Source organism: Erithacus rubecula (assembly GCF_903797595.1).
Source record: "Erithacus rubecula genome assembly, chromosome: 8".
Taxonomy (NCBI): domain Eukaryota; kingdom Metazoa; phylum Chordata; class Aves; order Passeriformes; family Muscicapidae; genus Erithacus; species Erithacus rubecula.
This window is the reverse complement of record NC_136659.1, coordinates 18038112-18255666: the sequence shown is the minus strand read 5'-3', so window position 1 is coordinate 18255666 and position 217555 is coordinate 18038112. Positions and strand designations below refer to the sequence as shown.

At 37.5% G+C, this 217555-nt stretch overlaps 2 protein-coding genes across 6 annotated transcripts; both read left to right on the top strand.

Annotated features, from left to right (window-relative positions):
* Window positions 1–4118: 4118 nt before the first annotated feature.
* Window positions 4119–188299, top strand: MYO3B (myosin IIIB). Of its 5 annotated transcripts, XM_079310943.1 has the most exons (36): window positions 4119–4211; window positions 8431–8496; window positions 8698–8734; window positions 29006–29189; window positions 30613–30747; window positions 33964–34068; window positions 34332–34431; window positions 37776–37852; window positions 47255–47400; window positions 68167–68232; window positions 79340–79495; window positions 85748–85844; window positions 86718–86834; window positions 87693–87797; window positions 90242–90325; window positions 91008–91210; window positions 91577–91675; window positions 92279–92393; window positions 92764–92890; window positions 93032–93242; window positions 94314–94461; window positions 94693–94846; window positions 97435–97523; window positions 98868–98997; window positions 111641–111720; window positions 115787–115864; window positions 117694–117899; window positions 125607–125718; window positions 126751–126913; window positions 127606–127686; window positions 136308–136428; window positions 144236–144299; window positions 145183–145321; window positions 185869–185975; window positions 186350–186396; window positions 187667–188299. In XM_079310943.1, exons 2-36 carry the CDS (start codon window positions 8490–8492, stop codon window positions 187797–187799), a joined length of 4023 nt encoding a protein of 1340 aa, XP_079167069.1. In that variant the 5' UTR covers window positions 4119–4211; window positions 8431–8489; the 3' UTR covers window positions 187800–188299. The 5 variants fall into 5 exon arrangements, with proteins under 5 accessions (XP_079167069.1, XP_079167070.1, XP_079167071.1 ...); XM_079310944.1 differs by lacking the exons at window positions 91577–91675; window positions 92279–92393; window positions 92764–92890; ... (15 more) ...; window positions 186350–186396; window positions 187667–188299 and having other exon boundaries at window positions 87757–87797; window positions 91008–91128; XM_079310945.1 differs by lacking the exons at window positions 79340–79495; window positions 85748–85844; window positions 86718–86834; ... (21 more) ...; window positions 186350–186396; window positions 187667–188299 and adding an exon at window positions 69832–70515.
* Window positions 188300–208252: 19953 nt separating this feature from the next.
* On the top strand, window positions 208253–210913 carry SP5 (Sp5 transcription factor). The gene is made up of 2 exons (XM_079311304.1): window positions 208253–208837; window positions 209357–210913. The coding sequence occupies exons 1-2, from the start codon at window positions 208787–208789 to the stop codon at window positions 210407–210409; spliced, it is 1104 nt and encodes a 367-aa protein (XP_079167430.1). The 5' UTR covers window positions 208253–208786; the 3' UTR covers window positions 210410–210913.
* The last annotated feature ends 6642 nt before the right edge of the window (window positions 210914–217555 follow it).

Below are 217555 nucleotides of genomic sequence, written 5' to 3'. Positions count from 1 at the left end.
CAATTTTGGAAGTTCACAGCTCAAAAGAACCAACCACAGGATATAAAGAAGTGCATGTAATCAGACAAGGCTGGCTCTGTGTGACAATTTGTGTTGAGTTTGTTTTTGTTTGAGTGAGATTGCTCACTGCAGTGAGATCTGTACTGATGGGCTGATGAATGTCTCCTTTTGGTGGGCCACAGTGCCCAAAGCCCCTACTTGTTTTCTCAAATGGTCATGTAGTTTCCCTGCAAATTCTCTTACACCGAGTCTCAGCTGCTGTGAGTTCAGCCTCGTAGCTTACCCTGCCTCTTTTCTTACTGCAATGTCTAGTACATTTCCCATTGTAGGATACCTTTCACTCATTACTACCAAATTTTTTAATAATTTTGATTGAAAACAATTATGCTGGGTTTATTCCTCATGGCTGGATTATTTTTTTAATATTAAAACAGAGCAAGATAACCTTCAGAGATTAGAGCTGGAAAAAAACAAGTATTCTTCATCCCCAATACTGAGAAAAATATAGTTAAAATATTTACTGTCTCTACATTTTGGCCTTAAATCTGGTGACCAGATGTGTATGGGTCACACTTGAATGTAGAACACAAGTGCATACTGAAGCACTTGCCAAATCAGAACAACATGTTCTCAGGGATTACTTGTAATACCAGCAAATACTTAAAGTAGATAATGAGCCTTTGTTTTTCAGGTGTCAAGGAATATACTTTGCACCTTGCTATTGAAGACACTAATACAGTTTGCTGTGAAAAGTGTTACTTTCCTTCTGTTTCCTTGAAAAACTGGAGCTCTCCTTTCTGTCATGCCTTTGTTGTCTCCATGTTGTATATGCAGCTGCTTTGTTTGTGTAGTACTGCACAACAAAAGAAGCCTAAACCAGCTGGAGAGCCCTCTGCAACTGTACAGCAATACTTTGCAAATAAATTGCATTTACTTAACGGTACTTAATGCAGAGATAGCCAGCAGGACACAGCTTGAAAATTAGTTTGTAGAGACACTGGCTGCTTTTGTGCTCTATGGTGCTGGTCATTTAGATTTGTCACAGATCAGCTTTGAGAATTTAAAACTAACTTTGCATTTTTTCCAAGTATCTCCACAGGCCCTAAGAGAAACTGCCTTTGTTCTAGGACAATTTCCCATTGTTCTCAAGAGAGTTTAATATGAAGCTGGTGTTCTGATCTCAGCTCTGCAACAATGCACTTGGTGACAATGCTGGTGTAAACATACACATCGTATAAAATGCAGGCATGTAGGGTTTCTTAAACTAAGATCTTCAGCGCAGCTAAAGGAGCTGTTTTGTTTCCTTTAGATTCTCTAGCTGTCTGCTTTATCCTGCTTGTTTTGTCTCAACTTGTAAGCTCCTTTAAAACAGGGAACACCTCCTGTTTGGATCAGTAAGTGGTGTTCTATATTAGATAAATTGATACTTGAGCAAATCCAGGTAAGTAGGGTCTTCCATCATCAATAAATACATATCTGCACACAGGACTTAAGCAAGATATGGCCCTTTCATGTTTCACGATCATGCTTTTTGCATTTTTTTCAAACTTTGTTGCCTTCAACCTCAAATGTCCTTCCTCGCATAGATATGTTGGCAGTAATCAAAATCAACAGAAAATTAAAATGGGGTTGTTGCCCATAGTCAGACATTACTCTGGACAGAATAATATCTCTTCAATATCTCCACATCATCTTTTTTGTCCTGCCAAAAGCTGCTATCTCAAGAAATAAATACTTTCTGAGAGTTAAAGAAGCTTATTGCCTTACTTAGTGCAGTATTTGTATGACTAATACTCACAGCAGGTGACCAATGTAATTCAAATAACCTTCAGATACCTGCTATTCAGAAATGGTTCACACTTCCCCTTTCTCCCTACTTGCATTGGGTATTTTTTTTTAGTTACATAACTTACTAGTAAGACTTCTTACAGAACATTTTCCTTATACAAGAGTATTTTTTAAAAATTACAAGGATGCTGTTTTAGCAACAATTCACAGACTGGTGTTCTTTCTGTTTTAAGCCTGGGCAAAATTAAGGACTATTAATCAGATGACTGCATGTAATTTTATAATGCTAGTCTGTCTAAACAAGCAAGAAATCCACAGTGATCTGAAGCTAAGTAACAGTTCTCTTCTGTGTCAGAATATTTGCAGAAATGCTGCACAGTACATTTTTTCACTGTATATTGCAGAGCTGTGTTGCATCTTGTCCTCTGAAACGTATGTCAAAAGACATGCATGTGAATGCCAAGGTGGTTCCCTAGCAACAATAAAGAGAAGAAAGCTCAGCCCATTCAAGTGATTTACCTTTGTAAGTGTGTGGAAGCAAAGATGGATTTTGAATACTAAGGGAACTCATTAGCTGCAAGAAGAAAAGCAGCAAATAAAGAACTGTAGATATATTTTACCCAACACCACTATTGTGTACGGCATAATTGGGAATTGGCATAAGAAAATGTTAATGTGAAATATCTTTTTATTCTTCCCTCTTCAGCTTTTAATTTTCTGCACTATAGTGGGGTTAAGTGTTGTCTGTGGGAAAATGTAAGGAGAAGGCACTTTGGTTATTTGGATAAGTTTGCCTTCCAAACTAATTATTAATGTCATGTGTGTTCAGACCTAGCATTGAGCAATACAGGACACTCCGTTGCTCAGATGTTCCTCCACTAAGAGTAAATCAAGAGAATGGTAAAATGAACTGCTGCACCTTCATCATAATGATAATAGTTTCACTGTTAGAAACTTGTTAAAACAACACTGGTACAGCAATTGGTAAAGGGGTGCTGAAAGAGTTTTGCAGAGAAATCCACTCGTCCTCAGTCTTTAAAGTTTGCATCTTAAATAAATACAAAAAGATCTATGGATCTAAAGCTCTCATAGTTTGGTTGGGGGTTTTTGCCTTTGGTGTTGTTGGTTTTTTTTTAATCATGAAGATTACTTAGAGATGAGCATGAACACCGTGTTTGAAGTGGCACTGTTAGCTGTGGGGCAGTCAGCCCCTGTTGAGGCTGTGAGTAGAGCGCTGCTCTGTGTAACGCTGGAGGCGGGCGCGGTTCAGCCGCAGAGGATGCTCATGCTGGGCTGGCAGGACGCAGAGAGCTGGTGCGGGAAGCTGAGCGAGAGGGAGCCCCCGTGACGTGTTCGCTTGGAAAAAGCATCAGCACATCGAGCAAAAGAAAAACTTCCCGGTTTTCTAAGATTTTTTTGTTAACAAAAGTGTCTAAGAGAAATAACTGAATTTCCTATCAACCTGGAAAATGGGAATCACCGAACTCAATTAGGTCAAATAGGTTCAAAAGGAGAAGCCCAAAGACGGGAGTTCTCCCCCTTCCTCACACCTTAAGGGAAAGAAATGCTTTATAAAAGCGCTTCTTTCACGAGGACCCATTTCTCAGAGCACAGACGAAGCTGCGCTACAATTCATTGTTTTCCACAAAGAACTGAAGGCACAGAGGGGACTGAGGCGTTTATTCCCAGCGATGCTGCTGACTATGCCCATCTACGCACGGCTTTTATTTCTGTAAAAGCTCACTAAACATCACCCTTGTCTTCCTGCGGGCCGCTCCCGCGCTGAGGGCCGGCACGCGCCGCCTCACGGGCCGAGCGCCGCCCTCGCCGCCGCTCCGCGCCCGGCCCGGGCGGGCCGCTGCCCGCTGCTCGGGCTGCTCGGGCTGCTCAGCCGTGCGAGACAGAGCCCACGCTGTCTCTCAGGTGTGCCCAGCTCCCGCCAGGGCTCCGGCCCTGCGGGGCCGCCCGCCGCCGCCTGGGCTGGGGGCCGCGCCTCAGCCGAGAGGGGCTTCGAAATGGCGTTCGCCATTTGCCCTGCAGTCCTCTGGCGCGCAGAGCCGGGCAGGGGTTGTCACCTCTCTAGCGAGTCGCCGCTGGCAGGGCTTGTCACTGTCGCCGGGAGCCTGTCTTGGCCCCAGCGCAGAGGCGGGGCAGGGAGGGGGGCTCAGCCCGCCGAGCTGGGTCTGGGCTGCGGGGACGCGGGGCAGCGCCGGTAGGAGCGCTGCTGCTGAGGGCACCCCGCCTCCGGGGCCGAGCAGCTGTACGTGCTTTTCCAAAATCATGGGTAAGGAATGCTCAGGAAAAAACAATCTCCATTATTAAAAATCGCAGAGGATATTACAAGGCAAGAAGTAAGTAGGCGTGACATGGGATTCAGGCCCATCCATCGGGACAAGGCCATGAATAACTGAAGAAAAGTTTCTGTAAGTTTCCTAAATAGATCTGGTTCTAGTCTATAGTATTACCTTAAGCGACTGATAGTAACTAGTGGACCATAATATACATTGCAAATACTGTGATAACACTTGATAAATTCATTTAAGCAAATCTTCCTCCTGGGTACATACAGGTGTGCAATTATTAGCAAAAATGAAGGAAAGGTACTGCTATCCATAGACAGTGCTGCACACAGAGTGAGATAAGGCTAACTTAAAATATCTTCCTATTTATTTCTCTGAAGCAGTGCATTTATTTTTGTGAATACAAAATGGTTTATAGATTTAATTTTTAAAAGCTGGGTTCACTTCATTTGCCCCTTCAAAAAACTGCACTCTGGTATTTGAATTTCATTGCAGTGGAAACCAAGAATCAGTGTTTTAAGGTTTTCTGGAATTATTAGGTGGAAAATTATGTTCTTGTACAGAAATTGCAGTTAGCATGATGTATAGTAATAGGGGTCACTGTCAGCAAGTTAGATGCAGTTACTGAGGTTTTTTCTCTCAAAAGCAGTAAATTGTATCATAACCTACTGTGGAGTCTTGCAGAATTGTTCTGAAAACGCATAATATCCCTTTTTATATTCCCAGATTGAAGCCCAGCTCATTCTTAATGTCAAATTTAAACTGTAATGCAGTTAATATTCCAGCTTTATAGAATTTAATCCTTCAAATGTTAATCCAAGTCGGTATTAATTATTGACAATGTAGCACAAAAATATAAATAGAGTTCACTCAATTTTTATTCAAACAATACAAATGTGGCTTGAACCAAGCAGAGATATTTTTCCTTTGGGCTAAGATTTTCACATAGTTATCTGGCTAGGAACCAAGGTAGATATAGATTTTTAAAAGCCATTTCAGACCCTTTAAAAAATGGAAAGTCAGTTTAAGTGCAAATGGATTGCTTTAGAAATAGGAAAAATATGGTCTTCTATGCTGTTATGTGCTGCTCCATGGTGTTCCATGGTTGGGAAGCTGTAGGAACATTATCTGCAGCACTGTGTTTGTCTGTGTTGGAGAGTGGGCCACTGGGTGATTGCTTCCTCATCATTACGTGCTGCTCTGTTGGTGTATGTGCAGAATTAGTGAATTATCCAGTACCATCCAAAATCGTTGTTTAGAAGAAATACTGTATCTATATTATTGACTTTCTAACTGCGGAGAAGAGGGATGTAGTTTGCAGTGCAGTGGCTATTTGGTTGCTTTAAGAACTTGCAGGGCTGGTTTTGCAGTGTTTTTGCCAAATGCTTTCAGAATAAAAAGTTCATTGGACAAAGACAATGATTCTTGCTGTGCTAATGCCGGAGAGGCTCACTAACAAGGGACTCATGAGTGCAGGCTCATCTGGGGAAGAGAAACATTTTGTGTTACAAAGACAGAAGTTGTCATTACCAGCCTTCAGGCCGCTGGGAAACTGGATGAGAGAGGAGTAATGAATCGAGTGCTGATGCAATGTACGGTGCTGTGAGAGTAATCAAAGAACATTTGTGTATAGGAAGGGGTTTGAAGTTCGTAAAAATATCGTAATTGTTTGCTTTTGTTCTACCTAAAGGTTTGGCTGGTGGTTTTTGTTGTTTGGGGTTTTTTTAACCTAGCCCTAGTTTTAGGTTGTCATCTGAACTCACTTAGTGAGATACATTCTGTGCCTGTAACTTCTCTTTCATTAGTTTTTGCAAATTTACCACCCCTAGAAGTGAATTCTCATGATCCAAGGAAATACAAGGGAGGAGAGCCTACAGATCAGTAACAGAAAATGTGAAGGGGAAAAAAAGACTCATACAAATCCTAAGCATAACTGGACAGGTGAACACTAAATTTTTTATCAGTCTACAACTGAACTTCAGTAATGTAGAGCCAGGGAACAGAAAGATGTCTTGGGATTGATTGCTGTAGGGAAGTTGGGAATGCTCTGCACCTGTCAGAAGAATCAGAAATTCTTTCAGTACTAATTTTTCTTTTGTTATTACTGTTTAGTACCTTTTCCTGAGTTTAAACTGAACTGTACTGCAGCAGAATAAACAAGCTGCAATGGGGCTGCCAGTCATCCAGGAGACAAGTTCTGAGTGGCATTTTTATTAAAGACTCCTGTATTACAGGTGAAAATATGGAGGGATATTCCTCATAGTGCTAACCTGAGGAATCCAACATGAGGACTCATGTGCTGTGATGTATTATGTCTCACCTGTTTGATACAGCCATGTAGCTCCTAAAATGGAGAGGGGAGGTAGGAAGAAGGTAAGGGAGATGAAGCAGGAGAATCTAAAAGGACAGAAGAGTGTGCAGTGAGGGTGATGTCTCCTGGGGGGTTACAGTGTGTAGCTGAGGGAAGTATCCATTCCTATTCATGGACAGTGGGGCAACTGCTCTTCAGGTAGAAATGGAGATGGATAAATAAAATGCATTAAATCAGTCTTCTGCTAATTCCTTCCTAACTTGTTCTGCTTTTCATGCATCTTTCATGTCTCTGCACAGCTCTTGTTTTGGGAGTTGAACATGTGACATAAATAGTGAGGTAACACAGTGGCACATCAGAAATCTGGAAAATAATTTGAGAAACTTTTCTTGTTTATTTTTGCAAAATCACTACAAGGAATTTTTCCCTCTTTGGGAAAGATAAATTCTCTAAATGATGCATTGTATAATGCCATACATACTTTCCTGTTGCCAAAGCTAAAAAGCTGTATGACTGTAGCTAGAATGGCACTGCTCTGGAATAAATGACTGACAGTATAAGGCTGAGCTTTTTCATCTGAATGCTACACAGTTGGGAACAGCTCTGCTGAACACAGCTGAGAATTGGCCTTTATTAGTGGCATGTGGTGAGGGGGAGGAAATAGGACGTTTTTCATTCGCTGGTGCTACTGCATTGTAAGGAAACAAGTCATATCAGTGGCTTCTTATTGGCCGCTCCTTTTTCTCCACTCCTCATCTAGTTTCTTCCTCAGACATGGCCTCTATCCTGCTGTGTGGAGAGGGAGTACTGATACTGTATATGGAAAAAGGAGACATTTGCAGAACTATATGTATGGAAACAGTGGACTAAGCTAATGAATTCTTATGAAATAGATGAAAATTCAGGAAAATTTAATTCATCTCCTGAAGCAGGGCAGCATACTGACTATGGAAAGAGGTGCATTCAGTACACTGGGGAGTGTGGGATATGTTAGCCCACTTGAAGTAATGGCATAATTAGTGCTCTCCGTCTTTTCAGGCAGCTGTTTTCCTAATATTCTGCATGGACATGGGGGCTTTATTTTCTGTTTTGCTATGACCTTGCTCACTTTACACACACTTTCCACAATTTACAAGAAAATTTAATCTCCTCCAGTCTCATGTCACTACTGCAGTAGAAATAATAGGTATTCATTAATCCTTCTAATTCACAGAGCAATGCTTGCAGTAACCCCTGGAGATTTCTGTAGTAAGCAACCTGAAACACTTGAAAGGGATATAATTTCTGTAGGGGTCAGTGTTCATGGCTGAAAGCTTCAGCAATGTATTAAGATGGGCATTTTGATTAAAAAAAAAAAAAAAAGGAAAAAAGAAAAAAAAATCTGCTTGTATTTAATCTGAGCTGAATTACTATTCCCACATTGTGTGCAATGACTGAAAATAGTGTGTTAAATAGCAAGGTTGACTCTATAAAGCAGATAGTATGTCTGTTAAAAAACACATACTTCCTGCCTTGTATCTACCTGGAACTAATATTAATCTCTGTAATTTAGGAACTAATTGTCCCTCTTCCTTTGTGTCTAAAGGTGGGAACCAGCCCCTTTACTTTTGGCTGCCTGAGATTCAAACCTGAAGGGAGTTGAGATTAAGGTATAAGAAAGAGAGATGAATTCCAAGTAAGGGGAAGTATTTAAGTAAGGAAGTTGAATCTCTTGGTCCCAGTTTCCCAGAGGCACCAGGCAGATGAAGACTTTCTTTTCCTGAATGATGGCTCCTTATGCTGATCCTGTTTTCTTAAGGGTGTAAGAAAATCATCAAGACCAGTTTAAGGGACTGTGTTCACCATTCCCCTGCATTACAATAAAACACCCTCCTGCTTCTTTCCGTATGTCATTTAGTGTTCAAAATAGATCAGCTGAGTTTCCTTTACAAACTAAATCAGACTGTGAGCTTTGTATTTCTCTTTCATTCATCGTGTGCTTTTGAGGCCTCCTCATGTTCTTGTTAATAATTCAGCCTTGGCGTATTCTAGGTTTATTGCTCAGAGAGACAGTACCTTTTGCTGAGTTGAGCATATGGCTAACAGGAGCTATGTCAGGTAAGTTATGCAACCTTTAGTTTTTTCACCTAGTTTCTTTTGTTGTTAGTCAGCTTTGGAATAAAATTATAATGCAGTCAGGTTTGTAACAACTGCTAGCTTGGGTAGTCTGTTGCTTTGAAATATCTGGAAAAATGCCAAAGATCTCAAGTGTCTTGAAGTTTATCAAGCTTTCGCTTTTTCTGTTTCTTGTTGCAACAGATGAGAACACAGAAAGTCCTGAAGCAAACTGGATTAGGTAAGAAAGTTTTTAAATGTCATAATCTGTAGCACCCTGGAGAAAAACTAAATTTGTTGTTCTGACTTACTTCCACAAAATAGACAAATCCTTGTCTCATTCTGCTAACATGTCATAATTGTCTTAGAGATGTCAGGTGGGACTGTTCCTCTGCTTGGGGCTGTACTTATTAATATTTTTCTATCTTTTTTCTTTTTCATGTAATGAAATTAAGCTATTGAGCTGGCAAAATAGATGATTCCTGATTTTATCTTAATGCCAGAACACTGTGAAAGTTGTGGAGAGCATGTAGTTAGATATAACAGTTACTGACAGTTGTTTCTTTACAATGAAGGCTTCACACGTTTCTGTAACAGCCCAACTCTACTTGATAAGTTGCACTAGAGGTGCAATTCCATTCGGGAACATTCCCTAAGGGTAGAACTGTTCTTGTGATTTTGGCCTTTTTCAGCCCCTTCTCTTTCTACTGCTGTTCTGAAACTACTTGCTGGAGAGAGACTTTTGAACTCAGTGGTATGTGGTTATAACACAGAGATACAAATCTCTGTGACTGGTAAAATTATTTGGTATATTTTTAGGTAACTCTTTAATCTCACCTCTGATAGAAAATTCAGTGCTTAGTTTCTACAGGCCTTACCTGTTGGTTTCCTTCAAAAGAGTGATTGTTACAAACTGCACATTAATGGTTGTTAGTTTTGACTTAGGAGTTTGTAGTGTTGACAGTTATAATATGGGAGGCAGTGCCTACAGTATTGGAGGAGGAATAAGCCTTTACTACCTTGATGCAATAAGAAAGGATGAATTGTGAAGAGTGCAGCCTGTACTGCTTTCATTATAACTCCTGTCTGGAGAATTGACTCATGGTATACCTTTTCCTGCTTGGGTTCTTTGCCAGAGAAATAAAATGGTAACTTTCTTTCTCAGCAGGATTCATGGCCCTGTCAGTGTCAACCTATTGTAAAATGAAACCTGGACATTTCATTATCAAAAATTTTAAAAAGCAAAATTGTTTCACTAAAAATATTAATGCTGTAGGAAACAATTTCCAGCTGAGGATTTGCACATTGTAACTGTTAGTTCTTTTTAAAAAAGCCCAAAATTCTTGCATGGAATAGTTGTGTGTGTACAGTAACAAGATAATGTATATAATGTAGCTAATGACAGGACAGTTGGCACTGTCGCGCTAAGGTGATCTTCACCCTTGCAAGACAAAATATAGTTAGATGAGCACAATTTTTGCAGCAATATGCAGTTATCCGTGTGTATAAAAGATTTGACTCCTATTAGCTAGCAGATGCCTGTGTCCTTGACAAAGCTGTTTTTGCAAGATAGATATATCTGTAGAATGCACAGTGATTTGTAGTATATGCCACAGCTTCTTCTCCAAAATGCTTTGTTACTTGAAAACACATAAATGTTTTGGGGACTGTGTGGAGGATCTTGTGGATCCTCCACAAGTGATGATACCTTTACTGGTAAGGTTGTCTTAAGCCCAAGGTGTATCAGATTGTCATAGCACCAAGTAGATCTTCTACTTAATCCTTGACAGAGTTCTGGTTCTATGATGGAGGCTGCACTGAACTTGTAGGTGTGAAGTTGTGCCTTACCTTTGGTGCCTTCCCAGCCTTTCTTCTTTCTTACATTTGGATCCAGGTGTGAGGGTCTCAAATAGAGCTTTTTAACTCTATTTGATGAGTCTGCATCTTCTTGTTCCAGGTGCTCTGTTTTCTACCTGTGGCTTTAAGAAGATGGAAGTTTTTTGCAGAACAGTTTTTTAGGAGGACTCTGTGTCACTAATAAGCTGCATATTGGAAATGTTTTGGTAAAGACTTTATAATGTCCTATGGGAGAGGTATCTTGCAAAGGGGAGGTCACTTGTTTTACCATGGGCAGCTTAAGTACAGTTGTAAGCAAAGACTAAATAGAGATTTGAGATTCATATGGAAATGATGTGTTGTTTGTAAAAATAGGTACAAGGAAGTAGAGGAATCTCTGGCACTTTTTTGTGGATAATAAAGGAAAGCATAGAAATATTTAAGGAATATTTTCTCCTGGCATTGAAATCTGAAACAACAGAAAATGCTGTTTAAAACAGTTTGGAAGAGTGCTGTCTCCACTCATCATGATTTCCTGAGTAGGTACAGAATTAGAAGAGTGGTCCTGATCCCAAAGGGAATCTCATCTTTACACTTGACTACTTGTTGGAAAAAGATAAATCACATCCATTGTTTTGTTTCCTAAATACTTACCTGCAGAAGCAGAATTTACTGAACTCTTCAGGTGGAAAGTTTTCTGATTTCTAGTAGTGCTCTCTGCTACTTCTAACCTCAGCTAAGGCATTGTGCAAATGTGACAAGAAAGAGGGAAATGGTTCATGGTAGTTCACTGTAAGAATAATTTGTTCTATTAGTCTTTGGTGACCAATGCTGTTGAGAGTTCTTATCCCTTCTATCATCTCCTTCTGCTGTTCTTGTTACTCAGCCTAGCATGAGCAAAATGGTAGAAATGAACTGTGGTTAATTTGAGCCTGAAACACAGGGCAAACACTTTCACTAACTCTCTCCTGCTCTCTCTCTCTCTCTCTCTCTTTCTCCTTTTTTATTGTTAGTAAGTATGTGCAGAATATATACAAAATTTTAACACAAAGAATTATTATGGACAAGTAAAATTTGAAATGGAGAAGTAGCTTAGTATGGTGCAGTGATTTCTCAGAGAAAAGGTTGCCTGTAGGATTAAGGCATGCTGGTCAGTCCTCTGAACATACCAAGATTCTGACTGATGGTAGAAAATTATTTTCACACTAATGCCTAGCAGCTCACTGCAGATTTTGCAGGATCTGTCATCCTACAGAGGCACTTGTTTTAAAAAACATTTTTAAAAGCTGCAATTCCATATAGGTGAGTTTTTTTATTCAGAAAAAGGAGAAATTGTTGCAGAGTTCCCTGTCCCAGTTGCTGCATACATGTTAATATCTTAAGAAGTATTAAAACCTGGAGGTATGTGGAGAGCAGAAGCTGTTCTCCTTCAGGGTTCTTCAGATTTCTGATCTCTAAATATGTTACTGTACAGTCTGAATGTAACTAATATTCACTGACCTCCTTTCTGCTGTGGGTTAATCTTATCACATTGTAGTATGTCCATACAACTTGTTGCTGAGCTATTTGATGTACATCAATCTGTTTGCCCTACAGAATTAGTATAAAATTTATTCTAAAAGGAAAATAATTAAAAGCCTTATTTCTGATATTGAAAGAATGTAATATTGCCTTTAATAGCAGTTTTCCTGCATATATGGGAAAAACCTAGTGCATAAAGCAGGAGGAGTTGTAAAACATGTAGAGTGGGATGGCTGTTTTCATGTCTCTGGTATATTTTTTACACTGTATTTTAAGCCTACAGGAAGGATGAATGATAGATGTAATTAATTCCAATTCACTTGAAAGAAGAGGGCATGTTTGCTGCACATCTTGTTGTCTCCACTTGTTCTCTCATCATTTCTGTCAGTAGCTACATGGATGATCTTTATAACTTGTGTTTAGCCTGTGAAACGGATATAAAGACCTGTCAGACTACCTTTTCCAATACATTTTCTTCTGAGGAAACAAACCTAACGTGAATGTCATCTGCAGTATGAGGGACTGTAGCAGATGGAGCATTGAATTAATGGTTCTGAGAGTCAAGCCAGGAGAGATGATGAGATAAATACAGTAGATACAATACATAATTCAAAAAACTTTCTGTGATTAAAAATGAATCCAAGGAAAAAGTGTATCTTCAAATGTTAAGAGTGTTTAAAAATCACTTTATCTTTTTTACTTTTAGAAAATCGTTAGAAATCATTTATAGCTATGTTAATGGGGGAAGTTCCCCATTAATTAAACTAAAAGAATATTTTTCAGCTGTTAATCTTGCTTTGTTTTGTAATGAACATCTTATATATGCCAAAAGGTAACCAATCTATTTATAAGCTATGTCTAGTAGGATGCCACATCATTTGTGATGAGACACTGTCTTAGTGAAAAACAATTATAAAACTAAACTGATTGCTATATTGAAAGCAGTGTTTATTGTCATCAAATGAGGAGGAAGGACTGGTGTTAGAGTAAGTGACTTGAATTTAACAACTGCTAATATGTAGGAAAGTGATGTTAGTGTAACACCCTTGCTGATGTTTGTTTTATAGCTCTAGAAGTAATTTATATGCTGCTAGAAGGTTTGGAGGCTATGCTGAAGTCACCTAACAATAAATTAAAGAAATGCATGGATGATTTGTGTAAGGTTAAGTTGCTTCTCACTAGTGATAGTTCAATGTATTTCCAGTTCAGAGAGTGAAGGACTGTGGTGACTGACCATTATAATAATACATATTGTAATACAGTGAAACTAACTGATTTAATAGCTGGACAAAAGGTGGTGATATGGTGATTTCTGATGGTTTAAGGTTGGTCAGCTGAGAACTTCATAGAATTCAGCAGCACTCCCAAGAAAATGTGTTTAGTTTCATGTTCCCTCATAGCAACAAATTGGCTGCTGTGAAAAGAACACCTCTTGACCAGTTTGCCAAAAGGCCTTTGGAATAGAAAATTCATCCACTGCCTGAGCTGGAAAGGGAGCACTCTTTGTGAAAGGCTGAAAGACTGGGGATGAAACATACACAAGGAACACCTGAGAATGCAATTTTGTGTACTTGTTAAATCAGATAGTGCTTTCCCTGTAAACAGTTGAGGTGAAGAATCCACACTCCACTTCCCTCTTCTTAAATTAGGGTGATTTTTCCATATGTAAAATTTATGTCCAGGGGCACATCTTTTGCAACCTGATTAGTTCCACAAGAACTGAAATGGAAAAAAATAGTGTTTTAGCCTTCAAGGCTATGCTGTGGACAGGAAGGCTGCAATGATGGCATTTCCTCATGGTATGGTTCGTGATAAAGGTGTTTTAAAGTTCTGTTGTGTTTGCCTCCACATGCTGTAGTGTAGGTTTCATTCTTCATTTAATCTGACTTTTCTGATCTTAATCTGGAGAGATATGGAAAGCATTGTGGTACTGTGAAGTTTTAATGGTGAAAACTTCTGTAAATTTTGGGTGGTACATGCGTTTAAATTTTACTTTTTACCTGAAATATGGAGTAATCTTTCTAAGTAAATTTTAAATATCTCTAGTACTGTGTTTTACAAGAAAATGAAATTATTAGGAATGGTTCAGTAGACATTCAGAATTAAATGAAGGAAAGATCTTTGCTAGTCCTTTACTGACAGAAGTGAGAAGGATGTATTCCTCCTTATTAAAGTCTTGAAGACAAATGAGTATGAATATTTCATTAGACAGAATACTTTGTTAGTGTTCAGACTTGGTCTTACTCTTGCACGAATTCCAGAGACATACAAATCAGAATAATTTTATAATTTGTGGGAAAGACTAGTTTTGTTAAATAATTCATACTGAATTGCCAGGATTCTACAGGAGTGTTTACTTAATAGAAGAAAGAAAATTATTGAACTTGAAATTAGGCTTTGGGAGAGGATTTTTTTAAAAGCTGTCTCAGTGTGGCTTTTTTGTGTAAATAAATATTGATTGTCTAAATAATTACTTAACTAAGAACAGAATTTCCTTATGACCTCAAATGCTTGCTTATTCTGTGTGAAGAAGGAAAAGAAAAAGAAAAAAGAAATTATGTTAATGTAAGAAACAGACAATAAACATCATCTTTTAAGAGTCTGTGAACCCTAACAGTTACAATCAGGGAATGCTGTGCCATTTGCATCTTCATTTGTCTTCCTTTTTAGAAGGTGAAAATAGTGATCATGAGAAGAATATATCTGGCTCATGTGGTAATCAGGCTCTGATCTCAATGGTTTTGTGTCTTGATACACACTCAGAGATCTGTAGATCTGCTGGTCTCACTACTCATTGGCTTGAGAAGTGTGCAACCTTTTGCATGTTCTGAGGAGGCTAGCAGAAGGAAGGATTGAGTGCAGTACCAGTAGGCACTCTGCAGCGTGGGCTGGGCTGCCCTGTGGGGGCAGATGGGCCAGGAGCCATGGATGCCAGTGAGGAAACAGGCCCATGGCCACACTGAGCTTGGGGCATCCTGCCAGGACCCCAGGCAGGCAAGGGGGCAGGCCCAGGGATGGCAGCCAGTGCAGTGACAGCCAGGCAGTCTGGAGGAGCAAGGCAGATTCGAGGTCTGTTGAGAAGATCAAGTCCATGGGTTAGTGCTTGGGTCTGGATGGCTTGGGGACACACTTAGGCAGAGACATGGATGTAGGGTGGCCTGGACAGGGACCAAGGACAATAGCCTCTAGTTACATGCAGCTTTCAAGAGAAGTAAATGCCCTGACTCTGCAAGTTTTTTGCAGAATAGCTGGGCATTATTCTGGGCTCATTGTTGTAGTTTTACATGCTGATCTTGCTTCAGTCAGAGCTCACGTGCCTGTCTGCTGCAGGTCCATTTTCTCCTAATGTTTTGGATTCATGAGCACCTTCATTATGTCAAGCCCACTCAAGACTGGAGCCATTCTGGCATGGATGACTTCAGTTGCTGACACAATCTAATTGCCTTGTCAAGGATTAATTCTGGATTTTGCAACATTTTCCGTAAGTTCTCTACCAGTGACCTATTTAACTTTTAAACTTGCATGTTTGTCTCTTCGTATTTTGACAGTCACATTTTTAAAGTGTTTTCTTTGTACATGTAGTGAAACTCAAACCCATAATGGATTTTGTTTTTATGTGGCATACCATATGGTTCTGATTATGTGACATTGCACTGCACTTCCTGCACTGTACTTCCTTTCTACATCTGAATTAGCAAATACATTAATAGCTTTAGAATCTGTCATGTGAAAGATTTTTTCTTCCTTTTTCACTGACAATCACTAGTTGAAGGTACAGAATAAACTGTGATTCAAATCTCTTCATTTTTTCTCCTTTTTTATTCCTGTAGTCTAGGGGGCCTGAATAATTTCTGAAATCACTGTAGATTTGAGGTCCTTGAAAGAGTTACTGGTCAGAGAACAAGTCAAGCAGGGGCTCTTCAGTCCCTGTAACCTTTTCTGTCTCTATCAGATGGGTTGGTTTTTCCCTGTAAAGCTAAGGTATGAATTTGCAGTTTCAAAATCATTATTTGTATGTGGCTGACTTTTCTCAGTAGTGATGAGAGGAAAGCAGCATGCATAGTCTGTAGCATCATTTCCTAATGTTTGCAGTAGTGCCTTTGCTGCCAAACTCATGAGAGTAGGGTTCCCCTGTGTTCTGGACTGAATTAGGCAAGGGATCTTGGAATCCTACCTTGGAAATGTTTTGTTATAGAGCATCCTTCAAAAATAGGATTGCATGCTAAAGCAATAACTTCAGCAACATTCATTATTATCACATGCAGCTTCTGTTAAAAGACTCATTCAGCTATGAGACACATCTTGATCCCATTTATGTGTCTGCTTAAAGGACAGTTGTGAATTTATAACATGACAAATGTATAATGGGGGCTTTTTTTCCTGAGGTTTGGCCATTTTCCAGCTAATGTTATGCTTCACAATGGATTAATAGATTGTGAGAAGTTGAGCCAAATCTGAATACTTAAGTGTGTTGTGGTAGGTGAGGCTTTTCATATGAAACCTAAAGCAGTCAACTTCTCCAGAAGGTGGAAAGCAATTGTTTGATGGACAAACAGATTACTGCCTTCTTAGATAAATGATTTGTAGTTTGTGTTTTAGAAGTGCTGACAAAGGTGAATTGCCCCCAAGACAGGTATGTATTAAGAAGGGGGATATGAGCTGAAAAAGAGCTGTGAGTTTATTAGATAAGAGACCTTTGAGGATTGAACATCCATTCAAGTCTAAATGGATACAGACTTTAAAAAAAACTTTTTCTAGTATCTTTTGACTTTATACACCTTAGTAAATGGCATTGTCTTATTATGAATGCAGTAAATAAACTCTTTTTCTAGCTGTTCATGTTGTTCTGGTTTAGGTGTGGAGTGATCACTACAGCCAACTAACTTGAAGGAATTCCTGCCTGTAAGCCTGCAATCCATAGGTGGTCCTGAACTACTTTTAGACAGCCAGCAACCCAAAACACTTCTTAGATGCTGTAAAGATAGTGGAGTTGCACAGGTCAGTGTACAAACCAGTAACTCATTGTCTAGGAAGGGGTATTTCCATTGCTGAAGAGTAATCTCTCTGGAATGCTACTGAGAAGCCCAGGGATTGCAAAGGAGTATGATTAGAGGATGTTACCATGCATTTTACAGATTGGAAGAACAGAGATGGAGAAAAGTGAGAATTTTTTCTGGGATACACACAAAAATATTCTATCTTGATACCTTAGCCCATTTCTGTACCATGCTTTCAGGAGAATGTTTCTTCCACCTCCTTTTGCTTCCCACATAGTATTGTCTTCACTAAGGTAAAAGTTGAGCAGACTGTTAAGTCCCCATGTCTCTGAGACAACATCCCATTTTAGAATTACTTCAGCTTTCATTAGTGAAGTAACTGAACATATAAATATTTATGACTATCTCAGATGTCTATTACTACAGGAAGTAAATAATTCATTATAGAGAATTACCTCTGTACAATTGATACCACAAGGATATCAATCAGATATGGCAATTTCCAAAAACGCAGCACAATACTTTTTTTTTTTTTTTTCCTGGAACACCCTCAAGTGAATATCTTGTTGATGCAGCCATTGTTTTTCTAAGCTGGGTAGCAAACTTTCCATTATATGAAGAGTAGTGATGGGAGAAAGTCCTTTTGCAGAAGGGTGAGTATAGTAAAAGTATATTGACAGCTGGGACAATTCAAGTAATCTATATATAATATGTAATTTCTGTTTGACATTGGGAAGGTTTTTTGTAAATCTATCAGACTAAAATCATAATTTTGAATGTGGTTTTATTTGCCTTATTTGTTATGCATCTGCTTCTGTAGATTGCTTGGAGTAAACTTTGCACCTGCCAAAAGCTAAAGGAAAAATAAAAAGAGCAAAAGGAAAACAAAGAGGAAAAAATAAATGTTGATGACTGAGTGGCATTAAATAAAGGATTGAATACTCAGTGTGACAGATCAGTTATCAAACTTTAAACTGAAAAGGAGGCTGGACTTCAGTGGGAGGTTTTGGTCACATAGTGTGTTTGAAAAGGAATGACATAGCAAGGCAGACCAGAATATTAAAGGAGGGGGATTCTTATCAGCCATTTTGACGGAAAATCAGCCTCTCTTTTCATAAAAAGCCAGCATGCTGTAGAGATCAGGAGGAGGGACTTGGAAAAGAAGAGCAAATGTATTTCAGAGTGGATGGCAGAAGCTTAAAATCAGAGACTGGGGATGGCTGGTTGTGGTGAGAAGCTGAAAGTTTGAGATGCCAGGAAGCTGAGACTAAAGTCCAAACATGATATCTGTTGGTTTTACTATTTATTTATATTCTTCCAATAGCTAAAGTAAAGAGGTTTTCAGAAACCCTCTAAAGTCTGTGCATATATTTATTCCACCCCACACATAACTTTAAAAATACCCTTGCTGTGGAGCTGAGAGAGGATTTCCAGGGATGGGAGAACACGCTGCCAGTGTGCCTCTGTGGCTTACTGAGATAGTCTGCAAAGGCACGTGTCTGATGAGAGAAGCCAAAATGCTTTGAGCTTCAAGGGACACTCAGAGCAAACCATGGGGCTGCCTCTGCACTGTTACCTGGCAACAGCTGATGAGACTTCAGAGGGCTGTGGCAGTGGGATATTGCTGCAATGTGTAGCAAGTTGTAGCTTGGTATGTCTGTGTAGGAAACACCTTTTAATATAAGGTATTACTGTTGAAAGGTACTAGTTTGTCCAATTTGTAAATAGAACCTGAAGCTTATGTAAAATATGGTTTCTGCAGTACAGGAGGTGAATTCTAGTCGAGTATCTCTTGAGTACTCTGAACTCTCAGGATTGTATTTGAAATGTAGGCTCTATTTGTAATGCTATCTTGTAAAAGAAGCAGCTTCCTTACACCACATCACTCACACCATATAAAGATATCCTTTTTAATTTAATCATGTCAGTTTCTGTTTTGTTCATCATGCTTTTGTGGTGTTTCAGACTGTTCTTTTGGCAGGGACTCTCTGCTTAAACAGTAAGATAGGAACTGGGGCTATTTGGAAAGAGTATCCTTACTAAAATGGAAATGACCCACTGCCATAGAAAGTGATAGAAAATGGCTGAAGGTGAAGCATTGTTTAAAAAAGTAATACATGTAATACATGATCCTGATTCATATTGTCTGTACAATCTAATCTACTTATAGCCTACTTTAACTGATAGTTCAGTGCTGCTTGTAGTGACATACAACTATTTTATCTATTACCTCTTTCTGTTTTTTCAAATGGCATCTGAACTCAGTTCTAAGTTCTGAAACCCCAGAGCACTGAACACAGCTGTTACATAGACTGAACAGTAGGTGTAAAAGAAAACCAAATAGCTGCGAATGAACTGCTAAAGGCTGATTAATTCAGGCCATAGTTACAGTACCCAGTGTGTGATACTTCATTCTTACCTGTCATATTTTCACTTTGTAAATTAAGTTCAGGCATTCTCTTAAGTTTCTTCCAGACCATCTGCAGCAGCCCAAGAGTTAATCTGGGTGAAAGGCCAGTTTGGTACTTTATTCTGTGTTTAAATTCTATTCTGAAAGTTCATGGGCAATTTTGTTGTTATTAAATTGTTTCTTTTCAAGATCACAGCTCATGGAGGTGTTAATCTCCTTCAAATCCCCTGAATCAGTAGGAATTGAAATTGATTAGTGCTTCTCAGTGTGAAATAGCTGACAGGAGCAAGCTCTGAGAATTTGTGCTCTTGTCAGTATTGGCACCTATTGTTTCTCCTGGGGTGCCTGTATCTTTTCACTTAATGGGATAGCTGAGAATTTTGGTGATGTGTTTTTGTATTAGTGGACATCAGGCCACTATGTCAAATGTCAATTGTGTAGACTTGTGTGATAAAAATAAATCAGATCTTTCTTCCTGATGACCGTATATCAGAATGTGTAGTAAAGTCTAAATTACTCTTCAAATTTATAAGGACAGACGTTGTACTAATGTGTTGGATTAATATCTGAGAGAATTGGAATACTGTAGCAATATTGTTTGCTAAAAGGTTCGTTCACCAGTAGTTATATCAGTTTAAGACATTATTCTTCCTGTTTTATGTGAATATTAACAAATGGTAAATTCTTTTTTAGGTTCAGATTAAAAAAAAAAAAAGTTGTTTTTGTTATTCCCTGTAGACTAAGGCATTATTTAGTAATGTGCACAGGTGTAACAGCTCTAAGATGCTTCTGTGTTTATCACTATCTGTCCTTTTTTATCTGTACCCCCAAAACCCTAACTAATTTTCAAGTTCACTGTGAGCAGCAGTGGATACTGGCATTGTCTGGCCACCTTTAGACAGTCACAGAATCACAGATTATGCTGAGTTGGAAGGGATCCACACGGATCGTTGAGTCCAGCTCCTAGCCCTCCAGAGCACCATCCCCAAGAGTCACAGCATGTGCCTGAGAGCATTGTACAAATGCTGCTTGAACTCTGTCAGCCTTGATGCTGTGACCACTTCCATGGGAAGCCTGACCACATGGTGGAGGACTTTTTCCTGATATGCAACCTAAACCTCCCCTGACACAACTTCAGACCATTCCCTTGGGTCCTGCTACAGAGAACAGATGAGTGCTGCCTCTCCTCTTCCCCTCACAGGAAGTTGTAGACCTGTGCTGGGCTCTCCCCTCAGTCTTCTCCAGGCTGAATAAACCAAATGACCTCAGCTGCTCCTCATACAGCTCCCCTTTAAGGCCTTCACCATCTTTATTGGGCTTCTTTGGACACTTCTCTATAGTTTAATACCTTACATTTTGGCGGCCAAAACTGCACACAAGGCTGGAGGTGAGGACACCCCAGAGCAGAGCAGAGCAGAGCAGGACAATCCCTCCCTTCCTTTCTGGCCATGCTGTGCTGATGCCCCCAGACACAGCTGACCCTCCTGGCTGCCAGGGCACTGCTGGCTCACATTCAACTCGCCAGTGACAGGTGACCAGGACCCCCAGGTCCCTCTCTGTGCCACTGCTCTCCAGCACCTCATTCCCCAGTCTGTCTGTACATCCAGGGATGCCCAATCCCAGGTGCAGAACCTGGCACTTTCTCTTGCTGAACTTGATTTGGTTAGTGATTGCCCAGCCCTCTCATTTGTTGAGGTCTCTCAGCAGGGCTTCCCTGCCTTTGAGGGAGTAAGCAGCTTTTCCCAGTTTTGTATCATCTGTGAACTTGCTTAATATTCCTGTCCTGCCCCTTGTCTGGGAAGACATCAAGCCAATTGCTTGGTTGTTTTGCCTAGGTTTTTGTTACAGTATTCAACTTACATAGCTATAGGCCCAGAAGGCATAACCCAAATAATAAATTTATAATTTATTAAACTTAATTCTTTAGAGGTTCTTTTGATAACTGCTCCTTGAAGATAGCTGCTGAAGTAAGTTTAAAATAATGGATTCTATCTCATATGCCCATTATTATTTTTGAAGCCCGTTAGAGGAGAGAAATTATGCAAATTGGTGTCACGCTAGGCTACTGCACACATGCTGGTAATGCATAACAAGTAGCTCACTGATGAAAATGCTTCATCTTAAGCAAGAAGTCATTGTCAGCACTAAGAGAGATTCTTTGTATCATGATTAATAGTTTATTATTTTTCTTATGGATAAAAGAGTATCTCTTCTTATTAAAAATTTGCATTAGAATAAAGCTGCTGTAAAATAAATACTGGAGAATTATGGTGATGAATTATGATTGATTGCATTATACAATTAAGGTATACTGTGAAAAAATAGGAAGATCCCTTCAAAATATTAAGTAGTTATTGCTCACTCTATGTGAATGACAAAGTGGCTTTAAATCTTCAGCTCCTTCTTGTAAAAGACTTGATAAATAGATCAAGCTCAGTATCAATTAGTGTCACAATGGTCTTTAGCATTAATGAAGTGAGGCTGCTAGGATTTAACCAATTTATTTGTAGCTCCATGACTGCACCTTAAGCTAATAGACACTACACACACAACTGTTGTCTAATACTGGGCGTGAGAACCAGTACACAAAACAGACAGTTCTGTGCAGCACTGGCTGAAACAAGCTTTCCCTGTGAGGAACATATCTTGGTGCTGAAGAATTCTGATATGCTTAGCAGGACAGAAATCCAATATAAGATAAGCTGGTTTCAGAAAATAGGTCACTAATGTAAGGTTGTAGTTATTTTCTTCCAAAGTTTATCCTACATCTGTCTTAGATTTCTTCTTCCACATCTGTATACAAACCTTATCACACTTTCTGATTAAGACTGTGGTGAAGAGCCTGGTCTTGGTCTGTGGGTCATTATTCTGTTACAGCCCTTCATGCTTCCATTTCAGCACTAAAACATGCATTTTGTTGCCCTATTAAATTTCTGCCGAAGGAGGCAGAGAAATCCTTCTCAGGTATTGATGATTTTTCACACATGGGGAGTGCACCTGGTAGTCACTTCATTTGCCACCTGCAGTTTATAACTGAATGGGCTCATGGGATTATAAGCTTTATTTCAGTGCTGAGTTCACAGCCTGAGGTGGAACTGATATGTTAGCTGTTAGTCATTTGTAACTGCTTGAGTGTATTTTGCTTGTTGGAATTCTATTTCAATAGCTAATATAAATAGCATTTCTGCAATAGGAATGCCACTGACCCAAACTGATTGTTTGAGTTGTTCTTAAGAAGAAGACTTTAAGGTACTGGGGTCTGGTCTTGTAAAATAATTTCTGCTTAGTAATGTTTAATTAATTTAATAATTATGCTAGCTGACTAGGTACATTATTTTATTCAGAGTTTGGCCCTTGAAGTTGAAGATATGGAACTGAGCAGTCAAATAAATGAAATGTATTGCAGTTCTGTGTGAATGATCAGAGGCTTTATTTTCAGTGGTACTCAAAATTTCAATAGAAGTTTTTGTTTAGTTCTGTTTTAGTAGCAAGATATTCTTTACCTCACAGGATGACTCTCAAAAATGCTTGGTTTACCGTGTGCAGGAAATTATGTTTTGCAGTAATTTGATTCTCAGCAAAACATTTGGTCTTTCATTGCTGAATATAATTTTCCGTGCTAGTCCCAGTTAGTTTCTTAAATATATCATGCTACCAGGAAATCTTGGAAGTGTAATTTCCCATTAATAATGCATTTTGCTAATTTTGTGAAAATAAAAATATATTTTTTGCATGCTGGCAAGAAGTGCAGATTTGCTACACTAGTCATCTCTGTGAATTATGCAGTCTGCATATGGTTTGACCATTTTTTTTGCTTATCTTTGAATGTCAACAGCAATGTTAGGATATTTATGTATGTATGCATGTATGGTAAGAGGGAGGCAACTTCAGAATTAATTGCTGGGAAGCAGCAGAAATCTGACTTTTATGGGAGATGCGGTTATGAAGGATTCAAGATGCAATGTTACCTGGACCCCATGAAAGCTGGAAGTTCATCAAGAGTGTTGTCGCACTTGGGAGTCACAGGATGAGATGTTAAATAGTTCTGGAGTAAAATAACTTTGTGACTTAGCTGTGGAGTCAGGAGCACCTCCTGATCTGACACAGTTCTGCTGGAAAGGCTGACAGTGCACACCCAATTAGAAGATTGCAGGGGAGCTGGTCAGTGCCATGTTGTACTTTGCCTTTATGCATCCTGGATCTGTTTATGAAACTGGATGATCAGGATGATGTATTCACCCCCTGCCCCTAGTAGTTTGATTTATATGGACAATACAAAAATTATCAAATATTGTTGGACAAAGGTTAATGTTGTTCTTATAAATATGAGGGTTCAATAAGAGTTTACTTACAAACATTTGTAATACAACACATTATTATGCAATTAATGTAAATGAAAGCATGTACTGGATTGTTTGGACATACATCCTTTCTACCATACATTTTACAGGATATTAATGGAGAGCTTTCTGTTTTAGATTCAAATATTTGATCCAAGAATTTGAGTTAAGGTTATGATCTTAAAAGTACCCTCAGTTCAGAACTGATTTAGGAGTGGTGATGTGAAATCTTTACCACCTGACTCAAGTGTTCTTTGTTTTCTGTATTTCTAGAGAACTAGGTGACATTTTGATTTCTGTGCCCTGATAGTCAGTAGCTGGTTTTGTGGTCAGGTTATTATGGTTGATGCTAGGATGTGATCATGATTCATACTGTGATGGACTGGAAGCATAGACAAGACAAGGGAGCAAATAATCACAATGCTTTTATCAGGGCTGTTGTCCAGATACAATCCATTGCCACTGGTAATCACTCAGTTCTGGTCCTGTGACTTATACTGCAAGTCTAAAAGCCTGGAGTCTCTAGTCCATCCATACAAAGGAACCAAAAGAAAATAATGAAGGTACTCCTGAATTTAAATTTTAAAAAAAATTATGTAGACAAAGAGAGTGTTTGTAAACACAACTAATAAAAACTTATAAAAATTTAAATTCGTATATGCGGAAAGGAAGAACATGTTTCCCACTCATGTTCTCTCTGCAATTTTGAACACCCAGAGTTGATTTCATGGCTTGCATATTCAAGCGAGACTTGTTCTGTGAACAGAATTTACCTGGAGCGTTCTCAGAGATCTACCTTTCATTTATAAATAAATAGCAGCTGTTCTATTCTGGTTGTCCTGTTTTGTCTCTTATGTTTGCCTAGTGAAAATATGTGATCAGCTGAAGTATGGTTCTTTTTTTTTGTTTGTAAGTTTTGTAGCAATAATAATAGCTTTGAACACGCTTTTATCCTTCATCTTCTTCCATCACTGTCTTTTATCCCAAAAAAATATCCACGGCACATTCTGTAGTCTGTCTTTCTGAGTCCAACTGAGAACAGTTATAGGATGGTGTCTTGATAGATTTTTTTTTTTTTTTTTGTATGCTTCATTTCAAGATATTGACATTCTCTTTGTTTTAACCTAGCCAGTGAGAAATAGCAGGAGGAGAGTAGCAGAGGATGCTGTTCTGACTATTGATTTTCTTGTGTCTTTTGTTGGTTCATTAATTCCTCTAACAATTGCTTCTGAGGTAGTTGTCTGTGTGTGACCACTGCTAGCCAGCAGAAGAGGGTCTGTTATGGCTAGCTGGGGCCATAGCTGATAATATCAACTTCTGAATTCTTCTACCAAGGAGTTATAATTTAGTGTGGGGCCAGTACTGAGTTCTCTACAAAAGTGAAATACCTTACTTTTAAGTATGTCATTCTTATTTTTCCACAAAGTTTGTAAATGCCAGAAGTACATAAGCCAACTGTTTCACAAGAGAGACAAGAGGGCTAAGACAAATGGAACATTGCAAAAAAGAGCCTTGTCTGTGAATTATTTGTACAGAAGCAGTATTTTTACTACTGTTACTAGTATTGGCTGGTATTGCTATCATGTTCCTGCCAGCTATAAGAGAAATCAAAACTGTCTAGTACTGTGTATCATGATTGTTAAAAAGCACCAGGCTGAAGAGAGACTCTTAATAATTCTAAAATCTCTACAGATGATGCATCTTGCTGTAAGCTAGAAGAGCATGCATTTTGGAATGCACAAGGGAATCACTTCTGTGTAGGAGTTGAGTGAGGCAGTAGTGAAATTGAACAATAATTGTAAAGCTATTTCTCTGGCTTATGAGTCCCTTCCTAGAGTTTTTGAGGAAGAGAGATGTGATAATAAATTTATGAAGAAAAGTTGCTGATTTTATTCCAGATGTAATTATTTCATTAACAAAATCTGCATGTTCTATATAGAGTTTAGATTTTTTGTTTTGTTTTGTTTTCACAACCTAGGTGAGTAACACAGTAGAACTTCTGGGACACCACATAATTCTCCAGATGGCTTTTCTGAGGCTGTTTAAAGCCATGGAATAGAGTTGAAAGGCTGTGGTTCCCAGATGGAAAATTGATTTGTGCACTGTCTGTAATCTACACTTCTTTTATGATATCTTATATGATATACATAATATATGTAGTCTCTTTATCATGGGGATAGTGTTAAGTGATGATAATATGCAATCATTGATTTTAATGTTGATCTTAGAGAGAAATATCTTCTTTAAAAGTAGAAAAATGTTGCTTGCACATTTGTCTGACTGCCACTTAAGTCAGTCTGTCATGCTTGGTCTGATTTAATTTGACAATAAAGGTTTACAAAATAGAAAAAGTCAGGTGTTAGGAGAGAATAATGAAATTTTCTTTGATGGGGAATATTTCTTTTAATGGATAAAGAAACAGTGTCAGTGGCTGAAACCTATTAAAAAATATTTGTCTTATCCTATTGTTTGTCTTGGTTGATCAACTTTTTCAAGATTTAAGTTATTATCTCCGCTTAAGAGAAAAAAACATGCTATTTGTTCCTATTCCAGCCTCAGAGCAGCTTGAGTAGACTCCATCAGGTTGTCCTTGTGCTTTCATTCTGTCATTTCCCAATATGCAAAACAGGGTAGAGTTCTAGGGGCTCGTTGATGGCATATAGTTATGCCTCAAATTGCATAAACATGTGCAGTCCCAAATAGCTTTGTGTAATATGTTCCCTATCCAGTAGAGTTAATTGCTAAAGTGTAATTTTTCAGCATCTGGTGTGGGCTGTTTTGTCTGCCTACTGGGAACAAATTTAACCACTGAGAAGTTTTCTCCAACTCATGGCAGAAAAACTCGTAATTGGTAGGTCAATAATATGTTGAGGCTTCTTCTGGTGAGGGTACTGCTAAGTTCTCCCTGTACATCATTTCAAAGCCCAGAGATGTATGAGGCCTGATGTGAGGGGAGTAAAAGGAGAAGTTTCTTCCTAAATAAATTTCATCTGCAGTATTCTAGTGTTAAGATCTTCTGAATGTGTGGTTGTTGCAGAAGTGGTTGTGTTCATACATAACTTTTCACTGTGTGAATGAAAAGTGAATGGCAGCCTTTGTTAAAACAAGGATGTTTTATTTTCTGAAGAATAACAAATCAGGAAATAGAAAAATCACAAACTTACTTTACGACTTCAGTCATTCACCTAATGTTTACATTTTGTGGTTTCAGGCTTTTTAAATCCAGATTTTACATTATTGAAAATAATAGCAGATACTGTTCTTTTGCTTTTTCATACTGTAAAATAATGATGTATTCTACTGTAGGAATGCAGTGATGTTAGATGCAAAAAGCACTTTTACTGATGGCTGATGTAGAACCTTATTTAGACAAGTATTACTTGAGTTCAAGAATAGTTTGCTTTGGTTTAAGCAGAAGAGATTTATGATTCATATTTCGTATCTCTGATTGCATGTAATACATAAATATGCCATCTGTAAATGCTGCCATGTTATCACAATGCACAAAAATGCTCTTTAAGATTTTTCTTCTGTCCTGAATCATGACCCAACTGCAAAAATGTTGCATTAGATTTTATTTTGCCAACATTGTCTTCTGGTACAAAGTAATGTCAATGTGTTTTTAAAATTTGGATATACCACTTTAAGGGTTATAGTTTTCAGAACAAGAGCAGGCAATGGCATTAGATTTTTTTTTTTTTAAGGAAAAATGTATTTATTCACAACAGTTGCTTAGAGGACACATGGTATTACGTTGGTACAAAGAGTACCGTGCAAAATTTTCTGGCAAATCTCTGTGATACTATACTTCTTATAGTGACAGAAAACTAAATATCAGTTGTCTTGTAAGACTGTATCAAAGCGATTTCCAGTCTGTTCTCTGTTTCTTTGAATTTCTATGAATGTCTTCAGCATTTCACTTAAAGCCTTAGAACCATGTGTTCAATACATTGTTGTGTTGAGGTTTTTTTGTGAAGTGCAACTGTTCCCATGTTTGTATTCTCCACCACATCACCCTGCAGGCAAACCTTGTCCTTGAGGCTGGCTTATCAGGAGCTCCATATCTGTAGCTGCTGTTTCAGTGCATGTAGTGCAGTCTGATCACTGATTTCAGAGAAGTCTTTCACCTCACCTGCTTCTCTGTTGATGCATTCAGTTTACATGTTCAGAATACTGTTCTTTATTTGTAGCATGCTGTAGTGGATCAAATATTAAGGGACTGTCCTCTTTAAAGTTTAAGAGTATATTTGAGGTGCTTGTTAATCCATCTCCAAAAATTGGGAACTTTTGCAGTCAGTGATGGTGTTGTCTTCAGTTGACTTTGTCACAATCACTTTCTTGCGATCAAACACACTTGGACTTTATATCCCCTGGCTAAGCATATGGATAGCTAATATACTTACTGACAGCCACCAAATGGGCAGAAAATTTTCTTTCTCAGAGAAACCATCAACCAGTGAACTTCCCTAATAATGATTAATATAGGAAGGTTAAGTTAATACCATTTTAAATGTCATCTCTCCTTTCTATAATTTCAGTTCAGGGAGAAGATGTATCTTCTCACTACTTTACATGAAATCCTAGAATGGTATTGTAATTTTCCTAATCACCAGAATGTACCATGTATTTGATTCCAGGGTGGGAAAGAGCCCTTTGCATAGGCTACAGTGATCCTTTTGCTGCAGGATCCACTCAGGAGTGTCTGGAGTGACAAGTCCCCTGACCTGAAGATCTTCTGGAGGTGTTCAGCCAGTGTAACAGACCATGACACACTCTGACTGGCATACAGTGGGGGAGACAAGTCCAATTGTTGAGAAACGTCTCAACACTGATAGATCACCCCAGTGATGTATCAGTTGCCCATTTTCAAGTTGGCTTGTATTTTATGATACCAGCTAGCCCAATTTTAGCTTTTGTTAGCTGTATGTAGCCCTGTTGTGTATATATATATCAGATATAATGAGGCGATACCTAATGAATGCCTGTCTGGCAATCTCCAGGGAGCATTACACAAATTTATGGAAAAACCCTGACATAGCTTTTAAAAACCAGAAATAGGACCTAATTTCATGAGCTATGTTAATTCAGTTGTGTAAAATGTCCATTAAAAGAGTGTGCAGTACAGAGAGGGGTGGATTTTGTCAGAACTTGTTACAATATATTTAGAGTGGTGCTGCATATGGGCAATGTTTTTGAAGCAAATAGTACACTAAAGTAAGGAAAGGTAAGCAGTCTCCAGTGTTTTCTTTCCATTGAGTGATCTCACATTTCTGTGCTTTTCATTTGTGATTCTATTTGTATCTCTTCTTAAATTAGTACAATATTGGATTTCTTTATTGTAAGATGCCTTCTCTATTACTGAGTTACTTAGGATTTCCCACTGTATGTATGTCTTCTTTATTTTCCAGGAGGCCATTGTATGGATTGTTTCAATATAATTCCAGTATGATTGGACTAGAATCATTAGCTGATCCCTCAGATACCTGGGAAATTATAGAGACTATTGGGAAAGGCACTTATGGTAAAGTCTATAAGGTTGCTAATAAGAAAGATGGAAGCTTGGCAGCAGTAAAGATTCTGGATCCTGTCAGTGTAAGTAAAAAGGTTAAACTGTAACTTCAATGTTAATTTAAAAGAATTCTTAGAGCCGAAATGTAAGTCAAATGTGTAAGATATTGAGAACATCCAGAAGGGAACAATCTTACAGAATGCATTTACAGGAGTTTAGTATCAGCAACTGAATGACAACTTAGAATTTCATCATCTTATTTGAGGACAGCATTTGCCTGGTTTCCATTTTATGTCTGTGTAATTCTTCTTCTACAAATTTAGTTATCTTTGCTTGGAGCATGCAAATTATGAGAAGGCACTGAGGCATTCCTCATAGGGCCCACTATAGATGGGAAAATACAAGATGCTGTTAACCTTAATGTCTTTTTTTATTCTGTGTACTCCCCAAAAGAATTTCTTTTTCCATCATAGAAATACTGTGAACTTTAGGATATTTTAGAGTTACCTTTTGTAAGCAGATAATAGTGTGAGGCAATAATTAAGATAAAAAGAGAAAAGCACATCCCAAATTTGCAGAGGTAGTTCTGTGCCAGCTCTGGTTTTAGTGAGTATTAAATGACTAGTTTCCCATGAGAACCAAGGCCCGAGTTTTCAATGGAAAATTTAGCTGGCAGCTGTTCAGATTGGATCAAGCAGGAGTTTGATGACAAGAGATGGGCTAAAATATTTACTAAAAGATGTTATGTTTCTGTCATCAACTACTGCTGAAACTCATTGTGGTTTTCTCTTGTATGGATCTGAGGAAGGCATAGGCTTAAATTTTATAATAGTCAAGTCTGTGCAGAAATAAGGAAAGTTTCAGCACTTCAGCCCTGTCCTGTGACCAGTATGCTGGTACAAATGCTATTTTGTAATTGTCACAGAATTCTTTCATTAACAAATACCTAGTAACTTTTTCTTATTTCATGGGTGGTTGTTTTGTCTCTCATTGTTTCTGGTGTATGTCTTTTGTCATAAGAATGTATTTGGTTTTATTGATGACCCCTTTGAGGCTTAGTGAAATTGTTCTCTGTTTAGTCCTCTCTGATGACCATAGAAAAAGAAATAAATTAAAGGTTCATGTATTTACATTTAGCTCACAGGTTAAAAACATGCAGAATTTAAAACAGGTTAAAAGTCATACATGTGTGAATTTCCTAGACAACTGAGCAGAGTTAAGTATAATTTTTAATTTTCTTTTTAATTATATTATATACTGAAAGAATTCTTGAGAAGCAACTGCTGGAGTTACATAGGCCTCACTTATTTGTAAGAAGAGCACAAGTGGCACAATTCTATATGCATTAAATGTCCAGTATAGTGTACTTTCAGCTGCATTAAAGTAAAACTATTTAAAAGTAGAAACTAAGAAAAAAAATAGTTATTTTTATTCATGAGAGTTTGTTCTTGCTTTATTTGGAGTCACTGTCTTTATATGTTTTATATTTTTGTGGTTTTTATTTAGGATGTAGATGAAGAAATTGAAGCTGAATATAATATTTTGCAGTTTCTTCCCAATCATCCTAATGTTGTTAGATTTTATGGGATGTTTTACAAAGCAGATCAATATGTGGGAGGACAGCTCTGGCTAGTACTTGAGGTAATAACATTTTGACAATATTACATCTTACCTTAGCAAATGTGGTTGGATTTTTGTTTGGTATTGCTAAAAGTGTCACAGGCTTTCATGATTTTCTGATAGATGATGTGTCATAGCCTACTGTTGAAAATCACATCCAAACTTCAAAATTTGTTTAATAGGGAATGGTCTTGCATTTAATTTGTTTAAATTGCTACATTTTGCCTCCAAAATAAGCAGATGGGGTTTTTTTTCCTTGTTAGAGGAAACATTCAATGAGACGTCTATCTAAACTTTTGGGGAGCTCAGGCATTTGAGGGGAATGCAAAAGATAATGAAGTAGTGACGTGGAGGGTAGTTAACAAATAAGCTGCCTACTGCAGAAGTGAACAGAGAAAGTATAATGGGAAAATCTGTTTTATGGTGATTTTAAACTAGGGGCTGGTTGTTGTTGGAAACCTGGCAACAGAAATGCCTTCCATTAACTCTTCTTGTTCAGTGGCAGTCAGCACTCTAACAATGTCAAATGTATTTTGGTGGTCTTGTTTCCAGTTAAGTGACTGCCAAAGCTGGTTGTAAAATGAGAATTTCTTTCTAGGCTTAATTGATGCAGAACTTTGTACAGGCAGTTACTGCTCTGATGAGCAGTAACAAACCATTCAAGCATTTCTTTCTTTCATAACTAGACTGGTAAAAGCTACTATTCACTTTTTAATTACTGATTATTTTAAAAATTCCATTTCCCGTTCTTGAATGGTGACTAGAATCCAAATAGGGAATCTTTATTTCCACTACAAGTTGTGGAATCCCAACAGAACATGTAAATGCTATTTACTGGAGCAGTATGTAGCTTGAATGAAAATTTTTGAATGTGTTTCTTCTTGAATTTCAGTAACTACTGAAAAGTGGCCTTAGTATTTTTGATTTCTTGTTGGGTTTTTTGTATGCATGCTGGCTTTGTGTCGAGTTTGGGCTTGGTTTCTTCTGTGTTTTTAGTAAAAGAGTCTTGTCTCTAAAGATCCATCAAGTGCCAAATGGCAGAATTTTATACAGCAAAATCATCATATACTGTGAAATAAAACTGAATGTAGAATTTGAAAAAGTTGTATGTGTGTAAACTTTATCAATTATGTAATGCACCTCTGCATTTCAGATGGCTTTTGGTGCAATTAATCCAAAGTTTGGAAGAAATTTGACATTATAAAAATAGTATTTTGCTTACATGGAAAAATTTACCAGATAACCCAAACTATTCCTTGCCTTGGAATTTACAGCATAGCAGTGACTTGTGATATTATAAATTAATTACACATTTTTAGTAAAAGGGAATATACAAAGTATTCAGACTTTGATCCCTGAGTCTTTGATGAAATACTTTCTTTTGATGTGTGACTTCCAAAATTTGTAATAAAAAGGTGGGTATTTTTTTCATTTAGGTACAGTTTTTTACTCACTACAAGCAGCACCTTACTTTGATAAATGCCTGTGATGAGGAAGGGTGGCAAAAGTGGACACCTTAAGTATTTTTATGATGATGCAAGTCTTGGACAGCTGTAAAGCAAACTTTTCTCTACTTTTTCATGCAAATGTGCATCTCTCCATCTGTTAAAGTATTACCATTAGTTATAAAGTGATAATGAAATTTTCAGATTAATTTTGCTCAAGGTCTTCGCTGAGTTTTAATAATAGTGTCACAGACAGCTGCAGTAGTGTTTGTGGGATATATTTTTGAGCCAGGAATTAATTTACCAAATCCTACCAAACAGGTGTCAATCTGTATTATTTTTCAGTTGCAACCAGCTTGGGAGGTTTTTTTAAGCTAGGGCATACTTTTATGTATTTTATTTGTGGGCTAGAGATAAATTTAGTATAGTCTGTCTAAACAGAACATTTAAAGTAATGAAAGCAATACAAAGAAGACTTAATCTTAATGTCTTGACAAATGGTTGAGTCATTAATGACTCAGCAAATGGTTAACCATAGGAAGAAAAACATGCAGTTTCATGTATATACATTTGATGGTTGATATTGACCTGAGTGCTCCCACAAATTTATGGACAATAAGAAAAATGTTCCCTACTAATGAATTAAAAAATAAAGTCAAAATTCCTACAGAACTTATCAATGTTTTAAGTGATGAAATTTTGCTTCAAGGTCCTTTTCCATGAACTCAAACTTCTAGTCTACTGAAATTTTTCTGATGCAAGGGGAAGTTAGTAATAAGATAAGGAAAGTATTTGCATACAACAGAAATTAGGGGTTAAACTGATGCACAGTTTTCATAAAAGGTGTTTGAAAGATGCAAATCTTGAGAGTTTGTATAACTTCATACTATTCTCCTGATTTATGCTGAGTTATTTTAAACTGATTATGTTAAATAAACTTGTGTTGAAATCTGTGTGGTTCTCTGGCAGGGTGCTGGCCACAAAAACCGGCATAGAGGAGAAAATTCAGTGAAAGAAAGGCAGTCAATTCTCCCATATTTTTTTTCTTTTTTGGTCAAACAGTTGTGACTATCAAGGTAATAAAAGGAAAGAGAGGAGAAAGGAAGGATAATCAATACCTGCTTAGAATGGTATGGACAGTAAACTTAAGGTGTGGATGAGAACATATTTACAAAAATTCTCATTTTACTTTTTTGCCTTATCTTTTGAAATTTAGCAATATTTTTACTAGAAAATACTAGCAAGAAGCTGCTTTTCTGGATTAGAATGTTTCTCTGTTGTTGACAGCACATGGCATCAAATCTGAGTATAGAGATATGGCTTCTGTCTATTTTATATTGCCTGCCATCAGGGGCATTGATGGAGTGAAAGTTTAAAATGACTAATTTGTTGCTGCCCAGTTATCAAGAGCATCAATCTTTTCTGTCTGGCCTTTGCACAAAAAGATTTTTTCAAAAGGACAATGCATGTATTTTTGTGAAAATACACAAATAATGCAAAGTTGGTTTATGAATCCTCTTTTAACACTGAAATACAGTTTGTTCATGCTATTTCTATCTCTTTTTGTTATGTTTTATAAATTACACTTTATAATTTTCAGTTTTCTCTTCCTTCACCTCACTCAGGTTGCTGTGATTTATATTAACATCATGAATAAAATGGGTTCTGCTGTTCTCAGACTTGTGTTGTAGCACACTTTTGCTTGATAAGTGTTTATAGCCTAATAAAGTATACTGAGTAACTGAGGGCTTGTCTTGCTTTTTCTCCCTCCTCACAACTGCCCCCTTTCCAGCTGTGCAATGGAGGTTCTGTCACAGAGCTTGTCAAAGGTCTGCTGAAGTGTGGCCGAAGGTTGGATGAAGCTATAATCTCATTCATTTTATATGGTGCTCTCTTGGTAAGGATGCTCATTGGGCTTGTAATGACAGCAGAGGGTGCAGTTCACTTATCACATACATACGTGTTCCATGGATAAACTATGGTAATGTGGGCAATAGTACATGGGCTGTTATAACAGCAGGGCTTGTATAAAGGCATGGAATCTGGTGGACAGCTGTTTCTGTAGAGTGTGTGCAGATTTTCTTCATTACATTCCCTAATAGCAGGGTAATTGTTTTTGAATAAGGGAATAAACTTATTTTTGTTACTGCTGGTATATAGGGCCTTCAGCATTTACACAATAACCGGATCATTCACCGTGATGTGAAAGGGAACAACATTCTCCTGACAACAGAAGGTGGAGTCAAGCTCGTTGACTTTGGTAATGATCACTTCCCTTTTGTTTCTTGATACATGCAGTTTAGCCAAAGGCTCTGTTTACTTACCCCTGGGAAGGCAGAATGTCAGAGCAAGACTTTTCAGAAGCATATTCAGAATTATTTTAAAAAGGAAAAATGCACAAGAAACCTGATTATAGCAAGAATAAAAATTCTAACTAAAAATCAGCAATAGAGTTTTAATTTTTAAAAGCTGAAACATTATTTAAAATTTTTAAAAGTTCTGAAGCTATCATTTTGTTTACAAAGCTCTTTTGCATTTCAGAAGAAATGTCAATTTGGTGCAGTTGTCCTCCTAATTTAAATTTAGATATTCTGTCTTTTGCATATGAAAAGGAAACATTCTTTCTGAAATGGCTTTTGATAGCCTTAAGCATATTTTTTCCCCTCGGAACAGAAGGTAAAATAGTCCCTTGGGTCCAAAACCCAACATCCATTTAATTTGTGATTATCGCTCTTAGTTTTGAGCGGTGCCAATCTGGATACGTCATAAGCAACGAGGGAGAAAGGGGGGGAGGGTGATAGAAAGGCACTTGTCAGTAGATTTAAAGTCAGTTCAATTTTTATTCCTTTGAACATGCACTTTGGGGGAAAAAAAGCTTTAGTCCCTCAGATATGTATGCAAGGGAGTGAACAATTTTATTAAAGGTAACGGAAGCAGATTATTAGTAATATGATTTATTAATGAAACCATATAATGCATAAGGTTATCACCATTGAAAATAGTGTGTGAATAATATGTTTGTTTAGCAGTGCATGAAAGTAAAGAAAAATGTTCACAAAATGAGAGTAGGGTAGAATGATATGTCAAAAAAATCTGCAAATAATATTTTAAATAATTCCTAAAATACTAAATTTATGCAGTGGATACAAAATTGTATACTGGTGATGTCATGGTATTATACTGAAGAGGCTAAAGTAAGCTGGCAGACACAAGATTCCTTGGTATCTTCTAGGGACAAAATTTCATTATTTTGAATTGTAAAGGCAGCAATTAAAATAGTGCTAGGAGAAACACATGACCTGAAGCAAAACTTGGAGTAAGTCCCTGACCTAACAGAAGAGGAAAAGATCCCTTCTCATTTAGGGGAATTTTGGCAGTCTAATCTTTGTTTTTACTCCATTATGGGAAAAGTTGGCTCTTCTCCCCAAAGCAAAATGTTTTCCTCAGATGTATTAAAGGCCTTAAAGCCAGACCAGTGTGCTGCAACCCCAAGTGACACATTCAAGGAAACTGAGACTCCCAATCCTTCTGGTGTCCCATGGGTCCCTCTGATTCCACATTTAGATTTCAGGGGTTTTCTCCTACTGGTTAAGTAGGACAGTAGCACTTGAAAATCACAAATATGACAGGCTCACAGAAAAATCTCGAGTGTTCCCTACTGCTTAACAGTTAGTAAATGCCAAGAAATGCCCATATATCTATGGGCTTTCTGATTAAAGAAGTATCAGCCACCAAGCTTTTATTAAGTTGCAATTTTTCCTGTCTTGTCTGCTGCTGCAGCTACAGAATGGTCTCTGGGAATGATTTAGGACTGAGTCACAGGTGATTTTGTTTGTAGAATTGTTTTGTCTCATTTTTTGCAGAAAGTGGAAGATAAATAGTGAAATTGCAAGGAATTAAGGAAGAGAAGGGACTTGCAGTTGAGACAGTTGAATGACATCAAATTGGGGATTATTTTGCTTCTGCCTCTGTGTGTTTGTGATGTTGGAGGGTGACTTACATCAAACTCAGTTTTTCATTTTCCCAATAGCCAGTTTGGAACATCTTGTCCTGCTTTGCAGAAGAGCTGTGTATTCTTGAATCTGCAGCTGAGATCTATTATAGCTCTACTTGAGATTTGTGAAGTGCCTGAAAACTGAAAGATCTCAGATTAAGTACCCAAACACAGTGGATGCTTAGGATATTTTTAGGTTAATCCTTGGAACTAATAATCCTCTGCCATTTTGTGGGAATGTTAAGTAGATTTGTTGCTTGGTGAATGGGGAAGGAAATATGTCAAAAGAAAATAAAATTTTTATATTTAGTATAGTATTGTATATATTAAATTAGAAGTGAGAATTAAAATCAATTTGGGTTAAAAAAATTTAAATTATGACCTATTCTGTGAATGCTATCCATTCAGTCCAGAGAATGAGGCAGAATCTTGATTTTAAAAAAGCTTCTTCATATTCAAGGCTGTACATATGGATATTAGGTCACAGAGAGGATTACACAGATATTTTTAATTGAGGCTTTTCTTTCCTTTACTGCATGACTTTACAGCTTGTTTTTTCAATATAATGCACGTTTCTTCCCTCAACTGCTGTCGACAGCATAATATATTTGAATAAATGATGGTCACAGTAAATTGACCCAAAATGTCTGCAACTTATCATTCATTTATGCTCTCGCTCTCCCTCTCTCAGCTCTTTAGTATTCTGCACTGTTTTGGAATATCCCTAGATAGCAGCTATGAATTAAGCTGGCTGAAGAGAGATCACAGTGGAATGAACAGAGGCTTGTATGTCCTGGCCATTTGCTGTTTCCCAGTGGTACTCATGAAATCACTGAAGACTTGCAATTACACTGAAACATTAGAATCAAATATAAAATTGAGTGCTGGAATCAGAAATCAAGCAATTTAATTTACGAATCTCATTTTTTTATTTATTGGCAGCAATCAATATGCATTATATGTGTTTCTGCTCATTTTTGTCCCTGGGTAATGTCAAGAGAGCAAACCACTGTGGCTTTTGTTTTTAAAAAATGTTAAAGTAAAATACATTTCTGAGTCAATATTGGCTTTGTGTCACCTCACTGAACTGCTACTGAACTGAACTCATTCAATTATATGTTGACCAGAGCACAGATTTGCTGTCAAGGTTCATTCTGATTTAACATTGTTTGATTGCTCTCTAGTTCATTCTTTTGGTTTTTTTCAGTTGTGTTTCAGTAGTCCAGCCCCAGTCAGCCAAGCTCTGAAGCTAATGTTTTAAGTATGTGCTTAATTCCTTAAGTACAAGCTGCAGTATGAGCTTGAGCTTCTGAGCTTTTCTCATTAGGAAAAGATTTAAGCAAGTGCATAAGGGTTTTGTTGAACAGGAGACTCTGCAAGTATACTAGTGAACTAATTTCCAGCCTGTGATGTTCAGGCAGTACATTTCTGAAACAGAAGTTTTAAAATCAAATTGTAATTTTAATAATTTCCATTTATAGTTATGAAAACAGCAGAAACCTGAAATCTGGGATGTTTATGTAAAGGTTTTATTTCCCAGATACTTGAAATAAACTTACTGAAATGACAATGAATTTGAAGCCAAGTTTCCTTGATCTGTTTTGTTGCAGGTGTTTCAGCCCAGCTCACCAGCACTCGGCTGCGTAGGAACACCTCAGTGGGAACACCCTTTTGGATGGCTCCTGAGGTAGGCAAAAGTGCCTGTATGGCTTGTCTCCATTCATTGCAGCCCACACTTTGTTGCCACTTCCTCATAGTAGGAGGGGATCTTTTCTTCCTCCCTTATGGCTGTGTTTCTGCCCTTCATCTTGTCCTCTGTTCAGTAAAAATAATACATTATAAGAATATGCAAAATGGATTTCTAATAATCATTATTTTCTTCTCTGCAGTGTTTCCATGAAAGTACAGCAAATTTAAAAATAACTGAGGGTGCTAAGTTTTCCAGTCAAATACTGTATGTTTTGAGGTGCTCATCCGTGATGTAAATACAGACTGGGGGGGAGAAGGAGGAATTCCTTCTTTCCAGTCTTGCTATAGTCTTGCATACTGCAAAATCCTGACTGACTTATGTGTTCTTTAACCTTAATGGTTGACTGGGGAACCTTTAAACATAAGACAGATGGGCTAGCATATATTTAAAAAATGAAGAAAAGTAATATACAGGTAGCTTAGCCCATATTCAAGTATCTTACTTACATAATTTTCCATACTACTACCCTGATGCGACTCTTTGCCTTCTATTTCATGAAGCTCTAAAAAATTCTATACTGAACAAAATTCTGTACTTTACCAAACTTTGGGGTGAAAGATAATCAATCTTTGCCCTCCCTGCTTTAAGGAACACAAAGTACTTCTGAAAAATATGGATTATGAAATTTAAAAACAAGGATTGAAACAGGAGTGGTTTGTTTATTTGTAAATTGTTCAGCCTTTGTAACAGTACAAGCTTCTTTTGTCTTTTAAAGGCCATACAAAGTTTGGAGAATTTGGGGTGGACAAATGCACACAGATTTCTTTCTGTATGTTGAAGAGTTTAAAGTATTGTACAAACATTAGTTTTTTAAATATTTCATAATTTTTATGCATCTATTTTTGTTGCTAAGGAAGGCTGATTATAGCTGAGCAGAGAAAAGATGCTGCTGTAAAGGGTCTAAAATTGATCTTGCACAGTCTCACAAAGAATGGTTGATATTTCACCGTCTCCATAACAACCAGTGTACGTCACAAAGGAGACACAAGATACCTTAGAAACCAATGTGCAAGCATTATTTATGGAATCACCTTGGTTGGAGACATTTCTAATATGAGACCTCTATAAAATACTTCAATAGATAATAATGGACATATTATGAAAGATTTTATTGAACATGGATTATTATAGGTTATTTTTATGGTACTGTTTTGCTTGAATAATTGCTATCAAGGGCAGTAATCATACCAAATTTATTTTCCCTGCCATGTCAAAAGGATTCAGTCTCGTGGCTGAAAGCCAAAGAGATAACCAGATATTTTGATCTGAAAATTTTTGACCTGAAAATACAGCACACATGCAACCAAGGTATGTTATGTACATGGCATATCAAACAGGAACAGGTGTAGCTTTCAATCCTTCCTGTTTTGAAAAGATCTATTGAAAGAACCAACCCAGTTCCATAACCATAGTAACCCATATCACATTTATATGCCTGTGTGAGACATGCCAGGCTTCAGAGGTGTGCCAATCTGCAAAACAGCTGTAAGGTGCTTAGATACCCATTATGTTGTTGTTGAAATGGCTTTTAGATGACAGGTTGCATAACATGCCTGCTCAAGTCACTGTAGTTGCTCATATAAATGACAGGTTTCAAGTGATGTGCAGGATGCAATTTACTTTATTTCTGGGGAGATCTTTCTGGTATTTTTAAAATATGCACTCTAATTTTTATGTGAAGGACAGAAGATTAGGACTGCAATAAGATGTTAAGGTGTGCTTGGGTAACAGTTTATTAGGAAGAATGTTTTCTAGATGAGATGAAAACTAGATAAACTAGAAAGGCACTCAACTCAGTTTTTTGCACTCATTTACAAAAGAATCTTCCAGCCTAAAGATTTTTGACATAGGATAGAATTTATTTCAAACCCCAAAACATCATAAAATGACTGAACAGGAATGAGATGTTACTAATCAGAGAAATAGAAAGCATGATTTTTTTTTTTTTTTAAATTGGACTTTAGCTATCTACATGTGAAAGATAAGTACCTCAGTCAATGCATAATGGAATAATGGGATCTCATCTGGCAGTGAGAAAGATGGATTTAATCTGAAGGGGGACTGAAGAGGGAAGATGAAAAAGCTTGTCTTGGAGGAAGAGACTAGAGTAGTGTTTCAGAGTAGAATAAAGCTGACAGGAAATATTTTCCAGTGTAAGCCCCAGGAAAATAAAACCCAGAGGAGAATGATGCAGGATGTTCCAAGCTGCAGGAATAGGATAGGAATAACTAGATATAAGCAGGAGACAAACAAGAGTGGAACCTAGAATCATTAGATCAGCCTGGGTCACGAATGGTCTGTAAAATGAAGAAAACCATATTTTAAGATTAAATTTGCAGAACATTTCAAAGGGATTATTTGGCATGGTACTTGAAATAGCAAAAGTTCATAGGAAAATAGCAGTGACTGAGGGTGGTATAAGGAAGGTGTTCAACTCAGTGTTCTTACTGGCAGCAAAGTAGCAGCTTAACTACTTAATTTTTGAGTGATTCAGGCATATTGGCTCCTTATTTTTTCTGAGAACTCTGAGGCTTGCTCAGCAGCATTAGGACAAAAAAAAAGATCTGTACTTTAGCATTTGTTTTGAGCAGGGTTTGTGATTCACAAAAATGTTGTTGAAAAATTAAAATACAAGTAAAAATTAGGCTGTGATGAAGAAGCAGAGAATGTGACAAGGATAAGTCAGTTTGAGAGTAGCTTTAAAGTAGACTCACTGAAAATTAATAATTGTTGTTTAACCTAATCAATATTGTTTCATACTTATAAATGTAGACTCTCAGAAACTGAAACACTGAATATGAGCATACCAATAAAGGATAAGTAAGGCAGGATAGTTAGTATGTTTAAAGCTGCCTGTTACCAAACACTTAAGTTGCCTAAAGTCTGCTTCTGTTGTGCTGAAATGAATTGTGTTGTGTGCTAGCAGGATGAATCAGATTTGAATCTTTTGTACTGAACTGCCTTTACATCTGTGATTCTAAGCATTAACATGTCTTGTTTTCAACTTCCAGTGCACAACTGAACAAAATCTAGTTCCAATAGAATTGCAGAGTTCTTTCCACACATATGATTAGATTATTATAATCTAGCTGAAAACTTGATTCTTGAAACAAGCTCAGTCAGAATATCACAAAACAACAGAATCACTCAGTCAACTAGGTGGAAAAGACCTCTGAGATCATTGAGTCCAACCTATGACCAATTATTATGTCAACTAGACTGTCGTGCTGAGTGCCACATCCAGTCTTTCCTTAAGCACCTGTGAGGATTGTGCCTCCATCACCTCCCTGAGCAGTCCATGCCAATGTTTAATCACCCTTGCTGTGAAGAAATTTTTAATGTCCAACCTAAGCCATCCCTGACACATCTGAAGACTATGACCTCTTCTCCTGGTTCAGATTGCCTTGAAAAAGAGGCTGACCCCCACCTGGCTACACCCTCCTTCCAGCAAGTTGTGGAGAGTAAAAAGGTCCCCTTGGTCCCCTCCAGGCTGAACACCTCCAGCTCCCTCAGCTGCTCCTCACAGGACTTGTGCTCTACACCCTTCAGCAGCTTCATTGACCTCTGGCCCAGAGCAGCACTTGAGGTGTCACCTCACCAGAGTTGAGTACAGGGGGACAGTCATTGTCCTGGCCTTGCTGGTCACCCTGTTGCTGATACAGGCCACATGCCATTGGCTTTCTTGGCCATCTGGGCATACACTGGCTCAGTTCAGCTGCTGTTGACCAGCACCCCCAGGTCTCTTCCCACTGGGCCACTTTCCAGTCACTCTGCCCCATCCTGCAGTGCTGCATGCTCAATACCCTCATTCAGATCATCAGTAAAGATGTTAACAGGGCTGGGGCCAACAGTGATCCCTGGGGGACACCTCTAGTGCCCCAACACCCACTGGATGCAGCCCTGTTCACCACCACGCTCTGGGCCTGGCCATCCAGGCAATTCTTAACCCAGTGAAGAGTGCACCTGTCCAAGCCATGTGCTGCCAGCTTTTCCAGGAGTCTGCTGTAGGAGATTGTGTCAAATCAGATCAAGTCCAGGTAAACAACATCCACAGCCTTTCCCTCATCCACTAGGCAGATCACCTGGCCAAATAAGGAGGTCAGGTTTATCAGGCAGGACCTGCCCTTCCTGCTGGCTGATCCCTTGTTTGTCTGATACATGCCATGTGATCATAGTCAAGATGATGTGCTTCATGTGCAGATATATGTAAGTTTGGCCTAAATTTAGTTTTAAAAATGGAAATAGAAAAAGATACCTGAAGTCAGAAAGAGCTGGAGAGATGCTGAAGATAATTTAAAACTGCAGGAAATATGCTGTTATATTTTACTGATAACTGCTAAAAAAATGACACTGGTGAATGTATACTTGTATTTTAAAAGGAGCATAATTAAAACATTGTTAATCCTTTGAAGGATTAGGTGTTGAAATATGACATGACACATGAGTAGGAAAAGCTGTGATATTGTGGTAAAGATATATCAATTCTGTAATAATGAGTTAACCGAAGGTGAAATCTTGGGTCTGTTTTCCTATTTTCAGAGATAATTCAGATGTCACAGTATTATTTAAAGCTGTCTCAACTCTATGTTTCCCTTTCTCTTGCTGAATCAAGGCATTCTCCTGGGATGAAATTCAGTATATCTGAGGATCAGAATAAATTTCCAAAGTGTTAGAACAGTAGGTGACTAGCTTAAATTGTGTTTCTTATCCTAATGTTTCTTGGTATTCTTTTTTAAACTTTAAATCTGATCGTGTGTGTGTGGAATAAGTCTAATCCTGAAACAATTAATAACATTTGCATTGTTTCAGTACAAAATTGCATGTCTACATAATCTAATGAAAAATGAAGAAAACTAGCTGGTAAAAAAGCATGCCAATGAGTAACTTGCATTAATGTAATTTAAAAATATACTAAGAGAAAAATAAGATTTTGCAAAAACCTCACAGCAACTTTTCTGCTGAAGTCAATATTTATTCCAATAAGGACTGTATTTAGGTCTTAGATTTTGGGAAAAAAAATCATTTAATTGTAAATACATTTAATGTGTAGTTAAATGCTGTACTGGAAAAATGGCTTGGAAAATATAATCCCATCAATAACCTGGGCTTATTGAATCATGGAATCATAGGCTTGGGTTGGAAAGGACCTTAAAGATCATTTATTTCCAAGTCCCCTGCCCTAGGAAGGGATACCTTGCACTCGACCAGGTTGCTCAGTGCTCCATCCATCCTGACACTTCCAGGGATGGGGCATCCACAGCTTCTGTGGGCAGCCTGTTTCAGTGCCTCACCACCCTCACAATAAAGAAATTTTCCTGATATCTAATGTAAACCTACTCTGTCTCAGTTTGAATCCATTCCCTCTTCTTTTGTCACTACACGTTCTTGTAAAAAGTCCCTCTCCATCTTTCTTTTCATGTTTTTAATTAAGTCTAGACAAGTACAATGATACATTCCCATGAAGCAATTTAGCATAGTCTCATCTTGTCGTATTTCAGCCTGTTCTATTTGTTACCCCTTTGCTTACATCAAGAGAGTCAAGGTCAATTATCTAAAATTAACTTTTCACATATGCACATTTTCACTATACTTTTAATTGCCACTTAATACAGGAATTTTGTACATGCTTACAACTTTTGTACAACTGTCCTTAGAATAAAACTTTACAGGTGGAAATAGACAAATCTGCTGCTGCTTTTATATAACTTGTATGTATTTGGCATCATGATTAATCAACAGTGAAATATTTGAAAATTCCACACATTTAAGGGGTAAAAATGATAAATGCAATAAATAAATGTTAAAGATAAGGTAAGTAGCATCAAATAATTTGTCACATAGGTGGTACTATATTGAGCCTAAGGTGAAAAGGAATTTCCCTCTTGACATACATTATGAAATTACATCCTTTTTTGAGGATGTTATGGTGCTGGGACACTGCAGTGTACTGGCAATTATTTTTAGGAAATATTAGCTATCCTCTCAAAATCCAGCACTGGGTTTGAGTGTAGTGCTGTGGTTCATGTGGAACTAGGTATAGGCACACCAGAGAGGAGCTACAGAAGTGTAAGTGTGGGAAGGCATGGGGGGAAGAGTGGGAACAATTGCTCTAAATAGATAGGGCAAGACTGCATGGATGAACTGAGGCACACAGAAGTGAAGTGATTTTATTAAGAACTTACAGCAGGTCAGTGGCAGAATGTGGGGTAGAATGAAGTCTCTAAAGGCTGCCCATGATTGAAATGCCTGTGACTTTGAGATGCCACCTTCTGAGAGCTGACAGATAATTTTTAAAATTTTCTTTTTCCGAATACAGATTGTTATTTCTTTAAAGAAATGAAGGAAATTGCCTTTTCTGTCCTGATTTTCCCCTGCTTTCTTCTTTTTCTGTGACTCTCAAACCAAAGCTCTAACAAACTGCTGTAGTAAGGGGTTACATTGAAGTTGCTTAAAGTCCATACCGAAAGCGGTGGATTTAAAAGGCTGAATTGGAGTACAGAGGTTTCAAACTTAAAAGGACATTGCATACAATAGAGTCAGAGAGCACAGCAGGACAGCACCAGCAAGCTCTCCCTCAAAAGCAGAGTCTAGCAGAATGCATTCCCTCCTCCTTTGCCTCCAGGAGAGCTGACCTCCATCTGGGCTCGCATGGCAGGTGAAAAGTACATGGCAGCTGGAGGTAAACCTCAGGGAACATTGTCAGCAACATTGATGGCATAGCTGTAAAGGGATGTGGAGGAGTTGCTTCTATTTTGTTTTGACTGCTATGGAGGGGTTGTAAAGCTTTCATGTAGGGTGTTTAAAGATTTAAAAGACAAATCAAAACAAGAAGCCCAAAATATAAGAGAAAATCAGTTCAATATCACGTGGGTCTGCACTGTGTTGCCTACATGAAATATGTTTACTTAGAAGGGTGGAGTTGGCTCTTAGTTTTTGCTTTCTTTGTGAAGGACCATTTGAAAATCTGTATGACATGTAGTATATATACTTACTAGTCAGGAGTAAATCTGTGGATTAGAAGCAAAACATATCAATTATATTATTATGAGCAGTATTGAGTTTGTGATGGTCTCATGGTATAAAAGCAAGATTTGTGCTCTTGAAAGCCTATCTGTTTTCCCTTACTTTACTATTGGGTCCAATAAAAGGTATTATGTTTCCCTACAAATGTAGCCTGTTGCCACAGCAGTCTATTGGTCTAAGGAATATTTCCCTTGGGTGAGTTAAAAATAAAAATTGATTACTCACAACTGGTAAAATATGACTACTTGACATATAATTAATTTACAATGAATCGATATTAACTAATTGATTAATTAATCAACATTTATAACAATGTAATAATTTTCTGATATACCATGGAAACATTTGTATAATGGTACAAAATAATACTGTATTTCCAATGCATCAAATGAAGTTGGGTTGTATAGTGTCAGATGGAGCCCAGAAGTTCAGTTGGATTATTTCACATGACTGGCACAGCTGGCAATCTCATTTTCCTTGCAGCAAGAGTAACAACTCAGTGCCACGTTCGTTTTCCATGTGCAGTGCTTCTCAGCAGTGCTCGCACACCACATAAGCTGCTTAGCTGGCTGTGTCAGCTGAGCCCAGCACTGCCCCACTCCAGCAGCAGCAGCCTTGCTAACTCCAGCTCCTTCCTGCGCGTGGTCAGCAGCGCTAACTGTGCAGCAGTCATCTCCAGGTAGCACGTCTGCACTGTTATTAGCATATGCTTGCAGCTCTGCTTTGTACAGACACTATATACTGAGGCTAAGTGAAAGTAAGTTCACGTCTAATAATTCTGGGTAAACTTAAAAGGGTTTGATGTAATTTGCTTCCCCTAAACATGTGTATAGCTTCCTCTCTGCACAAGTCAGTATGACTACTGTCCAAATAATAGGTAGTTCTCTGTATTAACTGCTCTCCTTCTTTTGAATCCACCTTTGATCTGCTGCTGCACTTGCTCAGCAAGTTCAGAGAAATATTTGTATTGATTTCAGAAGCAGAATTGTATTCTTGAATATAAAATTTTCTTATCAGGTATAAGTCATCTTGTGTATCTCTGTGAATTTTTGTGTTTCTGTGCAATTTATAAATCACACAGAATGCCTAGGCACTGACTTCTCTAAATTCCCTCCACTTAGTGTGACTGATTTGTTTATGTTCTATTTTTCCAGACCCGTGACTTCTCTGTCCCCTCATTCTGTATCAGTGTGACCCTCAGCACAATTAGTGTTGACAGCTACCATCACACTTTCTGTTTCTGTCTGGTGTTTGAATGCTTTTCAACCTACGGCAGTACGACTGGGCATGAAATTACAACTAAAACAAAAGATGACAACCTGTCTCCTTAGCAACCCTGGCCACTGTGTGCATGCAGCCCCCCCATGCTGAAGTGAAAGACTTGGTGTTTATTCCCATGGTTACTAGCAAATCTCAAGATTAGCTACATCACCCCCTGAAGCTTTGCCATGAACATAATGTCTACAGCATAGCAAACTATGTCTTCCATTCCACTTTTACAAGCAGGGGATGATTTTGCTGGATATAAAATATGTACAAATGTGCTGGTTTTGCACAAGGAAGAGAAAGGGAGTAGTATGTTCTTCAGTTTCAGATCATATCTTCTGGACTCTCTGTCTTCATGCCCCACTGAGCAGAGCAGGCCTCTGCAGTGCTGAGTGGTACTCTCAGCTCCAATGAAAAGTCGAGATTTTTTTAAAATAAAGACGTTTGATTTTTTTCTATCTCACAAATGATATAAGAAAATGAAATTATCAGGCCTCTGAAACAGGGGTGTGTTTTAAAGCACTCTGCTTGAGCTGTGTAGAAGCTGTCTACTGTCCATATTTCATGAGATAGAGTGATCTCTGTGAAGAGATCAAGGCTATAGTGAACATTTTGAAGAACTAAAATTTGTTCCAGAGCTTTTATTTAAGAAAAGCACCTGATTAACTAACAAAGCTCTGCCTCTTCAAATTGGAGGAAAACATCAATAGGGTTCTCTGCTATTATAATAGGTTTCTGTAAGTTGTTCTTTCAAAAAAAGAATTGAGTATTGATGTTATTTGTATAGATATTTGAAGCATCCCATGGAGCTTGATGTATTTAAAAAAAATAGTGTTTATTTTTAAATACAACAAACCTAAGAGAAATTCTAATTTACTGTTACCTTTTTGTGGTATTTTGTCTGTCTGGTATATACAGGCAAAAATTACATGGATTTGACAGCTATGTAGCATTTTAGACATGACTCAAGAAAGTACTTTCATGTTATATTGGATGAGATGAATTGTAAATTAGATTAAAGCATTGGTTTCTCTGCTTCTCTTCTGATAGGTCATTGCTTGTGAGCAGCAGTATGACTACTCCTATGATGCTCGATGTGACGTATGGTCCTTGGGAATAACAGCCATTGAACTGGGGGATGGAGACCCTCCTTTATTTGATATGCATCCGGTGAAAACCCTTTTTAAAATTCCAAGGTATGGCACTAGATGGCTCTCTTCACTCACTAGTTTGTTCAAAGGCAGTCTAGTCAAACAAGAAATATTTGGCAAATGTTTATTCTTTAAATCCTATGAATCTCTTCAAAAAGGCAGAGAAAAGCTGTAATGTTAAAGATTTTTTTTTTTCAGTCTGTATTCTACAGTAATTTTTATTTAGAACTCCTTCAAATTATAAAGACTTAGTTATATTATTCTTACCTTGGGATATAAAATCATATAATATCCAGATACCTTCCTTCTAATAGAACTTTTCTTACCTACTATTGATGAAAATGCTTATTTCAAATAGAGAAGCCAACATTTGCAACTGTTAAATAATGTTTTCAAGTATTATTCCCCTAGAGTCTTAGGCTTGTTTCACTGTAAAAGAAAAGCATACAATTTTGACAGTGCTATGAAGCAGTTCTGGCAGTTTCAGCAAACTGTAGTCATAATTTATTTTTTCATTTACCTGAGGATGTTAAAATATTAAGGTTTGGATTTTCATCCATGGAAAATCCAATATGAATTAGATTGGACATGAAAAAGGGGTATAAACTTCTTTCTATATATAGTTATACAAATTAGCTATATTATTTCATACTGTCTGTATTTGATTTAATTTGTTTTCATTTCATTGAGTCTTCCTGCATAGGTTGAGACTGACAGTGTAAAATAGAGTTTAGCAACAGAACAGTTGTAATAATAGAAGGAAGATAGAAATTGTCCATCATTGATTAGACTGGCATGTACCAGTCTTTTCCACATTTTGGGTAATAAAGAATTACCACTGAATTAACAGTTTAAAATCTTCAGCAATACAAGTGTTTGACCTTTTGTTATCTACACAGTTATCATAGGCTTTTAAAATTTCATCTGATTGCAATTTGCATTTCTGATTAAGTCTATTTATATGCAGATGCAGTTGTGCTGGTTCTGGCTCATACAGTTATCTCCTTCTCCCCAGCTCAGACATGAACCACCACCACTCTTTCCAAAATTATTCATACTGAATCAGCAGTTGATTTTGTTACCTTTTCATGAGCATAGAATGGGTCCAGGCAATTAAGGCAAGGAGGCTTCAGATTACTAAAGTAGTATCTAAAAATTTTATTGATGCTCAAAACAGTTTAAAAGACAGAAATGATACCAAAAGTAAGAGGAAGCAATAGGAAGATAAAGTTGGGCATGGAGAGTCTTTGATTTCTGTCTACAGAATACCTCTTTCTCTATGTGCTGTTGCACCTCTGTATGACTTAGCAAAACAAAGGTGAATTATCCATCTGATTAATCAATTAATGTGTACGTTTACCAAATAGAATGGTACCAATTTTTAAGTCGATATTTTCCTGTGCTGTGCATTATATGATCTGTATATCCCTGCTGCTTCTAACTATGCATTCTTATTAGTGAACTATGATGAGTGCTGGATGGTATAAGCACCTGGGGTGTAGGAGACAGAGATTCTCTCCTGGTACTTGTTTGAAATCAATTCAGAGGGATAGCAAATATGACCTCTTAGAGTACCTTGACTGTTTATTCTCAGAACAGTTACTGATAACTAGGCTGCACATATTTTTAACAGCCTTTTCAACATGAGCATTGAGGCTCTTCTCAAAAACAAAGTGGTTCTTCTAAGCACTGGATGTTGAGTGTCCAGCAGTGACATATAGAAGCATTGCAGCTCACCTTCTGAGACTGTTCAGACCAAAATCCTCTGAACATAGTTATGATGTGACTGTGGTTCCCTACAGTCAAGTTCCATTTTATCTGGAAGGGCAAAAAGCTTCTGCAAATAGCAAACAATAAATGTAATGAGTAATAACAAGCAGTAAACATAATGGGCTATTGATTAATTGATTTTTGTATGTGATTTCTGTATGTGTTTTCCCAGGATCATTTTTTGTTGATTGAGCTGATTTGACTGTAGTTTGGAGAAGAGGTGACATTGCTATTTACAATAAAAGACACTTAAACATGACTCAGAGAGTTGTCAAGAATTAATTCCTTCTTTGCTTACATTCTTGACTCCTGCTGATCTGTATCTTTCTATTTATACTGCATTTTGTGTACTAGACTGGTCTGTTTTCTGTGTTGGTAATTTCTTTACATTAACAGAAAAATTTTGCACTGGTTTTCAAGTTGTCTTATCAAACACTGTTTAATAATCTGTTCTAACAATTATTTTAAAATGTTAGTAATGGCAAAATTGCCAAAACTAGATACAGAAATCTCAGTGTGTGTTTCTGTAGACTTCTTTCATTCTCAAATAGTTAAGTTTCTATGTCAGTTTAGTCATTGGCTTTTTTTCTAGTGAGATGCAATAGTGCTTTTAGCCTTGGCACTGTTTCAACATAGTGAGCAGCAGAACTAGACCTTAGTCTTAAAGAGTGTAATTTAAATCAATGAGTCTTTACTTTGACTTTATAGGTTTTGAATCAATCATTGGATGAATAATTTTGTACTGGCAGTCAGAACAGTTGCACACCCCAAAGATCTTTGGAGGTATCTTCTTATGTAGAACTGAAGTCATGGACTTGTGTTAAACTTACTGCCTTCAGATTCACATCTGCATTATGTAACGTGGACCAGGGATGGACTAATCTCCAGATTGAATACCTCAGAGTTCAGCAAAGGAGCATATGTGTAGAAACACCACAGAGTCCCAATATGTGTTATATGGCTTTGTGGGAAGAGAAGGACACTTATGCCCATTTAAATTCAGATTTTCTATCTGAATGTTGTGTCAAGCAACATAAAATGTGATTGGAGACTGAATTTATCTCAGCAAAATAGCTTACTTGTAGAGGGCAGGTGAACTCTCAGAAATCACCAAGTACTTCAACTTGGGCATGAGAAAAAGCTGATCCCACCATGCTGCACTTCCCTCAAAGGCTGACTAGTGTTTTACAACAGGAGATGCCAGATACTAAATGGTTTTGAAAACACACTGGATTTTTTAAGGTATCTAAGTATTAACTACATACTTTTGATAATATGGCCTGATCTGTGAGCCAGATGTTTAAGCATCTTCCTTTGGTTAAACACTTTTCTTGTCTTACAAAAAATGTAACATCTGCAGAAAATATCGGATAGCAAATGTGGAGTGAAAAAGAAAATGGTATTATTAATTTTTAAGTCAGATGTTTCATTAGACTCTGGACCTTATGTCTATTTATATTATGTAGATTTAGAAGAGAAGGGGATACAAGTTCCTGGACTAATGCACATTTTAAAAACTGGTTTCATTCAAGAACATTTTGTTGTGTGAAGTTGCAGTATCTTAGAAACAGTTGTGATAGCACATGCATGGGACTTTTCTTAAAACTGCTAATGAGAAGGAGGCATTATCTTAGAGCAAATGTTAATGTTCTGTTTTGCAATAACACACATATTCTCTCTCCTCAAAATGGATTCTTGGATCTAACTAATAAATCTCCTGAAAGGGGACCTCCAGTGCCTAGAGATAAGAGATAAATCATACTGCGAAGACACTGAACCATGAAATTATTCTGTTAACATGTCATCTGCCTAGAATATCTTTTCAAATCTCCAACAGAAGGGTCTAAATTATGAAAGGAAGGTGGTCTAGTGAACTTGGTGATTTGGGAGTTGATACTTTTAACCTCTTCCATCTGCTGTCACTACTTAGGTGTGTCAGTTTTGGCAAAAATATTACAAAATGAAAGATTCTCAAATACCACTGTACCTAAGCTTTTTAAAGTAAAATATGTCCATAAATTCTTTGAACTATGTTATCTTGTGAGAAATGCTACATTATATCAGTACTATCTCTTAAGGTATCATGACAAATCACTGCCAATTTGAAATTTTGAAAAGTAATGACTATAAAAATTGATGTGGCAAAGAGGAGATAAAGATGGTGTGTTGTAGTCTGGAAAGGATGGGTGGGGTATATGTACCAGTGTAAAGAGAGGATTTCAGATCATGTTGCAAAGATCCTGCTTTTCAGGATTTGTCTCTTTATATATAGTCTTTTTTACAAGGAGGTGGTCAAGTGTAATTTTTCTAGGTTACAGTGATAGCTGACACAAAATTAAACTAAATTCTCCACTCATGTCTATTACTCAAGTTTTCTTAGAGCAGTGGAAGGCACCTGTTTTAAAATAGATTGGTGATAAGAAATGGCTATTTGATTTTCTAACTCACAAAATCTGAGAATTAACTGAAATTTCATTTAAAATTATTATGCTTCATTAATTCATGTTAAATAGCCAGGATTGGAATGGAATTGAGCTTTTGAGGAGTTTTTGAATGGTGCAGTTCACCTGTGCTGTACTGCGTTGAGACTTAGAGTTCTTGGGAGTACTTCTTAGTTTGAATTTACTGATGCTTGACTGCTTCAGCAGGATCAAATCACCTCTAACCCCATCACAACTTGAGCTTCATGATAACTTTTACATTGGCAGTATCTTTGTACTATCTGTACCACCATACACTCACCTTTCATGTTGGTATATACACTCTGAAGAAGTTCTTCAAGAGTACTCAATTACTGTCATTTTTAAGGTATGATCATGTCAAGAAAGAGAATAGACAGTAGAATATACCTTCAGTAGATAGAGCGACTGTGGGACAGCCCATTGCACGTTGACCTTCTTGTATACATATGAGGCATCTTGTGTGCTGCAGGTAGTTTCATCCATCTGAACAGGTAAATCCATTGAGGGGACATTTTAAATACTAACATTTTCTAACACAGCCTTTTACATTGCAGCATCTCATATTCCAAATTTTCTGTAATTTTGCCGTCTGCATTGGTGTTGACACGATCCTGATGTAACATATAGCATACACTTATACTGCTGTTGTTTGGAATGGTAAAGAAACACAAGTATGTGTTGTAGGACAATAAGGCTGAAAATTGGTTTTGTAAAACAAAATCCAAAATAATTAATACAATTGTAGTAACTTAATATGAAGTGTTTAAAGTAATTTAAGGAATATGCTGAAGTCTTATGGTAAGTAATTTGACATTAGGAATAGAAGTTTCAGAGCATATTTTTTATTTTTCAATAGAAATGTGAAGTGCAGTTACACTAAACTACGGAACTACTAGTGAGCAAACTACTTCAGAAGACCAGATTCTGCCTATGGTTATAGGTAGGGCATTGTGGTGTCTGTAAAAACTGTGTTTAATTGTCTGAGGAATACGCTGAATTTTATACAATATCGTACTGTCTGAGGAATAAGCAGACTTTTATACAATATTTTATTGTCTGATACATTGGATCTCCATTATTTTATGATTGTATTTTTATAGAAAATTCCAAATACTAAAAATGTAAGGTGACATATTACATTTAGTGAACAGAACCAAATGGCTTGAGATTCTCCTTAGTTGGTGTATGAATAGCAAAACAATTCAAAAATAGTCTGTCTCTAGGTGAAAAAAGAGATAAGTCTGTGACTAGGCATTGGAAAGACCACTACTAATTCTTCAGGAATTTACAGACTTTTCATACAATCTTGAGCCAGTGAAACATGACTAGATTTTCAGTTTAAGTCTCCAAAAGTGTTGTTGGCTAGCTAGTGGAAATTCCAAGAAGCACCTTGTGTTTTGTTTCTGTTACAATGCTTTAAATCTGCCTTCTGTGCTTGATTTTTTCCGAAGAGTTCAGGATCACTGCTTTCACAGCAAGTGAAGCATTGATGTGTCTTTGAAAATGTCAGGAAGTGTGTGTGCTTGGCTCTTTTTCCTTCCATAGAATTATGGAATGGTTGAGATTGGAAAAGATGTCTGGAGGTCATTTTGTCCAACCATCCAGCTCAACCGGAGTTATCTGTAGCAGATTGCCCAGGACAGTGTCCATACAGCTTTGAGTGTCTGCAAGGATGGAGACTCTACAACTTGTATGGGCACTTGACTTTTACTCATCACTGGGCAGCACTGAAGAGTGCCTGGCTCAGTTTTCCTTACACTCTCCCTTCATGCATTTCTATACTGATAATACACATTTTGAGCTTTCTCTTTTCTGTGCTAAAAAGTCCTGCCAGTCTCAACCTTTCCTCATGTGAGAAGTGCTCCAGTCCCCTGATCAATCTTGGTGACTGCTGGTCTGTCTCCAGTAGCTTTGTGCCTCCCTGATACCAGGGCCCAGAACTGGACACAGTGCTCTGCACGTGGCCTCACCAGGCTGGTAGAAAGGCAGAGTCACTGTCAGCCTGCTGCCCACACCCCCCTAATGCAGCCCAGGGTACCACCAGCCTTTGTTACCACAAGGGCACAGAACTGGCTCATGTTCACCTTGGTGTCCACTGGAACCCCAGTTCCTCTGTGCAAGGCTGCTTTCCTGGTGACCAGCCCTCAGAAAATACTGGTGCAGGGCTCTGCACTGCTTTTGCTGAACTTCTGAGGTTCCTGTTGGCTCTATCTCCAGCCTGTTGAGGTTCCTTCCCTTTGGATGGCAGCACATCCCTGTGGTGTATCAGCCTTCTTCACAGGTTGGAAACATGGTGAACTTCCTGAGGGTGCACTCTGCCTCATCATTAATGAAGGTGTTGAATGGCACTGGACCCTTTCTACCCCTGCACTACACCTCTAGTGGTGGATGTAGGTGTTGGTCTGATTTGGCAGTGGATGTGTGAAGTCCACAGGCAAAAAAAGTTTTGTGATGTGAGGACTAGGTGTTTTAGTACTGTTACTGTCACTTTGTCTCAGAGTATGCAGCAGAGCCAGAAGACTTCAGGGCAAGAGCTCTGCCCTTATAAGGATGTATAGGACATATTCATAATTATTTAATTCCTAACAGGTATATGAATTGATAAAAATGCATCCTTGGGTTTGAATATCAGATTCAAATAGATTTGTGCCAGGCTTTAACAGCGTAATGAGTAGCTTGTAGCACTGTTACTTTCATTATATCATCTTTATTTAAAAAGCAGAGAGCTATTTCTAAGACTGTACCACGTATTCATCTATAACAGAGCTTTTAAGTCTGGCAGTAGATCTAGAAATTGAAGTGTATGCAGTTAGCAGCAGTATCATAGCAAAATGGGGTCTGTTTTCCATTTTCCTTATGACATTGTAATATATTTTTGAAAGTAGTAGAATATTTTAAGTATTTTTATCTATAACATAAGACAATAAAGAATCAGCCCTAAAATTACATCATCTTGGTGCAATTTCCCACCTTTCCTTCCTTTAACTGTTCAGTTATCACATAACTTATCTACAACTGCCTGTTTCTCATTGATTTTGTGTTTCTCTTCCTTTTTGTAAGTAATTTACAGATAGAATTTGATTTTGCAAATGCACTCTTTGTTCATATGTATTCATAGCCTAATTTCAGCAAGTAATTGTAATTTGTGCTCTGTGGCTTGCTGCTGAATAGGTCTGTTGTAAAGCCTTTACTGTTTCAGCTGTTAAGGAGGACTTTGCCTGCACAGTATGCTTCTGATTTTTGATTCATTAAGAGTCTCCCCTCCAACTGGTTTTCTCGTGAATAGAGGGGTATTGTTTTATAGGTATATTCTTTGGTGCTTATTTAAAATGTTTTTTAGGTATATTATTTGGTGCTTTTTGAAAACAGACTGTTTCACCAAACATTTCCTGCCACTATAGTTGTTGCTGAAATACCGAAGAGCTAAAATGTATGCAGTTGAAATGAATTCATCAGGAAACTCAGTTGTGAAAATAAACATGCTTAGCTCTCAACCATTTTCTAAGCAAATAAAAAACGATCACTTCTGATGTTCTGTGTTACTCTCCATGCTGCACTCAACCCTAGGTAGAAGCCAGGATGCCTGACAGATGTTTTTAGTGGCTCCATATGCAGTTAATTTTGTGCATTAAATGCACATAAGCTGTTTTAGTCATCCAGTTTCTAAATTATTACTTTTCAAAATGCATTGCATAAGTAATAACTGACTGCTAAGATACTGTGAATGCCATTTTGTTTTGCTCTAGTGGAAAATTTCTTGCTGACAAGGTCAAGCATTGCAGTCTGAGAGCAGTCATATGATGAAAAGCACATCCAGGAGGAGGAGAGGTGGGAGATGGACATCTACTGTTGTCTCCTTCAGAAGTGAGGATTTGAAATATGGGCATAGCTAACCTACCAATTTTTATTATTGTAGATTAAAATGATGCTTTTAGTGTGATTTCAAAACTGCTCCTTGTTTCTTGACAGGACTACAGTAATTAATACCATTGTCTGTAGTTGTCTTTTGGCAGTAACACTGTCAGCATAATCCTTACACAAAATACATACTGATTTTTAAGGAGATTCATGCTATGGTGCACAGTGAACTGGAAGTTGCAATTGAGAAGATGTAGGCTTGCTGCTCTTTTTCTATTGCAGAAAAATATTTGTGCTTTGCATTTAGAATGAGTTTGAAGATTGTGAGAAAATCTCAAAATAGTTAACAACAAATTTTCCACCATTTACCCCAGAGAATAGCTTCCTTTCAGGTAGATAGCTCACATGTAATATTACTTTGCCCTAAGACATTTAATGTCTGGGTATTATTGTATGATTGATTAATATACTTTGTTATAGAGATAGATTCTTAGGATAAAAATAATTAAGATAATCTAGGAATCAAGTTGCTCAGTAAAGAACTAGGTAGCTATATTTTCAATATATAAGCCTACATCATTACCAGAGGTTGCTGAGAGGCTGCTGATGCCTTAATAGATAAGGTTTAGATAGATTACCTGCAGTACTAAACAATTTTCTGGGAACAGAAAATGGGCTTCCAATGCAGTCTAGAAATGAAACATCACAATTATTTGAGGTACTCTGTAACCTTGGAAACAATTGGGAGCAGTGACATCAGCAACAATTATGTGCTATTTTGTCTTCAGTTTATCACCAAGGTAACCAGAGCAGGTTTCCCTGCTTGAAATTTTAAGAATGTCGTGGTCTGGTATTAAGTGAACATTCATGAAGCAGACTATTTAGGGTCTGTTAAAATTGCATTCTGCTTCCCTTTTAAAATTATCCTTTAGGATTTAAATTGTGTAAACCCCTATGTTTGTTTGGGGTTTTTTTCTTTTTCCCCCCTCGTTTTTTTCTATGAAACAGGTACAGGCAAATGACCCCCTAGTTACTGTGCTAAACTCTCTAAATACTGGAAGGAAGGAAAATGTATTTCCTTATCGATTCCTTTGGGCTCCAAATACCAAGATACCAAATATTTCAGCTGCACACAAAGGCTGCAAATGGCGCAATGTTATTTTTGGGCAGAGGATTTAGCCACAATGAAGGACACATGATGTTCCCACACCAAACTTCCTTGAGGGGAGCTCTGCATTAAAGTCTAATTTCAGAAGAGCTTTGTATTCAGTGCTGCCAGAGGAAAATGCTGGATGAGTAATTCCCTTAGACTTCCTGGCTATCAAACATCAATAGTCAGCCTGCCTTACCCTGTGCCACATGATAACCATCTTCATGCTCAGTCCACAGAGGTGTTTGGTTTTTTGCAGATGATGTTTGAATTAAAGTTTTGTTGCCTGGTAGAAAAACCTGTATTCTCCTTTTTAATTGCATTCTGATTGGAAAATTATGTGGTATCAGAGCCATAATGCTGACAGGCATGTTACTCAGACCATACAGTCTCTCGTGTGTGTGACTGAATTTTAGTGAGAGTTATTTTATATGAAATGGTGATACAGCTTATCGGTCGGTCATGGAGGAAAAATAGGAGACTGCAAAAAAATAGCATTTTTTTGAAATCTGGAACACTGTCTTGCGTGAAAGCCATATCAGTGTTGTAAGTTTTCATTCATAAAACATTAATATTTTGCCTGCAATGTCTTACCTTGTCAAACATTTCCTTTTTTTTTTGCATGTGTCTTTATGCCTAGATTGCTGCTCATGAAGAATACACACTTGTGTTCTGTTGAGTTATTGTGCATCTAACACGTGGTTTTGCAGGGCTGTTGGTGTGCAGGCAACTTGCCATACTTGTGCCTTGGAAATACAAGTTAGAACTTAATATTTGAAGGAAAGTGCTAACGTTCTGTTCTGGATTGTAGTGCAGTCCTAAAGAAGTGAAACTTCATTACAAGCCATTAGCCTTGTGGGGTTCCAAAATAAACTTTATAGTCTGTGGTTAATATCGGAGTTCAGTAGCCCACTTCATTTATAATGAATTGGGCCAAGTAGATTGAATTATATTTTTGCATGAAAAAATATAATCTCTTCACATAGTTTGGTATTGCAGAGTGAATAAGACAACTTGTACATTTCACACTTCCAGAGACTTTCATGGGATGTAATTGAAAAACAGATGCCTTTTTTCTATTCAAAATAGAATATTGATGTTCGTATTTATAAAGGAATTAATTCACTGGCTGATAGAAGCAGAAGAAAAAGAAAATGGACTTTTTTTATATTAGCCACATTCTAGCAAGATTGTAATTTTCCTTAGGATTGTAATGATGGTTATTTTTTTGTGATAAGAAGTCACCAAATGCCTATGTGCTTCACTCTCTAAAGTAATTTTCAGAAATATGCAATAAAAAGTAATCACACTATTTGCAAACATATTTGATGAAAAGGAGCTGTGCTTTGAAAGGTATTGATTTACTTGTTGCATTTATCAGTTTGATTAATGTTAGGATTTTATGTGGTATATTTAATCATTACTCATGATTAGTGCAGTAACAATGCACTACACATATCTGCACATTTACCATTAACAATTAGTAGCTTATATTTCTTTCCTATCAGAGATATAGTCATAAGTTAGAACTCATAAAATTTTTAAAGAAATATTTATTGGAGTAGGCATTGGTTATAAATCTTTTTAACTGCAGTATTCAGGGAGTTGCTAATTATTTCAATGGGTTTTTCATGATCATGAAAACCATTTAGATTTCTGTTGTACTGCAACTTCTCACATGAGTTCCTACAGGAGGTGCAAGTTTTCACAACTGTCATGAGGCCAAGGAAAAGCTCCCAGGCAAGGCTCTAGACAGAGCATTCTCTGCTGAGAGGCCACATTTTGCATGGGAGCAAACTGCAATGTATTCAGATTAAATGACTTTGAGTGCTAGGTTCACAAATGTTACAGTGCTGTTTGAAGAAATAGCAAGCAGGGAATGGAGAAAGGAAAAAGAAGAGGGGGAATGTGGTAAATAATGATGGAGGCCTGGTGAAATGGCCTGTAAGTTCATTGGTTCACAATGAACTTAGCACAATGGTTCTGTGCTAAGGTTCAGAAGAGCTATTTATATATGAGTATTATATTATATATTTATATAAGAGCATTTATATATGGCTAAATGCGATCTTGGGAGTGTAGGGATGCAATGTAATGGCCATGTTCAAGGGCTGGGTTTCATAGTGCTGACTTGAAGGAAAATTAATTGGAAGTGTGAAGACCTGAGAAAATAAACCTTGAGAAATCTGAGCTGAACTCATAGATTATCCTGCTTTGAGCAGGAGGTTGGAGTTAAAGACCTTCTAAGGTCCTTTCCAGCATGTGCTTGTCTGTGCTGTGGGGAAAAAAATGTTCACTTCACCTGTATAGGGGTTTTGGGAGGAACTTAAGTAGTAAACAGGGTAGTTTACTTAGTTACCCAATCTGAATAAACAATTAGTGGATTAATTTGTCTAGTGTTAGGAGCCCTTAAAAGTTTCCATTGAAAGCATACAGGTATAAAGGTATAAAAGTTTTGAAGACTGAAAAAAGCCTGGTAAAACTTACCAAAACCAAGGCAATTTTCCAAGGCAGGTGTAGCTATTTTTACAAAGGCCCATAGCTGCTTTATTGAAAAAGTGTCAGATTTTTTATGTGTATCCAGAAAAAAGTTAGAGGCAACTTGAACATGGTCCTGCTTATCTCTAAAATATAAGATCTCTATGGTATAAGATCTTAGCAACTGACATTTTAATCTGCTTGGCAAATGAATGTTGAGATTCCATGAATGAAAGCTGTATTTACAAAAAAAAAAAAAAAAAAAAAAAGGTATGTCTGTAAAGAGAGAGGAAGCGACTCTTGTGCTCTTGCAAAGGGAGCATTCACTTTTCTTTTTGAGCAAACCTTTCTTCAGTAGCTTGGAGAGTGACAGGAGAAAGGAACGTTTCTCCTTTTGAGTGAGCTGGTATCTCTGCTTTGGCATCCAGCACCACAGTCTCTGAGAGCATTAAGAAAAAATAGTAACTTCTTTCATCTTTCTACCTGGTTGACTAAAGTAATCGACTCTATGCAGTTTAGTTTGGTTAAATTAGCTAAAATGTATCTGCTAGGTTTCTTCAATCTCAGTATAATTATATTGGATTCCCTCTTATCAGACTGTTCACATATTAGTACAAGTGCTAGAGAAAGATGTTTTGAATTGCAATAAGGTGGATTCATTGGGCAAATTGATGATCAGTGATCTGTTGCTAACTCACAAACATGTCAGACTTTTAGAGCAAACTGCATCTGCTTGAACTGTCTGGGGACACAAAAAGAACAGAAAACATCTATATATTGCAACAAACATGGATATGACTAGATGAAAGTATAATTTTCTTCTTTCTTTAGCCATTCTTTATATTATTTAAAGTTGAGTGCTCATGTCATGTTAACAAGTATGTAATCACCTTAGTTACTCATAATTAATTACTGAGAGGAAATTCAGGAAGGAAGGAAGAATTGTGTTCCATATTTTACCCTCTATTTTTATTGTAGGTGTATTTTTGCTTGCCTGTCCTAGTTTTGCCTTTGGGGATTTTGGTTTGCTTGTCTTCATCTTTTTTTTTTTTTTTTTTGGCCTCTCGTTTTTACTTTTTTCTCTTCTCACTTTGTTAGTACTTTGATATTATTGATGTCTTGATATAATTTGATGCTATTCCCAATCTTGGCATTGTCTTGTCTTTCCTTTTGTTGGGATGGTGCTTCTCATCTTCAAAATGTCCCTTGTCCTATGTCTGTCATTTACCATTGCTTCTTTCAGTTCTTAATTTTCTCTGAATTTTTAAACTGATCCAGAATATCCTTCTTTTCAGAGCTTACCATGGAATTTTCAGCATGAGCTGTGGGTTAAACCTTGCATTAAAAGAAAAAAAATAATTTCTCTGGATCTTCATGTGCTCCGTGATGTTTTAATATACCAGCTCTGTACTGGGGTTTTTTTTGTCTCTTATTGCATCACTAATTGCTTTGCAATACATTATATCTATCATTAGTGGTTCTTACCTTAAATGCATTTTTACTACCTTTATCCTTTCCTAGATTCCCTGGCTTATGTGAGTCAATATTTTTCCCAAAATATTTTCTGTGGCCTATCCAACTGTTTCAAGGAACACATGAGTTTTATGTTAGTGTCTTTATAGGTTTATTGGGATACAGTATTACTGTATTGTTGTCATTTATTTCTGCATAAGAAAGGCTTTATTTGAATTGCAGTCATGGGATCTTCTTGGTAATGAATGACTTTTTCGTGTTTCTCATACTATTTTCATTAGTCTTCACCCCAGTTACAATCTACAGGTATCCATAAGCCAGATGTTTTTTTATTAGAAGAACAGACAAACAATTAACAATTTTAGAATAAAGCTTGTTGGAGGAAATAGGAGAGGGAACAAATAAATTTTATTCTGCATACAGCCCTCTTGCTCAGGAGGTGTATTACCTTAAATGATAATTCCTTTTTTTAAAAAATGGTACTCTTACACATCTTGTACATTTCTTTAGGTTTCAGCATTTATTCAGTGTATTGCTTCAGAATATTTATAATGATCCTCCTAATGGTCCATTGGAAATATGCTACCATTAACTAATGTATTCCCTCTGCAAGTGTTTATTTCTGAACTGAACTGCAGAGCTATCAGAATAATACCAGTTCGTACCATACAAAGTTGAAAAACGTAAGTAAAGTTTGAGTCATAACATACAAAGAAGGTGTAATCCTTACTTTCTTTGAAAGTGCAGGGTTTAAATGCTTACTTTTGCTGAGTGTAATGATTGAATTGCATGTCCAGTACCTGCCACATCAATCATGTGGTAACAAACTTCTTTTTTGGGGTTACTGTTAGGTTTATTTGTATTTCTGTAGAGCCTTACCTAAGAAAATGCTTGCCTTTGTGAAATGGAAGGATAAGAAGGTTTCTTCCACTTTGAAAATAAGAGCTAAACAACTAATAAGAACTAAGCAAAGAAATTAAGGTAAAGAAGCCAAAATGAAAAAGGTACTTCTGTGATTTTGTGAAGCAAGTTCCCCTTTTCATAGGAGCAATATAGTGAAAATATTTTATTGATGGAAAGAAGGCCCCAAAAAGCAGGTTTCAGTGAGTTGAAAAATCACAGCTATCCTGTGTTACCTTGTGTCCAGGGCAATATGGTACCTAATGGCAGAGTCACCACAGCATGACAGCACCTTTGCTCGGCTTTGCCCTCCTGGGCAGATCTCAGGGAGCACAGGGAGATCTCAGCAGGAGCACAGGACTGTGGTACACTGTTCCATGTCAGACTCCAAATGGTCTGGTTCTTCCCTTGGCAATCTTCCTGTGCTTAAAAGAAACAGTTTGTAGCATCCCTCTGTGTCGTTCTTGAGCCAGCTTTTAGCTTTCCAAGAGTGGACCTGCTTCACTGGACTGTGCTTTCAGGCAGGTCTCCTAATCAGACCTCTTAAACTGACTAAAGTACAATGGGAGTGTGAACCCTGCACAGTTCAGGAATTGTGCATAGAAATTTATCTGGGGGTGTTTCACTTTCAGATATAAAAAGATATTTTACTTCCCATGAATTTCTACTAATATGTTTTGTAACTGCAGTATTTAATATTCCAGCTACAGAAGTGTAATGTCTAGACACTACCATATGTATTTCAGTCAAGCACAGAAGTACTGCTGTCCTATTTTCATTTCTTTGGCGACTGACATTCTACTGCTTTGCAAATTCACAGAGCAGTGGTTTTAATAGAAAAGCAAAATACTATGTTGCACTAAAGATAACAACCAGCTTTAAATAAAAAATGTTACTGTTACTTCCCCTGTTTCAATTGCTCTTTTGCCTCTTAAACTCCCCGAAACCTCTGTGAATAAAAGAAATGACAAAGCATAATTAAAAGTAAATTATGCTAAATTTTTGGTTGGAAGCTTGACCACTGGAAGGCAAAACTATGTTTTCACCTCCATCCTGAAGTATTACTGAAATTAAAGTTTTTCCTGTCTTAGTAAAGCCAGAAACTGAAACTGGAAACTGAAGAATAAATGACAGAAATAAATGATGCCTTGTCAGGTTCTGAAAAAGGCTAATGGAACCTTGCAGCTGCCAAATCTGACTGAAACCAGTGGCCTGTGAATTGCAGTGTTCAAGGGAAAAAGTCAAAGATAATCCAGATGTTCCCAAGCAGAACACTTTGCAATACTTTTTCATCCATTTTCTTTCTGTTTGTATGAACTAAAAAATTACATAAATGAGATTTGCTTTAATACATTTTCTGAAGGTTATTATTTGACCTTCAGGATAATTTAGTGTGCTTAGCACATTATTTCTGTCCTTAATCATTACTTTAAAGATGGCATTTGTCAGATACATACCATTTTGAATCAGATTGTTCATATGATGGAGGTTTCTTAGAAAGCTTCTTTTGACAGCGTGTTTATAGTCCTCCTGAAGCATGTCTCTTTTGGCAATCCATAAAGTGAATCTTGACAATCATAAGGAGATTGTGCATAGTTCTGGAACTGACTATCTTTTACCATTTATTTTTACTCATTATTTTTCTGCCTGATGAGCTATTATAAGCAGGAGACTGTGAGTAAATCTTGATATAAGTGTGCTTTGAAGAACTAGTTGATATTTTGTTCATTGGTGTGTTTGAATTCGTTTTGCAGCTGAGCCCATATTTCATTGTTAGTCTTCCACGTCACCTACTTCATGGCAGCAAAATTAATAGTCATGTAAAAACATAAACAAAAAGAGGCAAATGTGTATTTGTGTTATAGATTACATAGCCATCATTCTCTTCTGAGAAAGAGGGGAAACAGGTATCCAATTTGGTTTTTACTGGATCAGGAGCCTGTATTACAAAAAAAATCCCGAAGCCAGAAAGGTGGATTACTACCCTTGACCTTTTCAGGTAATTAGAATCCTGCACTCTGTTTAACTTTCAATTCAATATAAATTCATCATATACTGTTGGATTGAGTCCAGACTTCTGTAACAGTGGAAAATTCCAGTGAAGAGGGAATATCAGATAACTCTGTTTCTGTAATTAAAAGATAGTAAAATACTTAAGCAAGATGAACATTTTTGTTTCAGTAATGAGGCAGCAATAGCTTGTGTTCTGCTTTCTCTTAACCAATTCTTTTCCCTTCGTAGATTTTGGTCTTCATTTAAAGCACCATAGCCTTGTTAGAATTAAGTGCTTACACATTATTTGACTAGATATGTGCCTTTGATAATTCTAGAAGAGAAGTTGTTGGAGTTGTATGTTAACACTTTTAGTGTTTAGAATTTAACTTTAGAGTTAGATATTTACAGAAGAAAAAGAGTCCTCAGAGAAAAAGGGAGAGGGAAAGAGGGAAAGGAGATGACACTTAGAAAAGTTTAGAAGTGAATCAGTTACTAGTGAAAAGGTGTCTGGAGAGCAAACTTGGCAGGAGCATATTCTTACTTCCCCTTTTCCTTCAGTCTTTCCCTCGGATGGACCGTATCTTTAATTTTCACAGAATAAAGTTCATTTTACCAGATTGAATATCAGAAAAAGGTTTTTCACTCAGAAGGTGATTGAACAGTGCAACAGGCTCCCCAGGGAAGTGATCACAGTAGCAAGCCTGACAAAATTCAAGAAGCATCTGGACTTTTGGGCATGTGGTGTGATTCTTGGGGATGTTCTTTGTAGCGCCAGGAGTTGGACTCTCTTCCAACTCAGTATATTCTATGATTACATATAGTTAGAGTACATATGATTATATGAGTATGTATGGTTATATGTAGTTTGAGTACTATGACACAGCATTAGTCTTTTCTCTTGCCCAAGAAAGTTTTACATAATTGTGCTGAGTCCTAGGAAACTAAAGATGCTGTAAATTGCTACTGCCTTTTCCAATTGTCTCATATGCTGGGATTTGGTGTGTACAGTCTTAAGATAACATTTTATGCCTTGTTGTCTGTATAGGTGTGGGAATGCTATGCTTATAGATCTGGTTACGTTGACTTAAGGGAGATTGGTGCCTCATACTGTCAAGGCTTGCAGAATTCTTGGCATTTTGAGGATTGTCTTTGGAGTCCCCTAGATCAACTCAATTAGCACACGGTTGCATTAGACCTGGAGCTATTTTGCCCCAATCCCATGCTTCTGATACAGCTTTCAGTTTTGTTGTAAATCCTGTGTTCATTCTGATTTCCTGGTCTCATGAGCTGATTGCTGCTGTGGTTCCCAGCCATGGGGGCTCCATGTAGCACCATTCAGATTTGTGATATCTTTCCACTGACCTGAAAAGCAGTTTCAAAGGCTTGCCTCTATATACACAGGTGATTTTGTACTGATTCTCCACTTCTGCAAGTTTCTACAGTTTCTATCTTAACTTCACAGAGCTGGTAACAGTATACTGCTGCCTGCTGAGTGGACTTTGATGAAATATATTAATGGAAGTCAATTGAATTTCAGTGGACTTTAGTAGGAGACAGGTGAATAGGTGACTGTTTAGGGTCTGAATTTTTCTTTCAGATTAGTGAACACGTCTTATTGATTTGAATGGGACAAAGCCAAGTGTATCAGGAAATCTTTTGAGAATTAACTGGTCATTCTTGGAGGATTACACGAGGTGGATAATCCTACTCTGGAGTGGCAGGACTTTAAGCTTATATGAGAATTTATGAGATATTAATTATTGTCAGTTATTCATGTCTTTTAATAAAAACAGTTCTTTTTCTGTAACCTTTTGTAAGGAAATCTTGTTTTTATGTGTAGTTGAATTTGTCCTTTTTCTTTGGCTATTTCACTTAGTGTTTTCAAATATGCCTGAAAAGTGTATTTTCATGTTAAAACTAGCTATGTATAAACGAAAGAAACTGTCACCAGAACTATAGTCTCTTCAGTCTGCTAGAAGAATAGTTCACAACATCCTTGTTGGGGGATGGTGATTGTCAGAGCCTGTACATGGTGACAGATGTTGGCTGTTCCTCTGCTAATTTCTCATTAGAAGCAATGTGGTAGATTGTTCTGTTGCAGTTTGGTAATTGGAGGCACTGTCACGATTTCTGTTGGTGAAATGTATGATGAAGTTTGCTGAAGTAATTTTAAAAAATAGTGTGTTTTCAGTTTTTAAAATTCTGTCATAAATGAAAATATTTGTTTTCTCATTGCCAACAAATATCTATTATCCATGATCTGTAATTATGTTCACAGTTTAATATAAAGGATGAGTGGTGCTCACTGGGCTGCATCGTTGGCCTTACTGTGGTAAAATGACCAATTTTGCCTCACCAGCTGTGACTTTGGAGGCAGTGACTTTGGAGGCAGTTTGAATGATGGGAACACATAAAGCTCTACAGATTAAAATATTTCCAACTACAGCTGTGTGTGTATCAGTCAGGATTCAGCAGCAGTTCTTGCTTGATAAGCTTGCTAATGTCTTCTTGTCCTTAGAAGGAACATTGTTTCCCTGTATGGGTCTTGTACATCTCAACCCTACATTCTTTGCTGAAGCAAAACTCCCAGTGAAAAGCAGCATTAGTATGACCACGGAAAGCACTGGATTCAAGGATAGAAAAACTACTCACAAGGGCAATGCATTTGCCTAAGGAAATAGAGCATGTAGTTCTGTGACTAATTATGAATTATAGAAAGAACTAAAAGAAAAAAGACAAAGTTGGGAAATAAATGGTTGATTACTCATCTTTCATCTAAAGAGGACATTTTCAAAAGACAAACCCAATTATAGCAGCTTTTCCCAATAATATCCCTATCTACTTCTCACAATTTCCATCAAATATAGTAGGAAATAAGACTATATTGTGTTTCAGCTTCTTGTACATGTGCCAAAGCTGATAGAAAGATTGCATGCAGTGTGTTCTAATTTTATATGAAAAAAAGTAGAGTAAGTTATGTCAGCAAGTTAACAAGAAGTAGGTTTTTAGTTTTCCAATGAATGTGTTTTGTGAGTGCTGCAGAAATAGCCAGGTGTGGGCAAAATGCAATGATGTTGGCTGGTGCAAGTACACAAAAGCCACAGAACTCCATATAATGGAATTAACACAGTCTGGAGTCCAAAATTATTTGGATTTACTTTGATCTTTGAGGTGAAGTGATCGGGCAAGTGTTGTTTCTCTGTGGTTTAGCATCTGATGATGCATATAAGTTGTTTTACCTTTTCCCTTTAATGAGATAGATTCAGGATATGAATTAGAGGTATCTTAATGGATTATTCATTTCAAACTGAAAAAGACCAGGTTCAAGCATTCTGGATTTCTTCACGAAGTGAAGAAAAGTGTATTCCCTTAGTCTTCTGAAGCAAAAGAGAAAGGTAATGAGATAGTAATTTCAGCAAACTTGTCATCCTGCAGTGTAATTTGATGGCTACATTTGTTTTGAAAAGATGCAGATGAACAAAATGATTCATCTATTACAAAGCTACATTGTAATTTTTTTCAAACCAATTTGCTTGCATTTTTTAGAGTAATTGTTCAATGGAACTCATTTTTCAGTGAATGTGCATGAAAACTCTTGACTATTGAGCAAATCAGAGCTATTTTATGTTGCTGATGCTGTTTTTCTTTTTGTTTTGTGAGATATTTCCAAGCAGTGTTATTCTGTGGAATGTGGCCACAGTATAAATGACATGATTTGTTCTACAATCCAGAATATTATTGTTTGTTTCTGTTGTAGAGTAAGTTCTTACTGTGATTGTTTTTTCCCTGCCACTTCAGTAATATGCAACCCTCAAATGCAGCAAAAGATAAATCATTAAGGTTTCATAAAATACCTCCATAAGTTTAATCTCAAAAAGTTAAATTAGGCTTCAGTACTTAGCAAATCTTAAGATGCAGAGAAAATCTCTGGAGGATAACGTGGTATAATATAATATATGAATTTATGAACAATTCCTGCTGTAAGTTGGTCCTCCTAAATTCAAGCCTCTTAAAATTTGGTTCACTTAATATGACTTACAGGTTTTGCTTTGTATGGTTATGTAATTAAATTGTAACAGTAAAAATCAGGAAGGAAAGGAATTTTATGTCAACCACCATGGAACTTGTCACAGTTGAAAAATTGTTTTTACAAAGGTTGTCATGCTATTTAATATAATATTTAAATTAATATTTAATATTGATATTAATATTAAATATTAAATTTAATATTTAAAATACTGTCTGCTAGATGTCAGTTAAAATATAGATGGTATTTTTAACAGTTTTATAGTTTACATGTCATCCAAAGTGAATATAGATTGAAACCCAGAGTAAAAATCCTACAGGTTTTTCTTATCCATACTTAACAAGTTCTGATCAGAATAAGTGATCCTGAGCAAAGGGTTAAAGTGGTTTGATGGCTAGGTTAATATTGCATTTTAGTAAGGCTGAATTGAAAGGGAAATGTCGGGAAGTACACTGTGAGCTATACTGACCACCACCTTCAAAGGTATTGACATAAAAGGAGAAGGACATGAAAAGAGAGCTGTCAGTGAGTAAGCAAGAGCAAAAAAAAAAAGCAAACAGGCATCTTAAGGCATCACACAGACAATTTGACGGTTACTTTCATAATGGTCTTTTTCTCCCTGGTGAAAGCAGGAGCAGCTTTGATGACTATCTGTGAGATAAAATTAACATTTTAAAACTCAAATCTTTGTTTTTCAGAAACCCTCCACCTACTTTGCTACATCCTGAAAAATGGTGCAGAGGATTCAACCATTTCATTTCACAGTGAGTTTTTTTCCTTTTAAAAACAGCTTATTCATCAAGACCTATTTGTGCCAATCTGGAAACAAAATTTTCTTATGGAGTTATTGCCATTGCAGGTTTTTGACTACAGGTTTCTTTTGATAGATTCTAGATCATGCCTCACTTTTTGAAAGCATCATTGCACAGTTTGATCTTACGTAATTTTCTTCATTTGAATGTCTCTTAATTTTGATGGACCTAGAACAGGTTTATGAAATGCACCTGATTTCCTTGATGGTTTTCCATTGAAATTTTTTGTTGAGGAGAAAAAAAGATTAGTGAAAATGGCTCCTGGTCAATTAAAAATAAGAATTTGAAAGGTAAGAAAGGAAATAATTGCCTTTTTTCCATTTTAGTAAGGTTCAGTAGGTTGTATATATCTATAGGCACTATATGTACTTAATTGATCACCAATAGTACTGAGAGTATGATGAATGCAGCTGTCACCAAACTAAAACATGCTTTTGCTTTACTTTTTTCTTTTCACAGTGATACTAGGAAATCACAGTTAAGTAGTTGCTAGCATTGTATTCAAAAACCTTTCTGCAAATTTTGAGTGTTTTTTAGTATTCTTCAATATTTCATTGGAACCATTTGCAGCCCAAATTGTGTAATGCGGGGAATACTATTATAACACCACTTGTCAGTAGTGACTTTTCAAGATAGGTTTGTAAATATGCACATCTACATTTTGAATATTGTGTTCTTTGTGTACCCAATTACTTGCAGAGTACAATATCCCTACCTGATACTTTTTTCAACTATTTGTATAGTAATGTCTTTCCATTTTAGAAGAAGTTAAAAATTAAAACACTAATGCAAATTTTATTAGTAATCTGTGAAAAATATTGCAATTTACTATGCTGATCTTTAACCAGACAGAAGTGTGAGATACAGTGTAATGTTTGACCTACAGAGAAAGGACATTATTTCTATTGCTGCAATGTAACTCAGTATAGGTAGCAGAAATGAATTCCTCTAGAGCAGATTGGTCCAAGTTCTGGTTCTCCATAATGCATGTCCCTGTTTACACAGCAGGGTGCCTTGTGTCCTATGGCAGGTTCAGTGTTTAAGTACAAGGATCACCAAGTGGTGCATGAATTTCATTCTGTTATAAAAAAACATTGGTTGCATTGTATTTAGAGGCTGTAGTCTGTATTCTGGGGGACCAGCACTAGAGGATTGTATTCCACTTGTGCTTTAGAAAGTCACTGCAACTGGTAAATAATGCTACATTCCTGTCTCAGGAACATTGTGCATTAACTTTCAGAATTGTTATTAGTTTTTCTTTCTTGGTATCTTCCCTTTTAGAAGTCCCTGCTGGGCTTGAGAACAATACAAAAACCTCAGTTAAACATTTCTTAGCATTTGTTCAGTCCTTTAGTTCAGTGTGCACTGTTCATAAAACAAGTCAGATGTTAATACTTTATGGCTAAACTCGATTTTAATCTTCTCCTTTGTGTTTTTTATATATTGAAATTGTATCTTTTTAATCATAGGGATTATTATTTACTTTTGCTTAATTACTTCCTCATCATTAACCTTTGCAAGTTCTCAAATACTGGTTGTTTTTTTTTACAGTGATGTTCTCAATGAAATAAGGAAATATGCTCATACACAGTTCTCTTAACATGGAGAAATATAACAGTTGTAATAAATACTCTACCTTATAGCTGCTTTTAAGAGAATACTGCAATTTTCTCTGACATTGTTGTGTTCTTGCCATGTGTTAGTAAAGTTGTTATGGTACAGAGGATACAAGATGTTTTTATGGAGGCTTAGATTTACATTAGTGGTTTTTCTAGAAAAATTTAGATAATGAAACATTGGATCATACAACTGCAAACCTTTTAACCATTACTGATAATTGGCTCATTTATATGCATTAGTTATGCATTTGCTGATGCTCGCCTTTGACAGCCTAGTTATGATAAATTAAAAGCAGTGATTGTATAAATTCCATACTGCCTTTTATCCATATGTTAGGACCTTGCCTGTGTTTCTGTCACCCTTGTGATGAGTGGTTAGCTTTTGAATAATTTCATTATCTGCCTCCTCCTTGATGCTAACATCATTTGCATAACAAGCTTATCTATTCAAGTAGCCAGCTAGGCCTGGGTACTGACCAAAACAGAGCATGTGGCTTTGGCTAAGCTTTTAATTTCACTTTGGTTTATGCAGTAATTTTGTTTATGCCAAGATTGCCAAACCTGGCCACTGTAGCCTTCTTTCTCTCCATTTTGACATCCCTTGAAATGCCATTGTCCTGAGAGGCATTTTTTATAAATGGTTTCTAACATATTACATGATCTACAACATGCCTGAGGTGGAAGTTTCATTGTTGGTAAATCTTTAAGTTGCTAAAATAGTGATCATAAATTTTTCATTTGCCTGAAGAGATGAAGATTTTGCAGCAGCATTTTAGTCAGATGCAATGTTTACAAAATCTGAACGAACGATGTCAGGATGGTTTTTAGCTTGGTGAATCTGTTTCTATTCCCAGCTCTCTTGGCCTTGAGTTGAGATGTGGACTGTAATGTGTTTTTCTCATAAGAATTTTTACAATGGAGATAGTAAATCTGAGTTAGATATTTTGTTTTTAAAAAATACAGAGAAGACACAATTTCAGCTCTCATCTCTGGAAACAGCCTAATTTTGTATTTGGTATCTACTAAGATACAGGCAGCACATATATAATATACTCTATTGACATAAGATCAATAAAGTTCTATGTGTGTGTATTTATCTGTACTACTGTGATTGTGTATGAAAAATTTGGCTCTCCAGTCATAATGTGAGAAATAATTAATTATCTTTATTTTATCTACATATCAATAGGATTTTTACTATTTCTGTTAGACCATGTGAACTACCACAGCAGTGACAAATAATTTTCTTGGCACTTTAAAGCTTGACTGATCTCAAGGGATAAATGGGAAAGTTAATATATTCTTGTAGCAGGAGAATGCAATAACTTTTATTTACATTACATCACAAGATGGTAATTTCAATTAAAATTAGTAGTGGTATCTCCAGAGACAGACATTCTCCTTTAAAATTTATTTAACCAATATTCATTGGTTAAATAAAATAAAATTGGTTAGATTAGCTGTTATGGTTCTTTGAATTAATTAGTCATTCTTGAGCTGGAGGGAATTAAAGAATTAAGAAATTCAGGAAGTAATAAAGTCAAAATGTGAACTTCAGGATTTATGGTCACATTTATCATCAGAATGTAACTTTCAGCAATCACATTGCAAATAGAGTGCAAAGATAATTTTTTGTCCTGATAAACTCACTTTATTGTACTCTATTTAAACATGGCTTAGCAAGCTGAATTTCATATTGATGAGTCTACATTCAGAGTTATTCAGTTAATAGATCATCTAGATTATATAGGTGTTAAGTGGTCCATTTATATTTAAGTTCTCTGAGTGAAGATAAAGTTTTTTCACAATCTAAGCAATTGTTTAGTGACATTCTGTTCATGTTACATAAAGAACATTTTACCATTTCTTTCTCTGAGAACATGATATGCATTTGACATAACTTATTAACTTCACAGGGTCTGGAAAGGCAGAGGTTTGCAAATGTCAGAAAGATACAGATTGCAATGTGTAAAGTTATCACCAAATATGTACATTTTTGCATTTCATTCATTGATGTAGATTCTCAGAATCTGTTTACAGATGACCTTGAAATACTAGATCATAGCACCTGGCAAAAGATCTCCACCACTTTTGAACTTTGCATGAAACATATTATTTATACAGAGGAATGGACATATATAATGAATACAGTTATCTTCAACTTTCTAATGAGTAATTGTAGTAAAAATCCTGCCTCAAATCAGCTGCATGCTATAGTGTCAAACTGGGATAGGTACCTAAGGGAGAAAATCTGGTACACATGCAAAGCATACTGTTTCTAATGAAAAACTTGAGTTGTACAAGGTTCTGAAGGGTTTTTGTTTTTCTGGGCCTTCCAGAAAGACCAAAGAAACAGAGCAGATGAATTCCTGGTGAAAGGCTATTCAATTTCATTGTACAATTAATATATGTATTTGGTGGTTTTCAGATGCTCCCTAGAGTTGTTCTGATTGTATTTCTGTTGTCAGTGGTAAAATTTCAAAGATTTCAACATGAGCAACTGTCAGACCCGTGCTAAAGAGCTGCAAGAGGTGCCACTCCATAGAGTTTCTCTTGTTTGTTCTCTAAACCATGTATATGAGTCAAAATAAATTGTAATGCTTACTCAGCCCAAATAAGGCTGGGAAACCTGTTATAAGTTTTGAAGATTTAGAAGAGGCAAAGGTATTTACTACACCTAGTTTTACAATTTCAGTGTGATAGAATCTTTGTTATGTTTCAGATGTGTGCTCTAAATTAAACTATATGGTGCTTGATGTTGAACATTAAACTGGAAGAAGATTTATTAAGAAAACAGGTGATGGTGACATTTCAGCGTTTGAGTATTTGTCTCATTCTTAGGGAGGATTAGTAATTTATAGCATTTGCTACCAAAAGGCAGATCAATAATGTTATAAATGTGTTCTGACCATCAGAATTTATACCATGCATGTGAGTTCTTTGTCATAAATTCAGTCTTTCATCCTGATATCTGATTGTAGCAGAATGAACAGTAAAATCCTTATTATTTATCATGGGATGCTGTGCAAGACAGGAGACCTATTTAACCTACACACATATCCCTAGTGCCCAGCATTTGCTTTTTGCAAAGGGACAGCTATATATAGTGCTGAAGATAAGGTTATTTCTATCCTTTGAGTCCTGCTGAATTAGGATCAAAACCAGAAATGCCGTTGGCCAAGCTGTCACAGTTTTTTAGTTCACTTTTGCAAATTAGTGACCTGCAGCAGTGGGGGTTGGGCAGGCCTGCAAGTGGAAAGCAGGGAAGTGTCAGAGAAGCAGGCACATTCCTGCGTCTCATTAGAGATGTAGTTCATGAAATGTCTTCATGTCTTGGCTGCACATGACTGAGCAGTGCCTGCCACAGCTACATGTGGTACAGAGGTAGAAGGAACACTCAGTTACTGAGCCTTTTAACCAACTAAAAAAAAATCTCAGAGGTTGTTATTTTCCCTTCCTTGACTGGGAGGTTTCTGACCTAGATGATCCTGCTTATCAGTGTCTGTCCTTCCATTTCTCTGACCATTTGAGGTCATGGTCTTGATTTAATTAATCTTGCATTGTGAAGTAGCCTTGTGATGTAAGTAATCAGGTGAGTATGTGGAGTAAAATAAAGCCTCAGAACCCAGAGACCTCTTTCTTCCTGCTTAGGAGAGAATGCTCCCTCCTTTCAAGAGGATATGACCTTACTCTTTCTCTTCTCCCTCTTGGAAATTTCCACTCTAGAGCCTCAGCTGAGCCACTCTAAAGCATCTCTGTCTTTGGGTGCAGTCTAGTAACTCTTTTCTGGGCCTGGGGGGAGAGGATCTTAGCACCTCAGGATGCCCTGGAGTCTGGTTGAAGACCCTGGAAAGCTCTTTTTATCCTAATAGCAGAGTCCTGGAAAGATTCCTCACTGCTAGACAGCAGGAGTGCAAGAAGTGAATATGCGGAGGGCCGGGGAGAATGGTCTAGAGCTGTGAGAGGATCAGGTGATGGGGAAAGAACCCAGATGAGGCAGGGAGTGGCAGGGAGATAGGGATGAGAGGAGTGGCAATGAGGACTTCAGCTAACAGTTGAACAGCACAGAGACTTTATATCACTGTCACCCAGAGGCTGTTGTGTGAGTTTCCCAGCTCTAATAGAGTCTAACATACAGTCATCATTTCTTCCAAATGTTAACCTATGTGTCTTCTGTGCATGTAGATATTCAATACTTGCTTGATGTCTGGTTGGATATTTGAGTTATGAGACAAAATGAGTTCCAGCAATATACTTCTAGCAGATAAGACATCACCAGAAAATGTAGCATTTACAAATGTAATAACTGAAAAAACCAAAATACTGGCGATAAATCATAATGTAACCAAGCTATGAGAGTTGCAGCTGCTTGATTTCTTTCTTTTTAAAGAAAGTACTTGGGGTCAAATAGATCATAATAGATCTAATGAAAGAGAATTTCTGAAAGAAAAAACTGCTGCTGCTCTACTTAGGTTTGGCTGCAATAGTGAGTGATGTTAGTAATTATTTTTCTATTTCTAAACACACAGGAGACTTAGGCCACCACTGCAGTTCTTATGAAATCTATTTCTTTCCATTTATTCATTAGTAAATATTAGCTCATGAATGCTGATAAATATCTCTCCTTTTCAGCCATCTGATTGGCTGCTTGTGAAATGGCTGTTTACGCTGTCAGACCCAGCAATTCCAACAATGTTATCATCCGAGTGCAAGCAGCCAGTGAATTTTTAGAGGCTGTCTCAGATGGGCCTATGTGGATGGGAGGCTGCTCTTATCCTCTGCTAATAAATGCTTCATCTTTGCTTGTAATTGTGGCAGAATGGAAATGGTGCTTAGGAGCCTGGCTGTGAGATTGCAGCAAATGGCTGCAACCTATGTTTAATGTAGTGACGCTAATGAATTCTGAGAATTAATTTTCAGCTAAGAAAGCGTGATAGAAGATACTAGAATTTTCAATTAGATAATGGATTGACTTTCGTCAAGGCAAACATACTGGTTTTATTTCTTTTTCAATCTCTACTTACTTAGCCTTTCTATTATTTTAGATCCAAAAAATAGCAGACTAAATGTGATACTTTCATCATACCTTATTTGAAACCCATCTTGTAGATTTGCTGGTCAATTTGCTCAGTTTAAACTAATGCAGCACCTTTTTCTTTTTTCTTTTTTTTTTTTTTTTTTTTTTTCAAATTTCCATGAACCAAACAATTTGGCTGAATTTGCAGGTGCAGCACATTTACTGGTTTTATGAATAATTGCAGTATGGTTGATGTTTGACAGTGCCTGAGCTAACTGTCCAAACTGGTCTTAAATGAATGCTCAGATGAGAAGCTGAAGATATTTTAGCTTTCTTTTTTCCTCAGAAACAAATCCTTCATTAGCAGGGCTTTTTAGTGTTGTTTTTCACTTGTACAATGCACACACTGATTTCAGAATATTTTGTGATGAGTGAAATTGTAAAACTGTTTTGTTACTGTACTCTTTCCAATGTTAACATTACTGAATTTTTGTTTATTACTTTTTTATGATTTCTTTTTTTTTCTGGCATACGTCAGATACATCTAATTTACTGGCAACTTTTAACTCAGACACTCATATAATTAACTTTCCACACATTATAGTTCTATGTCAGAGTGCAGATCAGTAGAAAACTTTGCAATAATTCTCACCTTTGTGCAGGCTTTAGCATTGTAAGAGCTGATGTTCTATTTTTTTTTTTTTTTCTAAAGAGTATTATAGTGTCAATGCTGCTTCCAGTAGGATGTCAATGACACTTTATTGAACACCTGTGGTGACACCAGTAGTCTGATGCATCATTTTTCATTTGCACTTAGGTGGTGGCCCAAGAATTTTTATTTTACAGATGATGTTGACTAAGAACAGCAGCAGCAGGCATTCATGTTGCACTAAAAACACCATAGTTGGACTGGCACTGTGTAGAAGCAGAATATTAATAGGCCTTTTCTACATAGAGAGGAATAAGGACAAAGGAATATGCACTGAGAAGCATAAGGGCTATGTTTTCAGTGTCACAAGACAGCTTCCATCCTACATTCCATCACAGCATGCCTGGTGGGATATCGAATTGGCACTGAATATTTGAGTACAGACTGAGCCCTCAGTACTTACAGTGATTAGCAGTTTACTGCATCTGAAACACAGAAAGTACTAATTTCTGGAAGTGACTGTGTCAAAACTTCTGCTATTTAGAGGCAGAAGAGAGTGTGTGCCTTACACAGTTCAGTTCCCTATGGCCTACCTGGTCTTTCTGCTGCTGTGTTTTTAAAGTGATAGGAACTTGCCATTTGACTTGATGTCTTAAACTGACTCCAGTGGAAATGTTCATTACCCTGTCAGCCTTATCCCTGAACTATTCACACATGAAGTTACAGGCATGGATTTAAGCAGCTCTCCCTCACCTTTGCACAGCTGTTAGTTACTAGCTCTCTGCTTTATTGCATCATCTCATTAACCATCTGAGAGAGACTGTTCTTCCCATGCAGGCACAAACTTGGCACAGTAGGAGGTGTGCTTGGTCTGAGCTTGAAACGGTTTGATCACAAAATCTTGTTGATGTGTCCTGTGTCATTAACTTAGTCATCCAGCTATTTAACAAAGTTCTGGTTGTGTTTTGGGCGAAATCCTACATGAACACAGACTGCAGCAATATCCTGCTACCAGAGAATTAGGGCTGCATTTAGATGAAACACTAGATGAACATCGATTGTTGCAAAAGTGAAGCGTGCACACAAAGTGAATAGTCAGTGGAGGATTGGTGGGATTTTGCAACAGAACGAAACAATCTCCAAAGATCTCCAAAATCACCTCCTTCACAAAACTTACCTGTGCTCATTAAAACATTGCTAGACCTTAAAAGCTCACATTTCAGGCATGCAAGAAAGAAGCTAAGAACTTTCTTCTCCAAAATATCTCTTCTTATTGAGCTTCCACAATGAGTGCCATATCCTGGACATTAGAATGTTCACCTAGAGGCCATGTATATAGAAAAGCTCTCATGCAACTTCTGTATCCTGTCTGTGGAGTGTATCTGTGGGTGCATTGTTCAGAACTCAGAGAATTCCTATGAATCACTGCGTGCCACCAAAGTCAAACATTTGCATGTTCTTCACATTTTTGCTCAACACAAGATATCCTGTCTGGAACTGTGAATTTTTTTAAGAGAATCCATTTAAATGCTAGTGTTATTATCTGAAAAGCAAGTGCCTTTTGTGATGAAACAAGAGATAATGGTTTTAAACAAAAAGAGTCAATTCAGACTATATATTAGAAGGATGTTTTTTATGTTGAGGTGAAACACTGACAGAGGGTGGTAGATGCCCCATCCCTGGAAACAGTCAAGGTCAAGTTGAACAGGGTTCTGAGTAACTTGGTATAGTTGATGTCCCTGTGTATTGCAGGGGTTTGGACTAGATGACCTTGACAGTTTCCTTCCAACACAAACTATCTATGATCCTATGACATAGATTCACTTGGATTCAGTTACAGTACTGAAAAACTCCCGATGAAATCAAATTTAAGAACATTTATATATTAACAATAAAACATAAATACTGTGAGGTTGGAATTATTGATAGAATGGTAAAAGTCCTGAGTGCATGAGCTTTTCAGACTGAAATCTCCACTTCAGATACTTACCATCAATCTGTGAATTTGTATAATGCATAGCACTTGTTTTGTTCTCTTTTCCTCTGTCTTCCTGATTAATGTTGTCTTTCTTTCCAAAAGCTTTTTTCCTTTTTCTCAGGAGACATGAATTTAAACAGGATTGACATGAACCATATTGTCTGTGTGGGTGTATTGACTTTTAAAACTCCCAGATTACAAAAAAGAAAAGGGGTAGGGAAGATTGTCAGAACCTGTTCAAGGCTAATGATGGATCTTTTCATGGAGGGAAGGACTGGTATTTATAGCCTTGTGCTCAGAAGGGTGGAGATAGAGCAGCTTGTGTTGCTTTAGTGTTTCTATCAGGAGGCTACAGTTCTAGCCTATAGCAAAATAGTTCCAAAACTGGTAATGCATTTTACTGACTTCCTTTTCTGGACTCAATGTACCGAAGAGGTTAGCAAAAAGGTTTTTGGGAACCTAAAGTATTAAAGTTACGTTCAAAGATATTTCAGATAATTTCCAGACCAGACTTTAGTCTTCAGTAAAGTCTTTGAGGTGAGGCTAAACTTTAATAACTTGCTAATGTGTTTGGTAGTATTTTAAATCAATTAATGTGTATGATTTTTTGTAATGTAGTTTAAATTTTGTACATTGTTGTTTTTATTAGTGAAATATAAATTCTAAAAGGTATTAAAGTTCCATTGAGCTTTTGGCTAAAATAATAGTATTTATTTGTAATGTTTGACCCTGCAAGGGAAGTACATTGGTTAGTTATTCAGGAAATATGAAAGGAATTTGTGAAGTATGTAATATGAATGCTTCTCATCAAGTAAATTTATCTTGAGCTATAATTTGATAAAATTTTAGATATCAGAAGGGAGGTATATACTGAATTGGAGCACTTCTTTTTCACATTCTCAAATAGTGTCAATATCTATTATTTCAGCTAGATTATTAGAATTATTTAATATTATTAATTAGAGGATACTTGAAAGTAGTCTTATCATGGTGGATCATTCTTCTGTTTGAATGGTATTATTTCAGCTTTATTATGCAGATAATAATTCAACTTGAGTAATGGCTTGTTGAATCTTAAATCTCAGTTATATAAATTAGCATGGTACTTTATTTTATGCTGATTTAATAGGATGCATTTCTTTACTCATTACTAGTTACCTGTTCCAATCAGGGAAAGAACCTTCGTACCCTGGCTAACATTTAATTCTGACTAATTCCTTTTTCTTTCAGATTGAATTATGCAGGTTTGCAGAATTTTCAGTAATTTTCATGTGAGCAGTCATCATTGGGATATGGAATATCTACCTATTACTTCAGCTTTAAAAACAAAGTTCTATATCAAATTGTTCTGATTAGTGCTGTATCACATGATTTTCAATAGGCTATATTCTACAGTTTGTAGTCAAACTCTCATTGGAGAATAGGTAGAAAATTAAAGTGAGTGAAGTATTGTCTCTTCATCTTAATTTTTATGTATAGTAACTGTACTATTAAGCTCTAACTGTACTACTAAGCTCTTACAGGATACAATGTCATTTTTCCCTTTTATCTAATTACAGTTAAAAAGAGAGATGAAAAACTCGAATTTGTAGCCTTTATACTAATATACTTGTAGAGTGTATTCACTTAGCTAAGTATTTTTTGCTGGATTTATTGCAGCATGGAAGAGTCTTGTTACACATTGAGGAACTCAGATTTGTGGAAAAAGAGAGCAGAGCAACAGCCACACAGTAAGCTGACTCCATTCATACTGTAATGATGTAACATCATCTGAGACCCCTATTTCTCTGTCACAGGTGTCTAATCAAAGATTTTGAAAAGCGTCCTTCAGTCACCCATCTTTTGGAGCATCCCTTTATTAAGCAAGTACATGGTAAAGATATGTCTTTGCAAAAACAGCTGGCTGAGCTCATTCAAGAACAGCAGCAGCTAGGCTCCACAGCCAAAACAAGGTACTGTATGTAGCAACCTCTGTGCTACAGTCCTCCTTCCCCACACTTACACTGGAAACACAAATTGAAACTTTGAATGTGACTTTTACTGTTTCAAATGATCATATTAATGTGTTGACTGGCAATATTATTAGCAACAAGTGCTGCTTGCTATGTGAATAAATGTCAGTCATGTTTTCCCTTTGATACTTTTTAAAGCTAGTTTGATCAGCCCTAATGGAACCTTCTTTGCCTTTCTTTCTCCCACTGAACTCTGTTCTATACTTGTTCTCATTTGGCTCAGTCAGAAAGATGTTGATAATTCCAGAATGCTCTGATTTGTGGAGATAAATTTTGACATGAAACATTGCATCATACTTTGGTAACAGATCTTTAAAAATACAACTGTGAGCGTTCAAATGACTACTAGAAAAAGTTAAGAACAGAAAATTTTGAAGGTTGCTGTTTGATTAAATCCTATTAATAAGAAGACTGTTCAGTACTGAAAGTAGTTGCTTTGCCTGTAGTTTAATAATAATTTCTATTTTTTTCATTCAACCCAGTAATTCATTTTAAAATGTACTTAAAAAGCAATGCATGTTTATCATCAGAAGTGGCATCTTTTGAGGCTGATTGTAAATATGTCTTAGTTTAGTTGTTGTCCAGAGGGTGGCAGAATTTCACTGTTTCAAAAGAGAATTAAATGCAAATGAACACACTGTCCCAAGCTCTGCAATCATTCTGTAATATGAAATTCTAGAGTTAGATAAGCTCTGGCCCATTATTATAAATAATCACCTACTAACGTTGATGAAGTAAATTATATGTTATGATTCATAAGTCATAAACATATATATGCTTGCATGCCATAAAACTCTGTGGCTTAATTGCTAAAGACCCAAACAAAAGTGTGCAAGTTAAAATAAAGGAGTAGTTGTTAATTACAATTTCAAGGTGAAGCTGACTCCTGTGAGTGGGTTTTGTTTGTTTGTTTTTGTGGGGTGTGTGTATTTGTTCTTGTTGTTTTCTTTGTTTTCTGGGAAGACATACCTGGAAATGCTCGCTGTGGATGGGAGTTATGCCAGTATACAGTAGAAGTTACTGCTTTATCTAGTTTCCTAATATTCCTTTCCCATATAGCACCTCACAGGTCACATTGTCTACAGCTATGGCATAGCTGGCCCAAAAGGTGTAAGAATTTTTCCAGCTGTTGACTTGATTGTACATATAGACAGAGTTGAATGATCCTTGTGCTAAGAGGAGCTCTGAAACGGATTTTTCATGGTATTCCAATACATTATTCTGGGATTGAGCTCCATAATGTGGAGTGACAAAGAGCCAAGACCACGACAGCATTTGTATCCTCAAGCCTTTTCATGTATTAGCTGGGTGTGCTGTGACAGACAAGCTTCTGCACCTTAGACATGACTGGACTGTAAGGAGAATTTTGCTTCCCAGCACCCTAGTATGAATCAGTGCTCATCTAAGGGAGTTTTAACTCCTTGTCTGTCTTGTTGCTACCTAACCCAGCTTAAATATTTTACTTCAAACAAAAATCTTTCTGATTGTTTTAGCATTATACTGTGGTATCCTTACTTCTGTGAAGCACCAGCCCATTGTGATCAGGGTTGAGAGCATGCTCAATGACAATAATATACTTATTGTTTACCTCTGCAATCTATAACATATTGTTCAGAATTATATTCTAAAGATTTCAAACTTGATCAAATTGGTCCAAACTTTAATTAAATAGCAAAAATGCATCTCTGCAAGATATTAAGTCTGTGGGCCAGAAAGTTAATACTGGACTAGAAGCATAAGATTATTACAAAAGAACCAACCAAAGCATCTAATTATAATTTTCCCCAGAGGACTGACATAGCCTCATAACAATAAAATATTTGTCTCTGTAATAGGGATATTGTACCCTCTAGAAAAATTGTTACCAATTAAAAGCCTTTAAAACCTCTGTAATGCATCTACAACATAATTTTAAATACAAAATTTGACATGCAGAAGAACATATGACCAGATGGTACTGCTAAAAATTTACTGACATTCATTTGTAATGATCTGTAGAAGTCATCGAAATGTATAGGCACCACTTCAGAGAAAACAGGGCCAATTCACATCCATGTTAGGTAAAACCTGTCTATTGCAACATTGAATATAGTGCATACTTCTCTGTTTATTGATATGCCCATGATAGGCTCAATGAAATATACATTAATTTTCTGGTGTTCAGAAATAAAGAAAAATAGACATCCATTTTAGCATTAGAGCAACACTACAAATCAATCACTTAAAAGATAAGTAATAGAAAATGTTTTCAGAGCACAGACTGGAAATTTCCAGAAACTGGAAACACAACCAGAAATAGTTCTCTGATGTTATACACAATGTAATTTAAGGCAGTTCTTCCATCCTTCTTCTATATGAATATTAGGCAAATGAGTTTACAAATCCTTTTCCTCCCCCTTTTAATATATACATTTTTTAATCTCAAAGCTACTGTGGCCCCCAAAAGTGATTCTGTTCTGAGTATAGTGCATATGTTTTTACTGGAGGTTATAAAATATAGCTGTAGCATTTATATTGTAATTAAGGCTGTGTTAGTGTCTCTATTATGACCTTGCTTCAACAGATTACTTCAGGCTGAACCTTGATGTAAAGGAGCAAAATTAAGTCTCTGCAGCATGTGGGAAATAGGCTGTGTATCTCTGTGTGGCAGTATCATACTCTCCCCTTTTTTCTTTCTCATTGTGTTGAGTTTTTTTCTTGTAAATCTCAGGAATTAATTTTTAAATTGGCAATAATGCAAAGACCAAATCCTGAAACCATTGTGCCTTTGTGAATCCTACAAACAAACAAACAAACAAACAGTAAACATAAATACTTAACTGCACCAAGAGGCCAAAGTAAAGGCTTCTTGAAGACCCTAAAGATGTTAGGGGTGAAGGAGAGAGAGATTAGAGAAGAAGCTTCCCATGAAGGCAAAAAATTCTTGGTCTGTTTTGCTTTGCTGCTCAGGTTGGCAGCAAAATGACTTTTTGATCTAGAAGTCTGTGTGATCCATCTAGCTCTTCTTTCCCCATCCCTTGGTAGCAGGTGTAAGAGTGTACAGCTATTTACAGTGCACTTCTATTACTATAACTGGTTGCTTTCTTTCAAACTGTATCTTTACCACCAGTAGAGCAAATTAATGCTTCCTGCCTTTTCGCTAAATTGTTCTCTCAAGGGAGAAATGCTTCTTGTTTTTACTTCTCCTACAAAATCCAAGAAAACTGTCCCTTCCAGTATTCCTGCCTGATAAAATGGTAACAGGAAGGTGCTTCAGAGCATAGAGCCTTTTTCAGACAATTCTCATCACTAGACTTTTGGAATCAATCTAATGGTGTTCTTCAGGTCTCTTCTAACACAAACCATCCTATAATAAAGTTAGGTACCTTGAGTGACTGTCCCTTTGCACCCTTTATGGCAGTTCTTTTGTTTTGTGAAGAGACTACATCTTGCAGGGAAAGAAAATTTAGAAACTTACTTCAGAAAATTACTGGAAACTTATGTAAGAAAACATCTTTGCTTTTCCTTTTGCTTAGAGTTTGTACTTTTTATATATTGCCAGAACGAAAGGGTAATTGAAAAAACGGCAGATAATTCTATTTTTTAATGCAAAAAATATACTGACAATTATTTCCTCAATTAAGAGTGTTTCCTTCTGCTTTTTAAGAATTTTTAATATATGTTTTAAAAGCAGATTGTATTTCTGATGGGAAATTGTGGAAATAATGAAGGGGTAATATCTGTATTTTTCCTTCCCACTCTGTCAATGCACTGGAGGACATAGGGTCAGTAGAAAACTGATGAGGCCAGCAGGAGATCTGAAACTAATGTGATGTTATGCTCCTAATATCCTCTTCTTAATCATGTACTTAGGAAAATGAGTTAAGTGCTGTAAAATATGTGCACAAAGGTATATATGTTTTGCTTATATTAAATAAGACAAGTTTCCTTATTTATTTACACAGGCTTAAAAGGAGCCCTTTCCAAAAAAAAAAAAAAATTACTTTATCACTTAAGGGGAACAAACAGCAGGAGTTTAATACACAATCAGATAACAGATTAGTTTACAAAGCCATTCTGCAATTAGACATGCTTAGGTTTGAATGTGCCCTCTTCCCCCTCCTCCTTGCACCTCTGGTAGATGTGTCTGTATTTGCAGTTTGTTGCAGTTTAGTATTGTGGCTATGATGTTTTGCTCCAGGAAGAAAAAGCTTCACAGATGAGTTATGTTAGCTAATTACATCTTCATGCAGTAAAGCAACTGTTAAAATATTTCCTTCATTTGTAGACCGAGGGGTGCTCCCATCTCTAAGAGTTTTGCAGTAAGTATATTTTCTTGGCAGTAATATAAGAGGTTGAATTCTGGTGTGAAGGGGAAACAACACTTAAAAACCCTAGTAGTATATCATCCATTCTTACTCCTTTGAGAATCCAGCTTGTTAGCAAAGTGTAAGGTTTTTGCATATAGTGCCTCAAAAAAAAAAAAAAAAAGAGGATCAAAAAGAAGCCACAACCTAATACCTAATTGAAGATCAAGAAATGGAAGATTTAATTGAATGGGATTTTGAACAAATTCAAATGGTCACCATGCTGCTCATGGAAAATAATGCACACTATAACAATTTTTCTTTCATAGAAAATTCTTTCTTTCATTATTTGTCTTCTTGTATCCTTCTTTCATTACATCATATGTACAACATGAAGCAAACTACCATCTGTGGAGATGTAGTGGGACTGTCAGCAAAATCTGCTGTCTTCCCACTGTTTAATTTCCTAGCTGAAAAAACAGTTTGCATGGATTTATTTAGTTGCAATTCAAATAAACTATTGAAGAATAGTTTTCTTGAACTCATTGAGTAGCCAGAAGGAAATAAGGAAAATGAATAAAAATAGACATAAGAAAATTGTGATCATTTAATGTGATTCCCAATTGTCAGGGAAACTGTATGCATGGCTAACACTCTTCTTCCTTTTTATTGGAGGCTTTCATTGTAATAATTCTTCTGATGATGCAATAGCTCTTGGATATGAAAACACTCTCTTTACTGAATCAAAGCTGATAGGCTTGAAATACAGAAGTGTGCATAAAGGAGGGGAAATGCAAATACATTGATATTAATTTTTCAGAAAGGATTCCAAGAGTATATGAAGATATGACTAAAGAAACTTGCTACATCTTCATATTAACCTTGAACTTTATAGATAAACAAGTGTGAAACAAGTGTTTCCTGCCAAGTTACAGTTCTGTTCTCTTAGTGCTTGCTGTAATATTTAGCCTTGTTATGGGATGCTTGATCATGTGACTCTTACTTTCTACCCAACAACCAATGCACAAACAGTCTGTCAAGGACTGTCACTGAGGATCAATGCTAAATGTTACTCAGCAGGATGCAGACTGTATCTCGGTAGGTGTCCTTCTACTATGCTTTGATTATGTTTGCTGTAAAGAAAAGCCTAGTTGTGCTTACAGCCTTCATATTTCACACCTTCTGTGGAAGACATGTTAGAGCCTCTTAATTTGTTCCCTTTTCAACATGATGTGTTGTTTAAAAACATATACACTGCATTTTCAAAGATTCCTTCAGTATAATCTGATTATAAAGGGGTTATGTGACAGTTTGTCTCTGCTGCTTGTTGTGTGGCTTAAATCTCTGGAGACAAGCTGACTGAACATCCATACAGTTTAGAGTCTGATGGCAGCTGTCGTTCAAAAACATTGTTTTGGGCCACATCTAGGGTCATCTGAGGAGGCACTTTGGCATGCATCAAGGTAACAGTAGGATTTTATACTACTTACTGCTTCTTATAACTTCTTTAAATGATGGTAATGTGGCTGGGCACGTGGGGGTAGCATTTAATTAAACTGAGTGGTAGTTTATTAGCTTACAGCAAGGAGGGAAGGGAAAAGAGGAAGAATTTTTTGTTAGTTTGCAGAGTGAGTGAGGAGTTGTAAGTCTGTCAGAAGTAAACCTTTGCTGAACATTGATAAATAGATAGGGTTATATATTGTGAAAGAGAAAACAGGTAGTTCACTGGACAGCAAGCTGATCTATTGCTTTTGTAAAAGGATGTTGCAAACATAATTACACATTTCAGAGAGCGTGTCTGTGTTTCTGCATGTCCAAAACATTCACCTGTGACTTCCCTTTGCATCTTAATGTTCGCTGTCTCTAATACACTTTCATAATGCTGTGCTCTGCTAACAACTTCCAGGCATGAACGAATCCATACTAGAAGACCTTACCATGTGGACAGAGCTGACAAGTACTCTCTAGATGACGATCTGGTAAATCTAGAAGTTCTCAATGAGGTACTGTAATGTCTGAGTAGCAGCTTCTGACAATTGTACCTCACATTCTTGCCTATATCTACTTTTTAGGTATCTCTTAGCAGAATGAAAATATTTCCTTCTTGCAATCTTTTGTCTCACCAAGGCGAAGGAATTCTCACATGACTGATGTGCTGCCCCTCACTTCTTTAATATATATAGTGGCCTAAAAGTAGTGGCAGTGAATACTATTATGTGGAAAAACTTAATTATGAATGATGCTAGTTTAAATCATTTTTGTGAGTTTCCTAAAATGTGAAGTTTAGTCATAAAAATCTAGATTTAAGTGATTTTTTTTCTAAAATAATTGATTTATTTAGAAAAATGTATTATCTACTACTTCTGAATAAAGAGTGATAAGACTATCATATTTCACTGTATCACCTATTGGCCGAGCATCTGTAAATTTTTGTCTTCATAATCCTTAAATTACAAGCCAGCAAAAAATAAGACATAATATTAAATTGTGCTAGTGCCCTGTTTTACCACTACTTAAAATTGAATCTTTGTAAAATTATTATCCTTGTTTCATGGCCAAATTAAAAAAAAAGATTAAAGGATGGGTACTATGAAGTGAGCAAGAATATGTACCACCATTTCCTCTTCAGAAGATTTGCTTCTCAGTCTGATATTAAAAACATATTCTAATTTGCTATTAGGTGTTGCCATTTAACTTAGTTTTATGACATTAGCAAGAATTTTTAAAAACTTTAAAAAACATTTTGTGGGTTTGGTATTTAAATGTTATTAGAAACACAATAAGTATTTCTTAAACAGTGTTCTCAATATATTTACAAAAATCTTCCCAAGTGGGAAAATAGTGTATAACTATCAAACTTTCTGTAATCTTCTCAGGATACAATTATCCAACAGCTGCAAAAACGTTATGCTGACTTACAGATTTATACTTATGTTGGAGACATTTTAATAGCCTTGAACCCCTTCCAGAATCTCAGCATTTATTCTCCCCAGGTAAGAGGGATTCCAAGCTGAAGATGGACGTTGCTTTACATTTTATATTAACAGCACTAGCTAAAATACTTAAATGATGCTGGAAGTTAGGAGCACAGACTAAACCTCAGCCTTTTATTTTTACAGAACAGTGTGGCTAAGAATTTATTTTGTTTTGGTTTGTTTGTTAAATTTGTTTTCATCTTATGTCATTCACTTCTTGGAGGCATAAATTCCACAAGAGGGACAGAGATTACCCCAGGCACAGCTGTGTCTCTTGTCTAGCATTTAGGGCTTCCTTCTGGGAAACAGAAGATGGTTGTATGAACCTCTTCATGCTGAGGTTTTTGCTTGCCAAAGAATTGCTGTGACTGAGGGTTGTTACATGTCCTGTGCCATCAGCTCTTGCTTAAAAGAAACAAGTTAATCAAATGCTGTAAACATAAAGGCCAGTTTAATTCCCTACAAATATGATGAGAGGTAGAGCTAGAAATAATTTAGTCTCCATGGATGCCTGAATCAGAGCTTCAGATAGGGGGGCCACAATTCAGATTCTCTATAAATTTCTTTTGTATAAATTTGTTATCTCCTTCTTTGAAGGCTTGTGTTTGATACTCTCTTCCTTGTGATACAGTTTTCTTAATTGTCTTCTGTGGGAAACATCAGAGTGCATTCTAGGTGTTGTAATTTGTGTTCTGGAAATTGGGCAGTGCCAAAAATTACCCCTCCTGTTCCAGGTGATTCAGTGGAAATTCTGTGGTATAACAGGAAACTTATTTCTGTTGAACAGGCAGGTGATAGTCACTGTCTTCTTTTCAGTTCTAAATTATGTAGCTGTGTTCTGTATTTTGACTACTGTGTGTATTTCTTTAAATTTAGTTCTCCAAGCTTTACCATGGTGTGAAGCGTTCATCAAATCCCCCACACATATTTGCCTCTGCAGATGCTGCCTACCAAAGCATGGTTACATTCAGCAAGGATCAGGTAAGAATCTGTTCATTTTGGTTTAAATTTTGTATTAATCATACTGCCACTGTTCTACAGGGCTGTGAATAATGCTCTGTTACATTGTATTTTGGGAAATGTTTTCTTTAAGCCATTTATTCCTAAATCAGCAAAACCAAAGTAGAAATCTGGTCCAGTTCAGGAGTTCTAAAGAGGACAAAGTGATACAAAAGGTCAAATGAGATGATGGAGGTACCTGACCAATATAGTTTCCTGGACACCTATGAAGTCCTGACTGTTGATTCCAGAAGCAAAGTATTGCTGCACACTCTGATTGTAGGCCTGTCTTGACTTGGGTATTTCAATAATTTACAATTGTGTAAAATAGAAGGTTCTCAATGCCACAGCAGGTTAACAGAGTTAACAGAGTTTTAACTTTTCTGTTGCAAAAAGACACTAAGTAAAAAAAAATAAGAACTATTAGCAATTTTTTTAGTAAAATAAATTAAGTATGGGTTTATTATAAATGTAATAAGGACACAAATCCAATTATATAGCAATGATTTAAATGAGAATAAAATACCATGCTGTAGAAGATTTTACTGCATTCTTAATATTATAACTTCATACTCTTTCTAATTTGATGTGTAGTGTGTACATGGATATTGAAATCTGATGATTATTTTTGTTTATAAAATCCTCCTGGTTTTACCTTACACATCACACAATAATTAACAGAAAATGTTTTCTTAAAGTCACAAAACCAGAAAAAAAAAACAAAAAAAACCTGAAATCAGAAAATGCCAAGAAAATAAGACAAATAAAAGGGGCATTGAAGAGGAAGAAAACGAGTTTTACTGATGATGTGAAAGTACACTGGCCTGGGAGATGGTTAGTATTTCTTCAATGACTTATGTTTTTTTTTGATGGAGGCATTAAAGAAAACAGCTATTCATGTAGAGTAACTCATGTGAGAACTTGTTATCTGAGGAAAACATTACATCAGCTTGTCAGGCTAACTTTGTGCATCTTTAATATTATAAGTTTTGTGCCTCTTTTGGAAATAATCTTCATTCAGGTCTAAATCAGTTTCCTGTTTTCTTTCTGCAAAGTATTACAGGAGCTTGTTTATCTCTGTTACCTGGCCAGCGGAATGCTAGTTCTTAACATAAAGGTGCACAGATCAGCACTGTAGCCAGACTGAAAATATATTGATTCTCTTTGTTTTATCCATTGAACTTTTTTACTTGTGAAGCTTGAAAGTTAACTTCAGCCTACTATTTCTCCTGAAGCTCTGACCCATTCTACAAGGACTCATGGGCTTTAACTGTGTAAACTATTGTGTGTGTCTTCCCTAGTCACACAAAAGTAATGAAGTTAGGTAGTGTAATCATGTGGTACCTATTTCCAAGAGGAAAAGTAACTGGCAGGAGGCAAATGAATGAGCTGCAAATGTCATATTGCACACATTACATGGATTTGCTCCCTGCACTGGCTGTCAGGCACCATAAGGTACCGCCAGATAACTGCTGCATCTTTCAAGCCTTTTCACAAAGCTCAGTTCTATAGGAAGGGTCATTGCATGAAGTATTTTAGTACCTTGTATCTTTTCCCAGCCAATAATCCCATGTATTCACAGTATCATGCAAATAGTTTCCAGATGTCTGCATAAAAACCTGTGGATCTGTGCTACTGCTCGGTGTTAACGTTTTAATTATATGTCAGCTGATACTGTACCATACTGGTGGTGTGTAGAAAAAAATGGAAAAAAAGGGTAAATAATAAATGCTGTTAGAATTCAAACTTTCTGGTATCTGCGTTCTTCAGTGTTCAGGTGAGAATTGGCTTTCAACTTCCATTTTGCCCATGAAGCATAACAGCAGAAAGATGATAATGATTTAGATCATTCTGGGTAGTCTCTTGAGTCTGGAAGCCTTTTGAAGAGCCTATAAAATACCATGTATTAAAGACTGCTGATGCAGGAAGAAGGTGGAGATGTCCTCCCAGAACCACCCAGATGGACATTTTTCTGAAGTGTTTAGGTGCTAGTTTGCTGTTCTAGCTTGAATATCAGCATCACCTACAGAACAACCTCTCAACACAGGACCTATAATTTAAGGTTATTTTTCAGAGCAAACTTTTGGTCAGTGTGTTAAAAACAGCTGTACCCTGTGATTCATATTAATTCATATGAAGTAATATGAGCTCAAACATGGTCACTTCTTCATGTGTTCTAGCCCTTCAAAATTCAGTCACTGCTTCACACATGCACCTTGGCATCAGGCATTGAAAGATGCATTTTAGTAACCAGGGAGTAAATTACTACAATGAGCCTTTGCTGATCTCTTCTTTCAGAAGGGAGTTGGCAATTAAAATATTCAGTAGTTTTGGTACTAAACATGAAATAACAGGTAGGAGTAGTAATAGCAGAAATTGACCATGTGGTGAACTATGCACTTAAATATTTTGTTTTTTGTGTTCAGTGCATTATCATCAGTGGGGAAAGTGGTGCTGGAAAGACTGAAAGTGCCCATCTGATCGTCCAACATTTGACGTTCTTGGGAAAGGTATTTGCTAGCCAATTTTGTAAAATTATTAAAAAATCCCCCCAACCCTACCCCAGTGTTCACTTTATTTAATCTCTAATACTTAAAGCTGTTAATGTGAATTGTCACACTTGATTTAGAGACATGTAATCATGCATGTGAGAGTATTGAATTAAGATGCAAGAGTATGACTCACACTAGCCAGTCAATATTTTTTTAAAAGAAGGTTCCAGATTCTGAGTGTTCATTACCTGTAGTTATGTACAGTGTTTATCACCTGTAACATTGTTTATTTATACAATGAATAATGAAAAATATTACTGTGTCTCTAATCTTAGAAGTTATTACACATTCAAATGTTATGAGTAATGCTATTAGCACAAAACAATGGGAAAACTAACCATATCATCTTGACCCTAAGTAGACAGCTTTAGTCCACTGTGGTTTTGGTACTCTTAAATAATTATAAAACAAGTCAAAGGTGGAACAGTTGCAGAGAAAGAAGAATCTGTATTTTGCTACCTGTAGGTGATTTTCTGAGCAGTTTGTTGGACCACTTGTTGAGTGAGTAGAAAGGTTAGCATAGTGCCTAATTCCATACTAGCATGAGTATAGGATTCTTAGCTTCTGGAGCAAGAATTGGATTGGGGGTAAGCTTTATATTCTTTTAATTATCATTCTGATTTGCATCTCTTCTGTCAAGGCCAATAACCGTGCTTTGCGTGAGAAAATTCTTCAGGTGAATCCTCTGGTTGAAGCATTTGGAAATGCCTGCACTGCCATCAATGACAACTCAAGTCGCTTTGGAAAATACCTGGAAATGATGTTTACACCTACAGGAGCTGTAATGGGGGCAAAGATTTCTGAATATCTACTTGAAAAATCAAGGGTCGTGAAACAGGCTGTGTAGGTATATTAATTGTCTGTCCTGTGGCATTTATGTAGTGTTTGGATTGATTTGATTATCAAAACTTCTGTGGTTTAGATATTTTTCTGTCTTCTACTAAATGAAATCCTTTGTACAGTGCTATGACAACAAGAGTAGTCCTGTTCTTTTGGAGTAGAAGCCAGAGCCACTTAATTCTTTGGGGAAAGGTTGTTCAGTGGATTTTCTGTGTTTCACAGCTGCTGATCTACATTATTAAAACAAGTGGGAGATTTGCTACCTTGCTTCAGTGAGCTCATTATAAGAACTTCTTTTGCATTCGTTGTACAAGATGCCACAAGAATAAACACAGGTGCTTTAAAAGGATACTCTTTTTTCTTTCCCAGGGGAGAAAAAAATTTCCATATATTTTATTATATTTATGCTGGCCTTTATCATCAGAAGAAACTTTCTGAATATAGACTTCCTGATAAAAAGCCTCCTAGGTAACTATCACTCACTTGTTTTAACTGCTCATTGTAATTAGCTATTGATCAGCACTTGCTTTTAGTATGATGCCTTAAAATCTCTCTTAATCCTTCTCCATTCCTTAAGCATCTTTTTTAATCCTCCCAAGGTGAGAAGAAGATGGACATTAAGGCATTAAATTATTTGCATTTATTTGAGAAGTTGAACTATTAAAACAGGAGGAGGAAGAACCAAGCTCATTATGTAGATATTTTGTCATGCTTTCAAATGCAGACAACCCTCCATATGATTTCTTACCATAATACTTCTGGTTCAGGAAGAACCCAGAATATGCTTTGGAGGTTTTTAATTGGTGTTTGTACTTTGGGTGTGTCTGATCTATACTGGCTGAGGGGATGTCTGTGAAATGTTGGTAACTTTATTAGACATTAATGAAGAATAAGCAGATGTTAATGCAACAGAAACAAGAGCTTCTTATGAAGCTCTTAGCATCAAACTATATAATTGAAAGTTTTTGAGATAAATGTTCTTTACACTTACTGAGGTATTTGTATTTAAGTCACTTTAGCTTGTATTGACTTATGTGGTAGTGTGATGCTTTCTTTTCCCACTCTGTTTAGATATATTGATAATGAAACTGGAAAAGTAATGCATGATATTGTTACTAAAGATTCCTATGGAAGACAATTTGAAGCAATTCAGCATTGTTTTAGAATTATAGGATTTACTGATGAGGTAAGAGATTCGGTTGCTAAACCATTATTGACCTCTTTTAGGAAAACTACCTCCAGTGCTTCCCTTTGATTTTGTGGATGTATAAAATTTTGTGAGCCACAAAATCTCTGTTATGACAGAAGTCAACTGTGAAAACATAACCCCCCACTCAGAAGGCAAGATCAGCCTGAGGTCCCAGTTAGTACTCAGGCAATTCTGTTGCACTGTTTCTTGTGTAAATAGAAGCTTACTTGAACTTATAGAACTTGGTCTCAGAGAAAGCTACAAGCTTTAATATCCATCCCAGTGCCCATGTTCTTCTTTCCTAGCCTAAATATGATGTGTATATCTAACTGAATTCCTTAAAAGTGCTTCTTGTCATCTTTCACAGGAAGTGTACTCGGTGTACAGAATACTGACTGGAATCTTAAATACTGGGAATATTGAGTTTGCTGCTATTTCTTCACAACACCAAACAGATAAAAGTGAGGTTCCTAACCCAGAAGCCTTAGATAATGGTATATGCTTTTTAACATTGTCAGTTCTGTATATGCAATTTGACTATTTGTGATAGTCTCTAGCTCATGGTAGCAGTTGGTCAATGCTGGTGATTTCCACTGCATAATCACAGTTGTGTGTGTTTTTCCACTCTCTTTTAGCTGCTGCACTACTAAGCATTGGGTCAGAAGAACTCCAAGAGGCCCTAACGTCGCACTGCGTTGTAACACGGGGGGAGACTATTATCCGAACGAACACGGTGGACAAAGCAGCGGACGTGCGAGATGCCATGTCCAAAGCCCTGTACGGCCGGCTCTTCAGCTGGATCGTAAATCGCATTAATACGCTGCTGCAGCCAGATAAAAATATATGGCAAGTTACACATCACTGACTCATGTGTACTTACTGTGCATATGTCTGATGGGTTCATCCATTTGTATATTTTTGATTTCGCTGAAAGAGTGCTGTGTTTATTTTGGCTAAGGCTTCAGAATGGCTTTCATGCTGTGATACTGAATCCTGTTTCCAGGACATTAAGCCCATCATTTTCAAAGAGCTGAAGAGAATTTAGCTACTGAAGTCAATGGAAAATGGGGTGGTTGAAGTGCTGTACAATTTTTTTAAAGATGCTTCCTTTGTAGTGAACATGAAAATCGTACAAAAGGCTGATAAATAATTGAAGTACACTGAAAAACTTTAGTATGTATTCACAGTTCTTATAGTCCTCCTGCCTTTGTAAGCAAGTAATAAATGCAGATTTCAGATTGTTAATGTGCTGCTACTTGAGATGTGATTATTTTTATATTTTATAATTACAGAAACATTATATTCTACCTCCTTATGATTTCATTGCTAGCCACTGATCTGGCTGGTTTGATCTTTTGAAGAAGCTGTAGAGATTTTAGAAACAAGGGAATCTGTCAGGTGATGTGAAAATGCCTCTGATCTGAGATCTCTACTTGCTACTTCACTATGTCAAATAGGCATATCCTCAGTTCTGGTAGTGACTGAGTGCACTTAGCACATGGACTTTTAACAGTCCAGCTTGTAGCAGCAGCAGATTTGGTAATTACCCTTCTCAATGATTGTAGCAAAAATATACTATTAAACCTTGACACCTTTTCTCTGCCTGGAGAAGCTGACAGTAGATTTTATTTGGTATCTGCCTACTGAAAGCCCTCGTTTCAATATGGCTGCTGAATGTCTGTTACTTTGTACCTGTGATTTTCCTGTCTTCTTCATTTGCAAATTTGCAAAAGCAAGTGGAAAACAAAAGTCTTACTGATGCTAAAGAAATGCAGAAGTTGTCTTAGGTTCAGACATACTTTTCTTCCTTTATTTTTGCAGCAGATTGAATGAGTTATGCAATCTTAGTTACCAAGTTTATTTTTATTTTAACTTAGTGTTGCCCATAATGAATTTTGTTTGTATTTTCACATGCAGCAATGCTGAAAGTGGGATGAATGTCGGGATACTAGACATATTTGGATTTGAGAACTTCACAAGAAATTCTTTTGAACAGCTGTGCATAAATATTGCTAATGAACAGATCCAGTTTTATTTCAATCAACATATCTTTGCACTGGAGCAGGTAAATTTAACTCTGTTGAGGTCCAGCTGAATCCAGCATCCATATGGTAATCATGTTCAGGAGTACTTTATAAAATGAGTATGTGATTTAAATGTGGGATAATGACATCTTTCTTTTGAAGTTTTGTAAATAAAGTTGTTGAGGCCTACAGAGCATTGTTGTGCATCATAAATGCCCTAATGATGATGTTGCTTTTACTGTTTTGTAAAACTGTGTTGGTGACTTTTGTAGATGGAGTATCAGAGTGAGGGAATTGATGCCACCACAGTGGAGTATGAGGACAACCGTCCACTTCTAGATATGTTCCTTCAGAAACCCATGGGTCTCCTGTCTCTGCTAGATGAAGAAAGTCGATTTCCTCAGGCAACAGACCTAACTTTAGTTGGTATGTGCAAGTAAAACTCCGGGAAAGGTCTGGGAAATGACAAATGTGTAATAAGTCCAGTGTCATCTTTATTCAAGTTTTCCTATCCTATTTGTCCTGAGGCTGTATCATTTCATTTGACATTCCAAGTGTATTTTTCATAGTGCTTCATCATTTTTTTCTGCTTACACGTTTTCTGTCCTTTTCAAATTGGAAAAGTTGTCTTAAGTATCAGGTGGCAAGGGTCTATTGTTTTTCTAGCATTACAAGGAAATATCTGGTGTCTTGTCTGTGTATGAGGGGTACATCAAGTAGTATTTTTCCCTATTTACTGAAAGGAAGGATGATACATAGTAAACTCTTGTATCTAGGACCACACTGTGAGAAGCATAGTGTTGAAAGTAAAATTTAGACCATGGGCTCCTAGGCCCATGTTTGTCCAATTAGAAAATACTGCTTCACTCTGTATTATCTCATCATAAATAGGAAGTGTGTGTTATTTCTGGTGTGCCATCTGGCTTAATATTTCCTTGTCTTCCTGCATATTTTACATACATTTTAATGAATTTTGGTGCCAACCTTAAAATATGCAGTGCATGCCATGTTTAAAGCTGTTGTCTTGCATTTATTTACTAGAGCTGCTTTCTCTGCAATATGAAGCAGAGTTTCATTTCCTTCAATGGAAGGTGCCACAAATACCCAAACTGTTAGAGAAAAAGAACAGTTTCCAGTTAAATTGCACAATACATGTATGAGATTTTTCACTACTGCTAGCCTGAGCTGGAATTGGAATTCAGGTCACAGATAGAATCAGTACTATGGTTTCATTCCACTCCCTTGTCTTGGTTTGAAACACGGGTGTCTGCCAAGGAAGGCAGGAACCTCCTTTGGAATGGAAAATATGACCTCTTTCTCTCTGAATTATTAATATAACATTGAAATTAAAGGGCTTTCAGGCAAAAATATGGAAAAAGGAATAACAGTTCTTTATTAATATACATACATATGTCTGTATAACAAGACAAACAAACCAGACCAGAAACCCGGTGGCCGCCTTCTCAGGGCTGCAGGCACTTCCCCTATAGTGCAGTTACAGGCACTGCCTGAAGGGGGCGCTGCTGGCTCTCGGCCGGGCTGGTGCCATAATTCCCTGCAGCCTGCAGGGGGCGCTGTGGGGCTGGTGCCATAATTCCCTGCAGCCTGCAGGGGGCGCTGTGGGGCTGGTGCTGTGATTCCCTGCAGGGGGCGCTGTGGGGCTGGTGCTGTGACTCCCTGCAGGGGGCGCTGTGGGGCTGGTGCTGTGATTCCCTGCAGCCTGCAGGGGGCGCTGTGGAGCTGGTGCTGTGATTCCCTGCAGGGGGCGCTGTGGGGCTGGTGCTGTGACTCCCTGCAGGGGGCGCTGTGGGGCTGGTGCTGTGTCTCCCTGCAGGGGGCGCTGTGGGGCTGGTGCTGTGACTCCCTGCAGCCAGCAGGGGGCGCTGTAGCGCGAGCTGATCCCTTGAGGGAACCTCACTACAGCAGGATCCCTCAAGCAGACAGCAAAGTGGAATATTTTGCCCTGCCAAGGTGTGCCAGACAATCATTAATTCCACCACTCTGTCCCAGCCCCCAGAAATTACAAGCTTAGTTATTTTTGCTTTAAATGCAAGCTCAATTAAGTGGTAATAGAAAGAAACCCCAAATATAACAATAATATTAATGGTTTCTAACATTAGAGAAAACATTTTGATCATATTTTCTGACATACACAGCGTGAATGTTATCAGTTGATTCTGGTCTCAGGTCTCTAGTTGCTTGTTCAAGTAAATTAGTAGAGTAGCAGTTTCACAGTATAAACACTAATTCTTATTAACATGGGTTCCTTTGCATCCTTCTTTCCAGGGATTTTTCCTTGGCTCAGCAGGCAGGAATTGCTACCTGGGCCCTCAGTGTTGGACAGACAACACTGATTTCACTACTAAATATTAAAGAGCCTACAAAATATCACAAGGCATAAAAGACATTTTTCTTAGAAACTGGTGTTCCTTTTTCTGTCAGCTCTTCAGGTGTTTCACAGGAAACACAAAATTACCTTAGAAGAGGTTTTATAGAGGAATTTCTTTTTTTCTGTAGAAGTCCAAAGGTACATGGGAGACAGTTCCAGACTGAGCACGTTAATATATCCTGAAAACGTGATGGATGAAGCTAAATGAATGCAGAAAAGAAGACAGAAAAAATACAAATAATAGGCTCTTAAGTGACTGTGATATATGCACAGTTTTGAATGTACCTATGTATGAGAAATAAACTCACCCCAAACACTGCATATACATAAGTAAATTCATTGCAAAATATGAGAAATCATCACATCTTCTCATTGGGTCTTCCTATTGACTATTTTTCTATTCACAAAGGCATCCACAAACAGTGATGTTTGAAGGACAGTCTTACTGGGCTAGTTTTAAGGAACAGTTCTGTTCAGGTGCAACAACTTGGTATTTCTGAGCAATCTTATAATATGTGTTTATAGCAGTTCTGACTTCTTGAGCAGCAATTAGGCAAAATAATTGGGATGAAGATTGTAGTTAATCACTCTGTCACTTAAATCAACGTCTTTTCTCAATGTCTAGATAAATTTGAAGATAACTTACGATGCAAATACTTTTGGAGACCAAAAGGAGTAGAACTGTCATTTGGTATTCAGCACTATGCTGGAAAGGTAAGGTCATGTGATTTTTATTTAGTTCAAATAATAGTAGTATAGTCATTACTTGTTTTAATCCAGAATTTCTGCTTTAGGGTTTTTTCCCCCCTCATTTTAATAGAAAAAAGTGATAAAGTTTATGCAAACACACATTCTCCAATGAAATTTTTATGTGTAGCAGTCCATTTTGGAGCCTATCCTTAGGGCTCTTACAGAGACTGCATCTTCTTTCTACAAGAAGTCTGGCCTCAGAAATTCCAGTCATTTCAAAGGAACAGCTCTCTGGAGCCAGGGCAGGCTGGCTTGGTAACTGCATGTGGGTGCCACAGTACTGCTGTCTGAGAGTGTATATATGCATGAAAAGCAATGTAAACCATTATCTGTTACAGAACTTAAAATCCTATAGAATGCATTAGAAAGGTTGGGACTTGTTTCTGATTTCAGGCCCAAATATTTGTTCATAGATTAAATCAAAATAGCCATGTTTTATATAGTTATAAATTAGGTCTCATCTCTGGATCATTATTAGACTCCAAAATTTTAAGATATATTTTAGTAACTTCAGTCAGGTTTTCTGTCTTGTTAAGAATAGCTATTAAAATTCACACAGTTTTAGTTAGTTCCTTGTACCCACGTGGCCTAATAATAAAAACAATATTGGCCAGTTGGCTATTGCCAGAGAACATTCAATTTCTGTGTAAATTAATGGACTCCAAGGAAATTGGGCTAGAGAGGAGCATTGCTAGTGATAATAAAACAGCTCTAAAAAATTATTGCAATTAAACAAAATGAAAAATTATGTGACTCTGATATTAATACAAATATCCAGGCATTAATTTCAAATAAAATGGTTAAAATAATCAAAATAGGAGAATATTTTATTTTTGTAATATGATTTTCAGTGCCATGAGAAGCTGTTTTAATGTACCTACACTGTGTCCAGCTTATTACTGTTCCTCCAGCAGGTCTACTTGTAGATCACAGGTTTGATGCAGACAACCAATAGGAAGTGACCACTGGAGAACCATTTCTTACATCACATGATCAAGTTAAGCTGTAATGAAGTCTCTCTGTTGCATTGCATCATGCATAGAATTGTTTGACATGGCTGAGCATAGCACAACAGGATTTAAGCCATTGAACCCAATTTGATATGCAATGGCATTCTATGGGTATAGTCAATTTACATCCTGAACCCACTGCTATAGTTCACTTTTGAGTCATTTGCAGATAATTCATTTGCTTGTCAGTCCAAGCTAGCTGTTCTACTTGGTCATCCTGACTGTTCACATATTAAGGAACATAGTAGGTTTTGGGTATCCCTTTTCATCAAAATTTGATTCTGTTTTCCCATACTAGGTGTTATATGATGCCTCTGCCTTCCTTGAGAAGAACAGAGACACTCTTCCTGCTGACGTAGTGGTGGTGTTGCGAACTTCAGAGAACAAACTTCTTCAGCAGCTGTTCTCTAGCCCATTAACAAAAACAGGTATATTATTAACAGCTTTGCTAACATTTTAACTTCTTCAGCTACCTGTTCCTCTCAAGCTCATTTGATTCTGGGCAATTTTTTTTCGATTATGTTATCTTATCTTCTTTCTAGAGTGTTTGTTACACTTTGTTCTTTGATTTCAAGATTTAGTTTTCTTTCATGAATCTTGTGCAGCAAGACTGACTCCAGAGAAAGGGAAATTGTCAGATGTGTGGGGCAAGAGCTTATTTTAAGAGCAGGATAAAAATATGGGAGTTTCTAGGTCTTAGTCCTTTGCTAAGATCAGTACTCGGTTGATAGATTCTTGTACACCATGTCTTAGAGTTCATAAATCATGTGATTTAGATCAAGGTCTTTTGGAGGTAATATATAGTTTCTTACAAATTATAAAAGCCATATACTAATAGCCTAGAAGTAATTCTGTTGATTTAAAGCTTGTTGACTTTGACTTACATGAAAGTGCCAGATCTGTAGCTAAATAAAACAGCAAGATGAAGTTTGATTGCTCCATGGATAGATTCCAGAATGCCAGTACCATATACAAATGATAGTTCTGCAGTATCCATGCAAACAAGCCATCGAATTAATACTTCTTTCAATACTTTCTACACTCTTAAAGCATCTTTTTCATAATGGGTGAGAAAAATATGTAATACTAATTCTAAATACAATGGATTGTACTAGATTGCAAAATTATTGTGAGCTAACATATGCAGAAGAGGTTGCATGTTCAGGTAGAAATACTTGGTAGATGCATTAGATAGTGCTGTGAATATGAATATGAATTAATATTCAGGGTTATTGTGCGTATTCAGGGTTATTGTACGTGGGCTGTAGAGGCAGTTCTGTACCTGTGCAGCAGCTCTCTGCCTTGAATTTCTGGACTGTCAGTAACCCAGTCATAACCCACCTGGTGATGTATTTAACCTCTCTTGACATTCCTGTGTAGAAAAAGAACACCTGGAGAAAAAAAATATATTGGACCTTTTTTTGCACACTTAAAATTGATATCATATCTGTTTATATGTTACAGAAGATAGGTTCCTGTTACAGGGTAATTCTTCCTGTAATTGAAAGGCTTTCAACTACTACCCTTCAAATTACACTTTTAGAGGTCCCTGAGAGGTGAGGATCCAATGAGGAATCTGCTTCTCCTTTCAGCTATAATGAGTTTAGATGGGAGGGAATATAGTTTATGATGGAGGATTGGTTTGTGCCCAAGTGGGAAACAAAGGATCTTTCTCTCTACGACTACTCTACATTTGAGTTAAAATAAAAGAGATTCTGAACAAGCAAAACAAGAAAGCAAGCTCACACATGGTCAAATGTGCCTCCACACCCCTCTTTACAAGCTGTTTTATACCTTGGAGCTATTGTCAGAACAAAATTGATTAGTGCTTTGTCCCATTTATCAGTCCAAATTATTACAAATATAATTTTAATTTTATTGCTATTTTTAATTCAGGATGCTGATGCCTTCCTGCAAATTAATCTTTTTCTGGCCTTACAGAGTTATTTTCAGTAGCAGCAGCTCTTGAATATTTTGCCTAAGATGCATAGAAGGTTCAGTTAGAGATACTTCTCATTGCAATTAATGTACAGTTACCATGCTGGTGTATTTTGCCTACTTTCTTAGGTGCCTTACATTCCTCGTTTCCTATTTACATGAATTGAATGCCTTCTCCCTCCATTTGCCTTTCTCTGAAGAGCACACAGCAAGTTAAGTGCTGTCTATATTTGTAAAGTTGATAAAAATAAAAAAATTATTGTGCATGTGCATCCGTGCATGGTATTACAAGAATGACTTAAAGTTCTTATGTCATTTTTATTTTTTAAGAGCCTTTGTGATTTTGCTCTTTTTTTTTTTTTTTCCAGCTGTCTGATATAATTGACATTCACATCCTGTGTTGGGGCCTCTGTGTTCTAAAATCAGATTGTTGCCAGGTTTAGTTTTGGCAGCTTGCAAGATAAATTAAGGGTTTGGCTGAGAACAGAGTGCATTGCTGGCAATGATGCTTCATCTGTTCAGTGAAGAAAGATAATGCTATTCTCTTAACTTTCTATGAAATTAGTTTTGTAAACAAAAGAATAGTGTCCCATTGTACTCTGTCCCTGTCTCTTAGCCCTCTTTCCCCTACTCAACACGTGCTTCATTCCTAAAGCAAACCAGAAGAAATACAGATTAAGATTCATAATCTTCGTACAATTTTCCCCAGCTTTTGGCCAATTACTGACTAATGCAAAAGTTAGTAATTTATATGGGAGCCATATTCCATCTTTCCAGGTAACCGTGACTTGAAATGAGCCTTCTGCCAGTATGTGTGGTGTTTTGTTTGAAGACGAGTGACAGCACATTCTCACATATGCTTGCAGCTATCTCTGGAATGTGCAGTGTAGGTGGGTTTTGCCTAGCAGCCGTCTCCCATACGTGTCGCAGCCACTGGGTGGTGCTATCCCAGAGGCGAGAGGGAATGCGAGACTGGAATGGTGGGTCTGACAAGGACTGAGAATGTAGTTCTTTAAATACCAGAAAGAACAAAAAGATGCCTTTCCCACCCTGAGATGATCCTCTGTTTGAAGTATATTTATATAACTGTCATATCTTCCACTGTCAAAAACTTCAGCAGCATCAAGAAAATAAATACTAAAAAGCTAAATTCTTTTACTAATTTAAGATCATGTTAATCCCTGTAATTTATCAAGTACACTTATCCTGTCTTAACAAATGCTTCTATTTCACAGTAGCGGTCTGTGCAGTTTAAAGGGCCACAAATTAACAGCAGGACATTAAATATACATTTGTAATAGTAATTTTTCGTTGATAGGGTATGTGACTGCTCATATGAGACACTGGAACTTAAACATTCTGGAACTAATTTTGTAGCATATACAGTTTGTTTTGTCATCTTTCAGTGGAAACTTGGTCACGTTCGCCGTGTTTTAAAATCTGTGCTTTCTAGGGGCCTTTAACTTCAAAACTGAATTAATGTATTCTGATTTAACCTAACAGTTCCCCCAACTCCTTCCATTTCTGTAATTTTTTTCTATAGCTTCTTGTGCTGCCACTACTGTAGTGTGCAACATGAATGTGCATGCTCCCATTTAGATAGAATGTATTCCTGATTATCTCTGGTTTTAGTTTATCACTGTTTCTGCTAAAGTATCAGAGAGAAAAGGAATCACATGAACTAGAAAATAGAGTCCCTTTGTAAGAATAGAGAATTTTGGTTGGAAAGATTAAGAACAACCTTGGTACATTCACCATTGAGGAGTCAGAAGCTTTTACTCACTGTCCTGACATTCGAGAATTTTTGCAGCATCACCTATAAGGGGTGGTACTGTTGGATTGCTTGGGCAAAGCACCCCTGGGGGTTTTTGAGACTCCAAGGGTTGTATTCTTAGAAAAGCTGGATCACAAGATCAAGACCTTCTACTCTTGAAACTCAAATCTCTGAGACTTTTGTTCTTCCTGTGACTCACAAACCTTTAGAACTATCAGGATAGCTCTGCTCTGCCTTAGGTCCATGCTTGAGATAGGAGAGAAAGTTGTCTTCTGCAGGGAGGGAAAGGGAAATCCTCCAGCCTTCCTACCAGAAGAGTAGAGATGCTTTGAAACATCCTTGTCCTTGCTCTGAGGATCAGTGAGTGTTTTGCTTGGCTACAGAGAAGAAATACAAAGCTAGTGTCACTACAGCAACATAATATCTAATCAATTTAGTAGCATTGGGTATTACTCATGCATTAGGGTAATGGAGTATCAATATATCATTGCTAATAAACACTTCTTGTTTGTGGTGCCCATATTTTTAAGCATAGTCTGTCAAAGAGAATCAGGATGAGAGTTTTCACAACTAGGATGAAGGGTTTGGTTAGTCGTGTTTTAATTTTTTGTCCAAAGTGGATTTTTTTTCCAGACACAAGTTATTTATAATTCACCTGTCTAAAGGTCATTTCACCTCCTCAGTATTGATTTTTAGTCTTTGTTCTTTCTGCCTTTGAGTCTCTAACTTTCAAACTTACAAACTTCAAATGAAAAGTAATTATAAATAGTGTATGTTTGTTTACCAAACCACACTAAAACAAACAACTAATAGACCATGTGCTAAGAGGGAATGTGAAAAAAATGTTTCAGGTTAGCTTTTTGCCCACTGTAAAATCACTTTAGAGAATGGCTTTTTATCATTTCTTGGTGACAAGAGTACTATCTCCAATATTAACTTGTGTATAACTGTGATAGAATGTGATTCCTTGTGACAAGTCAGAAGCTGAAGGAAAGAGATTTTCTTGCATTTCAGTCCCATGAACAGGTACTACTGGACATACATGGAGTATAATCTTGGCAAGTCGAAATCATAGGTGCTTTGCTACTGTTTCCAGTAGAACTGTGATTTGAGCTGTCATGCTTTTCATTGTGCACTCCTATTGAGCACAGGCCCTTCCTCTAGCAATAAATACTGGTGGGTCTCTTGGTTTGTGTATATCATTCACTGAAATATAGCATGTTTCCATTTGGGTTTAGTGTATTTTTTTCCTCTTAATTCCATACATCAGAATAGAACCAAAGGCTCAAATACATTTTAATTTTACTAATTTATTCCACAATAAAATCTTTTTATAATGGTACTTTTGGATTAGAATTTTCACCTTTAAGAGATCAGGAACTCTTAAGTCAAATGAATTGGAAACAAGGTCATCGTAATTACAGTATCTCTGCTTAAAAATGAATCAGAATTTATATTTTGTAAGAATTTTGATAAAGTTAATGGAAGCTGTGTATTTCATTCAGGACATACAGGCTTTCATACTTCTAACTAGTCTGTACGTTAAAAACACAAAAATAGTTTTTGCTCTGCTGCCAGTGAGTTGTATGCAAAAAGAGGCTTTAAAGCACAGCTGTGCAGTGTAACAGTCATGAACTTTACTGGGTTGCAGATGTGGGACATCAGTCAACTCAATTAATTGTAGCTTGAGTTTGGGGGGTAGAGTGATGGATTACGTTTTTGAGTTCTGCAGTTGAGCATTTTACAGTTCAGTGTTTATTTTTCTTCATGTCCACGGGACAAATGCAGTACAGATACTCATAATAGTTACTGCACAATAGCAATAGGGTCCAAAAAATTCTCTAAAATAGCCTTAAAAATGGAACTCATCTAGAAACAGAACCATCTATCAGATCAAGTTAAGTTAAGGTCCCAGTCCTGCTAAAGCTTTATAAAAAGCATAACAATTATTTACTGTTGAGAATAACTCCCTATAAATAGTGTCAGTGAAACTCTGGAATTGCACATAGCAGTAAGCTCAACAGCTGAGAATTGTCAAGTTGGATTTACCACAATTATGTTTGGTAAAGGGTGTTCCCAAAACAGAATTATGCAATTTTTCAAATCTGAGACTTCACAGATTATATTGTACTGAAAATGAGTGAGGCGGCATCATTTTTTTCTTTGTCTCCAAGTGCTTGCAAATTGAACTCTGAAAAAAGTAGAAGTGGGCAAGTTTAAGACTAGATCTTAATTAATTTACTTATTTGATTTATAATAGACCAATCTCTCTAGAACAAATCTTGAAAATAGTTTTTCTTTACCATTTTCTCAGAAGAGAGGAGATATCTTTCCCAATTTTCATATTTCTGGCCAAACTTCTCAATCCTATAATGGATATGTTTTCCCAGTAGTGAATAGTAATTAATCTTAACACTGCATTGTATATGAATTAAATTCAAAATCGATTGGTATTGGGGAAACAAGACACATCATGTAAAAGATGTTACTTTTAAGAGTAATGGTTAGTATTCACTAGTAGACTGTGGAATTTCACTGTGCACCATACATAGACTTTAAATAGGTAAATATTCAGCAAACGTTGTACCTTTTTTAATGAGTATTTACTTGACTGTTTCAATAGGCACTGTGTGCTGTAAGGTCAAACTATGTCAACGATGTCATTGGAAGCATTCAGTAGCTCTGAAGATCACATCCTAGAAGAGCATTATTTTTAAATTTACTAGTGAGTTTTGGGAACAGATAACTTTGTTGAATATTCAGATAATCTTGTTCATATGAATAGCCATAAAGTTTTTTGGTGTGTTCTTAACAAAGGATGTGCTTATATTTCCAGCTCCTTAAAAATAATTGCATTAAGGGATTAATATATCTAAAGGATAAATGTAGTGGGTGGAAAATAAATCCCAGAGTCTGCTCTAGATCTTGTATATTCATTTCAGAGTATTTTGTGCAGTCTTACTATGATTTTGTACTTTTATCTTTTTTTTTTTTAATTATTATTCCTTCCCCTTACAACAAGCTGTAAAGGCCAGTACTTTACTGAACCTGCATTCTCTATTATTATTTGACTTTTTCTTTCTTATTCCAACCTGACTTGTCTTGAGTGGTTAATTGAGCTGCCTGGATAGCAGGTCACAGTGTGTGACAAAGAAAATGTGTTTGTGGGTATTTGTATGAATGGGTATTTATTTCATTAAGAGCAGAGATCCAAATATAATTAATGTTTTGTTTTATCACGAAAGAACTGATTTTGTGCCAACTGTGATAATATACAGAAGTGCTGACATCCAAGCAGGGGCAATGGTTCATTTGAGAAGCCTTTGAGACTTCATTAAATTAGTTTTCAACATCAATAATGCCTAGATTTCAAAAATGGGAAAGTATGGGACTTTAAAAAAGTTCTGTTACCTTGTTAATACTTTTAATACTAATACTTAATACTTTTAAAAGACAGTTCTTGTCTTGAAGTTTCAAAACCTGGTTTTGACGCTATTTTCGGCCTGTCCAGCCTTAGGGTCTTGATGACTGGGGAGAGTGATAGTCATAGTGAGGTCAGAGAAAATGTTCCATAATTTTTTTCTCTGTAATTTCAGTTGCATCTTTACACCTGATTTTTTGTCAGTGAATTATTTGAGAATTTTCACTTGCTTTAGTAAGATTTTGCCCAGACTGTGTATATATGGAGCAGCTTCAGCATCAGGTCCTGAGTGATGGAATATATACCAAAAACTTTTTAAACATTGTATGGAGAATGAACATACTCTGGAAATACAAGCAAAGGGCTAGAAATCACAGTTCTTGACTTCTACTGCATTTCCTGGGTTTTTTTCCACTGATAGCAATCTACTCCCTGCTCTGCCACTGTGTTTTCCAGAACCACATGGTCATCCCTTGGCCTGTGCCCAGGAACCTCTTCATCATGTTTATAGGCTATACCATACCTGTTTTTCCTACTGTCTGTAAGTTTGGTCATGTCACAGAACTATAAGAATCACATAAGGTTAGCTTGTATGTCCTATGACCACATACTGTGCCCATGATACTTCAGGAAAGGTCTGTGTTTCAGCTGGTTGGATGAATACACATTTGGTTCAATTTGGTTTGAAAATTGGGCATGTTGCTTGAAATATCAGTTAGTACTCAAGGTTGTATAACAAAAGTTCCTTGGGCACTACCATTAACTATTTTAATTAGTACCTTAATTTACTCTTCTTTAGTAGGTAAGGATAGTAGGTATAGATACTTATATACTCTGCTATGTGCAGAGTACAGAAGACAGCTTTACCTTCATTTCTTCTCAGGTGCTGTCAGTGTCTCTGTTCTGTTTTACAGGAAACCTACTAACCTACTGTGTTAAAACAATACTTAAACGTGTCAATGATGCTTACAAGCAAAGTTTTATTTGTTACTGCAGACATGATGCTGTGTGTTTGCCAGTGTGTGCCTTCCTGATGTGGGAAGTGACCACTGGAGTGTCTGCAATGTATGCAATAGAAAGCATAACAGCACTGAACTTATACTCAGGTTCTCCAGTCCCAGTCTAGGAATGTAAAGCTTTTAATTATCTGTAAATATAATTGGTATCTACTTCATGCTAAAAGACTAAAGAAATCCTTTATCTAATTGAGAATCAGTATCAGAATTCCTCAGTTCACTATAGCATGGATTTTTAATTTCAAATAATCTGGGCCAAAAACATACATATTTTTGCTCCTGAAGCAAACATTCATAATTAGGTTATTCCCAGGTTGGCATCACTATTACCAAGCTTTTATGCTGATTAGATTCTGTTTGGTAATATGTATCTGATTTTGGAAATACTATTTGTTTTGTTTTGAATAGAAAGTAAAGTAATTTCTTTTCAGAAAAAGCAATAGTTGAAGTCTATCTGTATTGATAGTTGTGGTCTACAGACAGTATTTTAATAAATACATTCTTGTGTAAAATGTGTAGTATATGAGAAAATTGGATTCCTAGCTTTTTTAATGCACAAGATTAGCTTAAATTACTTCAGTGACTCTCAATGACTCAAACAGAGTTTTGATAGTCAGTGACCAGATTCAAATTAGTACAATAAAAAAAGTACATGTATTCATTTGTAGTTGAGCTAAAAGCTTAGTCTTACAGTAGCAGAAGATGAAAACGCATTATGGAGATAAGCAGTCAACTTCCTTTGGCCAGATAAAATGTACTGAAAGGAAAGACAGAGAAGAATCTGTGTATGTCACAGACATTGTCTGGCCCCGTACCTCTTCTGGAGTGTGAGTGCTTAGCTGTGATTAGAAGTAATGTCAATGAAATATGAATGCATTGTAGAATTTCTGACCATATTATATATCTACATGGTGTTTGAAGTAGCCCCTCTTTATCTGAACCAGAAGCATGAAAGAAATTAATAAAATATATGAGGATAAGGAAAGAGCTTGTACTTGCCCTCTATATAATAGTAATATCCCTGGTACGACATGTACAGTAAGGTGACATTGTCATTATACTTTTTCTCAGTAAGTCATTTGCGCTTCACAAACTGAATGTTGTATCAAAGCTTAATGTATTTCTTACCTGGTATGCTCCTACTTTGGGAGGAGTGATCTATTGCAGGCATAACCTAAATGAGGTTATAAATACAGTGCTGATATTGGTAATATTTGCTTGGTACTACTTACAGAACCTATCACCTGAGAATAAATGAAACACAAACCACATCAGAACATCCAGCCAGAGTGTATATATTTCCTAATTAGTACATTAAGTTAACACTGGACAAATCATTAATTCAGCCAGATCACACAGTGAGTAACTACCAGGAATGCAAATGAGAATCCAGGAATGCTGACTGGTCCTTTTTGAGATCTGAAGACCACTTCCAAAGTCCAACTTGTAAAAAACCCCACATTTCTTTCTGTGTGTGTTGTAAATACTTTCAAAACTTCTCCTGCTTGGCTTTGCATAATAGAAGAGATGCAGTTCTTTGATAATACGGTCTTTCTCACCTAGCTGAGGCATCAGTGAAGAACTGATTTTTGCAGAGATGTGAAATCATCTAAACAGCTTCAAGACAAAGGGAGGTTTGCTGAGCATTGACACTCAGTTTAACCAGTGAGTGCACAGATTTTGTGCTGCTACTTCTTTTTCCCTTGAAAACTCTTAAGACCATTTCACAAACTTCAATGTCTGAAACTTCTTAAAGCATTAAAGAGAATGCTTTAACTCTATTCTTAACTTTATTGCACATAGGAAAAAAAGAGAAACGTTAGGTCTGACTGACTCCTCCACTGACACAATGAATCCCAGAGACCTTAGTCTGTGATCCAGGCGCATAGTTAGGAACCTTATTTGTTCAGATGAGCAGTGCCATTGAACTGAAGTACATGTGAGTAAAATTAAACATATACATGTTTAAAAGATTAATCCTAACTTTAACTATTAACATCTTTCCCCTCTTTCCAAAAAAACCCCCCAAAACAAAATCTCCAAAACCTGACAGTTTTGAGAGTGTTTTATATTACTTAGCTGGTCCATTTTATGGACTTGGATTTAATGTAGGTAGCATTTGGTCTACAGGGATGTCATTGTATTTTGTCTAAAGTTTTGACCATGTAATTGGTGTGAAGCTAGACTACTGAAAAGCACAATGCAATCTTTCAACTTTTAACCTATTTAATCTTTCAAGGAACCCATGGCAGTTCAAGCTGCCTATTTTATTATCTATAAACCTTTATTCTTCAAATATTGATGCTTTTAATGAAGTGGATTAACATTTATTAAGCATTATTTTTTATGTGTTAAGCTATAAATTACCTTGTAAATGAAAATCAAATGCAGGGGTGAGTACCAAATTTTACTGACTGAACACTATGCTAACCCTGGGTGAAACATTTCTTATTATGTAGGCTGATTTTCAAACTACATTCATTCTGTTCATTAGTTTTAATGGCTTAGACATGTTAAAGATTGGTAGTTATTTTTTCTGGACATGAGCTACATGAGATGAGTAATTCAGAAACTTTTGTTGAAGTATCATTTTGTGTTTCAGCTGAAAAAGAAAATCCTAGGTTTTTTGGTTTTTGGTTTTTTTTGGTTTTTTTTTTATGGATTCAATCAAATGCTACAAGTAATTACATAGGAATTCACTTGACACTTGAAATAAGCACTGCTAAGAATCCATTCTTAGAAGAAAGTCACTACTGAATAAAGGAACATTAGGTTAAAGCATTTTTATTTTTAAGTGGGCACTAATTACTTTGGGCTGTTTTTTTTCTTTTGTGAAATCATTAAAGATTTGTGATTAATTAAAATGTTTATTTATTTGCTTGGCTTACCAGATCAGAAATGTTTTGTTTTAGTTTTGCATGAGAAACTAAGGGAGACCTCAGGGGTATTAATTATGAACCCTAGAAACCTAATGCCAGCAGTGAGTGTGGTGAACCTTGAGCAGCTATAGAACCATTCTAAATTTTATTTTGTTATTGGAGTTTTTTAAGTTGCTACAAAATGCAACAAAATCTTAGTCATTTAAAAAAGTCTGATTCCAAGTCCTTTCTTCTCCCAACTCCCCTCTTTTATCATGTGTTGTCAGTTCTTCGGTGCAAGGCTTTCAAGTTTGACTTGCTAATCTGAAACCTAGCCAAAAACAACCTTTCCAAGCTATTTTAGAAAAAAAGGCCCAAAGAGTAATTTCTAACATACAAAACTAGCAAAATTGCAAGGGAGAGAAAAATTATTTCGCCTTTACTTGTTCATTAAAATCCTCATTTTAACTTTGAAGAGATACATGTATTTACAGTACGTACCATCCATGTGCATGGATATGTAAGATTTCCCAAACAGTTGTGGTTCTCATTAGCCTAAAGCAGTTTCCAAAATAGTGGACAGACCTTGTGTTCTGGACCAAGATTTAAACTGTCAGGTAGCGTATGATGTTAGATCTGGAAATGACTTGCCAGTTTTACAGTATTGTCTCAATACCAGTTCCAGCAGCTTAAAAAATCAATACTTCTTTAAATTAATTCAGAATGTTCGAAGGAAGAGTGCTGTGTGTTTGAGTGCTGGCCCCCAGATTATTTTCGGGGGTTTGGTATTTTTCTTGTTCAGAGGAAAGCAAGAGCAAAAGTTCCTTTCAGTGTTACAGTGGACGTTGGATTTGTTCTGCTCTCTTAAGGAATTATTACCAGCATTTGGGTTTCTTTGCCAGCGATTTGGCCTTGGTTTTTGTGCCTCCTTACTAGTTATGTAATACACAGTTTAGCAAAACTCTGAAGACTGTTTAGAGTTACTGCCTTTCTGTAAAGCTAACAGCTAAACACCAGAGTTGATGCAAACAACTCATTTAGCATCTGAAAGAAGTGTTAACACTTTATTTACATTTAAATTAAAATAGACACTTATTTATGTGTTCTGGTTCTGAAAGGTGTGTGGTACATCTGCAGAGGCCTATTGTTTATTCATGCTGTAAATCCTTTGAAATGTGTTAAAATGCTTCCCACTCATTATAAAAATCCTGCCACCCATGGATTAGGGCTTTGATGTCACCAATCCTGCTTCAAAGGGTTCTTTCAATGCTATTAATCACAGTTTAGCCTCTGAAGATATAGCCAGAGAAAACATTTGGACATCTTGTGCTAGACTTGCTAAAACTTTGAAATATACAGAGTGTCTTGCATATGCAAGTCCGATATCACTTCCTCTCTCTTCTAGGCTTTATTTTAAAAAGCTATTTTGTGATGACTTTGGCTTTCTGCAAGTACAGAAGAAAAAGTTTAGGACACATTGTACGTTACATTTTTAAAAAGGCACTTTCACTTGACACCACAATTTATTTTTGCCTGGGAAATTGAGTCAGTGTTTAAAAACCCTGAGTTACAATAAGATTGAGAATTATATGTCAAAAGGTCAAAAAATGGTACCATCTTATCATTTTCTCATCTCTCTTGTTAGTTTTGAGTTTAAAATACTGTCTTAACACTTGAGGATCCATGTGATTTCATAGAAACAAGATTGATTCTGTAGTCTTTTTACTCTTTGAAATCTCTCAATGAGTCACAGAGAAATTGATTACTAGTGATTGAGCTGTATGCCTTTGTGCTGTCGTTGTTTTCATCAGCTCAGTAGCTAAGGTCAGTGACATACCACCTTATTACTGACTTTTTTCTCCCCTCTAAATCAACACTGCACTCTGTCATGCCTATGCTGAATGCTCTGCAGGCACAATTGGTAATGAGAGGGGTGTGGAAGAAGTGTGGTGGTGTCTGCTATTTTTAGTACTATTGTACAAACTGATTTTACACAGTACAAAATTTTCCCTTCCAAGCTTCTTGAATAGCTTTTGCAGTATGAATATCTTTCTTTTTGAACAGGGAATTTGGCACAAGCAAGAGCCAGAGTGACAGCAGCATCTCGGTCTTTGCCTCCGCAGCTCAGTGCTGGGCGTATCAAGGTTAGTAGTGTTCCCTTTGAGGACAGGCAGTTGTTTATAAAATACGACAGTGAGACTGTGAACACAATACTGAGCTGATGTGGGTATAGAGTGAGTTTATTACCAAATGAGAGTCTGCCATTACTATCTAACATGCACCTTGTTTTGGAGTATGGTTTCCAGTTTTAGTGATGAACCTATTGTAGAATTCAGTGAAGAATCAGTTTACTACTGATTAGTCTTTAAACCTTTTGAGTGAAATCTGTTACATGTATATCAATAGTCCTCTTTATTCCAAAGGGTTCAAGGTTTTCCTCTGAGAATTTTAACCAAGAAAAAGGTCTTACTGGGTAAAATTTAAATTTTGTGTTTAACTTTTAACTTCATGTATTTCATATTTAAGTATGAAAGGCAAAATATTTTTTTAAAAAATATGTTTATTATTTATTAACTTTGGAAGTGAAAAAAACAGGAGATATTTGTGACTGGTAGATAACTGGAAAAGAATGACTCAGCAAAACCACTATTCTGTGAAAAGAACTGTAGAATTTAAATGCTGCTGAATTTTGCCATGAATGCAGGTAGCATAACTGCAAAATGATGGGATAATTTTATGGCAATTAGTAGGATTACAAGTGAGTACACTTAATTTGTGAGGAAACCTGTTGTCCCTTGAAACTGATGGTATGTACACCCCCTCCCTGCTTCCTAAGGGGTACTTATTAGAGTTAGTTAAGGTTTGAGGGTTTGGGGTTTTTCTTCAAAGAAAACAGTAATAAATTTTTAAAACCAGTGTAGTAACAGCAACTTTTCAAAAGGCTACAAAATTTTATGTTTTGGGGTTTCTATTTCTTCTTGTTATCTTCTGATATTTGGAACTCATCCTCAAACATCATTGTGGTGATTTATGTCATCCAGATGTCTGTATCCTTCACTGTACCTGCAAATACAGATGTGGATTTCAGACTATTATTTCCTGTCTGGTGTAAATGCTTCCAGTGCTGAAGGATGGACTTTCCAATTTTCTTGTGTTACATGCACATTATCTTCTACATCCAGCTATATTCAGCACAAGCTTTCTAAGCATGCATTTTATTGATACAGCAGGATTGTGATAGAGCAGTTCAGTTCTAGAGCTTCAGTAAATACAGTCAGTTAACAAGTACTGTTTAAGTGGCCTTTACTCATCCTTCATATTTTTTAAAAGGAGCTAAAAGAAAAGACATGCAGAAGTGCAACACTATTCAGAAAATGTTAATTTAAATACTTGTTAGATAAAAAACGATATCTGATAATTTTGTGAAGTACCTAATTAAAACAACTTCAGGAAACATATTTTAAATTATTCTTTTAGAATTTGTTTACAAAAATCCAAACATATTAATTTTGTTTGGAAGTTTGGAAAATTTTTATCATTATCAAATTTAAAAGGGTTTTTGCTTAACAGATTTTTTGATTTTACAGTATTTCATACCATGCCAGCAGCAGGTGTGGTCAATATGTGGAAAGTCATAATTTTGGGTGACTTCATAAGGTGACATGATGTCATAAATCGTTATTTTAATATTGTTTCAAAGCTATTAGAAGGAATCTTTTTTAGTGATGAAACAGTTTGGCTTTTGTAGGTCAGGCTGTTTTCCATTACAGTTATTATTATATAAATTCTTATTGTAGGTCACTATAGCTGTCATGTAAAAATGTGAGTTAATAGTTGAAATATCTTCAATTTTGTTTAAAAAAAGTAGCTAGTGATTTAAAATACAAAGTATCATGACATTCTTATTCTTATGTCATGACATTCTTCTTATGTTCTGTCATTTTCTAGCAAGCCAGTTGTGAAAAAGCCTATTGGCTATTGTACATGAGGTTGTTGCCCTACCATAAAATTGTGTGGCTTCATAGACAAGCAACGTTGTACCTTAACAAGAGAAAACTTATTTAAAAGTCTTACAAGAAAATCCCCTCAGCTTCAGGGTCTATCAGAATTTTTCTAATGAAAACTTCAAACATTCCTTGTCAAAAAGATTTGGGAATTGATTCTAGTTTTTACATATTGCAAGATCTGAATTTATAACTTCATTCATAGGCAAAGAAATCTAAAAATACTGCTTTCAACCTAATTTTCTGAGAAAAAGTGTTTTACATCTCCTCTGTGAGTGTTTCTGACCATCTGTCTTTTCATTCATTCATTCATTTCCTTTACTGCCCCAAAAAAACCTCAAAACAAAACTCTTTTGAACCCAGCAGCCTGTTGTAAACCATATTTGATAAAGTGGCAGTCCCAAGATGTTAAGATTCCACAGTTTTCGTGAAAATAACTAGCTGTGAAAAGGAGATGATACTGGCCTTTATTGACCAGCAGATATATGAGACACGAATATGAGAGGTTGTGAGTGATCAATATCCAACAGCAGAATCACTGCATCTCTGGTTTTCTAGGCAGAGAAGAACCCTATTTACAACCTCAAATTCATTGTCATTTGGACTCAGATCAGTCTTCAAACTGTTTGCTTTTGTTCTTTATTTGATCTTATTTATAATAAATTGTGTGTCTTTTAACATTAAATACTACCAGTTATTCTGAACTTACTGTCAGTGTTCACTCTTACAGCTTTTGTCTTCTACCTGACATTTACTAGAGATTTAGATAACAATCTTCAGAAACTAGGTGTCTTGCAAAGATAATCTTGCAACATTCCCATATCCTTCCCCATGGACATGCCTGCTTTTTTGATTAGGTCATTGATGTTTGCTTTGTCACATAACCTCTTAAGATGCTTGATGTTACCTGTGCTGATAAGGCATTTTTCCTGGAGTATATTACAGTGTTCTGTTAACAAACTCCATCTCTCTTTGTTAATTCTTTTTTTATTCTTCTCCCCCTGTGTTAGAGATATGTACCAATACATGTATGCCACTCTGAGCAAGAAATCTTGACCTCACTAGATTTCTTTTGATTTCTTCCCAACACAAAATCCATTTTTTGATCTATTATTACTTAGCACTTCATTTCCTTTATATTTTGCATGCAGTCTCCTAAATACCTCCTGAAGGTAAGAGTCTCAGTTACTTTATTGGGAACTGTAATCTTTCGGCAATTATTTTAGTGTCCAGAAGAGTGTTCTTAAGTCAATGAGTGTTGGAAATGATTGTATGGAGCAAAGTCTGGGAAGTGTAACACAGGTGCTGACAACAGCATTATCTGGTTTATACAAATACCACCTGGTCAGAGCAGATGGTAAACTGCCACAAAGCAAGTGAATTCTGAAATGCTGTTAATGCTCCATGCAAACAGGATGCTGGTTAATTTTCTTTAATTTTGTTGAGCTGTAATGCAGCAACGCAATCTGCTTGTTATGGGTAACCACAGTTATACTCATTCATAAATTCTGGTTTCATTTTGATAAGAACAGCTGTACTAACAATATAACTAAAATCTACAAGGAGCAGTATGTTCACTGTCCATGTATATTCTCTAAAAATAACTCTTCAGCAATGCTGAAAAAGTGATTTGCTATGGCAGTTTAGCAGAATAAGATTGCCAAGATTCTTCACATCAAAATGGCAGTATGAAGTAATTCATAGCAGCCATAGTGGGAGAAAGGAGCAGACTTACATGTTATGAGACTACCTGCTTCGTTTGCCACTTATAATCCTACAGCATTTATCCCATACATGAGCAAAATGAGTCAGTTCAATTTACTTCCTGGCTATTGTAAATATGGTAACTCTTCTTATAGATAGAAGTCGTGTTGGAGTTCATTGTACTGGCAATAAGAGCATTAGAAATCAACTCCTAAGGTATTGCAACTTGACAGCTATTTCACTGGCTGAGTATTATGCTATCATTAATCTGGAGTGCTCTTACACTATGAAAAAAAATTCAAAATGCTTAGAGGCCTCTCTGAAATCAGTGTGTGTCCTGCATCTGTTAGAAGCTGGCCTTGCTATCTCTGATAAAGTACCCTGAAGTACTCACACCTGAAAGAATGACTATAACAAAAACTGAACCCAGCTTTCATGGACAAGGTGGGGTGGGTCTGCAGTGTTTCTGGAACAGTCCTAACATCAGACTTTTGTCTTCCAGGTTGACACAATGGAAGTTATGCGGCATCCTGAGGAAACAACTAATATGAAGCGGCAAACTATGGCTTCCTATTTTAGGGTACAAAAATTAAAATGAAATCAAGCATTTTGATAATAAGAGCAATAGATATATCTAAAATATTTGTGGGATAGTAAGATCAAAGATAAATGTAAGAGAAATTTTTTGTTCTGTTACAAGGCCTCTGTAGATTCATAAACTTTTTTTGCTTTTTTATCTTTGTTTCCTCATACTTGTATTTTTATGATTTCATTGATTATGTTGATAACAGAATCTAGACCCAAGACTATTTTCTGTCTAAAATGCCAGAGGTTTAGAACAGGTCTCATTATAAACAGAACACCAATTTTAGACAAACAAAATGGATGCTATCACTAAAGGCTTTATGTTTTTTCACAAGCTGTGAGGCATACATACCTTTAAAGATTAAGACATTTCTTTTATGCTAATAAGTGAAAAACAGTCCATCTTTGGGAAGTGCTATTGTAAATAATACAGATTGCCATTTTATCAGTAGTAATCCTGTCTGAGGTAATGCATATTCTGCATGTGTATTTAAATCAAACAAACAGAAAAAGGGCATTAAGAATGTTGGAACTGAAAGCTTAGGAGTCAAGAAAGTGCTAGTCCAATACTCTTGGTTACTCTTTTTTCTTGCAGTCATTGCAGAGTGGGTAAGTTTTCAACAGTTGGTCCTTGGGCTGCACTTGTACCATGAAGAATAGGGAAGTTCACAATGTTGTGTAAGCTAATATGAGTTAAAGCTTCAAGCTGTGTAGGAATATCTATTCAATTTGTTTTGTAGAATAGTGTAAGGAAGGGTCTGGTGTATCCTGAGATGTCACCCTGGTGTGAAGAGTGCAAGGACATACATTCAGACTTGTCATGCAGGTGTGCACTTAGAGTGCTCTTGCACAGAACCTACAGCTCTGTAGGAACTGTAAAAAGCAAAAGAAGTGTAATGGGGGAGAGAGTGTGGAAGTAGACCATAATACATATGCACTCTGTAGCAATGTGACAACAATCAGCTTGGAATTGTATGTGATTTTGAGACACATGGGTATATGAGATTGAACACAGTTTGCAACATACACGTCATACCACAGCTTAATGAGGTGAGTAGGGAGCAGGAGTATCAGTATTCAGAGGAGTCATTGGAAAAAAGATATATATGATCTGATCAAACTTTTTCATTTCAGTTTAAAATGAAATGGAGTAAATTGTTTTGTGTGTCTAGGGTGGATAGGAAAAGAAGTAATGGACCTACATTTCAGTGGCAAGATTTATGTTAGATGCTAAGAACTTTATATATGTATATATAGCAGTTCAACAGATTTCTAGGGAGACTGTGCAGTTTATAGTCTCAGTGATTCTGAAAAATTATTAAGAGATGTACCTGAAATATTAAAGATATATCTATTGTTCTCTGTGGACAGAGAACTGAACTGATGACTTCCTACAACCCTTTCCCCATGATTTGCTGTGAATTTCAGTGATTGTTTCATGGCAAAGCTTCTGTTTCTGTTGGGGATATTTGATCACTCGAATGTGTCTACAGTAGAATTATAGTAAGGACAGTTTTCAATTTATATATTTTTTTAAATGGACATTCTTCAACTATGGAAATGTGATATAAGGAGAAGAGAAAGATGGAAGAAGTAAGAAATCAGATTCAGAATATTAAAATTTTTTTTACAACTGAAAATTTCTAATAGGTTTTATGTTTCAGCTGAAATCTTAAGAATTAATAAAAAGGCAATGAAGATAACTATTACAGATTAAAATATAACCAAGCATTACAAACTGTTTATAAATATGAATGTCTTGTTTAAGTAGTTCCGTTGCAGTTTTTTGTCAAGTATGTGCATCTTCTTCATTTTCCTCACTAGTATTCCCTGATGGATCTTTTATCCAAAATGGTTGTTGGACAGCCTCACTTCATCCGCTGCATTAAACCTAACGATGACCGAGAAGCACTGATGTTTTCTCATGAGAGAGTTCTGCTGCAGCTGCGATACACTGGAATTCTGGAAACTGTCAAAATACGTCAAAAAGGGTATTCTCACCGCATCCTCTTTGAAGAGTTTGTGAAAAGGTAAGACTTGTATAATAGGGCTGTTTTTCTAATATTCTATTCAGTAAGATATATTCTATGTTTAAGTACAGAAAGTTCTATGAATGTTGTTCATAGATGTGTGGTCTGAATCTCTAATGAGAACAGGGACTTTCAGAGATAAAGACTACAAGACATATCTGATCTCTAATGGAGAGCAGTACAAAACCTGCAGTGAACACAAGTAGCAAGCCTGTCCCCATGGTTCCGTCTGTAGAGGTAACAAGTGAAAATTATGCATCCTCCTCAGATAATTCAAGGATTTTTTAAGGTTAGTGATCTTCAGCCATCATGTGAAGAATGTGCACATTTAAGAATGAACTGATATACAAGCTTCAGATTTAGCTTTGCGGAGTCATTTACCTTACAGATATCATGATTTATAATCATAACTCTGTTCACCCTAACCCTTCTCATGGGCGCTATTACTGGCTTTAATACATATTCTCAATCTCAAAAAGTCATAAATTTTATTCAGAAAGTGCTTTATGATGTCAATATGGCTACATGATAATTATGGTTTCCTCTATATTCTAAATGTGGGTTTGTGTACTATTTACTGTTTTTCAGTGCGTAGGATTGGCAGCTCAACAATAAGCAGTAGCACTACCATTAACCATTTAGGCAACAGTGAGAACATTTTTTGAACTGGAGGTTGCTTATCCAGACAATATAGAATTAATGAATCTACTGTGAGTCATTAGTCTCACATCAGTGCCTGATAAAGTTACAAAGAAGATTATTCTGAGAGGTATTGAAAAACACCTGAAAGATAATGCAGTCATTGGTCACAGCTTGCACAGTTTCATGAAAATAAAGTCTTTATTATCAAACCTGAAATCCTTTTATGACACAGTAACCCACCTAGCTGATCAAGGGAAGCTACTTGATATAATCTTCGGATTTCAGTGAAGCTGTTGATACTGTCCTTCACAGGTTCCTTCAGGACAAAATGTCCAGCACACAGCTGGATAAACATATCAGTGGGTGAGCATCTGGCCCACAGTTTGGGCACAAAAGGGTTATAGTGAATGAAGTGACTTCAGATTGGTGTCCAGTCATCCATGGGGTTCCACAGGATTCCATCCTCAGCTGTGTGCTCCTCAGCATCCTCATTAATGGCTTGGATGCAGGCTGGAAGTGATACTAAGCAAGTTCACAGATGATGCAAAACTGGGAAGAGCTTCTGCATCCCTCAAAGGCAGGGAGGCCCTGCAGAGAGACCTGGAAAAATCAGAGGGCTGGGCAATCACCAACCACATCAAGTTCAGCAAGAGAAAGTGCCAGGTTCTGCACCTGGGATTGGACAACCCTGGATGTACAGACAGACTGGGGAATGAGGTGCTGGAGAGCAGTGGCACAGAGAGGGACCTGGGGGTCCTGGTCACCTGTCACTGGCGAGTTGAATGTGAGCCAGCAGTGCCCTGGCAGCCAGGAGGGTCAGCTGTGTCTGGGGGCATCAGCACAGCATGGCCAGAAAGGAAGGGAGGGATTGTCCTGCTCTGCTCTGCTCTGCTCTGGGGTGTCCTCACCTCCAGCCTTGTGTGCAGTTTTGGCCACCACAAATATAAGGCATTAAAACTATAGAGAAGTGTCCAAAGAATCCCAATGAAGATGGTGAAAGCCTTGAAGGGGAGCTGTGTGAGGAGCAGCTGAGGTCACTGGGTCTTTCAGCCTGGAGGAGACTGAGGAGAGACCTCCCTGCAGTCACAGCTTCTTGGGAGGGGAAGAGGAGGGGCAGCACTGATTCTGGTGACCAGTGACAGGACCCAAGGGAATGGCCTAAGGCTTTGTCAGGGAAAGTTGAGGTTGGATATCAGAAAAGGTTCTTCATCAAAGGATGGTCAGGCACTGAAAGAGACTCCCTGTGGAAGGGGTCACAGCACCAAGGCTGACAGAGTTCAGCATCACTTGGACAATACTCTCAGGCACAGGCTGTGACTCTTGAGGATAGTTCTCTGGTGGGCCAGGAGTTGCACTTTATGATTCTTGTGGGTCCCTTCCAACTCAGTATATTTAATGATTCTGTGATATGCTAAAGGGAAAACTTTCACAGTCCTTTCTAAAATCCAGAGATAGTGTAGATTTATGCTTGTAAACTAGTCACTTGGGCTTGGAAATCTGTAGTCCATTCAGATATCTTGAATGATAAACTACAGCTTAATCATTCATTCTGAAAAACTGATTTTCCTTACTTATATTAGTACACCAAATGAATATGTAACAGGAAAAGACTACAGATTATATATCCCAGGAAGGATAACTAATGTGTTTGTTTGTCCATCAAGGCAATTTAATTTTCAGACATGAACTTTTTTTGTGTGTTATGTGACTAATTTAGTAAACTCACACCATTCTAGACCATATTTAACAGATTAATTTTTGTGATCATTAGTATATCTTTGCTATATCCTGAAGCAGCTGAAAGCAGAATTATTAACCTCAACTTTTATTCAATTTACATGTAAGTGAACTACGATTAACTCTACATAAATTAGTGTAAATTGAGAGGAAATTAAGCCTTCTCTTATCAGAAGATCCTTTTCATTCAAAAATGAGCTGAATTTTTGTACAACCTTGAAAACGAATGGTAATAAAAACAGCATTGACTGTAGCTTTCCATTCCTGCAGATAAGAGCAAGATGTTAACCAAATCTTGTCAATTACTCCCCATGTTTTTTTGTCCAAGTTGATGAAATTTGTTAAGGGAAGAACGTCAGCAGAAAAGGGGTGGGGTGGGGGGGAGAGGGAGTAGATTTAGCAATTTCCACAACAGTAAAGATGACTTCTGAGTTCAGAATATAAGCTGGGGAGGGAGAGGAAATAATCTTGCTCCTTTGTTCAGCTCATGATTTATTTTAAAATATTCTATGCTATTCTATTTTAAAAATTCTATTCTCTTTTGCTCTTGCAAATAAAATCAAACAATACTTTATAAAGCTATCAGTGGAACAAGGAACATTTTTCTTCAACTTACAGCTATGACTAGTCAAGTGTTTTTAGGAACTAAATAGTTGAATACATAAAAATGTTTGAGAAAACAGGTCAAATGCTAAACAGATTGGCACTTCTTTGTTCATAATCAAAAAGACATTAGGCAAGTATGAAGAAGAGTTTCAAAATGTCAGTAAATGTAAGGATATCAAAGATTTTTTAAGCCAGCAAGTTAATTGGTATTTTGATCCTTTTGAGGAACTGAACAACAAAATGGATGAGCCAGCATTTTTTCTCCCTTGATGTTATTAAACAAATAGGTGTGCTTCTTATCTGCCTGTTCAATAATGCTGTTTTGTAAACTCTTAGCAGGAAATATGAGGACAAAACAATCAAAGGCAGGGAACAGACCCATTCAGAGTTTATCAGGTGGGAGGTAAACAAAAGATAAAGCTCTGTCTAATGTTACTCTTTACTGTCTTCTGTTTTCATGTAGAGCAGGTTATTTGCAAACCTGGATGTAGTTTATTGGGTTAAAAAACAGATGGTGAGGAAAGGGCTTAATTGTAACTCATTCACACAATGTTTCCTCAGCCAAGTATATTACCATCTGTTTTTTGTATATAAATATACATATTCTTTTACTTAAAGTGGGAAAATGTAATCTGCAGTCCCTGTAAACACTCTATCTCTGTCAAGTCTTATACATTTTGTCTCCTTTGGCCCTGTCTTGCACTCTGTGACATCATGCATCTGTCTTGTGTTTTCTATGAAGCAGCATGGCCTGTCTTTCAGGCTGGAATCTCAGATTTTAGGTACAGGTTATTAACTTGGTCAGTCAACCAGGTGTGCCTGACATGTGGGGTCCTGTGGTGATCATGCAGTGCACAAGAGTTTAAGAGAGTTGTGCCTTCTCGTGGGGACCTGCACTGAAGGTCCATGGATGGAACACTCCTTGCACTGAAGGTCCATGGATGGAAGCTCCCCTGGAGCTTCACATGACATGATGTGGTGTGCCAGGTGTGTCCTCACCTCATATCCTCCAGCTGGATCCTCCTTGTGTGTGACATATACTGTGCAATGGGTTGAAAGATAAGGGACTTGGTAGGCCTAGGTAGGTAAATGTTGTCATATTTGTAATGCTTCATCAGCTCATAGGAATGTATTGAGCACTTTTGCACAAGTTTCTTTTAAGGATTGTGGGTTTTTCTTCCCTGCCTGTTTATGTTAGGCATTAAAGTTTTTTGTACTGCATTACAATGCAGGATAAACTTTTCCTATAAGCATTACCTATTCCACAGCAGCCAGATGATGTTACTCAGATCAAACACTCATGGCAATGTCAGCGCTATTACTGTAACAGTGATTCCACTGAGGCTGGTTCTGCTTTTTCAATCTCTCAGGTCAAATTTGCATAAGGTCACTGTTAGTACACATGGTATACACAGTCTCTAAACCACATGTTACGTTTCTCATGACTACATAAAGCCTCATTGGCCATAATAAGTCACATTTTACATGAAGTGGAGGTAGGAATAAAAATTGGTCAAACATTACAGAATCCTGTAAAACATATAACCTCAGTAAGTGATTTCTTCTAACACCAAAAATTCAGTAGTGATGCACTTGCTTATTACACAAAATCAGGGAAACACTGAATTAAGTTAGAAGTCAACAGATTGTCTACAAAAAAAGAGTGCTTTCTTTTTAAATGATGCATTTTTAATGCAAGCCTGCTTTTAACAGTAAACCTGCACTATGTCAAAGTTCATAAGTGATTTTTGTAAACAAAATTTTAGCATTGCATGATACTTTGATTTTACTGTTTCTGGTTCCAGGGCTGAGAAGGAACAAATGGTTTTGTGATATGTAGAATCTTCCTACTGTTGCTTGTGGTCTGGCTAGAAAGGGATTTTTTGCCTCATGCTTTTCCCATATTATTATCCATTATCCATCTCAAGCCATTGCGTTTTAGGACAAAGATTAGTTTTAAAAAGAAAAAGGGTTAATCATTACTGTTTTGAGTTAATTATGTAGAATTGATGCAGCCTTTAAGTCTGGAATGTGAAGGGAACTTCAGTAAGAGACACTGGTATAGCAGTTAATGGTGCTGTTTAAATGCATTTTATGGAACAGTTCCACAGTTTAGCCTTTAGGGAAGGGTGGGAAACTAAACCACTTGTTTACAATCAGTTTATTTAATCTGAAACCACCAAGCTAAAATGCTTGGTCCCTAAACAGATAGTTAATGCATAGCATCTCTTGGAAGTTTTCCATATCTTAGCATACGTGGAAGTTTTTAGCATTTAACCTTACTTCTGCATGTCCTAGCTTTGCGTTCTGAGGTTAAATTCAATTTTTTTTAAATGTTGGTTTATTTCTAATGACTGGTAAGTACAATTAATCCCATTTTAATGTAAGTTTTTTTCTGAAATAGTATTCACATCAATGAAGAATAGTATGTATTTCAGAGTAAAAAACACTAGTTAAGAAATGCAGAATTCCAGAGTTTCATCAGATTTGAGAAATCAGTTCTTCTGAGGGGAAATTACTTTCCTCTTGCTTACTCTTACTGCTACTGGGAATATGATTAGTCAGGTACTTTTAGGAAACATGTAGAAGTGTGTGCCATGTGTAGGAAATTTTCAAGCAGGATGTGTAACCCAGGAGAAGGATATATTTTTGCACAAATATGTGCATGTTTATGAAATAGCGCATGAAACACTGTAAATTATATTTTTAAAAATAACAGTATAAGTATTGGTTTAATGTAGAACAACACTGAAATATTCCAGGCTACTATATTTCATGCTGAAATAACAAATGCAAATATGGAAATGAAAAGGTAGAGTTGTGAAATTTTCATCTCATTTGAAAGCAAATGTGATTTCTGGCTCTACTTTTCAGAAAATAACTTTCTTGTTTCTTGGTGATACATTGCAAGTAGAGGTCACTCTGTGATCTCTGCACAGTAGATTTACATAAGTATGACAGAGATGAAATTAAACCAGTAAATCAAAATTAGCAGTTGTATATACCCCAAAGCTTTTTTTTCACACATATTCTCTACCATTTCACAATGTACAATATTTGCAAGCTTTCCCCAGATACATAGAGGCAAAACATTTTACCTTCCTCTGACAGTTTCCATAGGGTCCATTGCTGTACAAAGATTTAAAATCAGATAGAACATGTGAATGACCCTGCGTGGTACATTCTGTGCTGCCATGCAATTATCCTGAGCACATAATGTCAAACTACTGGGATTGTCTCTAGTTATGTGATTCAGTCATGAAAACAGGCACTAAACCTAAGTGTTTACTTTACCCTCCATATATGTGTAACTCACATGGCTATCTGAACTGGGTTTTGAAGCAAACAGCAATTTACTATGAGTGTAACTTTCCTCATGTATCTGTCAGCTATATGTTGAAATTGTATGCTGCCAAAAATTATTTGTGATACATTTATTTTAAATCTGAGTTTTATTAGTGCAACTCAGTACCATTTATTTTGTAAAAACTGGCATCACTAACTTCAGTAATAAGATGGAAGAAATGTACCTTTTTCTTTTAAATACACCATGTTTCTCTAAACCTGCTGAAAGGCATGAGTTGATATTTTGAAAGACTTGGCTTAAGAATTTGCAATATCACGTCGTTGAGAAAGTCAGTGCATTAAAAATAACTCAGTAATACATAATCTGCTATAATTATTCAAAGTCAGCCATGTCTCCTGTTGGTGAATATCTATGTCTCTGGCCCAGAACTTATTCCAGTACTTCTCACTTCAGATGTAATTTTGTTCCTGTTTAATCTTAATTGACTATTTTTTTGGTTCTTTTTTCTTTCTTGTGACAACTGAAGCTAATATCTAGAGATTAACTGCAACTAATATTTGAAAATCGTGCTCTTCTGATTCAAAAAAAAAAAAAAGTCTTGCAGCATTCTAAATTTTCTAATTGCTTCTCCATGTTTTCTTCAGTATAAGGTGGGATATTTTCTTGGCTTTGTGTGGCACCAGAGGAATCTGTCTTTGAGATTCAGTGATCATTTTCTTCTCCTCATGTTTTAAAAAACATCTGATGGCTCTTCCCCATGCTAATAATTAGCAGAAGGGTTTGCTCAACCTGCCAATTCCTCTCAATCCCAATGTAAATAGTTTAGCACCTTTAGAAGTATAACTTAATACCAAGACAATGCATGGCAGTTAATAAGTGAAAGCTGAGTTGGCAGTTGTTACCATGTAACAGTGTACTTGTGCCAAAATAACCTTAAATTTGTAAACTAACTGGCACATGTTCTTGCTGCTACTTAATGTAATTACTTGCAAGTAGGTTTACTTAAATACTATAAAATCAGTATTCATTAATGCATAATGGCTTTAGAGGTAGGAAGGATTGGTTCTTAATTCAGTTCAAACATGTTTGCATCCCTTTTTCATTAGCTGTATGTTATTTTGCATAATTGTTAGGGACTGTTCCTAGCAAGGGAATGTGGAAAAAAAAGGCCATATTGTTTAGTATGGGTCTGCTTCAGACTCCTTAAATTAACCATAATCATTCCAATTAATTGTTTATCCTAATCATTTATATGTTCAAATATCTATTCATGACAGCTGTATTATGATTTATGAAGACAACTGAGTGTAAGGAAGGATTGGTCCATTAATTCCAGAGATAAAGCTCAAAGCTAGAGAAAAATATTGGAAGTACATCCTGATTGTCAATTCAGTTCTTTCTTTGTCACTTTGCAGGTATTACTACCTTGCGTTCAAGGCACACGAGACTCCCCTTGGTAGCAGAGAAAACTGTCTTGCCATTTTGGAGAAATCTAAACTAGACAACTGGATTCTTGGGAAAACCAAGGTAGACGGTACTAACATTTCCTCAAGGATAGTATGATTTTACAAATAATGTCGGATAATGGTTCAAAAAGGTACTGCATGAATGAACAAAAGAGGAAGGCATTTGCTCCAATTAGCTTCCCAGATTATGGAAGTGTCCTTCCAAGCCAGCTGAGTTAGTGCTGCAAGAGGAGGGATGCATTGGGTACCTCCCCAAAGTGTATTCAGCACAGGGCTGCCTTGATAAGGACAGTATTTTTGTCAGGGCCTGCTGTTGTAGTGACTTCCTGAAGTTTCCCATGTTCTTGGTCATGACATGGCTGAAATGTCACAATTTGACACACCCTGTGAGCCTGGTTGGTACCGTTATCCTTTCATGGAGTTTCAGGTAAGTTCCTTCTTGCTCTGTCAAAAGCCTTTGTTGATGGTTTAAAATAAAGTGAATGACTTTTTTTAAAAGGATGCTAGGACTGAGAGTTCCTTTACATTACACAGAGTAAAAACAGTGAGAATTTTCTTGCCCAAGACCCAGATAAAATGTCAGCACCCCTAGGATTTACCTCCTGAGAGAGAATACTTTTAGACAATATTGTCATCTTTCAAAATTGTTCATGCCTGAAAAGATCTCGCCATCCAATTTACTTTGTAAAGGGGGTAAATGTGGGGTTTATTTTCACAGGATCACAAAATATTGTGAGTTGGAAGGACTCGTAAGAATCATCAAGTCCAGCTCCTAAGTGAATGGCCCATACAGGGATTGAACCCCAACTTTGCTATTATTAGCACCATGCTCTAAGCAACTAAGAGCAACCAACTTATACCCAGGGTTAGCAATGGGGTGATTATAATCAGTGGAATAAGGAAGTTCCACAAGTACACAAGAGCAAATAATTGATTCACAAGATTGCTGTGATATGTACAATCAGTATTTTTCTAGTTTTCTCAGCAATGACACCCTTGAATAGGCTGCTGGAGGAATAATGAAAAGAGAATACAAGAGGTTATAATACTGATTGTATTACTGATTTTTTTTTTTGTTGTTGTTCCATTACAGGTTTTTCTGAAGTATTACCATATAGAGCAGTTAAATTTGTTCCTGAGAGAAGTTATAGGGAGGGTGGTGGTCATGCAAGCCTATATCAAGGGATGGCTTGGAGCAAGGAGGTACAGGAAAGTCAAAGATAAAAGAGAAAATAGTGCTATTACTATACAGTCAGGTAAATGTTCATATTCCCTATTTTACTGAATGTCTTTGTATTTTAATCAGTTAAATTGCATGTACATTATTTATTTATTAATTACAGTTTATTATGAAATCTAAATGACTGGACATGTTTTCTCTCCATTTGATGCAAGTATTACTGATTTACTTCTACAGTGTCATCTTAGCATTTCATAATGTCTTTATTTAAATACTTTAGTATTTTGAATGTGATTCCTGTGCATAAAATGAAAATATTGTTAGGTATGTTTATAATAAAATGCAGCCCATAATTGAAATGCAGTAGCACATGTCCCTGCCCATATACCAGAATTCCAGATAGGCATCAAAAGATGAGCCTGAGAGGCTGATTATCAGTAATTTAGCAGACTTCCTTGTAGTGATTTGGGGAACTGTGTGAGCAAGAATGATGATGCGCCTTTGTCTTTTAGGTTAGGACATCAGTGAGCACATGGCGACAATTAAAATTTGAATGAGTGAAGTGGTGTTTGAAGTTGTGAGGATGTGAATATTGCAGTCATGAACCCAGAGTTCAACATGTGGGTGGGTGGGGAAGAGCTGTTGGGGGTGGGGGCTGAAGTAGTCATGGCAGGAGAAATGAAAGTTTCAGCACATCTCTGACCCTGTAGACTCTGTAGCACTTCCTTAAATAAATGTAATTTCCAGCACATGGTTTTGTATTTTTAGCCTGGAGAGGATATGAAGCTCGCAGGAAGTACAAGGAAATAAGGAACAGAAGAACTGATGCTGCTATACACATTCAGGCAGGTAATTAAAACAGTATTTCAATTGCCAACACCTATTTTTCTGTGAGTGATTTTGTGTATGTCAGTGTTTATAGCCCAAAAAAAAAAAGAAAAAGTTCAAGCAAAAGCTATCAAAAACATTACTTTTGATTATTTTTGCTTCAGTGTCAAATGACATGAGTATCAGGCAGGTATCAGGCACTTTGGACCTTTTATAAGTACTTCTCTGTGAGCAAAATATAGTAATTAAAAGATCTTAAGTTAATTCTTGGCTAAAAGTGTGGATGGGAGACTCTAGACATACATTTTTCTGTCTTTGTTTGGAGTGCTGATCTTGGCAGGTTGCCAGGTTTTTGTTTTGACTGCTTGCTGGGTTTGCCAGCTTTGACCAATCTTTTGACAATCTGCCAGACTCCTATGCAGCCATATCAATATGAATTTGAATAAACTTTAAAGAGATTATTGGAGGAACAGGCCCATAGGGCTGTGTAAGTCTCTAGTAGAGAGCAGAGTACCATATGGCACAGAAATCTAAGAACCAGCACTCTGAATGCTGTGAACTCAACGGTGTTTTCAGATGCTGCCAATATGAAGCAGCCTCCATATGATGCAGTGCTATACACCTTCTCTGTCCAACTCCAGGTTTAAAGACTGTGACTGATAAAAAATTATTGTAGCTAATGTGTTCACAGATAAACCAAGATACCACTTCTGCCAGCTTCCTGTGCTACAATTCCTTAGACTTTGTCACCTCTTGTTCTATATCTTACAGTCTGAAATCAATATGAAAAGTATTTGTTTTCATATTCTTTTACTTATTCTCAAACCATTCCCAGTAAATGAATTCATTTTTGTGTTATCTAGTTACTACTAATTACTACTACTCTGAATTTAGGTGTCACTGTGACTTCCAGATTTAACAGAATATTATTTTAGTTATTGAAAGGAACAGAATATCATTAGCATCAAATAATAATTTGTACTTTTGCATATGTACTGTTATGTAAAATTATGAAGTTCTAGGGTTAAATGCAGTGTATTCTATTAAATGAAAGAAATTTTTTTCTTGTGTTAGCAACAAGCACTGAAGGATTGCACAAGTACTTTCTCTTTCTTCCTCCCCTTAGTGTTGTCATTTTCAGTTATTTTCATGATAGTGCAGAGAGTAGATCTTAAAGCACCCCCCTGCCATTATTTCCTGGAGTATTTGCTACCTTTACAAGTATATACATACCTGGACTTGATTACAGCAGCCTTTTGTTGAAGAAAGAAAAGTGAAACTGTTAACCCTTGACTGTCTCACTATTATCAGCTCCTTAAGGTGAGAGTTACCTCAGGTGCAATAGGAAGCTTGTGTATAGCATTATCACTTGGAGAGTGCAGGGGACATTCTGCCTTAGAGTTTTATCCAGACAGAAAGATACTGATGTATTATGCTGTTAGCACACGTGGCAGAGATTCAGAGCTTTGTTGCTTTGTGCCACCTTTTAGACACTGTGTTGAATATGGCAGAGCACAGGCAGTGGGAGTGAATTTGGACACTGTTGAGCCCTCTGAACCTAATGCTGGAGGAATGTTGTTAGTACTCTTCCCTCGAACACACAGAGTGTTTTCCTTTGTAACCTGGCTCTTGACTGTTCCAGTGATCAGCCTGGGTGAATAAACATTAAGAACTACAGGGTTAAGAGTGACACAGTGAACCTTTGTATTGCTTAGGCTCCTCCTGTCTTTGGTACTCTAGTAGAATGGGAATAATAATAACAATAACAATAGTAATCCTCAACACTTTTTTGTCTGCCTTTGGAAACTATATCTAGGACTTCTTATTGGAAAATATTTCTTGTGCAGGTTTTCTCTTCTTCACATGCTAATTATTCTGTGTTTCAAATCAAAGCTTGTACTTACTAATCATGGCCATTTTCCAGATTTTAAAATCACTCACAGTTTTGGTGTTGTTTACATAACATTACACAGTCCAAGTGTCTAGTGACATGGAGACAAAAGGTGCTCTGAATCTCTCCCTTCCTTGTGCGTCTTACAGTGTGAGTGTAGTTCAAAGCAGCTTTCTAGTGAAATGGTTTATAGTCACCTTTGTTGTTTTTTTTTTTTTTTAAAGAGCCATTTCAGGCAGCGAGATAAATTGTTTGCATTCGTCATCCACATTAGCAAAACCATATAATTAAACTATATGTACTTCCCTCTCCTTTCCCTCCCCCCTGCCCCGCTCAAGCAGGCCTTGGAATTTAGGAAGCATTTGGCTTACATGTTTCTACAGAACAGCGCATATTGAAATTTGTTTTCCTTTCATCTCTTTCCCAATAAAAGCAGCCGCTCAGCTTATCCCTTTAGCTTCCTCAGAACTTCCTTTCAGAATTCCCGATCTATTACAGCACATTCACATACCAGAAACAAGATGCCTTTTCATGCTGTCAACCTTTTTCATCTGAAATGTAAATTAATTCTTGCTGGTACGCTTTGACAGAGATCAAAGTAGGGGTATTAACCTTATTGGGCCTTCTCCTCATCAGAATCAGTTCCAAAGACTGCAAGGGTAGTGTTAGGAGGCCAGTCTTCACTGTTATCTATGGCCCTCCTCCAGGCAGTCCTCTGTCTACAAGTCAGCATTTCAAAGGCGCTGATTTCTTTTGTAAATGACCTTATCATTACTTTAAACTGTGTGAAAAATGATTTGCCTGAATAATTCTTGCAGGATTATCCTGCTCATTTTAATTGTGGGGGGACTTCATTCAGGTTCCAGGATATTGTTTAAGTGGTTTTGACAGCAAGTGATCATAGCCTGATAAAAAGGAGGAACACAGCTCCTGATTGGAAACCTCTTGACTTGTTCAGATTGTTCATTTCTTGCGAGTCAGTCTTTGAGGTAGTCTGCATTTGCATTTTAAAAATAAACAGATGCCTTTCAAATACATGAGCTGGTGGTCTGGAGATCTCTGTGGGCCCACCAGTTCACTATCCATTGGTGAAATGTTGGAAGAAAAAACAAACTTAGAAAAAAAACAACCCTCACAATATACATGAGGATAAAATTCCTGAGTGTATAATATTACAAGAAAAAAAGTCATTATTCCAGATGGGGGAAAACCCTCACTAGGAATCAAAATATTAGTGAATTTAAATTAAATGAGGAAGAAAAAGCTATCCTACTCCAGCATATCTCTATCTCAAGTTCTCAGAATACACAGATGTTATTAGACTCATGGCTAAAATGGTACACAAGGTCTTTCCTCCTATCTCTAGTCACATTTTCTCGAACTGTGCAGGTTAGAAATTGCTAGTTTTTAACTCAGAAACAAATTGTAGAGAGTGATTTTGTGTTAAGTGTTTGAGTTGACAATACTTTGCACTTCTGAGTATTTCTTTGGAATTGGAATTGACAGTGTTTCAATTCACATCTATATAAGAGGGAAAAATATATTGTCAAGGATTTTTTGAAATTATTTTGCTAGATTCACAGCTGGTTTGTATCAGTGTATATCCATTGAATCATCTGACTAAAATGTTGCTTCATTGATTTACTTCACATGCAAGTCCCATTAAATGTTTATTTTAGAATAATTAGAATTAAGAATTAATTAGAATTTAAAGTAACAGACAATACAATTATGAAAGTATTTTTTCTAGTTATGATAGCACGTATTTCCAAGCAGTGTGACTTGTCCCGAAAGACTTAAGGGAGGATTTTAATCTAGTTATTTTATTTGTGAACTGACATTGCCAAAATGCCAAATGAGTGGTGCATGCAATTCATTTAGATCTGAGGTGACATCACTGAATTCATTTTAATTAGGTCCACTTTAGCCATCTGGAATATACTGTGCAGCTCTGGTCAAGACTGAGTTTAACTATGCTTCCAGAGGTGAAAGGCAAATGACTAATCCACTGAGCCACCATCTCCTCCTCCAACACGTGCTCACACACTCACCATATGTCATATTGTATTAGAAAATTCTTTATCAAGAACTCTAGATTTGGGCTCTTTTCCTTAAATAAAAAGTGATGGGTGTTCAGAAGGAAGCATCCCCTTCTAAATTGCTTTCTTTCTGTAACTTCAGCTGATGCAGTGTTGTTCACATGTCTCTAATATGCACTTCTGGCAAAATTTACTCCATTTTATGAAAAAAAAAAAAAAAAAAGAGGGACAGAGAACAGCTGCAATTTACTGGTTTACATTTATAATAAATGTAAGCTTTTAATAAAAGCGTTGCCTTTGGGACTTTCAGCAGCAAAAATATAATCTTTGTAGCAATAGAAGACAAGAAAGTATTTTTTGCATATTTATTAAACTATTTGTATTACTATGTATGTGTGTGTGTGTGTGTGTGTGTGTGTACTTGGCTAATATCATTGTATAGGTCTAAGAATTACATGAGTAAAATGTTCCAAAAACTTCTAAGCACTTGATAAATATATCTAAAACAGTTTTCTTAAGAATTTTCTTGAAAATTACTCTGAAATAGCAGATCCATTTCACTTTTTTAATATCAATAATTTTCTTTCTTTTAGCTACAGTGTCAGTGCAAAAAATGTTGAAGACATGTTTCTTCTAATGGCAGCTGAACTGATTTATTGTCTTAATTACACAGTCAGAGTAAACTAGACTAGTTTGTACAGGCTGCACAACTTTGGTTAACTTTACTCTCCCATCTCATTGTGTTCTGTATTTTCTTACAGCATCCAGTAATTCTTCATGTTTAGTATGTCTCTAGTAACCATTAAAGACATAATGCTCATATGCAGGCAGCATTTTAGAAAAGTGAGATGGCCTTATAGCTTTAAAGTATGGTGGTTTATATTCCATCCCTGTCTCTGAGCTAAGCACTGTCAATGGTCAAATGTCTGACTTTTCTCCTGGTTTTAAGGAGAAAAAAATGGAGACTATTCTTACTGGATTTCATGCTAAAATCAAGAAGGGACAATGGACAATAAACTCTCTTCCTTTTCCTTGCTGATGTTGCCAGAATTTCATAGTCATCTTCACTTTTTTATTTGACCAAGTCTCAAGATCAGACTGTGGTACATGGTGGTTACAGCATCAAGCCTGACACAGTTCAAGGAGTGTTTGGGCAGCTCTCTCAGGCTCATGGTGTGAGTCTTGAGCATGGTCCTGTGCTGAGCCAGGAGTTAGACTTGGTGATCCTTGTTGGTCCCTTCCAACTCAGCATATTCTGTGATTCTGTGAACTCTATGTCCAAGGGTTGATGTGCATCAGGGACACCAGACGTGGTGACAGTCTTAGTGAGTCTTGCTAATGGTCACTGTTTGTTACTGATAGTTATGGCTTGTACATGAGAATTCATAACTTCCTTCTCATAATGCTTCTGCTGGAGAACATAGAAGGTTTTTTCTGCTATTAAACATACATCACCTGATATCCATCTAAGGGGTGAAAGGGGGGATGTGTTCATGGCACCCAACAAAGGATGGGACTCTATGCCTTCTACTACTCATTAGAATTAATTTGGCATGGAATGAATAATCTGATTCATGGGCTCTGATTTCTTTCTGATGCTGTAGGTAAGTTGCTGAATACTCTTTTAACTAGATAAATTAAGGAGGTGATGTGCTGTTCCTATCAAATCAACTACTTTCTCTTTAGTAGGCATGAGCCTTTACTTCTGAGTTGCTGTTATTTGCTATTTTAGGTGATATTACAGAATAAAAACATGTATGTGTAGAAAAAATCTGCTTCATATAATTTTTAATGACTGAGAATTAATTCTTCTGCTGTTTAAAACTACTTCATCTCCTTTCTTTATAGTTCTTTCATAGACCTGTGATTGCTTAGCTTTGATCTTTTTACACTGTGCTTCACAATTTGCTCTGTAATCATATATTTCCTGTGGGAATCAAAGGGAAAATGCCTGGACTTTGCCTATCTGGAATTGTGCAATATTGTGTGTAATGTATATTTCTTTGGTATTTAGACCTTATAAATTTGTAACTGTAAGACACAGTTTCAGAATCCCTGAGGTAAATAGATTCTTTGTTTGCTAGGTGCTGAAACTGACAGAAAACTCTCTTTGTGTGAGAAATGATCACTACAAGAAGTAAAAATTCATGTCCTAATTTGTGGCACATAAAGCATTTAACTCCAAGTTACTAATAAAAGTGTTAAAATTAAGTTCAGTTTCTATGTTGCTTTTCAGATCCTGTCATCTTTGGCTATGTAAAGATCAGGGTTAAAGCTACTGTTACTGGAAAGTTTGGAATATAGACTGAATAAGGTGAAAATGAGGTGACAGCTGGTAATCATTCTTCTTCAATGATGCAGTGATTGTTCATGGAGCAGTAGCAACATGAGTCTGCTAATTTCACACTCTTTGAGCCAAGTGCTTAGTGTCAAAACCAGCACCAGTCAGTAATGCAAATTGCTGTGATGGAGCAGCTTCCCAGCTTCTCAGACTCCCCCAGTAGAATTCTCTGCATATGCATTTCTTTTGAATCATTATAGATCCTGTTAATAAATGTTGAAAGGATGCAGTCCTACCAGTGCTTGATGAAGCTTGTGAGAGACTTAAAGAAGTTTGTTTACCCCATACTTCAGTTGTTCCAGGAGTCAAAAGTAGGAAAAATACAGCCATTTACCTTTCAGATTCAAAATAATGTGGAAGAAAGTTAGGAACCATGTTGTGGGAAGATTATGTTGAAGAGAAGTTGATTTTGAAAATACCTATTAAAACAGAAAATAGGGCCGAAAGTATGTTTATTTAAACAGATATAGCAGAGTTTTTCATAGTGAATGAGTCAAGGACCAAAAGGGTTATACTGACATTAGTAAGAGTTTCTGAGAAAAATAAAAACAATATTTAAATCAAAATCACAGCAAGTATCACAGTTGATTTTGTAGACATACGTGCAAAGAAGTACTAAAAGCTAAGAAACTACTAAGGATAAAACTGAAGTTTATCTTATCAGTTCGTTTATTTCAGTGCTTCTTTATAGTAGTTCAGCGACTGACTGACACTCAGCATGTTTCAGCTGCAGAGAGGTGACTGCTGGCCAGCTGTCTCTGCTGCAGATAGCAGAGTAGGATCCTTGTCTGGTCAGTAGGGGATAGTTAAGGATTGGAAGCCTGATCACATAGGACAAGTGAGATCTTACCTCATCTCTGTCAGGTAGGCAGACTTTCCTAGTCTGATTATTAAGGGAGGAAAGTTCCTCAAGCCTTAGGATACCTGAGCTCTGTATTTGGTTCAACACCTCAACAGGCCAAACTTATGCCTTCTGTAAAGTGAATGGTTGTTTATTTTCATAATCTCTCATTAAAAGGCAATTTTTGTTGCTTATTATCCTGGAAACCTCCGTGCTTTCATAAAAATCAGAAGTGTGATATACAGAGAAATCTTGTTAATCTTCTGATCAATTTCTCTGTTTCTCAGTTTATTCAGAATTTATCCTACCTCCTCGTTTACTTTGGTAATCTACAATGATCCTGATCCTACATGAGGTTGCCCTAGACCTTATTTCTGTGCCTGTAATATGTAACCCTGGACCCCAATGGGAGGGCTGCTCTTCTCCTTTGGGTATTTATTCTTCAGAATGACTTGGTTTGGAGGCATTTCCTGGGCAGGAAACTTTTTTTTTACAAAAATTATAGTATCTCTTCAGCTTAGTTCGACTACACTTTTGCATATTGTCTCACAGTTTAAACTGCAGTTCTGCTGGACAATAGACAGTTCCTTTCTCTCACAACCCTCAGCCTTATTCAGCAACTGCTTGCTGTACTCTGAAACAATGGCACTGATATTGTATTTACTTTTTCATTATTCAGTCCTTTTCTCCCTTAGGCATTTCTACTTAAAATAATGCTTGAAATAAACCCTATAAAAATAAAATGTGAAATATTGTAAGTCTAAATGTATATTGCAACCTTTTTAGTCTTTTTCGTAAGAGCAGTATGTATCATTATCTGTGGTTTGTGCTCACAGCTCACAGGTGTAAAAATTCAAGATAAAACTGTAGAAATTATTATGGTATTCAAACTCATAGACAATCTATGGAAATAAAGGATGTAGATATCCTCAAAATGTTATTAATTGTAATTTTCTTTACAATTTCATTCCACTGTATGCTTCCTACTTAGTTGAGGTTTTTTTGCGATTTTTTTTTTCTAGGAATGCTGTAAATTCTAATGCCTATAAAATTTTCCCTGTTTTTATGAGAGGTATTTTAAATGTTTTATTATATTTACAGTTAATTTAAAAAATAGGGGAAAACTGTAACTGAAGGTATCTGTCCCTAGCTTCTCATCCCACTGTCCCACAATAAAGGAAAGTAAAACTTCTGATTTTGTAAAATTATGATTAACTCAAGAGAAAGTTGTGATTAAAAAAGTTGTTTTGGGAGGGATTTTATTTCAATACATTCTGAGTTTAAATTAGACACGTTTCTTTTTGAAACCTATTTTTCTTGCCTGGACTGTGCCAAGTGTTCAACAGTGAGAGCGTAAGGCCCCATAGGATTTCCAAGTGTTGGTAGTACTGCAGACACTGGAGTCACTCCTGTGGAGTGCTAAGTGTTCTTGTGCACTAATTCAGTAAAACTTGGGGACATTCAGGTCTGTGCTGCAGAGCCATTTTCAGTTTCTGCAGGATCTTTCTGATTCAAAACTATGTTTTTTAGCTTTTAGGGGATATATTGTTCGTAAAAACTACGCAAGATTAAAATGCAACACTGAGTGTGTAGCAGATCCTCAGCTTACAAGCAGCTGTTCTACTTCTGATTTTGGCTGTGAAGAAGACTGGTAAGTTGAATCTTATGCTATCTTTAACAAATGTGATTTCCCACACAATAAAATCTGAAAGGAGCAGGTTTGTCATCATGATTCAGCCAGCTCTTAGAAGACCTTCTATATTCTGAGGATGGCCACCTGTAGGTTAGCAAGTTCTCCCTCTAGCTTAGTCATCTTAGTGATCCTCGAGTTAGTGGACAGGTGCTGATTGCTCTGGGTTGTTATCCTGTTTTTCTGCACTTTTTGTAAGTACCCAGAATACTATAGATTGCAGGCAGAATTTCAAGTGCTCAGCATTTCAACATTCACTGCAGTGCATGTTTTTAAATGTCCAAGTAGAAAGTTACCCTTCTGTGCCTGTAAAGCTTCATACAGACCAGCAATGAGACAGGGAAAAGAGCTGTCAAGAGCAGATGCATAAGTCGCTGACAGAAAGGCTAGGAATGCTGTAAACCATAGTGGTACTCTCTTTTTTGAAGATAAAAGGTGTTTTACCACTTTAAGCAATGGATTCACTCCAGGCAAATCTTCCAATGACACCTCCTTAAGTATGAGAGGCAAAAGGGATCTGTTAGTCTGACTCACCAACATTGCTCTAGGACATGTGGCTACATTTGCAGGACTAATCCCTTTCATCAGTTTCAGTGACTGAGAGTTACAAGATCTCTCCTGCTGAAACCATTCTGGAGAAGTTAACAGTTATTTCTTTTTGCATGTATGCTCATAGCTTTGGGTTTTGTTAACTTCCATGCTAACTCTGCTACCTGCCCTAGAGCATTATTATAGAACTTTGTTCAGGTGTAGCTACCTGCATTCTTGCAGGCTGAGTGTGAATCTTTCCCTTAAATCAAGTATTCTGTTTCAGAAAGAAAAAGGTTCAGGCCATTGAACAAGGACTAAATAAATAAAGAAATGGTTTTGGTAGTGATTTTCAGAGTAAAGAACAAGACACTGCATTTTACCATCATAGCTCTGCTTTGGGCTTGCTTGACTGCTCCCTGGGGAATGAGGTTCCTAATTTATGATTCCCTTCATGAGCATGCAGTGCCTTCTGTTTGTTTAAGTCTTTAAGGGCTGTGTATCTTGTGATCTCTTTAGGACTATTGAAGTGTTCATTTATTCTTCAGTCTGCACTGATGGTTGCAAGCAAGACCTAATAAGATCTCTACTGTCAGTTTTCTTTGCCACCCAGAATTATAATTATTTACAATGTAAATAGGCTTTTTCATTTGAACATGTTTGGAGGCACAGAGCCTTTTTAAACTTTTTTATTCATTTATTTTTTGTGTAGGAATGGTTTTCTTCCATTTTTGCATCAAAATGTCATTGGAATTCTTTGTTACTTACCAAACAAATGTATTTTGATTTTGTACAACTTGGCTTAATTGTACATCTTTTGAGACTTACAGAGATTTTATGGTTTGGTTACTATTGAGGTGAATTTGGATTCTGTGAAGCACATATATACAGCCTATAAAGACATTTAGCCATTAAACTTACATTGAAATCAGTGTCTAAATGCATTTAAATATCTGACCTGGAGATGCCCATGTGAAATACATTGGCAGTTCAGGTCTTGCACCCAGTCCTTGTTGCAGTTTACAGTCACATAGATAAATAAGTTCTTTTGCCTGGTATTGGGAAACTCTCATTACTGCTGGCAGTTCTTAATTTAAGCCAAATAAAAACTGCACATTATTTGCATAATCCCATACATTTCTCAGCAATGGCCTTAGGTTCCAGTGCTTTCAGGAAGACTTGAAAATGTCAGCATTTCATAGGTAATATTCAGAACTCTGAACTCAGAACTTAATTCCCATGAATCAAGCATCATTTTTTCATGTAGCTGTTACTGGGCTATTGTTTTAAGCACATGGCTGTTCAGTCATACAGAAAACTTGTAGGGAACAGAAAAGTGCAGATGCTTAGTAGGTTGTAACCTGACCCTAGAGAAGGCAATGTCACTATGGCTTCATGTACTGTGGCACAAAAGTATAAAAATTAAAATACTATTTTCTCTTCATTTTCTTTCATTTCCTATAATTTCTTGTATTTTTATTTCTTTTTTTCTCCCCTAACTGGTAGTTTTGGAAAATGAGAAATGAGCTTAAAGGTACTTGGGTTCAGAAAGCAAAATGACACACAGTTCTGTTGTATGCAGAGCAGTATAACTTTGCAGTTAAATGTTTGGCAACCTGCTGCTCTTTTGAAGATCTCTTTAAAAGCTGAGTTATAATGTTATATGTAAAGCACTCAGTTTTACTAAGTCATTAATTTCAAAGTGTTCAGAAAAAATGAGCACTTTAAAAAATTAATTCTGTAGAAAAAAGTTCATGCTCTTCAGTCAGTGAATGCAGGACATGAGCAAACAAGCTAATAAATGACATGGCTTGCTAATTAAATGCATACATTTGTTCATTTAGCATTGCATGTTAAAATGCTTCATGCATTTATATGCTTGACTTGGTAATCAAGTCAAATGCAAAGTTGATGCCACAGGTAACTAAGGATGCATTGAGAGTTGGCAAATGTCACTGATCGAGTAGAAATAGGTAATGTAAATGTTAGCAGGGAAATGGCTTTGTCTGAAAAAATGTTTTTCCATTCAATTCCACAAAGTTGTGGAAGTGTCTGCTCCTACTGAAACAGGATCCTGGGAATAATAGTACACCTGGGAAGCTGACACTAAGTTTTAACTATTCCCCAAAAACTATGAAACGTATGCTAAGCCTTTTCTTGACATCATCAGCCACTGAGGGGAACCCACAGCCCTGCATGGCATCAAGGAATTGAATCAGTTCAAACCTTAAATCAAACCTTAAAAGGGACAGTTATTTAAAAGTCAAACATGATCAAGACATGAGTCAAACATGGTTCAAATGAGGAAAGTGGATACCTTTCTGAGCCATTTTTTCAACAGCTAAATAGCAGATTTACAATTCTGTATAGAGCTGAATAGGCAGCAGAGAAAGGAGGAGTGTGATGGGATCTCCTCTCTCACAAGGAGAGCAGAGACACCAACCTTACTTAATTTCTGCCTCCATTTTGTAATTGATCATTGCAGAAATCAAAAATGCTGCATTTTTCAATGGCATAGCTAAAATCCCAAGTTAGTATTAGGGATCATTTGACTAATTAGGAATAATATATGGAGAAATGAGAAGTAATTTTCTAAAACATCGTGTGATTTGAACTTGTTAGATTGGCAGATCTCTAGTGAATATACGTTTCATAAATGTTCTTGCTTTACAGACTAATCTACAGTTCAGTAACTAAGGACCTTAATCTATGCTACCTTGTTCATCTTCTTGTTCAGACAGAGCTGTCATTCTTAAATATCTTTAAATCCCTTTAGAACCTCATCAAAGTATCTGTAACCTGCATGATCCACCATCATCTTTTCCATTTCTTTCCAAAATGAAAATTGAGTTAAGTAATACTGATCTGATACTTCCCCTAGAAAACACTTACTGTACTGTTAATTTTTTCCTCTAGCTCACTGTACTATAGCTCAATGGCTGCTAAACATCACAATATAAGTTAGCTACGTGTACACAATCAATGCTTCTATACTGAGTTGTGTAGAAGAAAGCATTGTTTCCACACAGTGACTGTTACACATCAATTGGGGCTGTGACTATAACTTTGTCTCAGTGAGTATCCCTTGCTCCTTGGTTTCCTGTGGAGCTCTGTGTGTTAAGGTAAAAGATACATGACATCAACACCAGTTCACACTCTTGAACTGAATTCGTTGTGATTTTTTTTCCTTGTATCTTTCTCTTTTTAGCTATTTGGTGTCACGTTCAGGCTTTGGTCAGCTTAGGTTCTCAACAAAACATTCTTTTTAGTAAAATTTGTGACATTCACATGAGCCTTGTAGAATCAAGATTGTATAATAGAGTACGTACAAAGCTACACAAGTGCACCAACTTAAATGTATGAAAAATGATAGATGGAGAGTAATTATCAGCATTTTTCTTTGCCTACAAGGAAGTATGCATGTGAAATCCAAGTTCTAGAAGTGGGTCTATTTCTGCTCTCTAATGGCTTGACTGATGAAGCAGAATCTGATTACTGAAGTCGTATCAGTACTAACTGAGTTGTTGGTACAAGGGCTTGAGAAGGTAGGACTTAAATTAGAAACAGTTACATGAAATGTAATGAACCACAATATGAAAATCAGTAGTGCTCCAAAGTTTACATTGAGAGATTAACTAGTAGTGAGGATACATTCGACTCAAGTGCATTGTAACATTTTCTTATCCCTGTGGTGACTTGGTTAAGGTAGTACATTAGAGACTGCCCTTGAAGAAAGTTAGCAAGTCCTTTGGCAACAAAAATGATTACATACCTCTATAAACCATGGTAAAGAAAGTTGTCTAAGGGAGATAAAAAACTAAGGGTCATATGGTATCATTTCTCCCATCATGAAAGGCTGATGTGAAAACAAACTTTTCTCTGTTGAGAATCAGGAGAGAAATAATGGGCTTGCATTGCAGCACAAGAATGTTAGGTTAGACATCAAGGAAAGCTTACTGATGGTAAGCTGAGTTAATAGCATCATAGTGCCACCAGCTGTTGCTGCATCAGTATGGGGAGAAAGTGTAGAAATCGATCTAGAGGAATTCTCTCTGCTTTACTTGCAATGGCATTGTTGCTGTGCCTGAAAAATGAGTGAGGTTCATTTCTCAATAGTTTGCTGCAACTGGAGGCCTATTGAAGTAGCATGCAATGAGGATTTACCTGCATGGGTACTGGTGGATTAGCACATAGTCACAGTATCCTGTGTATCACTGAGAGGAGAGATTAAACATGATTTCAGTCACATGAGCACAAATGCATTCAGAAACTGGTTTCATGTGATTTCTCCTGTTTCATATAAAAGCTCTTCTGTCTTTTGCTGTAGTTTATTTGACTTCATCTGCAGCCTGTGTCTCACTAAAGTGAGATTCACTCTGCTAGTCAGTAACAAAACCTTCCAAGAATTCTTTTGATTAAAAGGAAAAGTAATCACTGTGGTTGATGTGTTTCTATTCTTCATGGAGAGCTGATTGAATGGGTCACGTCTCTACATTTTAAACCTATTTTTTTTTCAGGATCTTTGGGTGAATGCCATTGGGTCCTGGTGATTCATTCCCTACACCTTTCTCATACTTTCTCCTTGGGTGTTTTCAGTTTCTGTCAAAATCACATTGCAATTTCTTGTATAAGTCACCTTTTGAATATGAGTTTTCATTTCTTTCCATAAGAAAAGCTGGGATAAGGACATTCTGGTTCTCTTTAATAACTTCACTTTACTATTTCTAATCATAGAAAACATTAAGATTATTGCTTGTGATGGAAGTAGGAAGTCTGCCATCCTTGTGGCATGCAGTAGAATCCATGGGCCTGATTCTGATGCTATGTGAACTTCTAATTACTTTAGCATTCATAAGTTTAAATAGTTATTGAAGATTTTTTAAGGTGTAAATGGGAATTTGGGCACAATTTTCAAGTGTCACCTGGTTTTTCCCTGCTTTCCACCCCTTTGGAATTTTTCATCTACCCACACTGGAAGGATTGAATTTGTTCTGTTCTGTAAAATACTACTTTTACAAAATGAACTGTATTATTTCTAGTAGAATAACTAGTACTGTTTCTAACATTTTTAAAAGCATTTAAATAATGAAAGTTAAATGCCATTACTTATACTCATAATGACCAGAGTAACTCCAAAACAGGATTTTTTTTTCTCCCACATAGGATAATCTCCATTACTAGATTTATGTTACAGTGGTTCAACTGCTTTCAATGCTAAGGATAGTGAGTCTATACACTATACAGATGTGTAGACAGACCTTTAGAATCAATGTTTCTCTCTTTTTCCAATGTTTCTTGCTAATGGAGTGATTTATAGACAGCCTACATGTGAAGACTGAGGCATATTATAGCTCAGTAGCTGAACAGTCAGCAGCAAATTGTTGAGTTGCCTGACTGAAACCAGGCACAGGAACCCAGATCTGCAGTTGATACCATGTTTCCAGAAGTGTTCCCTGCCAGTTTGACATTGTGGTGGGTTGACCTTGGCTGGCTGCCAGGCGCCCACAAAGCCGTTCTGCCATTCCCCATCTTATCGGGTCAGGGAAAGAAAACTGCCGTGAAAAGCTCTTGAGTAATTAACAGCACGTTATCAAGTGCATAGTTCTGGTAGCAACAGTAATTCTGTGGAAGGATGGACTTCCTCCAAACCAATTTGGGATTGTTTTAATCAGAAACAAGGCATCGCTGGCATAGAGTTGGGGTTTCAGGCTGATTTTTTGCTGGGTTAAGCTGTACAGAGGCAAGTTGCTGATTTTTACCTTTGTGCTTTAAACAATTATAGAAGGTTCTAGCCGTGATAAGGGTGTGTAATTTTTTAAATAGAAGACAGAGATTATTTTCATGCTGCTTATTTATATCCAGATCCAAACCACCACAAAATCTGAATATTTTAATTTATATGATTATTCAGTCTGGTGTTGGTATTGTAGGCCATTTGCAACATACTGATCTGACAGCAAGTTTTGGTTTTGACATCCACCACAGTGATATTTGAGGATTATTCATAATTTTTTTCCTTGTATTTGATTTCTTTTCAGAAATGTTGAGGTAAAGGGGAGTGCATCATCTCAACAAATGCTGGAGGAAATTTTGGGGAAAAGTGGCAAGTTATCTAACCAGTCCAACTAAATAAATTATTATCTAAATAATATATATACAAGATAAATAATAATAAAGAGCTTGGCAGTTAATATAGTATATGCAAAAATGCAGTGTCAAATACAGTCCTAAACATAAGTTATTCTTTCCACTTTAAAAGTGTGGCAGTACTAAATGATAATGCATTTCTAAAATGATTCACATAATTTCCTCCAAGGAAAACACAAGTTTTGTGTCAAAGAATAAATTCCCCTAATCTGACATGCAAGTCCAAAGTTCCCTCATGAAATTGCATAAAAGATGAATGTTTATGAACTTCATTCTGTTTTGACAAAGAAAATGTCTTTGTTTTAATCCCAGTTTGAGGACCATGAGAATACCAAACAATTTCTACGAACCTCATTTTTTTTTTAATCCACTAAATGAAATTGATAGCATCTTTTTTTGGTATTGCATTGCTGAAGATTCAGAAACAAGTTCTGTCAGGGTGGACTTTACTGTTGAAGAAAACTGTTGCCTTCAAAGGCCTGACAATGAGGATCACAGCCTGCAGAAGGTTATGTTACTTTAATCAGCATTAATGAAGTAGGAGTTGGCCTTTAATATTTTTATGGTGCCATAATGTGATGGTAAAATAGTAACAGATACAGACAAAGAATCTAAGGCATCTTACTTCTTGCTCTGTCCCTCAACCCTCAATGTCTTTAAGAGAGTACATGTGTTTTACTTCTTCCTCATCCATCAAATTTTGAGTGTTTAAGTTTGAATTCTGTGAAAACAGCTTTTCACAGCCCTGGGAAAAAAGATTTTATGTTAAATTTTAGCAAATTAATAAACTAATTCAATTTCATTAAATTCTCATAAACTGATTTTACACATCTGCACTGACCCACATATTTTTAGTGACAAATTCATTGCTCATAACCTGTTGCTGTGTTTAGCAGTATACATTTTCTTATAACAGGAAATGGAACTGGTCTGGGTTTTTTTTTTCTGAATTGATTGTATGTGCATATTTAGAAATTGTTGGAGGGGGGGAAGAGACAATCAACAAAAAAAGTGTGTATGCCAGTAAACCTTCTATAAGAGTGAAGGAATTACAATATCTCAACTAATTTTTTTTCTTTTGCTTTGCTTTTAGGCAGCAAACCAGTAACCAGTCTTCTCCCGTGGTGTCTGATTTTCTTGACAAACAAACTGAAAAGGTACTACTAAGTTTATATTCTAAAACAACATCCCATTATAACTTCAAATTCCTGAGTCCACAGTTCTGCAATGTGTTCGTGGCTGCTTGGCATAGCCATCTGAACATGAAACCGTTAGTGATGTTTTGAAGTTTTTGAGACAAAAGCCTGCTTGCTAAGAACTTTAGTTCTGTAGAGAGACAGGGAGGTACAGTGAATAAGAGAATCAAAAGGCTGGAAATTTGCTGCTGAGAATAAATGCTAGCTGCTCCCTGAGGTGATTTGTCTGTGCACTTCACTTTCTACAGATGTTAGAGACTCTTTTTTAGTAAGGACCTGAGGTTCTTTGGTAGCACTTTGATATCCTGCTCGAATTCAATATGTGAAATGGAGGAGTCGCTCTGTGACTTGGAGCACAGCATAGTCTTTGAAGTCTGATCCAATTTTTGCTGCTTACCATTTGATGTTGAAAGGATGAAATGGAGAAAATGTACAGTTTTTGCCAGTAACTCTGCTGAGCATATGTAAGATTAAAAAAACAAAATCCCTTGGATGATGTACTTAGAAATGTTAAGCAGATTAATACCTTCCTATAGCTTTTTTCTAAAGATACAAATTAACTATGAGAGGAAATCAGCATACAGTGCATGCTATGATTTAACTGCATGAGGAAAAGGGATAAATAAGTTAAATGGAAAAAGTAAACAAATGTTTGTGACATGGGTGCTAAGTCGGTGTTGCTGAAAGCTACAAGATTCTTGTGTAACTTAAATCTAGCATTAGATGTTTTAGAAAGTCTTAGAAAATAGCAAGTTTCTGTCTCTGAAATCACAGCTGTAAGTTATCATGCACAAGTGGAGTCAATACATTTCTTATGTGCTTAAACCAACATTCTTTATTCCAGAATAATTTGGATGAAATTTCTGCTTCTCCATTTATTCTGAAACATTCATTTGAAACGAATGATTCACAATCAATTAGCCGATCCCAGACAGTTGCAGACCATCAGTTGTCAAGTCTCTTGACATCCCATGAAAAAGGAGGTAAGAAATATAATAAAGTAGCAGAGATATTTTGTTTACTGCTAATAAGCTACATGTTGCCAGTGTGTAACTTTCTTTATATATTGATGAGATATATTCCTTCAAAGGCAGGAAACAGAATGGAAAAAACTTTCTTCTGCACATTTTCACTCTGGAAATATGAAAAAGCCTTTAAGTATCTGTATTACAGAGGCAAAAGTAAAATTATTTTTAAAATACACCTTCTATTAAAAGTGTCATTACTAATCTCAAAATACGCTTTTAATGAAATCAAATCTACCTTCAAGAGCTTCAGCTTTCCTTTGCCTTCCAACATCAGAAGCCAAAGATGGTTATGAAATCTCTCCTGTTTGGCAGAATGCAAGACAACTAGTTTGTTCACACACACAAAGATCCAGTCAGCAACACAGGAACATCTGCAACAATTCTACAATCTGTGCAGTGCATTTTTAAATTTTATTTGCTATTATGTTATTCATGTTCAGCAAGAGTTTAAAAAATTAAAGTAAAACATTTTGACATTTTTTTAGTTTTACCTGGTTTACCTTTGGATATTCCAGGAAATCATTATCTATCAGAATACTTTTTCTTATCATGGATTTTATAATCATTCTGTCTTTGCAAATCCATGAATACAGACTTTATTACTAGACTGTAGAATAACTTTGACAGTTTAAGATTAAATAGGTTTATAATGTGATATCCTTAACCAGAGATAAAATATATATGATAGTAAATTAATTTCCAGATTAATACTGAAAATTAGTTATTTATAATGTTGTGCTATTAATTAACATTACTGTTTATATAATGAGACACCTTTCATCTAGTAAATCTTCAAATATTTATTTGAATAATTAAGCTCTAATTCTGCAGTTTATGTGGTTCAATTTTACAGAGTTCAGTAAAACAATTTAGAATGTAAAGGTAAGAAGATAGGTATTTATAGGAAGATTGTTCTGTTACGGGAAAAAATGCAAATTCAATGTTTTTCCTCTTTTAAACAGGCATAATGTTCTTTCCATGCTAAAAAGAGAATAGTATTTAAACAGAGCAGATTGAGAAATCCATTTTTCCCTCTTCATGCATTTCAGTCCATATGGATTTTGAATCCATAGTGTGGAACTGCAGGGGAAGTTTGCATTACTATTTTAAATTATTGCATGTTAAACAATAAACCTGTCAAACAGAAATATCTTTATTGCAGCAAATCCTCTTGAGGAAAGCAGTCAGGGCCCAAATCCATCATCTTTACTCTCACTGCATGTTGTATGTTACCCTGCCACTGGTCTCCTTGAAATCAAAGCCCTTGTGTCTGAGGTAAAACAATTAGAATAAAACTGGCAGAATTGCACCCTTAGCAAACATGATTCAGAGACATTACCCAGTAATTTAGAGCATCTTCAATAATGTGAAATGACAGAAGAATAAAATTTGAAGAGCAGATAAATGCAACATTGATCTGAACTATTGAAGAGACATCTATGTTTAAATGAATAAGCATGCAAATGCAGAGAAGTAAGGAGTTTCCTAGTTAAGCATGAAAATATTCAGATAGATGGTCATATAAATCACACTTCAATGAGTAACTATTAAGGAAGTAAACCTGGTAAGAATAATAACTTCTATGGATGCTTTTAGAGATTTAGAGATTCAGAGATGCAGATGCTTTCACCTGGTGCTCAGTCTGTATTGAGCCTTAATGTATAAAGTACACTTTTAAGCAGATAGTATTCTTGCACCTACTGTGAATAACAAATGAAATAGGAAGTATCTCTTTGGAATAAGAAAGCACATATGAAAGTATGTGTGCTTTACAATGTAGGGTGACACTCCATAAGCTGTTATTCACAGTAAAAAATGCTGCCCACTAGGTGGTCCAAACAATGCAAAGACTGTTATTTTTCAGAGTGAAACATTATCCTGCTATGTTAGAGACTGATTTTTAGTTCTCTGTAAGTTACATTACAGACAGCACTAGTCTGCCAGCTTGCTGGTGCTTGGACCTGAAATACAGAGGCCAATGGGGAGGGGAGTATGACAGTTTTCTGCACTGGTCCATGACTCAGTTATGAAAGAGTGTTGGTGTTTGCTTAAGGAGGAAGTCTATATGAAGGCTAAAGCTGAAAAGGAAGGACAGGCTGCTTATTTGTCTTGAGGCCTTAGTAGGTGAGACCCTAGTTCAGTCAAAAGGGGACAGAACACAAAAGGACAAAATGGTTGATATGAGTTTTTGTGTTTCTGTATTAATTGAGCAGATTATTCTCTCATGTCTTGTTATCCGGATGTCTAATAGCACAGGCTGCCTGTTCTTAATAACAGATGGGCAAAGGAAGAATAGAGAAGGAAATTTCCCCGAAAGTAATGCAAAGACTATACTCTGTAATTAATACAGAAACAAAAGCTTCTTTTTCACATCAAAAGCCTTCTCACTGGGTCACAGAAAGACTGAGCAGTATGGCCAAACTGCAAGCACAGCAAGTGCATGCATGTGCTATGGTTGTATAGAGTCACAGGGGCTGTTCTATACTGAACAGACATTGCCTTGCACTGCACTCTCCCAGAGCACTGGGGCAAGACCAGTAACAATGCTGAGAATTCCCTTCAGTGTCTCTGCTGTGTCACAGTGCCTGGGCAGAGAGTCCAGTCTTTACTAACAATTAAACCAGGAATTAATTATTCTAATCACAATAAAGTAGTACTGAAGGAATCAAAATAATGTAATCTTCAGAGACCAAGTAGTGGTATTCCCACAGATGAGGTAGATAGTGAGAATGTTTGAAATTATTAATGAAAAGTGTGTGCTTCATAGGGAATTGACCAATGTAACTTTGCTTCAAAGATAAAAGTGACAGATTTTCTGAGATGCAAAGGAAATATGTTTGCAAAAGGAAAGCTAATAGTATCTCTGCATTGACCAAGTAATGACATAATTTTTTATGCTTAGCACAGACATTTTGAGCAAGTGAGAAAATACACAAAGAATCTCTAGCCATGGATATTGTCTCATGGGAGAACAATGTGACTTATGGATATATTCAGTTTATGCCTTGCACCCCACACTGCGACGCTGAAACTTTGTGAAAGGTAGAGAAATTTGCCAGGATTCTGTAAGATCTGGAAGTATAGTCTTCAGCGTTGTCTACAGCCGCCATCTGAGGCAGTGAATAGTCCATTTCAGTATAGCCTTTGATTTTAGATTCTTTAATCTTTTATCTTTTCAAAACTAGTGGAAATTAGGGCTTGGCATGTTTCAAGATGGAGTCCCATTAGTCAGTGACCCATTTTAAATGTTTTTCTTGCAATATGTACTTTTTTTATGTTGGTAATTATTTCTCTTCCTTTCTTAAGGGAAGAAAACTGGGATTTGGTGAACGTAGTCGTTCTGGGTTTGGAGAAATGTATGAAGTTACTGAGTTTTGTACTGGTGGAGGACAAGCACATAATTAAATATGTAAATATGTCAAGTTACTGTTTGATGGGGAGGAAGGCTGCTGCCCACCTGAGAAAGTACTGTGGACAAATTTTAATAAGGGCATTGTGGGCATGGGAGACATTATTCCCAAAATGTTACTCTGTGGTTGTCATCACACAGATGATATTTACAGGTTCATCACCCTAAACAGGAAATTTAAAATAATGATGACTTCATTAAAAGTTAGGACTGAACTCCATTTTTAAAGAAGTGATCCATCTGTAATGCTAAGAAGCATGATCATGTTAAAATACCCAAGCCAAAAAAACCCCAGTGGCTTAGATGTTTGGTCTTTGCTTTAGAGTACAGTTTTCTTTGTGCCAGACTTTGTTATTGAAAGTGTTTTAAACTGCCTCAATCTAAAGAGCAGTCTTGATTCAATGTCTTGTTCTTGTGAGTAAAAGTGCTTAAATATAGAGAAGTATATTACACTGCATGGTAGTTTAACATTGTAGTATAGTTTTAACTCTGATCTCATTTCATTCCTATTTTTACATTTTTTGAAAAAAGTTAATGGCTATGGCAAAGCAATAATCAGTGCCCTTTGGAAATAGGGGCACGTTTTATCCTTGGATTCACAGAGATTCAATATCCCAGCATGACTGTAATAGGTATTATAGTAAAGAACAGGCAGTATTTCACACAGAACGTGGTATCAAGATCTGGGCACCTTGTAACCAAAGATGCCACTTCACTTTGTGCAAGTAGAGAGAGGTTAATTCAAGCCATTCAGCTGTTTGTGTAACTCAGCTTCCTGTTTGATTTCATTATAACAAACCTTCCTTTCTAAGTAAAAGAAAAAGCACTGCTCCATGATGTAGTGTGAAATACTGCATGGACTTTCGACTAGTTGTCACTGGTAGATGGGGTGATACTGATACAGGAATGCCCTTGATTTCAGAATCCTATCATTGAGGAATTTCAAGGAAAGAATTTGTAATCTATGTAGAATTACTTGTGCTTGTTTAAACAGGCATTTTGTTTCATTGTTTTTAAGCTCTCCACTGAGACTAATCTTACACTGAGGGAATATAAATCATGAAAAACTTGACAGTAAAATTGTAACAGTGAGCAGAATCTGGTCTCTTGGTTATAAAAAACTGGCATGAAAAGTTTTTTACGTATCGGGGGTTTAGAGAAATTTGGGGCTGAAGAGTTTGGGTTTGGTTTTGTTTCAGATAATTTTTTTGAGTGGGTCAGGTTTGAGTTGGTCATTCTTTTGCAAATAAAATAGCATGACACAGTTTAACTATTACAAGAAACTCTAAAAAGCCAAGATACTGTTACATAGTATGATCTGATTGTGCTGAGCATCCTGTAGCTCTGTGTTAGGCCTGTGAGATCTCCACAGTACTTCCCTACAACATACCACACTGTATTCTATAATTACTCTTGGCCATGTTGCAGCTGAAGGTTCCAGCAGAGGAGTTGTTGATGTGGTATGTTGTATAATGAATTTCTGGTGAAAAGATCCTACTAGTGTTCTGTAGCTTTTGAAACAAAATCTGATTGGGTATGTGCAGGAGAAAAAGTAGCTTCTTTTTATTTTTTCCTGAAGAAGTATCACTGGATTACTGGTCTCATCACACCTGGGATAAATGCTTTGGGCTTAGTAAATTGAAATTATGTTTGCAGATCATTCATTTTATCTTGCAAATGTATAAGTAAAAATCCTCATAGGAAAATATTTTTTAGGATGTCTCTTGAGAAAATAAGCAGGTAATAAAGCTGTCTCATTGCAATTATTGTTAAGAACTGCCTGGATGGCTGGGCTCAGAGAGTGGTGGAGAATGGTGCTGCATCTGCTTTGTGTCTGGTCACTAGTGGTGTCCCCCAGGGATAAGTGTTAAGTCCAGTTCTGTTAAATATCTTTATTGGTGATCTAGAAGAGAGGATGGAGTCTACTATGAGCAAATTTGCGGACAGCACCCCAAGTTTAGTCAGAGTGTCAATCTGCTGGAGGGTAGGAAAGCCCTGCAGAGAGGCCTGGGCAGGCTGAATCAATGGGCCAGACCAAGAGCCATGAGGTTCAACATGGCCAAGTGCTGGGTCCTGCACCTTTGCCACAGCAGCCCCATGCAGTGCTGCAGGCTGGGGCAGAGGGGCTGGAAACAGCACAGTGGGAAAGGACCTGGAGGTGGTGGTTGAACACAAGCCAGTGTGTGCCCAGATGGCCAAGAAAGCCAAGGGCATCCTGGCCTGGATCAGGAATAGTGTGACCAGCAAGGCCAGGACAATGACTGTCCCCTGTACTCGGCTCTGGTGTCCAGCTCACACCTTGAGCTCTGGATCACTCTGTTCAGAAGGACATTGAGGTGCTGGAGTGTGTCCAGAGAAGGGCAATGAAGCTGCTGAAGGGTGTGGAGCACAAGTCCTGTGAGGAGCAGCTGAGGGAGCTGGGGGCTTTCAGCCTGGAGGAGACTCAAGGCAACCTTTTCACTCTCCACAATTCGCTGGAAGGAGGGTGTAGCCAGGTGGGGGTCAGCCTCTTCTCCCAGGTAACCAGCGACAGGACAAGAGATCTTAGTTTTAACCTGTGCCAGTGAAGCTTATGTTGGACATTAAAAAGAATTTCTTCACAGAAAGGCTGATTAAACATTGGAATGAACTGCCCAGGGAGGTGGTGGAGTCATTGTCTCTGAAGATGTTTAAGGAAAGACTGAATGTGGGACTCGGTGCTATGGTCTAGTTGACAAGGTAGTGTTCAGTCATAGGTTGGACTCAATTACCTCTTTTGCAACCTAGTTGATTCCATGATTCTGTGTCTATAATTATAGGAAAGGATAATCACCTTTCTAGCCTTGCAAGGCTGCGTAGTTATGCAGATGGATGCTTTTGATAAGCCTGGTACTGTGCATTGCTTTGCCTTGCACATGGTGGGACCCTGCAGGAGCCCCCAGCAGGAGGAACCCTACAGGAGCCTCCAGGAGGAACCATCACCTCCCACCCTGTGGAAACCCTTAATTTTTGCTTTCTGGAATTGTGCAGGAGCCTTTCAGCTTCACTAGCCATTATGGTGAGAAACAGTACCTCGTTTTCACAATTTATGTTCTTTACCATATAATTCAGTGTGAATTTAGAAAATCTGACTGCAAACATAAGTGACATTGGTTGCACTTCTCTCAGCTTTAAGTAAATTTTTCTACTGAGACTTGCAATGACAATGTTTGCATTCTGACCTGATTCACCTATCAATGGTTTCTGTTAAATCTTTTGCTATTTTGCAATGGCATGATATGCAGCCTGAATTTTGCTAAAGTATCAGACCAACAAATCTGAAAAGAAATTGGGCTGTTCATAAATTTTTCTTTACTGCACGGCTTCTTAATTGTTTTTTTCCCCTCCAAAAGGCAAAGATACAAACAGTGGCAAGTGATAAATACAAGCTTTGATTTGTTAAACACATGTTAGCTCTATGTTTAGCCCTAGGCAGTGAATTTCATTATAGGGTGGTTTACTTCTGGATTAGTTATTGTGATTGCTTCCAATGCAAAAAGATTTGACCTGCAGCCATGACTGATTAGTATCAGAGGTGAGAGATAAAATAAGATGCAAGTAAACTGCACAGATAAATTGCAATAGGGTTCTCCAGAGACAACTCAATACTTGTTCTATGTAAACCAAGTAGAAATTCAGCTTGTAATGACTGCATTGCAATAAAAATAGATTGCAGAGCTCTCTCATTGAAATATCAAAAAATATAGTAAGAAATCCAAGAAATTTAATGAAGTTGAATAATAAATATATGATAATGCTATGCCAAAACACTGTAGATTTTAATATGGGTTCAGTTTCCCTTCTTAGCATGTAATATCCACTGATCCAGGCTGCTGCTCATCTGCTCTTTGTCCTCATTTTCTATCCACAACATACAAGTTTGTTTGAACACTTCTTTTCAATATATCTTGTTGGTAGTTAAGTTTTTTATTGTGCAGCACTTGACTGTCCTGTTGTTACTGTTTGAAAATTTTTTAAAGTATTCTCTTTCAGCCTAATTTTTCTTATTTTGCCACAGTTACTAGTGCTCTGAATCAGCAGCATCTCAGATGACTAATGTACTCTGGCATATAGTGTGGTTCCTAATTCATTACTCTTCTGTATCTAACAAAATCCCACCATTTTATTTAAGTAAACTTTATTAGAGTAAGTACAGTAGGTACAGAGCTTTGAGAGTGAGTACAAAACAAAAATAACTGTAATCATATTTTAACAACGGCTTGCTCTTTTTTTTTGCACATTGCAGAATTTTTGAACTTTTTCTCATTATCAGAAAACTTTAGATAATTTCTTTATTTCTGGGTATTTTGTAAGAAAAAGGCTAGGACCATTAATTGCTTGCTTTTACAGAGCTATGATTTAATGTGCTAGCTGTATGTTACCAAGCAATTTCTCAGTGTTTGCTGCTATTTAAAAATCTGAATTCACTCTGATTAATTCCCCGCAGCTGAGTAGTAATATCTAGATTTCAGAACATCTTTCTAGAAAACAACGTATGCTTTCACACATTTTCTTTTTCTAGTTCTTTGTAGATACTGTGAAGAGATAACATGCAGGTAAAAGCAGTAACATAATTAATGTGATGTTGCAGAACATTACATGAGGTATGTGGAATAGTGCAGACAGTACCATAGCAAATTAACTTCTTATGTATTTTGTATTTTATGTATGAGTTTGGATGTTTTTCCTCTGTTTTAAATTTGAGTTATTATTCCAGTGGATTGTGATTCGCTGCCAAAAATCACACACATGATGATATATAATTTGCATGGCTGATCATTGCAAATGAAAAAAAAATCCCAAATATCTCTGACAAATAAAGGATAGATACTGAAAACAAAATGTTTGCAACCACATATGTGAAGATGTAGATCTACTAGTTACTCATAGATACAGTTTGATAAATAGGTATTCTGTTCACTAAATCATTAACTGATTCTGAGGCATTTGGGTGGAAAAAAATTGTCTTACATGACTTATTTATTAGCTCTGCTCATGACAGTAATTGTACTACTTGGCTTTCCATCATTATTTCTCTCTACTCACTAGAAGTATTTTGTATTTCAGTTCTCTCATGGATAGCCTCAGATGATTCTAATAATTAGGCTGAGTATAGCAATAGCCAATACTAGTTTGTTGTAGTAACTGTGAGCAGAACTCCCTTCTGACCCCAGGCAAGGATAATCTTTCTTGAGGATCTTCCTTGCCTATGGAGAGAATTTAAGTAAGAAGTTGCTGTGTTCAGGTGTTGACATTACAGTGGAAAAATAATGCCACACCCTCACCTTCCCTGCTTATCACACCTTTCCCCAAAGGGAAAGTCAGAATACCAAAATCACAGGAAGTATTGCTATTACTGCCAGTGGGAAAAAGAGGAGCTGATTTCCTCTGTGTGGTCAGGCAGACAACAAGCATATCTTAGTTGTAACACAACATGTATAAAAGAAGAGTTTTATGAATTATAGTATTTCTTTTCCTAAAAATATCTCAGTGCCTGTTCTTTGCCTTTAAGATTTGTCCTGCCTTGTGCATGTGAAAACATAGGCAGTGAACAACGTGAGAAGGCAAGAAGCACAACTGAGTAATTGCTAAGTATTGCCTCTTGCTTGTTAGGTTGGTCTGCCCTACCAGGCAAAGTCTGACAGGGAGAATGCAGACGTGACTAACAAGCTGAAGAGCAGCAAGAGTACCCATGAAGATTTGATCATCTTTAATATGTCCTTCTTCATCTGACTGTCTTGCTTTTTGTTGGGAATCAAATATAGACAATGCATGTGATTGCCTAGTACTACAAAGTTGGAAAGTTGTACCAGCTCTTTACCTTCAGTTGCAGCTGGTTTTTGTCCTTGTAGGCTCTGCAGCTTTCTGAGTGCAGTGCTATTCTTGGGACTCCGTCTTGCCAGTGTACTTATGTTGCCTCCTGCACACACACACTGAAGTTACATTTGAAATATTACATTGTTCTAGCCTCTTTTTGTAGGACTGGGATTTGCAAACACCAAAAATACCCTGCAGCAAAGTGGTGCAATTGTTTTTTCTACATTCTTTTAATGCTGTTCTTTACTGCATATTCTTAGTCACGATAAAGAGCATGACTATCAAATGAATAACAGCAAGCTTGTTGGTTTTAAAAGGTTTATTTGAAAAAAAAAAATACAAAACTAAGTTTGCTGCAGCTCTAAAAAAACCCAAACAATTAATTTTAGTAGCAGCATGGAATAGTTGTAGTTTAAAAAATTAAGAACAACTAGGTGCTATAGTTAAAAATTGGTAAAAGAGATACTTGTGTAACAAAAATCTTTGACCTGTTGATTTGTTTTCAGAGATAGGTGAATATAAATGGAGTTCAGGTCTGCATACTGTCTCTCCTAATGTCCCTAAAAGGCAGGAGCAAGCTTCCAGTTTGGGCTAACCCCTCATATTTTGCTCATCAGACTTTGAAACTAAGTGATATCAATTTCTTTCATCTCTTGTTGTCCATGTGCTTCCAATTAGTATTTCATTCATAAGAAACTGATAAATTGGAAGTTCTTAATCTCCTCACAAGGATTTGCCCTTGCAATAGTATTCAGAACAGCTGTAAGTTCAAGTCTATAGTATATACCAGTTTTCTATCTGCATATCCAGGCTCACACTTTGTGCCTTTTGATCATTGATTTAGGGCCCAAGAAGGGTAAATTCCTCAGCTTCATATCCAAAGAAGCTTAACCGCTTTAGAAAAATGAAAATTTGCATGGCTATATTTAGATTCTCTTATTTGTAAACCACAGTTTTACTTAAAACATTCCCTGGGAAGAACATAGTCATTAGACAGCCACAGGCAGACATGTCTCAGGGCATTGCAATTGAAGTAGGATTTTCATTATTGTCTTTCATCATCATAAGCAACTTACAACCTTAAACTTTCAAAATCAGAGATTGCCTACATGGTAGTAGCATGCCACATAAGCTAATCATTGACAAATACTGAAGAAAATCACTGTTAATTCACAGAACTCCCTCTTCTTGTGCCACCCACAAAATAAACATGCACAGTCAGTAAGCATCTGCCAATTTTCTGCTTAAATTCTGTAACTTGTTTGTGGAAATGTAGTCACTTGTGGTGTGACTTGGAAGGAAAAAAAAAGAAAAAAAAAAGAGGAATCAATGTATTATAACAGTAAGGCATACAATGCATGATGAAACCATGCAGAACTTCACGTTTGGAAAACATGTGACAGACATGGACAGACATCATGGGATTAAAACCAAGACAGAAGTAGAGTGCAGAGGGATATGCCATCAAAGAAGAAAACCTCTGCAGACAAGCATGATAGAGAAAGGAGAAAGAAGTGAGATGAAAACCAAAAAGATACTGTTCAATTTTGGTAAAACAGAAGGCTTGGTAGCCTTGGCAGTGAAATGTCCTGCTGCTTTCTTCAGCATTTCTTTGCCCTATCTAGTTGCTCAAATTTTTCGGGGAAAAGTGTAATTCTAGTTTAGAGTATTTGAAAGGAGAATTACAATTCATTCTCTTTTTTAAAAGGAAAAATCTTTTTAAATGGCAATACTTAGCAAACAATTTCCTTTGCAGTACTGCCCATAGAATTGCATCACTAGTGTGCAACACTTTACATCATTATTTACAACATAGTTTTTCTGTTACGCTTAGGAAGCCTGTGTCTCTGAAAGGGTAGAGAGTTAATTGGTCCCAAAATCTTCAAAAATAAAGAAGACACCAGATGAAATAAGGGAAATTCTCCCTTGTGTAATAACAACCTTTTCTTCAGTGACCCATTTTATTTTTGACCTTTTTTTTAAAATTTTCTATTTATGAGCTTTGGAAGCCAACCAAGCAAACAAAAAAAAAGATGACAAAAGATGTTAATACCTAACGTCACATCAGCAAAAGAGACAAGGTAAAACACAATACTCCAGATAGTGCAGTGAGTTACACAATTAATTCAGCCTTAAAACAAGATTCCAGGAGTTTACTGAGACAGGAAGAATTGAGATTACCCCCACTGGATTTCTAGGATTTACAGTCTCACATTCTGCATTTCAGTAGTGCATCTATTGCAGCTGTACAGCCATGTTGTTTTTGTCTTTGCAGACAAGGACTGAGGACATTTTAAGTTTTATTTCCTAATGTTATTTTAAATTTCTCTGTTTGTGCCCATCTCCATATTCAGTATTGGACCTAAGCAAAAGCTTTACATTTTTTAATTTAGAGATGTTTAGTGTCAGGCCTAAATTCATTCATCTATGATTTTATGACCTATGACTAAATCTATGCCTTTATGACTCTTAACCTATGAGAAGGATTTGAGAATTCTCATGGCTGAAAAGCTGCACATGAGCCAACAGTATGTGCTTGCAGCCCAGAAGGCATGGCTCCATCAAAAGAGGAGCCAGCAGGTGAGGGGAAAGGGATCTTCCTCTTCTCTTCCACTCTCATAAGTTCCCACCTGGAGTGATGTGTTCAGCTTTGGGGTCCTCAGCATAGGAAAGATACAGACATGCTGGAGTGAGTCCATAGGTGGCCATAAAGATGGTGAGAGTGCTGGAGCACCTCTTCTGTTAAGACAGTCTGAGAGAGCTGGGATTATTCATCCTGAAAAGAGAAGGCTTCAGGGAAACTTCATTGCAGTCTTCCAGTACTTTAAGAGGGCTTGTGAAAAAGAGGGAGAGCAACTTTTTACATATAGCAGATAGCAGTAGGATAAGGGGCCAGATAGCTATAGGATAAGGGGGAACCATTTTAAGCTAAAAGAGGACAGCTGTAGATTAGAAGTTAGGAAGTTCTTTACTCAGAGTGTGGTGAGGCACAGAACATCTATCCAGAGACATTTTGGGGGTCCCATCCCTTGAAGTGTTCAAGGTCAGGTTACACAGGGCCCTGAGCAATCTGGTCTAATGGGCGGCATCCCTGCCCATGGCAGAGGATTGTAGCTAGATGATTTTTAAGATTCCTTCCACCCCAAACCTTTCTGTAATTCTGTGGCTTTCTGCATCTTACCTACCTAACAAATACAATGGAATGTTGGCAAGAGCTTTAAATCAAGTTCACACTCTTCTGGATCTTCTTGAGGTGGCTTCTTGAGGTCTTATGATTATGGAGGGTCATCCGCAGCAGAGCAAGATGTGCCTTGTTTTCTGGACATAGTTCTTTAAAAGTAACATCTTTCTGCTCTACTGATAGTTGCTTCTGAGAACCAGAACCAGATTTATTATTTGAGTCGACAATTTAGGATCAATATTTAAGTTCAGCCTTTACCAGAGGGTTATCAAGATCTTTTATCCCTTGTTGCTTAATGAGTAAGTGCGTCTTGGATTGGTCACAGGGCAAAGCCTATAACTAGTGAAGAAATAATACAAAAAAACCTTACTGGGAAAAAACTTTGTGTTCTTGTTTATGCTATGTTAAAAATAAAAAAATTAAAAAAAAGTAAATTAGTGGCAGATAACATACATATTCCCTCAATATCATCAAATAAATTCTGCAAATAAGAAATCCCAGCAATAAGAACACCATCGTCTACCTTTACATTTGTAGTTGCTGTAGTGTACTCAGATAAAGGCCAGGCTTAGGAACTGCATATGATCTGTAAGAGAGCTGAGTTTTACTGTAAAGGAGTTAAAGTTGTTTACCATGTCCTTTGGAAGCTAACTAGAAAATTGCAGGTGCTGGGTTGATGAAGGACAAATGTCTCTCAGAACCTCTGAAAAGGAACAGCAGAGGAAGACATCCCCATGTCTGCAGAACTTGTTTCAGTTCAACATCAGCTGAAAATGGAAAATACTAGAGGATATGGGAGAAAGATTATTTCTCAGGGACTGCAGCCCTTTATCCTGGTTACTCTGGTTCACATTTGTGCTGCCCTGCCTTAGAATGATTCCTATCCTGGGACAAGTAGGAACAAAGAAACAGAGCTGGCTCGGCATGCAGTGAGCAGGCCCTCTGTGCTAGGGGTGTTCTTCTCTGAAGAGGCCTCAGGATAACTGTAAATTGGTCCTATTATGCTCAGCATCATCATGCATCTTCATGCTACATCATGAACAAGCATGGCTGGTCTGTAAATCTAGCTCATTGTATCTGGATTATATTTATTAAACTAATGCTTGGGGTTTTGTCTGGCTTTTCTCATACCAATACCAGAACATTGAGTAAGAACAGCAAATCAGAAACAAAAACACAAGCATTTTAAAATATTGCTCCCACAGATTTGAGTCCCAAGTGTGTTTTATATAAACATTTTGAATTGTGGCTGGATTTTTGACCAGATTGTTTCCCCTGAAGCATCTTTTGAAATAAAAACAAACTGAGCAAAACAAGTTTTGGTGGGATGGGCCTGTGCTTGTTTTCATGTAAGCTGTTGACAAAGCTCAGAGCAGGAAGGCAGCAGTGTGCTGGAATCTGGTGTACATTGTGTTCTGCATATTCCCAGCTGACTTGCCAGGAGTGATCTAGAACTGAAGCAAGAATCCGTTTTCACTAGGGCACAGGAAAAGAAGTCCTCATTCATCTAAAACAATTCAGCTGAAACAATAGATGTGGTTAACACGATATCCTGCTTGTGGCTGCTTCTCTTCTGAGTGTGCGGCCTGTGCTAGGTTAGCAAGGTGAGCACTTTTGAGAGCTGTCCTCTCTCTTGTATGGCCCATGAAAGTAGTTTCTATTCTATCACTATGCCCTCTGTACATCAGTGTGGGTATATAATTTCATAAAGGAGATGAGGGAAGTGGTTGGCTTTAGCATGAAGCTGTTTCCAATGGAATTCCATATGAATGTGCCATGCATCATGGGATTGCAGTGAAGGAGGCAAGAAGGTTTCTGCATCCTAGTGGTGAAAAAAATGGAAGGTGAGGAAGGTTTTGGTATAATAGCTGTTTGAATTTATTTTAATGGGGTCACTTCCATTAAATATTGTAATGCAGTTTCTGTAAGTGCTGTATCTTTGAGTAAAGTAAGTCTGCTACCTGAAGCAGAGGTGAAAGTGGAGTTCCACTGTTTAATGTTGTGCTTAAATTTCAAGAACGGAGACTGGCTAAAAGTGATACAGATTGTTAATGGTATTGCTTGTGAGACTTTTTATTTAGCTTCAAATTTGAAAGAGCTGCTCCTTTATTTCTAAACCTTCACATTTGCATTTCTTTGATATGAAATACTTGTGAACTAACTAGAGAACAGAGCTGTGAGTTCAGTAGCCAAGAGATCCTTGATTTATTAACATAGAAATTCACGGGCTTGTTTGCAACATCTCCTTGTTCCGCATATAACAAATGCAGCAGTCAGAAGCAGAGGTTCATCACAAAGGTCGCAATACTTAAGGGTGTGGCAGTGGTTATCCACACATCTTGTTTAGTGTTATAAAAATCATTGCCTAAGCAAGACCATTCAATTTCAAAACAAGGATTAAAATCTGAATTCTACATAACTGCTTAGAATTAGATGTTTACAGTACAACTTGAAAAATAAATGGGTTGAACAGTATAGAAAATATAGCATGGCTGTGCACAGACTTTCCTATTTGATATATTTCTTGTTTAAGACAAAGATGATATGTATCTGCATTGTGAAACAGTAATGAGCAATAAATGTGGTTTAAGTACATAAAGCATTTAAACTGCAATAACTAACTTCTCCGTTGTCTCCTACAGTGTCATTAAGACACTTAAAGGGGAAATTCAAATTACTTCTTAGGCATTCTGTTATCTAGTTACTCTAAACACAGTTGGGGATATACAGTTACTGCTTTGATTACTGGTACCTTACTAATCATGCCTTTGCAAGTAACTGTGAGAAAACATTTTAATTTAGTTGTGTAGAATTTCAATAATATTTGTGATGCTTATCAGACTCCTGCAAATTTAGGAACTCTGATGTGCCTTCTTTTTGCTGTAAGTGTATAACTGTGGTCTGCAGATTTATGTGAAAAATGTTGCATTTTTAGCATAGTCTTTTGCAAGATGGCATCTGAAAAAAAAAAAGTCTGAACTGAACTGGCAAATTAGTCTTCTTATCTTCAGTTAGAAGACTTTGAAACTGTAACTGTACTGCAAACAAACAAACAAACAACAAACTTCCTTTCTGGAAAGACATGCATCATAGGGAAGAAGTTCTTAAAGCACTTTACCAAATGGATTAAGTTGTTCTGGTCAAAAAAACAACTGTATTTCTGGCTGAGGACTTTTGCCAATCCAGATGATGTCAAGAAATAAATGCATTGGTAGCATTTGCTGGTATAGACTGTGCCTTAAACTGGACTGTTGTTCAGAGCAATTTTTTTCTCTTTTTTTTTTTTTTTTAACTTTCACTGCCTTCATTGCTGTGGACCTTGTACTTGGTGTGCACGCAGGGAAGCCATGGTTTATATACGACCATTGTACCATAGGAATAAAGAGCTTAGGCTCAGGTTTTCATTTAGAATGAACCCTGCCAAACATGGTCTTGTGATTCAATTTAAGGAGGAGTGATGTGTGCTCTTACATGCATTTGAAAAAGCACCAGTATTTTGTCCTGTAAATTCCTAAAATAACCAAAATGAAAGTGAAGTGCTAAATATATCAGGCTGTCAGGTTTCTGGCCTGTACTCAGAGCTCAGTCAAGACAGCGGAGAAGGTCCCAGTTAATCCAGTGGATATTGGATAAGATCAGATAAAAGTAAAAATAAGAGGAGCTAAATAGACCCTCCTGTACCAAATTTCCCCAAAAATACCTTTTCTGATACTGAGGACTATTTTTTTTTCTCAACCAGCACAGTAATTTTTAAGTGTTATTTCTCAACAGACACAGACTTTTCAGGACTGAAAGATAGGGAATGGATACCTTAGGCAGGCACTGCACACATGATCTGGGGCAGGCAAGCAGCTGCACAGCATCCTCCCTCCACCTCTCAGTCAGGGCATGGTGATACTGAGTACTGAGTACTGATTTCCACAACTATATTTGCTTCATTTATTTTGAAAACTCTGAGCATACACTTCAGTAGTGTAATGTAGGCAGAGAAGTTTGACCAGCTAAAAATATTATATATTATAGGAAGAGCATATATAAAATGATTGGGTAGACTTTTACATATTGAATAGACTTTTACAATGTTGGAATACATTAATGTACCATATTCATTCAACACTACATCCAAATGCTTCCCATATCATTGGACATTAAATGCAGTATGAACAGAGGCCAGTCTCATGTATCCTCTTTGCCCTTTTTTTATGTTGATAAGTCCCATAAGTTTCTCCTTTCTGCTTAACCATAACGTTCAGACAAGGGGAAATATGTGCAAATGCAAGTTTATTCATCAGCAGTATGCTATGGTGTTGGAAAAACAACAGATTAATTAAAATAACACTATCTTCTGTAAACTTGAAAATAAATCATTGTGGTTTTAGTGTCTTCATTAAAGGTGAGTTTTTAAAAAAAGTGTAGTGTTCTTCTAAGGCATTGCATCTGGAATTATCTCAACCTATGAAAACATATGTCTTCTTCCAGAAATTAAATTAGTTGATCCTTTTAAGTACATGTTCTTTAATGGCCTTTGGCTACTTTTAATGTCATTTTTAGGTGCATTTTCTAAACAACTGCAGCTTACATAGTGATTATATAATTCATCTAGATTGATCAGTTTAATATCTGATTTTTCAAGATTTCCTTACAATTCTGGAATTTTAGCAATGCAGATATTTTCCTTTTGCCCAAGGCAATAATAGATGTGGTGTGCAAACACTGCTTTAAAGAGGGTGTCTGTCTGCTGATTTACATATTTTAAAAGTATTAAGATCAAAAGTAATGAGAATGTAATCCATATGGCATGTAAAAGATAAATAGGAATATTAATACTGTATCAAATACTAATTAAAGGAAACACCAGTCCTATTTTTAAAATCTTGCATGCAGATGAAAAAGAAGTCATTGCAAAGTTAAGATCTGATTCTTAAAGAAATTAAGGAATTTTTTTCAAGCCCAGATTCTAACTGAGACTGAGTTCATATGCTGGGCCAAATTCTGTTTGCATAGTACTTCATGGTATCACTGGAGTGTCCCTTTCTTTTAAAGTATCTCAGGTGGTTCTAAAATTGAAAACTGCCATCAGCTTTACTACCAGCTTTTAATATGGAAATTCCTTTTCATTATCCAAGAAGCTGAAATACTGGTGTTTTCTAACTTGTCTAAGCATACATGCCTAGGCTCTAAAATAGCTAATTCATGGGAACCTTGCTGGACTTCGATCAAGTCTCATGTGCAGATTGTAGCAATGGGTGAAGGAAATGTTATCATCTCCTTCAAAGAAAACCTTGGACAAGAATGGTTGAGATAAGTCACAAGTTTTCCATGTCTTTGCGCTAGACTAAATTTCTGTCTTTCACTGTTACAGAATTTGTGAAAGTACCTTGGGATGTGTGCTCCTGGCAGAGTAGCAAGTACTCAGAAAAACTAGCTGTGGTTGCACTAGAGTTAGAAGGTTTAGTGCAGTGCCAACCTAGCACTCCACACAGACAAATCAGCCATAGCTAGATATGTGTATGTATCATGGAGATACATTGAGAGCTTCATTATTTCTAAGACTGTAGACCTTCAGTTCTCTATTAAGTCTTTGTTACAAATATTAAAAGGTAGGGTATACTTTTAACAGAGGAGTTAGCTTGCAGTGAAAATTTCCTTTGAAATATGAGAAAAATAAACAGGGAAAGCTTATAAGAAGTTTTGCTGGTACTGCAGAGTCTTGTAAGTGAAAGAATAAACTTTATCATTGTTGTAGCAGGCTGAAAAAGACCTGTGAATAACTGGAGTGATTTTTCTTCATTGGTGCCTTGAAGAATATGTGTACACCAAAGGTTTCTGAGACACAGCTGAGCCTGCCAGAGTGGAAAGAAAAGTCTGAAATTTTGAATCTTGCTTAGTCTTGTGCATTACTCTTATAGGTCTATGGTTCCCATGTGTTTCTATATAACTACAGTAAATAGTCATCACTGTAGAGCAAATCTTGCCCTCCACAGCTTGAGAAAATGGGCTCTGATCAGTGGGCTGTTTTCTGCTTCAAGGTGGTGGTGATTGTACTGTAGAAGGCAGTAAGACACTCTGCAGATTGCCTAAACCTCCACTGCTGCTGCTGTGTTCTCTTCAGCCAGATAAGAGTGGTCAGAATAAAGTTGTTTTGTCTGCAGATCAACAGATCACAATTCTTCTGTAGCCTTCATCCACTTTGAAAGTGCTACACCATTCTAAAGAAAATGGTGAGCCACATATTGAGCATGTACCAGTTGTTCCATGCATGCATGGAGCAAAGTTGTCTAGGAACTGCCCTCTTAATGCAAAAGGCAATTTGATTTAGAAGGAAAATTGCAGTCAACTGGAGAAAGGATGTGAAGGAGAGTGCTGTAAAACATCCCATCTGCATGTATGTAAAGCCAGTTTAGCTGATCTGACAGATGATAAGTGGGGACATAGACCCATCTGCTTCTTGCCCTCTTCCAGGAAATGCTAGGTAGATGCAGTAATTGCACACTGGACTCTTCTTTGCAGTCACTCTAAAGATGTTTTCACAAAGGTACCAGCCTGGGTCCATCTAGAAGAAGCTGAGCTTTGTCCTGGGTAACTTAATGGGGTTTTTTTCCTCAGTTGTCATTTCAAATATCTGGCAAGAGTGCATTGGCTCTGTGCCTTCTGAGTCATGGTTTTCCTGGGAAGGAAGGATGTGGTTAAGCTCGCTGAAGTTATTTTGTGGACTGCTGAGTGGCTACAGGGCCTTGTATTCCAGGTGTGTTCTTTTCTGTTCATTTTCCTGCAGAATAGCCCAGGTACTGTTTTTAATAGTTTCTGTGTATTTTGTAAAAGACCTTTTAAATATTGAATACATTTTCATTTTCCAACTGGAAAATTAAAACATAGAAGTATATCATCACATGGTTCATTTAGTCTTGAAGCAATTTTTGAAATGTTAACCAGAAAAATCTATCTGCCTTGGAGCATTTTTTACATCAAATATTCCATGAAAATATTTTCCTGAAACTCTTTAAGTGTTTCCAAATATTAAAGAAGAGAGATGACTTTTCAAGTATTGGTGATGGGCTAATGGGGATAGTATCAAGTTCACATTTAAAAAAACCAAGAAAAAAGTAATGTAAGGGTTACAGTGGGGGTAGACTGAGCAGCATCACTTGTCACAGGCGCAGGCTGACACACTGCTGATGCCAATTCACTTTCTGACAGAGGTGGTGTAGACACCAAATAAACAGTTTGTTGGTAAGCACTTCAACAAGCAGAGACAAGAACCAAAGGGAAGTCAGCAAGTGGCACAATGAGTAGTTTTGGAAATAAATATACTAATAGCTATATCCTTCCCTCCCCATACCATTCCTCCTCAGCCCCACCTTAGTTTAGATTTTGAAATGGCTTCTAATACCCATGCCTTCATTGCCCTTTTAAGAGCTGCAGAAGAGCAAATGATGGTGGTTGGAAGAGGGATAATCATCTTTTCCCTTCAGGAAAGGATCATTTCCCAAAGAAGGAAGATTTTTCGTTCCTATAGTGTGTGTCGTACCTGTGTATAAATTTAGGATGTACTGTTGACTGTGTTTCTATCAGATAATAAAACTCATCTTGGATCAATATTAAGGTTAGCTTAATGCCCTCTAGAAGTTTACAGGTCTGAATGCTAGGCTCTAGTATTTGCTGTGGATCAGTGTCTTTGAGACAGCTGGGTCATTGAGATTACTGAGCTGGGCAGCTGAGTCACTAAGGTAGCAAAGCAGCATCTCAATCAACTCAGATAATACTCAAGAACAAAAATTCATTCAAACTGTACTTGACACAGCCATTTTTTTACTGTACACAGACAGATCTTTTGCAGGACACGCTATCATTTTATTGGCCATTTTTTGCACCTTTCTTGAAACCAGGGTTCTCAGTACAAACATAGTGAATTTTTCTGACTGAGAAGAAGACTGTGACAACTAACTGGTATCTGTGTGTGTCATACAAGTATTACTGATCATTTGTAGAAGTCAAGGTGTGCAAAGCAAACTGTGAGACACTTTTCATGAATCTCTGAGCATAAAAGATTTTTTGAATATTGAAGTATTGAAACTATAAGTCAGGTGCTATCCTTCTACATGGACAGGATATTGTAGCTGGTGTCTGATGCTGGAATATGTCTTTCCTAGGTGTCACATGCTGCTAATTTACAGAGCAGCTCAGAGAAGCAGTCTGCAATTTCTTCAGCCTCCTCATCTTGTGCCTAGTAACTGCAAGATGCCTACGTGTATGTTTAAGTTTATTGGTTTGTGGAGGATGTAATGTTTAAGAATGTCAGCTTGCCCAGAGAAGCTGTGGATGCCCCACTGAACAAGGCCAGGTTGGATGGGGTTTTGAGCAACCTGGTTTAGCAGAAGGTGCCCATGTCAGAGGAATTGGAACTCTGTCTTAAAGGTCACTTCCAACCCTAACCATGCTGTGATTCCCTAGAGACTTCTCTTACTGCAAGCTTTGACTTAGGAAGTGAAGAACAAAGGTATCTTTGAGGAATGCAGGAAATAATAAGCCTGTGCTGCATTTAATCATAGTTAAAGAAAAATCAAATGAACAATTTTGATTTGATTTCAGCATATTGCCTAGTTCCCTCAACCAACCAAATCAGGGACAAAGGCTTTTCTGCCTTTATTCTGATTTCACAGCAGGATTTCTGCTAAATGAAGTTTTCTTGTGACTTGATTGATCTCATTTCTTATCTGTTACAATTTTTTATCTTTCTCTGATACCAGTCATGAATATACCTTTTGAATATCCCTCTCTGTTGATGAACTTTTACTGAACTAAAAAATTTAGGCATCATTTCATAGGTCATTTTTCAGTGGTAATGCCAGTTGCTGCAGTGTTAACTCCCTCCAATGTTGATGGGTAATTCCTATTACTACTACAGAATTGGGCAAAACACAAAAACAAAATGCAAAGATGTCTTTTCCTAGCAGGTGGGGATGGCATGGTACTTAACACAAATTTTAAAGTGGTATGAACAAGAATACTAATGCATAACATTTAATAATGTATAATTTCAAAACTATTTGTATGCAAACAAAATAGGTCAATGAATACAGCTAATTACTAGCACCTGAAGCAAACTACAGATGGCAAAAATGAAGCAAATTAATAAACAGCTTAAATTACCTTTAAAATGGTCATTGAGCTTCACTTCAATGACCAGGCAAATAGCAATATATTCCATCTTTGGAGCATCTGAAGTTCAGAACAACCCATCAACAAGGACTGTGGGAATAAGGGTTGCAAGAAATGTTTCCCTTTCACGTGCAAGCAGAGGTATTGCAGTGCAAAATTACACCCATATGGGTCAGTGATGAGAACTGCCAGTAGGCACCTTACCTCTAGGCAGCCTGGCTTTCCAGAGCTCTGAGGAGTCAACAGACTGCTTAACTATCTCCAGTAATTTGTTCACCTAGGCAGTTACCTACTCAATCCTGAGGAATGCAACCACCCAAAATATGACAAAATTCCAATAATAGTTATTATATCACAATTTAATTCAGAGCATTTGGATATGAGCTGCTTTCATTGCTGGATAGGTGTTTAAACAGTTGTGTTCAGCACAATTACAAAATCTATTCACTAAGAGGATAAAACCTGTAGCCAGATTTTGCAGACTTTTTCTTCTTTCACTCCCTCATCCAAGGAAAGATGAACAGCATAGGACCAGGAATTAGAAGCAGAAATTCTGTATCTCAAAAATCTAAGGGCTGTAAAGGCATCACCAAAAACTGCTCAGAGCAAAATTGCCCTGAGGATGCCTTATCACCACCAACATGCAGCTTGCTATATATAAAAGTTTTAAAGCAACTCCAGCTATACTGATGTCCTAGTATGATTCAGAAAGCTGAGTACATGCCTTCTTTACCATGGAGCACCCTACAGGGAAAGCATGCCCTGAGCAGACTCAACCAAGGAGAAGAAATGAGGATGAGCCTGTGGTTCAGCAATTATAATTACCTAGAAAAGGATCAAAAAACATTCTCGGTGCTGCTTCAAGCCATGGGTAAAATGGCAACTGCAGTGAAGTTACTTTAAAGTCTTTTCTTGTCTGTGTATGGAGGGAAGATTCTGGTCCTTCCTACAGTCCTCTCAGGCAAATCTCAGTTACTTGGAATTTTTTCAGGAGAAGGGTGAATTTTACCCTGAAGGAATTAGGAAGCGTTATAGATTCAACATATGGGACCATATGTCATTGTATTGTTTCCAAATGTTTCTTTTTGAGCTTTTTCCCTCCATTGCGAACAGATTATTTCACCACACATTGTCTAGAGAAGAAGGGGGTTTCATATTCCCATTTCTTTCATTTAGCCACTATTAAATCTATATCAGTTTCATAATACTGTTTTTCAACATTATTTCATCCTTTGTTTCAAACATGCACACCATAAGTATGGTTTGAGGCAAGTGCTTTTAATATGTTCAGGCACTGCCAAAGTCAATGGCAGAAATAAGCAGAGATGGTCCTAAACTAAAATATTCCACTTGTTTGTTAAGGCTGTTCAAAATCAAACCAGGCCTTTTCCCAACCCTTAGTAGAGGGGAAACCAGAACTGATGTTTGTGAGTCTAGTTAAACTAAAATTGGAGATGTGTGGATTTTGCCCTCTCTTTGCTGTGCAGATCAATATTCTCATGTAATGTAAATTGAGCTGGTCTGTATCACCCTCTTTTCCTGTGAGTTTCTACTCCAGCCTTGGAGAAGAGCTCTGGTGTCCAGTGACATCTGTTCTAAATCATGTTATGGAAAAAAAGTAAATATACAAAACTTGAGGTCAGACCCAGACAAAGCACTGGGCTAACTCCCAAAGCCTCTCTACATCTGGGTTTGTTTGATGTTAGGAAGGCTATCCAGAGTCTTCAGTAATGGTAGCAAAAGACCCTTCATGGGTCTTTCCATGGATTTTTGCACAGGTATTGTAAGTATTAAAACCTTTTTATGAACTCCCTATCTGTAAAAATCTGTAGCTGGCTAGGTGCTGGCCCCTTCTAAAAAGGAGAATGTTCTGAGGATCAGAGGTTCTTCATCCTTTCCAAATGATTGGAGATCATCTTCTGTGACATTCTCCAGCCTCAGGCACTCTCATACTTGTCGTATTTTTTATAATCAGTTTTTGTTTGTGTCTAATTCTGGTGGAGTTTGTTTGCCTGTCTGCAAAGGCCTGCATAGTTCCCAGACTTTTGATATATCAGAATTGACAGATTTAAAAGATGCAAAGTTTTGCTAGGCAGTGATAGCTTCATGTTGGACTACTTGAAGGCAACATTGCAGAACCAAGTGCTGAAGGCCACATTCATAAAAGAGTGCCTAAAATAGTCTGTTGAGTTGTACAGAACAGGCATCAGCAGACCTTAGATTCATGGGTGTGTTAGAAAATTGCCCCTGGCATGGGATAGTAAACTTCTTGGTCTCTGTAAGCTTGATAGTGTTGCTTTTTGTTTTCCTATTCTAAGGCCTTTTGGCACTGTTCTGGGCATTATTGTTTCCCTAAGATCAGTAACTGTGAATATCAAGCTCTGTTGGAAAAGCCACAGAGAAGTAGAGACTTCTTAACTGAAAAACAGCTTTACAATGTGTAGTTGGCATACATTTTACATTTTTATCGAGTGTATATTTACCAATTAGTCAGCAGCCTGAGCCAGTGGATTTAATGAACTTTCTGTGATTTATGCATAGCTTTTATTAATTGTGCCAATAGGGATAAACATTGGATACAAATAGATGCAGATGTCTCACTTCTTCCTCCTTTAAGTATTACTATTTCTTGTCATTAAACTATTTTGTGTTAGAAAGTGATAATTTCTTACCTTCCATACTACTATCCTTGCAAAGGTAAGGCTCAAAACTTTCACTGACCCACATTCTCACTGGTCTGGGCTATGCCCAAGGTCAATACAGAAATTCAGAGAAGAAAGCATTTTCTCCTTCTCTCCTTTCTCCCATCAGTGGAATGTACATTAAATAGTAAGTAGGCCACAGAAACAGAGAGCATGTGAATGACTTGAGATCCTGGTAATTTGAGCAGTCAGAGAGAAAGGGGGCCAGCACCTGGCTTTCAATCTCTGTTTGAATGAATATTTAACTACTTTATGTAAAGTGGGACACTTTCAACAAATGAGGCTTAGAAACCTACCTAAGAATATTTTCTAACCCAGCAGTTAGGCTACTCTCCTGAGAAGCATGATGTTTGGGTTCAGGTCCCTGTACCAAATCATTTAAAGGAGGTGCTTGAAGCTACATCTTTCACAATCTAAGAACATGGCCTAATCACTGAGTTTTTGGATATCAGGGGTGGCAGCACTACCTCCTCTGTTTTGGGAAAGGAGTCCCCTTGTGACAAAATCAAAATGTTTTGTTTTTTGAGATGCCAGAATGAATTCTTTCAACATCTCTGAAGTTTTTTCATGTTATTTCAGCTGAAACTGTTAGTTAATGTGACCTGAATTCACAAAAAAAGTTTCTGTTGCCCTAAAATGCCAGTATTAGTGAGGGAACAAATTGATAAAAAAACGTAGCCTCATTAACTTCTAATTCAGGTTAGACACTCTACAGTTGTCTGGTCATAGCACTTCCTGAATAGGGCCCATCAATGGCTGTGCTTTTTGGTTTTTATTGGGATGCTTCCCTTCCACTTAAGTGGAAGTTCCTCCCCTTTAGAAATAAGCAGGACTGTGATCTTGAGTACCCAGGTTTGAGAGTAGATTTAAATTATCCTGCTATGGAATGCTAATAGCCAAAAAAATCAGAAATTCAGAAATTTTTAGGCATTTTCATCCATTAAATTACATTTGGAACTTAGGCAACTAAATACTAGGCTATTTTTAAAGATAAAACCCCTTATGCACATTGGCAAGTGTAGTGAGATAATTTTATTGACTTTATGTGCTACTTCAATAGTTTCTCATCTTCAAATAAAAAACCCCAAAACCAAAATCCAAAACATACTCGGTTTTTGTGACGTCATTGACTTTTTCCCTCATTGGGTACGGACAATAAGCACATTTTTCTGATGTTCTAAGTTAAATTGCCAAAGTTCTATTTTTATTAGATGTTAGAAATATGCTTGGGTTCCATTGTAGTTATACTTTGGCTGCAGCAGAGTACTTCTTATTGACAGGATTGCCATAAATTCTTTAAAATTATAAGAAAAACAGTGCAGGCAGGATTTTTGGTTTTGTCCTTTTTTTTTCTACATGAAAAGACAAACTTTGCTGCCTCTTTAGTGGTGTGGTACATGATAGGACATGAAGAATTTGCTTCTGCCTATTTTCATTCCAGAAACAAAACTAGAAAAAGTAATCAGCTGTGCTCTCTCATCTCCATGGCCCCCTTGGACCCTCTCTTATCCTGGTGTTTCATTGAGCTCTGATGAGTTCAGCCTTCTTTAGGTGAGCCTAGGTTTCCAGCTAGTCTTTGGGCACTCAAATCTTTCTTGAACAGTGGCACAAGCTATTGCTGTTTCTTGAAGAATATATATTGTATAAGCAATAGGTCATGAAGCTTTTCATATGGGAATTTCTCTTTCTGTGCGTTGAGCTGCAGTGAAATAAGTAATGATAATGTTTGGAATGTCATCATTAGACATCTGAATTTAATAGTTCAGCAGAAATAACTGGGAAATTCATCCCTCACATTCTGTGTGTGTTCAAATGGTTATCCTAGTTCCTGACTGACTGCAGCCATGGAGGAGAGAGAAAGAAGGATGAGTGTAATGAAGACATTGGCCCTTTGCTGGCATTGTCAGATGGTACAGGCACCTCCTCCTCACAGGCCACACACCAGCTGTGTAGCCAGCCTGCCCACATCCTACTCTGCAAGTTAGTAACTGGAGTCCTTTTTCTCTGAAAAATAAATACACAAAACATTTAAAGCTAAATGCCAAAACAACTACCTAATATATTTTGTATCTCTGCACAAACTTTCCAGATCAAATCCTGGTAGAGGAGATTGAATTGCAGAATGCAAAACAAAGTATGATAAGAGTAGTTAAACTCTCCCATGTATTTTAAGAATAAAAATACGGATTTATGGCTCTGTATAAAAAATATTTTGAACAATGTTATCAAAATGATGAAGGAACAGTAATTTGTTTTGGACAAGTATATTATTGGTTGAGAGTAAGAAAAAGGGGTAAATCACTAGAAATAACATATTTTGATGGCATTGATGCCATCTCATAAGGCCTCACATGATCCATCATTGTGCAGTAAGATAACACATTGACTTCATGTAGACTTCTGGCATGAATGAGTGTTTGCAGTAAAACTGCAATCTTTTTCCCTGTATGCAGTGTTATAGATTTGTTCTATTAATTTCTGTTTTCAGAGAAGAAAAAAAAATCTTTGGCACCTCTTGTTTTTGTGTCTGCATTTTGAAGTTACTAATAATGTAAAATGGCCTAATCAAAAATGAAATACATGACAAGAGAGAGATAGTTTTCTGCTGATCTACCTTGTGAAAGCAAACAATGAACTGTAACTTGGGGTCCACAAGTCATGTTTCTTTCCTTTTTTCTACATTATAATTTACATGTTTTTCAAAGCTTATAGTTTTATGGGTCTCTTTGAAGTAATTTATGTGATTTGTACATTATTTGAAAACATAAATTTTGCTGATTATCTTCAATTTGCTTTTGTCCACCCAATAGTCTCATATCTATTTAATTTAGACAATGATAAGCAGCTATACATTGATTCATATTCTCCATGAAAGTACAAGTTTTCCTTACATTTGTTTTGTTGAAGAACCTAGCACAAGAATTTTTCATCAAATGTTAGCCTTAAGTACTCTTACATATTATTGTGTGTTGGTAGAAAGTAAATGGGTTTCAATTATCTCTGACATAACTGCTTCATGAGTTAATTTGAATATTGTGTAGATAGACTGAGTGATAAATTTAAAAAATTTATTATGTCTTCTATGAATGAAGAGAAATGCATATTTCTCTCTACCCATAGCCTTTTGCTTCACAGTGCCCTTTAACAATGGGAATAATTAAGACAGGCATTTCTAAAGACTGAAGTTAAAATCCTGTTGCACATTTTCATTTTAATCTTATTTATTTAAGCCATGTTAATGTTTTTCTGATACTTTCCAATTTTTCACTTGTATTCTTGTGCTTAGTGTCGGGGCAGGCTTCAGAGGAACTACTTGTAGTCATGAAGGTGTGCAGCCATGTTAGTGTTTTGGATATGAGCCTTCCTACCAGGGCCAGGATATTTTCATTATTATTGCAACATTACTTCAGTAGGAGACTTTGATGACTGTGTTCACAGTGAAAGCTGATTTTTTAGGTTTTGTCTCCATGGGAAAGTTAGTACAGAGTAAGCCATAATATAAATTTATGATATAGCAACTCAACACAAACCAGTGCTTTGCAAAGCTGCTCGAGCTAGATGTGCATCAGACCCCGGAGGCAGTATAGCTGGATGAGTGCAGAGCCGTGCCTAAGCTAATTAGTCCTACTGAGAAGTAAGATATGTTATGGAAGAGAGTTATGTTAATATGGCCATACTTCCTGGCTATCCAAAAGAGAGAAATCAGAAGTGGCATCCTGTGGCAATAGGTACACTTGCAATGCACCAGTTTATTCATGTTGTAACTCTGAGAGGTCCTTTGAGGGTCATTCATACAAGGAATTAGTGCAGAATTAGTGCACAGTAATTAATAAAGTGTGAATTCACAAACTTTGCATACTCTGCAAAACCCACAGACACAAGTACAGAATCAGGACACAAACAGATTTTGATGTTATATCACAAGCTACTCTACAGGGATACACTATTCAATAGCAGCCAAAAATATAGTATAGACTTGTAAGATGGGGGTTGGAAAAAAATCAATTATCTGTATTAATTAGGAGGTGAAAAACATATCTAAATAAATTTCACAAAGAAATTCCAGAAATCACTTAACATGTATTTTCTGCAGTGACAAGAAATTCTGTTTACCTGAAGTAACACACCATGGAGGAGCCTGATTTTCCATAAGGGGTAACCTGTAATGGTTTAAAAATCAGTCTTTACAGTACCTAAGTTTGAACCCTAAATTCAATACTCAGTCTTCTAAAGAAGAGTTCATCAAGTTCTGAGGAGTAAAATGTCATCAAAATCACTTTAATTAGTCATGTATTTCTGAGAAAAATGAAGAATCTAACTAATTCCATAGCATTTACCATTGTGAAGAAGTATGCTCAAGTACAAGGATTGTATTTAGAGGGAAATATCATACAGTGAGCTAATATATTAATGCAAGCTGTGCCCTGTCAAGAACAGGCACAGTGATTTTAGAACTAACAACACACTGTCATGTAAGCAAGTCACTATAATACCAGCAGGTCAATTTACTTTATTTGTATGTGTGCACATATATGTACATCTTCCTCTGCCCCCATAAGCTGAAATCTTCACCAAAATTTTCTCTAGAAGCATTTAGGAAAGACTGGATTAAAATTATAGATATTCTGTGTGCTTTGCACTCTCTAAACTCTTACTACAGGTGGTGTTGCTAATTATCACAAAATATATAGCTTAAATTTGCTATACTATTACTGAGATCCCAGTGTTGGAATTCTTTGTAGACCTCCCTCACTTTTCTTTGAAGAACTCTTCTATATTTTTTTAATTTTCTTTCATATTACTGGACAGTCCCATCTACTACTTCATGATGAAAGATAAGGAACTGCACTACTGAAAATGATGAGCCCTTCTTTTTATGTGTCTAGCATTCTTTTGCTAGATTCATAGTATGAGTTGTCAATAAAAGGTTATGATTTGGATTTGGAAGTAGTACAAAAAGCAAACCTAGATGCTTTTTTATAGGTTAACAGACATCTTTAAAGCCAGGAGGTTTCTTCTACTCCTGCTTATTTTTCAAAATCTATAATTGACTGAATTGTTTGCCTATCCTTCTTCAGTTTTTCTTTGAAAATATTCCTTCAGAATTTAGTGGCCTGAGTTTGATCTGTAGATCACTTCTGATTGAGGGTCCCAGTAGCACTTAACAACCCCTTAAATGAATGGATTGCTGTAGTGCTTAGGTCAGCAGCATTAGTTTTCTTTATCTAGCCAAGATATCTGCTTTACTTCAACATTTGCAAATGTCAGACCAAAGTACTGTAGCAATGCCAGGAAGCAAATACCTAACTAGTGGTGTTTTTACAAGCTTCAGTCAAGCTTGCTTTCATGCCTCCTTTAAAAGTTACTGCTGCCAACTACCTTGAATTCAGAAAAAGACCTTCTTTCTTAATGAAGAAATCTACTGAGAGTTTTATCTTGGGCTTCTACCATTTATTCTTTGAAATATATGCTGAATCTGCTACACTCAAATTTGAGATAGTAGTTGTATCAATATGGACCCATGGTTTCAAGCCTTTAGATATGCAAATTGTGTTTCTGTAATGAACAAAACCTTAGAGACCATGCTGTTGTGGTTCCACAGAGCCTTTATTGCGCCTCATCTTTATGCTAAATTAATACAAATTTCCTGTGTGTCCGGAATTCAAAGTCAATCAAGTGGCTTAATCTCTGAGGGCATGGGATAAAAATGCTATTATTACAGTTTGGAAGAAGGTGAGGGATTACCTTTAAATGTATCCAGGCTATATGCTACAACAGCAACTCTGAAACACAAACCATTACGAACCACATCTTAATAGAGTGTGAACGTACAGATTGCCTCCTGCCCTACTTTCGATCACACAGACTAACCCCACAGTTGTACAATGCATTTTTGGCAAATTCAGTAGTTGGCTCCGTAGAGAAGTAGTATTAGGAAGATATTTGTGATTTGTTACTCCTCTTTAATGCACTGAATGTTTTGACTATTTTTAAAAGTTAATCTCACTGTTTACTTTTCATGTTTGTTTCATCTTTTTCCCCATATGCTTTGCTTTTCTTAGCTAGAATCCACATGATGAAGCAATGCCAAGTGTCCAGTGAGTTTTCTGAAGCAGATTAGCACATGAGATGCTGCTCTTAAGATTCACAATCTGCAGTTTGAAAACTTGTGTATTAGTAGCTCCAAATGTGTTTTGGAGACTATCTCTAAAATTGATGATACTGTGATATTATTTAGGATTTGTACTATAAAGTTGCCAAAGCTATTTATTTAATCATATTGACTAAATCATCATCCTAATTCTTTGAAGAACTTGTTGCCATCTTATTGTGCAGAAGCATCATGAGTTGCTCCATTGTTGATATTGTGTTTGTGAGAAGTTTTTTGATAGCTTTTGTTTCCAAGCAATATTGAAAATTTCTTGTACCTCCAACATGGTGCACGGTTACTTTGGCAGGTCAATTCAGAAAAATTCACTTGAGATTTATTCTAATCCTATTTTCTTTAACTTCACTAAATAAATAAAGTGCATCAGCAGCCTGAGTCCCAACGATGGCTTAATGCTGAAGAGACAAGCTTGCATCATGGCAAACCTCTGAGTGCACCATGCCTGTGTAGGTGTCCCCAGGGCAGGTGTTTCTACTTTAGGACTAGTACCTCAGATAAAAACTCACTGAAAAGGGAAAATGGGGCATGTGCAGAAAACTGAATTACTGGTTTTCTTTGTCTTCATCGTTGTACAGAGTTTCAGCTTCAGCCTTCCAGAAGGCTGATCTGGTGCACTGCTAGCAAAGAGACAAGTGTAATGCAGCCTTCCTGCCATAAACAGTTAAAGTTGATCTTGAAATATCTTTACAATGAAGATTCTGATATTTGTCTTGTGAGAAGTTACCTCAGCCTCCGTTTCAGGTGCCTCTTAGGGATTTGTTCTGCTTGAATTTATTTATTTTAAGTTGATCTCTTTTCTGGCAATTTCTATATTAACAACCTTACACACACACACACACAAAACAACAAAAAAGCACCTACACATAAAAATGAGCACTTCCACTCCCCTCCTAATCTATTTATCCTAATTTTCTCTTTCTCACAGTAACCAAAAGGAAAAGCCCTGGGTATAGTACAAAAGTAGGGCAAGCAGAGATACTTGCCCAGAATGCTCTCCAGCCAAACATGGTTTGTGGCTCAGGGATGTCTTGATTTGGAAGTGATCTCTTCATATAGTGCTCTTGGTAGGCTTTTTTGCAGTGAAGTTCTTCATTAACTTGTATTGATCATATGGCATTGCTCAAACAGTGAGAGAGATATCACTTAGCTCAGATAATAATGTGAGATAGATATTTTTTATCACCTAGTGGCTATTGTATTATCCAGGTCCTCTAGAACTTGGAAATAGACTGATGTGTAGTAATTCCAGCATAGCCAGAATGACCTGGTTTTCATCAGCAACTGTCTCTTCTGGCAAGATCACAAGCCAATTGTATTGTGGGATGCATCCTCAGCAGCCTGCCAGCAGATCATGGGAGGTGATTCTGTGCCTCTACTCTGCTCTTGTGAGACCCCACCTGGAGTGTGCATCCAGCTCTGGGTTTCTGAGTACAGGAAAGGCATCAATATGTTTGTTCAAGTTCAGAGGAGGGCCACAAAGTTGACTATAGGGATGAAGCACGACTCCAGTGAAGAAACTATGAGCAATTGGGATTGTTCAGCCAATTCCAAAGGTGGCTTTGGAATGACCTAATTGTAGTCTTCAGTACCTAAAAAGGGGGCTCAAAAGAAAGATGGAGAAGAACTTTTCACAAGGAAATGTAGTGTCAGGACAAAGGGAATTGCTTCAAACTGAAAGAGAATAGATGTAGATTAGATATTAGAAAGGAAGTCTTTATTCTTGGACTGGTGAGGTACTGGAATAGGTTGCCCAGAGACTTTGTAGATGCCCCATCCGTGGAAGTGTCCAAGGCTGGATGGAGCTCTGAGCAACCTGATGTAATGGCAGATGTCCCTGCCCATATTAGGGGGCTTGAAACTAGATAATCTTTAATGTTCCTTCCAACCCAGGACATTCTATGATTTTATGAATTAACCAAAAACTTCCACCTTGGGTCAAGTTTGAGGAAGGAAAAAAAAATAATGATCAGTTAAGTTTTCTGCATTGTCCAGAAGTAGTTTCTGCCACTCAGATGGTTTGGCATGAATTATTTTTCCCTGAAGTTACAGTTGTATTTGTGTAAGCCTCTTGGACTTTGACTGATGACCACACCTCTGGAACCCACTATTAGATGTTATTATATGAAAGGCTTAGAAGGGCTTCTGTGTATTCAGCATATAGAAAGACATCTTCAGGACCATACTTGTAGAAGCATGCTGTTTGCTGACAGGTTTGAATCTTACCCATGTTAGTTACTGGTAATTTAGTTCTTTGGTATGCTTTTCTTAATCTCTGCCTTTTTCCTCTACAGTCAAATCATTCACAATAGAAACTGAAAAAACTGACAAATACTGAATGATCAGAACTCTGTTGGAAAGAAAAAAACAGCAAAAGCCAAGATTCTAACTATTTATGGATCTTGTTTCCCAACAAAGTGTATCTAAAAGCCATTGTCTCAGGGTTCAGAGACAGCTAAATGATTGATTTCACATAAAATATTTGTTGTTCTAATTGCAGTGTCATCTGGGTCGTTGGCAACAAACAGATGCAAAAACAGCCTTTGCATACCATCTTGAAAAACTTATGGTTTGCTTAGTGTGCTTTATAATCTAAAGCATATGGCTTTGCACATAACTGCAGTATCCAAAATGAAGCTGTACGTAATGAATCACTGAGTGGAAGAAAATGCATTGCTTCTGTTACAAGTTCTTTCAGTGTGTGTATTCAAATGGTTCTGTTTAGGGTTATAAACAAAAGGATATGCTCACAGTTTCAGCAGTGTGTTACAGATTCTGGGATGCACATGACATCAAAGAGGCTACACTAATTTCCCTAGCAGTCTATGGCTCTTGGCACTATGAGCACACTGCATCTGAATAAACAGAATTCTAGTTCACCACAATTGTGGGGGGGGGATCCAAGGTGATAGTGAAGCTTGGTTTTGTTTTGTTTTATATCTTTCTATAGGACTTCTTGCTCCTTCAGATTCTGTGTGTTCAGTGAATCAGATAACTACACTTGAGCTATAGACTACAAAGCACTTGACACTAAAAATTAGTAACTATAATCTATTACTCTTATGTAATGAATTCAGGTAAGAGCTTAAAGTACACTGGAGTTGCTAAGGATTAATCATTCTTTCTAAGCATTAATATATATATTTTTAAAGTGGTTAGCATCCTTTCCATTAGCAACACTTACGTGAAAATTCAGTAAGATACTTGTGAGTTAGGAAGGGCTGAGGTCCTGTAACTCCTCAAAGCAGATCTGATTTATTGCTTTTTCCATGCTTGCTTGTCACTAGCAGCATGAAGAGTGCCAGCTCCTATAAATATTCCTGGACACTCTTATGTACTGGAAGGGACCAAGGGAATTTGGTGGCAGGAATGGTTCCTATCGTACTAGATCTCATTATATCAACAGAATAGATGACCTTATTGAACATCTGTGGACATCTGAAGCTACTGGTAGGTAAGCATGAAGTATTCTGGAGAGAATTACAATTGTTAATAGTATTATGTCAATATGCCTCCAGCTCCTGATGTTACTAGATTAATTTAGTTCTCTGATGCCAGAACACAGATTCTACTGCTTCACATTAATGGTTTTTATTCCCTTTTCTTCTTTTCTTTAGTTTCTCAGTACCTTACTTAATAGTTTATTTTTTTTATTTTTCCTCTTTACAATAGTTTTGTCTTTTCCCTCTTACTAGCCTCAGAAGGGAAAAGAACATAATGAAGACATAACATATTAGTGAAATCACCAAGGAGTCTTGGTCTTTATTCTCTCCTACCCTGTGTTGTCATCTCTTGGTCTGGTTTTGCCTGTACTGAGATTAAAGTCTTAGAGGGACTGTGTGTTTATTTTCTATCAGCCTCCATCATTTTTGCAGGACTACCGTAATATAATTGAATTTATAGTACATCACATAGGCATGATAACTTCATTTCCGAATGAAGCTGCAGATTACTCTACAGTATGTGTTTAGTGAAGCCAAATAGACCTGTTATCCTGTGCTTGTTTCTGTTTTATAGCTGGTAGTATTAACAGGCAATGTACAAATACCCTGTGATGTGGGCTAGGTATCTCTTAAGGTGTGCTCATACTAAAGTACGAGCCCTTAGTTCAGCGCAGTACAGGTGTATGCAAGATAGTTCTGCACTAATGGGATTGAGTATGGCAGGCAGGTGCAGCAGGAGCTCAGAGGGACTAACTGCTTCAGTACTCACTCTGCTTCCCAGGCACATTTTTCATTTTGCTCCTATTTTGCTCTTTAGGTATGATACAAATTTGCTCAAATGATGGAGAATCATGGCAGGGAAAAAGGAAGGAAAATACATTTTGTACGAGTGCACACTCTTAGCCAAATAGCATTGTGTGCCCTTTGTAAATCAGTGTTTTTAAAAATAAAGCTGAAATAATGAAAATTATGAAGTCTAGTTAATTTGAAGCAGTTTTTACTGCATAAGTGATGTTCAGTCAGTCCCATTTAACACTGATATGAGTGGGACCAGAATCATTAGTCCCTTAAGTCGTCTCCTTGAACAGACTTGCATAGCACACAGGAAAATGTAGCTGTTCCTTGAAGTCAATATGCTGTACATAATTATCCACTAGCATCCAGTCCAGGAGGAGGATGTATATTATCATTGTCTGTGAGGTCATTTCTGCCTTTGCCTAAGACTTCAAGAGGAAAAGTGAAATTAACTTGCTGCCTTGAAAAATGATTCAAAACTGGAAACTTGAAAACATCAAAATACATATAAATTATCAAAGGAGAACAAAGACAAGTATTTCCACAAAAGTCTTCTCCCCAGGCTATAACAATGCTTTACATAGGCATGATCAATATATCCAGGCTTGAGAACCAAAGTCTTTTGGAATAAATTAGACTGGCAGGAAAAGAAACAAACAAAGAACAAATTAACATGATTTTAAACATTGCTTAAATTTTCATGAATGTAGACCTTGAGATGTTATGATGAGATCCCATGAGTCTGTGCTAATATTTGCTTATAATTAAGGGTTGCACTTTCATCTCATATTATAGATTGGAAATTAGCTACATGCTTACTATTTTTCTTGGTCATAGTGATTTCTCTACTGTATTTGCTTACTCTGTTACTAATATATGTGATTCCTTAAATGGCCCCATTACCTTTCCTTTAACAAACTGCCCCTTCTTGTACTCTAAATCTCCTTGTTTGAGTAATTAGGAAAAAACTACCCTTTCTGTGGTACTACATTTGTTTTCACCTACAGCAGAAAAGGAGACTAACCCCTCCCAAACATGCTTTGGGTAAATGGCATCAGAAAGAAAATGAGTATGCTCAGCTTCACTCTTCAGTATGTATTGTGGTGGATGAACTCTTCAGCAAGGGAATTGGCAACACAACCTCTTTGGGGCACTGACACATTTGAGAAGAACCCTTGTGTGCATTCTTGGTAAAAAAAGTAGGATGTGAACCAGTATTTAGAGCCCCAAGTGTGCTGCACCATCCTTAAAACAATCTGATTCACATCATTTATTTTACAAGTTCCAAATGCAGTTCAGCTGCTTCCTCACCATTTCTGTGCAGAATTCTCCATATAGGAAAAATTAGCAATGTTTTGCAAGATTATCAGCATCAAGAGGTTTTTGAAGCAAGAGTTTAGTCATTAAGAGTTTGTGGAGACCCTAAGTTCCTTTCAGCAAGCAAAATCAGATTATTCTGTTCCTCTGGCATGGCTGTCCAGTGACTTCAATACCCATGCTTTCAATACTAAGATAATCAGTGCAATAAGGACATCTAAGATGAGATCTTCAGTGAATATCAAATGAAGTCATCTGTCCCTTGGGAAGCTATTAGAAAAATACATTTTTGCCACTACTGTTTTGAAAGTATTGGTCAGGGCCCAAATCTTAAATGCAAAAGTCCATGTGTCAGTGCTAAAGAGCAAATTGAAGTCCTATGTTAAATCTTATTATTTTGCCATTTGTGCATTTCTGAGAGAGTCCTTTGCAGCTTGTAGAAAGGATTGATTTTTAAACAGAAAAGTCTTCTAAATAAGATAAAATATAAGAAATGTGCTAATCATCGCCAAGCCACAAGATGTCATTTAAAATGTCAGTATAATGGATATGATGGCTAATTGAAGAAAAATAGTTCCATTTCAGCCATAAGAAAACAAAGAAGAATTGCGTGGAAATTCAGAAACTATATCCCAGAATTTAAAAGATCAATACAGATCTGTAGACTGAGACTTCTGATAAAAATCACATTAGAGAAGTTAATTCTTGTTAAGCTAGATGTGATCTCTACCACTTCTTAAATAGTTTTTAAACTTTTGCTTAAGTCAAAACATGCCTTTCCTAAAAGCTTCTAGTCTCAACCTGAGTTTTCATCATACTGCTAAATATTTTTTCTCCTAATTGATTGCTTTCAGTGTGTGCTGTATTTCTGGTCTAAATTTTTCTTCTGCTTCTGACCATTAGTTAGTCTAGAGTTTTGTTTTTGAATGTGAAAACACTCCACCTTCTATATTCAGATCACCTCTTCACCTTCTTTTGGAAAGAATAAAGTTCAACAGTCTTATTTCTTACCATGTGGCAGATTTTTCAGGGTTCAAATTGTTCCTGTTTTCAAAACATTCTGGCCTTTATTCCATCCACTTTAAAATAATTCTGTACACAACAATGGAACTGTTTTTCTGTTTCTGTTGAGAAGTATTCTCTTCTTTGCATCCAGTCTATTTCATATTCGGCTGAATATTTGCAGCTCCCAAGTCTCTCCTGGAGATACTGCTTTCCAACTCTGTAATTCCCAGTTCATAAAAATGTATATTGAATGTTTAACTTCACATTTACTTGAAAAAATATATCTTTTTAATCTGAGCTCTGTAAGTCCTGGTTTTTTGGCTTGGGCTCTTACATATCAAAGAAATTAAGAGGATAGCCAACAGTGGTAATAGGGGACTGAACAAAAACACCATCACTTTCTTTACTTATAAATACTTTCTAATCCAACAGATTGATCCAGTAGCTGTTTCTATTTGCCTTCACTGTAAGCCACATCAATTCTGTGGTGTCTTTAGGGAAGCATCCACATGAGCCTGCTCACCCACATGTCAGCCTCTCTGAGCTCAGCTACCCTATGCTTCAATCAGTTGCCATAGTGCACTTGGCAGAAAGCGTTTTGCCTACTCCGTTATTTCTGCACTGCAGTAAGGGATTTATCAAATAACAAATTGTAACCTAAGGAATTTCTGTGCTCAGAGTTACAAGAAAAGGTTTTCTTCCAGACAAAATGGGGTCAGATCTCTTTCTTGAAAAGTGGTGCTAAAGGACAACCTGAAGAAGGTGTGTGTTCTCATCCTCTCATCTGTCTCTAACTTCATAGCAAACTAAGGAGCCTGGACATGCCAGAAGCACTGGACACAATTTCTGTGCAGTACAGACAAAACCTTGTTAATGATACTGGTAATGATACAGCTGCTACTATTGCTATTAAATTACAAGTGCCTTTTTCTTATTGGTGACTTTAAGTTTGTCATCAAAGCAAAATATTTTAGAACAGCACTTAAAATGCCTATTCAACTGCTGAGTGTTGAGCACATGTTAATACCATTTTCTCCAGATATGGTAGTTTATGATAAATGTTACCAGATTTTGTGCTGTTCATGTGTGCAACTAAGACAAATGGGCCCACTGAAAGGGTATTTCCTTTGGAGAACACAAGCTGCAGACCACCCATAGGATACACAGAAATAATTAAGTGTCAGGATAAAAAGGTAGAGCAAAATATTAGTGACTCAGAATCCTAAGAAATAAAAAACGTTGTAAAACCCCAGCCTATGTATATGTATGTTTAAAAAAAAAAAAAAAAAAAAAAAAAGTAAAGGCCTCAAGAGTACTTAGGGGAAAGGAAAAAAACTACCCCATCACATTATTGTACTGTTTAAACATTTCTAAATATTTGTGTGCTGTGTTTTCACTTCTGGCAAGCTGCAGAGAGGTGTGTGAAATTATGCAAAACAGTGAGTATCTGAGTTCATACCAGCTTCTTTCTAGAATAAAAAAAAATCATGGAGAAGTATTCAAAAACTACATTGCTGTAAGAAAAAACTCAGATGGCCTTGTGACTGAAAATATTGCTTGCAAAAATTGCAGACCCTGCTGTCCTGAGAGAGAAAGCTCTAAGATCAGTTGGAGTAACTTTCAAAGCAGAGGCTAGAATGTAGTTATCACAGGTCTTCTGCAACATTTTCAAACTTTATGGAGAAAAAAATTGCATTTACATCCTATCTGAATAATAATGAAAAAACTTTCAAAGAAATAGATATTATATGGGCACCCAATTTCCTCAGAAGTATTTTCTGGTACAGCTTCTACTTTCTTTGGTTGTGTACAATACAGGCCATTAGCAAAGGTTCTGGTTCAGCCATCACAATCTCTTTAGCAAAATATAAAGGTTTACTTAACTTGAAAGTATAAAGTATTGAAGTATTAGATGTTAAATTAGAAAGCAGCATATTATTTTAGCAGCAGTGTATTATTTTAAAGTTTTTTTCTATTTGTGGATAAATATAACCTTTCTTTATAAAATTGGGTTTGAATTTTAGACCCAGCTCTGCAGTCAGTTCCCCGGTGGTCATTTAACCCACCATCCCTCCCAGGTGTTGTGATGGAATGAACAAGTGCTCCTCTCCCACGCAGACATTGCAGTCGCACATTGAGAGGAAATTAATATTTTTAAATTTTATTGTTGAGCGGAAGAAAGCGAGAGAAAATTTCTCAGAACAGTCAGTCTTTTGGCTGAAAAGGCTAAAGTTCAAACATCTCCTCTACCTTGTTCAAATTGCAAGTACAATCTGTAAGCCTGAGTGCTTAATAAACTTCCTTTGTAATGCTACCTGCTCCTTAAGGCCAGATCTTGTCAATGGATTTGTGATATTAGAGACCTACATCTGCAAAAGCCATATTAACTTCAGTTTTGAAATGTTTAAAGGAACTGGCGCTACTTGATCTTTGTTCTGGCCTTTTGTATAGGAGCAAGTTCCTTGTGCAGTATGGAATGCAAATGCATAAGATGCATATTTTTACTTTGGTGCTACCAATCCCTGGTTTCATTCATACTGTCACTAAAATAATTTTTAACAGGGAGATATAAGAAAAGTCAAAGGCATTGGGAGAATCATTTGAAAAGTAAATCACCTTTCCTTACCCACAGTATCTTGTAGTAACTTACTCATCCTGAAAATGGTTACCCTGTAATCCAAAGTACATACAATAGAAAATACCTAGTAAAATAGAATATGGCACACCATAATGTCTTTTCTCCACAATACTAAAAAAAAAAACCAAAAAACAAACACCCCCAAATAAAAAAAAACAAAAAAACCCCAAAAAACCAAAGAAAAGCAAAAAAACCAAAAAAAAACCAAACAAAACCCAACTTAGCAAGCTGTTAGTTTTATTCAGAAACCCTTCTGAAATACTTCCTTCATCTTTAAATTCTGCTTTCCAGATGACTTTAAGCAACTGTTATTTTACAGCACATCACAAATTATATGAAGAAAGTGTAATTCCAAACTGATTCAGTTAATCTGATTAAATGGAGAGCCATGTCAAGAAGGTAGCCTTTTTATATAAAGAAAATGTTGATAATAGACTAAGTCTCATCAGTCAAGAGACTTTATTAATGTCTACTGTAGAAAAACTATTTTGTTGCTGCTGAATGATATGTTCCTAGCTAGTCACAATATACCTCATTTCCTGCTTAGATAACAGAAGATATTAAGAAAAAGTGTGAAAGGAGTAAAGAACTGTGTGATATAGATACACAGAAGAATAAAAAATGTTTAAAAAGTGAAAATTAAGTTCTGCGTAAAAACTTGCATTTGAACTGAGTTTCAAAAGAGAAAGCAAAGATTCCCAAGTTCCTGTTTGCTTACTTTGGATAGAACAGACTTGCTAATAAATCCAGGACTAAATAGGACAGAAAAAAGACTGTTTACAGACTAAAATGTGCTAGGACATTCACAGCACCTGGCACAGCTTAAAACTAAATTGTGTTATCTTACTGTAGGTTCAGAAAACTGTCTTGAACAGAAGCTGAGAACACCTCGTCGACGATGTCAGCAGCCCAAAATGCTGAATAGCCCTGAGGATAACATGTACTATAACCAGTTAAATGTGAGTTCAAAGTGGCAATAAAGCTGTTTTACTGGCTTTGTTTCCAGTTAATAATTCTGTTATTAATACCTGTTTCAGCCCCTCCAGCCCCACCCCCACCTTCTTCTGCTCTCGTCTTGAACATGTGCTTATGCTCTTTATCTGTTGCTTTCATGTCAGGATGTCTGCCTTCACGGTGAATAATTGATGTGGTTTATCAAAGACGAGCAAGATGCATGCTTCATCAGGCTCACTTGAGCCCTTTGATCAAAAAAATTATGCTGTGACTTCTGATATTATCAGCATCTGCTTGCATTCAACACAAAATCACTTTGAATTAAAAATTAACGACTTGCTGCTTTGCTTTGACTGTATGTTCTTGGCCCTCTCCACAGGGAACTCTAGAATATCAAGGGAGCAAGAGGAAGCCAAGAAAACTTGGGTAAATATCTATCTTCTTAGTTCTAAGCAACTGTAAACAGAAGAAGTCCTTTGTGATATTACAGAATATGCAAAACTTTCTAGAGAGGTTTCTAAAAATAAACAACTAACATATTTCTGTGCATTGACATTGGACATTTTCTGCACAAGAAAATTTAAAACTTGCATGTACTGCTGTCTGCAGACACTAGAACTGATTCTTACAAAATATGCTCCCCAGCTCTCTCTGTGTACTATTACTACCACAAAAAATAGCATTGCTCGTATTTTTAAGTGTGTTTCACAGTAGTGAAATGTGCCAGATGAAGGATGTTAGTACTGAAGGCCTGTGACCTAGAGCAGTGCCACAAGCCCTGCCAGCCCCACAGAAGCACACTCACAGTGGGCCTGTGTCTTCCTGCAGGAGCACGTGAGGAGCTGACAGAGGCCACTCTGCACAAAAGGGAGTTGCTCCTTCTCTGTTGAACTGAGTCCATTCTCATTGCTACATGAGCAGTTATGTAACATCAGTATAGGTAGAGGAAACTAGGCTGGCTTCTGTATAATTGCCAAAATATTCCCTTGCCTGATCACATAGACCAGAGAGAACTCATGAGAGCTTGGTCTTACAGACACATTTAGTTCAAAAATTTGCCAGAACCTTCTCTGGTTTTTCCCCTGGTTTTTATTAATCTTCTGAATGTAACTGTATGAACAAGAGGTCTTTTGAGCCCAAAATTTTGCATGACTGTGAAAGATTTGTTTTTTCTCTCCCTACCCTAGTTTAAAAAAGTTTGTATTCTGAATTAAAAACACTAACATGAGACTGCAGTCCTCATCATACATCACAGAAAAATGAAAGCCCCTTGCTGCCAATAGGGCTTTTCCCAAAAATTGATGATGTAGTCTTTGGCTCATATTCACAGCAAACCATCATCTGAAATATTGTGCCAAAATCATATCCTACTTGTGGAACATGCACAGACAAAAAAAGCCACATTGCTCAGGTTAAATGCCCGTTTGATGCAAATAGTTGTTCTGTCATTCTATACTCCCAAACTGAAAGATGATATTGCATTTCCCTGATCCTTAGAACCATTCAGGATATAAAGTGTAATAGCAGTTGGAATATGTATAAAAGCTGTATCTTTCTCATCAAATCATCTTGTCATTTTTTTTTTCATTGTTGCACTAGGGTTTTTCATTTTCACATCCACAGAGTATTTTCTATTTCTGAAGATACTGACAGAGTTAAATTTTAATTTAAGGAGTGTTGTTTGTTTATTTTCAAGCCAAATCAAAGTCCTGGATGGGGAGGATGAGTATTATGAATCATTGTCAGCTGTTGAATCTACCCCTGAAGACGACAGTTTTCTCAGCTCTTCATCTCCTCCTTCAAGAGATGTGTCTTTTGCTCAAAGCTGAACCTCACTCATTCTATTGACTAATACTGGTAAGAGTATTTTCCTGCTGATAAGCTCTTCCAGTTAGCTTGGTTTATGTGTGTTTATATAATATATTAAAAATACCATGTTAGCTAGTTACTTTAGTTCACTGATTTAGACCTGGGCTTGCAGCTGTACACTGTCACATTTGGCTGTATTTTTATAAACAACTGCAGTGAAGGGGAGCAGCTCTACCTGTATGTGTTGATGTTGACAATGGACACATTTATTTAGCAGCAAGGTTAGTTTATCTGATTCTGACCCCTTCTTTCCTGCTTCCCCCTCCCCCAGCTGCTGTTCCCACCCTGTGCCATCCCTTCTGTTGTGCTGGCACAACTGCTGGTAGAGCTGTGTGAAAAGTAAGATCAAGGAACTGAAATAGATTAAAAGAGCACTGTACTAAAAATTTTAATTTGGGGTCAGAGTGAAAACCTTTTGTATTTCATTGGACTGCTATTAAACATTGTCCTTTATAACTTTCTCTGCTGTGTATGGCTTTTAACACTAGAAAAATGTACAGAGTAAAATAATTTAAAATGTGATTGTGTCTCAATTTACCTTGCAAATAGTTTTCTTACAAAGTATTAGTTTACCATAAGTTAACTTGAGGAATTATTTCAAATATAAGAAGGCTAATTTCACACACTGTTTCATATAGTCCTTGTGACTGAAACCATCATTATGGTAGTTATTCTTGTTATCCATGCAAATATTTAATTTATTCCTTAAGTTGTATGTCTGGGCTCCATTGACTCCTATATTTCCACAGCCCTCATGTATGTAGCAAGGGGGAAAAGTCATCTGCAAATTTTTCTACTTGCTTATGACTTTCTTTGAAAATCCTTAATGAAACAGTTTGTGGCTTTCTACAGAATACTGAGATTCTTTGACAGTTACCGTTTCCATGGCAGAAGCCAACTGTTTCACCTTACTCTTTTATTTCTGGTTCAGAAACACAATTTTGATCTGTGACCATTCTTTGTTTCTTTTCCAGACAAGCTCTTGTCAAAAACTTTTGGAAATAAAATGTTCACATTTACTGCCTTGCACATTTGATAATTTTTTTTTTTTGACAAACCATACTGATTTAATCTGACCATTTATTTTACAGACCTAGTTATGATCCTTGTTTTTATCTCTGCTCCAGTGGGTTTGCCCTGATCTGTGCAAATAGATATTCCTATTGGAGATACACCTCACACCTGTTCCTTAAGCTAGCTAATTTCTTATTATCAGTGTTCACTGGCATTGTCTTTTTGACCACGAGACAAGGAAAGGAGGCATGAGAAGTAAGACCCAAGTGCAGTCATGATATTCCTAAACCAGAACAGGGTTCAAAAGAAGAAAAGGTAATGAAGTAGATAGTTCCACAAAAACTTTGCTTCTCCTGACAAAAACAGAAATTAGGTTAAGCAGGGCAGGTGAGGATGAGCAAAGGATTCCAGGAAGAAAAATTCTTCAGTCATTCTTCACTCAAAATGTGAGAGAAGGTTGAAGCTGGAAGTTGAAATCCTGAAAGGCACTGAAGTCTTTCAGTACACTCCTCATTCTAATCTGATGTACATCTAGATTAGGTGTACTTTAAAGGCTCTTAAGAGCCTTTGAAATTTAGGAACTCCTTAAACAACAGAGAATTGGTGAATAGCTGCAGATGAATTAATGTCATTAAAAATGCAGCACAAATAGAAATGGAAATTAATACGAATGCATGTGTACAGATCAGTTTCTTTACATTTTGTCAAAATGTAACAAGAATGAGTATAGGCTATGATAACTCATCAAAAATTATGTAACTTTTCCATGCAATGAATAAATTCTCAGTTAATTTGTAACATATCTGGATGGAAGATAACATTACTTTTAAACAGTCAAATTACTTGCTCTGGTCTTCCATTGGATAGATCACAGAGAGTTCTAGCAATATTGATGCCTTCTGGTTCCATCCTTCCTTTTTGAAAACTATTTATGAAAGTAAAGCTTTACTATTACTGGAATTCACATCATTATGCATAGTTAAGAGTTTATAAATTGTTTGAATTAAATGACAGTCAGGTTTCCAGATAGATATTAAGTCACCTGTCTAAAACTAACAGTTTACCTTACACTGAGTGTTACCTTACAATACTCTGAGTAGTTAAGTTCATAAAGAAGTAAGGGAAAGTGAAAAATATTATATAATTCAGTGAAGCACTTAAGCCAAAGCTGAAGTCCCATAGAAATCAATGAAATTTTGGCACGTGATTAAGTGCTTTGGGACTCGAGTTAACAAGAGCAGCTTCAGAGCATTTAAGAATAAAGCACAGACAAAATGCAAAAAGTCTCTAAGTACATCCCTTACATTTCTTCCTTTCTCTTCTCCCAATTGTTAAGCTCATATCAATCTCAGCCATCAGAAATGGACTTCAAAGAGATTTTAAGCAGTCTTTAATTGCATGGAAAGGGTAGAATACAGTATTTTCCTTGTTATATGCAATGCCACTATCTACATCTGCTGTACTTTTTCAAATTAGTTAATGTCACTAATACTTTAATACTGAATTTGCTACCTAAAAGCTGCTGTTGAGCAGTATGTTTTCATTCTTGTTCCTTCTTAGCTAAACACTGTGCACGAAGTCAGTCTGTGTATTTTATTCTTTCCTAATTTACCCACTTTCCTTATTTGTTTGCACTTCATCCTCAGCAGATGACCCTGTGAGGTGGTTTTCTCTCATCCTGATTTTAGAGCACTTATATGCCTTTCGATTATTAAAAGCCTTGCTGTAGAGCCAGGCAGTCACAGACTGACCAAAGAGCTGAACTTCTGTTATCATATTGATAGGAGTGTGTGTTTGGGTTGATTGATTTGTGTGTGAAAGGGAATACAGGAGGTATGTATGTGTGATGATCCTGGTCAGTGGAAGCATATCAACAAGAATTGCTTAGATTATTTTCATTTAGCTTTCATAACATTGAAGCATTGTTCTGATTTATTTCCTTTCATGTATATCATTCTGAAATATTAATGTATTTTTGCTTAATAGTTCATAACATATTCTGTTCTTAATATTTTATAAAAGTAAAGAGTTTAAATCCTGTTAGGAAGAGGAAAATTTCTTAGACAGTGTGTAATATATTAAACAGTTTTCAGCAGATGGGAGAGAAAAGGATGAAGCTCAACAAGGGATTTTAGTAGATTTCTTCTGTAGACCTTAATGGCACTAGAAACTGGTTCTTGCTAAGGACAATTTCTGTCTTTCAGTTATGGCAGCTTAAAAACTTGTCTCTGTGCCAAAAAAAAAGTCGGGCAGGGAGCTTTTGGAGATTAGCCCCTTTCATTTGGTAATTTTAAATGTGCTTCTGACTTAAACATTTACATCACTTTAGTAACATAAAGGGACCTTAGAATAGGAGTAAATTGCAGCCATCTTAAATTTGCCCTCAACATGACCTCCCTCACCCATACACTGTAAGAGTTGTGGAAAGGGCTTTTGTGCACTGAAGGTCTTTTAAGTGGCTCCTATCAGACTATCCAAGGACTTGTTGTTACTTAGAAGCTTATAAAATGTGGCTGTAAATGATGTGAAACTGGGTGCTGCTATCTGTTTTACACCATATATAAAACTGATGTGAAAATGAGATTTAAGTCCCAATTTAAAAATTTAATCTTTAAAAAATTTATAATTGAATGTTTATCCCCTTCTATTCTTTATAATTATATAGGAATATTATTTTTTTTTGTAAAATAGTTAGCAATGAGAAAATAAGTCTAACACACTCTTCTTTCTCATTCCTTTTTTCATTGTCCCAAAACAGAAAGAGAATTTGGAGTGACAGCCAAACTCTGGTATTTTTTAAATGTCTTCAGGTTAACCAGATAAATATAATGCATACAGTTGAAAATAAAGCCATATGGCACAAAAGTATCCTATGAGAAATGGGTAAGTGGTTTTAGTACTGATCTATGCACGAGGCATGGCACATACTAAACTTATCCATCCTGCTTTTAACTCTGACAACAAAATATGAGAAGTAATGTCAGTTTTGTTGTTAACACTAGAAATACATTTCGATAACACACCTTGTCTTTTAACTGTACTCACCCTAGGAGGAGTTGTAGCAGAATGCATACTTAACAGAAACTGTTTCTGCTTGACAACAAAGCACTTCTCCCAAACTGACAAAAGTAGCACAGGATGCTGTGAAAACCAAAGGCTAGGGAGCAGCCCTCTGGGTCAGAGCTAAAGATTACAGAACTCAGTGAGAGGCTTTGTGTCTCATTTGTGATGGGGACTGGAACACATGAAGGAGAACGTTGGCAATTCATAATAATAGAGCACTGTGTCTTTAAATACACAGGCAGATGCCTAACTCATCTTAATAGATTTGTCAAGAGTTATTGGATATTATTTTATTAAGAGTATAAATCCAAAGTTAGCCAGAACAGTAAATATATACATTTTGTTATCATGGAACTGTTTATTGTAGTACTCAAGCTGTGATGCTAAAGGACATAGGAGCACATAAGTGAAAAACATATCTTGGAGTAATGTTTCCAGAAACCAGATTACATATTATTGATCAGGCCAGTAATAGATAAATAGCTTGCTTTTGTTTGGCAGGCTTATTTTTTAATTAAATTGCAGAGAGATATTATTTTTTCAGTAATTTAACTAGGATTTTATAATATAGTTGGCAAATGGAGATGGCAAGTTGGTAGATCAACGTGTGCTTTTTTTCTGCAAAAGATCCAAGCCTCAATTTCTGACCCATTACCTGTGAAAATCTCATCTCAATCTCTAAGTGAAGTAATATCACCACAATAAAGGCTGGATGTCACCCATTGGGCTGGAGTTCAGTGCTGGGAGGCAGACTGGCCTGTCACAACTGTTTCCAAAAATTATTGTGCTACTGATGATGGCGAATCTCTGATGAAGACCTATCTAAGACTGGAATAGTAGAAGTGAGGGCCCCATGCTGTCTCACTGGTGGAGATGATTGAGGCCAGGACAGGAGTAGCAGAATCTTGAGGTTCTGGTGGAGGTGATCCTCAGAAAGCTGAGTGCTGGAGTACAGCATTGCAGTACAGCTGAGAAATTATGGAATGCAGAGGCTACATTGGGGCCCTTAGCAAAGGGAAAGGAATGCACAGGAGGTACTTCCACAAAATTGTGTGACATGGTTTATTTAGTGATTTTTGGTTTTGCTGCTGCCCCCTGTACACAGTTTCACACCTGGAGAGATTATGTAAAGGCTTCTATGACAGAAAGCTCTTACTGAGATCATGGTCTTTGAAACAGAAACTTTGAGTTTTGTAATCTCTGTTGCCCCAGGAATGAGCATCCAGTTCTTATTCTGTAGTAGATTAATTTGATGGAAGTTTACATTCAAATTCAAAGGTAAGTGCTAAGTTAATGCAGACACAGATTTATTTTATTAGGTTGACCTGTTAGAAATGAAGTTTTGAAAGAAAAACAAAATGCAAGGCTTCATAAAACTGTAACTTTTCATAATTTGTGTTACAGTCTCTGTCATCTTCAACTCAGTGCGGGTTTACAGCTGAGTTCCAATTGGAAATTGGTATTGATTGATTAGGTTGTTCATTTAACATTCCAGCATGCTGCAACAATAATGCAACAGACCGTGATAAAATGGGATGTGATCTAACAGGACAGGACCGATGGGATGAGGGCAAAATGCTGGGTATGCTAGTAGTGCTGTGCAGTAGCTCAGATTGGCATCTTGTGTGCTTTGGTTGTTCATTTCATTTTACTGTCATCCTACTGAGTTGAACATTTTAAAAGACAACAGTGTTTTTCCATCTGTAAGTCATGGAAAGACAGATGGATGTGGAGAATCTCCACCTACAGCTCCTTGACTGAATGCCACTGCCCACTTAGAGGTAAAGAAATCCCTTCTTGAAAATTAGAATGTCTTTAAATGTATTATATTGTGACATGCTTTTTTAATACAGGAACTTACACATATTTTAATTCTTTTTAAGGAGTACAAATTAAAAAAAACTGTTTTTTATCAACATAGCTGCTATATTATAAACACTGCTTCTGTTACACTGAAGTTAATCCCCCAGTCCTGTTACAAGAAACTCATCCTTATTAAAGTAACATTAAGAGCTTCTTTTTATTGATCTGCTCCTTTCACTTAATGATAGGAACTTACTGATGTTTTAGTAATAACCTTGCGAGCTTTATCTCATTTTACTTCAATGTGTGTTACAGATAGATGCTATGGAAACTAACTTAGCATAAACATTTTGCAGATGTCTTTAAAGGTTAAGGAAAAAAAGGTTTAGTTGCACTGCATGTTAACAAAGATGGCTGAAAAACTGCAAGATAAAAGAGAGTCTTGAGTATGAACATCAAAGAATTGTTAATGACAAGAAATACCATTAGGGTTAGCATCCCTTTTGTTTCAGCCCCCTCACACCTGCAGTGTGTTGCAGATTCTGTCTTTGTTGGCACATCTGAATTACTTCCATTAGCATTTATAGAAAAGTGGTTGCAAAACAACAGAAATGTACTCCTGGTTTTCTCTGTTGCTCCAAAAAAGTAAGATATTAGGTTCTCTGTGGGTTTCCTTCAAGGTACAGTATCTTATTGTAAAGGAGACTATAGACCCAGGATTCCGTTGATTGCAAATGAGCTAGGTTGAAAGGAGAGGGGAGCTTTTGATACTGCTAGAGAACTAATATAAGCAACTACAAGGAGCACACATAAGAAGCTCAGACATTAGCAATAGCAAAATCAGAGCGTGAAATTCAGATTAGCCCTCCACAGGCTGTGAGAGGGAGGGGGTATTGGAAGACTTGGCATGGCTAAAGGTGTAACCTGTTTCATTTGGCCCCTGAAAATTTTTAACAGATGGTGGGACCAGCTGTCTTTTTCAGCCATTTAATAAACTCTTCGGTGGTAACAGTTTGGAAAGTGGGGGGTTTTGAGTTTTAGGCCAGAGGAAAAAATAAAGAAATCTGTCCCGATTGTCTTTGCCAAATAGAGAAGTCTGGAAACATTATGGAAAGTTAAAGTGAAAAATCTAATTGATGATACTGTCCTGATTATACATTTCAACAGAAGAGAAAAAAAAGGACTGCCTGTGCCCAAGTGGACCAGGGCATTTAAAAAATGCCTATTATGTTGTTATCTTTATCTGTCATTTTAATTTCAGCTCTTGCAAAGAGGCACATAATGAGAAATTTTAAATGAACTGTAGAATGAGAAACCGTCTTACTTTTTGAGGCACGATACTATGTTAAAGAAACAGGCATGGTGATCTATATTAAAAATAAAAAATACCTTTTGGATAAGATTGGGTTTACACAGTCTGCCTAGGTGAGTACAGTAGTCACTTAGCTGTATAACACAGTGTTATAAAATGACAGTAACTGCTGTTTGAGAAACATACTATGTTGAATGTCTAATAAAAGCCTTAGTGATATGTGGGATTTTATTTGAGAGTTTACCAAAAAATATTAGTGCAACTGTATTTCTTCAGTTAAATTATTTTTTTTTAAATTAACATTTCCAACACAACACTTAAATGGCAACTCTCAATTATATGAGATGTTTTATTTAAAAAGCATGTCTAGTGTCTTTGAACAGAACAGTTCTTTTTGCACATTTACATGCTACCCAGCTGAGCAGCCTACCCTTCCATTTGACAAGGGCTTTGTTCTGCCTACAGGCCTATTATAAGCCCTAGATTGTTTGCCCTTAATAAATTGCAACAATAAGACAGAAACCTCTTTCAGGTTAAGAGAAATAAAACATGTTGCCTACATAGCAAAGCATATGAAGTTTAATAATGACAACAGAAACATATCTACTAAATCTCATTTGCTTTGCTCCCGGATCACTACAGTTAAGATAGTACAAAAAGGTTAGCATCTTTCCATGCATCAAACAAAAGATTAAAAAAAGAGTGGGACTAAACAACTCTAGCTACAAAATTTATTTTTTTTCTTCACAATATAAAATCATACTGATGCTATGTAAAGAGGCTAGCGGGAGCTAAACAGAAAGAAATAAGAACATTATTAAATGTAGAGAAAAAAAATGTTTATGACTGAAACAAAGCATGATTTCATATTATCAAGAGGAAGAAAAGAGTGCAAATTATTTAAATTGAAGAATTTATATTACTCTCCCATGTGTTAGTGTGTGTCTGCTTGTGTGTGCCTTTCAGGCCCTCTACTGAAACTCGAAGCCCCACCAATTTTGCTTTTATAACAGCTAATGAGCATTCTTCTGTGGCTCAAGTATTGGTGGAAAACTTGTGATCCTAAACAAAATTGTTAAGCCCTTTTTCTGAGGCCCCGGTGGTAACATTCAGCTGACAGCTGTGTTGTGTTTGCTGAGATTGTAGAGATGGCTACCTTTGCTGAACCTAGATCTGCAGGATTTTAACACTTAACCTGGAAATTCCCAATGGTTTTTAGAGTATGTCTGCAAATTATGGAAAAGATAGGAGGCAAAAGGACAACATTCTGGACTCCCTGTGCAACAGTACAATTGAAGAAGGTGAGCATACCTGTTATTAAACCACTAGATAAAAACCATTTGAAAGAGTTTTCTCTATTAGAAACTCGTTAGTAACTCAATACAGTGCTTTCAGAAAGAAATTCCAGTCACTGTTCCATTTGTAGCTTACTTTTTTAAATTCTTTTTTTAACTTGCATATGGAAGTTCTGAGAATGTAAGTATTTTTTTCCTTTGATTCTAAGAGAAGTACATACACATAGTACTTGAAAATGTTGCTGACAGGCTAGAAGTGATACAAACTTTCAAAGGAAATACAGTGTTTATGACAGGTATTGATTCAACTGCATTAAAGGCTCCTTTACTTTCTTTTAAGGTATTTTTGAGCTATGGACAATACTCTGAGGACTATTAGGTATTTTCTTGGGAAATTTCAGTGTTTCCTACTGAAATTTCTGTTGCCATTTCTGCTCAATCACAACATGCAGGAAACATGGTCGTGGTTTTTCTCTCTGTCTTGCTTTGTGTTAAAAGAATTAGAGGCAGATTCTTCATTGTCTCTGCTACAGTGCCATGATAAGGTGCCAGCTTCACTGCTTCTTCCAACTGCTGCATGGCACCAAATGGAGAGCACATGATTTGTGATTTCTGAGAGGGCAAAGATTGCTTGTTTCACCCTGTGGCTTCCTACAGTGCTAATCTCTGCTGTATCCAATTTCTGGGTGACACTTGGAAGAGAACTTTCAAAGGATGGGCTTGAAGAGAGAAGTATTAATGGTTTTTCATAAGAGAATTAAAGGACTTGGAAACAATTGAGTAGAAAACTTCTAGTCTCTAAGAGAGATTTAAAAGAAAAAAATACATTAACTATTAGGTTTTATGGTAGAGGCAACCTTTAGTAAATTTTGAAGATTTTTATCATTATGTACTGTAATAAAACATTAAATCATCTTGCAGAGTGTCGTAAAAATGTGTGTCATACCTGTAGTAGAAAACCACTTTACGATGCTTTGGAAGCTTCTTGAGAAGTCCAGTGATACAGTGATTACTGCAACTACAAATAGATTTGTTTGGAACAAAATTACAAATGGACTGATAATTTGAATTACAAAAGTAAAGGCAAATTAAATGTTCCAGGTATAAACTTCCTACCTTTGCTACAATGGGAAATTGCCGTAATACTCCAACCTGTATCTTCAGATCTGGTTCCTCTTTCAAAGATCAGAAAAAAAAAAACTCTTCAATTTTTGATGGTTCAAAGTAAAACATTTTCTTTCCCAGGCCTGCAGTACTTTATCAGTATCAAGTTTTTAAAGGATTATCTTATCATCTTATCTTTATCATTATTTTGTATCTTACTGTAAACTTTGAAAAAAGTCTTTCTGTCATAAGTTTACAGAAAATGTTCACACGAGGAAAAATCTGGAATTGTTAATTTTCAAAAATAGCAATTGTCCAGTATGCTAGAAATTTAGTAGCTTTAACTTCAGAAAGATAGACTACCAAGCAGGTGATAAAAATCATATGTAGGTGATATATAGATACATCTGTTATATATATTTATATATATATATAGATATTATCATAAATGTTTCTCCAGGTGTCTCTTTATAAATATGCTACTAGATGGTGTGGTGGAAGTACATTTTCTTTGATTTATCCATCATTTTTATAAGCATATTGAAGTCAGAATTGTGGTAATCCTTCATCTGAGGAAATTGTTTTCATTCCTTTTTTCATTGTAAGAATGATGTAGTCTAAAAGTAACACACTTTTCTCCTTTTACTGGGGTTCATTATATTGCAAGAAGTTATTTGCTTTTTTAGACAAACTGCACAGAGATGGATATTGTTGATACGTATTTTTCACCTTCAGATTAAACAGAGCAAGAGATATCAGAAAAATACTCAAAGATCAAAATACATCAGTTTGATTTTTCCAGATCAATCTTGTAAAAACCCTTTCTTCTGTCAAATATCTAAATATAGTTACTATTATTTTATCTGTATGTAAAGATCTCAGTTGTTACAGCCCACAATTAAATACATAATCTGCCTGCTGAGCCAGACTAAACCTGGGTACTTTCCTTAAAATCACACTAGTTTTAGTTTTGACAAAATAATTAATCAGTATCTCTAAAATTGTGTTTACCAATAGCTCACATACACTCTTGAGAGGCAGGAATACAAACTTGTTCTTAATATCTTTTGAGTTTTCATTTAGCTCTTTGTATATCAGTGTATGTTGGTAAAGGACAACAGCAAAACCTGGATTGAATTTAGGACTTCAAGGAAGGTGTTGAACAAAGGTTAGACAGAAATAATTGTCCACATCCTCTAAATTATTCTGAAAGGTCAAGAGCAAAAAATAGCCCAAACTTCTATTCCTTTTTTGTACTGTCCAGACTTCCATTATGTGAACATGCCAGTTACCTCATAAATAATGCCTGTAAGACTGTTAGAGGAAACCAGCCAAACATGGATCAACAAGTTGCTGGTAAGGGAATAGTGTCCCAAAACTTATCTGATCCAGCAATATAGTTGTGTGTTTGTGCCTCACGTATTTGCAGACTATCAGACTTACTATGTTTGGTCATATATAGTAGTGCAAGGATTCACTGGAAAAAGCTGGTGGAACACTTGACTGAGGGGAAAACTGGCATAGAAAGAGGGTCTACTTGAGGTGGAGGAAAATTAGCTCTTCTAACTGCTCCCATGTGTGAGATCAAGGAAAGGCAGATGTAGCGTTACTTAATTCCCAAAGCTGTTTCAGGAGCAAAGCTTGCAGCAGATCTGTCTGCATGGGGGATCATCACCACTTAGAGTGGTTGGTTTGATGATTGGCAAGTGAAACTAGTGCCTTGGATAGAATCCTGTTGTGAAGAGTTTGCTAAAGCAGAGAAAGGATGGGCCGCAAAAGTAATCAAGTATATAGTTATTTCTGCTATGTTCAGTGTTAGAGTTATAGAAGCATGTCTGATTGTTAAGTACAGCCAGAAATACAGAGTATTACAGAATATTAGACTACATTATTGCAGAAATTATGTGTATTTTGTGTTTGTAAAAAGGTGTTGGGCTCTGTTTTTTTACTTCTCATATGCTCTAATCACTGTCCATCAAGGAAGAGTAGAAATGAAGGTGTTGTAGGTGTGTTGGCTCAATGCTTTATTTGCATAGGCTGCATGTTTGTCTTCTCATTGCTTCTACAGTCTCATTGTTGCCCCTCTGAATGTCCAAGGTTATCTAGGTGTACTCTGTCTGAAAGATCAACAACTACTCATAATTCAAAAGTTGCTAAAAGACTGTACCAGTGTCAGAAGAGACTGATGTGAAATCAGGAGGATGGGAGTGCTATAGAGAAGAGTTTGGATTTTGTAAGAGGAATGAGGTAGAACATCGTATTATTTGGTCCCAAGTTGTGTGCCTCTGCTCATCAGTCCAACTCCCTGCTCTTCAGTAGGGTTAATATAGTACATAAAACAAGGTATGTGATCTCCTGTGTTACCTTTGATAAAAAAAGCAATAATAACATAGTAAGTCTTTATGGAGGAGTTGTGAAGATACATGCTTTAAATGCACTTATATACTTTAAAGCTTTAAATGCTTCTCCCAGTATACTCACTGCAGTTTGACCACCTTCTTACTCAGGACTGTCACAAGCTTTTGCTTGTTGATCCAATTTCTGTTTCCACCCAGCTCAGCAGCTGCATTCCAGTTACTCAGAAAAATGTTCCTCTCACACCTGGCTGGTGTATCCTTACATACCCTAGCACTGGTAAACTTGGCAAGTTGACAGAAGTTTACAAAAAGAAGAAAGGGAACCAGTTTAGTTGCATTTCTGGCTGGTGGCAGGAGAGAACAGGGAAGTGGAGACAAAGTTTCCACGCCTTATCTAGGTTGAATGTATGTATGAGTTGAGTGTCAGGGGTGGCTGTGTATGGCTGCATCGAGTGAAATGTTAAAGAACACCCCACAGAGATGAAAACAGCTTCAATCAATTGCTCAGGCTGAGCTGCTCCATTCATCTTGGTGTTCTCATAATCAGTGTCACCAGCATTAACATGTGTAATTCCATGCTCATTCTTAGCATCTACAGTCAGTCTCAGTACTGATGTACTGTCTGCTTGGAGGTTACCTTTTCTCTCCACCTACATGATTAGGCTTTTGCTTCTGACCCCTCCCAAGATGCTGGCTTACATTCAGATATCTGACCAGTAGTGTTAATTCAGAGTCTGTGTAGCTGTTTCCTTTTTCCTGCATTCCTCCTCTGCTGTTTTCTAGTTGTTGGTGCTTTACTTTGGAGCAATGAAAATAGGCTAAATTTGTCTAAATGGTAGTGGAGAAGCATATACCAAAAGAAAGAACAAAGCTGAATAAATTGTTCTACTTCTAAGTATTTATAAGAAAATACTGATCATCTGGGACTTGTTCTGTAAAGAAACAGTAGGTAGAGGAAATTATTTGTTTTATAGGCAGTGTGATCAAAATCCCTGTGAAGGGTGTAATATAGAGAGCAGTAGTTGAATTGATGACTGGTGAGGCATATGGTATCTAAATTAACAGCATAGGGTCTCCCAGGAGGAAGAGGTCAACAGGGTATCAAAAGGCTCAAGCAGAAAGTTTATTTTGTCTCTTCTCATATTAAATTCCTGAGATGAATGCTATACTAATTTGGAAAACTAGATAAAACTGGAGATGTAGCACCTTTTCTTGAGTCTTTGCAATAGAGTTTAATGGATAAAGGCTATGCACATTGCTAGAACTATCTCTAACCTCACTGTGTACATTTCTAAAATTTGATTGAGAGAGATTTTGATTACTATATTCTCTTGTAAACAGTCTTATTTCTAGAATGCAAATTACTTTACCCTTAATGAGAACAGGCAGCAGAAACTCATAAATCAACTGATAACTGTATCTCATTAAAGAAAATCATTGGCACTATAGAGCAGCTTCTTTCTGAATCACTCCATGTGCCAAGTGCACTTAGCATGTGTAGCAATGAAAGTAGAAAAAAGTAGTAAATCGTGAGTCCAATTGAGTTTTTCTGGACATCTACTCCACTGCCTTCTGTAAGAATCTTGACAGAATATTATTTTTCAGCCCCATACTCCTGTGCATTGATAAGAGTGACAGCATTTTATAAAGTTAGTCAGATTGCAGATTAAAATGCCTGACTTGGCCTTTGGATTTTTCTCAAAGTTTCTTTTTAAGACAAAAAAAATTGGAAAATAGTTCTTTGTGGTTTAGTGTGACCTCCTGAGAAGCAGTCAGGTTTTTTTTCAGTTACGGATCTCTATATCATTTGGGCATTGGATTGCCAGCATTGCAGCATCATAGTCTTGTTCTTATATCCAGGCATAATAATTAGGTAATTTAGATGAATAAATTTCATTTTGCAGTATCTGTGCTTTGCCGTGTGCTCTTCTCTCTTCATATGTAGTATGTGTTTCAGCTCAATGCCAGTAGAATATGCGAGCTCTCTTCATGTCGTAGGAAAATAGGAATGTGAGATTTACTGAGGGAGAAAAGCCAAAAAATGTAACCATTTGAACATCTTCTCTTTTTTCTTCCTCGGTCTCAGAGGTTCCAGAAGTGAGAGAAAAATGATACTGTTCATGGTCCATGAGTCATGGACATGCTGACACATTCATCTTTGAGGAGAATATCTTTTCTCCGTGTCTTGTCTTGGGTTCTCAAACAGCTGGTCAAGCTGTTTCTCCCTGAGCAATAGGAACTGATTGAAGTCTGAAGTGAAATGTGATTTATTCCCAGATTAGGATTGTTTGCTTTGATTGCCATGGCCAGCCAGCCAGCAGAAGGTACATTCCTCAGCCAGTACACCTGAGGTTTCAGCTGAGCTGGGGTAAGTTAACTATTTGGTGAAGAGCAACCTCATAATCTACTTCAGAACTGAGGCAAGGAGCTCTTCTTTTCAAGCCTGGAGCAATTGTGTCTATGGCAAGGGTCATTCCCCTTGTAAAGACTGTGTAAGAGTGTGGTTAGAATGACTTCACCTTTTTATAGTTTTATGAAGATTGAAAGCATAATGAAAATATTGTATATTTGAAATGCATTTGAAATAATTCTATTGATGGTATTTTAATTTTCAGAATATGAGAAAGGGAAAATTATATTTGGGTAGTTCATGTAATTTATGCATTTAACTATTTATATATTATTTTCCACCACTTAAGGCATCAATTTATTAAATAACACAGAATCATATTATGCACTGCTTTCCTGTAAAGACTTTTCTGCCAGTCTATGAGAGCAGTGTTCAGCTAGGGAGAGATAAGTCATTTAAGAATTGTCATTGAAGTTTTCCCCACTCTTTCATGGGATCCTCAGCATCTGGTGGCAGTCAAGAAGACTGGCATTTAAAAAAACAAACACCTCAATTTAGAAATCTAGTTTTTCTAGGACCCATTCAAAAATTCTCCTCCTGTTGGGAGTGCTCACCTATGTCATAGTTTATAGGATGCCTTTCACTAATATGTATGTATAACTGGAAAAATCTTCCTTGAAAGCATTATACAGAGAGGGTCTTCAGATACTCTCCCGTAGTGTGAAGGCAGCATCTCTTACCTGAGACACCTTTAATACTGGTCATGTGCCATATCTATGTCCCTGTTTTGACCCTTACAATCCAACTATTGGGCTTTTTCTTCACATCTCTATTTTTTTTCCCCAGCTAAAGTGGAGTTGTTGAAGAGTTTGAATAGAGCACTTGCCTTTTAGAAAAAAGATTATGGACATTTTTATACCTTCTTGTTCATTAGTCCTTGAAGAATGGGTTATTTCAAAAGTGATTCTTAAAGTACTGAAAAATACTGCCATTAGAAAATACTTCCTGCTTTCTCTACCAAAAGGTTCTAAAATTACAGCATGAGTTCATATAATAACAGGTGTAATTTTACAGTGTTGGATTAATCCACTCAGCCAAATCAAGAGTAATGTGGCAACATGTGATGATCCAGTATTTATGTGTAGATTAAACAGTGATCTTGATAAATTTTGTGCTGTTTCCAGTTCTAACACAGTATAGACACAGACAGCTATTTAATTCATCAATAAATATACTAAGTAACTAAAATTACTTATTGTGACACCAAATTTTTAGGTAACATACTCTCTGTAGTTAAGAGGAACAAGTAACAGTTTAATTACCTTTTCATTCTATACTAGTTGCAATGCAAAAAAAAAACAAAAAAAAAAAACCAAAAAAAAAAACAAAACAAAAAAACAACTATATGTATCTGTAGTCATAAAATTAAAAGTTCCCATCCAGTCTTCCCCAAACAAATGTATTCTATCAAAAATACAGAGGTTTTTTTTTGCCTAATGTAAAAATGTTCTCTCATTTGGGGAAATGAGAGAAGAAGCAGGGTGCACACAGCAGATCCTTTTCAGCTGCTCACCAGACTCTTGGCTTGCTTTCCATTTTGTAGAAGTCCATTTCTAGATATTAGAGTTGTGATGAAAATGCATCCATGTATGCCAGAGGCAGAAAGCATTTCCAGATAATTTGAAATTATCATCTTGAACTAAAAGTGTCCCAGGCATTCCAAGTAGGGCCAAGAATAACACTTTCAATATTGTTATGATTAAGAGTCTGATTCCTTTTTAAAAATATGGAAGCAAGGGAAGTAAGTATATCCAAAAATGTTCACCAACATTCCCCAAGACAGGAGGAAGACTCACAAAGGGCCAGCCAAGGATGGAGCAGAAAATGAATATGTGAAGGTATTTAAAACTTTGACAACAGGTTTTTGAGGCATAAAACTTTGTGAGGCATGAAACTTTTTCAACTTCTCATAAAGGGCAGCTCAGCTTTCAGAAGTTTGGGAAATCCTCTATGAATCTTTGTCAAATCCACACCTACACTGGGAGATTTTGAGGCAAGCCTTTAAATCCTAAATATGCCTTAACATGTGCTGATCTTGTCTAGGACTTGGGTTTTTCCCTAAAGCACAGAAAAAAGCAGGAGATACCATAGCAGTTTTTAATGTTTATTATTTTCATCTACTGATGTTCAAATTACACTGTGTGAACTGGTGACTCCTCTTCTTATGCCAGTCATGTTGTCTACTCTAAAATGTGAATATGCTGAAGTAAATAAAAATAGTATTAATGGTATTTAACTCAGAACTGTTGACAATGTATTCACACGTGCTTGAAGCTGTATACCTAGAGTAATTTACATTCTGGTGAAATTTCTTGCTGTTGTGGAAGGGTGGTTTCTGTTAGTACATCTTTAAACCAGAAAGAATGAGGAATGGTAGGAAGACACTGCCTTCTGGAGCAAGCTTACTAAAGCTTTTTCAGGTTTAAATTTTGCCACCTCATATGGACTAGGAGGCTTGGCTGAATGGTAATGTACCTGTTTGCTTTAAAATTATCCTGGTTCTGATTCTTTGTCACAATTGCTAAAGAACAGTATTTCATGGAAAGCAACCCAGAAACCCCAAGATGTAGACAGGCAGGTGGCCAGAGCCCATCCAGGTTTCCAGGGGTGTTCATGGCTGTGTTGGAAGAGCTGAGGAGCTTGGGTGATCACAGGAGACACTTGGGGAGGGAAGGGTGGGAGGGGGTGGATCATGGCAGGTCACTGCAAATGTCTTTGGAGGGACTATGAATGCCATGAGAGGACTTGGCTGTGGCAGTGTGAGCCATCACTGGGACAGGTTTTGGGGTAGGCTCCAGGATGAGGTACTTGGGGCCCTGAAGACAGAGGCACAGCAGAAACCATGGAGGGTACCACGATGCAAGCAGCTCTTACTCCCGGGTATGCTACCCAAGGTCTACAGAGCCCCGTATGGTGGTACAGCCACTCTGGGATACCTGACTCTAAAAATACAGATTTTTAAGACACCTGTCTAAAAATGGTGGTGGTGACTCGTGATTTACATTTACTGTGTTTAAATCGACAGTAGCCATCCAGCCCAGTGCAACCCGAGCCCCTCTGACCCCGAGGGCAGTGGAGTCTCGCCGCCCCCCGTAGCAGGCAGGGTCCCATGGCAGCGGGGCTGTGGAGCCGTGCCCCTTGCGTCTCAGCCCCGAGGCTGGAGCAGTTCAGACTGCAGCTCTTTGCATCCGGGCCGCCGTGCTGCCCTGGCGCCGAGGGCGCTGCCGCTCCCTCCCCGGCGGGCCCGAGCGCCGCTCAGGCCCCCAGAGCCCCGCCGGTCGGGACCGGCCCCTCGGTGTGCGGGCCAAAGCTCCGCTCGGGGCTGTGCCTTTCAGCGCCGCTCTCCGAGCGGGCCCTGGCCCGGCTGCGCCGCCGGGAGCAGCCCCCTGCCCCCCGCCGCCTCCCGCGCTGCAGCTCATCTCTGGTGTCCCTTTGCTTTACACTGGGACGGAGCGGCAGCCCATTTCCCATGGAAATAGTGCTTTGTGTGTAACTGTATTGACACTTGGCCTTGATACCTGTATCTCCTGATAACTGAAACAAATTTCTAAAATAAATATTGTACTTTGATCTTCCAGCCCTGCATTTTTAATGATAGCTCTGAACATCACTTCATTAAGAATACATTTCAGGAGACTGAAATGCTCCGAGTTTGAACGCTAATTATTTGTACAGAAAATTATGACTGCAACGTTTCATTTTTCAGCCCATTGGTTTCTTCCAGAAAATGAGAATTTATTCTCGATTTTTAGGTAATGTGCTTCCTTGGATGCATATTTATGGCGTTTGTAGTGTGGCAGTTTTAGAGAAACTTATCCAGTTTTCCACTAACTCTTTTGTAACTTGACAAATCATTTTGGTCCGTCGAGATGTCTGGGGAAATACCATACTTTAAAGAATGGAGGGAACCTTGGAGTGTTTAGTGTCTCCTGATCTACCTATCCCTTCGCATTTCGTTTAGAAACATTGTTCTGAGTATTCTTCTGGCAATTACTAGATAAAACGAATTATCAGAAATCGAGGTGGGGGTTAAATCGGGGATCTCGCAAATGTTTAAGTTTCAGAGAAGTTTGGGGATAAAGAGGTTTAGGGACAACGCAAGTGCGAGCGCCGCCGTTTCGCTTCAGGGAGCAGAGGTGCGGCTCGGGCTCGGCTCCGGCTGCCCTGGCTCCAGCTTAGACTCCAGGGGACAACGAGTGCGCTCCTGCCCCCGATGCGGCTCTAGTGGCGCGGCTGGAGCTCGGCAGTGAGCGGAGGGCACCCGACGGCTGCGGGCGGGAGTGTGCGGGGCAATGCCTGCGTGCGCGTCCTCCCGGCTGTGCTTCCCTCTTGCCGCCATGTCCCGTGTAGACGCGGCGCAGCCCCCGGCGGATCGCGCATCGGCGGTTCTGGGAGGTGTTTTGTGTGTGATGGATGGAGGTGCCGAACCCCGTGAGCCCCGCACGCTTGCAGGCGGATGGGGAGCTCTATCGCCCACAGCCTCACGTCCTGGCGGGGGCAGCTGCCGGGCCGCGGGGTCCTGCAGCAGCAGCGAACCTTGCCTTTATGCATCAGTGCGTGGTAAAAGCACCTTGTCTTCCTGTTGCCAGCCTGGTGAAGCGGTTACCTGGCGCATGGGAAGAGCTTGATATGGCTGCTGCGTAGTGTTACACGGGGTCGAGCTTTTATTTCTCCCCAGGACTCAATATGAAGCCGTGGGAGAGGACTTGGCACTTTAATCCCTTCAAAGAAACCGATCTAATTCAAGCCCTACAACTCTTGAAAGTCTTTGAGCGGACAGTGATTGTTTCCACAGGAAAGGCAGATAAAGATCTCTGTGTGCTGGCGTTTAAAGAGACTTCAGTGGCGGTGTGAATACAATTGAACCCAGCGACTGCGGGGAGGATCGAGTTACCTGTGCAAACAGCTCCGGAGGACCGGAGCCAGCCGGCATCTGCCCGAAAGGGCACCCCCGCCTCCTCAAGACGGAGATGAACGTCCTGGTTTGGTACCTGGCCAAACAGGCCGGCGTTTGCGATGGACTGGGAGCAGATGGGGAAGCGGGGAGGAGAGGAGCGCGTTTCCAGGGCCCCCGAAGGAGCGCGCAGCTGAGCGGGCCCGCGGAGAGGCGCGGGGCCCCGCCTGCCCCTTCCTGGGCGGTACACACGAGGGGTCCCGCCAGCTCTGCAGCCCACCGAGCTCAGCAGCCGACGGTGGCGGCAGGCTGTGACCCAGATGTGCCTGGTGCTGGTTAGAGGGTCGATAGCCTCACACATAGTCGAACGCAAGGCAGGTTAGATCCTTCATACACACATGCGTATAGACATGTATGTATAGACTGAGGCCAAAAGGTGCGGGATGAGGTAACAAAGCGCTCGGGCCGACTTTGGGCAGGAGATGAGAGAGCGATGGAGGCAAGACCCCGTAACAGCGTTCGTGCTTCCGAGGAGCCGCCCCGACCTGTACTCACCGCCGGCGCAAGACAAGTCGGCTCGGCAGGCCCGCCAACAGAGACTCCGATCCTCATTTAAAGAAATTAGGTCTTTTACAGGCGGGACCCGCTAGGGAAGAGGAAACTTTTCCCTTCTGTTTCCCGGTTTGTCGGTGTGTCTGTCTGAGGGAGCGCTTGCTGCTGGTGGCAGCCCGCCGCTCCTCCCCGGGCCCGGCTGGGCGCCTGGCCTGGCCCTGGGCCAGGCGGGGGCTCCCGGTAACAAGGGGGCAATGCCGGCTGAGCGAAGTGAAACAAATCCAGCTACCAGAGGAGAAAATGCGAGGTTATTTGCCGAGTCATATCGAGGGCATACCCCTCAGCCTCGGGGGAAGGGCGGGGGAAGGGAGGGAGCGGGGAGGAACCACCGACAATTACTCCAGGGAAGTTTTACGGCTGGGATCGACCAGCCTCGATCAGGTGAACTCACTGAGCTATGTTACTTTCAGTCATTAAACACTATCAGAGGAATCCGGAGGCTGATACCTCGAGCGATAACAAAGACACGTTGTCACTTTAGGGCTCTGCCACAAATTAAATTGGAAAAAAAAAAAAAAAAAAAAAAAAAAGGAAAAAAAAGAGGGGAGATCCAGTGTCTTGCACATGCAACGCGAGGGTCTCTAGGCGGTAAGGGGTCCTTTGATCAAGAAAATCCAATTATTTGTGTATATACATTTCCCACATAGTGATTACTTCATTAATTGTCCCGCCTTTATCTCCTCCCTTCCCATCCCCCCTAATAATCAGTTCTTTTATCCAGACCAACAAACACACCATAGGAGCTTTGTGGATTCAAAGGATTTGCTTTCGCTTCTGAAAGAGCCGCTATTCTTTGATGATTGGGTAGCGGCAAACTTCAAAGCCATAAATCTTCCCTCTGACTGGTTGGCGGCCCGGCAAAGTCCTTATCAAATTCTTGGAGGTGATCCTGGCGCAGTCAGACAGTCCGCGGAGATCGCGCAGCGCGGGGGGGGTGGGACGCGCACGGAGCCGAAGAGATCTGAAGGAAAGGGAGAGAGAGGGGGAGAGAGAAGGAAACTGGGCAGCTTCTCGTCTTCCCCTCGGCGTCCTCATGCCTCAGCAGTGCCCCGGCGCCTTCCCTTCGCCCCGGGCGCAGTAGCCATGGCCGCGGTGGCTGTCCTCCGGAACGACTCCCTCCAGGCTTTCCTCCAGGTCAGTACCCGCACCCGGTGTTGCTCGAACTCCGCCGAGTCCCGCGGTTGTAACCTGCATTGCGCGGGGGCAGCCGGCGTCAGCCGCCTCCCTTCCGGAGCTTCCCCCGCCGGCTGCCCGGAGAGGTAGGTGGGGACCCCCGCGTTGGCAGAACGCCGGGCTCGGGCTTCTCGGGCTGGTAACTTCCCTCTCCCGCCAGCAGCCCGTTATTAACTCCAGGCAGCGCTCCGTGGGCAAGGGGTGTGCAGGGGTACGGGGGCTGCCTCCCTGCCCACAGCGGCTGCTTCCCCGGCTGAGCGGCGGCGAGGCCGGCGGCGCTGGCCGCAGGCGGGACCGCTCTCTGGGCGGGGCGGGGGGGGCCGGGCACGTCCTGCCCTCTGGGTGCGCATTGTTTTCGGAAAGTTTACCGCCCGTGCGGGGAGCGGCGCGGGAAGTTTCTCGCAGGCCGGTGTCGGCGGGCGGCGAGTAACGCGCTCTCTTCCCTCCTTCCCTTCTCCCCTCCTTCCCGTTCCTGCGCAGGACCGCACCCCCAGCGCCTCCCCAGACTTGGCCAAGCACTCGCCCCTGGCTCTCCTGGCCGCTACTTGTAGCCGGATCGGGCAACCGGGCGCAGCGCCCTCGGATTTCCTGCCGGTCTCCTACGACCCGACGCTGGGATCCCCCTCTAGGATCTTCCACCCGTGGAGCGGCGAGATGCCAGCGCACTCCCCGGGAGGGTTGCCGCCGCCTCATCCCAGCTTGGGCTTGACCCCTCAGAAGAACCACCTGCAACCCTCCTTTGGGGGTTCTCACGAACTGCCCCTCACCCCCCCGGCGGACCCCTCCTATCCCTACGAGTTCTCTCCCGTCAAGATGTTGCCCTCCTCCATGGCCGCCCTGCCGTCCAGCTGCCCGCCCGCCTACGTCCCCTACGCCGCCCAGGCCGCCCTGCCGCCCGGGTACTCCAACCTGCTTCCGCCCGCCCAGCCCTGCCGGCAGCTGTCGCCCAACCCGCCGCCCGAGGACATCCCCTGGTGGAGCATCCAGCAGGCCAGCGCCCCGGGCGGCTGCGGCCACCGCTTCCCCGCGGCGGCGGCTCTGCCGCGGAGCCTGGTGCTGGGGCACTCGGACTTCGCTCAGTACCAGACGCAGATCGCCGCCCTGCTGCAGACCAAGTCTCCCCTGGCGGCCACGGCCAGGAGGTGCCGCCGCTGCCGCTGCCCCAACTGCCAGTCGGCCGCGGGCAGCGCCCCTGAGGCAGAGCCGGGCAAGAAGAAGCAGCACATCTGCCACATCCCCGGCTGCGGCAAGGTGTACGGCAAGACCTCGCACCTGAAGGCGCACCTGCGCTGGCACACGGGCGAGCGGCCCTTCGTCTGCAACTGGCTCTTCTGCGGGAAGAGCTTCACCCGCTCCGACGAGCTGCAGCGGCACCTGCGGACTCACACGGGCGAGAAGCGGTTCGTCTGCCCCGAATGCGGAAAGCGCTTCATGCGCAGCGACCACTTGGCCAAGCACGTCAAGACCCACCAGAACAAGAAGCTGAAGGCGGTGGCGGACGGCGTCAAGCGGGAGGACAGCCGCGACCTGTGACCGCCGGCGTGCTGCCTCTGCGGGCCGGGCCGAGCCGCGGCGGGACCTGGGCTGGGGGCGTTTCTCCGCCGGGGGCAGGGCGGCGGCGGGGAGAGGGCGGCCGGCTCTCGGACTCTCGCCGGGCACGGCGGGCAGGACCCCGGCGAGGAGCGGCCTCCGCAGACCCTCAGGCCCGACACTGGACGCTCATAGGGCCCCGGGGCTGTCCCGGGGCAGGCGCCCGGCCCTGCCTGGAGCGCGGCTGAGGCGGGGGTCCGGCCCGCCCGCGGGGGTCGAGGCTTATGGACATCTGGGGGTGAGGTGGCAGCGTCGGTGTGGCCGTGCTGGGGCTCGGCCCTCGGTGCTTTCAGGGTAACAGACTGAAGTTTTGTGTACAGGTTATTTAATAGTTACGTTTGAATACACGTGTTCCCCTCCGTCTTCGACCCCGCGCGGGGTCCAGCATGAGATGTTTCTGTAAAGCGACCCGCTACCGCAGCGTGAAATAAACGCGTTCACACCGGGGTCAGCAGGGCGGTCCCGCCGCGTCGGTCTCGTTCGCTCCTTGCCCGGTGCCCCGCGCGCGGCCCTCCCGCCACGGGGCGGCGGCGGCTCCATCGCGGCGGCGAGCGGAGCTCAGCGCACGGTGACCCGGGAGCTGCTCACGGTAACACCTGTAACGGCCCGGGAGCTGCTTCGGGCGGGTGCGCCTGCTGGCTTTGGTTCGTGGGGTGGGTTTGGGGTTTTAAAATTATTTTCAGCATTTTGTTTCCACCACATGAAGCTGAGGAAAAAAAAAAGAGAGAAATGCATGGTGCGGTACTGAGAATGAACATAGAGGTCAAGATCTACAGGCTTGGACATGTGTTTGTGCAGGAGTGGACAGCAGTCAGTGTTAGTGATGCCCCTTCTCAGAGAGGTCCAGGCCACAGGGCCACACAGCCACTCCCAGCCTAAGTTGTCTGTGGCACTGCAGAGCCAAAACATGCTTCCCGAATGTTAACTTTCTGTAAAACTGCAGAATTTGGAGGCTGAGACACATTACCCTGCTAGTACAATAAAATGGCAGTCACTGTCCTGCAGAGGAGAAGATAACTTGGCACAAAACTGTATTTAGAAGTACCTGGTAGATAGTGACAGCCTTTAGGGTTTCTTCTCTCACTGGGCATCAGTTAAGTATGAGTTTAGGTGTATTTATTTTAAAATTATAACCTTTCTTACTGCAGAAAGTTCCCTAATTTTTTTTTAATTGGAATCTATGTAGCCAAACAAACTGAACAACCTGATCAGCAATTTGCTAAATTTTGCATTCTAACATTGAGAACACGTTATTTGCTCCTCATCTTTTTACAACATCAGCTTTATTTTCTGATTACCTGATGAGACAGTGATATAAAAAGCACCTTCAAAACTTCACCAGGACTAATCTGGAACTGTTCAGCTTCAGGTGAGATCCTCTGGCAGCAGTTATCAAGCAAGCTTTGTCTCAACCATGTTGGTAGAGATACGCTTTGCTGTGGACTTTTGAATCAAGTAAAAACACAGGTCGATAAATGTAATGACGGGACATGTAAAACCCATGTGTTTGCATATATGTTAAATACTGCCAAGAATCTCTTCTCCTGGGGAATAATGAGATGAGACAATATCACAAGAACCCTCACATTTGAAATAATGTGAAGTTAATGGACAGTTACCGTTGTACAGCTCCTTAACAATATTTTAGTATTTATTATTCTGAATTAAGTTTCCCACATCATATTCCTAGGGTCAACTAAATTAATAACCAAGCAGCTGTCTTCTTTTCTATTGAAGAATCTTCTATAAGCTGTTGTGTTATAGAAAACATTGAGAGGGATATGTTTAACTTCACTAGCTAGCATTCCTTTGCCAAAGATTTAGGTGTCAGACGTGTGTGGTTGAGTCATATTAAGTAGAACATATCTCCAGTGGTCCAGAGTGAGTGACAGCAAGGCAGGAAATAAACAATAGACCTGATTGAGAAGTCTTTAGTAAAAAAAGTCTTGGAGACAAAAGTGCATCTCGTTTACTACTGATGTAGGATTTAAATATTTTACTGGGAATTACAATGTTTCTGGTTTTAAAAATGTTTCATAGCACAGAGTGGCAATCTGGTTCCTTTCTTTGTGACTAAGTTACATTAAGAATGTAGAGTTAGAGAATTTCAGATTGCTTTAAGAAAGATTCTGTCTCACTAATAGTCTCAATTCTGTGTATGGATCAAAGCTACTTAAAATGGAGAGTAGTGCTTTCATTGGTAGCAGTACAGGAGGAACAACAGTATCCCAGAGTAGGAAAGGTCTCTCACAGGACAGTCATTCCCACATGGTGATGGCCTTTCACTGCTGTGAGTGCAGAGATGAAGTATCAGCAGGAGCTGAAGCAATGTCTGAGATGTTTCTGGTGCACGTTTAGTCTGACTCAGAGCTAGAGACCTGTTCCTCTTAGAGCAGATGTAACTAGCAGAAATTAGCCCCATAATGGTAGATGTGGTGATTTCTAAGCTGGACAATTATGGAAAGATTTTTCTCCAGTTTGAAGACATGGTGAATTTCACCTATGTTGTCCGGTCTAGCAGACTATTTTGGGTTCTTATTCATTCCACAAGACACAGCTTGTACGGAAATACTGAAAGTTTTACCACTCACTTAAGTATGACCCTCCAAATAATTTGGGTTTTAAGCAAAAAACTGTAGCCCACACAGTGTCAGCACCATTTCAAGAGGGTGATGGTATCTGATTTACCAAAAAAAACCCACAAAGTAGTATCATGTTTTAGCCTAGGCACCTTGTATATATGTGTAATGACTACATTAAAGCTTGAAAGTGCACAGGTTAAAATACATACAGTCAAAATTAGTTAAGGGGTTTCACTCAAATACATTCTTTTCTCATGGCAGGCTTTTAGTATCAAATGCTAATGAAAATCTTAATCTCTGAATGGCACACACACACAAAAGGCAGAAAATTAGGGACTTAGAACACTTAGGTGAATGAATCTAACAGTTTATATTTTAAAAAAATTAATAAAACTATTTCTCTGTGAAGCTTTTAAATAGTTCATTGGGAAAATGAAGTATATATGCATCATAGCTGTTTCATACTCATCTGTAAATAGCTAAATCATATGATAGCTTTTCAATTGAAATAATTAAACTTTTTTAGTAATATGGCATTTAAATATACATGTGACCTTTCTGATGTATAGGTAGAGCATTACAAAAATATATTGCTTACATCTCAAGAATTTATTTCTAGTTGCCAAATTGCACTCCATAATAAAATTAACTTTTAATTTTGCATTCATAAAATACATTTTATACTTTTAGCTGTTTCAAATCAACTAGAACAGCTGTTCATTTTATAAAATTAAATTATTAATATTCTTCTTAATTATAAATTTTGAGTACATATGCTGCTCAAGGTCAATTCATTTCCTAATTTTAAAACTTAAATGTCACTGGTATAATAGATACATCATATAAACCAATTCATCTGGTATTTAATTGAAATAAATTAATCTCAACCAAAAATAAAAGAGATATAATTTTAAAAACCTGGGGAATAGGTCTTTAAGCAGGGAACATTTAAAAATCAATAATGTTCTTCAGATAGTTTGGGGTTTTTAAATGTGTTGTTATATTTAGTCAAAGGTCAAATAGAATAACACTCTCACCTGGGAGAAGGTTGCAGGATTGCCCTTTTGGACCAGATTTTCATTGCAGTAATCCAACAAATTAATAAAATTATGTTTTCTACCTCCTCAACTACCATTATAGAAAAAGTAAGATAAAGTTTTTTTAAGCTATACTGGGAGATGTACTTCCTAAAACTATCATAGTGTAATTCTGCCTTCCATGGTAAATTAAGGGTGTAATTTTTGAAAGAAATGTTTAATCTTCAATTATTTACAGATTTTGATAGATTACATTTTAAAGCAACTAAAACTTAACTATTTCACTTTGTAAATTCACATATCTAGTATTAGTCCTGAGTACTGAAGAAATAAGGAATATAATATGCTGCTGTCTTGAAACTCTTAGATGAAAGAGACCTTTTACTGTTCAGTGATTTTCAATGACTCAGGAGACCACTCAAAAGTTCATAAATAGAGCAAATTTGTATCTCTGTGCAAGCAGTTGCACGATTGCTGAGGCACTTTTAAATGAGCCTTGTAATAAATATTTCATGGATCTGTCAGCCTATTCTCATACTGAGCAGTAAGAAGCAAAAGCATAATGTCCAGTTTGTGAGATTTTATAGTTTCCATAGAACCTTGTTTTTTCCCATTACAATTTTTGAAATTATTTCACACTTTTTATGAAATTCTTGTGAATCCTATGGTAAAGATGTGGGGTCTGCCACTCTGGCAATGACAGAATCAACTCAAAGACCTATTAGATTTTCCTGCCAAACTTTTAAAAGTTAATTACTGAAGAGGATGCCTAAAGCTTCGAGGCTGCTGAGCTTTCCTTCAAAGAAATTGTCTAGCAGGTGTCTTTAATAACTTTGTATTCATATATTGTCCAAGCCACTGAGGACCTGGAAATGTGCAGCACCCAGCAAGGCTCACCCTTGTCAGGTAAGTGTTAATATGCAGCACAGAGAAGAAGGATCCCAGGCCCTAGGCTGATTGCAGGAATAGTCTTGACCAGAAAAAACATATGTAATTCAAGGGATCTTTTAAATAACTTTATGGAATTTATTCCCTGTTGTATTTACTCCAAACTGATTTGAAGTCATGTAGGTGTTTCAGTATGTTTATGAAAATCGAAGGAAACAAACATATATTTTGACCTTCTGACTGTGTCAAGTCAGTAAGAGATTATGGATAGTGAGATTTGGCTTTTAACCTGGAGGACATCAGTGCTGTTTTGCTTCTCATCATCTCTTAATATCTTTTGTGTTACACATTTACTTAAGGACACACGGAATCCCACTGTGTCCCTGACCCAGGCCTGGTGATTGCATCATTGCTTAGCCATGTCAGCAGGAGCTGTGTACAAACCTGTGTGCCCCTGGGAAAGGTTATACATGTCCACTCAAGGGCATGTAGGGATATGAAGGTGTGCAGTAGGGCTCCATCTCCTCTTCAGGTGGCTGTGGAGTGCATCCTGTGCTGCAATGTACTGAAGTTAGTGCCCAAGACCTTCTGAAGAATTGGTAAGTTTGTACTGAGGCACGAACTGAGCTGCTGTTCACTGAACAATTTAAGTGCATTCTTTAAAGGTGCAGAGGCCTTGTACAGAGTGTCTGCATAAATTCAAATTTTGCAGTGTTCCTGTTTTGAAACTCTTGGATGAAATATACCTTTTAGTGTTCAGTGATATTCAATGAATTTAGCAGACCACTCAGAAGTTCATAAATAGGGCAAATTTATATCTCTGTACTCAGAGTTACCTAGGGACTTTTAAAGGACCCTTGTACAAAAACAGTTCATCTTAATCTGCCTTCTCTGCAGTCTCTGTCACGACCATTAATGCCAGTAAGGAGCAAGTAGACAACATCCTAATTTGCCTTTCCTGTCAACCTGTGCCATCATAAAATGCAACTTTTTTCTTATTTTTAATTTTCTGTGGCCATTGAATTGTAGGCATTTACCATGACAGTGACTGACATGTCCTGAACTGAGTATTACATCACCATAGCATTTAATATGGAGGAATGATGAACCACAAGAGGGAAAATGAAAAATAAACCCACTTTTTTTTAGGATACTCATATTCAAAATGAAAAAATCATATTCAAGTGCCATAAACTGATATTTTTCACAACTTAAATGTGTGTATGCAAATACCCAAGTCAATAGCTGTATCAGAAACAATAGTGTGTATACCTATGATTTTGCATTTTTAAAATATGGTGTTGTCTGCAAAAACAATATATTCCTATTATCTGGAAGTTCCTGTTCTTATAACAGTACTGGCTGTTTAAACAATGTTCCAGTATTACCCTGTATACTACTCAAAAACATTTTTCATTTTCCTTTTTAATAGGAACCAGACATCACAGAGCACACTTTCAAAACAGATTCTAATTATAAAGCAGGTTAAAAGAAATTTTATTAGCCAAAGCCCATATCTTCACTTGAGGTCATATCCCACATGCCTTTTTCAGGATCAGATGGTGTGCCTGTGATCTCCACATGCAGATCTCTCATCTGTATGGAAAGGAGATGTCAGTCACACTGCCACATTCACCCGTATTTCAGACAGCTCTCCACAGCTCTAGAATCCACATGTAAAGAGAAAGGAAAATGCACGCTATTCACTCATTAAAGATTAGACAGGAAAGATAACACAGCCTCAGAATGTCAGGTGGTCTCAGCTATCATATGTTAATCCCTAAGAAGTGTGAAAACAGCTAAATTTCTTCCCCTCACATCTAAATAATTAGCAGTTTTCTGAGCAGGAATAGTGGTTGTTCTATGCTCTTGTTTAAGTCTGCAAACAGCAGCCCAACACTTGACACCTGCTGGCTTTACATGTTTTAAAATATTGCTTATGCACCTTAGTAGCCTCATTTAGGAAGCCCATTCTTTGCAGCATTAACTGACCCTTTAGCAGTGTGGCCTCACTGACTTCTTGCTGCTAATTTGCTCCAAAAGAACTGAAAGAGTTTTAAGCAGGCAAAGATTACACTTTTGTATTTTCCAAAATATTAACCAAATCTTCTTATGTGCCTACATGAGGCCTAAGGCTATGTCTGAGCTTCTTAATAAAATGCTTAAATAAATTGTATAATGACACTGAGAAGCTACTTGCAAAATACTATCATCAAAGCTATGTTTGGTGGTTGAATACTTTGGTGAGAGAGAGCAAACTGAGAGCAATCTTTTTAGGGGAAGTATGTTCTCTGTAACATTTTAAATCTGCATGTGAACACTGGAACTGTAACTCTGCTACCCCAGTGGGATCATGAATATACAGAGGGCAACAATAAACATATTCAGCATGTTCTGTCAGTCTACAGGGAAGTGATTTCTTCTCATAACAGGAAGGGCTTGTTAAAAGTTTTTTCCCACAAGAGGGGGGAAAAAGACCTTCATGGATCTGAAGATCATCATGCTTCTGTCAAGGAGGGCAGGGGAGAAAACACAGTAGACAGGCAACCTTTTCTTTTCATGGGCCACCTTTGCTTGCCCTC

Bases quoted from the DNA above. Each gene is read 5' to 3' on its own strand.
- MYO3B (XM_079310943.1), top strand. The intron at 34,069-34,331 runs GTAAGGATGCTC...GCTGGTATATAG, and splicing joins TTTTATATGGTGCTCTCTTG to GGCCTTCAGCATTTACACAA. The intron at 125,719-126,750 runs GTAGACGGTACT...GTTCCATTACAG, and splicing joins GGATTCTTGGGAAAACCAAG to GTTTTTCTGAAGTATTACCA.
- SP5 (XM_079311304.1), top strand. From the start codon at position 208,787: ATGGCCGCGGTGGCTGTCCTCCGGAACGACTCCCTCCAGGCTTTCCTC. The intron at 208,838-209,356 runs GTCAGTACCCGC...GTTCCTGCGCAG, and splicing joins CCCTCCAGGCTTTCCTCCAG to GACCGCACCCCCAGCGCCTC.